At 41.4% G+C, this 270294-nt stretch overlaps 8 protein-coding genes and 1 long non-coding RNA gene across 31 annotated transcripts; 5 read left to right on the top strand and 4 right to left on the bottom strand.

Moving 5' to 3' along the window:
* The first annotated feature begins 7103 nt into the window (after positions 1 to 7103).
* On the top strand, positions 7104 to 85186 carry LOC149306278 (C-Jun-amino-terminal kinase-interacting protein 3-like). Of its 22 annotated transcripts, none has more exons than XM_089477063.1 (33): positions 7104 to 7571; positions 17367 to 17487; positions 19768 to 19838; positions 20166 to 20260; positions 23651 to 23674; positions 25678 to 25726; positions 31328 to 31571; positions 33599 to 33698; positions 34866 to 34984; positions 36406 to 36417; positions 42771 to 42788; positions 47510 to 47567; positions 50575 to 50727; positions 51901 to 51982; positions 53751 to 53881; positions 55100 to 55156; positions 57683 to 57853; positions 59463 to 59589; positions 60771 to 60866; positions 61287 to 61448; positions 63675 to 63840; positions 64261 to 64446; positions 65691 to 65877; positions 67003 to 67125; positions 69321 to 69401; positions 70039 to 70106; positions 71149 to 71297; positions 74702 to 74873; positions 75949 to 76062; positions 76721 to 76759; positions 77747 to 77929; positions 78670 to 78813; positions 80500 to 85186. In XM_089477063.1, exons 1-33 carry the CDS (start codon positions 7227 to 7229, stop codon positions 80619 to 80621), a joined length of 3969 nt encoding a protein of 1322 aa, XP_089333189.1. In that variant the 5' UTR covers positions 7104 to 7226; the 3' UTR covers positions 80622 to 85186. The 22 variants fall into 22 exon arrangements, with proteins under 22 accessions (XP_089333189.1, XP_089333183.1, XP_089333179.1 ...); XM_089477057.1 differs by having other exon boundaries at positions 42771 to 42818; positions 53730 to 53881; XM_089477053.1 differs by having other exon boundaries at positions 25678 to 25819.
* A 347-nt stretch (positions 85187 to 85533) lies between these two features.
* On the bottom strand, positions 85534 to 93413 carry LOC149306277 (nucleoside diphosphate kinase C-like). Its single transcript, XM_089477068.1, has 5 exons — positions 93070 to 93413; positions 91512 to 91642; positions 89716 to 89817; positions 87380 to 87492; positions 85534 to 86774 (listed from the first exon to the last, which is right to left on the bottom strand). The coding sequence occupies exons 1-5, from the start codon at positions 93314 to 93316 to the stop codon at positions 86657 to 86659; spliced, it is 711 nt and encodes a 236-aa protein (XP_089333194.1). The 5' UTR covers positions 93317 to 93413; the 3' UTR covers positions 85534 to 86656.
* A 153-nt stretch (positions 93414 to 93566) lies between these two features.
* LOC149306276 (DNA repair endonuclease XPF-like) lies at positions 93567 to 117955 on the top strand. Its single transcript, XM_089477067.1, has 11 exons — positions 93567 to 93774; positions 94565 to 94745; positions 96039 to 96234; positions 98911 to 99118; positions 104481 to 104661; positions 105889 to 106017; positions 109233 to 109343; positions 110293 to 110860; positions 114517 to 114609; positions 115714 to 115826; positions 116688 to 117955. Exons 1-11 carry the CDS (start codon positions 93595 to 93597, stop codon positions 117419 to 117421), a joined length of 2694 nt encoding a protein of 897 aa, XP_089333193.1. The 5' UTR covers positions 93567 to 93594; the 3' UTR covers positions 117422 to 117955.
* A 3207-nt stretch (positions 117956 to 121162) lies between these two features.
* LOC149306275 (myocardin-related transcription factor B-like) lies at positions 121163 to 203040 on the top strand. Of its 2 annotated transcripts, XM_089477030.1 has the most exons (16): positions 121163 to 121234; positions 122893 to 122951; positions 129913 to 130079; positions 168505 to 168570; positions 171926 to 171981; positions 173880 to 173955; positions 179356 to 179517; positions 180050 to 180231; positions 181169 to 181312; positions 182649 to 182896; positions 184481 to 184634; positions 186946 to 187959; positions 190273 to 190425; positions 191891 to 192028; positions 194471 to 194531; positions 195487 to 203040. In XM_089477030.1, exons 3-16 carry the CDS (start codon positions 129926 to 129928, stop codon positions 196020 to 196022), a joined length of 3144 nt encoding a protein of 1047 aa, XP_089333156.1. In that variant the 5' UTR covers positions 121163 to 121234; positions 122893 to 122951; positions 129913 to 129925; the 3' UTR covers positions 196023 to 203040. The 2 variants fall into 2 exon arrangements, with proteins under 2 accessions (XP_089333156.1, XP_089333155.1); XM_089477029.1 differs by lacking the exons at positions 121163 to 121234; positions 122893 to 122951; positions 129913 to 130079 and adding an exon at positions 156479 to 156760 and having other exon boundaries at positions 195487 to 203039.
* An 8051-nt stretch (positions 203041 to 211091) lies between these two features.
* On the top strand, positions 211092 to 215240 carry LOC149306274 (uncharacterized). The gene is made up of 2 exons (XM_089540871.1): positions 211092 to 211172; positions 211510 to 215240. The coding sequence occupies exons 1-2, from the start codon at positions 211092 to 211094 to the stop codon at positions 213334 to 213336; spliced, it is 1908 nt and encodes a 635-aa protein (XP_089396997.1). The 3' UTR covers positions 213337 to 215240.
* An 861-nt stretch (positions 215241 to 216101) lies between these two features.
* Positions 216102 to 225796, bottom strand: LOC149306273 (cytosolic Fe-S cluster assembly factor NUBP2). The gene is made up of 7 exons (XM_089540478.1): positions 225673 to 225796; positions 222792 to 222910; positions 221374 to 221572; positions 220285 to 220439; positions 219277 to 219387; positions 217565 to 217634; positions 216102 to 216778 (listed from the first exon to the last, which is right to left on the bottom strand). Exons 1-7 carry the CDS (start codon positions 225689 to 225691, stop codon positions 216639 to 216641), a joined length of 813 nt encoding a protein of 270 aa, XP_089396604.1. The 5' UTR covers positions 225692 to 225796; the 3' UTR covers positions 216102 to 216638.
* Positions 225797 to 226218: 422 nt separating this feature from the next.
* Positions 226219 to 242463, top strand: SPSB3 (splA/ryanodine receptor domain and SOCS box containing 3). Its single transcript, XM_089540454.1, has 7 exons — positions 226219 to 226301; positions 233626 to 233768; positions 235143 to 235320; positions 235626 to 235813; positions 237721 to 237823; positions 239712 to 239837; positions 241561 to 242463. Exons 2-7 carry the CDS (start codon positions 233646 to 233648, stop codon positions 241905 to 241907), a joined length of 1065 nt encoding a protein of 354 aa, XP_089396580.1. The 5' UTR covers positions 226219 to 226301; positions 233626 to 233645; the 3' UTR covers positions 241908 to 242463.
* Positions 229190 to 235153, bottom strand: LOC149306272 (uncharacterized). Its single transcript, XR_016282492.1, has 3 exons — positions 235079 to 235153; positions 229556 to 229654; positions 229190 to 229377 (listed from the first exon to the last, which is right to left on the bottom strand). It is a non-coding gene; the product is annotated as an uncharacterized LOC149306272 (long non-coding RNA).
* A 12137-nt stretch (positions 242464 to 254600) lies between the features above and the next one.
* MPV17L (MPV17 mitochondrial inner membrane protein like) lies at positions 254601 to 269406 on the bottom strand. Its single transcript, XM_089539816.1, has 4 exons — positions 269027 to 269406; positions 263121 to 263191; positions 260416 to 260445; positions 254601 to 259683 (listed from the first exon to the last, which is right to left on the bottom strand). Exons 1-4 carry the CDS (start codon positions 269358 to 269360, stop codon positions 259504 to 259506), a joined length of 615 nt encoding a protein of 204 aa, XP_089395942.1. The 5' UTR covers positions 269361 to 269406; the 3' UTR covers positions 254601 to 259503.
* Between the last annotated feature and the right edge of the window lie 888 nt (positions 269407 to 270294).

The following is a 270294-nucleotide window of genomic DNA, read 5'->3' as shown; positions in this document are numbered from 1 at the left end:
AGATGTTGGACAACAGCTACCTTCACTTCCAGTTAGCACAAATCATTGTGCTGGTTGTTAGTTATGGTGACTGTAATCCAACACCTTTGGGGAGCTCCAACTAGGAAGGCAGATTTACACTGACAACAGTGGCTCTTCAGACAAGTATCACCTTTTTAAGGGATCAAACCTAGGAACTTCTGCATGCAAAGCATATATTTTGCTACTGAGCCTCAGCTCTTCATTTGAGGGAGAGTACAACATATTTATATCTCTTGGTAAAGACTCTTGTTCATATAGGTCATTACAGAAGCAAAGCAAGCTATAAACAACATTCAGATGGAAATGCCTCCCCAGAGAGTCCACTGGTGCCAAAGTGGCTTTCAGACTACTGGGTGGATTTGAGAACACTCGCCGGCAGAATAAGTTGCATCATATCTGAGACATACACAACCTCTATTCAACAAGAACAATGTTTATTGATTAGTCAGCTGACCATATCAACCTCTATTCAGTTCTCGCTGTTCTACAATGAATCACCCTCCCAACATAACCCTTGAGCCTCCTGCTTACAAAATACCTGAGGACAGGCCCAGATAGAGCTTGCCTTAATGTGATCATGGACCATGATCTATTAAGAGTCCCACCTAAGAATATTCCATTGCATGGTTGTTTTTTTTCTAACCACTTCTGCTACTGTTGCAGTCTCTCTTATCTTTCTGGTGATTTTGTTGCTTGTGCAGAAGGGACAAATAGCTTGATTGTAAAAATATAGCTTCTTCCCCCACCTCAAACACTTCCAATATATAAAATAATTTCACATAATTTACTATTTTTAGCCTTCTAATGACTCTGTGAGGAAGATCACCAAAATTATGAACTCAAAGGCTTTCACGGCCAGAATCAATAGTTTTTTGTGGGGGTTTTGAAGTATGTGGCCATGTTCTGGAAGAGTTTATTCCTGAAGATGCAAGCCACAGATGCTGGTAAAACATCAGGAATAAATTCTTCCAGAACATGGCCACATAGCCCAAAGACCCCACAAAAAGCTATCAATGCAATGAGTAGTCAATGGAAGTCACTGAAACATATGTCCAGGATATGTATGTGTGTATATATGTATATTTGCAATAAAAGTGCTGGTCTTCCACAGTTTGGAAATAGCATCCATATGGTTTTTTTCTCTCTGCAAGTCAGCCCTTCTCTTATGAGATTTGTAGGACCAATTTGTTTTTAGATCTTACATTTGAAGAAATAAGGTATTATAGGTGGTATCCAGACTGGCGCTCTGCGCCAGCCTGGATACATGCTAGGGTAGACTCGGGGCGTCCTTTCCAGACGCCCTGCAACCCTAGCATGTAACCGCGGCGTTGTAATGGTGGCACCCTGTCTACATGAGCACCGCCATTACGACATCACGGCTGCACCACTTCCAAATGGAGCAGTGCGGGTGTGACGCACGCGCACCACTGCAGGGTACTTGTACGCCCTTTCAGCGGCACCAGGAGCTCCGAAATGGAGCTTTTGCGCCAGCATATCGCTGGTGCAGCCTTTACACGGCTTTCCCCGCCGCTGTTGGGGTGTCCTTGGGGATGAAGCCTCAAGGACACCCCTTTCCAGGCCATGGGGAAGCGGCTTTTTGCCGCTTCCCTGAGGCCTGGAAAAGCAGCGGATTGGGGTTTCTGGGGCTGCCGCTGAGGCCCCAATCCATCGGGGAAAGGGGCGGGTGCAGGCCACCCTAAATGGGCAGTCTGTATCCCACCTTAATTATATTTTGCTGCTGCTGCATTTTAACAATTTACTGTTTTACAGTTTAATCTTCAATAATATGTTGCTACTGTTGCTTCTCTTCAAATTATTTCCAACTGATGGTGACCCTAAGGCAATCCTATTATAGGGTTTTCTTGGCAAAATTTGTTCAGAAGAGGTTTGCCGTTCCCCTGAGGCTGAGAGCATGTGACTTGCCGAAGATCATTCAGTGGATTTCATGGATGTGCTGGGGATTGAACCCTGGTCTCCAGAATTGTAATCCAATGCTCAAACCACTATACCACTTTGGCTCTCTACACAATACATACTTTTGTTCTGTTTAACAGACTACATTTTGTTTACTCCCATCATCTTCACATTTTGTTGGGTAAATCATTTCTTCTTGGATTACATTTATGGTGATTGCCTCTTTTTATTGTTGGGAATTTCTCCCTGCTCCGATATGACTTTCTCCAGGAGCTCGATGCTCTGCCAGGGATTTGCTGTTTCATTCTCAGCTGATGACTCACATTATATTTCTCTGAACCTGACAGGCCTAAACAAGGCAGGGAGGAGGAGAACTGCAAGTGTAATTGCTTCTCCCTATGTCCTTAAGCAGGGAGAGCACTCTTTTTTTCTATGACTGCATTGTAGCTTGTACTCACACAGGCCTTTTTAGAAAGTGTGCAGAGACATGGATTCCCAACTGCATGATTTCTTTATCAATGCTGATGGTGGAGTGGGGTGGGGTGGATTTTTCAGGCAAGGATCACTTCCTCCAATACCAGCCAGATGAGGGAGCTGTCCAACAGGACAAGACTCCAAGGAAAGATGATTTAAAACATCAAGGGAGCTGTCCAACCAAGTAGCTAGATTTTGAGAGTTCACAAGGAGGTTCAATGAGAAGAGGCTTTGACCAAGCAAGAGCCACACAGCAACTGCACTTTCTTTCCAATTAGCCCTATGAAGCCCACTTTCTTGGTACAACTCCATGGCCATAAGCTTAAAAAATAAAAATCTGGGAAGAACTATTAAGAAGGGAAGATCCCAGTAGGTCCCAGCTGCAATTTAATGCTTGTTTCCACTTGTTCCCATTGGCATTGGCATCCACAGGGTCAGCGTGAATTAGGGTCGGCTCCAGTGCAGTTAGTAACAACAAAGGATGCAGAAGCTCTAAAATATAACTGCATTTTAACACACAACAACAACAACAACAACCGGGACATGCTATTTTAGATTCTTTCATTTGCTTGGCATGCATATATTTTTACACCTCTTTTATAGTCAGGCGTCCATATCCACTGATTTTTTTAATCCACAGATTAAAGCACACATGGCTTGAAAATATATTTTTTAAATTCCCAAAAGCAAGCCTTGGTTTTGCCATTATATATAACAGACGCTATTTTACTATCCCATAGTATATAGTGGGACATGAGCATCCATATATTTTGGTATCCACAGGAGGTCCTGGAACCAACTCCAGCGGATACTAAGGCTCCACTGTACTTTCATTTATCTCATGAGTGGAGGGTGATCTCCAGAGGATGCTGGATTATAACACCCATCATCCATTATCACTTACCATGCTAGCTGGTCTGATGGGAGCTGTTGTTTGATAGCATCTGGAAGCCTACAGCTGTCCTATCTCCGCTTTACCTTGTCCATTTTTGGGCACCTGAAAAGAGCAAAACGAAAAACAAATAAAACACAAAATCCCAAATCCTACTGTCTTAGTTCACATAAAGCTAACAAGGAAACATCTAACTAATATTTTAATAGCTAAATTAGCAGGCCGCAGAAATCCATTCTACAGTGATCCACAGCCTTGAACAAGCAATCTTTTACAGCTCTAGTAAGAGTAGCAACGACAACAACAAAATCCCTTTAGATTTCTTGCAGGCTTTTGACTTCCTGTTAGTTTCTTTCTCCTGCCTGGGAATATCGAAGCTCATATTACAACTCTACCAAAATCTTTCTAATGCCTCATTGATTAGCCATTAGGGATGCTGGGAGAAAGGATTATATTGCATAGCCCTTAACAATCTTTCTTTTAATGTTGGCTCAGCAGCATAGTTTGGATTTTTCTTTTGTTTTGCGTATGAATAAGATTTATAGAGAGTACCCTTTATAAATCTCTGTTAGGATCAAGCTATGTATTACCTGCACAACAATATGCTTCCAAGTGCATTTTTGCTCAGATGAATACTGGAAAACTGTCCTGGGAGAATCATAGGAAGGAGTTGGGCTTAATCTCCCCTGCAGGTCCTGGCTCTTTTCCTTCCTCAATTGGCAGGATCTCTAAAGATCCTGAAGATGGAAGGGCTCTGCCTATCCCTTCTCTCCTACGTGGCATCAGATCCCATTTGATCTCATATCCTAGGGATCAGTCCTATTTAATACTTGGAAGGAAGACTAACAGTGAATGCCAAGTGCTTTAAAGTACAGTTGGTCTTCCACATTTATAGCTTTGACTTTTGTGGATTTGATTATTCATGGATTTAACATGTTCTCTCTAGGACTAGGTCCTCTGACATAACTCTGTGGCCAACTTCCAGAAATCATGCTACATTCCTAGAGAGAACAGTTCTCTAGGCATTTAAAATCACAGAATCATAGAGTTGGAAGAGACCGCAAAGGTCATCATGTCCAACCCCATTCTGCTATGCAGGAATTCACAATCATAGCACCCCTGACAGATGGCCATCCAGCCTCTGCTTAAAGACCTCCAAAGAAGTAGGTCCTCCAGCACAATTCTATGGTCAGCTTCTGGCAGATATTGATCATAGACAGCCCCAACAGACAGGCCCAAATAAAGCTGCTTTGGTCACTTTGGAGGTATGCTGTTTAAATGATATGCACATCTTAAGGGGCCAGAAGCTGCGCCAAAGCTGTGCGCTAATCCTTAGGACTGGAGCATGGCTTTGCTGTGGCTTCTGGCCTCTTAGGACGCATGCATAATTTAAACAGCATACCTCCAAAATTACTGAAGCAGATTTATTTTGGCCTGTCTGTTCAGGCCTAGAGTTTCTCTGAAGGACCTAGAAATTCCCAGAGAGGAATGTTGTTTTTAATTTGAGGTTTTTCCACTTTTACAGGGGTCCTGTGTCCCTAATCCAAGCAAATGTATGCAGACCATTGTATATTCAAAGGAAGGCAATGGCAAAGCATCACTGAATTCCTTGCTTAAGAAAACCCTATGAAAGTAATGGGCTTGTCATAAGTCACTAAGGGGCACCAGGTGACCCCTAAAGAGGGTGTGTGTGACACTACTGTTCCCCAAACACCTGCCTTTTGAAAGATATGGACTGTGGCGTTTGCATGTGCCCCTTTAAAATGCTGGAGCTCAATGGAAAGATGATGTGACTGAGGTGCGACTCAGTGGCAGGAGGCAGCAGAGGCTCCAGGTTTTTAATTTTAAAAAAATTAAAAATTAAGATATATATTAAAATAATACATTAATATAATATATTAAGATACATATTCTTTTAAATTTTTATTTAAAAACACAATGCCTTACCAAATTTTTACTTTAATCACATTAAACTCTGTCCACGTAGATAGATTTAGGCAGTGTGCCTGAGACTGTGATTGAAAAGTATACTTTGAATTTTGCTCATTGTTTAGGTCACAACTCTTGCCACTACATTCAGTGATATACAGTACAAGGAATTATGATTTATGAGTAATATTAATGCAGCGGGCCCTTGCTATCCATGGGGGTTTGGTTCCAGGACCCACTGTGGATACCAAAATCCATGGATAGTCCAAGCCATATCATATGCAATGGGGTAGTAAAATGGTGCCCCTTATATAAAATAGCAAAATCAAAGTTTCCTATTTGGAATATATATATATATATATATATTAGAATATTTTCAAACGGTGGATAGTTGAATCTGTGGATAAAGAAGCCATGGATATGGAAGGCCAACTGTAGAAAGTACAGTAACAGCCAAAATCCACAAAACAGTAGTACAAACAAAATGCACTAAATACATGACACAAGCTTTCAGATTCTGCATGGCGTGATGTGGGAGGAGGTCAATGAATGGGGCAATGGTACCATGAAGTACTCCGCCAGGTGATGCCAACCTGTGGAGTCCCTCAGGGCTCAGTCTTGTGGTGTGTGGTGTGGTGTGGAAGGAGGTCAGTAGAGTTGTGGGGGTGACACCATGAGGTAACACACCGAGTGACGCCAATCTGAGGGAGGTCCTGTGCAGTTGTGTGTGTCGGTGGCTTGGGTCTGTGGCTGGTGCTACTGCGCATGTGCGGAGGCCGAGGCGGGAGTGGCCAGTGGCGCAAGGAGACAGCAGCAGCAGCATCAAGAAAAGGAGGAGGCGACCCAGAGCGAGAGAAGGAGAGCCCGGCGCTGCCATCCCTTCTTGTTCTCCCTCTCCTTCCAAGATGTTGGAGCTGCAGCTGGAGGAAGGGGTGGTGGTGGTCGGGGTGGGCGTCGGGGGCTGCTACCCGGTGACACCATGAGGTAGCACACTGGGTGACACCAACCTGAGGGATTGTCCCCTGTGCTATTGAGAGAGGTGGTGCATTAGTATCCCCCCTCAAAAAATTAGTATCCCCTAAAAAATGTGACTAAGGTAGGATTCTCTCTGGTGTAGGTCAGTAGAGATGCATGAGGTAACACACCGAGTGAGGCCAACCTGAAGGACGCCATTGGCCCTTGTGCCACTGGATATCTCTATGAAACCACTGGGAGAGGAGGTGGTACATTAGTATCCCCCCTCTGTGACTGAGATAAGGTTCTCTCTGGTGAGGGGAGGCCAGTAGAGGTGTGGGAGTGACACCATGAGGTAACACAACGTGTGGTGCCAATGTGAAGGAGGATGGGTATGTGTGTGTGTTTGTGGTAACACCATGAGGTAGCACACTGGGTGATGACATGGACCTGAGGGATGCCACTGGGTCTGTGCAGTCCTTCAGGATTCAGTCTTGTGATGTTGGAGGAGGTCAGTGGAGTTGTGGGGGGTGACACCAGGAGGTAACACACTGATTGGGGCCAGTCCAAGGGAGTGGTGTGTGTGTTTGTGTCTGTCTGTGTGGTGACACTGTGACTGAGGCCCCTGGGAAGGAGCTGAGCCTTAACCTCGTCGAGGAGGAGGAGGAGGGATGCTAGAAAGGGCGGGAATCCTCCTCCTGCTACTACGCATGCGCGGAGGCCGAAGAAGAGGGACTCGCTTGGGTCGGTGGCTGGTGCTACTGCGCATGCGCGGAGGCCGAAGAAGAGGGACTCACTTGGGTCTGTGGCTGGTGCTACTGCGCATGCGCGGAGGCCGAGGAGGTACCCACTTGGGTCTGTGGCTGGTGCTACTGCGCATGCGCGGAGGCCGAAGCGGGAGTGGCCAGTGGCGCAAGGAGACAGCAGCAGCAGCAGCATCATCAGCAGCAGCATCAAGAGGAGGAGGAGCAGGAGGCGACCCAGAGCGAGAGAAGGAGAGCCAGGCGCCGCCATCCCTTCTTGTTCTCCCTCTCCTTCCAAGATGCTGGAGCTGCAGCTGGAGGAAGGGGTGGTGGTGGTCGGGGTGGGCGTCGGGGGCTGCTACCCGGGCGACGACTTCTGCTCGGGGGGCTCCGGGGTGATGTCGGAGCGGGTCTCGGGCCTGGCCAGCAGCATCTACCGCGAGTTCGAGCGCCTGATCCGCTGCTACGACGAGGAGGTGGTCAAGGAGCTCATGCCGCTGGTGGTCACCGTCCTCGAGAACCTCGACTCCGTCCTCACCGACAACCAGGAGCACGAGGTCGAGCTGGAGCTGCTCCGCGAGGACAACGAGCAGCTGCTCACCCAGTACGAGCGGGAGAAGGCCCTCCGCAAGCAGGCCGAGGAGGTGAGAATGGAAAGGGGGGATAACCCGGTTTGGAACCGCTTTAAGTCGTTGTCTGGCTCATTGCTATGGAATTCTGGGAGTTGGAGTATGTTGTGGGCTCAGAGCGGAGCGGAGCTCCGCTCTGGGCCCACAACATACTCCAACTCCCAGAATTCCATAGCAGTCAGCCAGACAACAAGTTAAAGCGGTGCCAAAGCGAGTTATTGACCTTCCCTGGAGCCCCCTTCCTCCCCCAGGCATCCATCCATTGGGGACCATTGGCCAAGTCCAGGCTGGGAGATGGGGGGGCTCTTTGCCCCCTCCCTGCCGCCTCCTTCCTCCCCCGTAGAGCTCTGGTCAAGAGGGGTGAGCCTTGGCCACCTTCTTCCCCAACCCTTGCTTGGTCACAGGTCTGCTGGGGGAGGAAGGGGGCTCCAGGGGGCTAACAGGGGACCATCCATTGGGAGCCACTGGCCTTGCCCAGGCTGGGGGTTGGAGGAAGGCAGCCCTTCACCAGTAGACCTCTGGCCAACCCAGTGTGGGCCACTGGCCAGGCCCAAGTTGGGAGATGGGGGGCAAACCTTTGCCATCGCTTCCTGGAGCCACTTTCCTGCCCCTGTAGACTTCTGGCCAAGCAGAGGTTACTTGGAGACCCATCCAGTGGAAGCCCAAGTGGCCAGGTCCAGGCCGGGAGATGGAGGGAGCCTTGGCCGCCCCTCCCTGCAGCTGCCTTCCCAGGCTGACCACAAAATGCAGGCCATTCAAGCTAAAACACTCCTATAAATATTGCTTCTTAGTCATGCTCAAAGTGGAGGACATTTTGGAATTCCTCCTGGACAGAAGGTTGAGATGTAGGATGTGTCCTGGAAAAGCAGGACGTCTCCTGCACCTTCCTGTCCCAATAGGCCTCTGACCAGGCAGGGGCTATGGCCAGTGGCTTCCCGGTGCATAATCCACCTGCTCCGGCTATTGCTGCAGCCTGTGATTCATCACAATCCGCTAGGGCCCTTGTGTGAGATGAGAGGGATGCTGGCTTTTCTACTCTTCCTTTAAGAGCCCCTTGTAAGGCCCACAGGATGATGGGGATTTGGGGTGCTGACTGGGTTGGAAAGACATCAGAAAGGGAAGAAAGCAAGTGGGTGCAGGGGGGGGGGTAGAGAAAAGGATTGGAGCTATTCCCAGAATGTGAAAATCCTAGGAGAGTTGGAAGAAACCACAAGAGCCATTCAGTAAGAACAGAGTGACATGGTGGGGATGTAAACCAGGGAGAACAGGGAACCAAGTATCCTTTAAAAAGGCCATTGCGATCTATCTGGGCTCCTGAATAGGAGGAATCAACAAATAACATTTTGTTGCGTGCCCTATTTGTGAATTTGTAGGGTATATGTGTCATAGAATCAGAGTTAGAAGAGACCCCAAAGGCCATCCAGTCCAACCCCATTCTGCTATGCAGGAACTCTCAGTCAAAGCAACCCCAACAGATGGCTATCCAGCCTCTGCTTAAAGACCTCCAGAGAAGGAGTCTCCACTGTCTAATAGCTCTTACTGTCAGGGAGTTCTTCCTAATAGTGAGGTGAAATCGACTTTCCTGACATTTGAATCAGTTGCCCTGTAATGACAGAAAACAAATTTGCTCCATCTTCTGCATGACATTCTTTAAACAGGGCTATTATATCGCCTCTTAACCCTCTCTTCTCCTCGCTAAACATACCCAACTAATGTAGAGATGCCCTCAAGCCTGAATCCTGTGGTTAGGAATTTTGTTCTTCTCGTTGTGTTGGCTTCAAGTCCTTTCTGGTTTATGGCAAACCTAAGAGGACCCTATGGAGGGGAAGGTTCTTGACAAGTTTCTTCTGAGGGGCTTTGCTTTTGCCTCTGCCTCCCTCTGAGGCTGAGAGAGTATGACTTGCCCAAGGCCACCCAGTGGGTTTCCATGGGATTGATACCCTGGACTCCAGAGTCATAGTCCAGTACTCAAATCACTATCCTGTATGGCTGGCAGTCAGATGAAGTCAAGGGGATGTCAGATGAATTTCACAACATGGAATGTTTCTTAGCGTTTTCAGCAGAAAGTATGATTTGGTTTGCAGGCCCAATGTCTTTGCTTCTTGGGCAGCTTCTCTCTCGGCCTCCTCCGTCCCCATAAATTCTGCTTTATGTCCTGATATCTCTGCTTTCAACCCATTCTCCCTCTATTGCTGATTGCTCCATGCATGACCCTTCCTTCCTTCCTTCCTTCCTTCCTTCCTTCCTTCCTTCCTTTTCTGTTCCTGTGGAAGCTCTCCTCCCCACACCTATTTTTTGGGTTCCTCTTTCTTAGCCTGGTGAAAAATAAGGGACAATCTATATGGAGCAGCAGGTGCACAGGTTGGTGTGCTGGTAGCCTGAACTTTTATTGAGGTTGTCTTTATCTGATCAGGCCCACCGGAGTGGTGGGGAGCATTTTCCTGGCTGAAGATGCCATTAGAGGTTGTTGCTGTGTCTTCTCATTGGTCTTGGGTGCCTTTTTCCAGCGAATCAATTGGAATTCCTTGGTGTGTTCCATTAGCCATTGTATGTTTGTAATGTGGCCCCTAGTGCCTCTTCCTTACCTGAACCGCATTTCCACTTCTGGGATTTCTCTCCCCATACAATCCGCCCCACACTCACAGGTCTCGTGGGAAAAAACTTTTGAGTGTTCCCAAGACAAGATACGCATTGACTGCGCAAAGGGCTTTTTCTGTGGTGGCCCCGCAGTCTTGGAACGCTCTCCCTGAGGAGCTCCGCTTAGCCCCCTCCCTGGAGTCATTTAAGAAAAACCTTAAGACTCATTTATTTCATCAAGCCTTCCTTCACATGTCCTGACTGTTTTGCTCCTGTATACTATTTATTGTATTTTTAGATTGTTTTATTATCTTGATTGGTTAATGATGGATTTTAATGATGTATAGTAGTATATGGTTTTTTATGAAGGACTTTCGCTGTTAATTTTGATTTTTAAACTGTGATTTGTATTGTATTATATTTGTAACCTGTATCGTATTGTATCTTATTCTGTTTGTAAACCGCCGTGATCATAGGAACGGCGGTATATAAATAAAATTTCAATCAGTCAATCAATCAATCATATATGGTTGTATGGAGTCTAGGTTGCAGAATTTTGAGCATAATTTTGCTTGCATGGAAAATCAGTGCTGTGGTCCTATAATTGCTGCAGTCTTGGATCACCTTTTTTGTGTGGCTGGAGATGCATATTGATAGTTTCCAATCTGTTGGCCACAGCTTTGTTTTTCCATATTTGTTGGCATATTTTAGTTAGCACTTGCATTGATCCTGTCTGTCTGAGTTGTAGCAATTCAATATTGTCTCATCCTGATGATTTATTCTTCCCGATTTATCTTATTGAAACTTCCAGGTCACTTTTTAGAATTTAGGATTCATCTTCATATAGCTCTTTGTTCTAGGTGTGATGAGTGTATAGAGTGTGTATAGGCTTCTCTATACTTGGTTTCTCATTCTTTGCTACAGTTTAGAAAAGATTGTTGATGACCAAAATGGTGGAACCATGCCCTATGAGAAGTGTCTTAGGGAGGTCTTTAAACAGAGGCTAGATGGCCATCTGTTAGGGGTGCTTTGATTGAGAGTTCCTGCATGGCAGAATGGGGTTGGACTGGATGGCCCTTGTGGTCACTTCCAACTCTGTGATTCTATGGTGGCATATGTTGTAAATTAAGTGAACCAGCTGATCAATACCTGGAGTTGTGAAAATAAACTTTTTGTGGAGAGGTAGTATTCTGGTGAATCCCAGTTGCTTGAGAGAGTTGATGGCCCAAAGGAGAAGGGCTATAGTCCTCATGTCCTGCTTAAGGGTTACTGTGGGAAAACGGGTGCTTGCCTAAGATGGACCTTTGGTGTGATGTAGCAAGGCACTTTTTTCATTTAATGTCTTGGCCAGCATGGTGTAATGGTTTGAGTGGTGCACTCTGATTCTGGAGGCCAGGGATCAACTCCTTGCTTAGCCATGAAACCCGTGGGGTGACCTTGGGGTAGTGACACTCTCTCAGCCTCAGGGGAAGGCAGTGGCAAATTTCTGAACAAATCTTTCATAGAAATCCCTATGATAAGGTCGTCATATGTTGGAAGTGACTTGAAGACATAAAACAAGAACAGTCAATAACAACAACTTTGTACTCCAGACGAGTGTCTTTCCCAGTTTCTGATTCTCCCCCACCCCAAGACCTCTTTCTAACCCTAACTTTCCCCTTGATGTGGCAGTTTTTCTCCTTGTGCAAAGTATCCAATGTGATTGACTCTGAAACTGCATTTCTACAAACCATCAGTGTTTGTATGTGATACAGAAGACATTTCTTTAAAGAGGATGCTTTTGTCTGTCTGTGAATTGTGCAAGGGCTATAGCAGCAATGTCTGCTTGCTTTTACATTATTTATTTATACATCACTCACCTTGCCAAGATAGTATTTGATGGCGTTGCTTCCTGGCAGCTCTATGGTGTGGGGGGGGGGGCTTTGGATGGAGTGCAAAGGCAAGAGAATAGCCTCTGTTGTTTTGTTGCTATTGTTGTTGTAAACTGCCCTTGAGTCCAGGACTCATGGCATCCCTGTGGATGAGACATCTCCAACACACCCTGACATTAACCTCTCTGCTTAGGTCCTGCAGGCCCATGTGTAAAAAAGAATGTAGAAATAGCTCTAAACCATCACTATTGTACAGATCACTTTTGGACACCAGCAAGTCCAAAATGGCACATTGTTTAAATTTACATTTTAAAAATACATCCAGAAATACAATAAACAATCAAAACTGCAGATGTAAGCATTATTTAATCCAGGATTTTACCAAAATGAAACAAAATAAAACAAGTAACCAAAATTAGACATGACTTGATGTTAAGAAAAGATTACAAATAAGAGTCCAATAAATGTTCTTCTTTTTGAACCACAGGTAAAGTACATGATGCAAATGTACAGGCAAGGTACATGATGCAACATTGATCATTTGCTGGAGCTAGTCACCAATATGAGCACGAATTGGTTGTAAACCAACAAGAGCAAAAGGCAATAGGTGTTCATCGGATTTCTCTCCAAACTGTTGCTTGCATTGCTGGTGGCTTTTCAGAGCTGTTGTGTGAATCTATGGCCTGTTACAGACAGCCAAAATAAAGCTGCTTCAGGTCTCTTTGGAGGTATGCTATTTAAATGATGCATGGGTCCTAAGAGTCCGGAGGTCACGCCAAAGCCACATTCCATTCCTAAGCACTGGAGTGCAGCTTTGGTGCAGCTTCTGGATTCTTAGGATGCATGCAGCATTTAAACAGCATACCTCCAAAGAGATCCGAAGCAGCTTTATTTTGGCAGTCTGTAACAGGCCTATGTACTGAATAAAAGGAAGCCATGTGTTCCACAGATCTTCTCCATCTCCTCTTTCTTGAGATGGTCTAGAAGTTAATTTTTCCATAAAGGCAGTGTACCAGACTTTAGACCACCAGCTTTTAAGGGATACAATACTTAAGATTTTTACTGACTAGCAATATCAAGTTGGACAGCCACTATGAAAAGTAAAGTTAATTTCCTTTTAGACACATTTTTGTTGTCCTCAGAATAAATAGATAACAATAATAGTATATGCCATGGTTTCACTTTTTGAGATATAATAGAAGATATAATATATATGCTAGCCAACCAATATTCATGTAATTTCACCCCCCCCCCCCATTTACATAGGTGGATAGTAGTTCTCCGCCCCCCCCCCCAAAAAAAAAAAAAAAACCCTCTCCAGCACAGGGTGGAGATTGTGGAGTTTAATCTACTCAGCCTAACAGTTGTAAATTGCCACCCAGATAGAAGGTTTATTGAATTTTCTTTAGTTGTAGCGGAAATCAATTTAAAGATGGGATATTCCAAGTCTGAAACCATTCCAAATCAATAATTGTGCTATTTAATTAGTTCCCTATGTTAGTTTTAATCCAAATTGATTTTAAAAACTGTGCTTTGATAAGTGAATATATTTTAAAGATGAGTCCTCCTGATTATATTTTAGATTTGTCACAGAATTTGTTAAATAATCTAAGCTTTTTTTTTTTTGCTAGAGATACAATGTATTAGTCAAGCAGCCACATGGAAAGTGAATTTGGAATAAAGAGTTGATTTTTTTCTTTATTAATGGGTAACTCCTGACAAATCAAGTCTTTGATTTTGAGACATGTTTATATAGATTAATGTATTTTGCCCATGGATCTGTCCCATTCACTCTGGCATTTAACTGGTCCAACCTGCCTCCATGCTGTGGAAATTGGCCCATTGCCACTGCACCATTCTCCTTGCAGGCACCCAGAAACGGGATGCCTGGCTTCACCCACTTGGCCAGTTGCCTGTATCTGACATCACAAGCCACAACTGAGGCCTGCAAACATGCAGATGAACTGCTTGGTCATCCCAAATTTGAAAACAGAAGCATTTAATTTAAAGCAGTTTATTCCTGTTATACAGGGCAGTGACTGTATTCCCTGGGTTAAGAGTGAAATGCCAAAAGACTTTAACATTCCTAACCAACTACTCTGTGATGCGTTTTATCACTTTAAGCCAAATGTGCAACCTTTTTAAAAAGGTCACACAATCAGTCTGGAAATGATGGTCAAAATAACATCTGCTCTGGCTTCACCAGTAGTTTTATCCACTCATATTTCAAGTGCAAACTCACTCATGTCAAAATCCAGAAATTGAAAGATCAGGTACCTTTAGAATCAAAGATCTCATTGTAAGGGGGAAACCATATATAGGGGGAAAGCACAGCTCAAGAAATACATTGGTCTCTGCAAAATCAGATTTTTACTTCTGCTCCATATATATTTCAAACCCATGGTCTTCCCCAATCTATCACAAAAATTGAATTGTTTTTGTGCGCTGTCAAGTGATTTCCAACTTCATATTGGTTTTCCTAGCAATATTTTTGAGAGGGGGTTTGCTATTGCCATCTTCTGAGGCTGAGAGTGTGTGATTTGCCCAAGGTGACCCAATGGGTTTACATGGCCAAGCCAGGATTCAAACTCTGGTCTCTTTATTAATCCTTAGATTCAAATATCAAAGGGGTGACATCACAAATCTATAACTGATTAATAGGACTGACCTTTCTTCCATGCATATTTTTAAAAACCCCATGTGAAAATAATTTAAACCTAAATACATCTGGTAGCTCATAGAATAAATTGTGGACCACAGTTCCTCACAAAATTGTATGACCAAGTGTGAGGGAAACTATGCTATCCTGGTGTACGGTACAGCATCTCACTTCTGTGCTGGAGAGGTTGCACATTTAGAGGATGTGGATATGTGGCTCAAATGTTCTAGTTAAGAAATTTTGGCATGGTATTTTCAACTTTCATTCAGAGTGGTTAGGATCAAGACGTATACTTTTGCTATTAATAACCATATTTAGTGGCATCCTTAGGAACATTGTGCACAAACGTTCTATCTCCTATCATCTGCTAGGATGGAAATAGCATCAGTTATAATGTATGTAATGTATTTTTGAACTGTGATTTTAATTGTGTTTAAAATGTGATTGTTCTGGTATTAGCTAATTCTTTTTGTGACCCACCTTGGGTCCCTTTCTCCAGGAGAAAGGCTTCATATAAATGGAATAAATAAATAAATGTGCTTTGCTGATGGCCTGTTCTTTCAAGGATGGCTACAAAGAGCATGGAAAATAGCACTACAGGAAAAGCTGACTTGCACTTTGAAAAAGAGCAAAGATCATAATAATGAAAATAAATGTGTAGCAGTGTGGTACCCTTTGATTATGTTTGCAAATAAGGATTCATCGCCTTATAAACCCCTTCATCATTTAAATAATTTCTGGAAATCTCTCTTCTATTTGGGGTGGAAAGGCAAATGAACTACATAAACCCCACTCGTTTCTGTGATAGTAGTCAGTGCAAAGAAAACAAAACGCTTATGCCATGTCATCACTGAATTTTCAATGAAGCTGACATAACAATCCCTCATTGTGAATTTGTTTACCTTATCTTGTTTTGTTTGCTATGAAGTTTTCATGGTTATGAACCATTATATTTGTAACAATTCACATTTGTAAAGCTTTATGTTCTTTTAGAATATTTTTTTTGAAAAGGGAATAAATATTTCCAGTTACTTTGTGAAAAATGCCAGTGGGGCATTGAAGGCAAGGATTGATAAATGCAGTCTTTATGATCAGGGGAGGTATGCAGACAAAAATTCTTTTAACTATAAAAACTTGTGTTTATTATGTTTTGGAACTAAAGTAGGCAACCTGGTGCCTTCCAGATGCTTTTGGATTACGGTTCTCATAATCCTTAACCATTGGTCATATTGGTTGGGTGACTGGAGCTAATGAAAGTTATAGTTGTCCAATAATCCAGAGAGCAATAGGTCACTTACTCCTGAATGATGGACTGCCTGTCTTTTGGTATTTGAGATTTTAGTTTTAAGATAAGAGCAAGCAATAATAATCAAAAGTATATATTTCTCCTCTTGAAACACTCCTTGCTTTAAAAGTCTCTGTGGTCCAGTTTATTCGTGTGCTTCTCTTGAATTACAAGCTCAGGTGAAAGAGCAAATTTTTCTGCAACAATGAAAAACTAGGAAGTATACAATTGTACTAATGGAAGATAAAGAAGCAAAAGAGAAATCAGCTGAAAAAAGTATATCACACTCAAGGGCAAGACACATTTAGAGACATGTCATTCAAATTTATTATGGGCCCAAACAGACAGGCCAAAATAAAGCTGCTTTGGGTCAGTTTGGAGGTATACTGTTTAAATAATGCATGCGTCCTAAGAGGCCGGAAGCTGCGCCAAAGCCATGCTCCAGTCCTAAGCACTGAAGCGCAGCTTTGGTGCAGCTTCTGGCTTCTTAAGATGCGTGTGTCATTTAAACAGCACACCTCCAAAGTGACGTGAAGCAGCTTTATTTTGGCCTGTCTGTTTGGGCCCATAATATATATGGTAATAAGAAGTCTCTTCTCTACAGTTCCAATACTGAGATTATGTATATATGTATTTATGAATACAGTATGTAGAGAGACCCTTTGAGACTAACTGAAAGAAAGAAGTTGGCAGCATGAGTTTTCATAGACTTAAGTCTACTTCCTCAGATGCTCCTGCTGCCAACTTCTTTCTTTCAGTTAGTCTCAAAGGTGCTACAAGATCTCTCTGCATACTGATTCCACAGGCTAACATGACTATATCTTTGAATTCTACCTTTATAAATACACATACACATGCTGTACACACAAATATTTTTTTACACTGAATGTATGGATTATATTTTAAACTGTTGGCGTGTCCTGTTTATGTAAATCCTTGAAATCCAAGGCCTGTGTTTTAATATCCTTCATTTGTTTTACTATATTTTAAAATGCTTCTTTTTTGATACGCTCTCTCTCTCTCTCTCTCTCTCTCTATATATATATATATATATATATATCTCAAAAAGAAGCATATGAAAGTATTTCTGTATAAAACTTGATCTACTGGTGACAGCATTTACATATCAAAAAGAAGACATTTGGTCTTGAATCCTGTCACTGGGGTCAGCCTCATCCTTACCCACAATGAGGCAGTTGCCTTAGGCAGCTAATTGGGAAGATTGCAAAAAGTATATTGGGATTGTGTACCTCAGAAGCCACAATAACTAGACTAGCCTTGCATTTGAGTGATGGTGGGGGTGCTGCCATTTGCTTCTTGCCTCCAACAAAACCCCGTGTTCCAGTCTTGTCAAGTCAAATGCTGTAGCTTTCATCTTTTTACATTCATCTTCTCTGCTTGTTCTTGTCCCTTGTTAGAAGTTCATTGAATTTGAAGATGCACTGGAACAGGAGAAAAAAGAATTACAGATACAGGTTGAACACCTTGAATTTCAAACACGGCAGCTGGAGCTGAAGGCCAAGAATTATTCAGACCAAAGTAAGTGGAAAGCTGTTCATAGTCATGCACACATTGTGTTAAATTCAGTAGATCTCATCTGCAGAGAAAATGAATGACCAAGCATATGTAATTTACGGGTAAGTAGTTCATGAACATATATTTCAATTTCAGCTTTGCCCTTGCAGCAAAATCTTTAAAAAATAATTAGAAAGTATTACTTGTTACACCAGTAAACAGATTTTATTACCACATTTTGTGATGCCTTTGAAATAAATGTTAATTTTGCTCATTTTACTAAGAAAAAATGGGTCGATTACAACAGGTAACCATGTAATTCGCAATTCATTGTTTCCAAGCTCTGCATAATCTCAATCGGATCTTGGAATGTTACTTTTAAAGAGTAACTTTTTCTATTACTCTGTATTTTACTTATTCATATATTTTTCTTTTTTAACATAGAGTGTTTTACTAGTTTTGTTGTACGCACTGTATTGCCTAGTGTATCGTACTTATATTCTTATTATATTTTTATTCTTATTTTTATACATTTTATTTTCACATACTTTTATATAACTTTTATATAGAGTTTGATACAGAGTTTTATTAGTTTTGTTGTATTTTGAGATGGGCTAAGGGCTAATCAATAAATATTGAAAATATTCAGTATTACTATGTAACAGTGTTTGCATTCCAGGGATGAGAACAAGTAGCTTGTTACATTATTTCTTGCACTTCCAAATACTTTTCCAATACTTCATGTTCCCTTTTTGAAGAAAAAAGCCTTTAGTATTGATCAGAATGACATGGTTTTTTTTTAAAAAAAAAACCCTATAGAAATGTCCCTTAAAAGTAATGTTTAAAAGCTACTTATTGCACCTTTACATCAATATGTGTAGCCAGCATGAATTGATCTTCACAACCAGGAGAATATATATATAGATCTTCAAGATTTCTCTGGGTTTGATTCAATTATTCCTCATTCATCTAGCAATTGATACAGCCTTATAAATTCTTGGCATGCTTGGCCACCTGAAACATATTCTGTTTCAGTAGACATAGAGCCAGAGTAATGTGTTTCTTGCTTGTCCAGTAACTATTGACCTCCACTTGCACAAACCTGCTGACAGATTGGGATCTTCAGTGTTCCTGGCAGCTTGTAGCTTTAATTTTCAGTGTTTGAATGTGCCCTTTCTGTTTCTGGCTGTTCTTTTCATTTGATACCTCTTTCTTTTTTCCTTTCTTTTTTCTCTGTGACTGTTCCCCCTCTCCCCCGAGAAAGAAATACAATTTCCTTCTGCAATATCTTGAAGTGCAGTTTCATAAGAGGTGACATGTTAGCCATCTTTAAATATCCAAAGAGCTGTCATATAGCAGAAGGAGCAAGTTTGTGTTTTGCTGCTCCAGAGACCAGACCACAACCAAATGGATTCAAATTAGAAGAAAGGAGTTTTTTCTTCTTCTAAATATTAGGAAGAACTTCCTAATAATAAGAGCTGTTTGACAGTGAAGTTAAAGTGTTAGATTCTCCTTCATTGGAGGCTTTTAAGCAGAGGTTAGATGGCCAATTTGCAGGGGTGTTATCATATCAGATTCCTGCAATGGCAGGAGATTGGTGTAGGCAACTTTTCTTGTCTTTTCCTGCTATGTGAATCTCTGATTCTACAATTCAGTAACATAACTTTGCTCCTACTTATTAAATTAATTTGTAAAGTGCCTTTGTTGCACCTTAGTCATTCCCAAAAGAAGCTAGTTACAGCATCACATATATCTTGTTATATAGCTACAGATGATACATCACATATACGAAGTTATATAGTTACAGATGATGTATCACATATACCAAGTTCTGATCTCAGTAGTGGAAGTTACATTTTTCATTCAGAAGATCATTTTTGCAGAAGATTCCAGGTTCCAGCTATAGAGTCTCCAGACAGGATTGAGAAAAGCTTCTGTTTGAAGTCATGGAGAACCATTGTCAATCCATCCTGTGACAAATGGCCTGGCATTTTCCTCTCTTCCAAACAGTGTTTTTTACTACTACTACTTGGAAGTGCTAGGCATTAAACTTGGAATTTTATGCATATAAATTAGGTGGCCTACCTCTCAGCTAAAAACAAAGTGAAACTGTTCCACTCTTTTGTTAGTGTTTGTTAGTGTTATTCAAGGGGTTAGTCACTAACTGGATTGATTAATATGGCGTGCTCTTATTTCTTTTGGAAGATCACTTGTTGCTGCTGCTGTTACTGTTTTCCTTCTGGGATTTGTAGATCAAATTCTTTTTCTCTCTCTTTCTTTTCTTCCTTCTTCCTCAATGAATAGTTTCTCGGTTGGAGGAACGCGAATCTGAAATGAAGAAAGAGTACAATGCTCTTCACCAGCGGCACACAGAGGTATTTCATCTTATCTGGATAGTACTTCATTAGTGAAAGTCAACTATCCTCATTCTGATGCCCTCCAAATGTGTTGGACTACAAATCATGTTATCACTGACTGCCAGATGTGCTGGCTGGGGCTGGTGGATATTGGAGTTCAACAGCATCTGGAGGACTACAGGTTCTTGATGGAAATCACATCATTGTCAGCTATTGTGTTCTCTGTGGAAATGGCTTATATTGAGAAAATGGCTGACCAGAACACAAAATGATGGAATGTTTTAAATCCTAAGGTACAAGAAGGAGCTGATCTGACCATTGTATTCCTCCTTTCTTCTTTTGCAGATGATCCAGACCTATGTGGAACACATTGAGCGATCCAAACTGCAGCAGGTTGCTGCCGGAAATAGTCAGAATGACAGTGGCCTACCAGGGAGAAGGTAGGTCTGCACCTTGATTTTTCCCTGGAAGAGCTTAGGTGACTCCTGAACATATCTGAGCAAAACAACATTGTACCTTGTGCATCTGTAATTCCAAAACAGCACTCTTGGTCTGCCATGCACCCGCCCCTTCCTCCATATGGTTTGTTGTTGTATGTCTTCTTCTCAGCCGTTCAAAGAAATGGGAACCATGTTGTATACTTAGTGCTATGTGCCCATCACACATGATGCCTAGCTGTTCACCTAAATTATTTGTGTGCATTGTTGCACTTTTTCATGTGATGAAGGGAGGTGGTGTGCATTTTTGTGCTTCTGTGGATATCTGTGACATCACATTAGTTCCTGTCTACATTTGTCCTTCTGTTTGTGCTTGAACAGGGAGACGAGTTACTTTTTGTAAGCAGGGAGTGGGTTACTGAAACAGGCCTGGTTCTCCACCTCTGCCTCTTTAGATTGAGGGTCCTTTGCCATTTGTTAGCTAATCTGGATTCTCTTTGAGGTCTATCACCTTCTGACAACCTAGGCATCCCAGATCCCTTTCACATGTAGTCTTGTTAAACAAGGTGTCCCCCATCCTATATCTATGCATTTCATTTTTCTGCCCTAAGTGCAGTATCTTACATTTCTCTGTGTTGAAATTCATTTTGTTAGCTTTGGCCCAGCTTTCTAATCTATTAAAGTCATTTTGAATTTTGCTCAACTCCTCTGGGAGTTAGCTACTCCTAATTTGATGTCATCTGCAAATTTAATAAGCATGAATGACTGATCTGGGGACTTGAACCTTGATCTTCCAAACCCCAGCCTAGCTACCTCTCTACCACATCTTCTGACTCTTTGGACACACTCTTGTTAACACAAGAGAGGCTGCAACTCTTATATTTATGGATCCATCTTAATGGTAGAATATTGTAATGAAATTGCAAATTTTAACATGGCTGAGGAAGGTCTGCGCCTCCTCACATGTAGGGGAAATTGAAAATTATCCAAACAATACATAAGAGAGCCATCACTAAAATCAGCTGAATTAGATTTGTGCAGTGATGCAAGATGAAGAGTAGGAGCTCAAAACCCTTTCTCTGCTAGCATGGTCACTGGAGATGGCTTGGCACTGAAGTCTAGAAAAGCAACAGAGACACAAGATCCATGCTGAGTAAGAATAGTACAGGCACAAAACAACTACTGTACTTGAATTTTTCCAGCTGTGGAGGAAAACTGGTTGTAGCAGTGCAACCTTAGGTTTTGGAAATGGTGTGTGTGAGAAAGAACTAAACATTCCCTTTCCCCAGGACCTTTGTTCTTATCCACCTTCCCTCTCATTCCGTCTATCATTCTTCTCTGCATGAGTCCACCAAGAGATTCTTGGAGTTTTTGTGTGTAAGGTATAGTTCAGGTCAGTGGCAATTATTCTGAGGCTTGTGACATGCTTCTGTTGTCCACATGTGTCAGAGTCTTCAATCCATGCTGGCTGTCCATCCACAGAGATATGAGGGATGGGAGCCAGGGCTATTCAGGCCACTTGCCACTGTGGATAATCCTTGCTCAAAGCGATCCCTCCATATGGTTGCATCTCATGACAGCTAGGAGAGTCAACATTTGGGTCAGCTTTTTCTAACCCTGGATCTTCAGAAGTGATTGAACTACAGCTCCCATCATCCCCATCCAGCATGCTCAATGGTCAGACTTAATGGGAAGTTCTAATCCAACAAAATAGGAGGACCCAAGAGAAAGGATGATCTAGAGAAACATTTCCTATGAGAAAAGAGAATAAGCCTGTTCTCTCAAGTGCTCAAGGGAAGGAGGACGTTTTTAAAATGCTTTTTTGTTTCCACGTAGGGTTGCCAGGTTGGAAGTGGAACAGGGCTCTGTAACTGTAATCCTGAACATATACAGAATTACTACAAAACATTGTCAAGCTGAATGAAGGAACCTGTCCTCTCTTTCCTCACAACTTCTCACTTTCAGCTGTAGCTGTCCCCTCCCAACATGGTTCTTGCCTCACTGGGGGGGGGGGCTGGTTAAAGGGCATGAAAGAGTGCCCTGCTCAGCTCTGCCTGCTCCCCTGCCCTCCAACAGTGAGGCAGTAGTCATGTTGGGAGGGGACATCATGCACCTGGAAGGATTGCACAGATAGGTGTATATTTGGTTAATTTGCTCTCTTGGAGACAGAGAAGGATAACAAAACATACAAGACAATAAAGCCCTAAGCATTAAATAGCCTTTTCAATCTCCCCATTTCCTAGTATTTACTCCTCTCCCTAATTGTGAGACTCTGGGCTTAAAGCAGTAGTCTTTCACACTACTGGCCACTTTTCTAAACTCTAGTCTAAACCACAGTTCTGCAACTGTCATGTCTAGGTTGGTCTGCCTTCTTGTACTTGCACAGTGCAACTGTACAACACATTTTAGTTCTGCCCTACTTTGGTGCTAAACTGGAAGAGCTAGAAGCAGTGTCTTAAATGGAATTTACAGTGGGAGAATCCTCTGCTGAGGACAGCACTGTTTACCCATTTCTGCAGATAAGACAGAATTTTATTTTTCAATTTTATTTAGTATTTATACCCTGGTCCTCTACCACAAACACTCTCAGAGTAGCTTACAAATTATTAACTTGCAATTTCCCTGCCATCAGGATTACAATCTAAATAAGACGAGACACTCAAGGAAAAAAAGAATGGCAGTGGAGGAGTGGTTAAGTCCACCAGATACTACTGGTTTTTCTCTCTGTCCACGTCCAGGGCAGTACCAGTTGGGATGGAAGGAGAATATTTCATCTTCTTCAGAGCTTAGGCATGATGGAGGTGTGCCTGTCTCTTCTTATCTCCCTCCAAGGCCAGGTCAGTGGCAGTTGGGATAGGAGGACCTTTCATCTTTTTTTGGGCTTAGGCATGATAGAGTTGTGCCTGCATCTTCTTCTCATCTTCTGAGGCTAGGGCAGTGGCATCTGAGATGGAGGGAAGACATCTCATCTACTTCTGGGCCTAGGCATAATGAAGCAGTGCTTACCTCTTATCTCTCATTGAGGCCAGAGCAGTGGCTGTTGGGATGGAGGGAGGCAATGCTGGATGAAATACACACTTCTGTGTATAGTCAAATATGCTCACTGAGAACTTCTGATCCCTTCAAAGTGGCCTCTATCAATGTACCTTTAAAGAAGCAGGCGCCATCTTTGGCCAGGAGGTATGCACCATTGTTTTTTGGGCTTGCTGCATGTTTATGAAGCTGCATGTCAAACGTCTCCATCTCTGCTCAAGTGAGCAATTTGGTTGTGAGCTACATGACTACATGTGTAAGTGTGCTTGCATGATCATTGCACTCTAATGGTTGTTCTTTTGTCTTGCTTCTTGTGCCGTGGACTCTCTTGTGTTGGGTGTTCTCTGTTTGTCACTTCAGTCATCGCCAGTCATGGAGGAAAAGGTAATTTGGGGGCAGCTGTGTATAGTGGGATGGGTAGCAGTTGGGGGTGCTGTTGTTGGTGTTTTCCTTTCAGAAACATTTTCCTTTTCTGTATTGACATGGATCAAACTGGTGAATGGAAATGAGACAATCTGTTTTCCTCATTTCTAAAAAAGGATGGGCAACACTTAGCTTTCCAAACAGGGGCAGTTAACTTAATTGTGAAGGCCACAGTGAACCTGCTCTCAGTTTTATTTTGGGCTTCAAATTTAGCCCCCAAACAGGCCACGGACAGCTCATTTCAAGCCAATGGATCCACTGCAGCCCTGCCATGCAAGCCTCTGGCTGTCTCTGCTTCCCAATCAGCCCTAGTGAGTCAAGGCAGTGGTGAAGGATCATCGGAGTTTGGGCCCTACAAAATCACAGGGGGCACATGCTGCTTACTCCTGGTTTGTGGACCTATTTATCCCTTGAGCAAAGAAGTGTTTTCTTTATCATGAATCCAATGTTCATTTCATTTCATTTATTTTTATTTATTTAATTTATATCATTCATATGTCAAGTTTCACTAAAACTGGGACTGAGAGTGGCTTACAAGAGTAATTAAAAAGTTCCAGATGAAAAAAACCAAAATTGTAATGTTTAAACACAACGAAACAAAAATTATAAACAATTAAAATAAAAATACATTAATTACATCCACCTGTTAAAAGTCCCTTTCTCTTCAGCCAGTCACTTGCCAGAAGCCTATCTGAATGAAACGTTAAGGTGCCAGACTAGCTTCCCTTGGAAAGGAGCCTTGAAACAGTTACCAAGAAAGCCATTTCCATTGAGGGACCCTAAATTCATGCGAGAGAAAGAGAAAAATAATCACTCTTTCTCCTTTATGCCATTTTAAAACCAAGATTTGGTTGCACTGGCACAGGTGTATGTGCGCTCAGATGGTGAAGGCTTCTGTTAGAACTGCTAACAACTGGAGAGAGAGCTGTTTCCTACCCACCATGAAACTTAATTTGTTCATGTCACCACCACGACTGCCACTCTGGCTTTATGTTCAGTGGAATCTGAGTGTCAGACACCAGGTTGGGCACCCTCTGTTTTTGAAGAATCTTGCTTTCCATTGTGGCATTGCAAGGGCACTAGTGGGGACTTGTAGTTGCTGCCTCTTGGTTGGATCCCTGGGGAAAATCTTTTTGTGTGTGCTGCACAAGCAGAGATCCATGCAGGGATTTTGCCTTTGCTGCAGCTCTGGTTCTGGCATTAGCCAAGAAGAGACTGATTAGAGTTATGCTGCCAACTGCAGAGCTTTATGCAAGACTCAGATGTAGTATAATAAGACCAGGCATTCTGGCAGCAAAACTGGTTGTTGAAAGAAGTAAAAGATGCTCCCTATCCTTACTCCTTCCATTTATTTAATTTTCATTCCACGCTTCCTCCAAGGAAGAGAGCTGTCTGCCACTCAGAATGGATCATGGCCTGACTTGATATATGGCAGCCCCTCATATACTTTTCATTGGATAGCAGGTGTCAAATAGGATGTTGTTGCTTCAAACACTGAAAAATGTATTCTGCATTCTCTATGACTGAGAGGTTTCAACAGGTGCTTTTGCTTTCAATCATACTTCTACCCCCATAAGAATGAATAACTTGAATGTTGTCTTTGAACTAGATGTCCCCTTCTCAGACCAAAAGCTGGTCCTAATACTGTGTTCTGTGCTTCAGAGACCTGATCAAGCTTCTTTGGTGCGTCATTTGTGTAACATGCATCCTGCAGAGAAATACAAAGCTCTTCTAGTTTGAACAAACCAGATGGTTTGTTTTACACCAGGCCAGTATAAGTTCAGACCAGTAATCCTTAAGTTTATATTGAAATGGGAATGTGAAGTTTCCCCTGAATAGGTTGCATTGCATTCGCTATGATGGTTTGTTTTGATGCATTCCCTATTTTGAGGATTTGCTGTTTTCTCTGACTATTTCCTACCTTTGCTCTTTCCCTCCTTCTCTCTTTTGCTTTCTTGCTCTAGCGTGAAGAGGCGTCCTAATTCTCTGAACATCCCCCTCACAGATGACATGGTACGTGGGCAGGGTGGGGGCAAGATCGCCCCTGCAGTGGACCACTGGCACCTCAGTGACCTCGGCCAGCTGCAGTCCAACTCCAGCTACAAGGTTCCTTTAATACCATCATGGAAATGAGGGCTTTCTGCCTGCATGTGTATCTATAACCCTTTGCAGCCAAGACTTATTTCCTTAGGCAATGGGTGGGCATCTGTAGCTTTGCACATGTTCATGGTCTATAGCTGTGCAGCTTAGGGCCAGAACTTGGAATGTTACTTATTCCACAAGGAGCCTTATTCCATAAGGAAAGAAAGCCGAAACAGATCAGGAGAGTAGTAGCTTTTTTCTTCCCTCTCCGCATCCTGTCATAGCATTTCCAGTCACCTTCTCAAGGGAGATGGTCATAAAAGTAAAACAGATTTTTCTAGCATGACAAAAGGCATTCTTTTACAACCATCTCCCTCAGATAGAGAATAGAAGTGCTTTGACAACATGCAGAGAAGCATGGAGGAAGCTGCTGCTTTCTCGTTCCATTTTGGCTTTCTTTTTTCATTCAATAAGGGTCTTAGTCTCTGTTAGCCCCTTCAGTATAATTTGTTATTGTTATATCTCCAGTTTTAAAAACTAACATCTTTTTCTTTTTTTAAATGAACTGTTAAATAGTTAATAATTAAATACTGTATATACTCAACTATAAGTTGACCTCATGTATAAGTCGAGGGCATATTCTGGGGTGAAAATTATGGATTTTGCTATGACCCGTGGATAAGTCGAGGGTAAAATTTAGGGGAATATAGCAAAAGATCTAAAGGATGAAGCAAAGCAAAACAATGGCAAAGAACTTAAAAAATTCCAGCAAACATAACTCTTTGTGCTTACTCTTAAGATTGTATGGATGAGAATGTAAAGGGGGTTGGTGCTTCACATATGGTTCCTTCTTTTAAATAAGAGTTAAGATACAGTACTTACAGTGACCCGTGAATAAGTTGAGTTAGTTATTTGGGGTCAATTTTTTTGTCCTAAATTTCTAGTCTTATACATGAGTATATACAGTAGCTAATTTTAGTTCATTTTAGTTATTTCAAACAGCCACACAAATGCTAAAGAGCCCATAGTACAAAACACTCTCCTCCTGTTTACTGTGTTACTGCCTCTTTCCCCACAACAGAGAATGAGGGAGCAGCAAGGAGACACAGTGCAAGCTGTCACTTGATATTTCTCTTCCCCCATTTAGAGAGACCAACTACAGAAGTAACTAAAATGTTAGTTAGATCACAAAAGGAGTGAAGTTGGAGGAAACAAAACAAACCAGGAAAAGGAATTAATTAATTGGGAAGGAACTAGCTTCAAATAATTAATTTGCAATGCATTATTTCCAAGCTTTGGCTAGAGCCCTCGACTTATGTGGCTAGAGCCAAAGAGTTACAGTGCAGCAACATCTGAGAAGAGGGAGGCTTACATTTTCAATCCTGTTCTACACTGGTGCTTTGCTTAGCTTAATACTGCATGAGCGAGATTTCTTTTCTTTTCTCCTGGCGCAGGAGGTTTTTTCACCAGGTTTTCTGCACTTAATACTAGTGAGCATAGTCAAAGAGAAGGGAGCTGATAACACTGAGGCATAAAATCACAAGTTGTTGTAGTAGTACAGAATAACAGATTTTGGAAGAGACATAAACATAATCTGTCTTTGCTCCTTCTGTTGAAATTCTTCTGGACCTCATCTCTAATAGATGGCCAACCAGTTTCTCCTTAAAAACCAATGATGAAAGAAACCCTACCCATTTCTGGAATGGTCTGTTCTGTTGCTAAAGTTGTCCTGTCAGTAACTTCTTATAAATTCAGATATAGGGAATCTTTGACCTTCCAGACTTTTAGACTACTTCTAATACAGTCCTGTTATTGCTCGTGCAAATGGAAATTGTAGGGCTAACGGGAGTGATAGGCTAAAGCATCTGGAAAACCTAAGGTTTCCCATCCCTATTCCAAGCTATCATTAGCTTGGAGAGCCAGTGTGGTGTAGTGGTTTGAGCACTGGACTACAACTTTGGAACATGGTTTGATTCCCTGCTCAGCCATGGAAACCTACTGGGTGATCTTGGGCGACTCACAGTCCTTTAGCTTCCTCCCCAGAGCCTCATAATCCCTTATAATATTTTGAAGGCTACATCTTATAATATAATTTCTTCCAATGAAGATTAGGAGGAAGAAGTATTTGGTGGTGGGCTTGATGAACCTTATAAGTATATCATAGTTCTTTTCCTCAGCACACCTCTCGAGGCATCTCATCAGGCTCACATATCATTACTTCTCTTCCTCTCTCCAAGGAATTACCTAGTTCAATCACTATCTCTTCTTTTCCCCCCTAGGAGCTGACAGTAGCTCTTCCATCTATAGAACCTTGTAAGGTTGCCTCCATGACTTCAGAGGTGTGAGGCTGTGGTCCCTGTTCATTTGCCTCAAAATTCCTAATTAATGGGAGAGCTTAAATTGATTGTGTGGCTCAAAATATGCAACATGGTTCTTGATAGTTGTGCTTCGGTGTGTCACATGCTTCCTGTGTTTGGCAAACATCCCACACCCTACTAGCTTCCCCGAGTCTTGCTGGAGAATTTGCTCCATTCTTTCAACAACAACAACAACAACAACAAATATAGTTCCATTCTCCCTGAAAAGTTGAAGTGTAGATACTAGGGTCTCAAGCTCCTGTACCTTCTTTATCAACAGAGTAACCAGATCCAGCATTACAGTACTACATATGGCAAACTTATTTTGACCGAAACAGTAACTTCAAATTCTGTTACTCTCCAAAACTGGGCATGTTGCCTTTAAGAAATGAATGGTTGCAAAGAGTTAAGTAGCCATCTTTTCATAGTCCTCATCATTGTTCTGCTGCTTTTTTGTGTGTATGACCTGTAAAATTCTAGCTGGCATTGCAGTAAGAGAATTATGTACTTGACAACAGTCTTCAAAAGTTTTTGTTTGAACTACAACTTGGGTAATTCCCACTGCTGTTTGAGGGATTCTGGGAGTACTAAAAAAACTACTTTAAATTGGCCGCACAGAAACTGAGAATGGCTGAGATTGGGTATAGTTGCCAGAGGTACCTAAAAAAAAAAAAAGGGGGGGGGAGAAAAAGAAAAGAAAAAAAGGCTGCATTTTCTCCCAGGGGTAGCCTCTGTTTGCAGTAGATGTTCAGCTAGAACAGGTTCCACAATGGTCCCCTTCAGCAACAACGCCAGTTTGAAGCTGATCATGCAGCTCAAGCATCATCAGCATGAGTACTGTAATGGTTGGATAGGTGGAAATCCACCTCTAGTCTCATTAAGAAAAATCATACGAATATGGAAACCCAATGGGATGTCATGGCAATTGGTATAAATTATGCTAGTACATAGTAGTGGGAATAGGAGTAGTAATAGGGTCAATTCAAATTGTTGTGTTGCTGTAGGGTAGCCTCCTGAACCTGGTACCCTCCAGATGTGTTGGACTATATAATCCTCAACCAGCATGGCTGTACTTGCTGGAGATGATGGGAGTTGGTAACCCAACACATAAAAATGGCAACCAGTTGGAAAAACTGCATCTGTTTTGCTGTCTTCTCCACACCTCCATCTGCCAAGGCCTGTGTTTTTGTTTTAAGATCCCCCCTCCCTATTGTGCTTCCTTTCCACACTTTTGTACAAGCTGACTGGAGCTTTTACCCAGTTCCCTTTTGTTGATTTGTCACAAGACTCTTGACTTCTGGCTTGTTCTCCCCTAAGCAGTGAGTCCAATATCCAGTTCGCTTTGTATTTATACAAAGAGAATAATGTGGTGTGAACTGTGCCACATAAGGGAAGCGGGAGCCAGTGTGGCCCAGTGGATAAAGACTGGCTCCTGCTCCCAACCCCTTCTGACTCTGAGTGCCTCCAGGCAGCCTGCTCATAGCACTAGCAGGTTTTACATTGGTTCTGTCTTTCCTTCCTCTGCAATTTTTTTTCCTGGTAAGAAAAAAATGGTAGAACCAGTGGGGAAAATATGGGAGCACTACATACATAATAGACTTCTTTTTGGGACACCCTTTCCCCTGTTAAATTCTTTGTTTGAGACAGGACAGCTGGGCAATAAAAGCCTTGTCTGTATTTTTAGTAAATCTTATATAATCATAGGGATTGTTCTTCATTACCTGCCCAGTTGTCATCCCTTGTAGCGGTCCTATATCTGGCGTTTTGAGGAATGTCTCTTCTTTCATTTCAGAGACGGGTAGCTTAGAGAAATGGAAAATCTGCTTGGACTGAAATCTCCTAAGTGATATTTTTGTATCATATTTCCTCAGAGATTTTTAATCTATACCTGTCTGTTCAAAGACATAGCCATGTTAATGTGTTTCAGCACAGAAAGAATCCTGTAAAACCTTTTAGTCTGAAAAATATCCAGCAGAACTTTTGTGGATACCAATCCATTTTATCAGATGCTTTTGCTAGAAATTTCTTTTTTTCCCCCTTACTTAACCTCAAAGGTTCTACAAGATACCTTTATATCTACTATATCTATATCTATATATGTTTATCCTTTCAGAATAAATGTTTCTGAAAAGAAATTCTGTCTCACAAGGGAAACAAATTTTCTTAGTGTTTAAAGGAAGGGTAGAGTAAAGGAAGTGAAAGATGGGGGGAGCCTTTGAAACGCCGAATGCTGTGAACTTCAGTCTTTTATTATTGGTCCTGTGGACTGCTGGGAGATGAAATTCAAAACATATGGAAGGCCAGTGGTTCCTTTCCACCTTGATAATAACTAGTTTTAGTGGAAAGCTGGTTGGAGGAGGGAATGGGTGGGGATGGGGATTATTGAGGTCCCTTCCACTGTCGAACGTAAACTGCCAATGAGATGCATGGCCACAAAACTCACCTTATTATATTCTGTATCACATTGAAGATGGCATCTGTAGGTGGGCAGCCAGTACTTCTCTGGGAGCTGAATTTGCCCACACAGCTTGCCAGATGAATGTAGAATAGGAGTACAGAACCAGTGCCCTTACAAGAGGTTGTTGGATTGCAATTTGCATTGGCCCAAGCTTCAGCTGCATAGCCAGTGGTTAGGGCTGATGGGACTTATGCTCCAATAATATTTGGAAGACCACATGCTCTGTTTCTGAATAGCCCCTCAAAACTGGGATGCTAAATCAGGGGTGGTAACCTGCAGTTCTAAAGCCAGAATTAGAAACATTATTTTTGGAGTACAACTCTCAAAAATCTTTCCAGACAGAAGGGCCATGTTGGCTGGGAGTTTATGTCAGTTGTAGTCCAAAAAAAGGAGGGAGAAATGGCATTGCCATTCTTTGCTACTTTTAACTCTGGCCTTTGCCCTACACCACCTTCCAACTCCAAGAGGTTTCCCTCTAGGGAATGTAGCCCTGAACAGCAAAAAGGTTCCCTTCACTGTTGAAGCAAAATTGTCCCTCTGTTGTTTGTTTTCTAGTTGTCATTCCAGTCTGTACTAATGGTACATAGCCTTATCACAGTGCTACAAGGCAGCCATCAGGCCAGAAAATGAAAAAAGTGACTAATACATTTGGATACCTTTCCCCCTTCTCTTCTTTTTTTCCTGTCCTACACCTCTCCAAACAATATTGTGCACTAGTGCCCACCTGATGAAATGTCTGAATCCGGACAGTCTTCTGCAGCTGCTACACCAAGCACCGCTGGAACAAAATCCAATACACCTACTTCGTCTGTTCCTTCTGCTGCTGTCACTCCCCTAAATGAGAGCCTTCAGCCCATGAATGACTACATCACATCAAAGAACAACAAGCGATCCCGGGAAAAACGGAACAGTCGGAATATGGAAGTCCAGGTTGCCCAGGAGACAAGAAATGTGAGCATAGGTATGTCTCACACATAGCCTATTTAACTAAACCAGCTTCAAAATAATTAGTTTGTGGGGAGGGAGATAATGGCCATTCTTGGTCTCTCACATAAAACGTGTAAGAGATGCCTGGATATCTTAATTTGGATATTTGTTTAATATGTACATATGTTTAGTATGCCAAAATCCAATACAGAAGTGACCTAACACATTTTATTGCCTACAGTGGAGCAACAAATAGTGTTCCTCATCCTTGCATCTTAAAGAACATAGTTCCCAGAGCCAGCCAAGTTATTTTGACACGTGAGACAGAAACATTTCACAAGTGAGGGATTTCTGCATCTCTTGTCTGATAGTAAAAAATACAGTAATAAATTATGTAACACATCCATTATAATCTATAATTTAATTAATAGCTTTCCTTTCATGAAGGCATTGCACAATTGCCTTCTTAATAAATGAATGTGTAAATGACCTTCTGAAGTCCAAAAACTTTACTTTCCTTGTAAATGGAGCTCTGTATTTGCCCCAGTAGGTAGAAGAGTGTAACCAGAGGTGACCTGAGATTATTCACAAATGTATTTAATTTAAAGATTTATTTAAATCACAGTTGACCAGCAAGGAATAAAGTGTATGAGGTAAAGAAATAATAGACCAAAAATCAGAAATAAATTAAATGTAGAGAAAATACTGTGCGATGATTAGAATAACTTAATGTGTCAGATGGAATTGTCTTTTATATACAACAATTATAACATGGGAAATTAGTTAGAGTAAGTGCTTCAAAACAACAACACATTTGTGTCTAATCCTCTACCGGCCCTGCACCTAAAGGTGTTCCCACCTGCTTATTAGTTTGGCCTAAAGATTTAGGGGGAAAGATGGCGTATCCATTCCAAGAAATGGCTTCTTGAAGATTTCAACAAAGATAGAAGACGATTGATCCAGGAAAATTCAAACAGGAAAAATTCATCCAGGGAGCATTTTTTTTTTAATCAATGACTCCATAATTAAAAATTGGAAAGAGTTTGAGCTTTCCAATAAAACCAGTATTTGTGGAAAGCTCTTCAATGAAAAACATAAATCATCATCATCATCATCATCATCAATTTTTTTTAAAAAACTGCTTTTCCTCCAAAATCAGAGCATAAAACACAAAGGACCTCAGAATAACAAAATGAAAATATGGAAAGAAGAAAAGAAAACTCTCCACCTGGTACTTTTTGAGCCACTGACACACCCAAATGTTCACGCTTCCTGAATGGTCTCTTTTCCTCTAGTAAAATTAAGTTCTTCATTGGTAGATGCAAGTCAGAAGACATGCCTTGCATTACTGTTCTTTTTAAAGTACAGCAACAGCATTTCCCTTTGTGTTAGGACCAATAATGTGATCTGAGGATTTTGCCAGGGTACACTCTGGATATTGAGCTATTGAAAGTAAGCACAGTATGTTATATGGTAGCTCCTCCATACTGTACTATACTAGGTCACCAAGCCTTGTCATCCCAGCAGATGTTTTACTTATTTTAGAATCCAATATACCTTCTTTTGCAACACAGAGCAATTGCTTATGCTATATATGAACTAAGGCCCTATACAGATTGGCCTGCAAGGCTGGCCTATGGACGGAGTCGGGGTGTCATGTCCAGATGATGCACACACTGACTTCGTCCCAAAGTGCTATGATGCTGCACGCTGCTCCACACAGTGTGCGGCATCATGGCGCTCCTCCGGCGCAGCATCCAAACGATGCAGCACCAAAGGAGCACCATATAGCTGCACTGCTGCAGCTATGGCACCCTTTTGAGGGCGCAAAAAGGAGCTGCTTTTTGCTGCTCCTTTTTGCGCCCTCAAAAAGCCGGATTGAGGCCACGGTGTGAGGTTCTGATCTGTCAAACCCCTAAGCCACTGATCCCCCCCGCTCCAATTCTGCTCCATAGGTTCATGGTTTTCAGTCCATTGTTCCCAGTACCTCAGTCTCCCCACCCAGGACCTCAAGAGCATTCCAGAACCACAAATGTATCCTTAATTTTTTGCATTCTACAGGGATGGGAAGCAGCGATGAAGGGTCAGATTTCCAAGATATTGACTCTACTCCTGAGCTTGAGATGTGCCAGGATCCTAGATTGGAGTGCTCAGGAAACAGGTCAGAGAGCTTTTGTTGTGGACATTCTCATTTTTATTAGGAAAGCCATCCTGGGTTTGGTTTGGCCTAGCCATTGATGGATCCATATCTAAGAGCTTTATTGCACAAGAAAACAAAGCTGAAATGGAGCTGGAGAGTTGCAGCCTTTTCTGTCTTCCCACATGATGTCAGAGCCCTTAAGTTCTCTTCCCTTGGGAGATGATTGTCAAAATGAATCTTCCTAGCTGGAAAACATCCATTTGACAAAAGACCTGCTTTGACAACTGTGTCCTGCAGGAAGAGAACCAACGCACTACAATGTCACATGGTAAGGCACAGAGAAGGACACTATTCTTTGGTTCGTTGTCAACTTTGTTTTCTCATGTGACTGAGGCCCAAAACAGATGGGTAGACGGGAGTGGCTTCCAGCCACTCAGAGTGGCTTGACATTTACGCAACACACGTCCCCCGGAGCACCCAGAAGCCACCCTGGGGTTATGCTGGGACCACCCAAGGTGGCCCAAATCCAGCCCCAAAAGGAACAGATGTTTTCTGCTCCTATTTGGGGCCATAGCAGGAGGCACCTTTGGGGCTGCAGCATGTGCTTGCCACAACAATTGGGTGGGAGCAGCTTCTGGCCACTCCTATCTGCCCATCTGCTTCACCCTTTAGTTAAAGAGGGTCTAGGAAACTAGTATGAAGCAGAAAATCAATGGGGAAAAGGGAGTGCTTAGCCTTTTTTCTGACTGCAAGTTTCTCCTCCTGATTGCCTGCATGTTTCCTTCTTGGCCTGTATATGTCACACTGTAGGTGAGAACTGTATGTTTGGTTGTTTCCCTAGGTTCATAATTCTCCCCTTTTCATATTTCTGAACTTCACATTCTCTGGTTATGAAAAAAACCCAGGTGCAATTTTGCTAGCCTAATTTTCCCATAGTTTTCTTTCTGCTGAGAGTTGTTTATAAATGAAGTGGTACATGCCAAAAAGCAACATGAAATTCCCTACCTACAGTTTGAAGTATTACAGCTCTAGAAGTACTATATTATATGGTTTGCTTGGAACACAGACAGGGCTCTGAAGTTGTTATTGGATTGTGATTTTGAATGAAACGATGAGAGTCTTGCAGTACTAATAGAGAAAAATAAAAATATTGCTAGGCACAACATTTCTGTCACATTTCTCCAACAGCCCTACACAGGGGATTGTGAACAAAGCCTTTGGCATCAACACAGACTCGCTGTATACTGAACTTACGGAAGTGGGCTCGGAGGCCATTGGGGATGTGGATGAAGGAGCAGACTTGCTAGGTAAAGGATGCTTGAAAAATGGTGTTTTAAAAATATTACAGGTTGTATTGTAAGTTTGAGTCTCTTTTTCTATGAGGAGCAGAGATTAATTAAATTTAGAGTTTAATACTCTATTGCTAATGCAGTCTTGTTCAAATTGCATCCCGCTGAGCCAAGCACAACCCTCCAGCATTTTATACAGCCCATGGTTACAAAAGCAAACCAAAATGGTAAAGGGACAGTAACTCTTTGACAAAGCATTTACTTTATATGCAGAAAGTCCTGGGTTCGATCCCTGAAATCTCTAGTTAACCTCCTCAGAAAGGGAATGGGAGAGATATCTGACTGGGAACAAATCTTGGGGACATTTCTTTTCAGACAGCAACCTAAATTCTTCAGCTAGCATGAACACTATTCCAGTAGTCATGCTGCTGGCTGAGGGTTTCAAGGAGTTGTAGTCCAAAAAAAGTAACTGTTCCAAAACTTGCCAGAGATCTTGATGAGTGTTTGCTCTTCATTAGGACAAAGATTCACTGGGCTAGATGTACTACCAATCTGAACTGACATAAAACTGTTTCCTATGTTCCTGAGATCAAGTACTACAGACCCTGATTCGTAGTTGATGAAGTTGAACGTGCCTTGCTGGGTCTCATGATATACCAACTTTTGTCCCAATGAGTGTTTGAATGTTAACAGATCATTCTGTAGTGAACCCAGGCTGCCACTCTGGTTGTATTGGACTTCAACTCTCATCATTCACAGTCATAAAGGTCATGCTGGTTGAGAACTCTAGGAGTTGCTATCCAACACATTTGGAGAGACGTTGGGTTGGGGAATGTTGAGCTAAAGAGCTCGGTGTCACATTACTGTGGAATGTTGTTTGCAAGAAATTGTTTTTTGTATTTTTTTTAAAAAACCCACCAAATTTCTTGCAATAACTGAGCAAAGTTAAGCTTTATTAAAGTCTCCAGAATCTGCAGCCTGCATGACCACTGTTGGGGGATTTTGAGAACTGTAGTCATATCTTTTTCATAGCTTTGGAACATGAATTGGGAGGGAACTAAGCAAGGGATTACCTATTCGCCCTACAATTTTACTCAAAAGTGTTGTAGAAATATTAAAGCAAGGTTCAACCAGCAGGTTTAAAAATTCTCTTGGATCCTTACCTCATCTTAAAAACCAAACCCCACCATATCCCACACTCCTGAGTGTACCCTATGTGGACTCATGCTATTTGCAGCCATGGCAGGTTCTGTTTTGACTATTTCATGCCTTTTGACACTGAAATGGCAAGATCATTGTTAAAAGTTTTTGTTTTATTTAAAAAAACCAGATTTATTTTTTTATTTTGTTGGTTTAAATCACTGATGGATTCTTTCTTCCCCCCTCCCCCCCACCTCCACCCTCCTGTTTCTCTGTGCTTCGCTGGACATGGCCCTTAGGGGAGTTTTCAGGTGTGTATCTCTCCTCTGTTCAGACTCCTTATTTGTTTCCTTTTCCTTTTCTTTTCCTTCCCTGTTTTTCTAATTTTAAATGGAATGATGTGGGTATACACATGTGATACTCCCCTGCTCTTGTCCAATCACGATTGGCTTTGCAGACTTGGTCCTACCTTACCTTTATTTTGATTGACTTGCACAATTAAGGTTCTGAACCTTCCAGTACATTCTCTGCTTTTTGCACATCACATAAAGATTTTCCCTTTTATTTCTAGCCTTCCACCACTTTCTCTGCCTTCCCTGTTTGGAACCTGGGGTGTGAGGGAGGGAAAATGCTGTTACAATGTGCCTTTTCCATCACTGGGGTTTGGTTTTGGGGCCATCTGTGGATGAGAGGAAAATGCACATGCTCAAGCCCCATTATAGTCAACAGACAGTGATGTGCATTAAAAATAATGGGATGGGGGTGATCCACCGATGGTCAAGTCCATGGATGGCTAGCTCACCAGCACAGCGGGCCCACTGTAATTTATACATTCTGTGGGGTGTAGAGTTTTTGTTTATTTGCTTAAGGCAGGCAGTGCACCAAAAGAATGAAATTAGAATCCTTATTCTGAGTGGAGGAATGGTTGTTAAAACTGAAAGATTTAGCAGAAATTGACAAATTGATTAGAAAAAGGTTGTTAGCAACATTTCTCAAAGACTGGAAGCCCTTTATAGACTTTGTGCGAAAAAAAAGAAAATGACTTGGTAACTTTTGGTTTTGAGGATTAGAAAGGATAAGACATTGAAGGAAGGAAACATGCTATAATTTTTAGAGTGTGAGGTATGAATAACTATTTGTTGTTGTTATTGTGTGGCTTCAAGATGTTTCTGGTGGATTTTGTTTTTGTTTGCTTTTGTTTTATGGAACAGTTAACTGAAAGTATAGGAGGCCAGTGAGAGAAAACAGAATTAAAAAAAAAAACAGCTTTAAAATTGTGAATAGTTGCAATGAAATAAGACAGAGAGAAACATTTAACTTTTCTGGTATGGCAAACCTGCCCAGTGTCATCCAGTGGGTTGCCATAGCTGAGGGGGGGATTGTACCCTGGACTGCAGAGTTGTAGTCCAACACTCAAATCACTACACCACACTGGCTCTCAACTATATGTATATATAATTTCTGAAAGGAAGATTGGAAGTCACTTTTTTCTCTTCTTTTTCTCTTCCTTTTTCTTCTTCTTTGCTATTTCTTTTCTTTACCATCTGGAATTCTTAATGTATTTTTTTAAAAACTTTGGTAAGTGTGGAGTGTATGAGAAACCTTATTCTGAAAGTGAATTGATAACCACAAGTTTCTTCATTTTTGCAAATTCCGTTTGTTAGCCCTATACTTTCTTCAGGATGGCTTGCAGGTATAGCAGTGGATTTAAGACTCAGTACTTGCATAAATGAGGACTGAAGATCTGTTCTGACAGGTGATAAATGAGTAGTACAGGTCAAAGATCATCTTTTCTAGATGAGCATGCAAAGTATATATAGATAGTAACTACTTAAATTGGGGTTCCAAAACCAGGGTTGGATGTTGTTGGATTACACATCTCATTACCCCCAGATGGGTTATGGTTATATCTAAGGATGATGGGAGATATAGCATGACAACATCTGGGGAACAACCAGCTGAAATAATGCTAAGTAGTTGGCTCTGGGTCCAGTTCCATTTGCAAACAAAATAAATAACCACAACTGATTTCCAATGCATTCCAAAGTAGTCTGTTTATCAAAGTTGATTTTGGAGGGGAACAAAGAACCACTCTGGTCTGTTTCCCTTCTAGATCCCCTAAGCTGGAACCATCTCACTTATATGACTGTCTCCCTTCCCCCTTCATTTCTGCCCACAGCATTTTTGTTTTGTGACTTCAGCTGTTTTTGAACCTTCAGTTTTGTGTATAGTTTTGGTCACCAGTTCTCAAAAAGAATATTCTGGAGATACTAAAGTTTGCCAAAAGAGCAGCTAAAAAGGTTCTGTTTAACTTTTTTGCATATGATAAAGTGTTTGGATTTTGTTTTTGTTTGCTTTTGTTTTATGGAACAGTTAACTGAAAGGATAGGAGGCCAATGAGAGAAAACAGAATTTAAAAAAAACAGCTTTAAAATTGTGAATAGTTGCAATGAAATAAGACAGAGAGAAACATTTAACTTTTCTGGTAACAGCAGAAGCCTGAGGCTGCAGTCTCATATCAGCTACCTGGAAGTAAGCCTATGGAAGTAATCCTATGACTCATAGAAAAACGCTAAGTCTCATGTTTGCTCAATGGGACTTAGCATTTTCTATGAGTCATAGCACTGCCAGAGTGAAAACTGGAGATGGTTTCTTCTATGGTTGCATAGAAGAAGGAATTTCATCAGGGTCTGCCTGTTTATATGACAAGCAATATCTACTAAAATGCTCTCTTTCACCCAACCATAAAGGTACAGGAGCCCTCTCCAGTTTTCCACTTGACAACCCTAAATCCAGTGAAATTGTCTGATGGTAGATTCTGGAATGATGGGAAAAATATTTCACTATGCAGTGCATGAAGGAGAATAGGTTTGTTGACGTATCTGCTAACAGAACTTCATTATCTGAGTGCCAGTCCTTATGTAACCAAAATGGCAAGCCATGTAAAAAGAGGAGAGACATTTGGAGGACATAGGAAACTCCAAGATTTGCAGAAATACACAAAAAAATTATGGAGGGCAGTAGGAACAACTGGGAGGGGAGAATAAAACATCATGGACTATCCTGTCTGTCTGGAACCCTGAACAGGAGCCTTCCATATGGCAACACATTCTTTCAGATCCCTTTTGCCAACTGGTATTAGGTGAAGCAAGCAGTGACCAGCTAAAAACTACCTTTAGCTTTTAGTGGAACCCTGGGTGATCTGTTATTAAATACTTATGGGTCCAATCTACCTTTTTCAAAAAGAAAAGTCTGTGACAGAATCCTTCCCTTCTACTCTCCTTTTTCATGTACTTTCCTGTGCTTTGTGACATAATCCATATTTAGGTATAGTTAGAAATTTCTTCCACTAAAATGTCATGCCTTTCTTGGGCCAATGACTGGAAAAGAACCTTCACTTCAGCATGCTTCCCTTTGCACTTCTCCAGAAGATACCCTTATGGTGAGTACTAGCATAAGCTTTTTGGACCACATACTGGCTGGATATTCTGGAAGTTGTAGTCCAAAAAAAAAAAAAAAAAAAAGCCAACTTCTCCATGCTTTGAATGATGTTATCTCGGTGGCTTCCAGTTCTTGTGACTTAGTATGTGGAAAAGTAGCACATGGTTCTTGATTCTAGTTCTTATTGATTCAGAGAAGGGTTGATTGGATATATTATGGAGGAAGCAGAACTTGGAAAAGTTACTTTGGGGACTACAGCTCCCAGATAATTCCCGATGTGGCAGCCGGTGGCTGAGTAGTCTGAAAGGACTACAAAGAGTAGTCTTTGAGTTGTAGTCCAAAAAAGACTAGCCCCAGTTCTGGGAGAAAGGTTGTTTTGCGGAAATTTTGTTTTTGTGACACTTCTCCCCCACTGTAACTGGTATACCAGTGGTTGGCAATACTAGCCTATTGACTGCATATGGAGTCCTTCTGTATCTGACAGTTAAACAGCCAAGCCTCTCCTTTTATATTCTCTCCCTCTCCTTAACTCCATATTCACGCCCCTCTGACGGCTGTAATTGGCTGGCTATACATACACTAGGTAAACGTCTGCTCTCTTTTCACACACCAGAACTTTTGTTTATAGAGAATTATCCTTAGAATCATAGAATTGGAAAATATATACATTCCAAAAAGCAAACCTTGCATTTGCCATTTTATATAAGGGACACCTTACTATAGAGTCATAGAGTTGGAAGAGACCACAAGGGCCATTCAGGCTACCCAGTTCTGCCATGCAGGAATACACAGTCAAAGCACTCCTGACCAGTGGCCATCCAGACTCTGGCCCATTACAGATGGGCCTCTAAGTACGTGCTGAGCACGTACTAGGGTTAGGAAGCGGCGGCGCTTCTGCACACCCCGAACCCTAGTACGTGCTCAGCACGTACAAAATGGCGGCGGCCGTTCAACACGGCCGCCGCCATGACTACATCACGACCGCACCGCCTCCAAATGAGGCAGCGTGGTTGTGACGTGGGGCCGCGCGAGGGCACCTAGTGCACCCTTTCCGCAGCCCCAGAAGGAGCTCCATTTCGGAGCTCCTTCCAGCTTTGCGTCGCTGGGCACAGCCTTTAGATGGCTGTGCCAGCGATGCAGAGGAGAAAGGGGCCAAGCGGCCCCTTTCTCCTCCTCCCTGCCGTCGCCGGGTGTCCTTGGGGCTTGAAGCCCCAAGGACACCCCTTTCCAGGCCATGGGGAAGCGGCCTTTTGCCGCTTCCCCGTGGCCTGAAAAGCGGCGGATCGGGGCCTTGGAGGCTGCCGTTCTGGCAGCTGAGGCCCCGATACACCGGGGAAAGGAGCGCCTAAAGGCCGCCCCAAAGGGGTGGTCTGTAACGCGCCTCTGTTTAAAAACCTCCAAAGACACTCACTCACACTGAGGCAGCATATTCCACAGCTGAACAGTTCTTACTGTCAGGAAGCTCTTCCTAATGTTTAGGTGGAATCTCTTTTCCTCTAGTTTGAATCCATTGCTCTGTCTCTAGAGCAGCAGAAAACAAGCTTGCGCCATCCTCAATCTGACATCCCTTCAAATATTTAAACAGGGCTATCATATCACCTCTTAACTTTCTCTTCTCCAGGGTAAACAAACCCAGCTCCCTAAGCTTCTCCTCATAGGGCAGGGTTTCTGTATCCTTCACCATTTTGGTTGTCCTCCTCTGGACACATTCTTGCCAACATCCTTCTTGAATTGTGGTGACCAGAACTGGACACAGTATTTCAGCTGGGGTCTGACCAAAGCAGAATAAAGTGCTACTAATATTTTCCTTGATATGGGAATACACTCCTATTGATGTAGCCTAGGGTTATATTCTCTTTTTTAGCTGCTGCTTCAGATAGTGCAATTCACCTTTAAATCAAGGCTCTTGGCCCCAGTGTACTTTGTATTTAACTTTAAAAAATGCAAGCAAGGAAGGTATTTTTCACTCCCAAAACTGGAAACATAATTCTAGAGAATTCTGGTTTAGGCCAGTGGAAATTGTGTGGCCCGTGATGGGTCAAAGTGAAGGGAAAATTGCCTTCTGGCTTCTAAAGTTGTCTACCCCTGCTCTGTTTTCTACTTTTGATGATGATATAAAGATTGAGTAGCATTTCTGTAGGAAGTGGGTGATACCTATAGTAATGCTAACAAGCATAGTATTTAAAATTTTGGAATCTCATAAAATTAAACAGAATTTCTTCTTTCATCCTTTTAAGTACTAAATTTTTCCAGCTGGTGTCCATCTCTGAGGCACTTATTTTATGACAAGAAGGATGTTACATGTTGGTCCCAGCCAAGGAAGGCTTGGAAAGCTTCTGCCAGGCAGTACAGAATAGGAGTTGGGCAACTTTGATGTTTGGGCTACAAGTCTGCCAATCCTTTACACAGCGGTGAAGGCTTCTGAGAGATGACTTCCAAAACATTAAATCATTCATCAATTTGTCCCTCCTGCTGTATTCTGATCTAGCAAATTCTTCTCGTCGTCTTATTTTAATTGCCCCCTCTTTTAAAATAGTGAAGGAGCATATTGAGAGGAGGAAGCCCAGAAATGGCTTAAAACAGCATTATTCAGCCAGGCATACTACATATGTTTTGGCCTACAAGTTCCATGACCCACAGCATGTTGCTAATGGCCCTGCTGTAGTTTTGCATATCTAGAGGGTACTGGGTTTTGGAAAATCCACTTAAAAGCTTGCTGTAGTCATTTTGTTGCCTGTGCTGATAAATACATCTGGATGGTGGAAAGTTTTCAGTCAGTAGCCCTTTTGAAAATCAGAACAGGGATTTCAACAATATCCTCAGCCTCAGTTTGTCTTTTATTTTCTTTATGTCCCCCCCCCCCCCCGCTTTTATTTTAAATTCATGCTGTCATTTTTTGTTACCTGCTATAAAGAGCATTAGGCCTAAAAGACAGTTGTTCCACCAGAGTAAAGAAAGCTGATGGAACCAGACCTTGCTACTGGATTGTTTCAAAATCTTAACATGTTCTTCGCTGTTCTGTTAAAATGGATTGCTGCAACATAAACTGATTGTGGCACATGCACATGCTAAGTGAGCATCACCATTTTGCCGTTTACAGATTTGTATTTAATGGCTGCTTTCTCTCTCTCTCTGTTCTTTCCCTTTTTCCTTCTTTGTCTCCTTCTCTTTCTGTATCTCTGCCCTTCTCTTCCTTTTTTCTCATATGGAATGACTTTCATAGTGCGGGATGATTTCTTTGGTAAGGCAAAGGCCATTTTTAAACATATAGGTGTGTTCCCTCCCCCTTTTCTGTTCACCGAGCATCTTTTCATCCTTTTTATTTCCCACTTGTTCTTGGGACTTGTTTTGTTTTGTTCCTATGATGGTGATGGCGATGAGGTTGCTTTCCTGAAAAGAAGTAGATTGTTTTTCAGTTGCCCTTGTCTGGGAAACAATCCCCATCACTTTGGGGATATAGGTGCTTATCCACTTTGATGTTTCAAGCAGCTTGCAATACTGTTGGATATTTTTTTCCTCAGAACTATAAAACTGTAAAATATTTTTTAAAAACTTAGCACCTTTGTTGGGAAGATTCAACCCAACTGATCTCTTGTGATTTTCTTTAGGTGCTATGGCACCCAGAAATGCAGTGCAAAAGTTCCAATGTTAATGTTTCAAACCTCCTTTGAAAGGAATTACTTTGTATTCCAGGTGGCACATCAAGAAAAGACTAGGCTACCCTCCCATACTGCAATGCCTAAATATCCTAAAGGCACCAGATCATGTCTGATCTTGGAAGCTAAGCAGGTTCAACCTTAGGTAATACTTGGTGCTGTAGGCTATATTTCAGGCGAAGGGACTAACAAAACCACCTCTGAGTATTCCTTGCCTAACAAAACCCTGTAAAATCCATGGGGTTTCTGTAACTCAACAGGTGACTTAAAGGCACATACACACTCACCCACCCTCCCTTGCTACTTTTACTCCAGGCAAGGAGCATTTAATCATAGTTTCATAGAATCATAGAGTTGGAAGAGACCGCAAGGGCCATCCAGTCTAACCCCCTGCCATGCAGGAAATCCAGATCAAAGCATCCCCGACAGATGGCTACCCAGCCTCCATTTGAAGACCTCCAAGGAGGGAGACTCCACTACACTCGGAGGAAGGAGTGTGTTCCACTGTCGAACAGCCCTTACTGTCAGGAAGTTCCTCCTAATGTTGAGGTGGAATCTCTTTTCCTGCAGCTTGCATCCATTGCTCCGGGTCCTTCCTTCCTCCCATTCTCAAGCAGTAGCAAGGCATTTAGATTAGCTTTGATTGGTTTTAAGTATATAAATATATATTAAATATACTTATTTAACAAATATTTGTAAAGCCAGAATAAGCAGAAGATGGACTTGGCTCTACTGATAATACTGTGGGTTCTTCACATGGCTTGGCAAAGGTTTCCTAGGCTGCAACTGCCCTGCAGAAATAATCCAGCTTGATACCACTTAAACTGCCATTTGTGCAATGCTATTCAATTCTGGGAAATGTAGTTTTGTGAAACATTTCACATTCTTTGTCAGAGAGTGTTAAAGTGGTGTCAAACTGGATAATTTCTCCAGTGTGGATACAGCCCTAATCTCAGTTGTTTCGAGGAAACATCAAGACAAACAAGCTTTTGTTTCTAAATTAGTTTGGTATTTTCAATACTTTCTTAAGAGGCCAGTATCAGGAATTAGTACTTTGGGCACTTACAAAGACCGACATCCCTGCAAAACTCCTACTGCTGACACAGTTTCATAACCTTGCTGCTTTTTGCTCTCCCTGTGTGTTTGTGTGCCTTCCTCAAGCATACAAGCAAAGATGAGAGTCAGCAGATAGAGCAGCATGCTCCCAACACTTTACAGTCTGCCTCCTCAAGGCCAGATGCCATACTGCTTATACTACAGTCTATGTATCATCACTCAGAAGTTGGTTGCATTGTCTTTAGTAGGGTTTACTCTCAGGTAAGGGTGCAGTTGTAGATATAGGGCCAAACAGACAGGCCAAAATAAAGCTGCTTTGGCTCACTTTGGAGGTATGCTGTTTAAATGACGCATGGTGCTATAGTCTAAATACAGGTGCTGTAAGCTAAATTTCAAAGGAAGGAACTGCTAAAAACATCTCTACATAGTCCTTACCTAAGAAAATGCTATGAAATTCTTGTACGTACCATGACTTGAAGACACATAACACACACAAACACTGTGCCAAACTGAAGGATACTCCCCAGGTGGTTATAATTTGCTGATCCTTACATGTATCCTAGGCTAAATTTGGTTTAGAGTATTTTCAAAACAGTAATTCCTAATTCAGACATTGTATTATTTAATTATGTTTTGTTTACAATTCTTGGTGCCTTGTATGAGGGAATAGAAATTCCCAAGGATATGCTTGCCCAGGACCTCAAAACGTGCTACGAAGGCCCTTCAAATTTCCTGGCAAATCAAAGCTATTGCTTATATTTCTTCATTTTCTCCAACCCATGCCCAGTATCTAGACCATAGAAGATGTTTTTAAATGTTCAAGTATACATTAAGAAGAATAACAGGAGAGTGCAACCGACATGGGGCAGCTGGGATTGACTGTCGCTGCCCTAGTGTCTTCTTCACTAAGTCAAGAATTGTAACTATGGCATAATTAGAAACAAACATAACATGGGAAGCGGCCTGTAGTTAACTATCAGACTGAAGTTTTTAAACTGGCATTACAAATTTAGGTCTGAAATTATATAATTTTGCAAAGATCTGTTAAGGGACAGCATGCTGATCACATGTAGTCTGAAACATCAGAAGGGATTCACCTCTGTCTGATTAATTGTTGTAGGATATATTTTGTTTTTGCTTTGTAAAAAACCACAACTGCTGCTTCTTTGCCATTCTCATTGGGGGACTTGCCTTTGTTATCATCACCCCATCTCATCTCATTGTGGGAAGAAGGTCTGTGTGATGCCTTGGTGTCTAGTGATGTGTTCTCATGTCTTCTCTGCTGCCATGCATCTCCTTTAACTTTCAGTTTGTTCTGAGTGTACTTTTGCTGTTGTCCTCCAAATCCAAGCTAAACAAAAATCAAAATAATGTTTCCCTACACAGTGTGAAATGGGAAGTGATGTAGAAAGAAAGAATGGATAGTAGGTGTACCATCCCCCCCCCCCGCCACTTTTGCGGCTTTGACATTTGTAGGTTTGATTATTCACGGATTTAATTGATATATTATCTCTAGGAATCTCTAGGTTCTCCATGGTAACTCGGCTGGAAATTGACCATAGAATCACACTGGAGGACTTAGAGCTTCCTAGAGAAAACACTTCTGTAGGCATTGCCTTCCAGCATGATTCTGTAGTCAATGTCTAGCTGATATTGACTGTAGAATTGCACTGGCAGACTTAGAGATTCCTAGAGATGTGTTCTGTCATGTAAAAAAAAAAAGTGGAGTTTTAGTTGCATTTTCCCCACTTTTGCGAGGTCCTGTGCCCCTAACCCCAGCAAATGTGAAGGGTGCACTGTATTACTTCTTTGGATGACATCTCTATGGCCCCATACAGACAGGCCAAAATAAAGCTGCTTCGGGTCACTTTGGAGGTATGCTGTCCTAAAGACTGGAGTGCAGCTTTGGTGCAGCTTCTGGCCTCTTAGGACACATGCATCATTTAAACAGCATACCTTCAAAGTGACCTGAAGCAGCTTTATTTTGGCCTGTCTGTATGGGGCCTAAGAATCTCCCAACCAATGCCCTGGCCCTGTTTGCTGGGGGATGCTGAGAGCTGTAGACTGGAAAGAGGATGTTTGCCTCATTTCAGGAGTTGGAAAAAACCCTTCTCAGTCTATAATTCAGAATATGAGTTCCATTCAGTTTTCAACTACAACACTAGACTATTGAATTCTCAACATATGGAAAGAAGATGCTTCCTGACTTTGCAAGTCTTATCTTTGTGATTGAATAGGAATTCAAGGTCAGATCAAAGTCTCACATTTTGTTTCACTTAAACCCAACTGGCTCTTTCCTACTGTCTGTTTCACATTAACAAATTTAATGCACAAAAGCACCAAACAGGCCAAGAAAGGTTTCAAAGGTATTTTTAAGTGCATTCATGTGAGTTTCTTTGGACGTAAGTCCCAATATATTAAACTGAGATGCGGGGAGTTATCCCCTGTGATTAGAATGGAGGTCATGATGTGTATGGATCACTTCAAGACACATCATGTTTTTAAGCTACATCTTTCTTTGAAATAGCTTTGATTTCACAAAGAGAAAAAAGAAAAACATATGCAGAGCAAAGGATGGGCTAGACAGTATCAGTGAAGAAAAGCAGAGAAAAAGAGCATCAGGTACACATTAGCAGTATTTTCCAAACAAACAGAAATGCAATACAACTATTGTTCAGTGATCGGATTGCTCCACTCAGAGGAAGGGTGTTCAGTCTGTTGCCATAGGTGCACATGCAGCCTTTGGCTTAGGTTCAAAGCTCCTTTGCAAGTGAATATTCAGACCAATAACAAGATAAGCTATTAACATGGATAAGTTACTTTTTGGAACCACGTTTCCCAGAATCCCCCAACCTGCTGAGCCAGTATCCATGGGGACTGGAGGATTCTGTGATTTGTCATCCCAAAATTATTTTTTCCAATTGATGGGTAAAGGCAATCTGTCTGCTCCTCAGTAGCAATCTGGGAAGGAAGGGGAAAGAGTGTGGCAGAGGAGAGTTGGTAGCAAAGAGAACAGGAAGGAAGTTCCAGTACTTGAGTGAATGGACACACTTGCCCTCTTAGAAATACTGCTTCTGCTCTTCAGCTTCAACAGGGTGGGCATACTCTTTGCACTGTGCAGCAAAACATAGACTTGCTAAATACGGTTTTCCTAAATAAGAATGGTCTAGTAGGAGCCTCTTTCTTTCTAAGGGACTGCAGTTCAAAAACTGTGTGCCTTCTTATCTTATTGTGCTTTTCCACCTCTCAGGGATGGGCAAAGAAGTGGGGAATCTGTTGATGGAGAACACACAGCTGCTGGAAACTAAGTAAGACTATTATGGAAAGATTTTCTTTTTCCTGTCTGCCTATAAATATTGCATGTTTTGGCCGACCTCTGGTAAGATCTGCATGTTGCTTTTTGGAAAACCATTAAACGTTTCCCTAGACAGTTGGGTGCACAAACAGCTCCTGTTTCTGCAAAACCTGGGGAGGGTAATATTCAAGTAGCTTTAAAGATCACCTTATCTCCACCAGCTTGCTCTCATTGCCAAGAGATAAAAGCTTGCTCTAAACTAACAAACAAGCTTCATTTATATACCGCTTCATACCACCTAAGCAGTGTCTAAGTGATTTACAACTGTAAGCCAATTTGCTTCCAACAGCCTGGGTACTCATTTTAGCAACCTCAGAAGGATGCAAGTCTGAGTCAAGCTTGGGCCTTTTTTGCTGGTCTTGAACTCACAACCTTGTGGTTTTGAGTGAGTGGCTACAGTACAGGCATTTAACCACTGCGCCACCAGGGCTCTAAGGGTCAGGTGAGCTCTTAGGTTCTGGTTGTGTTTTTCTACAGGGATGATGGGAGTTGTAATTTAGACCCCATAATTGCAGGTGAAAGCAGCTGATTTAGTAACAGTCAAGGTAATTTGACAAGGTTACTGGGCAAGGTAACTTGCTGTCTGGCATCCTTTTAGTGAGCTATGATGGCATAAACCCATTTTATACCAATTTAACACACTTTTTTTGTCATTGTAGGGACTAGAATTCTGTACTAACTGTGCAATGACTGAAATCCCTCCCACACAAAGCCATATTTTCACTGCTGCAGCACCCAGAAGAGTGTCCAGTTATTTTCATATAGCTGCATTTACAGTAAAAGGCATCCTCTGGAATTGCTGGGAAACCTCTGGGTGTTCTTAAGGATGAAGTTATTGTGTGCTCTCCCTTTGCTCTCTATTGGTGAGGAGATGGATGTGGATAGGTTGAGCTGCAGCACAGAAAATGTTTGTGGGGTTTGGGCACATACAGAAGGTTTCTCCTGATCCAGAATCTCAGCCATTATGTTCCTTGGTGTGCAGCTTATTACTTTTTCATTACTTTCTGTTACTTTTTTAAGAGGGGAAATTTAAGGTTGATAAGAGACATAAAATGTTAAAACTTCCCATCAAAATTTTTATTTATTTATTTACAGTATTTATTTATTTAGGTATTTATATCCCGCCCTTCAGCCCTAATGGCTCTCAGGGCGGCTTACATTTATTATTATTTTTAACCAGACAGTTCCCTGCCCACAGGCTTACAATCTAAAAGACACGACACAAAAGGAGAAGGGAATGGTGAGGGGGGAGGGGATCAGGTCCAGCATTCTTCTCTCCCTCTCAGGCCTGGACCAAGGCAGATGGACCGGAGGGAGGGCTCTGCTTCTTCCAGGCAGGCCTGGTGGAGCTCGCATGCCTCTCTCCTCTTCAAGATGGTGGCTGAAGGGAGGGCTGGTCTTCTTTGAGGAAGGCAGTTGGAGCTCACCTGCCTCTCTCTCCCCTTCCTGATGGTGGCTGAAGGGAGGGCTGGTCTTCTTTGAAGAAGGCAGATGGAGCTCGCCTGCCTCTCTCTCCCCTTCCCGATGGTGGCTGAAGGGAGGGCATACCTTTTAAAATGCCTTTTAACTTTTGTAAATAATTAGAAACTGTTACTTTCCTTTACTTGCCATATAGCTTTCAAAATGCAACTTTGTTATACCCACATTAAAATGTAGCTACCTGCAGATTACAATGTTGCTTATAACTAAGTAATTCCAAGCCCTATAATGAAGTATGCATCTCTCCTTTCTGAGTGAGTGGTCATCTGTTATAGAAAGGCAACATCCAGTTCCTCAGTCTGATGTGGAAGTCTATAGTAGATGCCCACAGTAACATCCCTGTTGTTTCCTTCCCCTTTAATTTTTATCCAGATACTTTCCACCTGGCTTCCAGGATTGAGGTCCTGGATGTCTTCACTGGTGTAAACATCCCTGACATATAATGCTATTTCTCTTCCTTTCCTGTTTGGCCTATTTCTCTTTAAAAGGTTATACCCCTCTATTACTACATTCCAATCATGACACTCATTCCACCAGGTTTCAGTGATGCCTATTATATCATATTTCCTTTGTTATGCTAGGAGTTCAAGTTCAGCATTTCTCATGCTCTGTGCATTAATGTACAGGCATCTAATGTCCTCTCCCCTAACTGCCTGTGTAAAGTTTTCCCCCTCTCATTGATGGGTCCTTGCACTATTTGCCGTGTTCCCTCTGTAATAATTTGCCTATTATCTCCAGCCCTTGATGAACTCCAGCCTTCCGAAATACTGTCTTCCTCCCCACATAACTCAGTTTAAAGCTCTCCATAAAATTATTGAGACTACTGGCAAAAATGTTTCTGCCAGCTGGTGCGAGGTGCAACCCATCCCTTGCAAGAAGTCCTCTTCCATTAAATACAGACATTTCTTTTATCCTACTGTTGTGTCTGCCTGAAGAACTTTTGCAGGTTTTAGAGGCAAGGAAAGATTATGCCAAATTCTGTTTACTGGGGTGAAAATAAGATAAATTTACATGCTGTGGGCAGAAGTTGGCCCCTCCTTTCAAGCTGCATCTGTATTCTGAAAAAACTGCTGAAACCCACCTTCTGCTACAGTCTTTCTTAACCTTGTTTTGAGTTGCCGGATTTTGGATTGTGACTATCATAATCCATCACCATTAAGCATGGTGTCTTTGGATGAAGAGAGCAGTCATCAAAAACATCTGGGCTCCTACAGTCGGGAAGGCCTACATTTAGTTCCTGGTCTTTTAAATTATATTTTTTGGTCATGTATTTGTTTCACCAGGCATAGTCTCTTGGTGCTGTTTTGCAATATTGAGGAGTTGGTTAATAGACAGCTTGATCCCTCTGTCTCTATCTGCCCTTTCATATTTTTCCATATTTCTGATGAACATTTCCTTAGAACTCTTGCATAGCATGCTTGAGTGCCATGTGTTGTCCCCAAAGCTAAAGACTTTTCTGTTTTCTTTTTGTTGTCTTGAAGAAATGCTTTGAACATTGTGAAGAATGATTTAATTGCAAAGGTAGACCAGCTCACTGGAGAGCAGGAGGCGTTGAAAGGGGAGCTTGAAGCAGCAAAGCAAGCAAAAGCCAAGATGGAAGGCCGAATCAAGGAGCTTGAAGAGGAGCTGAAAAGGTGAACCATTACTTTTGCCAGAACAGCTTCTCAACCAAAAGTCCCTTGGCAAATTTGGCAGCACCAAAATAGAAAAAAAAATGATGAAGGATCAGACTTCAGAACATTCACACTGGCTTACTAAATTTAACTAACCTGAGAATTTATTAAACTGGTTGGAACTGATTGAGTAATAAGTTTCTTAGCACTGTTCTTGGGAACCAATGAACCTGTCCTATAATTGACATGTTCTGCTAATTGACATGTTCTGCTTAATGCTTAGTGACAAAAAGAGATATACCATACCACAGGAAGGATGCAACAGACCTGTCTCTTCATAGTTGTAAAAAGAGATACTTCCTTATCACATCACACTGTGCTCTATTCCACTGCCATGGTAACATGCTGTGGAATTCTGGGTTTGTAATTTACTCGCCCAAAAGCTCTCTGGCTAATAATTCTAAATACCTAAACTGCAAATCCCAGGGTTCCATGGGATGTTGCCGTTGCAGTTAAAGTGGAATATGTGTATATAATAGTGGTCAGTACTGGCAATCTGTTCTATGTGTTACATTTTGGAAGCATTTACTTACTTCTTGCTAAGTGCTGTAACTGTTTCTTTGGTGCTGCATTTAGACATGCTGTGCCAAAGACTCGATGAAAAGCTGACCCCCATAGCGGCAAGGATAGCTTTTTGCCGCTCCAAAAAGGAGCAGCATTTTGCTGGTTCTTTTTGAGTGACAAACTGCTGGATTAGGGCTGTGGTGTGCGGTTGCTGCTGCCCTGATCTGGCACTGAAAGGGGCACCGGGACACCGCTCTATTGGTGTGGTCTGTTCTGCACCTTTGTCTGAACTTTTGTGCCCTTCTTATCATAGGCGCAGTACAGACTGCCGAAAAATGGTGGCCTCCTGGTGCCTGTTTTTCTGCCGGAGGGAAGCCGCAGCCGCCAAATCACACGGCTTCCCGCCGACGGAAAAAAGTACCCGCAAAAAGCGGGTTCTTCTAGAGCTGAGGTGGTGGTGTAACGAGTGCGCTGTGCTGTGTGGATGCTGTGCGGCGCTTACGTAACAATGTATACAATTTCTAAGAACTGTAGTGAAAAAGTAACTTTTCCAAACTCTGATCTACTCTGCTGAAATGTTCAACCAAGGAAGCTCCTGCTTTGCTTGACATGCTTTGTCCTTTTTTCTAGGGTGAAATCAGAAGTGATTGTTGCCAGACGAGATCCCAAAGAAGAGGTCGAGGATGTAAGCAGCTATCTCTGTACAGAATTGGTATATTACATTATTAATATGCCTGGGAAAGGAGGGGTTTTGGGGGGAGGGAATCTTTTCCTCATTTACTTTATTGATCTTCCATGTGTGTGGGTTGTTCTGTTTTACTTTCACTGTGTCAAAGGAACTGCTCTTTGGGTGCAATCATGTGAAAATAGCAATGCTACTGCAGGTCATTACTTTTCAGTGCAGCAGGTTCTTTCCTGGCAAAAGACATTTTGTCAGGATCTTTAAACTGGAGAAAATGTTTAACCTCCCCCTGCCCTCCCATCCTAAGACTTAATTCTAGATGATTTTGATGCTTATGCTGGTTTTAGCATAAACAGCCAAAAGTTTTTTAAAAATACAAATACAAATTTAAAAATAATAATATGTGGCTTAATGTTTCAACACAACAACACCAAGAAAAATGCCCACTCCCCATTGATGAATTTACAGCTGAAGGTCTCAGGGTTCATATGTTAAAGACCATAGAATAGAAACATAGAATCATAGAATTGGAAGAGACCACAAGGGCCATCCAGTCCAACCCCCTGCCATGCAAGAACTAAAGATAACTAAAGATTTTAACCAACTCATTTTTTGAAATTACACTCAGGTCATAAGATGGGTGAGATATAAAATCAAACTCTGAAAATCCCTAAAACTACCTTTGCTAGGCACAATTGCACTCATGAAAATGTTTTTAATGCCACGCCTCTTCTCTAAATCCCTGACATAGCAAGTCATTTTTCCAGGTTTACTGGGAGGATGTAATTTGAAGCTGTCCTTCTCTCCATACTGCTCACTGGTAAATGGGATCTCCCACAGGGAACCATTCAGACTATTAATATAACTAGGTAAGATTGCTATGCTGGGTATTAGCTGCAAGTTCCACTACCTTTGCAGCTGTCACCAATCACTTGAGGTTTTGGACTGCTTTGCAGAGAAAACAAGGCTGTTTTTAATACTGTGATCTATGTGTGTTGTGTATACAGTGCTGAAAAGATACTGTTGATATCAGGCACTATTAATTGGGATTCAGATTTACCTTTTCTTGCTTAACTTAGTAGAGATGGATGTAACAATTTAAATATTGTAGTGATGTTTTAAATACTTTTTTGTCTACCTAATGGTATATAATATTTTTTTTTCTGGAGGAAAAAGACACCTCCACAGTTTGTAAGTTACAAGCATTTGCTTTTGCTATTGCTTTGAAGTTATCAACATCCCCATTTCTGAGGCCATTTTGAAATATTTAAAAATGTTTATAAACTTCTTTTTGGTAATGTAAAGGCTGATTGTGCAAGCAAATAAATCAGATGAAAATAGTTTTTAAAAATGGCTGATCTATGTAAATCATGAAAGAAGGCAGGGAGGAAGAAACGATATTCACATTGTAAGTGAAGGGACTGCTTTTGGCCAATGTTAAGAGATTGTTACTTCTGTCTTTTTTTTTTTAATAATACTCCACGTTTGCTTTATATTAATGTTTCTAAATCAGACTCACTTCTGTGGTATTACAGCTGTCTGTGCATGGATTTAACATAAACCTGGATGCTAACTCATTTATTGTGAAGGCCCATAGAGAACAAATTTCTGCTCATTACTTCTGTTCCAAATGTGGTATTTGCTTTGCAGTATGAAATTGGGACTAGATTTTCCTTGACTAGTTGGAAATAATTGTGGTGGAGGCAGGATTACAGAAGGCCTGAGAGAAGCTAACCTTTACTAACATCAGTCCCCTTCCATTTCCCATTGGTTGAAGCCATCCTCCTCCCCCCTGCAGGACAACATCCCCATAGCACAGCGAAGGCGGTTCACTCGTGTGGAGATGGCCCGAGTCCTCATGGAACGCAACCAATACAAGGAAAGGTTGATGGAGCTACAGGAGGCTGTCAGGTGGACAGAGATGATCAGGTGAGGTTTAGGCTTTTTTTTTGTTCATTGAATCTCAGTGTTGGAAGGGACTGCAAGGGCCATCTAATAGAACCTCCTGCCATGCAGGAATAGACAATTAAAACACCTCTGAAAGGTGTCCATAATCTCTATTGGAAGACCACATAGAATCATAGAATCGTAGAGTTGGAAGAGACCACTAGGGCCATCCAGTCCAACCCCCTGCCATGCAGGAAATCCAAATCAAAGCATCCCTGACAGATGGCCATCCAGCCTCTGTTTAAAGACCTCCAAGGAAGGAGACTCTATCACCCTCCGAGGGAGTGCATTCCACTGTCAAACAGCCCTTACTGTCAGGAAGTTCCTTCTAATGTTGAGGTGGAATCTCTTTTCCTGTAGCTTGCATCCATTGTTCCGGGTTCTGTTCTCTGGAGCAGAAGAAAACAAGCTTGTTCCCTCCTCAATATGACATCCCTTCAAATATTTAAACAGCGCTATCATATCACCTCTTAACCTTCTTTTCTCCAGGCTAAACATCCCCAGCTCCCTAAGTCGTTCCTCATAGGACATGGTTTCCAGACCCTTCACCATTTTTGTCGCCCTCCTTTGGACACGCTCCAGTTTCTCAATGTCCTTTCTGAATTGTGACCCGAAAAACCCACAAAAAACTATGGATGCCGGCCATGAACGCCTTCAACTTCACAATACTTTTCTAATTGCCTTTTAAAGGATAGAAACATTTACCATTTACCAAATTACTCTTAAAATGCAATTTCCCAGGCATGGGTTCAGACTGCAAGTAGTCCATCTATTGCAATACCCTAGTTTCCACAGTAGTCAAACCAAGGCCGTAAAGCAGAACTTATTGGATATGCTGGGATTGTGGTCATTTTTTCTGTACAATCACATCCTTTCAAAGCTAGTGCAGGATTACATAATTAGAAGGCACTCTATAAAAATGGAAGTTATTCCAGAGGTCATCTAGTCCAGCTCCTTGTAGTACAGGAATCACCATCCAACTTGTGCCTAAAATCTTCAGCAAGTGAGAGTATGCTACTTTCTAAGCTGGTCTGTTCAATTTGTTGAACAGAAGTATTATAAGCCCCTGATACTGAACAGTGAATTGGTTATCAAACTGTCCATATGAACTTGTTGCCATTGTCATTGCCCATTCAGCTGAGGGAACATCCCCCTGTTTTACTATACCGTTCAAGAATTCTCTGTTACATTTGTCTACAGAGCCTCCCGGGAACATCCATCTGTGCAAGAGAAAAAGAAATCAACTATTTGGCAATTGTAAGTAATGTCTTGGCAGTAAGATGGGTGCCATGAAGCTCAGTCAAAGGCACAATCATGCTGCCAGTTGATTTTTAGTAGCATAAGTGAGATAATCCTGTCTGTACTCATTGGATATGAAATGGCATAACATCACTGTGATGGGTTGTTATCACAATTTTTTTTTTAACATTTAGATTTGGCTAGTTTTACATTCTATCAGACGAAAGAGGAAGAATGTGTATAACAGGGAATGTATAACTTCAAAAAGCAGGACTGGAGATCTACACAGTACCCTAATGGGATTCAGCACTCCAACAAAGCCCAAAGTCTACCCTAAGTATTTACAAGCCATTTCCCCCTGAATCCTCTGGAGCATGCTATGTTTGATGTTTTGGGTTTCTATAGGATATATAAAATGTTTTCTTCTCAGCTAACCACTAATATGGCCTAGTAAACCTGCAGCTAGCTGGATAAGAAGGGATCCCCACCACAACACTGCTGAGGATCCCCTGCAGCCCTTTCCAAAATGGGGACATGGGAAAACAACAACTGACCTGACAGTTAACCAAGTGACAAAAGACCTTGTGAATGGTACAGTTTAGCTAGGATAAATGGGAAGGTCAGGAGCATCTTATTATTAACTCAGGGGCTCACCAGTACATGATTTTCAGGAAACATACCACCCTCCCTGTTTTTGCAGACCCCTGGTCTATTCAAATGACTTCCTCCAAAAAAGAAATTAGGTCAGATAAGGAAGAACTGCCATTCCCAAAAGCCTCCATGAGCAACAGTTCTCTTCTAGAGCAAAGTATATACCATATATACTTGTGTATAAGTCGACCTTATGTATAAGTCAAGGTGGGGTTTGGGGGCCAACATTATGGATTTTAATATGACCCGTGGATAAGTCGAGGGTGCAGTCACAGTCCCTCTGCTCCACTTGCCTCTTGGTGCTCCTTTGAGTGGCTGCTGCCCCTGAGCCATCCCTGCTGCTCTGCTTGCCTTTTGGTGCTCTGTGAGGGCAAGCTCCAAAGAGCCATCTCTGCTGCCATCCCCAGTGCTCCCTCTCCCATGCTTCTCCCTTGGGGCTCTCTAACTCAAAGGGTTCATAGAATCATAAAATTGGAACTGGAAGAGACAGTAAGGGCCATCCAGTCCAATCCCATTCTACCATGCAGGAAATCCAAATCAAAGCATCCCTGACAGATGGCCATCCAGCCTCTGTTTAAAGACCTCCAAGGAGGGAGATTCAGATTTGTTTGTTCTTTTGTATATTTTGGAGAGGAAAGAGTTAAGGAGAGGCTCCTTTCTCCCCTCCCTTTCAGTTTAGGCTCTCCAGCAAGTCTTAAGCTTCTGCCCCTTTAAGTCCAGAGCAGCTACCAATGGTTCCCAAACTTTGCTCCTCCAGGTTTTTGGACTTCAACTCCCAGAAGCCTCAGCCCTCTTAGCTAATGGCCTGAGATTCTGGGAGCTGAAGTCTGAAACCCCTGGAAGGCCAGAGTTTGGGAACCACTGAGCTATAGAGCTCTCCCCTTTTTCTTTTTCCTGATGCTGGTGAAATCAGGCAAGCTGGCTTCTCCCAGTCATAGCTATGGCCAGTCTTAGGTTTTTTCCCCCTTTGAAAAGTGAGAAATTAACAGCCCTCTCTCCCTTTTGTCCAGGGAGACTGCCCTTTCCTCCCTGCCTCCCTCCCATGGAGCCATCCCTACTTATTCCTTCCTTCCCTCGCTTGCTCCTTGTCCCTTTTCCTCTCCCCTCTGACTCTGCAGGATGAGGAGCCAGGATTAGGGATTAGTTTCTTCCTCTTTAAAAAGATGAGGAGAGCTCTATGCTAGCTGCTCAAGCAGTGGCTGGGAGATTTCCCCAAAGAGAGAGACCTTCTTTCCAGCTCCCTTTTCTTTTCCTGAGTGGCTCCAGTGAGTAAGTGTTAAGGCTCCTTTAAAAGCCTTAACACTTTCCTGAAGGAGCCAATGCTCGGTGAGCATGAAAGCCAGCCCCTCTCAGGGAAAGGCAGCTTTCCTCATGCTTGCAAAAGAAAAGAAACTATTCCTTAATCCTGGCTGCTCATGCTGCCGAGTCCAAGGGAAGGGAGAGGAAAAGGGACAGGGGGCGACCTCTCTTTTGAAGGAGAGAAGCAGGGGAGCTTGCAACTCCCTCCCTGGCGAGGCAGGGAGGAAAGGCAGCCTTTCTTTTAAGGGCAGTCTCCCTGGACTAAAGGGCATGCCACTCAACCCCCACTGCCACCATTTTTCTGAGCCACATTACCGTATAGACCCGTGTATACGTCGACCCAGGATTTTGGGATCCCTTTTTGACATAAATTTTTCGACTTATAGTCGAGTATATACGGTAGCCTTGCTGTAGTGGGAAAAATGTTTTTTTGATGTAAAAAAAATATGGGAAGTGGGTCCCAGGCAAAATCTGCTAAAGTTGTCAAATGGCTAGCTGGTAATTTCAGCCTTGTAACTCCCACATTTCTTTATCAGGTGGTAATAATAAGAAATTCAGAAATGAGTGCTCCTTGGTTTCTTTATTTCTCTCCAGTTTCAGTCGCTTGTTCAGCTCCTCCTCCAGCCCCCCACCAACAAAGAGAAGTTATCCTTCAGTGAACATCCACTACAAATCTCCCACAACAGCTGGGTTCAGCCAACGCCGCAGCCACACCATGTGCCAGATCTCAGCTGGGAGTCGCACCCTTGAGTTCTTCCCAGATGAGTGAGTTCTTGTTTGCTTTGCCTACCAAGACTCCTTGGTTCAGGTGCTTGTCTGAAACCGAAACTATGCAGAGCTGTACAAAAATCAGCTGAAATTCCACATACTTGACTGTCTTATTTTTCTTACATAGGCCTGTTACAGACAGCCAAAATAAAGCTGCTTCGAGTCACAGTGGAGGTATGGTGTTTCAATGATGCATGCGTCCTAAGAGTCCAGAAGCCACACCAAAGCCACGCTCCAGTCTGGAGCGTGGCTTTGGTGTGACTTCTGGACTCTTAAGATGCATACATCATTGAAACACCATACCTCCACTGTGACTCGAAGCAGCTTTATTTTGGCTGTCTGTAACAGGCCTTAGTTTTTTTAATTACACACTACCATTAATAATAATAATAATTATTATTATTATTAATACTCCGCTCTTCAGCTATGGCTATCAGAGCGGCTTACAATTTGTAAATTAGACATTTCCCTGCCCTCAGGCTTACAATCTAAAAAAGACAAGACACAAAAAGAGAGGGAATGGCAATAGGGAAGGGGAAAAGTCCAGGAAATGTGCTCTGTTGGAGCTAGCCTGCCTTCCTCTCCCTCAAGATGGTGGATGAAAGGAGGGCTTGTCTTCTTCCACGCAGGCCTGTTGGAGCTAGCTAGTTAAATCTGACATATCTGTTGTATTTTAACTGTTGGTTTTACATATTTTCTTTTTTTTTTAAATTGTGTTTTGTGTTTTAACATGTTGTACCCTGCCTTGTGCCTTGAGGAATGGTGGGAAAGATGTTTGTTTGTTTGTTTGTTTGTTTGTTTTTGCAGGAATGTCACAGTAAAACTTTTCAGTTAAAGTAAAATGGAAAAACATATTTTTATTAATATATATTCAAACACTTGTGCCAGAAACCATAAACTACCTTTGTCAACGAAGAGAGAAACATTAATTTTATCATGTTTTAAGTTGGCTTAAATGAAACATATCTATTTCAGATGCTTAGGTGAGATTCAATATGGTGAAATGGTACCCTATAACAAGCAATTTATTCATTCTGCATATTACCCAAGGGGAATCAAGTTTCATTTAAGGGTAGAAATTTTACTGTAGAATAAGGATAGCCTTCTGTGGACTTCTAAATGCTATTGGACTTCATCTTCTATAATTCCTGGCCATGGACCATCTGACCGGGGCTCATTGAAATTTGGGTCCAAAAACATCTGAAGGCTCACAAGTTCCTTACCTCTGGTCTAGGTTTTTGATGACCTGTTATTTTAAATCCATGTAAACCAGTGCTTGGAAAAGTTCCTTTTTGGCTATAGCTCACGGAATTGCCCAGCCAGTATATCCTATTTAGAGGACTCATTGCACCACTAAACACTAACTTTAGTAGTGACAGAAACCTAAGCTTTTATCTCCATAGAGGTTAAGATTTTGTCCTTGTGTATGCCTCTCTTTCTGTTTCCTCACTTGAATGCCATAGCTTTCTTTCTTAGTTGCTTCCCAAATATATTTCTGCTGGACTCCCCACACTTCACCCTCACTTCAACAGCAACACTTTCTCAACTCTCTGCCTCTTATTTCTAAACACAGATTGAAAATGAACACTGTTGGTTCTCTCCTCAGTGAATGCACATCATCTGCACGTCGTGAACAGAAGCGTGAGCAATACCGCCAAGTCCGAGAGCATGTGCGGAATGATGATGGCCGCTTGCAGGCATGTGGCTGGAGCCTGCCAGCCAAATACAAACAGGTAGCATCTCTTTGGTGAGAGTAGCAGGATCAGGTGGCCACATCAAGAAAACTAGCCCATGCTAGAAACCTGGGAAGGAGACAGAAATATTACTTAAACATGTCTTAGCAGCTATTGGAGCTGCAAATGCTGTCTTGTAAATTTGTTTGTTATTCAGCGCGAAATATTTGAAAGGCTTGGGTGTATGCAGAAGTTCTCCACCTGACTCTGGAAAATTATAATGTAGGCACTAGCTGAGCCTCTCCGTGGAGATATTATTAAACAGCTGAAGTGCTACTATCAAGAAGGTTCCCTCTCCTAGGTTCCTTTCTCTGTTGACTGACAAAGGAAGAAGATGGAGAAGTCCTGCTCCAGGAGTCCTTAAATTTCTGTGCTGAGTGCATAGGAGGGTTTAAAAGACTTTGCCCCACTTCTGTCAACATACTTGTTCATTTGTATTCAGTTCCCACTTACAGTGGCAATCAGATGGTCGCATAAATAAGAGGCAGGTGTAATGACATCAGTAATACAGTGGGCCCTCTCCTTACACAGAGGATCCATTCTGGGCCCCCCTCCCCCCGGCATAAGGGAAAATCTGCGTATTCTCACGCCTCATAGGAAAAAATGGGGCATGCACACCATTGTTTTTATCGTCACGTGGCTTCCGCATAAGCAGGAAGCCACGTATAGTGCATCTGCATATGGCGCAGGCACACTGTACTTTCTTTAATATAAATTCTGTTTCATATTTTAAAACCTTCCACACACACATACACACACATGTTACATGTATACAGTCAGTCGTCCACATTTGCAGTTTTGACTTTTACGGATTTGATTATTCATGGATTTGAGTAGTATGTTATCTCTAGATTCTCCATTGTAACTCTATGATCAATCCCCCGCCAGATGTGAAGCTGGAGGACCTAAAGATTCCTTAGAGCAAACACTTATCTAGGCATTTGTAGGTCCTCCAGTGTAATTCTGTGGTCAATGTCTAGCAGAAGTTGACCATAGAGTTGTGCTGGAGGACCTAGATTTTCCTAGAGAGGTGTGGCTTCCTGGTTGGCCACTGTGAGGAAGAAGGTGTTGGACAAGATAAACCTTTGATCCAATCCAACAGGATTTTTCCTACGTGAAAATAAGTTTGGCATCACATGCAAACAATATGAGTTAACTGTTCGTTTTTTCTGCTCCAATAGCTAAGCCCCAATGGTGGTCAAGAGGACAACAGGATGAAGAATGTCCCAGTGCCTGTGTATTGCCGCCCTCTGGTAGAAAAAGATCCAACCATGAAGGTAAATGTTTAAAATGTGCAAAAGCTTTCTTTTTATTTTAGTAAGAAGATTTCTGCCTTGCCTAGTAATGGAAACAATATCACTGTTTGGGCATTCCATCAATAATCTAGGAAGCCTTTATTGCTGGCAGCTTTAGGCTCTAAGGCTCCTTAGCTTAATTTCAAACCCTTTTTGCAAATTATCAAGGTGCTGGAAGAAGGAAAGGGTTCTCCTTTATGTTCTACTAGTTGGAGCAATACATGATCTGAGAATACGGGTGAGGGTAATTTTTCCAAACTCTTCTGAAATGATTCGTTTGACATTTTGCTGAATCATGACATACTGTGAATGCTTAATATTGGGCAAAGAAGACACTCTACCTTCTTTCCATGAAAAAAGCCCCTACTGTTCTTTAGTCAGACATTGTTTTTCTCTGTTTAGTTGTGGTGTGCAGCTGGTGTCAACCTAACAGGTTGGAAGCCTGTAGAACAGGATACTGGGAATGGACAGAAACCAGAACCAGGATGTGACCCTCTAACTTGTGACCGAGAAGTAGAAGAAGAGAGTACCAAGAGCAGCCACACATCTCCAGAAAAGAAAAAGGTTGGAGAAGAGATTCATCATTTTTCTCTTCTTCCTATTTATAATTTAGATGTGGTTTGTTGTTGTTATATGCCTTCAAGTTGTTTCTGACTTGTGGTGACCCTAAGGCCATGGTGTTTTCTTGGCAAGATTTGTTCAGATGAGGTTTGCATTTGCCTTCCTGTGAGGCTGAGAGAATGTGTCCAAGGTCAGGCAGTGGGTTTCCATGGCCAAGCAGTGATTTGAACCGTGATCTCCAGAGTTGTGGTGCAATGCTCTAATCATTACACCACAATGGATCACGCTAGATGTGGTTACCTGAGCTGTTTTTAATGAACTAGACGTAGTAAAGCAATACTGATGGTTTGCACTTAAAGATATAACACACTTATTTGTGCCAGAGTTTGCTGGAATGTTATCTTTCTAAAAAAATAATTGGTTCCTATTACTTGTTATTAGCATTTGAAATAATGAACATGTTATATCTTACAGTGGTTGCCCCCACACTCTGGAAGTAATGCAGTTTGACACCTCTTTAACAGTTATAGCTTTATCCATCTTGGGATTTGTAATTTTGTGGAGCACCAACATTCTCTGACAGAGAAGACTAAATAGGTCGCAAAACTTCAAATCCCCAAATTCCATTGCATTGAGCCATGGCAGTTGAAGCAATATCAGACTGCATTAATTCTGCAGTGTGAATCCAGCCAGTGGTTGTCTAGAAAAGGGAACTTCTGAAGATATTACTTGCCACCTGCTGAAATTCCCTGTTATGCACATCTACAGTATTAAAGGTACAGGAGCTCTGTCCCTTATTTCCCCAGACAACCCTAACTAGACTACAATTTTCCTCCAACTGATAGTTGGGGCTTCCAGGGTTGGAAGTTGGGACTTTTAATTTTTAAAAGTTCATTTAATTGCAAATACCTATTCATTTAAAGCATTTTATCTTGCTCTTGAATGAAGGGGAAAAAATCCTTCCCAGATTGGCTTTGAAAGACGTACAAGAAATAAATAATGGCAAAAGCATCAGTCTTTTTGTCCTGAAGAATAACATGGAGAGAGACAATTATGGCCTTTCCTATACTTATTCTTGACCCACTAATAGATGTAATATTGTTTGAGACACTTCATCTTGGCATTGAAGGTCTCAGCTCCATGAAGGATTACATTACAATATAGTCCCAAGACCCATCTCTTTTTCTTTCATTCTTTCTCCCTTATTCCTTCTCCAGTTTGTTCCTCATTTTTGCTTATAAAGCATGTAAAAAAATAAAACAAATACATAAGTAGTTAAGCTACACACAATGAAAAATACATACCAATACTGTATGTAGAGAGATCTTGTAGCACCTTTGAGACTAACTGAAAGAAAGAAGTTGACAGCATGAGCTTTTGTAAATTTAAGTCTACTTCCTCAGTTGCATTTGGTTGCTGTAAGCAGAAGAACTAAACATCAGTCATGACTGAGGTAAAGGCGGAGAGTAAGCGTAGCACATTTAGACATGTACAATAAACAGATGAACTATCCACCATTAAAGTCAGACAACTGAATAACCACTACAAATTGACATAACAAGCAATTAATTTTGAATGCAAACAAACCATTTCATTCATTTCAAAGATAACATTCAGTCATATCTTCATCTGATCAGGATGTATTCTAATGGTTACAAAATATAATAATAATAATAATAATAATAATAATAATAATAATGTTTATTTATATACCGCTTTTCCAAATTAGATCAAAGCGGTGTACAACAGGAACTACAATACAAAGTAAAAAAACAACAACATAACAGGCCTCTCTCTCCCTCAAGATGGTGGTCGGAAGGAGGGCTCTTAGTCTTTCAGGCCAGGCCTCTCTCCCCCTCAAGATGGTGGTCGGAAGGAGGGCTTTTTCTTCTTTCAGGCAGGCAGTTGGAGCTTGCCTGCCTCTCTCCCCTCAAGATGGTGGCTGAAGGGAGGGCTTTTCTTCTTACTATATAGGGTTTCTGCTCAACACCAAATCTCAGCAGAACCCTAATGACATCCATATTGCCTTGTAACCAGATCTTTTAAACATGAACATGCCTCCCCCCCCCATTGCTCTGTTGATGGTTTGTGTGGAGTTTGCCAACATTTAGTTACTGCTGTTAACATATAATACATCATTGTTTTGACATTGTTAAGGATGTGATGTTTAGTGTTCTCTGACAATATAATTGTAAAGTTTAGATATATTTACCTTTTGCTGTCCTGCAGGCTAAAGAGCTATACGAAACAGATGCCACATCCAGCAGAGTGTGGATCCTCACAAGCACTTTGACTACAAGCAAAGTTGTGATCATTGATGCCAACCAGCCTGGCACGGTGGTGGATCATTTCACTGTCTGCAATGCTCACGTGCTTTGTATTTCTAGCATTCCAGGTAAGCGAAGACAAGAATGGCTCAGATGGACGTATTTCAGGAATCTTTTAGTTATGTATTCCTGCATGATAAGAGGTTAGGCAAGATGGTCCATTCATTCCCTCCCTCACTTCCTCTTTCTGTCGTATGATTTATTTGTTTGTGTCTGTATGTGCTGTGTGTTTTCAAGTCATTTCCAATTTATGCCAACCCTAAGGTAACATCTACACAAAAATACATTAGCAGAAACTTTACATCCACCCACCATGGTAACCATTTCTCTTGCCTTGAAATATATCAGTCATCCATATGTAGACATGTATAATTTAGCTTGATAGTGAAGCATTCTGGGACATGCCATACTTTAGTCTGGCATTCCCAGGAGGCAGCTGCAAATTGTTACACAATAACCCAGGATTTTCCTGTTTCGTTTCCTTGCAGCAGCCTGTGATACTGATTATCCTCCTGGAGAAATCTTTTTGGAGAGGGATGTGAATCCTGAAGAGTCACTAGGAACAGATGGCGTTTTGGCAGGCATCACACTAGTAGGCTGTGCAACCCGATGCAACGTCCCCAGCAGCAATTGTTCCTCTCGTGGAGACACCCCAGTACTGGATAAAGGACAGGGTATGTTTCCAATCACTTGCATGTCATATTGTAACAAGGATTTCCATCTAACTTACAGTTTTTAATGAAATGGTTTCATACAGGACAAATCAGACAATGCTTATTTCTTCAAAAAAATCACGAATAAAATAATTGTATTTCCTACCATCAAGGGGGATTTTTTAAAAAGAAAAAGTAATGATTAGAAAGACAAAAAACAGCAGGTGAGGAAGAAAATAGGCAACTAGATATGTTATTAAAGTTAGAAACCAAAATTTTAAAACATGTCAGTAAATCCTATGAATTGTGTGATTTGAGTGGTGGCTTGCTTGTGTGCTTGTTAATGATCTCTTGTTCTATAGTGTGTAGCCCCAGGTCCTCTACCTGAGCTCATGGTTTCAGGGAGGCAGGACTTCTGCTAAGAGGAAACGAGTCAAAGACTTGGTTGAGAGAGGGGCTAGCAGCTACTAAGCCACTATATAGCTGCATTCCCAAGCCCTGGAGCTTGGCAAATGGGCAAGACCAACATATTTTGCAAGGCTGTTTAGTGGGGGAGTTTTGAGGGGGTATCTCAGAATTCTGTTTCAGTGTCTACTTAAGACTACAGAATATGGATAACAAGGGAGTTGCTTTGGTCATCTCCAACTGAGCTAAGTTTTAAATGGGACATGTATAAGAATTGGAAAAAGGGGGAAATCACCAAGGAGGCATTTAAGCAAATAGCTAGCATATGTAGAGGTAAAGTCAGAAAAGCAAAAGCATAGCCAATATTAAAGTTAGGATTGTTGATGTCATTATATTTCCAGTTTCTGTGTAAGGGTGTGAAAGCTGGATAGTGAAGAAAGAAAATAGGGGAAAAATTCATTTGAATTGTGGTTAAAGAAGAGTTCTACAGATATAGTGGACTGCTAAAAATACAAATAAATGGGTATTTATTGCAAATCTGCAGTAAATTGGACATATCATGAGAAGATAAGACTCACTAGAAAAGACCATAATGTTTTGTAAGGTATAGGGCTGTAGGAGAAGAAGAAGTCTGAATTACAGGTGAATAGAGTCCATAAAGGAAATATATCCCTGAGATGATGACAGGGTGACTTGGAGGTCTCTCATTCATAGGGTCACCATAAGTCAAAGTTGAGTTGATGACAGTTAACAACAACAAACATGTCAAACACAGTGGCTGGCTATGCAGTAAATGAATTGCTTCATTTTTTATCCGTTGCCTCTTCCTTCAGCTTCATTTTACATTTTTGTCTATTTAGGTGAGGTGTCTGCAGTAAGCAATGGAAAGGTCAACCAATCCCAGTCCACTGAAGAGGCAACTGAAGCTACTGAGGTGCCAGAGAATGGTGTAACTGAAATGGAGCCAACGCATGTTCGGACGGGCCCACTTACAGAACATGTCTTTACAGATCCAACCCCAGCTCAGGTGCCTACAAGGCAGACCAGGTAGGAAAATGTTGCTTAGAGTCTGCTCTTTGTTACCTGATCTGCGGAGGTCCATTAATTTTGTGGAGTGAACAAAAGGAACAGGTGGCAGGTTTGCAACAGTCTTTGAACTTGGAGTTGGGGGTTACTACTGTAGTACAGTAGGGCAGTGATGAACTTTAGTCAAAGCACTGAGTGCTGCCTCTAGACCATTTTACCTTGTGCTTCAAATACTATACTTATTTGGCATGTTTCCTTACTGTTTCCTTTTGTCATGGAATGCAGGGCAGTATATATGATCTTCCTAGGCAACCTTCAGTTCATCGACTGAACAGTATCAGACTTATTTAGCTATAGCAAGGTAGCAGCTTCATGTGCTTTCACACCATGGTTTGAGATCAATATATGGAAAGCTGCACTTAGGAGGACGTTTTGTTTCTGAGATGCCACTTCATAAACAGGCCTGTTACCTGTAAAAGATAGTCCTACTTCCAGTGGTGGAGACATCTGGAGGGAGAACCTTCCTTGCACAGTTACCAACAAAATCTTAATATTTGAAGGAAAAATAGCTTGGGTTTGTTTTGCTTTTTTTGTGCAGGGGCAAATTCTTTATGAACTCTGAAGGTTTCAGCTGCCATCCAACTACCTTTGAATTGGCTCAGTTATCACAGTCTTCTGAGTAACCTTCCAAAAGTTGACTTTCCCCAACATTTTGGATAGGACAGGTGACCTGATGCACATGCTCCTTATTGAAGGCCAGTAAAATGCACCTTTGTTCATCAGTAGAATGAATGCATGCTCTGAAGGTAAAAAGTGCTTCCTTCAGTCCCTGGTATCTCCTGTTAAAAGGATCAAGGTGAAAATAAAGAGAAATCGTGCTGGCCCTTCGCCAGTTAGAGCAGACAGTGTCATCTAGATCAAGAGTGAACATTATACCCCTATCTTTTTTTGTTTATCATTTCACCATTGAATTTTTTTCTCTGGAAACCAAGGTACATAACACTCCATGGATCTGATTTATAAGTGGAACAGGCTCCTAAAAGCATTATTCTATTTGGCTTAATTTATACACTGGCTTAATATAAACCATCTTTGTATGAACCTTTTCTGACCTAAAAAGGATGTACTGTATTTCTCTTTTGATAGTGAGAATGGACAACCAAAGACAGAATCAAGCACGGTGATACAAGACCAAGAGACAAATGGCAGTACAGGTGGCGCTGCCACTAGCGCTGCCCCCACCATGTGGCTTGGAGCACAGACTGGCTGGTATGACTTATGATCCATGGTGGTGGTTACTTTAAGGGACCCATCAGTGTGTAACTCTGAAGACTCTAGGAAAGGAGCATTGGACACTGTGGCAAAAGAATCTGGTAGAATGATAGAACTAATAATAATTGGATCCAGAGAAAAATCAAAGTTCATTTGATTGGGCAAAAATAAGTAAGTGGCAGGCTACCTTTTGTACCTGGGAATGAAATCTGACTACTGCTTGTCTTACTGCCAGGAACCAGCAAGAGATCTGACCCTATAATGTATAAGCTAACTCCACTCCAGGAATACAAGCCTTCAGTATATTCAGAAAAGCTTTATTCAGTAAACAGAGTAGTTCATAGTACATAGTTGTTCTCAGGACTGAAAAATTCTTTCAATTACATTGTATACTTAAAGTTCAACTAGTTCACCCATTACAAAAGTCATCATCTCATTTGTCAGCAACTCAAAACATATTGTCTTCCCAGGTCCTGTCCCTCCTTTGTTTTCCTGCTGTACCCAAGCTCCAGTTTTCCCACAAGAATGGCTTTTGCAATTTGTAGTTCTAACTTCCTCCCCACACATTTGTGCATTATCCCAGGCTGTGACTGGTACACAATCTTTTCCCACTGTCACTACTAGGAAAACATAAGCCATCATCCTGTATGAACAGACATATGCCCAAGCACAGGTATTAACCATGCCAGCAGTGGTCCATGTCTGAACCATGATCCTGACATTCTGGCCCTGTAAACTACATCTTCTCTTTTCCTTTTCAGTATCAATAAAGTATATATGTATTAGCAAATATACTTCAACCCAGCATTAGCCCGGTGCTCACTTAACATGATAGTGTGCCTGAAATTTCTACACCAACATGAGTCCCATATGTCCTTGGAATCCACCTGCTCTGCTAGCAAGAAGTGTTTTCATTATACAAAATACTGTAATTTGCCCTTGTGAATTGGCAAATCCAGAATCACCTCCAAATGTTGATTCCCATCAATGAAGATAGATGGCGGCAGTGGATCTATATACTACCATGGGACTGATTCCATTTTTGGCTTCAGCAAACGGAAATGAAACACAGGGTGAATGTGTCTTAAGTTTAAGTAACACCAGCAGTCATCTCATTGACCCTTTTATGACAATTGGCCCAACATATTTTTGCACAAGCTTTTTAGAAATCTTCTGGCTCTTCAAAAACATTTTAGACAAATACACTGCTTGCCCTACTTTAAAATCCCAATTGGGACCCTGCTTTTGATCAGCATATCTTTTGTAAGTTTCTTTGGCATAGTCCAATGCTGATACAGTGTGAGGTCAGGAGGGTCTAACATGATGTGTGCCCATTCTGCCCAAGGCACCAAGTCAGACTGGTTGACCTCAAGGTTCAGCAATGGTTTGAACCCTTGCTCATACACAATTTCAAATGGAGAGTGAACAGTGCTTTGATGCACAAAATTCTTATAAGCCACCTTTGCAAATGGAAGCAAGCTGTGCCAATTGTCCTGTTGCATATTTACATAAATTTACATAACTTCAAAAGTTGCTTCAAAGATCACGCCCAACTCTTTTTCTCTGTTATTCTACTATTCATCCAGAATAAGCTTGCATCAAATTCTAAAAGCAACAAATGCAAACCAGATGGGCAAGAAGCATTATCCAAGACATACCACGCTATTGGCAATAAACTCTCAGGGCAATTTAAACTCATAAAGCCTGCTGAATAGTCAGTGAAAACACTGAAAGCAGTGAGACTGCCAATTTCTGTATTAAAATGATAAACTCTTATGATGTTACGCAGCCACCTATAAAATTGATAATAAAGGCTGTGAACTAAAAAAGAAATGTCTGCTGATACAAGAGGATCTTTTTCTAGCATTTCCACATATATAACGAGAATAACATTGATGCCCACGATAACATTGATGCCCACTATTTGTCTTGTTCAATAATAATAATAATAATAATAATAATAATAGGATTTATTTTATGTTTGTTTTTCATGCCTTTAATGGCTGTGACTGTTTGGAGCTCTAGACTGAGACATTTCTTCTGCTTGCACTTAGTCTTGATTCTACTTGGAATGTTACTGTATTTGCCACTAAATGTGGACGTCTTCCTTATGACACCATTTGGTATGGAGGTTGACCTGATCACCAAACTAAACTATCTTTTTTTTTTTTTTTTTTTTTTTTTTTTGCCAGGTTGTATGTACACTCCGCAGTCTCAAACTGGAAGAAATGCCTACACTCAATCAAGCTGAAGGATTCAGTACTGAGCCTGGTGTAAGTTGACATGCTTATTTAGTACAGTTACATTTTGCCTTTCCTACAAGAAATTAAAAGTAGCACATATGGTACATGTCCCTGTTTTTGATGTAAGCTAGGCTGAGGGAGAATGTGCTTTCTCCATTGAACTTCATGGTTGATTGGGAATTTGAAGCCAGGTTTCTCCAGTCCTTGTCCAGCACACTAAATAGTACATTCCGTTGACTGTGTGGCTACTGGATTTCCTGCTTTTAAACTTCCGTTCTAGGTCAGGATTGGGGAGGATCATAACTCAGTGACAAAGCCCATGCTTTGCATGTGGAAAGCTTGCAATTTAAAGCTTCCTTGAGTCACAAATTTGGCTAGAATGGCTAGAAACCTGGCTTTTTGCTTTTGCTTTATAGTTAAGATTAGATCAATGTTTCCTAAACTTTAGTCCTCCAGGTGTTTGGGACTTCAACTTCTAGAGGCCCGATTAGTCTAGCCAACAGTCAGGAATTCTGGGAGCTGAAGTCCAACATATTTTTTCCAGCAACATTTCGGAAACACTGGATTAGATACTCAGAATGCCAGAGTCAGCACTTATTTCCCATCATTACTTGGGAGCATTTTTTCCTTGCTCTGAAATTTATCTCCCCCTGCCTTGTGCTTTCAGGCATGTGAAAGGGCGTGTTCTTGTGGCTCTGGCTGATGGGACTCTAGCTATATTCCATCGAGGAGAAGGTAAGATTGAGCATCCTGGCAGCTGCCCTGTACAGCTGCAGAATGGCCTTTCCTTAGGACTTTTATCACACTAGACAGGTAAATCACAATTCCATCTGGATAATAGTGTCTTTGATTAGGGCTTATCACACAACATCATTCCTCTTCTGTTGTTTTTCCAAGTGGGGGACTGTTTGGGAAGGGTTTCTTTTTATTAATGCAAAAGTCCATTAATGATTTCCTTTTCTACTACTGTTCTGCTAAAATAGTTCAATCCCACTTTAATGCTAATATTGGGTGGTCATGGGGGGGTTAGTGGGTGGGTTAAAACTCCTAGTGATGAAGTGAGAATGAGGAGTGGTGGAAATTTCAACTTGATGTCCTTTCATTTGGCATAGTAACTGAGGGCCCAAACAGACAGGCCAAAATAAAGCTGCTTTGGGTCATTTTGGAGGTATGCTGTTTAAATGACACACACATCTTAAGAGGCCAGAAACTGTGCCAAAGCTGTGCTCCAATCCTTAGGACTGAAGCCTGGCTTTGCCGCGGCTTCTGGCCTCTTAGGATGCATGCATCATTTAAACAGCATACCTCCAAAGTGACCCGAAGCAGCTTTATTTTGGCCTGTCTGTTCAGGCTCTAAGAAGCTTTTAAACTTCTTTTTCCTCTACAGAAAATGACTGTTTCCCACCACCACCATCCAAAAAAACTCTGGGGTTGTCATAGAAGCTGAGAACGCAAAACTTTGCTCATTGCTCCCTCCCATCTCTTTGTCCACCAGAGTAGCCCAGTTAAATACAATAGCATAGTAAAATGGAGTATTTCCCTCCTCTCTTTCTCACACACACTCACTCACTTCACTCACTGCAGGGCTGCCAACTCCAGGTTAATGGCTCATCACACATGGCAATACTCCACAGATCCCAGTACCTGTTGACCAGAGCATGACCTAACAAGAAACATGACTTTTGAGGGGTAACAATGGTGTAACACAGTCACATTTCAAAAGTACCCCTCCTCTTACTTACCCATTCTCCTTCTTCCTCAATCTGTTTGCCTTTAGATGGTCAGTGGGACCTGAGCAACTACCATCTCATGGACCTGGGCCACACACACCACTCCATTCGCTGCATGGCTGTGGTGTACGATCGTGTGTGGTGTGGCTATAAGAACAAAATCCATGTCATCCAGCCTAAGACAATGCAGATAGAGGTATGGCAAGGGTGTCTTGTGAATTAGGTACTATGACCACTGTCCCGCTGTATAAGGGAAACCAAGAGTATTTTATCATCTCCTTTAATATATATATATAAGACTTAAAGAGTTTAATGGTGGGTAAGGAACATTTGACGCTACTCAAAGGTTCCATGCAAGTCATTGGCTGCTGATCCACAGATAATTTCTAGGAAATAAACAATTATAGGTAATGGGCACAAAAACGATACTGGTTCCAGTCCCTGAGGCATGAGGGGGGAAAGCTATATGCTTCCCATATCAGACTGCCAACATGGTTATAGACTTTAAATCCCACAGTTTCTTAGTACAGTATTGCCTAGGCTGGGTGGTGCTGATGGGAATTGTAGACTGGCATCCTAATGGTTAGGCCCAGATAGATTAGACCAATTTGATCAATTGTTGAATGGTGAATTAACATGAAGACAAGTCTCATTGATTCAGTGGGTTTACTCTAGCCAGGACTAGTAATAGGATTTTTAAAAATTAATGTTTCTTGTACATAAAATATAGCAACATTAAATGTAACTAAATGCAAAAAGCTCAACATAATGTACAAATAACCTATTAAATAGCCTCTTGTTTCTTCATATTATGTAGGTCTTTGCAAAGGTCACTATGCAGAAAGTCGGTTGGAGATGTTCCTTACCGTATATACTCAACTATAAGTCGAAAAATTTATGCCCCAAAATTGACTCTAAAATTTTGGGGTAGACTTATAGAGGGGTCAACTGATCGGCAGTGCTTAGAAGGGTCCCAAAGCAAGCAAGCCTGATGCCCCAATCTCCCTTGAAGACCAATTCCTTCCCTGCCCATTCCCCAAGCCTTGGCTTCCTAGTGCAAAAACTCCCCGTTTAAAAGCACTTGTGTCTCTCTCTGCTCCGTTTTGCTAGCCTTGGCTTCCTAGCTGAAACACTCCCCATTTAAAAAACTTACTTCTCTTTTGCTCCGTTTTGCAAGCCTTGGCTTCCCAATGAAAAACCTCTCCATTTAAATCCAGTTTGCTCCGTTTTGCAAGCCTTGGCTTGCCAAAGAAAACCCTCTCCCATTTAAATCCAATTGCTTCTCTTTTGCTCTCTTTGCAAGACCTGGTTTCCTAAAGAAAACCCTCTCCATTTAAATCCAATTGCTTCTATTTTGTTGTCTTTGCAAGCCCTGGTTTCCCAAAGAAAAACCTCTCCATTTAAATCCAGTTGCTTCTATTTATTTTTGCAAGACCTGGTTTCCCAAGGAAAAACCTCTCCATTTAATTCCACTTGCTTCTCTTCTGCTCCCTTTTGCAAAACCTGGCCTCAGGGAAAACCTCTCCATTTAAATCCAGTTGCTTCCTTTCTCAATCCAATATTAAAAGTAAACCTCTCCTCCAGCACCTGAGAGTCGATTGGGAGAGGTCCAGAGAAGGAGGAACGTAAAGTGGTATTTCCCCCTTTCCATCCTTCTTTATAGAAGTTTTACCCTCAACTTATCCATGGGTCATATCAAAATCCAGGATTTTGACCCTGAAACCTTCCCTCGACTTATACATGAAGTTAACTTATACATGAGTATATACGGTAAGCTTCAGAAATTAAGCCCCTCTAGAATTGTTTATATTGTGGATGAACGGGCATATAACATTTGTTCTTGTTTGCAAAGTCAATAAACCTGTATCATTTTCCACTAAATTTGTGAGTATTTTCCTAGTCCTTAGGAAACTCGATAGGAGCGTGGGAATTTTTTCCAGTAATGTGAGTTTCCAAATTCCATCTAAGAAATAAAGCAAAATTCTTTTAGTGATTTCCAATTTTTTGTAGTTTCCATGAGCACTGTGCATAGTAGAAATACTGTATAACTAAATCTTTGTGTTTCAGCTTTTCATTCTGTTTAATAAAAGCCCTCTAAAATAGCATATGTTCTGTCCTGTTATAGCTGAGATTCTTATTACAACATGAGGCCAAAAATCTTGCATTTTTAGGCAGTGCAAACACACGTGAGCCTATGAGCCTTTCACAGGGCAGCCCCTAGAATAATTTAGTGAGGCATCTTTGGTTATTCTGGTCCAACAGGAAGGTCTAAGGTACCACCAATGGATTATGTAGTTAGAGCAGGGTTGTTTTCTTGCTTGCTTGCTTGCTTGCTTGATGCGATAAACTGCAGGCTAAATTGTTTTTTATGTCTTTTTGTTGCTCCAGAGGCATTATTGTTGTTGTTAGGTTTTTTGTAGTTTAATCTGAAAAGCTGGCTGAGCTCATTCTGCGCTTTTGCTTTTCTGACTTACCCAGCTGTTTTTATTTTTTAATTTTATTAGGAAATTAAAAACAAGCAATACAAAACAGACATTACAAACAAAACATTAATTGCAACACATACATATAGACATACATAAAATTTTTGAGTAAGCTTACTTTGCGTAGTCACAAAAAACATAAAATGCTTCCCGGTTGAGTTCACCTTATTTAACCTAACTAAATTTATCTCTTATATTATATATAATTTTTTAAGAAGGACTTCTAATTTTTTCCAAATATTTCTCTGTAATCTGTATTTTTTGTTTTTCCTTTTGATCACTTGTAAATCTTATAACATATATCAAAATCTGAAGTATTCACAAAATAAGTTCCTATAAATCAGATCGGACCAATATTTACCAGTTTTTTGTATAATTATCTGTTTATTTTTGGAGCATAGACACTACTTAAATATTTTACCACACCTCTTTATTGGACACCATTCTTCTTCCAATTTTTCTAAAGGTTTGTTTTGAATCAGGGCTATCAGTTTATCCAGATTCATCATTTCCCAGATTTTTACCCACCATTCTTCGATATCTGGTACATCTCCCCCCCCGCCCCCCAGTATTTAGTGATTTCCCCCCTTTTCCATTTCTTATATGCGTTCCATTTGAAACTTAGCTCAGTTGAAAATTCTTTGGTCATCCATCCTGGCTTCTTGAGACTATTAAATGATTATGAACGAAAAAGCTTTACATATCTGCTAAAGCTAGTGTAATGTAGTGGATAGAGCGGTGGACTGGGACTTGAGAGATCCAGGTTCAAGACCCTGTTGTGACCCGAAACTGTTTGCATTAATTTGGGCCAGTCACACCCACATATATACACCCTCAACCTGTCTTACTTCAAAAGTTGCATTCCGATCAGTCTGGCACCATAAACATTCAGATATATTAAAAGAGACAACCAACCAAACATTTTCCAATTGATTGACATTTTTTTAGAAGGCAGTGTTTGGCTAATGTTTGGAAGAGGGCTCAAAGGATCAGGTGTATGGATTTAATTGTATGCACAGGATCCCATTTGACTTCCTGAAATTAAAGGTTTCCCTAGATGCCCTGATAATAGAAATGTATGATAAACTAGCATTTTTCCTTTATCATCTTTTTTCAGACATCCTTTGATGCCCATCCTCGCCGGGAGAGCCAGATCCGTCAGCTGGCATGGATTGGAGATGGTGTTTGGGTTTCCATTCGCCTGGACTCCACTCTAAGGCTCTACCATGCTCACACCCATCAGCACCTCCAGGATGTGGACATTGAGCCCTATGTCAGCAAAATGTTAGGTAAATTCTGGACTTTCGTTCATATTTTCTTTTGCGGAGGCTTTCCCCTCACTTTCCCATATGCCTGACATTCCTTCCTAGAATATGTCATTGATGCATTTCCTCTCAAATCTTTTTTTGATATCCTTTTGATTTTCATGAAGAATTTGATACATTCATTTTGATATAATAATAATAATAATAATAATAATAGGTTTTATTTATATACCGCCCAATCACTGGGAATCTGAGCGGTTTACAATAGAGGGGATAACAGACAGTTCCCTGCCCACAGGCTTACAATCTAAAAGACACAACACAAAAGGAGAAGGGAATGGTGAGGGGGGAGGGAATAAGTCCAACATTCTTCTCTCCCTCTGAGGCCTGGACCAAGGCAGATGGACCGGAGGGAGGGCTCTTCTTCTTCAGGCTAGCCCCTGATGGTATTGTAAGTTCCAAGGTTCTGTTCTTTGCATATCCCAGTAATACTAGGGGAAAAATCTGATCTGAAACTGTGAAGCACCAACAGTCACTGTTGGTAATATTGAGCTAAACGGACCAGTAGTCTGTTGTGGTGAAAGACAGCTTACTGTAGGCCCTATTCACTATTGGAAACAAACGTACATTATGTGGAACCAAACATGACATGCATTCTTTGCTTATTTACTTCTCCCTATCTGCTCCTGCTTCTGTGTGAATTTTGGACTGTAGGCTTCTAAGGCCTCCTGTCTTCTTGTTGTTACAATTATAAAGCATAATGCACTCTGATGCTACTGTGTCATTACATCCCAAGTTCTAATGTTCAATCTGACTGGTGCGCTTTACATACAGTAGCTGAAGAGACAGCACCCACACCCAAGGTTTGGTTTTTAGAAGTAGGGAGGGAAAAATTCAGAGTGCTTCCCCACCAGGAGCTTAGCATCCTCAGTCATCACAGAAGGCTGACCAATGCTGGGGAGAAATATAATGGGTGGGAACAGTATGGAGTGTTTCTGAGTGGAAACACTCTGAATCCTGAACAGGACTTCATTTTGTTGCTGGTGTCTTGTTTACATGCAGTTAGTTACATGACCAAGTCTGTTTTGCACTTCTTCAGGGACTGGGAAGCTGGGTTTCTCGTTTGTGCGGATTACAGCTTTGCTTATTGCCGGCAATCGCCTCTGGGTCGGGACTGGCAACGGCGTTATCATTTCCATCCCTTTGACTGAAAGTAAGTGGCTTTTGCTGGACATCCAAATTCATTTTCTTTGCCTTCTGTACTAATGATGAACTTCTACAAAGTGTTTTTTGCCCTCTCTCTTAACAGGATGGCTTTGTCTCCAGCAACTTCAGTCATGTCCATGGTTCACTATGCTCAGTATCACACAAACCCCAGAGGCTTAATCTTTTAAAACTTGCCCTTATTTAACTCTGTAATTCATTTGATGACAGTCCATCCATCAGATAGCCCTTTCAGATCATGCCTGAACATTCCCAGGAGTGCTTTATATAAATCTGGTTTGTATGCTAGCAGCAGCATGATTTAGAACAATCAGACTTAGCCACAGTCACCTATGTCCTGTCTAAACTGCTTAATTTGACATAAACAGTTGCTTTTGTTTTGCCAGCTGAAGTGAAAATGGAGAGTAGAACTATGGGTGGATACCACTTGTTCTTAAGCACTGATTGCTTAGATGACATTTACCATCAAATCTATTTTCTTTCTGGTCTGTACTGTGGTGCCTTTGCTTAAACAATTATTTGCAAATACACAAAATATGAAGATACTCCCTTTGCTCTTCCTCCCAATAATGTGTGTTTTCTTCTCTTCCCTATCTGTGGCTTATTCCCCCTTCCCTTATGTGCTCCTATGTGTTTCCTCTGCTTAGCTGTAGTTCTCCATCGAGGTCAGCTCCTTGGGCTCAGGGGTAAGTTTTAGAAGTCCTTCCTTCTAGACCCTAGATGCCACCCTGTACTGATGTTTCCATCCACTTCCAAACACTTTAACCATTCACCTTTCTCCTTCAGGATGTTTGTTCATTTTATCTATCATGTTAAGTTAAAATCAGGGAGACAAACAGCAGCAGAAACATTCTTGTGAATCTGTGTTTGGAGCATTGAACAGACCACTTCTGAATGCCATTGGTGTCTTTCATTGAAAGAAGGGATGAAATATCAGTAGCTTTCCCCCACCTGACACTTTCCAGACCTACCAGATTACAGCCCCCACCATTGCCAGCCAGCAAAGCAATTTGGAATTGTAGAAAGCAACACATTGGGGAAGACGCTCCTTAAATTGTCTTCTGTTCTCACAACCGTAGCGATGAAACACAAACGGTGGCAATGCCTTCCTGAGATTGTACCACTTCAGAAGACAAAATGGAAATTACGTTTGAGGAATGTGACATGATAGACACTAGGAAGTCAGTGTTGGCTTTTCCTCTGTTCAAAGGAGGCCAAAACTACATGTGCCATTATTCATGTATTTACTGAGTAACTGGTCAGTTCTATTTTAGGGTGGGGAAACACCCATGAGGCCTAGTCTGGAAGATGTTATCAATCTGGATGAGGGGTCTGTATCACTTTCTTGTCACTGGGTGTGATTTGCCACCAAAGGGGCAATTATTTGTAGCAAGTAGCAACCAAGTGTATGTGCTATTTTCACCAGGAAAACAGTCTACCATCTTAATCAGCACCAGGCTGCTTTCAGTTTAAACATGCTTTCCAAAATATCTGAGTAGCACAACATATAGATTGGATGCATGAAGCTACATTTCCCTGGAGAGATGGAATCCATAGATCCCATTTCCCACGGTTGCCTGGGAAGAGGGGATTGTTAAACCAGCTTTAAGCCTGCGGTGCAGACATGTCCTTTCCTTCTGGTTTTTGGTGTACACTCTTCTGTTTGGTTTCAGCCAATAAGACATCCCCAACATCTGGAGAAGGGAGCCGGCCTGGTGGAATCATTCATGTGTATGGCAGTGACGACAGCAATGACAAGTCTGCCAGTAGTTTCATCCCGTACTGCTCTATGGCTCAAGCTCAGCTCTGTTTCCATGGTCATCGTGATGCAGTCAAATTCTTTGTTTCTGTGCCTGGTAAGTAGAGGATCTCATAGTATGGGGCTTCTTGCAAAATCTAAAGGTTTGTGAAAAGCTGTTAGCCTGTTTCTGCTGCTCTTGATTTATTATGTGTCCTGGGTAGTCAGGAGTTCTCTTTCATGAGATTTTGTGCTTGATAGCAGGGTTTCTGAAATTGGGCTGCAGACCAGTGGTGATTTGGGAGCTCCACTGAGAAATTCTGCACTCAATCTGTAATTGGCCTTGTACTTTATATATTTTTTGCCTGACAATGGAGGCAGAGTTCTTTTTGACAAAGGACAGATTAAACAGGCTAACTGTGGTCTGGATGTGTTAATAATGATGCTGGTTCTGAAGAATTTTTAACAAAGGAAATAGGAGTAATGTCCTTTGAGTTGTAGAAAGAAAAGAAAATAACAGTATACAGTGGGACCTCGCCATCTGCGAATTTGAGCATCCATGGATGGCAACCCCCCCAGTGGTGGTGCATGCACACGGCTGCGCTAGCAGCCACATGCACATAGCATACACAGGACAGTGGGACTTGAGGCCCTGCATTTTTTTGCATTTGTAGGGGGAGGTCCAGAATGGAACCCCCGCAGATATGGTCTGACTGTATAAAGTACGATATTCTAAGGCCCCCAGCAGGGCTCACTTAGCTGAACAAATAGTTTGAGAAGGATTAGACTGCTTCATTCCTGGTTTATGTTCAAAGTTCAGAGGTCAAGTTTCTCCTAAGAAGCTCTGGTTTCTTCCAGGAAATGTTCTTGCAACGCTTAATGGAAGCGTGCTAGACAGTCCCTCAGAGAACCCCAGCACAGACACGACTGAGGCAGAAGGGCAGAAGCTGAAAAATGTCCTGGTGCTGAGTGGTGGCGAAGGGTACATTGATTTCCGGATTGGTAAGTTCTTAAATGCTTTTTCTGTTTTTGTATATAATGTTTATTAAATTTACAACATAAACAAACAAGAAAAACAAGCAGTTAAAAATATGAAAAAGGCACATAACACCAAAACAACCAAGCATAATACTATATAAAACAACAAATAAATCTAATTCCCTAATTTAACCTAAAAATATAACTCACTCCCTCTTCCCCCCTTAAAAATAATAAACCAATTACATAAACTAAATTAGGCAAAATTAAACAATAACATACTATAACATAATTAAAATTGACTTTCCACTCTTCCACCCCAAGAAGTTCAAAGCAAAAAATAACAAAGCTATCCAAAATACTTTCCTACATCAAATCCACTTCTGTTCTAATAGTACATCAAATATGCTTCAAGTATTGTAATCTGCAAGCATAATCTTATTTTATTTCTTCAAATAAATACAAAAAATCCCAGTCTTTTAAAAGCTTTCCAATGGTTTTCCCTTCAACAATGTTGAAAATTTATCCATCTCTGCCAGCTCCATGACTTGAATAATCCAATCTACATCTGATGGGATGATATTCATCTTCCAATTCTGGGCATATAATAATCTGGCTGCTGAAATCATACAGTGAATCACTTTAAAATTATTATCTTTATATTTCTCTATGGTTATACCCAGTAGAAAAAACTTCTGATTTTAACTCAGTCTTGCATTTCAATATTGACTGCATTAGCCTCTATATATTTTCCAGGAAAAGTCTTTGCTTTATCACAAGTCCATTACAAATGGTAAAAAGTACCTTCATTTACATTTCCAGCACTTATTATTTAATCCTTTATGCATCTTGGATAATGTTGTTGGAGTCAAATACCATTAATACATAATTTTGTAAAAAGAATTATCTTAATACTATAGTGAAGTGTATCTGGAGGTCACCACACATACTAATATGATGGAGTTCACAAAGGGGTCTCTCAGTCAAGGCCTCATCACAGCCTCTTTTAGGCAGGTTGACACTGTGTCTTGCTGCAGTGAGACAGTCACCATTCCCTTTACCTACTTGGCCTCATCCCCTTCTAGTGGCTTTAATGAGCCACGAAGGGTAAGGATCCAACATTTTTGTGGTGGATTTCACTTCTCCAGCCATCCTGTCCACATCCTCAAGCTGCATAACTTGAAACATATCCAATAATACAGGACAAACAGGAGTCAAGATTACCGCCACTGGACCTGTATCAACTACAGCATCCAATTCAGAGCAGATCAGAGCAATTTTGCCCACAGAGTGTCTTGCAAATTCCTCACAACAGGCTGTTGAATTGTCAGCAACCTGTTCTTGTGAGGTAGAGTATAGAAGGTACGTAACCACTCTAGACAGTTCTGTGCAGATGCTGTTTGGGCAGAGTACCATTTCTTCACTGCCACCATCGCTGCAGAGGCAGCCTTCCAGTGGCTCTGGAGTAAGTCCAGGGAGGTAGGCCTTTCCCTATAAAGATGAAATCAGAGATAGAGCTGTGTGGATGCTGTATAAGGGCAAAACATAGTAGTATATTTTTTCACTCACAAAATATCGTTGCGCATCCACAAACGTTGGGTAAATGGTGTACAATATTGATTACTGGGAATCAATTGTATGCATCTTATAGAAGCAACAAGGCTTCCTTATACACTCCCCTCCCATTAATTGTATGCATTCTCTCAACAGGAGATGGAGAAGATGATGAGACAGAGGAAAATGCAGGAGATGCTGCCCCTGTGAAGCCCAGCCTCTCCAAGGCTGAAAGGAGCCACATCATTGTGTGGCAAGTTTCCTACATCCCTGAATGAGATCCTCCTCTTCTTTCTGCCAGTATAACTTTTTTCTTTCCCAATCCCCAACTCCCTAAATGCCAAGATGTACATACAAAACTCCTGCATTATTTCCTACTGTTGGAAAACCAAACCCCAAACAGGGGTGCAATAGCTCCCACTGGATGGCGGTTCCCCTCCTGTTCTAAGCCCCAAGCTTGCATCATTCAACTTGGGCTGGCTCGCTTTTCTGAATTGGCTGGATTATCATCAGCCTTCCAAAGGAGGAGAATCATGAAGGTGAAGCTTGGCAAACTGGGCACCAGGAAACGTGGGAAGAATGGATGTGTATCAGAAGGGCTGGATGAGGTTTTCAAGGCATTCTCCTCCCTCCTTTCCGAATTTGCGTGCATGGTGGGGGGAACCCAAAACTGAGTTGCTTCTTGCCTTTATTCTCTAACTTTGCCACCACCCAAACAGTACCTGATGGCATGCAATTTGTCTACAAGCCAGTATGAAAGAAGTGGTTTCCAAGATAATGAAGAAACTTTCCCAGCCTTCCTCCTCCACTGTGTATCTGTGGGACCTGGTCATGGGGAGAAGGGGTGTGTGTATGTCCATCTGGAACAACCTGGGAATCAGCTGGAAACTGATTTAGCAACCCAGAATATGTATTTGTAGAGTGCCCAAATGTGTTCAGGCATAAGGTGATGAGTTGACAGTGGAATATCTGTGCACAAAGAATGTGCCAAAGGGATGTTATGGTTTTTCATTGCTGGAACTACTTAGATTGAGGCCTGGAAAATACCTGAATGGGGGACTATTTAGAGGCTTGTTTATGCTGTTTTGAGTGACTTGGAAGAAGGATGGGATCCAAATGTAAGAAATGCAACATGCAATTTTCTAACTGAGAGGGCACATCTGAAAGCAGGATTATCTCCTTGCTGCAGTCGTTTTTAGGGAAGTGTGGAGGGGCAGGTGGTGGTTAAGAGTTGGGTTAAGAAATCTTTGGGAGATACTTTGCCTTTCAAATCCTAACAGGCTAGTAACTGTGTCTTGTACTAGTTAAGCCAGCTTGGGTTCATCCTGTGGTATTCTGGCAGGGACCAAATGGAGGTTCAGTCATTGCTCAGAACCCTCTGTTGTATCTTGCAGATGATTCAGGGAAGAAACAGTGTGAAGCAAGGAGAGCTTGGGAGGAAAATGTGCGGGGGGTCTGGAGGTGCCCTCAGGGAAGATGCATAAGGGAACAGTAGGACCAAAGGACAGGTGGAGAAGGTAAGGAAGTTTTGAAGCAGCAAGTAAGAAAGGAGTGACTTATGTAGAGAAGGTATGGATTCTTTGCACATGAAGTTTTGAAGCAGCAAGTGAGAAAGGAGGGACTTATGTTTACCCAGAACTTGTACTGGAAAAGACAGCAGCAGTAATGATAGGAAGGAGGTTGCTATGGGGCACAAATTATGCTTGGATTAAGGCCAGGGCGTTTGCAGCTAGTTTAGAGGCTTGTGATTTTCGACATTTCCCAACTTAAAAACTACATAAAGAAATAGCAGTGACAATCCAGGTATAAAGTATGTTGACATTGGCTGCATCCACATTGCAGAATTAATCCAGTTTGACACCACTTTAACTGCTATGGCCCAATGCTATGGGATTCTGGGTTTTGTAGTTTTGTAAGATATACTTAGCCCTCTCTATCAGACAACTCTGGTGCCAACATTCCATAGCACTGAGTAATGACAGCTACAGTGGTGTCAAAGTGGATTATTTCTGCAGTGCAGATGCAGCCATTCTGTTGAAATTCCACAGAGCTCTCACGAGTAAAACTTCTTATGGCTTCCATTCATTAATTTGTTGAGGTTCTTAAACTGTCCAGAGAAACCTGGGTTTCTTATGGGTGGAGTCAGTCTCCCAACTGATTCCTTGGATTCAGTCAACTGTTCTTGGTTGGCCACATCGCCCGAAAAACCCACAAAAAACTGTTCTTGGTTGGGCTAGATCATCTGCTGGCCCAATCCTTACCTCAACTGTAATAGATGGTGTTAAGTGGAAAACATTGTTGGCTATCTTCTACATAGCCATGCTCATATCTTTGTTTGCATTTTTCCTGCACCTCTGTACCCACTCCTAAAGTTGAGCATTATTATTGGGATTTTTGTTTTGTTTTGTACTTTTGCTTTTTTGTTGTTGGTAGCTTTGGAGACCATGCTCCCAACTGAGGTCCTCTTGCTAAAGATCTCTGTCCTTATACAGTTGCTTGGAGCACCTACATTCGTGGTGCAGAAAAAAACAGACTCTTCTCCAAGGTAGTTTCTGTCCTGACCCAAACTCTGCAACCAGGTCACATCATTCAGACTTTTGAGTGAGAAGAAACAATGAAATCCATCCATAGTTTGGTATGTGGTAGTGGGAAAAGGTGGTATGACTAGAGCGGAAAAATTACAAAATGTAATTTTTTTTGGGGGGGTAGCATAGGTGGCTGAGCTATTCTGAGACCTGTAATCCAGAAAAAAGGTCTCAGTCGTGGATGGGCACTCATACAGATCACCTCGCTTTCACTTGGCTGCAACTTAGAAGTTGTACATGTGAATTCACTAGTGCCTTGGGTATATAGTCATGACCACCACGGAAAACATCATGTGTCAAACAAAGGCCATGTCTACCTCTGAATACTATGGACAAGGATCCTAGTAGTGAAGGAGAAACCACAGTTCAGCCATAAATAAAGCTCGAAACAATTACCTTTTTGGACTATAGCCCTCAGTGGCCATGCAAACTGGGATTCGAGGTGGAGTGGGGTTGTAGTCCAAAAAGGAAATTTTTCTAATTTATATTACTTCTATCACTTGAGTTGCACACAGATGGTGTCAGGTTCAATTCCTGGCATTCCCAATTTTTTTATTTAAAAAAGGCCCAGATAAGCAATGACCATTCTTGGTCCAACATGCTGAAGAGCTACTGGGGTTGCTTTCAAAGCTGACAATACTGAACAAGATGGACAAATACTCTGACCTAATATGTTTGTGCTTTTTCTATCTTCTTTTGTTACATTGATCATCAGTGAAGCTAAATGTTTTGCATGTGAAAGTTTCCCCGAATCCATGGAGGTAGGGAGAAAGAATGTTAGGGGATGCTGGGAAAGACAGCTTTCTGTTTGGGACCATGGGAAATCACTACCAACCAGTGTAGATAAGACTGGGCTGCATGGCAAATACATGATCTGGTCTCCCTGCATCTCTATTCATTTCCAGACAGGATTTTGGCCATTGTTGTTCCTGGTTTCCAGCTTCCAGGCCAACCTTGAGCTTAGAACTTTTCCTAAAACAAGCCTAGATGCTTCAACTATTTCCGATATCTAAACCACACTTGTATGTTCCAGTCCTCTGGGAACTAATTTTCCGTCATTTAAGCAGGCATCCTCACAAATAATTATAGATCTGAGAGCAAATGGGTCTATAGCTCTAGAACTTGCTGTTGAGGTGGGATGAGCTGTCAGATACCACTTATACAGATACCACAATAGATGCCACTTATCTATTTTGCCACAATCTCTGTACTGCCTCCATATTAGTACTCTTCACAAGATGGATGCAAAGCATGTGCAGATTTACCCCACTGCCTTTTAAGAGCCAACCTGGCAAAAGTGTTCTTTGCATATAAGGGAAAGAATGGAGTAGACCTCTGAAGCTGGCCCTAAATTAGTGCTACACCGGGCACAATTTGGATGTCAGGAATGGGCAGCCAAATAGTAGTTACTGGATTTATTTCAGGGAGCGGGTTTGCAGCCATGGAGGAGGAGAAATGTGTGCCAAAGCAAAACTTGGTTGACATGGGGTGAAGGCACAAGCTCCATGGATATCCCTGTGCTTCAGCTTATGGTGGAAATCCATATTTGGGAGGAAATGGAAAGAAGAGTTTAGCAGGTACAGCAAAGGGACAATGGCAGAAAAAGGGAAGGCAGAGAAAGCCAAGTAGATTCAACATAAGGAGGTGGGAGTGGGCAGACCCTTAGTTACTTAGAAACCTGATGTAGCCAGACAGTTGAGACCACGTATGGAAAGAGATGTGCTATGGTTCTCAACTAATCTAGCTACTGCTCCCCCCGCCCCGCCCCACAACTGCAAATGCTCTTGCATGGAATCAAACTGAGATCTTTAAAAATGGGTAAAACTATGAACTCTTTTGCAAATCCCGATTTGCCTCACCAGGCTAAGTAGATGCCACAAAACCCTATCAGACTTTGAAGCGTACTGTCATGGAAAAGCAGTTCACCAGAACAAGCTGGAGAACTGATGCCACGGGCGCAGGGGACACCGTTGAAGAAAAGTGTCTTAAGACGGCAGGCAGCTGTTCCTATCAGATGAAAAAGTTTGACTTTACACGCACCTCCCTGCCACATTTCCACTGTGATGTACGTATGTAAACCTAATTCATACACTATGAAAGGATTTTTTAAAATGTGTTTTAAGGTCTGAAAATTCTGCCAATTTGAGATGAAATGTAAAGAGACTGCTGTATGGAAAACACCATTCCTCTATGCTTTGTCCCCTGTATGCTGTCATACAAATCAAATATCTGTTCTGTATGTAATAAAACATTGTTAACAGAGGCGTAAGTGCACTGGTGATTACTGTGAGAAATCCCAGAAAGTGGGATTTCTGAATTCACTGTGTAGCCTCAGTCTTAAAATATGGAGAGAGGTAACTTTAAGGTCATCCAGACTGCTCCTTTGCTGCGTGTAACCTGCTGGCAAGCCTTCACCTAGGCTCTGTCTAAAAGCCTTCACTAGAGGAGAATTCACCCCTTATGTGCCACTCTTGAATAGTTTGCACCACCAAGAAATGCTTCCCCAAGTTCATTTGCCATTTTGAGTCCACTGATTTGGAACCTACAGTACCTCTAGAGCAACGAAAACTTGAAGAATGACTCAAAAAATTAATTGCACAGCCTCTTAGAAATCAAAACATTTGTATTCTGGAAGTTCATTTCACAACAGCCCATACGTAAGATGTAGCCATGTACATATCTATAGGTGTAAAAAATAATGTTTCAAGAGTTTGCATTTAAACCTAGTCTGGTTGGACCAAGGGTCTGGAAAGCTGCAGAAAGAACACAGGTACCATGACATCATAGCAAGAACCATCGAGCTTCCTAACCCAGTGGCAACCACTGTTCTCCATTCCTGTGAAAGACCTACTTTGCACTCCACTCTTACAATTTTTTCTGTTACAGTAAAATGACCAAACATACTTCATCTGTCTGCCCTTCTGGGTTTATGTCAGGGAGCTGAAGGTTACCAGCCACACAGATTTGTCTTTTCCAAAGAAATGTACCAGAACATTAGGGGAGAGAGAAATGTATTTACAGTCATAGACCATACTTGGGAAAGGAGATATCATGATCACCAGAGCATTAAAATGTTGTTTTTTTAACTGCCGATTCCAGATTTCCTGGCGAGTAACTATCCTAGCTGTGGGGGATTTTTGAGAGTTGTTGTTCAGAAAAATAACTTTTTCTAAGTTCTAGAGCTTTTCTAGAGCTTGCAAACAGTGTAAGACCTGAGTTGAAACTGTTGGTAATAGAAGACAGCACAGCGGCTTTGGTTGGGGCCAAGCAGCTTCATATTTGCATTTCTCAGTGGGGGAGATAGTTGCAGAATGGGCGAGGAAAAGAGGAGTGGAATCCTCCTGGTTGTGTCCTCTGAATACTGATTTCCTAACAGAACGATGTCTCCTATGTGTTGCATTTAAATAGAAGGGAAAGAATTGGATTTCAAAGCTCCAGCCAGCACAGACAAGATGATGGGAGTTATAGTCCAAAGCATTTGGAAGCCCAGAAATTCCCCAGCACAAGGTTACAACAGCCCCTGTGCTCTCCACATGTTTTGAACTGACTGGGCATGATAAGAGTCCACCTGAACAGTGCTAAGCTGTGAAGAGTAATGGAAGTGGAGGAGGGATTAATTGCTATCTAAAATAAAAAGGATTTTTTTTCCTGCCAGATACAGTCCCTCTGCCCTCCTGCACCTGAAGGAGAGCGGAAGAGGCAATTCTTCAAATACTCCAGCTTTGTTTTTATTCATAAATCCAGTGCTCTGTGCTGTCCTGCCAACAGGTCAATTCATCCGTGTGGAACCAGAGTGAGATCTCTCGCTGGGCGCTCTCTACTGAATCACTCCCATGAATGACATTCCTGTAAGGAGGGAAATAAATTAGTCTAATGAGTAGCTGGAGATATTTGCTAGTGTCATGGGGTAGCTGTACACTGATGACTAAAAGTCTGAGCTGTCCTATGGAATTTGCTACAAGTTACATTCTGTCTCAATAGCCTTAACACCTAACATGTGTTGCATGAAAAAGGTTGGATTCAAATCTTTGCATCTCCTTGTAGGACTGGGAAAGATCCCTGATCAAAACCCTGGAGAGCTTCTGCCAGTCAGCCCAAACACAGCTACTAAACCAAGTGATCAAAGGTCTAACTTGGGATATGGCCGCTTCCTATGTCCCTATCTGATAAGGGAAAAGGTGATGCAAAGGCATAGAAAATATGGATGTGTATTGCTTCTTTTCTAGAAGATTCATAATTCCCCCACTCCTTTATTGTCCTTCTGCCCCCATCTCTTTCTTGCTTTTTCCCTAGGGCAGCATAATCAGGAGGCCCAGTATGCCCAATCGTAGTGATGTTCAAATTACATTCACCTTTCCAGTGTATACGGTATGTGGACTCTCACAGAGAAACTGGTGGCTTTTACCCTCCAGAAGGCAACAGAAAAAAGCCAACAAAAGAGGCTCACTCACTTGCCCACTTCAATGCAGAAATCTCCCCGGATAGTTCCAGGCTTTGAATCGACTGGATTAGTTTCTCCTATCATTGTCCGAGCTGTCTTCACTACTTCCAGCCCCTGCCAAACCTGTGGAAAATGGAAGGATGAGAAAACACCTTCCCACAGCAGCAACACTTGTGAGTTTGTTTTGTCTCCCTTTTGCTACTCAGTCCACCTGAGGCAAGGGTGAGAACATGTGGCCCATGGGCTAGATGTGACCCATGGATCAAGGGGCTTGGGAATTTGCATCCCTCCAAGCATTTTAAAATTTAAGGGAGTGACTTGCAGGTGATTTTGCCTGAAAACTGCCCCAAACGCACCAAAATGGCTTGCAGATGTGCACAGTTTAACTCAGGGGTAGGCAACCTTTTTGAGCCGGGGGCCAGGATGGTGTCCCCCAGACAACGGGGGGGGGGGGGGATATAAATAATTAAATAATATAGGACAACATTTTCACATGTACGACACATTTTTTAAAAATGGAGGACATGCGAAAAAATTTGATGATTTTAAAAAAATGTTAATATGAATGCATGTTTCTTAGGCATGATCAAAATGGAGGACATTTTGGCATTATTCCTAGACAGATGGTAGCAATGTACTTTCCTTTCTGGCCAACCCCCCTCCCCCCATTCCAAACAGCACATTTGGGCATTGAACATGGCTTTACTTAACATGGCAATCTCTTGCATATTTCAGAGGCTTATTACATAACCAAACGCTTTGGGTTTCACACTGAACATGGGTTCACATGGCTATGCATATTGAACATGTCAAGATGGTTTCACAGTTCTTGCACCAAGTGTACTTCTCAGAAGTGTGTACTTGGTCAAGGGACTTTGGTTTTTCTTCACTGCGCATGAGTTTGTAAAAATCACAGCAATTTACATTGGCCTTGCCTCAGAGGCTTTCTGATATCAATATCACCATTAAAGAACCAAAAACACACAGAAAAGGCACTTTGGAAAGTCACACTCTCTTGGCTTCAGAAACAGTGCCTGCATGCTTCTCAAGCTGACTCATATCATCATCATCATCACCACACTATCACTGTCAAAACAAGGGAGACTTGTTAGCATTAAAAGCACCCAAAACACACTTTGGAAGGAGACACTCTATCGGCTTAAGAAACAGTGCCTGCGTGCCTCTCAAGCTGACTCATATCATCATCATCATCATCATCATCATCATCACCACACTATCATTGTCAAAGCAAGGGAGACTTGTTAGCACTTAAAGCACACAAAATAAAATTAAAAAAAACCTTGAGTGCTTCTGGCCACTCACCACCTCCTCCTTCTGCTCCCCCTCCATCTCTTCCTCCTTCTTCTGCTCCCTCCTCTTCCTCCTTCTCCTCCCCCCTCCTCCTCTTCCTTCTTCTCCTCCCCCCTCCTCCATGCGCCACGTGGCGGAGGAGGCAGAGGAGAAGGAGGTGGGTGGCGGGGGCCCGCACGGGGAGGCTGGGAGGGCAGTGCGGGCCGGCACAGGGAGGCTGGAAGGGCAGCGCTGGGCTTCCCCCTTTGCCTCCTCTGCCCCAGGCCGCGTGGCCCTCCTCTTCTTCCTCCGTGCGGTGGAGGAGGAGGAGGGCCACACGGTTGCGCAGCTGAGGAGGAGGAGGCGGCAGCGGCGGCAGGACTGGACTGGGGCCACTCCTGCCGCCTCCGCGGGCCGCATCCGGCCCGCGGGCTGGGGGTTGCTGACCCCTGATTTAACTCAACTATTCTTCAAACCTTGGCCAAAATCTGGCCAGGAAGGATGTCACATCAGTCTGGTGTCTCCAGATGTCTAGGTGTGCAGGGTGGCGGTGGTAAAAATTGGCTCTCATGTTACCTCCTTCTAAGGGAATACTGGAGCCCTAGAAAAACTGAAGCCTTTCTATAGGCTTCTGCAAATACTGCCATTGTTGGGATGGTGACAATGTTCTATGCAGTCACGTTGGCCACATTACCATGTGATTGTCTTTGACAATGCTGGCTCCCTCAGCTTAGTAATGGAGATAAGCACTGGCCCTGACATTTTAACACGACTTGACAACCTTGTCAAAGGTGAAACCTTTACCTTTTAATTAGGAATCCATCCTATATTGGTCAGACCATGGGTCCATCTAGATTAGCACTGTTCACACTGGGTAGCAGCATATCTCTAGTTATTCAGGTGGATTTTTTTTTTTTTTTGCTGTATCTAAAAATGCTATTACAAAAAATGCTGGACAAGATAGGCCACTGGGTTGGTCTTGTCTCTAGATAGGATCATTTGCCATCCAACATCATACGCCTATTGGAGCACAGATCAAGGAATTCTGTCACTCACCATGGCCACAACAGGTCCTGAGCTCATGTATTTTACCAGGCGGGTATAGAAAGGAAGCTCACGTAGGGAGATGTAATGCTCTTTCAGTAAGTCTTCTGAGGCCTGTTCAGTAGACAGAAAACAACATGCTAGACATGCACATACATGCCGTACTGTATATACTTGATTATAAGTTGACCTCATGTATAAGTCGAGGCAAGGTTTTGGGACTAAAATGATAGATTTTGTTATGACCCATGTATAAATTATTTAAATTATATTTTACTATGTACATTAGGCAACTCGATGTTCCCTCTAATATTTGGGATTACCTTTCCCATAATGCATGACAATTGGCCATGCTGGATGGATCCTTTTCTTTCACACCACAAGCCTTAAATCTGACACAATGCAAGTTTCACTTTCACCATACTGTGCTCCAGTTCTCTGTCTCTGTAATACTCTCCCTTTTCCTTCTGCAGCCACAGTATCATAATTCAGTCACACACACACTCCTCTGGAAATATAAGTGGAAATAAACAAAATTTGTCTTGCATTTTAAAAGGGTGCTTATTTTTTCATGAAGACAACAAAAGAAATGCAAGCCTCTCCACCTCCTGCTATAGTGTAAACAAAGCTGAATTAGATGCAGTTATCCACTGGAAGATGAGAGCAAGCAGCTGCTCTGCTTTCCTTGAAGGGGGAAGCTTTTCTCCTCATGCCAAGAAGTACAGCCTGGAAGGAGGAAGGCTTTGACCTCTCTTGTTGTTGTTCTGATGAAATAAATACCTTTTAAAATATAGGACTCTTTCCCCCTCCTTACTGCCAGTTTTGTGTGCATGTTTGCATATAATTGTGATTGAAACAGTGACTGTGTCCAGGGATTGCAAAAGGAGAGTGAGTGACAGAGATTAAGTGTGGTTTTTGAATTTTCCATCTCTTTTGTAAGCCCCATGAAGGGATGTCATATTGAGGAGGGAGCCAGCTTGTTTTCTGCTGCTCCAGAGAACAGGACCTGGAACAACGGATGCAAGCTCCAGGAAAAGAAATTCCAACTCAACATTAGGAGGAACTTCCTGACAGCAAGGGCTGTTCAACAGTGGAACACATCCCCTTAGAGAATGGCAGACCTTCCTTGGAGGTCTTTAAACAGAGGCTGGATGGCCATCTGTCAGTGGGAATGCTTTGATTGAGATTTCCTGCATGGTAGAATGGGGTTGGACTGGATGGCCCTTGTGGTCTCTTCCAGCTCTATGATTCTATGGCCTGTTACAGACAGCCAAAATAAAGCTGCTTCGAGTCACTTTGGAGGTATGGTATTTCAATGATACATGTGGCCTAAGAGTCCAAAGGCCGCACCAAAGCCATGCTCCAGTCCTAAGGACTGGAGTGCAGCTTTCGTAAAGCTTCCAGACTCTTAGGACTCATGCATCATTGAAATACCATACCTCCAAAGTGACTCGAAGCAGCTTTATTTTGGCTGTCTGTAACAGGCCACCGATTCTACACAACACAAAGGGAGATGAGAAGCATGGCAAGGGATAGGCATAATTCAGGGATCTGTTGCTTACGTGCTATTTATCACACTCCAACATCTACCAGCTGCAAAACACTTCAATAGCCAAAAAGTTGCCACTGGTCACAGTACAGTAATAACCACATCTGGTACCAAGGAAGTTTTCTGAGGGAGGGATGATAGCTTAATCGCAGTGTGCCTGTTTTGCATGCAGATCGCAGGCTATTTCTCCAGTATCTTCTGTTAAACCTAAAACTCTGTTACAAGGCCGCTTCCTACCAAGTCAGCTAAGTGCTCTCACCTGCATGAGTTTCATGGCCACCAACTTGAAGCCCTTTTTCTCAAACCGCCCGATAATCTCACCCACCAGATGCCGCTGGACGCCATCAGGCTTGATGGCAAGGAAGGTTCGCTCATTCACCCCTGTGTAAGCTAGAAATGGACAAAGAGAAGGAAGATGTTAGGGGGAAATTATTTTATCGTTATTAGATTTTACCCCACCATTCTGCTGACCATCATATTGAAGATCATAAAAACTTAGGTGGGAAGGGGAGAATGTTCCTGTTCTAGCAGCAATGAGCCCTGAAAAGGCCTTCCCTGGGCCAATATCTGCTTTGTGTAAGAAACAACGTGGGGATATCTCAAAGTGGATATAGATTTTGGTATAGGTCAAACCAGAATTGGGTTTGCAGTGGTTTATGCAAGTCTATGGTATTTAACAAACACCATGAAATGAAAGGCTTCCATGTCATGTCATCAATTCTAGCTGTCGAATCTTTCCTAGATGTCTATGGCTCCATACAGACAGGCCAAAATAAAGCTGCTTCGAGTCACTTTGGAGGTATGCTGTTGCAATAATGCATGCGTTCTAAGAGTCCAGAAGCCACGCCAAAGCCATGATCCAGTCCTAAGGACTAGAGCACAGCTTTGGTGCAACTTCCGGACTTGTAATACACATGCATCATTGAAACAGCATACCTCCAAAATGACCCAAAGCAGCTTTATTTCGGCCTGTTTGTATGGGGCCTAAGTATCCACCATTGAGCCACACTCCCTGAAAAAAAAGGAAGAGATAAAACATCCATGGCAGCATCCGCACTGCAGAAATAATCCAGTTCGATGCCATTTTACTGTAACTGCCAGGGCTCCATGGCTATGGAATTCTGGTCATTGTAGTTTTGTGAGACATTGAGCCTTCCCTAAGACAAAAGAAACACAGGGAGGTCTTGGAAAGGAAGCTATACCTAACAAACTCAGGGAAAACTATACAAGGTACCAAATATAACATTAAAAACGAACATGGTAGTTTTGTGAGATATTTGCCCTTCTCTGTCAGAGAGCTCTGGTGCCGCAATACATGGCAGTTCCCAGAATTCCCTGGCACTGACCCATGTCAGCGAAAGCAGTGTCGAACTAGATTGGTCCCGAAATGCGGATGCCGACGCTGAGTCCAAGAAGAAGCAGAACAAGAGGTGCAAGGAAGAAGAGGAAGGCATCTGCACTGCACAAAATAATCCAGTCTGACCCCATTTTAACTGCCATGGCTCAATGCTAGGGAATTCTGGGAACTGCAGTTTTGTGAGGCATTTCACCTTCTCTGTCAGGCTAAACTCAAGGAAAACCATGTAATGTCCCATATATATATATGAATACGTGTAGTTTTGTGAGGCATTTCTCTTTTGTCAGAGAGAGAGAGAGAGCGAGCTCTGGTGCCACAATAAACTACATTTCCCAGGGTTCCCTAGCACTGAGCCAGGGGGTTGTTATTATTATTATTTCTGCAGGGTGGCTGCTGCATCCAAGGAAAGGCTTGAAGGAAAGGCTGGAGGAAGGCCTGAGGGCCCACTGCAAAAACTCACCCGCCTGGAAGAGGCTGGCGAACAAACCAAGAAGGAAGATCATGGTGGGCATCAAAGGCAGCAGCAGCAAAAGGCAGCCATGGAGCAGAGGGGAGGAGGAGGTGCGCATGCGCGGAGAAGGAGGAGCAGCAAAAGGCAGCCATGGCGCATAGGGAAGGAGGTGCGCATGCGCGGGAGGAGCAGCAAAGGCCAAGGAGGCAGCCAGGGAGGCGGTTCTCACCGCGGTCCGCCATTTGCAATTATACATTGACTACACTTCCCAAAATTCCAAGTGGTATATATATTTCCGCTGTGCGGATGCAGAGGCCGGGTGACAACGAAGGGCGGGACTGTGTGGCGTTGCTAGGCAACCGAAGGGAAGCGGTTTTTAACGGCGGCCGGAAGTGGCCGCTCTGGTGTCCTTTCTTCTTTTTAACTCTATGGCTTCGGCTTCCGGTCGCCCGCAGAGAGCCTCCGCCCCTCCTCTGCCGTGGAGCATGCGCAGTGGGCGCCCTTGCTCTTGACAGCGGGTGCCCATCGCCCAAGATGGCGGCTTGGGTGCCTCTGGAGCACGAGAACCAGGTCTTCCTGGAGCTCTTCGGCCAAGACGGGCTGGTCGTCTGCGCCAGAGGCCTCGGCATCGACCGCCTCCTCCTCCGCTTCCTGAGGCTTTATTGCGACCCAGCCAGGCTGGTCCTGGTCCTCAACACCAGCCCTGCAGAGGAGGTCGGTGGCGGAGGAGGGAGGGGGTTGTTGGGGGAGACCGCTTTCAGTTGTTGTCTGACTCATTGGCTATGGAATTCTGGGAGTTGGAGTTTGTTGTGGGGCCCAGAGCGGAGCTCCGCTCCGCTCTGGGCCCACAACAAACTCCAACTCCCAGAATTCCATAGCCAATGAGTCAGACAACAACTGAAAGCGGTGCCAAACCGGGTTACGTCTCCATTGTAAGATCATGCTGCCAACTTCTTCCTTTCAGTGAGCCTCAAAGGTGCTACAAGGTCTCTCTACAGACTGACGCCTTTGAATTGCTCCAGTTTCATGGGTCTCCAGTGGGTCTTCATGACCCGGTGGGTTCCAACCCTCATCATGCAGTTGCCTTGGCAAGATTTAATCAGAGGTTCGTCATTGCTGTTCTCTGAGGCTGTGAGAGTGTGACTTGCCTGAAGTCACCCAATGGGTTTCCATGGCCGAGTCGGGATTTGAACTTGGGTCTCCAGATTCACAGCCCAGCACTCGAACTGCTGTGCCACACTAAGGACATTTCAGGGAAAGACTTGCTGGCTGTCCAAAGAGCCTGGAAAAGTTACTTTTGGGGCCGAGGCACCCAGAATCCTTAGCTACCCAATGAAATGACTTCTTCAGTCCTTTTTTATGGAACTGAATACATTTATATCTCTCTCTTCCTTCACAGCCCTCATGTTTCTTATAGCTTTTGCACATATCCAACCTGTACTTTTCCCCTTTTGTGTTGCATTTACTGTAGTCTAAGTAATTTTGTTTTTGTTTATGTTTTAAGGAGTTTTTTATTGACCAGCTAAGGATCGATAACGCAGTTCATCTTCCTCGCCGTGTCACAAACGAAATTGCAAGCAAAGCTCGCTACGAAGTTTACACTCAAGGAGGAGTCGTCTTTGCAACCAGCCGAATTCTGGTGGTGGATTTTCTGACGGATAGAATACCTTCAGATCTTATCACTGGTAATTAACTGTATGCTGCTGCTGCATGTTATTATTATATTCGTTAATATCCCACTTTCCTCCCAAAATTAGGATACAGAGCAAAATGAAAGGAATGCAGTTAAAAACATACGCAAGTGGACACTGACATAGTATGGTATTAAAGCTCATTAAAAGAATAAAACGCAATTTAAAAGAGAAAAGGCTTTAAAAACAGTACATTTTAAAACAAGTGAAAATCTTAAAACAGTAAATGAAATGAAATTAAATTAAATTTATTTATATACTGCCGTTCCTATGATCACGGCGGTTTACAACAGAATAAAATACAAAATACATCAATACAAGTTACAGACAAGATAAAAACCATATGCTACTATACAACAATAAATCCATCCTTATTCAATCAAATAATAAGACAATCTAAAGATACAATAATTAAATATACAAAACAAGAAAAAACAACAACAGGACATGCGAGGAAGGCATTACAGCCCATGTTCCAGCGAACCCCTAAAAAAGAAACTAACTACGCCCCTCTCCTCTATCTCCCTCCCACGAAAGAGTCCACGACGGCGGGACCAGGCAACAGTCCTTGGCATTCCGCCCTGATGGTATAGGGGCGTGGACAGGGAGCTCTACAGGGGAGCCGGTGGGCCGGCTTTTGTAGGGGCCGCTCCCACCGACCCCGCCCCCCTGGAAAAACGCCGCTGCGGCGGCGAAGAGTCCTCGGGCCGCTCTGCCCGATGGAAAAGGGCGGCGGTGGCGTCCTCTTCGGGGGAGCCGGTGGGCCGGCTTTTGTAGGGGCTGCTCCCACCGGCCCCACCCCCCTGGAAAAACGCCGCTGGGGCGGCGAAGAGTCCTCGGGCTGCTCTGCCCGATGGAAAGGGGCGGCGTCGGCGTCCTCCAATAGGCTCACAATTGTAAAAGAACACTATCTTAATTTGAGTCTTTCTGAATTCATCATTAAATTCCATGGAATTTACCAGATCAGACTATTGTTTTGCTCCAATAATGTGTCCCGTGAATTATGCTTGGGGGGGTTCCTGTCAATTCCCATTTTAAATTCAATTAGTATGTTTAAAATTGTAGCAGTGCTTTCCACTGACATTGTTTTGAAGGCAGAGAAGAAAGAATTATATGAAGGAGGGGAGGGAGAAGCAATTGCATTACAGCTCTGTAGGAATGTGTGTCCAGTTCTTTAACTGGTGAAACTCTGAAACTCCTCTAACTTCTGCAAAATATTGCACCTTGTTCTGTTGGTGTTTCTCTTCCCCTTATGACCTGAGTTTATTGATGTTGTTATCCTGCCAGGCATTTTGGTGTACAAAGCCCATCGAATCATTGAATCTTGCCAAGAAGCTTTTATCTTACGACTGTATCGCCAGAAGAACAAGCAGGGCTTCGTCAAAGCCTTCACGGATAATGCTGTTGCTTTTAATACTGGCTTTTGTCACGTGGAAAGAGTGATGAGAAATCTCTTTGTGAGGAAACTTTACCTCTGGCCAAGGTAAGGCATTCCGCCTTGATTCTTATACAAAGTACAATCAGGAACCTAGTTTGGATGAGGCAATCTGGAATGTAGTTTATGGTAACTGGTTTAAGAACTTGCTCTCCCTTTAGGCTTTACAGACTTCAATTTCTGCTCCAGCATGAAAATGAGAGGCTATTCTGTTTCTGTTTAACCACAGTTGCTGTGTTGTCAGGAACAGGATCCTGAGTTCTCCTCAAATGAAGAGGTGGGAGTTTGAAGAGAGTTAGAGGGATCTCACAAGACCGTCCACTTCCTGGGACCAGACAGTTCCCCACATCCAGAAGTTACATCATTGCCATATGACTCCAATTATGGATCCATCTGATGATGTTTCCACAATTTAAAAAGGATGTTGAGAAACTGGAGCATGTCCAAAGAAGGGAAACTAAAATGGTGAAGGGTCTGGAAACTATGAAGCCCTATAAGGAGCGACTTAGGGATCTGGGGATGTTTAGCCTGGAGAAGAGAAGGTTAAGAAGTGATATGATAGCCCTGTTTAAATCTTTGAAGGGAAGTCATATTGAGGAGGGAGCAAGCTTGTTTTCTGCTGCTCCAGAGAACAGGACCCGGAACAATGGATGCAAAGTGCAGGAAAAGAGATTCCACCTCAACATTAGGAGGAACTTCCTGACAGTAAGGGCTGTTCGACAGTGGAACAAACTCCCTTGGAGTGTTGTGGAGTCTCCTTCCTTAGAGGTCTTTAAACAGTGGCTGGATGGCCATCTGTCGGGTAAGCTTTAATTGAGAGTTCCTGCATGGCAGAATGGGGTTGGACTGAATGGCCCTTGCGGTCACTTCCAACTCTATGATTCTATGATTCTATTCCATATTTAGTCAGTTTGCTAATCAAAATATTGGCCAGGTGAGGCTTATCCGATGCTTTGCTGATAATCAGATTAATAACACCGACAGCATTCCCACTATCTACTAAACTAGGGACCTGATTTTTAAAATTGCAATGTTAATTTAGCAGGATTTGTTCTTGACAAAACCATGTTGGCTCCTACTAGAAGTGCCAACAGCTTGGACCTGATTTTCCCATTCTTAGCACCACTCAGCTCTTAGTGGTGCTGGGAATAGGAAAACCAGATCCAGTATCTAAGGTGCTTACTCTCTTGTGTTGTCTCAAGGCGTTTTGAATCCTTTGACTATGGAAAAGATGGGTTATGAATAAAGTGAATAATGCTTGATTGTTCACTGCAAATCCTGATTTTCCTTGATCCTGCAAAATATTGGCTTTGTGGCTGGTTGTGAAAAACAACTGCAATCTTACAAAGTGAAGTTTTGACTTCTGGCGGCAACAGCACCAGACCCAGCAATGCAAGTGTGCAGACTATTCAATGTGTGCAGTAATCGTAAAGTGTTTTATTTGAAATAAGCAGCCTCCAAAGTATGATTTCTGAAAGTGAGACATTAACATGTAACACAGTTCAGAGTTTAGGCTTAATTATGCTTAATTGAGATCTGAAGCAATTGCTTCTAATCTCACCACCAACATGGAGGAAAATTGGTAAGGTTTGCTTGTACTTTCCTGTCGGACCATGATTTATTCTGATATTGAAAGGCAGCAAGGAGAAAGTGAATCAGTGGCTGTTAACCATGATATGCAGAAATAGTACCCCTGTGATGAGCTGCAATGTACTCCTTAGTACTTGACACTGGGGGGCAGTAGTAACAAGGCATGTTCAGAATTCAGTTTAGTGGATATCCTTCCCATTATGTGGTCCAGTGCACAGTTGTCTCCCCATACAGACCTTCAGGAAAGGGCTGGATTTTTGCATCTTTCTGCATCTGGTAAAGTTAGGGATATTCATCAGGACTGGCATCCCCTTTCTGTAATTTACTTTACATGCTCTTCCACTCTAGGAATACAAGCCTTCAGTGGATTCAAAAAAGCTTTATTCAGTAAATAGTATAGATCACAGTATGTAGTTGTTCTCAGGACTGAACACATTTTACAGTTACAATGTATAAAAGTTCAAACACTTCGCCTGTTAGAAAAGCCTTCATCCCATTTGTCAGCAAATCAAAACATACTGTCTTCCCTGGTCTTACCTCTCTTTCTCCTCACCCCAAGCTAAAGTTTCCCAAAAGACTGACCTTGGTAATTTGCAGCCATACTTCCTCCCCATACATTTGCTCAGGCTGTGACTGGTAGGAAATCTTTTCTTTTTCCAGCATCACCACTAAGATAATATACCCCATCATCCTGCATTAATACACCCACAGCATTAATAATAAATACACGCATAGCAATTAAGCAATGAATACCGGCAGAGCAATTAAGCATGGCAGGACCATTATCTGGATCATGATCATGACACTTTCCCTGCAAAGAATATACCAAAGATGGAGGAAGAGCCTTAGCTCACTGGAAAGGCCATGTTTTGAATGCAAAAGAACCCTGCATTCAAAAGATTCGGTAGTAAGTGGGAATGTCCTCTTGCCTCAGACCTTGGACAGCAGCTGCCAGATAGAGGAGATGACATTGGAATAGATGGGCAAATATTCTGAGCTGGTGTAAGGTAGCTTCCTGTATGCCTACATCTCTTTTTGCAAAGCTTTTGAAAAAGAGAGGTAGGATTTGCATTAATAAAAACACACAACTTCCCCAGTGCCTTTCTGTTATATCTGTCTTTTTCTCCTCCTCAGATTTCATGCTGTGGTGCACTCCTTTTTAGAGCAGCACAAGCCTGAAGTGGTTGAGATGCATGTCACCATGACCCCAGCCATGCGTGCCATCCAGAGTTCCATACTGGACATCCTGAATGCATGTGTACGGGAACTGAAGCACTGTAACCCTGCTCTGGAAGCAGAGGATTTATCACTAGAAAACGCTATTGGCAAGGCATTTGACAAGGTAGGTTTTTCCCCCCTGTTTGATATAGATTGTGAAGGGTTTTTCTCATGAGCTTGCAGTCTTTCCCTTGCCCTTCTTTTCCTTAAAGCCAGTGCAAGCAACACAACCTTCATGTGGCATCCCACTGCCATTACACCATGCTTGTGGGTCTGCATTTACAATCTGTGATTATGACTACTGCTTTGTTAAGAAAGTTACAAGAGCCCTGATGGATCAGACCAAAGGCCTGGCTAGGCTAAAGCAAGTTACATTTCTGGACAACCTCAGCATGGCTGGGAGATTCTGGATATTATCCAGAAAGGTAACTTTCCCAGGTTTAGACCCATTCCCATATCCTGCTTCCAACCATGGCCAAGCTGGTGTTTCAAGGGTGGTCCAGAAGCAAGAGAAGAGTACAGTAGTCTTCTTTCATTGTTTGCCCCAAGAACTAATGTGCCAAGGTACCATGCCTCTGAACCTGGGAATTCTGTTTCGCTATTGTGGCTAAAAAGAACTGAAGAAGACCTCAGTTAGATCAATCCAAGGTCTCATTTTGTTTCCATCTTTTATTCTCTCACCAGCCACACAATGCCTTCGGAAGCCCCAAAGGTGGACATGAGTACAATAATATTCTCACAGTCATGTTCTCTAGTCTGTTCAGATACATATTGTCTCCGATACTGAAAACAGCATTTACCCATGATGATCAGTAGCTACTAGTAGTCTTATCATCTCCCAGTTAGTCTAATATCCTTTTAAAGCTTATTTAGTTGGTGCACAATATATGGTACATATATATTTTGGGAGTGTCCTTAACTTATTATCTGTCCTGAATCTCCCAATCTTCTTTGGGTGATCCAGAGTTCTGACATGATGGGTCTTTTTTTTCCTGGACCCCTACAATGTCTACATTTCAGAATTAATGCAGTTTCACACCATCTTAACCATCATGGCTCCATCCTGTGGAATCTCAGGATGTGTAGCTTATTGTTCCATCACAGCTCTCTGACTGAGAAGGCTAAATAGCTCACAAAACTACAAATCTCTAAACTGCCATGGCAGTTAAAGCAGTGTCAAACTGTATTAATTCTTCTGTGTAGATGCAGCCCTGGATTCATCTGCTCTTAAACCTCAGCAGATATACACTCAGCAGTCTGTGGTTGTTCAGTGATGCATGGATTGTTGTGAAGTTATTATAAACATGAGACGATCCTCATCTACCAGGACTTGGCTGCCGCATTGAAAATGCACTCTCATTTCAGAATCCCATTTCAGACAAAGGACTCAGCTAGTTCAGAAGGAGAACAGAGCAGTGAAATATTTCTGTTGACTATAGGCCAGATTACAAAACACCACACAGCGTCTGGCAATCATACATTCATTAATGGCATGTTCCCTGGACTTCATTAACTTGGTGACCAGCCATCCAGATTGCTCATCTGTTTCTTTTGGAAAGAGATAATGTGATCCTTTCTTTTTGTGAAGGGTTTTGCATGTCACAGGCACAATGCAGAGGAGATTCTCCAACTGAACTTTTCTCCCTTCCCACCAGCTGTGTTTTGTTTAAGGGAGGAATTTTATTTTGTTCAAGCCTCTTTTTTTTAATGGAGGACTTAGACATCTGCTAATAGTTCAGCTGTGTGTGGGGCTTTTTTAATGTAAAATAATGTTTTATGAGCTCTCTTAAGTATCTGGCTCGCTTATCTTATGTTTGTTAACAATGAAATAAACATTCTCTTGTTTGAGCATTGTGTTCCAGGATTGTAATATTCTTGATATTGTTCTTTGTTGGTATTGTTCTTTGTTTTAAAAAATTAAATCCATATATCTGAATTAAATTTAATCAGGTGAACCTTGGAAGTTAAGAACAAAAACCAGGCATGGAACCAAGCATGACAGCAAATGATAGCATATGGCCTTCCCGATACTGCTGAGATGCAACTCCCAGCATCCCTCTCCACTGGTTATGCAAGCTAGGGCTGATGAGCTTTGCAGTTCACAATCTGGAGGGACATATGTTCTCTGTAAAGTTGTGTAAAAATGACTAAATGCAGCTCTTGGGTCTCTTGCTTTGATTCATGTTACAATACTAGGAGGGGAACATGCAGGCCCTTCTTTTCCCTCCATACTCTTTTTCTTTTTCAACACCAGAAATGTTTTTCTTGAGTGTTATGGGTAAAGAATTGGATAGTGAATATGGGTTGATTCTTAGATATATGTTAGCGGCGGCAACAATATTGCTCCCTCAAACATGGACATGGATGGAAGCACTGGCAACATTAGAATGGATGGCGAAGGTTGCTGAGCTGGCCCAAATTACCAAATTAACATGAGTTTTAAATGATAAGCCAATTGATAGTTGTTTGAAAATGTGGAAACCACTTACAGATTTTTTTAATACATAAAAATCTAATGATGTCATAATTCATATTTTTGGTTATTAATTATCTTAATAAATTTATTTACTTAGCTCTGTAATGGTTGATTAATATATCTTTCCTTTGGATTTTGCTTTTTGTTTGAGTTTAGATTGGGGGATGAGAGTCATTTGTGTTTTAGGTTTAGTTGCTTACTGGTTAGGATATTCATTTAATTGTGTTTACTGTTATAGTTTAGACTTTTGGTATACTGTTTAGTTTGATGTCTAATATATCCCTCCACATTTGCTGAGATTAGAGGCACAGGACCCCTGTGAATGTGGAAAAACTACAATTAACAAAAACACTATGTTTTTACCTGAGAGAACACCTCTCTAGGAATCTCTGGGTCCTCCAGTGCAACTCTGGGGTCGACATCTGCCAGATATTGACCATAGAATTGTGCTGGAGGAGCTACAAATTCCTAGTGGATGTCCTCTCTAGGAATCTCTAGTTCCTTCAGTGTGACCTTTGGTTAAAGTTAACTTTAGAGTTGCACTGGAGGACCTAGATATTCCTAGAGAGAACAGAATAATCAAATCCATGGGTAATCAAAGCCGCAAAAGTCAAAGCCGTAACTGTGCAAGGACAAGTTTAAGTATATGTATATATATGTGTGTTATTTTTTCTATTTTCTTCTTTTTTTCTGTTTCTTATGTTGTATTTATGTTGTTTCCTATATTGTAATCATACTAAAGCGGGGGGGGGGGGGGGAGAAACCCTGCATCCAATGTTCCATCAGAGCTACTGTGCATATCTCTGTATGTCTTTCCCTAAAGGATGAGTAAATCTTAGGGGAAGTGCTTCTGACTGCAAAATGTGCAAGAGGGAAGATTTAACACCCAACTCATGTTGCTTATTGCCATGGTCATGATCTGGATCAAAGTAGAAAACAGGGCAGGAGATGCATTGAACCATTTTAAAAACTGGGAAATCTCTTCTCAGGCTTTCACATCTAGCTTGGCTCTGATGTTTTTCACTTCCAAGCACATTATTTGAACAATGCAGATGGTTGCTTGTTGTGTACTGCCTTATAATAAACTGCAGAGTTCTCATAATTGTTTGGAATGTGACTGCTTGGATCCAAGGCACCAAGCAGTGAAAGCCAGCACAAGCTTCAGCAGCTTCCTTGCACCAGAGATTTGCTGCTCAGGGTGAGGAGAAAACTCTGAAGTTTGGCCTTTATAGGTCTTAATGGGAAGGAATTGGCCTTTGGGAGGTCAGATTGGCTGGCACTGCAGTCTAGATGGCACCCTTGAAAGACTGAGCTCATTGAATTGCTGTGGAGATCCAAGTGTTGGTGGCGCAGAAGGTCAGCTCCCAAAGCTTTGCTGCTGAGAGCCCTGATTGGGTATCACCCACACACCTGGCACCATGTAGATGAGCATGGGCTTCATTCTTTCTAGCTAACTTGCACATTCATATCTCTGGAAATAATTGTTGTTGTTGTTGTTGTTATTATTATTATTATTATTATTTGTCCTTTTCCCAAAACTGGGACTTAGAGTGGCTTACAAGATTAAAACAGTATGTAGAGAGATCTTGTAGCACCTTTGAGACTGACTGAAATAAAGAAGTTGGCAGCATGAGCTTTCATAGACTTCAGTCTACTTCCTCAGATGCATGTAGACTCAAGTCTATGAAAGCTCATGCTGCCAGCTTCTTTCTTTCAGTCTCAAAGGTGCTACAATATCTCTCTACATACTGATTCTGCAGACTAACACAGCTATATCTTTGAAGATTAAAACAGTACAATTAAAAGCATAGAAAAGTGTTTCAATAAAACAGAATTAAATTATTACAATACTAAAACGGATTGCATATAAAAGAATATAATATAGTTAAAAAGATAAAATGTTTAAAATACATTTAAAAGGATACAGCGCCCAGCCTGTTGTTTAAAAACTTTCTGTTTCAAATGCCTGTCTGAACAGGAAGGTCTTTGCTTGCCGGCGAAAGGATAACAAGGAAGGGGCCATTCTGATCTCTCTAGGAAGGGAGTTCCAGCGTCTAGGGGCAGCCATGGAAAAGGCCCTCTCTTGTGTCCCCACCAACTGTACTTGCAATGGTGGTGGGCCAGAGAAAAGGGCCTCTCCTGAAGATCTCAGAGCCCAGGTTGGCTCATAGAGGGAGATACGGTCTGCCAAATACCCTGGACCTGAGCCATATAGGGCTTTATAGGCCTACACACTCACATATTAGTGAATATACAGTTGTTCCTCCATATTCGCTAGGGTTAGGGGAACAAGACCCCTGTGAATATGGAAAAACTGCAAATAACAAAAACACTGTTTTACCTGAGAGGACACCTCTCTAGAAATCTCTAGGTCCTCCAGTGCAACTCTGTGGTCAATGTCCAACATACACTGACCATAGAATGGCACTGGAGTAGCTACAGATGGTCTTTCAGTGCAACTTTTAGTTAAAGTTGACCACAGAGTTGCACTGGAGAACCTAGAGAGAACATATTAATGAAATCCGTGAATAATCAAATCCGCAAATATGGAGATATGACTGTAGATTGTTTCCTTCAAAACTCATTAGGTGATACCTTAATAATATAAGAATATCAGGATGCAATCCCCATCAAAATACCTGTTGATTTTTAGATTGGACAATAATGTAATAGGGCATGAATGTTAAGACGGAGAAGAATGAAGGGTGAGAAGCAGAAACAGAAAATTCACTCAGGTTCAGCTACCTCAAAACCTAGCCTATGGCTCTTACCGAAGCTCCTCTTTTTTTCTTTCTGAACTTGCTGTGGTCATGTTGCTGCTTAGAGTTCATAAAGTCTGTTGTATAACGTCAGTTGTGTTTGTGCGGGTTAAACATTTTCCTTTAAAAAATTAATATTCTGGGATTCAAGTTCTACAGTTAATCTGCTAGATGTCAGGAAGATTGCAAAGGTTCAAGTCCGTATCATCATGACACATGCTACCCATTTTCTCCCAACTTTATATTTCTAGACAATTCGCCACTATTTAGATCCAGTTTGGCACCAGCTCGGAACGAAAACAAAATCTTTGGTCCAAGACTTGACTGTCCTCCGTACTTTGCTGTGGTATTTGACTCAGTACGATTGCGTCACTTTCCTTAACCTTCTAGAGTCCTTACGAGCGTCTGAAAAAGCCTTTGGTCGCAATTCAGGTAGTAGCTGCAGAGTTTTCTTTTTTAAAAAAACAAATCTGTCAGTAGAACTGTAAAAAGTGAATTTTTAACCTAAATAACAACTAAACACCTACTTCTCTTTCTGAGTATTTTCATCCAGACATAAGGATGTAGGATTTATTGACAGTGAATAAATTCAGCCTCCCACTTAGCTTCTGTTCCTTGAAAATATGCAGTGTTTGCATCAAAAGCCTGAGTTGCTGTTTTTGCTTAGATCATTCATTACATAACAAGAATTTAGCCAATGAAAGAAGGAAAAGGTCAGGACATGGAACCTGGACACAGGAATAACCAAAGATATTGGCCAGAAGTTTAAATTATTAGCACGTCTGGTACTATTTGTAGAGATGGTTTATATAGATAGTTTATACAACCAGCAGAATTAAGTGATAAAGCAGTTTTCTGAAATACGTTAGCTACAAGATAGTGATTTGCTCATGGCTACACAATAAGCTTCATTGTGAAGTGGACTTAGGCCTCACCATTCCACTTCTGATGTTTTATCCTCCTTTTCATGTCCTCTTTCTTGACGTGCTAAGTAACAGTATTGAGACTGGAACCCTTAATTGTATCAATACTTAAAATCTTTCAAGAGACCAAGGTAGCATCCACACTGCAAAAATAATCCGATTTGACCCCATGTTAACTGTCATGGCCCAATACTATGGACTTCTGGGAACACTACTTTACCAGAGCTTTGTTCTGGTGCCACAACAAACTACAGTCCCCGAATTCCATAGCACTGAGCCATGGCAGTTAAAGTGGTGTCAAATCAGATTATTTCTGCAGTGCGGATGCAGCCTTTGAAGGCACCCCATTTAATTGGACAATGCTCAATACCTTTGAAACTTGTGGGTTGTAGCCTCTGTTTCAGTTGATTCATACTCATTCAGTGTTACACCAGAGGAAGGGTTGTCTCTCTAAAATTAGAGCCTTCAATGACAAATACTAACACTGTCTAATAATTTTACAAGTGTGTTCTTTTTCTTCAAAATTATTTTACTTATGTAGATTTTAATAAATTTTAATTTAAATATGTATATTTGAAGTAAATACAGTATTTTACAAGTGATAGGATTTAAGAGTTCAGTAGTTAGGCTAGGTATCTAAACATACACCAATGTATGTATGAATGTGTATTGTACATATGTATATGAGTGTGTGTGTGTGTGCATATGTACCTGTATGTCCCTTTTTGTCTTCTAGGTTGGCTTTTTCTTGATTCCAGTACATCAATGTTTCTAAATGCTCGATCCAGAGTTTATTGCCTTACCGATGGTAATGGAAATAAGAAAAGAAAAATCTCTGAAAAAACAGATGTAAAGGAAGAAAATGGTATGAGATTTTTTTCTAATTTGTAATATAAAAATGACTATGTAAATTTCATGTTACAAGGTGAAAGACCCAAGTCCCTTCCTAAAGGAGCTTACAGTGTACTTCTAGTGTTGTTACTTTATTTTTTCAGAACATTTTTGAGAGGAAGGAAACAAAGAGTCTAGCTTCATGTTGTCAATTAGTAAAATTATTCAAATTGAGCACTTGATTGTACAGTCAGCTCTCCGTTTTTGTGGGGGATCCGTTCCAGACCCCCCCACCACCACAAAAACTGAGATTTGCAGATATTCAAGCCCCGTAGGCTTCAATGGGGTGCGCGCGGGGGGCATGCGCCGCAGGAGCATGCTCCATTGAAAATGATGGAGGTCATCCCTCCGTGAATATTCAAGACCGCAGATCTCAAGTCCTCGAGAAAGGAGGGGCGGCTGTAAATTCTGCAGATCCAAGGTTGGCTTTCTTTTATGAATGCGTTCAAGACGAGATTTTACTTATGCATAATTTTTACTTATTGACAAGATTTTTACTTATGCATCACAACAAATTAAGGAAACTTAGCGATGGCTCAAATTTTATGGGATATTGCAAGTTGACAAACCATAATGGGATGCCAAACCAGAATGAGAAATTATGTAGATACAAGTGTATTTATTATTTATGGCTGGTGCTAAGAATTGTTTGACATAACGGTTTTAAAGACAAAGAACATAGTTTGGGGGTAAACCACCTGATGTGCTTCAGAACATCCTGGGTTTAATCTCCAGAATCTCTGCCTAAGAGTCTTATGTAAGAGGGTTGTTCATGTGTTATATTTCAAGTCACTACCAGTGAGTACTGGTCTTGATGGACCCATGGGGTTTTCTTTGCAAGATTTGTGCAGAGGAGGTTTGCCGTTGCCTTCCTAACTGTGTGAGACTGGGAAGCTGTATGTTGGGTGTGCTTTGATTGTGAGTTGCTGAATGGCAAGGGGTTGGACTAGATGGCCCTTGTGGTCTCTTTCAACTCTACGATTCTATGAGTCTACCTTTTTATAAGGCTGCTTTCTATATCTCCTTAAACAAAGAAAGTCACTTCACAACTTACTGTGGGATGAATTTGCAGCTTCTGGGCAATGTGGAGCAGCAGGTGCCATGCAAGCAATAACACTGGGTTAGCTGTTCTTCCCAACATGCTTGTTGGGGTTTTATGGACTTTGGAAAGCAGCAGCAAACACCAGCCAATGAAATTCAAATTTATCAGCTGGTGGACAGGACCAGAATCACCTGTCTGCAGGTTTCACTTTGGTCAGGTGATCAAGTACATACACTTCAGCTTTTCTGCATTCCTCAGTTGGCCTTAGGGCTTTGTCGCATCTACTCTCCCTTTGTTTTTAATTTGTTCCTCTTGTCACAGTTGGGCAGTTTATCACAGTATGTGAACCCAGGAGGTGGGGAGTCTGTTATTGGGATCTAGAAGATCTAGGAATACGAGTAGATAACAGGTTGAACATGTTATGAAGCAGCTAAAAAAGCCAATGCAGTTCTGGGCTGCATCAATAGAAGTATAGTGTCTAGATCAAGGGAAGTAAGAGTACCACTCTATTCTGCTTTGGTCAGGCCTCGCCTGGAATAACACTGTGTCCAGTTCTGGGCACCACAATTCAAAAAGGATATTGAGAACTGGAGTGTGTCCAGAGGAGGGCGACCAAAATGATGAAGGGTCTGGAAATCATAAAGCCTTATGAGGAGCAACTTAGGTTAAGAGGTGATAGGATACCCCTGTTTAAATATTTGAAGTGGTGTCATATTGAGGATGGAGCAAACTTGTTTTCTGCAGCTCCAGAGACCAGGACATGGAGCAACGGATTCAAGTGACAGGAAAACAGATTCCACCTCAAGATTACAAAGAATCTCCTGACACTAAGAACTGTTTGAGAGTGGAACGCAGTTCCTTGGAGTGTGGCAGCATCTCCTTTGGAGGCTTTTAAACAGAGGTTGGATGGCCATCTGTTGGGGATGCTTTGATCCGGTGGTCCTGCATGGCAGGAGGTTAGACAGGATGGCTCTTGGAGTCTCTTCCAACTCTGTGTTTCTACTGTTGGAAGCTGATGCCAAGCTCAGGAAGATCTGTCTTTGCCACATCCCTAGGTGGCAAGGAACAATGCAGTGGTAGCCACTCATGTAGAGTCACATCCCTGTTATCCTGTAGCCTGGCAAATAGGCAGATTGGGTCTGTTGATGTCTGGATCCAGACCCTTGTGAGTGCCAAGCCTATGTGCAGCTGTAACTAATAAAGCTATGGCCTATTTCGTTCCAACTACATGTTTGTTTGGTGTTCTTTGGAAGTGGACAGGACTCAGCCCCGAGTCTGCAGTAGTTGCAGCCAGCCAAAGAGGCTGCTAAATCATGGAGACGACAATGAATGAAGGATGAAAACAAGCAAACTGTTGTAACTTATCTTTGCTTTGGAAGGTCAGACAGTTGTTTGAGCTGAATCTATAGTTAACACATATTATGTAGTCTTCAAGCAGTCCTGCAGAAAGCATGACCGTCTAGACCAGGAGTAGGCAACCTGCGGCCCGCGGGCCGGATGCGGCCCGGCAAGGCCTTGGGACCGGCCCCTGCCCGGTCCTGCCACCGATTGCCGCCGGAGCTTTTGGCCTATCAGGAGGAGGCGGGCAAGGGGGGGCAAGTGGCAGGCAAGGGGAACAAGCGGCGGGCAAGGGGGGCAGTTGTCTATAGAAGCCTCCGAAACATGCATTTATATTAACGTTTTTTAAAAATCAGCAAATTTTTTTACATGTCCTCCATTTTTTTTTTTTTTAAAAAAAGTGTCCTCCATTTGAAAAATTTGTCCTACATTTGTCCTGGTTTATTTATTTATTTAATTTTTTTTAAAAAAAATTATTTATTTATTTATTTTTTGGCTTCGGCCCCCCAGTTGTCTGAGGGACAGCAACCCGGCCCCCGGCTCAAAAAGGTTGCCTACCCCTGGTCTAGACTCTAGATGCTGTTGGGTTGCAATCCCCATTAGCTAACTTAGCCAACATAGCCACTGTTGGTGATGCTAGGAGTTGTAGTCTCACCACATATTTGCCATCCCTGCCTCAATGTATGTGTTTTGATCCTTGCATAACTTACATATGACAGGCTGATTGCCCAGTTCTTGTAAAACATCCAGGAAATTCATAACAGGAAACACTTTAATTTTATTCCCTGTCTTCTTTTTTTGTATTTCAGAACAGAAAAGGGAGCTGGTCTTGGAAAGCAACCCAAAGTGGGAGGCACTCAGGAATGTGCTGAAGGAGATTGAAGCGGAGAACGCAAACAGTGACGCTCTGGGTGGGCCAGGTGAGGAGTAGTAATACTAAGAGGCAATATATACTTGGACTGAGAGACATAACAAGGCAAATACATCTGAAGGCAGAATGTTCCACTGTCAAACAATGTGTGCTGGATTGTCCAGGACATTCTTCCTAATTTTCTGTTGAAATCTTTTTTGCAATCAGTTGTTCTGGGCTGCAGGCTGTGTAGCACAGCAGTGGAATATTATTTTAGTAGGGTAGTAAAAAGAAAATCTTCCACTCTCCTCTACCACTTCTGAAGTCTCTTTACTCCCCAAGCATCAGATATCAAGCCTCAAACAGTGTTGTTGTTATGCCCTCTCAAGTCATTCCTAACTTATGGTGACCCTGAGATATAATAGGGTTTCCTTGGTAAGACTTGTTCAGAGAGGATTTACCTCTGATCTCCTCTGAGGCTGAGAGAGTGTGACTTGCTCAAGTGGAATTCCTGTTTGTGTGTGTAGTTTTTCCCCCATCCTGGAAGACTGAAATTCGTCCCATAAGGCTTAGTTACTGCCAGGCATTGCTTTAAGCTAAAATGTGCCAGTATTTTGGTATCACTATTTTGTGTTGGGCTGTCTTTCTACCAAAATACGGTCTCCCAGGAACGTTCTCAGAAAATGAATTTGACCCTTGAGCTGAAAGCGATCCCCAGTCTTGTGTTGCACAATGAGCCATCACTATCCCATTTTGATGTATGTCCTGGATTTTTATCTTTCTCTCTGTCTAGCAGTGAGGCTAGACTAGGGGACCAGTTTCCAGAATTCCATAGCATTGCAACATGGCAGTTAAAGTGGTGTCAAATCAGATTATTTCTGCAGTGCAGATGCAGTCTTTGAAGGCACCCAATTAAATCGGACAGTGCTCAACACTTTTGAAACCTGTGGGTTGTAGGCTCTGTTTCAGTTGATCTTTATACCATGCTATAATCATAAGCACTGCTTCTTGTATTTCAGGGCGAGTGCTTATCTGTGCCAGTGATGACCGCACTTGTGCTCAGCTTAAAGAGTACATCACAACTGGAGCTGAAGCTTTTTTAATGAGGCTTTACAGCAAAACATTTGGAAAGTGCAAAGATGGACCTGATGACTGCCTCAAGGGCAGACAAGGAGCTAAGTGCCAGGGAGACAATCCCAGGGAACCTTGCTCCAAGGAAGCCAAAAAAGAATCTTCTAAGTCAAGGAAGAGGAAAATGAAGGCAGCACTCACCTTAACACAAATGTTAAGCAAAGAGGAGCAGACAAACATCATGGAGGAGCAAGAAGACTCCAATGAATTAAATAGCAGTGATGAAACCAAACCTGATGACCTCCATCTGAATTTGTCTTCCTCAGATGTCTTTTATGGGATCTTAAAGGAACCACTAACTGTTATTCATCCATTGAATGGGGGTGGAGACCCTTATGCCCTCACTCGCATCTTACACGAGGTGGAACCAAGATACATTGTGCTGTATGATGCAGAGCTCACATTTGTTCGCCAGCTGGAAATTTACAAGGCAAGCAGACCTGGGATGCCTTTGAGGTATGCTAAGTTTGGGAGGGGCTACGAAAGGGACTATTTTAATTATATGTGTATTCAGATCTATTTAGGTCTATACACTTTAAAGGAAAATTAATCATGCCCTTTGTTCTAAAAGAAGCTGGTTTTATGGCCTGTAGAAATTTATTTTATTTGTATTAAAGATTCTGTCCTATCCTTCTAGTGTTTACGTACCAGTCAGATTGTTTAACAGCAACTAAATGCAATAAATTAAAGATATAGTAAAAATAAAACAATAAAACAATAAAACACAATCAAGAGAGTGCTGGACTAGCCATTTAGGGTAAGGAATTGCAGAATTTTGGTGTGGCTACTGAGAAGGCCCCTTTTTAAATAGAATCATAGAATCGTAGAGTTGGAAGAGACCCCAAGGGCCATCTAGTCCAACCCCCTGTCATGCAGGAAGACAGAATCAGAGCACCCCCAAAAGATGGCCATCCAGCCTCTGTTTAAAAACCTCCAAAGAAGGAGACTCTGCCGTTCTCTAAAGAGCGTGTTTCACTGTCAAACAGCTCTTACCGTCAGGAAATTCTTCCTAATATTTAGGTGGTAGAATTCAAAGACATAGCTGTGTTTGTCTAGAAAATCAGTATGCAATGGATTCTTGTAGCATCCTTGAGACAAACTGAAAGAAGTTGGTAGCATGAGCTTTCATAGACTTCAGCCTACTTCCTCAGATGCCTGTTTTAGGTGGAATCCCATTTCCTGGAGTTTGAAACCATTGCTCTGTGTCCGAGTCTTTGAAGCAGCAGCAAACAAGCTTGCTCCATTCTCAACATGATATTCTTTCAAATATTTAAACATGACTGTCATGCCACCTGTTCACATGAGCTAAGTGTTCATAAATGGGTTATTTTGCATAACTTATCACAATAGCGATGGGAAGGAACTAGGAATCATGTGGGTGGGTTACACAAGCTGTTGCAGCCTCTCCTTCCTACTGTCACGAGTTGAGGATCTCTAATTATCGCTTAGGCAATAAATGTATATCAGTCAGTCAATCAATAAATCAACTTTACTATGATCATAGCTCAGTCATAAAAGGACAAAAGCAGAGCATAATGGAAAATAAAAGTAAAAAGCAGCTCCAAGATACAGAGATATCACTATATATACATAGGTGGCAGCTTCATAGTGGCATTAATTGTTGTTTGAGAGAGTCGTGGTGGGATTTGATGAATTTATCCTATGGAAATTGCTAGCATACAGAACTTTGAGTCCTTCAGCACAGATACTTTAGAGGAATCTGAAAGAAGAAGGGAGGTATAAAAGCTATCAGATCTGCCTGGGAACTTTTCCAAGATCGGATCTATAAAATGAGAACAAATATTCTTAAACAGGATGTGATCAATTGTTTCAGCCATGCCTGACTGGCAGGGACTGATACCCTGAGATTCTGAGAAAATTAACTCTTTAAGATTAGATCAGATTTCACAAAGTCTTGATTGGGAACCCTATGAGGGAAGATTATCATTAATGATCAGAAGACTGCCGTGATTGAAGTTGACAATACAAACCAGCGTGCATTGATGGGTCTAATTTAACCATTGCTGCCTGAAGGCTTGTGGAAATGGGCAGAATTAGTCCTCTTTTAGCTCTTCACCTCTTCCCCCCAAAATATCACTTGTGATTAGTCCATCAGTGAGATGTGTGATACAAGACTGAATCTGTTGGAGCAGAACAGTGTCGAACATGCCTAAATAATTAGTGAGATTGCAATGTTCCAAGAAAGGAGTCTGATAGTGCTGTTAAGCACTGAATGTCACTCTAAGATCTATGGGTTTTCCCTCACATTTGGAACACCATGAGACACATCTCTGATAGACTGGGCTTGGATTTATCATCCAAAGAAATGAATTGGCCAATTGTTGGGGGAAAGTCCGAGAGAAGCGGTTGTGCTTCAAACTACAGGAAAAGAGATTCAATGTAAAGATTATGAAGAACTTCCTGACAGTAAGAGCTATTTGACAGTGAAACACGCTGCCCCGGGGTGTGGTTGAGTCTCCTTTGGAGGTTTTTAAACAGAGTTTGGATGGCCATCTATTAGGAGGGCTTTGATTGTGTATTCCTGTATGACAGAGGCTTGGACTGGATGGCTCTTGTGGTCTTGTCCAACTCTATGATTGTATGATCTTGTCTCAAGGGCTGGAGGGATGTTACTAGTCAGGGTGGAAGAACAGCACAGATTGTCCTGGGATATATTAGAATTATATTTTTTTCTCCAAGACCCGCACCTGTCATGATGGAGTTACACTTAGTCTTCTCATAAAATAGAGAGTGAGTTATTTCCACTAGTGTCACAGCTGTCTGTAACTGATCTATACAGCCATTTACAATGGCAGCATCATTGATCTTATTGCTTTCCTCCTTTGTATCCTCAAAATTAAATAGGACTCTTGGAGATAGCAGTTTTGTCAGAAAGGATTGAAGTCTGATCTGCAGTTGAGGATTTCAGCAAGGTAGATTTCATTGCCAGCTCATTCAGGTGTCTTGAGTGTATTGCAGCAGATTCAGATGCATGGTTGGTGTTGGTCCAGGGAGCATTTCAACTGTGTTCTTTCAGAGGCGAAGCATTTGGCATATTTTCTGGAAGAGAAAAAGGTTATGAGGTGGAGCCTCTGAGCATAAATTTTGTAATGAGTTCTTAAGATCCTTCAGTGTAGATGCAATAGTCTCCTGTTTCTCTGAAAAAGACAGTTTTAAAGAGTTAAGAGAGCTTTTCAGTGCTAACAGAGATGGACTCTTCAGCTTGCCAAGGACAGTTTGAAGTTCAGCTGCTCTTTTATCAGATCATTGATATGAGGCTGACATTTGAGTGTTGGCTGCCTGCAAAGTCTGTTGTCTGTAATAGAGGCTGAATTGTTGTGAAGTTGTCTATATCATTTAACACTAAAGATCTGACAAACTCTTCTTGGAAAACTCTGGTTATGGAGATTTCAGAAAAGGAGAGAAACCTTTGCATTCTTACTAGCATCAGAATTGCTGGCTGGGCAAAAGACAGAACTCTTATCCCAAAACATGTTTCTCAAAGCTTTTCAACTTCATCTAAATCAATAAGGTGAGGTTCCAAGTGTAGTATTTGGGACAGTTAGTATATAATAACTCTTCTGGATGCCCAACAACCTCGATTCAAGTGATTATTTGCAATATACAATACAGCTTGGTTATTTAGCAATAGGCATCTCATTCCTCAAAATATTGCCTCTTCTTAATGGTGCAGATTTTGCTCTTCTGGATAAGTGAGCTGTAATTGTTTGCTGTGCCAAGTGCGTGTCTGCCCTGGAATCACTTCTCAACCTGGTTCTTCATTTTAGTCTGTGGTTACTCAGATTCCTAGGTACCGAGGACCCACTGTACTTAATTCAGAAGTAAATTTCAGTGAGTTCAGTAACATGAAGTACTTTGAAATGTGTTTGGACAAATACAGTTAGGACTTCAGGACTGTTGGTACTATTCCCCTGCCCCTAAATTTGGGGAGAGAGATGCTATCAAATCATCTAGATTTCAACAGGGTTGTTACTTTTTTAAAAGATATAGACAAATTACTTAGGTTGAGAACACAAAAATGGCTAGGTTGTAAGTATTTAGGGGTTTGCCCTGTCTTTTAGAATTTGGATCTTTGCATCTTGTTTTTGCAGGGTTTATTTTCTTATCTATGGAGGTTCGACAGAAGAACAACGCTACTTGACCACACTAAGGAAAGAGAAGGAAGCCTTTGAAAAACTTATTCGGTAATGTGTACCTTACATGCTACCCTCATAAACATTAGCCTTTCCTAATTTCACATCAGACCATGATGTGTTATCACAAAGTGCCTTCTCGTGGCAACCTTCCTTCTCTAGGAATTAGGGGGATTACCTAGTGATAACAGCAGCCCAAGGTACATTTGGGACTGTATGTAACTGCCATTTAAAGTTCTCCCGGAGTCCCTGACATGGCATTACCCTGGGTATTGTGGTATCCAGTGTTGCTCAAAACTTGGGCTAGAATTTTTTTTACAAGAAGCTAGCTACTCATGCCAAGCCTCTGGAATCAAATTATTGTTTCGGTTCTCATAGAACCACTTCCTTTTTACAGCTGGCATTGTAAACTAACTGCAAGAGTTCCCATTTTTAAAGAACTGTTTCCAACCATTTGAAAGGCAGAGAGCATATTGGGTATCTTTTTGTTGCTATGGAGCTCTGAGCTTTGGCTTGTATCCTCTCTACTTTCCCTCACTATGTGTTTCCAAGGTAACAAAACTTATGTAAGTATTTAAATAACACGCAGAATTGTCATATAATTATATAATAAAAATCCTAACATTTACAAAGGGGAAAGGTTTGGTTATATCCTGTGCAAGCTAGGGAAATTGCTTTGAATCTGGAAATAGCAGGAGAGTTGTGAAGGTCAAGGTCTGGAGCCACTTATTCTCCCTGCATTTGTCCCCTTGCATGGGAACTCTGGGACCCTTTTTGTGTGCTGTCTGGAGTTTCATCATGGAGGGAAAATGAGAAATAAATACTTGTCTGTCATTCACACAGTTGCCCACAGCTAACTGGTGTATGCACCTATCAGTGTCAGTTTGAATTGTTGGTTTATCACAACCTTTCCCAACTCAAGTTTCTTCTGAACTGGATGTTGGACTATAGTTCCCATGAGCCCGCCATCCCTGTACTGTTTGGGACCGTTGAAAATTGTGGTTCAGCACATCTGGAGGGTGCTAGCTTGGAGAAAGTGTTCAGCAACTCCAGCAAGAAAGTTCTAGAGTTTCAACATTAAAACCAACAGTGAAGGTGTATGAATAGTTTCTGTTCCTAACTGGGGGGTTTTCTATCCAATTTCCATACCACCAGAGAGAAGGCTAGCATGGTTATCCCTGAGGAAAGAGAAGGTAGAGATGAAACTTGTTTGGATCTGGGAAGAAATGCTACTCCAGCTGCTATTTCTACAGACACACGAAAAGCAGGTTAGTGGTTGAGATCTCTGAGGCCATCTTGTCTTCTCTGACTAGTAGCAGTTCTTCAAGCCCTTTCCTATCGTTTGCTTTCTGGTTTTCTTTTAAAACTGATTCTGGAAGGGATTGAACCTGGTGCCTTGTGAAGATAAAACAGGTACTTAGCCACTTTGCTGTGGGCCCCTTTCTGCCATGCAAACACTTTGACCAGCCAGATGAAGTCTAAATGGTATGTCGATAAAGAACAGAAGCTACAATTTATATTAGGTGTTTTGCTTCATAGTAGAATATTGCTAACACTATCCAGTCCTCCCCGTACCATTCTTCTGGCTGTTTGAGAATCTTATTTTTACCAGTAAATAATAAATATTTATTACAATAAATAAACAAATAAATATGTCTTAGTGGAGGCATTTCAACTTTTTAGAATGGAAGCCTGTATGATGTAGTGTTGGATTAAGATTCTGAGACCAGAAGTTAAATCCCCAGCCATAGAAACCCACAGGGTGACTTTGGGCAAGTCACACTCTCTCAGCTTAAGAGGAAGGTAATGGCAAACCTCCTCTGAAGAAATCTTGCAAAGGATATCCTAGGATAAGGTTGACCATATGTCACAGTTGATTTGAAGGCACATAACAACAAAACCTATTCTCAAGTTGGCAAGCCACCAAAACATGGTGTCATTGGTGAGGTAGTGGTATATCCGGCAAGCCCAAAGGATAAGATGTGAACCTTAGGAGGGCCAGATTTGGCCTGAGGATCTGTGGTTCCCCAGCCCTTTTCTGTCCTCAAATCACTTGTTCCAAACTTCTCACTAGTTCCCTTGCTCCATCTGCTTATGATGTTCATTAATGCTATCACCACTTTTGTCAGGTGGCCAGGAACAGAAAGAAGTACAGCAAAGCATTGTTGTGGACATGCGTGAATTTCGCAGTGAGCTTCCATCTTTGATCCACCGTCGTGGCATTGATATAGAACCTGTGACCTTGGAAGTGGGCGACTACATTCTCACGCCTGACATTTGTGTGGAACGGAAAAGTATCAGTGATCTAATTGGCTCCCTGAATAACGGAAGGCTGTATTCTCAGTGCATCTCCATGTCTCGGTATTATAAGCGGCCTGTCCTTCTCATAGAGTTTGACCCCAGTAAATCCTTTTCTCTCACTCCTCGGGCTTCTCTGTTTCAGGAGATATCTAATAATGACATTACTTCCAAACTCACTCTGCTTACCCTTCATTTCCCCCGGCTTCGTCTACTTTGGTGTCCCTCTCCTTATGCCACTGCTGAATTATTTGAGGAACTGAAGCAAAACCGACCCCAGCCTGATGCAGCAACAGCCATAGCTATCACTGCAGATTCAGAAAACCTCCCTGAATTGGACAAATACAACTCAGGCCCCCAAGACTTCCTTCTGAAACTTCCCGGTGTGAGCACCAAAAACTGTCTGGCCATAATGAATCATGTTAAGAGTATTGCAGAACTGGTAACTTTTTCTCAAGACAAGTTGGCTGAACTCCTGGGCAATACTGCCAGTGCCAAGCAGCTTTATGAATTCATCCACTTGCCCTTTACAGAAGCAGTTTCTCAAGGAAAAATAAAGAGGTGACGAATTGCTTTAAGCCCTTGAGGGTTTATCATATTGCTATCATGTCTAAAGATTGATGTACACATCCAGAAAAAACTATGTGCAATGATTGTCTTAGTACTGTTCCACTTTGGAAGGCTTATGATGGTGTTAACATGTTTTAATACTTTCCCTACTAGAAGCTCCCTGCCTTTTGAAAGCTGTAACGTAGGGAAGAATAGCCTTCTCCTTGGTCTGCTGGATTGTAGCACCCAAGGGTTTGTTTTTAAAGTGATGGGGTGGGGATGGGTTGGCCATTTGAATTTTCTCTTTCACTGTATTCTCTTTTAGGGAATGAAAATTGGTTCTGACTTTTAACTTGCTCTGGAAGTATTTTTGTAGAAGGGGAGGATTATGCTAGAGCCTTAAATTATTTATCCTATGATTATTTTGTAGGTTAGACATACTTTATGAATCCATTCATTGCTTGTACTGATTTTTTGCCAATATTTTATTTAACACAAGGGAAGATCTCCTTTTTTCCCCTTCTCAATTTAACTTGGGACTTACATAACACAAATGCTGCAATAAATCTTAAATTAACAACTGCATATAACAGTCTAAGTTTGCCTGAACTGAGTGGGAGGAGTGATGTAAGTAGCCTTGTTCTTCAGTATAAGTTCTTTTTCAGTGTAATTTTTCCATTCAGGATCTGTTTTACTTTCACCTCATTACAGTGTGTGTGTGTGTGTGTGTGTATGAACACTGGTAAATATTGCTGGCCATTGACTTAGGAGGTTTTCAAAGAGAAAACAGAGTCATGGCTAAGGATAGACCTATTAACTTCAACATTAATAGTAACTGCAGAAAGATGCTGCAATGTTTCTCTTTCCATCCTGTCTTCCTTTCTTCTTTTCCAACTGTCCTTCTTTTCCAATATTAAGTCAACACTGAGCAAGCTCAGTTTTCATTAGGCTGTGTGCATGGTTTGGAAGGGTTGCCCATTAGGTTTATCCTTGCTAAATTGTTTTGTACTACTACAAATCTTGGGGTGCCCCAAGTGTCTCTGATTAAGTTCTTATTTATACTTTCTTTCTAACTGGGTCTGTTGTGGTTAAAGCTTGTCAACAGGTAACCATTTTAGTTCATTCAAATAATGGTTGATGAATGGATCTTTCATGTACAGAAATAGTATGCAGCTGAATGCCAGTTATTAGGGAGAGTAGGATCCATGCTTGGCTATGGAAACCCACTGGGTGACCTTAGATAAGTCGCACGCTCTCAAAGGCAAACCCTCCGAACAAATCTTGCCAAGAAAACCATATGTCAGGTTTGCTTTAGGGTCACTGTAAGTTGGAAATGAATTGACAGCACACAACAACAACAACAGAAGGATGCCAGGTCATCTTTGGTAAGAAACAAACATGTTTTGGTTACCTAATTAGTAAGTTTATTTTTGGAAGTCTAATTACGAGGTTATAGAACAAAGCATGCATGTGACATTTCCCATTCCAAACTGCTTTCCTTTCCTAAAACATAACAGCATTTCTTTAATCTGAATTTTGATTTTGAAACCCGATGGCACGCTTTCTGTTGAGAAGCCCATAAGGTTGAGCAATAATAAGGTCAAGTTGTTTTTGTCTGATTAGATTTGGAAAAGTCACAACTGTTAGGAACTTAAAAGAAACTTTTTGTTTTACAGAATACTGGGACCTTTTGCTTGATACAGCATTGATGTTCTTACATAGGAAAACACGGGTATCAATGTCGATCCTTATTAAAGAATTACAGCGTACAGAGAAAAAAATTATACCATATATATATATATATATATATACATACACACACACACACCCATGCCTATACACACACATATATATATTGTGAGCCGCCTTGGGCATGTATTATATATATATATATATATATATATATAGTGGCTCACTATATATATATATAGAGAGAGAGAGAGGGGGGCATGGGTGTGTGTGTGTATAGGGTATAATATACTCAAGGCGGCTCATATATATATATATATATATATATATCACATTAAAACAGACTTTAAAACGTGTGTGTGTGTGTGTGTGTGTGGCGACTCTCTCTCTCTCTCTCTCTCTCTATATATATATATATATATATAGTGAGCCGCCTTGGGCATGTATTATATATATATAGTGGCTCACTATATCTATATATATATAGAGAGAGAGAGAGAGAAAGAGGCATGGGTGTGTGTGTGTGTATAGGGTATAATATACTCAAGGCGGCTCATATATATATATATATATATATATCACATTAAAACAGACTTTAAAACGTGTGTGTGTGTATGTGGCGACTCTCTCTCTCTCTCTCTCTCTCTCTATATATATATATATATATATATAGTGAGCCGCCTTGGGCATGTATTATATATATATAGTGGCTCACTATATCTATATATATATATAGAGAGAGAGAGAGAAAGGCATGGGTGTGTGTGTGTGTATAGGGTATAATATACTCAAGGCGGCTCATATATATATATATATATATATATATATATATCTCACATTAAAACAGACTTTAAAACGTGTGTGTGTGTGTGTGGCGACTCTCTCTCTCTCTCTCTCTCTCTCTCTATATATATATATATATATATATATAGTGAGCCGCCTTGGGCATGTATTATATATATATAGTGGCTCACTATATCTATATATATATATATAGAGAGAGAGAGAGAGAAAGAGGCATGGGTGTGTGTGTGTGTATAGGGTATAATATACTCAAGGCGGCTCATATATATATATATATATATATATCACATTAAAACACTTTAAAACGTGTGTGTGTGTGTGGCGGCTCTCTCTCTCTCTCTATATATATATATATAGTGAGCCGCCTTGGGCATGTATTTTATATATATATATAGTGGCTATATATATATATTATATATATATATATATATAGAGAGAGAGAGAGAGAGGCATGGGTGTGTGTGTGTGTATAGGGTATTATATACTCAAGGCGGCTCATATATATATATATATATATCACATTAAAACAGACTTTAAAACGTGTGTGTGTGGCGGCTCTCTCTCTCTCTATCTATATATATAGTGAGCCGCCTTGGGCATGTATTTTTTATATTATATATATATATATATAGTGGCTCACTATATATATATATATATATATATATATATATATAGAGAGAGAGAGAGAGAGGCATGGGTGTGTGTGTGTATAGGGTATAATATACTCAAGGCGGCTCATATATATATATATATCACATTAAAACAGACTTTAAAACATATGTGTGTGTGTGTGTGTGTGTGTGTGGCGGCGCTCTCTCTCTCTCTCTCTCTCTATATATATATATATATATATATAGTGAGCCGCCTTGGGCATGTATTATATATATGGTGGCTCACAATATATATATATAGAGAGAGAGAGCCGCCATATATATATAATTGTTTTAAAGCGTTTTAAATTCTGTTTTAATGTGATATATATATATATATATATATATATATATATATATATATATATATATATATATATATATACATACATACACATACACCACCTCAATCTCCTCAGGCTGCCTTCTGCTGGTATTTGTAGTCCAGCGAGGCCTCAGAGCTCGGTGGCTGAGCATTCCAAGCGGGGCCTTAAACTACAAATCCCAGCATGCAACGGGCGGCGGCCATTGTAGTGTGTGTGTTTGTTTGTGTGTGGAAACGGGGCCATGATTAAGAGGCGCCCATTGGCTCCTTGCTTCGCTCCCGAGGATGAAGTCAAGTCTCGGCGCTTAAATATCGCGAGAGGACATGTCCGCGGCAGCAGGAGCGCCTAGTGAAGAAGAGGGTGAGCGAGAGCTGGGCTTGAAGGGAAGGGAGCAAGCGCTTTAAGTTGCTGTCTGGCTCAAAGGCTATGGAATTCTGGGAGTTGGAGTTTGTTGTGGGCCCCACAACAAACTCCAACTCCCAGAATTCCATAGCCTTTGAGCCAGACAACAAGTTAAAGCAGTGCCAAACCGGATTATATGTCTCCAGTGTGGATGCAGCCTGACATGTTTATGGGCAAAACACACTGCAGAAATAACCCTGGTTTGAGACGGCTTTAACTGCCCTGGGTCAGCGCTAGGGAATCCTGGGAACTGTAGTCCATCGTGGCCCCAGACCCCTCTCTCTCTGACAGAGAAGGCGCGATGTCTCACACAAACCACTGGATCAGTTAGTTCCACATTGTTGGATGTAGATGAAGCTAAAATGGGAGGGACAGCTGAGCTTTTTAGCCACCATAGTAACAACAACAACAACAACAATAACAATACTTAGTATTTGGGGGGTTGTGTGGCCATGTTCTAGAAGGGTTTGTTCTGATGTTTTGCCAGCATCTGTGGCTGGCGTCTTCAGAGAATGCTGGCAAGGAAGTGAGTTGGATGTGTATACACACACACACACACACACACACACTATGTGACTCTGGGTTGGGAAGAGTGATTTCCATGTTAATCTGTGTATTGTTCACATAAGCAAGGTTGCATATATTGTGTTATCTGTCAAGAGTCCAATGGCAAAAGGCGGCTCGACATGAGCTTAGACCGGAACGTCATGTAGAGAGATTGAAGGCATTCTTTCCTATGCAGTTTTGTGATGGTATTGTGGTGAAAATGGGAGTACCGGGTTCTCATCTGAGTTCAGATTATACTCCAGATAGCAATTCAGTATGACATTTCATTTAAAGTGGATCATGCGCCTTGTTAGCCAGAGGATGTTTGAACATCCGCAGGTAAGAAAGGACCCCTGCCTCCATCTGCTTGATTTAGGATGGAGGTCATTATACAAGACCACATTGCTTCCGCACTGCAGGTTCCTTCACTAAGGATACTGTATCTGAGCTGCTTGTTCTGAACAGAGGATAGAGGAAGCACAGATTTCCTATGACAAATACCGGTGATCCTTTACCTTCCTACTATGACGCAGCCCTTGAATAGCTGGGTCTTTTATACATGCACCAATCAGTGCAGAAATATTTATATAACCAAGTATATCGTTCTGTGAACACTATGAACTACGTATGTAAAGAGGTCTTGGAGCACCTTTGAGACTAAGTGAAAGAAAGAGGTTGGCACCATGAGCTTTCCTGGACTTCAGTCTACTTCCTCAGATGCATGTAGTGGACTTAAGTCTATGGAAGTTCATGCTGCCAACTGCTTTCTTTCAGTGAGCCTCAAAGGTACAACAAGATCTCTCTACATACTGATTCTACAGACTAACATGGCTGTATCTTTGAATAATACCGCTATGAACTAAGGTTATAACATAGCCTTGGGCATGTGATCTAATGACATTTATTGAGGGGGGAAATCAAACAGATGATAAGGAAGAGGGGAGGAATATGGCACCACAAGCAGAGGTTCAAGGGGAGGGTTGTTAAGCAATTGGTAGTTTCTCTTTTCTCATAAATATATGTTAAATAATAATACTAGATTTTGTTTTGTGTGTTATTAAATTTTTCAGATTCATAGTGAATGCGTGAAGCAGACTGGAACAGACAGTGTTAAGTGGTTAGCACTGAGGTAAGTAAGTTCACTAATCAGATCATTTGGTGCCTTCTGTATAATTTAAAAAACCATGTTGTAGAGTTGAAAGGGCAGTTTGTGGGGACTATGAGCTTGACTGAACTATAGCTTTCCTTCATCAGCTGGAATTTTGTCTTATTGTTACCTTTGGAATGACACAACGCTTCCTGCTGTTTGGTTATGTACTCTTTGGTGGGACAGAAAAATGGGTCCAAAATACACTGCAGAAATAATCCAGTTTGAGACCTCTTTAACTGCCCTGGCTCAATGCTAAGGAATTCTAGGAACTGTAGTTTTGAGAGACATTTGCCTTCTCTGTCAGAGAGCTCAGGTGCCACAATAAACTACAATTGCAAGGATTCTCTAGCCAGGGCACTTAAAATGGTCTCAAACTGGATTATTTCTGTAGTCTGTTTTGGACCATAGTTCTGTGGCTAATTTGCTAGATTTCATCCCTGTTCTCATTTGGTAAAAGTAATTTTAGCTGGAGGTTATAATTAATGGATTAGAGGATAAACAGACAGGCAAAAAGAGGTGCTTTTAGGCTGACTTGAAGGTGTGGCGTTTAGATGACACATGCCTTGAAGACAGCAGGAAAGTACCCTCTAGGCGCCTTATGCATAGAAAAACTGTTTCAAAAAGAAGCAGATTTTTTCCACTTCTTCCTGGCTTGAAGCCATTCATGTGGTCATGACATGAGCACTCCAGCTGCCTTGGGAGCCAGTGGTGTGGTTGGTGGGGTTTCCATGTGGCTTCAGAAAAGGCAGCTTCAAGCCACGTTTTCCTGCCCATCTGTTTCGCTCCTTAGGTCAACATATTTATGGGTCACTATGGTAATGTGATAGCAGCTCTTTCAGGTTTCCTCGTCTGGTGCAGAGGGGTTTAGCAAGAAAGAGCCAAACAGAAAGAGTCCTGGGTTGATGGCCATCTGTCAGGGATGCTTTGATTGGGAGTTCCTGCATGGCAGAATGGGGTTGGACTGGATGGCCCTTGTGGTCTCTTCCAACTCTATGATTCTATGATTGACTGATACTGCTGTTTGTTAAGGGTCCCTCTCCCACCAATGCGTCTGACTGAAATGAAAGCTGAAACGATGAAGCAAAAAGCCTCAATGACAGTCTCTCTTGCCATATGCACACAAACACACGCTGAAGGAGCCTCCAAGTTTTGCCCTCAACCAAGGCCCAAAACCTGACCTTGTTTTATGCATGAGGCCAACTTATAGTTGAGTATATATGGTAGTTTAACAAGTTGCTAATCTAAGCTGGCCAAAAGCCTCAGGATTTGGTGGGACTTGTATCTGTACTTATTGCAGTTTTTAAAAATATTCACAAAAGGTAGTTCCTATCCTGGTCTATTTCTTGTGAATTTCCGGGACTAGATGCGATGTTTAAATCCAAGGCAAGGGATGCATGTTTTTCCATTCCGGGAGTTACTGATACAGGCAGGTGTAAACCCCTAGGTTTGTTGTCTCTGTTCCTTCTGCACTGGGTGGTGCTGAATGGGGACAGGATGTTTGGAAGAAGGTTTCCCTCTGACTATCTCTCATTACATTTCTGGTGACCAGATTCACTGTTACAGCTTCCCCCCTTTTTTTGTAAAGAAAAAGTTATTGCATTTAACTTTATAAAAAATAAATTAAATGTGCAAGACAGGACATGGAATACTGGAGGAGGAGCAGGGGAGGGATGACAGGGATGGAACAAAACCCCACCAACACTACAGTTAACCATATCTCAAGCGGGGGGGGGGAGAATGAGTCAATCGATAGTATATTTAGGCTGCAGCTGAATGTGGGAGTGGAAACAACCATTACAAGGCATCGATGTATAGAGAGATCTTGTAGCACTTTTAAGAATTAGGGGCTGTGCAGACTGCTCCTCTATTGCCTAGTGCCTCCTCTAGTGCCATTCTATTCTGCTCTGGTCAGGCCCCACCTGGAATATTGTGTCCAATCTGGGCACCACAATTCAAAAAGGATGTGGAAAAACTGGAGCGTGTCCAAAGGAGGACAACTAAAATGGGGAAGGGCCTGGAAAAAATGCCCTATGAGGAACTCCTTAGGGAGCTGGGGAGGTTTAGTCTGAAGAGAAGGTTAAGAGGTGATATGATACCTCTGTTTAAATACTTGAAAGGATGTCATATTGTGCAGGGAGCAAGCTTGTTTTCTGCTGCTCCAGAGAACAGGTCCCGGGACAATGGATACAAGCTGCAGGAAAAGAGATTCAAGCTCAATGTTAGGAGGAACTTCCTGACAGTAAGGGCTGTTTGACAGCAGAACACGCTTCCTTGGAGAGTGGTGGAGTCTCCCTCCTTGGAGGTCTTTAAATGGAGGCTGGGTGGCCATCTGTCAGGGATGCTTTGACTGGGAGTTCTTGCATGGCAGAGGGTTGGACTGGATGGCCGTTGTGGTCTCTTCCAACTCTATGATTCCTAAGGGGTAGCCTCCAGCCACCCTTTTACAGCCAGATCGGGGCCATGGCAACTGCACGCTGCGGCCCTGATCTGGCCTTTACAGGGCACTCCTTTTCATGCCCTGCAAATGGCATGATAGCTGCAGCATCACAGCTTTACGGCACTTCTTTGGCGCTATGTTGTAAGTGCTGTTCCGCCACATGCTGTGTGGTGCGGCTTACAGCGTCATGCCAGCCTGGGAGCAGAGCTGCAGCATGCGTCATATGAACACCACACCCTGACTCTGTCCCCAGGCCAGCTTTTCCTGCCAGTCTGCACAGCCCCTAACTGAAAGAAAGAAATTGGCTGCATGAGCTTTCGTAGACTTCAGTCTGCTTCCTCAGGTGCATTTGATGAAAGATGGATATAAATTAAATATATAAAATGAGTGAATTGATTAATAAATAAAAATAAAATAAATCCCTTGACTCCTAGACCAGCCTCTGTAATTCAGCTGGGGCTAAATATGGTCAAAAGTGATGTGCCTTACATGCAAAAACATCAGTGAGGGAGCTAGAAGGCCATTGATGCATCATCTCTGCTTGATCGATGAAGCAGCTGGCTCCAGGTGAAAAATTCTTCCAAAATGTACTCCATGGAGTACATGTACTCCTGGACAGGCCCCACTACTGAAACATCCTCAGTCTGAGCATGGATTTGCTTTGAGAAAATTATTTTTATTGTAAATAACTGTTTTCCGTTTTAGCATAAATGTTATTGTTCTTAGAAATTCTGGTTTGAGGGGGATATTCTCAAAAGGCAGCTGGAAAAGTAACTTGGTGTGTACATAGGAAATGAACCTGAATTTCCTTCCCCTGTAATGTTTTCCTTGCTTTGTTTGGTTCAGGCGCTTGCTGGATGAATAAACAGAGTAGCACCTGCAAGTTGGTTATAAATGGAAATGTCTTGATAGCTAACCATAACAATGAATTCATAAATACATTTAACCTTTTATTAAATGTGTGTGTGTGTGTAGGAACACTAATAGTACAAAGAATATCAAGTGTGAGAGGAGAACATAACTCTAGCTGTATCTGATTTTAGACATTTTATATTTGTCTCAGGACGATGAAGAGATTGGGTCACCTTTTAAAATAAATACTACAGTTATATAGTGCATTTGGGTCAAAACCCAATATAATAAAGCAAGGTGTCAGCTTTTTCCTTTTTCATACTTTTCTCTACTAGCCGAGTTTTGATGTAATGGCATATAAAGATGCAGCATCCTCACTAGGCTAGCTAACTATAGTTTGACGTAACATTATCTTATGCTAGATAAAATAGGAGACTGTGGCAGCATCTGCACTTCCTAAATAGTTCAGTTTGACACCACTTTACCTGCTATGGCTCAGTGCTATGCATTTCATAGGAATTTTCCTAGGCAAAGAGTACTCAGAAATGGTTTGCCATTGCTTTCCTGAGAATATTGCCTACAGAACCTGGTATTCTTTGGTGGATTTTCCTCCAAGCCCTAACCAGGCCTGACTCTGCCTAGCATCCAAGATCTGGTGCCTTCCAGATAGTTAAGCATTTCTGAAAATTTATTACAGGTTTTCAATTGACAGGCAATATTTGCCACAAATAATTAGTGAATGTTTGGTTTCTTTGGTATACGATAATATAGTGTATTTGATATCTGTTATTGCCTGCCTCAGTCCTCCGGAAGAGGCAGGATACAAATAAATATTATTATTATTATCAGTATGATTATTATATTCTAGATCTAGGGAAACTTAATTTTCAGATTTGTGGCATAGTCACTGATTCCGTGGCCACTCTTTTTCCACATCCTCTTTGTAACTTTTGCAATGATGACCTGTATGCTGCTAACTGAATACTAATTTCTAAAGAGAGCAGTAGTTACTGTGGCTAATTTTGTCCATGTTCATGAAATTTAATTAATACTTAGAACAGTATAATCATAGAGTTGGAAGAGACCCCCCCCCCAGGGCCATCCAGGCCAGCCCCCTGCCATGCAGGAACTCCAAGTTGTAGCTGTCCTCACAGATGGCCATCCAGCATCTGTTTAAAAACTTGCAAAGAGACTCCACCACACGCTGAAGTTGTGTGGTGTTGAAACCATTAGGAAGTTCTTCCTAATGTTTAGATGGAATCTCTTCTCCTGTAGTTCCCTGTCTCTGGAGCAGCAGAAAACAAACTTACTCCATCCTCAATATGACATCCCTTCAGATACTTAAACAGGGCTCTCATATCGCCTCTTAACCTTCTCTTCTCCAGGCTAAACATTCCCAGCTCCCTTAGTTGTTCCTCATAGGACATGGTTTCCAGACCCTTTGCCATTTTGGTTGCCCTCCTCTGGACAGCTTGTCAGTATCCTTTTTGTTCTATTTATATTGCATGTAACCATAGTAATATGAATTGGTTGCAACTGTTGCTAGGTACCAATATCCCCTTTCCCTGGTTAGAATAAAAATATAATATTAAAAAATTCATCTTAAAATGTGGATTGATATTCTCAAAAATTCACGTTTAAATTAATCCGTTAATCTCAAAGGTGCTGCTTGATTCCTTCATTCCTCCCTCCATTTTATTACAAAAACAAATAAAACTCGATCTGTGTGAATATCATCAATGCCAAGAAATCCGTGTTGCAAAACACATTATTTTCAAGTGATAAACCTTAAAAAACAACAACTAACAAACCAGAACTAATATTGTTTTTGGCTATGGCTTATGGTGACAAGTTTTCAATAAAAGTGTCAGAGACTTAATGTAATTAATATGTAATGGCGGAAGAATCAGACTTAAATTGGACACATGCTCCAGTTTTACTGCGGGTTCTTGGCACAAAGCAATTGTAATGGCTGAATTTCCCATTTTTTAAATTATAAGATGCAGTAGCTATTACTTCAGTTGGTTGAAATGCAATTTTTGTACTCAGAGAGCAAAAGTAAAGAGAAAAAAAACAGCTTTTTACTATTAACAAAGCTGGATATTGATTTTATATTTTCTGTTGAGATATTACAGTACTTCTTCCCCATTATCAAAGCTGTATTTGAATTTTTTTTACCACTTCAAGTCGGAAAAACAACTGCCACCACATTTTACTGCCCTATAGAGGAAAAGCAGTGGTCACAGCATACATCTGAACCAGCCCATTTCCCCTATTCTTGCATGTGTCCTTGCAGCAAGGAATGGGATTCATAGCTCCTTTTCTTTACTGATTCCTAGCTTCAGCATTACTAGTTCATCACCACAGTTTGTTTTTAATTAAACTTAGCAAAGATCAAGAACTCCATGTTCCATCAAGATTGAACTATCTGTATTTTGTTTGTAGAAAGTCCTGCCAATGGTTTTTGGAGGAGGCATCCCAACTAAGCAAATAAAGGGGGGGGGGGGGGGGGGGAAATGACAGTATTGGTTCCCTGTAGATAAACATGCTGTCATTCATCCAGACCTGATTGTAATGGCAGTAATTCGGGGTTTTGTTTTGTTTCTGCAGCTGAAATATTTGGCTTTCTGTGTTTTGTTCACCACTAAATTTGTAATATACAATAGAAGTGCAAGCAGGCACATATTTATACTTGCAAGTCTTGCAAAGTGCATTAGTCTGAAGCTACTGTTGTCCATCCATATCCATCCATATTATCTACAATCTCTAACCCATCTCCATGTGCTGAAAGGACACCACACCACAAGAGTTGCTACCTTGTGCACTTATTCTGTCTTTTCCTTCAAAATATTTTTCTTTTCTTTTTTGATTGGAAAAGACAGAAGTGGTAGGAGAATATGGGAAGCTTACAAATGAAACATAAGGACAAAACATTCCTCTGTAAAACGATGTGTTTGAGCCAAGGCCGGTGCAGCACCCAGAATGATAGAACGATTTTAGTAACCATAGATGTGGGGAGAGATTAATTGGTGTATCTGTTCAGATGTCTGTGGGTGTGTGACAAGCCATGTAGATGGCCATATGCAGTTGCTGTGTTTTAATAGCTTTTCCTCATTAAGGCTATTAATAGCTTGCTAGTTATTTTATACGCAAGAAAGTAGTGTTGGAGAAATGTTTTGCTTTTTCATAGCTTATATTACACTTATCAGCAGTTATTGTTTCCTTACGACCATCAGTTTGCATGGTGCTTTACAAAGGATAAGAAGGTCCCCTGTTCTGAAAAGTTTACTGTGCAAAATTTAACAAAGGAAAGACAACAGAGGAAGGAAAAGGAAATGAGGGCAACAGCAAATGGGAAGGAAATGCTTTTATTTCAGTTTCTTTCATATTTAAACTTAGTTGCAATAGGCCATGGGGTTGGGAGTTTGGTCCAAAGGATCAAGCCAAACCAAAAGCTTTATGATAAAGGTAGACTTTGAGAGATTTGAAGAATGTAAGAAGTATTCTGAAATATAGTGTTGGGCATAAGAGAGAAAGAATGGGGTCATTTACGGATTTAGGTGCTGTTGTGATAGTTGACATGTGATAATTTGTTGGATCGGTTTTACAACCTGCTGCTACTAAACCACCCATTATTGTCAATATCTCTAGCCTCTGGAACACAATGGAACACTTAGGGACGGTGGAGCCTGAAGATGAATCAGGGTTATTATCGCGCCTTGCACCTAGCCCTCACAGTGAAGCTGTTGCTTATGAACTTCAGGAACTTTCCTTGCAGCCCAGCCAGTGGTTGCCCTCACTCGATGAAAGGAAGAATGGTGAGTACACAACGCAGATATTAGCTTTCTCTTCAAATCAAACTGGAATTTAAGATGAACCTAAAGAAATAGTACCTAATACCTGCTCAATTCATCTTGCTCATAGGCACCCATCTGGATGCCTGCTTTGCACCAGGCATTTCTCTCTCTGGACAGGGGCTGCATGAGCCAACCACAAGTACACCTCTTGTAGAGCAGTTGCTTTTAGCAACTCTTGCTTTGTTTTGTTTTAGAATTTGAGCATTGTGGTGGTCTTAATGAAAATTAAGGCTATGAATATCTACCAGTCATGATGGCTATATGGTACCTCCAATATTGGAAGCAGTTTTGCTCTCAAAGCCAGGACATATGAGTGAGAAGGTGCTTTTGGGCTTCCCATAAGTATTTGGTTGGCTGGTGCAGGAACAGAATGTTGAACTAGATAGATATAGATACGTCTGATCAAGTACTTTCGTAAATTTGATATACCAATACTTATAAGCAGCCCACAGTAATCCATGTCTGAATTACCTCCTGATTAGACGACTGTAATGCTATTCTTGAAAATGTTTGGAAGCTACAGCTAGCATAAAAAGCGGTTGCTAGACCATTGTCTAACATTTTTTTAAAGACCGCACATCACTTGTCTGAAATTAACTATACAGGCTAATAGTTTGCTTCCATGCTGCTTTCAGGATGCTGGCCTTCATCCCTATAAGCATGTGCAGAATTTGAGATCTTGCAGTGAAGTCCAATTGCAAGTGTCCCACTATCCCCAAAAGCTAGGTTGGCGAGTACATAGACTTTCTCTCTAGGATAACTTTGATTGTAGAACTGCCCTGTTGATCTTGCAGCAGACAATCAAAATGATGGTATTCCATATGGTTTTTTGGTCTTTTAAACTAGTTATAAAATTGGCTTTTAAGATCGTTTTAATCTGTCTTAAAATAATTTTAATGTATTTTATTTTACATCATTTTCACAGCTCTGAAAAAGAATAAATACTTGTATTTAAATAGTATGTTTAAGTCTGTAATCCTGAGCAGTTTTATTAAGAAGACTATCTGACTGATTAAGAATGGGTTTATTTCTGAGAGGGGTTTACTTGATAAGAGGTTTGTTGAGGAAAGGTGCACTGCTGAGTAAACTGGTGTAAATTCTTACTGTATGTGTAGTAAATAGTATCCTGTAGTCCTATTTTCTGAAACCGGAGGAAGGTAGCTTTTGAGATTGTAGAATAAGCACTAACAAGTCAATTCAGGTCTTGAAAATGCATGCTTAGATTTTATAGCATCTTGTTAGGAATTTATTTTCAAGTTATTTTTCCAGCATTATTTTCAAGCTAGTGTTTGGACAGATTTTGTTGCAACCTCTGTTGAAATCTGAAATGGATTATTCATCTGCTGCTTGCTGTGACTTGATTTTTGCAGTTCATACCAAGAATCAACAGTTTGAAAAACAACCCCCCTCCACACACGCGCACACACACAAATGTTGGCAGAAGTGCCTTATGTAGTGTACTTTATTTTAGTTGATCATATGTGGGTCAAACAGTGGTAAATGTCAGCTCTTATAAAATAGCTTCTTTGCACATTACGCAATCAGTACCTTTATTTAAATGTTTGCATTACTTTGAGAATATGTTCTGACAAGAATACGCCTCATGGCTTAAGATACATCACAGTAGTAAAAGATGTGTATTTCAGTGCCTTTCTCCCAGCAGTTGTATTACTCCAGAGGATATTTTGGAGAGGCAAGGTAATGAGGAATCCGCTTTAAAGACAACTTGAAATGAAATTCTAGCTGACATCTTTTTAGGCATACATATGGTACAAGGTGGTATAAGGATATAAAAGTTACAAGTACTAGATGGTACAAGCATATGAAAGCAACAACAACATCTGAGACAAAAGTAAAAGCTTATGTTTTGCTTTTCTAATACAACCTGCCCACTTGCTTCGGTCATAGAATCATAGAGTTGGAAGAGACCACAAGGGCCATCCAGTCCAACCCCTGCCATGCAGGAACTCCCAATTAAAGCATCCCTGACAGATGGCCATCCAGCCTCTGTTTGAAGACCTCCAAGGAAGGAGACTTCACTACACTTCGAGGAAATGTGTTCCACTATCGAACAGCTCTTAATGTCAGGAATTTCTTCTTAATGTTAAGCTGGAATCTCTTTTCCTGTAGCTTGCATCCATTGCTCTAGGTCCTATTCTCTAGAGCAGCAGAAAACAAGCTTGCTCCCTCCTCAATATGACATCTCTTCAAATATTTAGACAGGAGTATCCTATCACCTCTTAACCTTCTCCAGGCTAAACATCCCCAGATCCCTAAGTCATTCCTCATAAGGCATGGTTTCCAGACCCTTCACCATTTTGGTGCCCCTCCTTTGGACACGCTCCAGTTTCTCAATGTCCTTTTTGAATTGTGGTGCCCAGAATTGGAAACAGTATTCCAGGTGGGGCCTGACCAAAGCAGAATACAGCGGCACTGTTACTTCTCTTGATCTAGACACTACACTTCTATTGATGCAGCCTAGGATCGCATTGGCCTTGTTAGCTGCCGCATCACACTGTTGACCCATGTTCAACTTGTGGCCTACTAGGACTCTTAGATCCCTTTCACAAGTAGTCTTGTTGAGCCAGGTGTGCCCCATCCTATATCTGTGCATTTCAATTTTTCTACCTAAGTGCAGTACATTACATTTCTCCCTGCTGAAATTGATTTTGTTCGCTTTGGCCCAGCTTTCTAATCTATTAAGGTAATTTTGATCCTGTCAAAATTAATAGAGAGCTCAATCTGTCCCAGTAGTATTTCTTCTCTGGACTAAGGCGAACATCTTTTCAGTAGCTATGTTGAGGGGAAAAAGCTGGAAGCTCAGGTGTAAAGAGAATTTTAATGCTGTAAAGTTTATAGTAAGTTTCCTGCAAGGAGAGGGAGGGAAAGGTATGGGTAAATGTCTGGCATGACATTTTAAAAAAATGTCAACATCCATCTTGTCCTTTCTCATTTTCCAAAATAAATACTCCCTCCCCTGTTTGTGTGTGTATATGTGTGTGTAGTCTGGCAAACAACCCCAATTAGACTCTTTAGTGTTTCTAAAGCCATGAGAGAGGAAAGAAACAAAGGCGGGATACAGACCGCCCAATGCCCAAAAAAGGCGGTCTGCCTGTGCCTTGTTTTGCTGTGCAAGGAAACTGCAGCGGACAAACTGCGTGGCTTCCTTGCATAGCAAAAAGAACCCGCAAAAAGTGGGTTCTTTTTTCAGCGTGATTATGATGCCACAGTGTGCCAATGGGGCATTTGTGATTGTGGCATCGCGACGTGTGGACGCTAAGCAGACGTCCGTTGCTTCAAAATGGCAGCGCCTATCTGTACAGGGCACCACCATTTTGACGCCCTCGTCACGTGCAAGAGGCATCTGGAAGCGCTGTACCTCGCACGTAACGACGGCGCCCCATTGTGCCCATGTGTAGAGCGCCAAGGTGTCTTTTCCTGCCTTCCTTGCTCTGTTTGAACCATACTTTGAACTATTATGTTGCAGATCCTGCTTGTCCCTGTATCTACCTGTAGCTCTTTCTCTGAAGGAAAAATTTTGCAACCTGGACACAAACACCAGGCAGCCAGAAGAGACTGGGATATATTGATAATGATGATAATATTTATTTATACCCCGGTCTTCAGCCAAAAGGCTATCAGAGCGGCTAAGCTAGGCTATATTGGCCTGTTACAGACAGCCAAAATAAAGCTGCTTCGAGTCACTTTGGTGGTATGGTATTTCAATGATGCATGAGTCCTAAGAGTCTGGAAGCTTCACCAAAGCTGCACTCCAGTCCTTAGGACTGGAGCGTGGCTTTGGTGCGGCCTTTGGACTCTTAGGACGCATGTATCATTGAAATACCATACCTCCAAAGTGACTCGAAGCAGCTTTATTTTGGCTGTCTGTAACAGGCCATTGTTTCATTAGGTTTGATTTTAATTGTTTTAAGATACTTCAGGAGTAAGTTGTGGCTGTGAAATAGAATAGTATATAAATATTCCATATAAACTAAACAAAATTTTGGTAGACTGTGGAGGGCATGAATTTGTGCAGGACATAAACTGTTCCTTTCCCCATGACAACCTCAGTGCTATTATCCAAGTCTCTTCTGCATTTATTCAACTTGGCTTTCAGGAAAATTGCACTGAACATTCTTGGATATTTGTGTATCCTTTCATTTGCCAATCTATTCCCCAAATGACATTTTTTTTGGTCATAATTTATTTACACTTGTCAATCAAATACCTAAAAATTAATGTGGTAGATTGGGTTTCATTAAATGTAATTAGTGTTAATGAGTGATTGTTTTATTTATGGACATGTATAAATAGTGTGTATATATGTATTACAAACTACAGTACAGTGCATACTAATTACATATCAGTCATTATTATTATATTTGTTTGTATCCCGCTCGTTTCCCAGAACTGGAGCGATTTCACAACATTAAAAAACAGTACAATTAAAAACATAGGGAAAAGTACATTAAAAAGGAATTAAATTGTTACAGTTTTAAAACAGATAGTTATTAAAAGAATAAAACACATTTTAAAAAGAGAAAACTATGGCCTGTTACAGACGGCCAAAATAAAGCTGCTTCGGGTCTCTTTGGAGGTATGCTGTTTAAATGATGCATGCATCCTAAGAATCTGGAAGCTGCACCAAAGCTGCCCTCCAGTGCTTAGGAATGGAGTGTGGCTTTGGTGCAACCTCCGGACTCGTAGGATCCATGCATCATTTAAATAGCATACCTCCAAAGAGACCCGAAGCAGCTTTATTTTGGCCGTCTGTAACAGGCCTCTATATTTATATAAAACTGTATCAAACTTTTTTGAAATGGTACAACATCCCAGCCTGTCCTTATAACAATTCCTTAAAAGCCTGTGTGACCAGATAGTGAAGCTGTTTCAACAGGGACGTTGTGTGGTCTCTATAATCTGCCCTTCCTTAGAGGACTTTAAGCAGAGTCTGGATGACCATCTGTCAGGGATGCTTTCATTGTGAGTTCCTGCATGGCAGGGAGTTGGACTGGATGGCCCTTGGGGTCTCTTCCAACTCTAGGATTCTATGCCCCTGTTAATATCAACTTGATATTAAATATGAGGGGTGATCGGGGGCCTGGTCTTGGGGTATCAGGGGGGGGGGCTTGATTCAAACGCCAGCAGATACCAAAGACCTGTACTCCACCTCCTTAGGACCAGCCCTGTAAATGTGAGTATATACTCTCCTCCTACTCTTACTCTTCAGAAATATATATATACACACACACACACACACACACATTCCACTGTGGTACTTAAAATGAAGTTTTACAAAGCTTAAATCCTAAAAACGCGAACGTGTTCCTAACAATATTTTATTTAAGTTTTCTTTCCCACTGTCTAGTGATTTTGCAAAAGACCAAGTAGAAATAAGATTCTTGTGAGGCATAAAGTCATTTTGACCCTCTTTGAGACCATGTTTTTTAACATGACATCTTCTGCACTGTAAGCAATGAGAAAACAAATTTTGGATAGACTGATTTCCCATTTATTCTGTTATTGTTACTAGTACTGCCAGTTCCCACAATTTTAGCATTCCCTGAGCATCACTCAGTATTTGCAATGAATGATTTTCAAATACTAAAGCGTGTGAAAAGAACCACAGGACAAAACCCATTAGCCTCTAGGGAGTTGACCTCTGAAGTTGAGTCTCTTCTGGCATTTTCAAAGACTGCTTGGAAGAATTCTTGCAGAGTCGTTCCATTTGGTAAAGTTTTGAATAGAAGCTATGTAACTTTTATAGTTTAATTTTAATAATGTTTACTAAAGACTTTCCCCCGTTCCTTAACAGAGCGATGCAATTGAAATGGGAGATGTAGTTGATAGCTGGAATTAAGATTGAATGGCAAAGTGAATAATCTTGTTATAGGAATTGATTGAAACCCAAAGAGTCCATATAGCTGTATATTAATCTCCTTCTAGACATTTCTTGTGACAGATTAAATATTTAGTTAATAGTACCTTATAATGTTAGTGTTAAATTTATTTCACTATACAGTGGACCCTTGTTATATGCTGGGGTTTGGTTCCACGATCCCCCGTAGATAACAAAATCCGTGTATGCTGAAGTCCCATTAAATATAATGACATAGCAAAGTGGTGTCCTTTATGAAAAATGGAAAATCAAGGTTTGATATTTGAAATTTATACTTTTTTGGAACATTTTCAAACCGTGTATGCTTGAATCAGTGTATATAAAATCCATGTATAAGAAGGGCCAACTGTATTTATCTATTTAGCTAATGTATAATGAAATAGATATATAGGTACATTAATGTAGTTTTAAAATTTAAAAAGTACTGTAATTTTAGACACTATTTCAAGAAAATAGTTATGTTTGAATCTTGTGCAAATCAGTGCATTAGTTCCCTCTAGGTGAATTTTGGGTGTTGTTAAAAGTGTGGTGATATGACCCTTAACAGTTTTAAATGATGATTATTACATCATTTAATCTGCATCACTGATTCCTGGTGGAATGAGTCTCATGTAGTAACAGAGGGCTATATCTAATACAAAGAAATGTACCAAATCGGAAGAAAGGGAGGAGTAGCATTATGTAAATAATGTATACCTGTGTGGAAATCTATGACTTAAAAACCATGGAAAACAAGTTGGGACCATTTGGATCAAGATTAAAAGGAAAGGAAACAACAGTGGCATCGTTTTGTGTGTCTTCTGTAAACCCCAAAGCCAGGTTGAAGACTTGTATGATGCCTTTGTAGAACAAATGACTAAATATTCAAAGCAGACAGATGCAGTAGTAATGGGAACCACCCTGATAGTTGTTGAAAGTCCAACTCTGTCAAGAATGGATGGTTCAACACATTATTCGCCAGCCTTGAAAACAATATCGTTGTTGGGTTATTTTGGATTTGATACTGACTAACAGAGATGAACTGTTCAATGGCATGGAAGTAACAGGATCCTTGGGTGGGGGTGACTATGGTCCAAAATGCACCACAGAAATAATCCAGTTTAAGACTGTTTTAACTGCCCTGACTCAATGCTAGGGAATGTTGAGAACTGTAGTTTGGTGCCACAATAAACTACAATTCCTAGGATTTCCTAGCACTGAGCCAGGCAGGAAAAGCTATCTCAAACGGGATTATTTCTGTTTTGGACCTAAATTAATTAAGATTATTGCTCCACATATGACTACCACTGGGCATGTGTTTCAGACCCAAAAAACTGGAAGTGCTCTCATATTGCTGGATTATTTCTGCAGTGTGTTTTGGACCTATGTCCTCTTGGGATTTGTTATGCAGAGGAAAGGGGAAAGCTAGTGCAAGTAGACACACAGTCTGGAATTCAGGAAAAGTGATTTCAGTAGGCTTAGGGAAATACTGGGTTAGCTTCCATGATCAGAAATGGGCCAGAGGAAGGGAGTAAATCATAGAATCCTAGAGCTGGAAGAGACCACAAGGGCTATCCAGTCTAACCCCCTGCCATGCAGGGACTCTCTTTTTAGGTGGATAAATCTTTATTCATTTTTGATACAATACTGCTTGTACAAATGAAACAACTCTGTTACATTTCTTACAATAAACAATTTATGTAACCAGTTTGATGTTCTTGTCTTTATTACTTCCTGTCTTCCTGATATTCCATGCTGTTTGTTTTGTAGATAACTGCAATCTTGATAATAAGCATATGCAACCCCCCAAACCATTGCCTATGAAATAAAATCCCTCAAAAGTTTACCAATACATTACATCAAATAAAAGAAACACAACGAGGATTTAATTTATTTTTCCCCCTGGATTGCATAGAGTCACCGTATTCTCCATATATCCTACCTATCAGAAACCTTGTTTTACTTAAAGTTAACAACATTTCCTGGGTTCCTATTTTCTTATTTCCCATATATGACACATACATTTTATATTTCTTTTGTATGATTAACTAACTTTTTCCACCAGGTTATCTTCAAGACCCCATCTATTTTTCAGAAACAACACTAACTGACCCCATTCTTTTTCCAAATTTTCTTTCCTCTTACCCTCCAGCTTACATGATAGCAAATCCAATTGTCTAATATCATATAGCTTACTTAGCCATTCTTCAATTTGTAGTTTATGACTCTCTTTCCAATACTTGGCAATAATCAGTCTGGCCATTGTAATCATATACAACATAATTTTCCATATTCTTTTTTCATCTTCCGGTTTCAAAAAGGATGTCATATTCAGTAAATAAATCTCTGGTCTTTTTTTATATTTTATACCCAGAACCTGCTGTATTATGTCATGCACATCATTCCAAAATAGTCTAACCTTTTCACATTTCCACCACATGTGGATCAGTGTTCCTTTTTGATTCTTACAATTCCAGCATTCATCATTTTTGAGTTTTAACATTCTTTTCAATCTAGCTGGTGTATAGTACCATCTGGTACTGATCTTTATCAGATTTTTTTTCAAATCTAGGCATCTGGTAAAGGCATTTGTTTTTTTCCATGAATTTTCCCATGCTTCCAGTGGAATTTCCCTTCCCAAATCTTTGGCCCAATCGATCATAAATTGCTTCACTGGTTCCCTCTCTAATTCTCTCTCTCTTAATAAATTATAATACTTTGTGATTTTCTTATCCTCATTTTCCAACAATAATTTATCTATTTCCATTACTTTTGTCTCTATTCCAACTGTCTTTTCATCTTCCTTAAATCTTCTAGATATCTGTAAATAACTATACCAATTTAGTTCTTTACCTTCTTTTGTTAATTCTTCTCTCGATTTGATATTTATCCCCTGTCTTTTTTCTTTCTTTATTAAATCCGAATATCTTATCCAACTTTCCTGTTTATCCCATCTATTTGCAAACGCCTCCTGAGTTGACACCCATCCCGGGATTTTAAAGTAAAATTTTTGTTTAATTTTATTCCACGTATCGATTAATGCCCTCCGTATCGGGTTGTTATAGAAATCCTGGTGTATTTTGTCTTTATTGTACCACATATAACCGTGCCAACCAAACCGCAGATTGGCACCTTCCAAATTTAGGGTGTTTTTATCTTTTAACCTAACCCAATCCTCTAACCATGTCATATTGCATGCTTGTTTGTAAAGCTTGATATCCGGCATTGCACAGCCACCATTTTCTTTTTTCTCCTTTATATAGGTCCATTTTATCCTTGCTTTTCCCCCTTTCCAGATAAATTTTTTAAATTCCTTATTCCACTGTTCTATTGTGTCTTTACTAACTTTGATTGGTAAATTTGAAAAGAGAAATAATAGTTTGGGTAAAACGGACATCTTTATAACATTTATCCTACCCAATATAGATAGATTCAGCTTAGACCATTTTTCCAAGTCCTTTTTTATATTATTCCAGGTAGTCTTATAGTTGTTATCAAATAAATTCATATTATTATTTGAAATATTTATTCCCAAATACTTTACTTTATACTGTATCTCACATCCTGTTTTCCCCTTCAATTTTTCCTTTTCCTCACCATTCATGTTCTTGGTTATTATTTTCGACTTTCCTTTATTTACTTTAAATCCAGAAAGTTTTCCAAATAGATTTAATTCTGCCATCAGGGTTTCTATGCTTTCCATTGGATTTTCCAAAATTAAGACTAAATCATCTGCATAAGCTTGAACTTTGAGCTCTTCACCTTTTGTTCTTACTCCTTTGATTTTTGGGTTCCGTCTTATATTATTTAGTAAGTATTCTAGAATTGTTATGAATAATAATGGGGACAGAGGGCACCCCTGCCTTGTACCTCTTTTTATATTGAATTCTTTTGTCCGTTCCCCATTAATTATCAGCTGTGCCGTTTGATTTTTATATATTTCTTCCACATTTTTGACAAATTTATCCCCCATATTCATTACTTTAAACAAATTAAGCATAAACTTCCAGCTAACGCTGTCAAATGCCTTTTCCGCATCCACGAATAACAGCGCAGCCTTTTTCTCGTTATGGGTATTGTAATAGTCTATGATATTTATTAAATTTCTTATATTATTTTTAATTTTCCTTCCTGGTAAAAAGCCATTTTGATCTTTCTTAATTATTTCATCCAGGATTCCTTTAAGTCTGTTTGCCATAATAGCTGCAAAGATTTTATAATCGTTATTCATTAACGAGATCGGTCTATAGTTGTTTAATAGCATTTCATCCTTACCTTCCTTTGGTATTAAAGAAATCAATGTCCTCCCCCAGGAGTCAGGCTTTCCCTCCACTGAGACCCGATTAAATACCTCTTTCATTGGCGCCCGCAGTTCTGGCTCGAAAATTTTATAATATTTTGCTGTTAAGCCGTCCACTCCTGGGGCTTTTCCATTTCTAAGTTTGCCTATGGCTTCCTTAATCTCTTCTGTAGATAATTCTTCATTCAGTTTCTTTTTATGTTCCAAGCTTAATTTTAATTCATTACGGTTTAGTAATTTCCTCATTTGTTCTCCTTCAATTAGATTTCCTTTTTCCTCAAATAGATTTTGAAAATATGTCACAAAAGAGTTCCTTATTTTGTTAGCTTCCGTTATAATCTTCTCATTTTGTTTAATTTTTGTTATAATCTTTTTCCCCTTTTCTTTCCTTAGCCTAATGGCCATCCATTTACTAATTTTATTTGCATTCTCGAAATAGTCCTGTTTTAATCTTTCAAGGTTCAAAGCTACCTCTCTCATTATCCTCGCCGTTAATTGCCCCTTTAGTATCCTTATTTCATTTTCCAGTTTTTTACTTCCCTTTACTTGTTGTTCTTGTTCCTTTCTCCTAAGTTCTGACCTTATCCACTCTTCTCTTTGTCTTTCTTCCCTTCTAATTTGCGCTGTTCTTTGTATAAATAAGCCTCTTATATATGCCTTGCTAGCATCCCATACTACCTTCCATTTGGTACCTTTTCCAGAGTTTTCTTCAAAGAAAAGATCTATTTCCTTTCTTATCTTATTAACAAAAGCCTCATCCTCTAATATATCCTCATTCATTCTCCATCCTTTGTTCAACTTTTTATAGATATTTAATTCCAACTCAATCATGTTATGGTCAGAGAACACTCTTGGCCATATTTCCATGTTTTTACCCTTGTTTATCATTTGCTTAGATAGCATTATTAGGTCTATTCTAGAGTGAGACTTATGTCCTTCCGAATAGAAGGTGTAACCTTCCTTATCTCCATTTTGGTGGGTCCACATATCTATCAAATCGAATTCCTCTACTAAATTAAAGAAACTCACTGGGAGTTTCCCCTGAAAGCTTTTCCTTTTTTTCTTTGGGGATTTCCTATCCTTGACCGGATTCAATACCCCATTAAAATCTCCCATCAATATTAGATTGTCATTACCGAATTCTCTTAGATTCTCATTTAGTTTTTTATAGAATTCCTCTTTCCTTTCCAGTGGTCCATAGATATTGCAAATCAAATATTTGACGTTATCCACTGTGATTTCTACACAAACCCATCTGCCATCATTATCCTTCCCAATCAATTTCGACTCATATTTTTTACTAACAAAAATAGCGACACCTCTCTTCCTTTTATTTATTGTTGCACAAAAAAGATTTCCAATTTTGTTATTACGTAGATATTTTACATCCCCTTCTTTCATTTTTATTTCCTGTAAGCATAGAACATCAAAATTTCTCTTCTCCAAATATTTCATTACCTGCCTTCTCTTCTTTTCTTGACTGATCCCCCTCACATTCCATGAAATTAATTTGAAACCCATTTTCTTTATATATCCTTATCTTAACTTAACTAAAAAAAAACAAAAAGAAAAAAAGTCCATTAAATTTACTTACTTTCCTATCCGAATCCTCCTATTGCCCCTTCCTCTTGTCTGTCACCACCTACGTCCCCTGTCTCCTGACTACCTTTCTTCTCCTTAACACTTTCCAGATAATTTTCTATACTTTGCTTATCTGTGTTTTCCCCGTCTCTTTTATCCTTTTCCTCTCTCTCTTGTCCTTCTTTTTCTTTTCCCTCTTGTTCCCTGCTTTCCCTACTCAATTTTTCGTAAAATTTTTTTGCTTGTTCTACAGAATTTATCCTATATCTTTTCTGCCGATAACTAAAAATTATCCCCTCTATTTTATCCCATCTGTACAGTGTTTTATTTCTCTGTAATAGTATTGTTAGAAACTTATACTCTTGCCGTTTCCGGATAACCTGTATGGGCAGATCCTTGTATAATTCAATAATTCTGTCTTCTACAATTAACTTTTTCTCATAGTTTTTTTGCAGGATCAGTTCCCTTATTCTGGAACTAGTAAAACAGACAGTAATATCTCTGTCAAGTTTTCTCTCTCTTGCCACTTTCGAACTAACTAAGATTCGATCCACCTGCGCCTCCAGAAGATCTTCGTCTATATCAATGTAACTTGCCAATATTGTGATAACTTTGTCATATAGTTTCTCGTCCTCTTCTTCTTTTAAGCCCCTAATCTTAATGGCTCTTTCCCTGTAACGGATTTCCTGTAACAACCCATTCTGCTGTTCCCTTAACTGGGCCCTTTCCAAATCTTCCATTCGTTTTTCTAAGTTTTCGGTCCTCTCTGCCACTTCCTCGACTTCTACCTTAACTCCCGAAATCTCCTTAGTTAAGTTATCTATTTTTCTCCCTAGACCATCCAAATCTTTTTGGACATCCTCCCTTATTTTCTGCATGTCCCCTCTTAATTCATTCCTATTCTCCTTTAGTTCATCCCGGATCTCTTTTTTGAAATTTTTTTTGAATTCCCTCAATTCCTGCAGGATTATAGAATTAATATCAGTTTGCCCTACTGAACCACGTCTCGCCGTCATGCTTCTGGTTTGCATCAACTTCCACCTATCAAACTACCTTTTCCTATTTATGCCGTAAATTAATTATAACCTTTTAATAGTTCTCAATTATCATCCCGTTTTATTGCTTTCCCAAGCTTTGCTTGGTTACTATTTTTACTGTCCCCCTATTCACTTATAATACATTAGTTAATGATTTATCTCTTCCTTTAGTATAAAGCAAATTCCCCAGTCCAATCTTTCCCAGTCCAGTCTTTTCCAAGCAAAAAAGCAACTTTTCACAGCTGTGTGTATTTTCAAAATCCGAGGCCCTCCATCTGAGGTACAAAAAGAAAGGAGAAGTAGAGCCTTGTAACTGTTCTTGCATAAATCTCCGTAATCCTTTCTCCACTCCTGTCGTTATCTCACACAGCTGTTTTCTGCTGCTTTTTAAATGCTTTCATGGACCTCAGCTGTTTCCAGTTCCGAAGTTTAGTACAGTGCAACTTTAATAGGTCTTGCTACAAATCTTGTGGCCAAAAAAGAGAAGTATTTTAATTATCCTGAGCTCCTTTAGATAAATTCAACACTTTCCTTCACGTCCTTGTCCCTTTTAATTCACTTCCCCTCCATGTTCTTTCACAGACCGGTAAACATGCACAGGCAAAAAGGAGCGTTTTCTATCCACACAGCTTGCTTCTCCGCTCCTTCGAGGATAAAGGGAAAGAAATAAAAGTTTTGTAACCCCCAACACTGGGTCTTCAGCAGACAGGTCTCCAATGTTGTTGTTTCACAAGAGTTACAAACATTCAGGCTTCAAACCTTTGGCGTCATCTGCCGCCGCAACAGGCGTCTCAAATCAAGAACAGAGCTGAAAAAATAACTTTTTTAGTTTCAAGGTTCTCTTTTCTTATGTTCCTTTAGTATGAAGAAGTCTCTCAGATGTTTCTCTCCGCATGAAAACACCATTAAATTTTCCTCCCTCTTCACCCTCTGTCAGTTTAAGTTTACCGCTTTGGCTGGTTCCTCACGGAAACAAACAGCAGCAACGAATGCCTTCTGACTCCACTCCGCACTCCTCTTTGGGCTTCCCCTCCGGGTCCTCCTCCAAGAAGCAGGGTCTAGAGTCTCCAACAGACCTCATACCCCAGGCTTTCCCCAACTCAGGGTATCCCCACAGTTAACAGGCTTGCTGCTGTTGAAAAAACGCGGCGCGGAGCCTCCGTCTCGCGCCGCCGAGCGCCTCCGTGGCCAAACCGGAAGTCTCCATGCAGGGACTCTCAATCAAAGCATCCCCGACAGATGGCCATTAGAGGCTAACCTTGATTCTATGATTTTATGACCAGGGATTGGAATAGATGACCCATGTAATCCCTTCCAGTTTTATGATTCTGTGAAATATAGGATGCAGTGTAGAGGCTAATCTATCTGAATAGTACAAGTGCTAGTAAGTGTATCATCTTGATTTAAAGTGGTAGTTAGGATGTAGGATCCCAGAGATAGAATATTTCCTGGATCTCAGCCTATACTGTTGTCAGGCATAGCACTAGACTCTGTTAAATATTTTATAGTACTTCCCAGCATGGCCATTGGCACCAGTGGATTTGTCTTGTTTGTAGTTTTTATTCACCTTGTGGAATATGTCACTAGTGAGTGACACATTAGAGCTGTGTTATTATAAGCAAAATGAGTGAGTCAATAAATTGTTCCAGCCCCGATTTATCTGGATTTTCTAATTTGTATAGTTCCCGACAAAACTGTCTATTTATGTTTCAATATGCATTGTTAATATTATACATGCCTGTGTCCTGATGCCTTAAAGATGGCTTGTGCAATTCTTTAATAATGCCGTGACCTAGTTGAGAGCCTTTATTTCCACATTCATCGTAATGGTGATTTAGAAGTGTGACACATGTTGTCTCTCTTGTGTATTTTATTCCATATATTTACTTTAAGTTTAGTGGTGGTTGTTTTTTCATTAGCTGGGAGATAGGAATTAAAATACTTTTGTCCAGGAGAGGAAAGTGTATGGTACATTGATAAGAAAAACATAATCCTTTGGCTAGAAACAGGCAGATTAAAGCTACAGTCTTAAAGTCTTTCAGGGGTGTAAAACCATGGAATTCAATGGGGCATTTTGGGAGGTACCACACTCCAGTGAACTGATCACTTTGCAAGATTAGCTCAAAAAATTGCTTTATATGAGTTTACAATAAAGTAAGCCGTGGATTTTTAAAATAGCTTTCCTTTCTTTATTATTATATAGTAAATACTAAATTCTTTATTAAATATCTGTCCCTGCTTTATTCTGTAGTTAGATTTTCCATCATTTTGAACAAAATTTAAAAAAGAGAAAGCTCTTTTAGAAAAAAGAGAAACAGTTTTTCTTTAGTTTGGCATTGCAAGGAGAGGTAGGATGGATCCTGCAAGATTAGGGTTGCCATTTCACGGCGGTGGGCGGGACTTTCCCGCCTCCTGGGGGCGAGCCCGGTCCCACCCCGCCCTCCCCCCATTCCCGGGTGGCTGCCCAACTCAGGGTTCCCAGGGCTGCTGCCTCCCTTTCCTACAGTGCTGAGCAGCTGGCCTGGAGCAGCAGCAGCGGCTGGAGCTAGCAGGGGGTGGGGTCTGCTGCTCTGCCCTGCCCCTATTGGCCAGCCCTCAAGGAGCCAGCCCTCTGCTTCCTTATTTGGGCATGCTCCAAGCGGAGGGGGCTTTGTAGGCAAGTTGCTTTTAGTTCTTCCCCTCTTTCTCTTTCTCTTTCCCCTCATTCTCTTCTTCTTGTTATTCCGTTTTTTTCTTCTCCTCCTCTTCCCCTCCTCTTCCTCCTCTCCTTTTTCTTCCTTTCTTCCCCCTCCTCATCTTCTTTTTCTCTTTGTTCCTATTCTTCTTCTTTCTCCTCCTTTTCTTCTTTCTCCTTCCCCTTTTTTCTCCTCCTCCCCCTTCCTCCTCTGCTGTTGTTGTTGGCATTGTTGTTGTTGTGTGCCCAACTCCTTTCTGACTTATGGCAACCCTGCCTCTAGTCCTCTTATTTACCCCCCCCCTCTCTAAGCCCCCCTCCTCTTCTTCTCAGGGGTCCAGGGCTTCTCAAGGCTTTGCCCCCATTACAAAAGAAAAAAGACTTTGCAAGGGATCTGACCCATAAATCCCCCCTAAGTTGAGACATACCTGGGGAAAAAGAGGGGGTGAGGGGTTTTTTTTGGGGGGGGTGGAGGAGGCAAGGAAAAGGAGGAAGGGGGGAATTGCTAAGAAGGCTTGGGAGTGGGAAATGTAGTTTGTAGTGGCAAAAGGGGGTGCCTGTGGTCTTTCAAATCCTATGCCTGCTTGGGAGTGGGTCTTGTAGTTTGCAGTGGCAAAAGGGGGTGCCTGTGGTCTTTCAAATCCTATGCCTACTTGGGAGTGGGACTTGTAGTTTGCAGTGGCAAAAGGGGGTGCCTGTGGTCTTTCAAATCCTATGCCTACTTGGGAGTGGGACTTGTAGTTTGCAGTGGCAAAAGGGGGTGCCTGTGGTCTTTCAAATCCTATGCCTGCTTGTAAGTGGGACATGTAGTTGTAGAATTGGGCGGGGGGGGGGGGTATTTGGCCAGAAAGAGAAGTACATTTCTGCCATCTGTCTAGGAATAATGCTAAAATGTCCTCCATTTTGAGCAGCCGAAGAAACATGCATTTATATTAACATTTTTTTAAAAATGTGTCCTACATTTGAAAATATGGCCCTACATTTGTCCCGGTTTGGAGGTCCTGACTTATGGCAACCCTATGCAAGATAAGATCCATATGGTATGAACAGCTTGATTGTTCATCTGTTTAATGTTTAGCAGGGCAATAAAAATGTGCACACATTTCTCCATAATAATTTTGTTTCTCTGATAGCTGATACTTGAAATTGAGATTACATATTTTTTTACAGTGCTTGAGAGACAATCGCCATTTCATTTCAAATCCAGCCGGACAGCAAGTTCAGAAATGCAAACCTCAGAAGTTAAAACTCAGAAAACCTTTATTCAGTAACTATAGATTCAGTCCAGAGATATTCATTGTCAGAACTGACCAGCCAGTATTAACATTGCCTAATTAAATTCACTTTCAAATGCATGGCAGGCTTAATTCTCATTTGTTAAAATTCATAAATACATTTGTCCTTCTCTTTCCATGCCACTCATTCTCTGCTGTTACAGCTAGATTCTTTTCACCGAAACAAAATTGAACAGGCTTGAGTCATGCTTGCCTCCCCTCTGGTATTGTCTCAGCACTTGTTTTGTGTCTGAGATCACCATGTCTCAGCAAGAGCCATTTCTTCTGTATAAACCATCACATCAACCTTTCAACATTTTATGGAAGACTCGGTGCATATGCAGCTGCTGACAGTTTGGCATCTTATGTGGCTCAGTGGAACATAGTAGCTCTACTCAAAGATCTTTGCTACAACTGGCCATTCACAAATGTCCAGGCACAGCCCCATCCCACAACCATTCTGTGCCTAGTAGAGAGAAGGAGGGAATTGGAGGAGTGCCTGCCTATGTTCTTATAGCCAGAGACCTCCATAGGACCCCAGCATGTGATGTAACAATTTTGTATGTGGCTAAAGAGGTATAGCCAGACATTTCTCCAGTCTTCCCCACTCCAGTCAGCCATGACATGGCTATGGGGAGTGGTGCAAAAGCTCTACAGTAAGTCAGGGAGGGACTTTGGTTAGTGAGGAAGGAGGGAATACCAACCTCTGCATCAACCTCAGCATCAAAGACGTACACTTCTCTATGCCACTAACAGGTTGCCAGCAAATCACTGTTATTTGACAAAGCATCATTTTCTATACAGTGTATTCTGAGAGTATTTATTGGCAGTTTCCTCTATATGTCTGTTGGATATTTACTGAGACTCGAGTGACTATTTGAAGATAGCCCTATTTGTAGACCTTTGGGAAAGGGATGTTAAAGAGATGTTTGCGTTAACTCCTTGTGCAACAGTCAAAGGAAAGTGACTGTTCCTTTAGTATAATTTGATTGGCCTTCATTTGATTAGTGAACTATATCACTACAGCATCACTATTTTGACTAATCCAGTCTTTTGATAAAGTGTGATAAATAGACTGGTTTAATCTAGTTAATCTAGTTTCAGTCAAACAGGATGCTGAGATGCAAAACAAAAGCTAGAATTGACTTGTGTTCATAATCTATAACATATTAATGATATGCAGGGATAGCTGTGTTGGCCGTTTCACAAATGCAGACAAGAATCCATCAGTGATACCTTTATTGGCCAACCGAAATGCACAGTATACTTGTTGCAAGCTTTCGAAGCTCCATGGGCTTCTTCATCATGCAAGATGTTACAAACCAAACGGGAGGGAAAAAAGCAATTGGAGATGTTAGATGCCTGCATGTTGTTTCGGTCCTTAGTAAAGATGTTATGCTGGGGGGGGGGGGGGGGGAGGCGGGATATATTTTGCAGGCTGGCTCCTCCTCCTCCTCCTCCTGACCATGTGGCAATAGGGAGTTTTTCAAAGTCCAGGAAATTTAAAGTCCATTTTTCATCTCAACATCATGTTTCCATCACCTAAATGTTCCTGATGCAAAAACATGGAGGCTTCTTGAGGAATCCATTGTTCTCTGCCTACAAAGAGGCCTGTGGCCTCAACGGAATGGAGACATACAGTGGACCCTTGTTATATGCTGTCATTTGGTTCCAAGATCCCCGTGTATAACAAAATCCGTGTATGCTCAAGTATGCTTAAATATAATGACAAAGCAAAATGGTATCCCTTATTAAAAAATGGAAAATCAAGGTTTGATATTTGAAATTTATACTTTTTTTGAACATTTTCAAACCATGTATGCTTGAATCCGTGTATAAAAAATCCATGTATAAGAAGGGCTGACTGTATTGGATCGCAAAAGAGAGGTCCCTGTTGAGATGCAAATGGACTTTAAATTTCCTGGACTTTGAAAAACTCCCTATTGCTGCATGGCCAGAAGGAGGAAGATAAATAGCCCACTGTAGATAGATTGTTCTACACAGTCTCTGGCTCACACTAGTGTACAGAATTCATTCTAGAGTTGAATACATTTTCTTGGCAGGCTGTCCACCTCCTCCTACCTTGCGTGTTGAGACGCGTCCAGATATTCAGTTCAGTTCTCTTTCTTCTGCTGCAGAAGTAGCTTTGGGAGTGCCCTCTTGCAGGAACTGAAAGCTGATCATAACTCATTTTTACTCTATGGTATTATTTTTAAAATTAATTTTTTTCTTCATCATTACTGCCCTCTTCGTTGTTTATTGTTAGTCTCTGTGTTTTTGTATGGCCTCTTTGCAGCAGCAAAGGTAGTTTATACACCTCTAAGTGAGGTGGCAAGACTTGTTTGACTTTCTTTGGTGCTCTGTTTGTCCTATCTGCCAAGGTTTTACTGCACAGGCTCCCAAACTTTATTGTTGAGAGCAGTCTCTAAAAATTGTGCATCAGACAGCAGAGAGTAAGTCACACCAACTTGGTTTCTCACACTATCTCCTTCCCTTCCTAAGCGGTTGGAACAAGATTGCCACCTATAAAACATTATCTTCAACTATACCAGTCAAGCTCACTAAAAGTACCAATGATGATTTCTTCCTTAATATTGACAAATTCAGTATCTGTAACTACATCTTTGATTTTGACTGAAGCTGCCTTGGCCAGTACTGCATTTAACACAGCTCAAATATCTGCCCTTCCCACCCTTCATTCATTCTGACTTGGTCAAGACAGTGATAAAAGCCTTGCATGCTTTTTCCCTTGAAGGACTATCATAGAATCATAACATCCTAGAAATATGATTTCACTGAGTCAAAGGTATTGAACAGTGTGACCTTCTCTTTGCCCTGTTAGCATTTCACCATCTTGTCTACCCAGCGGCCCTACCATTTCCTCATTTCCCCTCTTGCTCAAATACAGCCAATTCTGCCTCCCCTTAATATTTTGATCTCTCTAACAAGTCAGAACTCATTTTGAGCTTTAGCTTTTCTGACTTAGGAGGGGTAGCTAATAAACCAGAAGACAAAATCAAAATTCAAAATGAATTTAATAGATCAGGAAAAAAAATCCCACTTGCATTGGGCATTTCGTAATTTCCAAAAAAAAAATAGGTAAATAATTCCAAAGGACATGCATGCCCTTGAATATCAAGGAACATTCCAATACTAAATTGACTTGTGTGATTACTTCCTCCCAAAATGTGGCTACTATGGAATAACTCCCAGACATACATGTAAAAAAAAACATTAGCAATATTACATGTCCAACAATTTGCTGATTGGGAAAGCCCTTTTTTGAATATACCAATATATGTGAAAGAGCAAATTCTGCTGCATAAGCCATCCTCTGAAATCTATAGCCATATTATTTATAGTTGTTAAAACCAATGGGCATTGATTAGTCAGAATTAGATATTCCAATTATCTGTTCTATTCTTGCTATAAACCTTGCATGCTATATTTATTCATAGATATCATAAATTTGTATATACAGTTGGCCCTCTGTTTTCAAAGGGAATTCGTTCTGGACCCCCCATGAAAACAGAGGCTCGCACATATTCAAGTCTCATAAGCTTGAATGGGCACGCCTCCGTGTGGGACGCACCATTGGAAATAGCAGAGGTCGCCCCTCCGCAGATATTCAAGGGTGCAGATCCCAGATCTGCAAGTTAGGAGGGACGACTGTATAAATTGTTGGCTTGGATACTTTGTTGGCCTCAATTAGTGTCTCTAATATTTAGAGAATCTCAGATACACTTAAAACTGCAGGGCCAAATCTGGATTTGTAACAAATGTTTCAGTAGTTGTTTCAGATGGAACAATTACAGTGAATCAAAGAGATAAAAGTATACTCCCTGTCTCTTGGGTATGCATCAATTAAACCATATTCATTCATGTATGCCTGTAAAGTAGCTCTTGTCACAAATTGTATCGTCTAAACCTCCTGAACACAAGGATGTGAATTCTAGAGGAAAGCTATGAGAGCAAATGGGATCCACAGAAAAACTGGAATTAATTAAAAGGTGAGAATAAACAAAGCTTCAAATGTCTGTATGCCAGTGCACATTGTATGGGAAACAAACAAGATGAGCTTCGAGTCCTAGTTGGGAAGGTAAATATGACACTTAGACCTGGTGAGCTGACGATCACATTTGGAATAGTATACTTGTAGGATATACCCTTAAACAAATAGATATGACAGGAAAGGAGAAGTATTATATGTCAAATTCAGTTTTACAGAAATCCATAAGAGTGATTAGAGTAGACCAATTGAGAGCGTTTGGGTATAATCAGACCCCTCCGTTAATTCAGCAACTGAAATTCTAGCCACTTTCAAGTCTGTTGAGATACCAACCATTACATTTGTAATGTATGTACACCCATCCCTCCACATTTGTGGCTTTGACTTTTGCGGATTTGATTATTCAAGGATTTGATTAATATGTTCTCTCTAGGAATATCTAGGTCCTCTAGCACAACTCTGTGGTCAACTTTAACCAAACGTCGCACTGAAGGACTTAGAGGTCCCTAGAGAGAACACGCCACTAGACATTGATAGCTCTTCCAGCACAATTCTATGGTCAGTGTCTGGCAGATGTTGACCACATAGTTGCACTGAGATTCCTAGAGATTCCTATGGAGGTGTTCTCTCAGGTAAAACAGTGTTTTTGTTATTTGCGGTTTTCCCACATTTACTGGGGTTCTGTGCCCCTGACCCCAGTGAATGTGGAGAGACAAGTGTAAAGTGTAGAAGTCTAGATCTAGAGAGTTTGGCAAATCTGGGACAAGTGTATCGTGTAGAAGACTAGATCCAGATAGTCTGCCAAATCTGAGGATTACCTTAGTTAAGTATAGAGAGATTTCTCACTAGAAGGTTGGCCATCAGGTGCTGGATTGACCACAACAACCATAAACACACCAATGGTATAGAATATTTGCTGTGTGCCTTGGTGGAGGGACTACATGTACTAATGCAATCACAGATCTTCAAGGTATCCATGGTAAATACATACAGTATATATATATATATATATATATATATATATATATAGTTTCTATAGAACATGATACAAATTACCTGTGTTACCTGTGTAACTCATTGTGTATCCATAGCAGCACCAGAGACACAGTCACACTCCACAATTGTAGTACTGCATTCAACTTCAACTGCCATGGTAACATCCCACAGAATCCTATGATTTGGGGTTTATGGAGTGTCACTTAGGATTCTCTGCCAATTCCTCACTAAACTATAAACCCCAGCATTCCATGGGATGCTGCCATGGAAGTTCGAGTGATAAAGAATGCTATAATTGTGTAGTATAAACAGTGCTTGTTGCTTGTTGCTTGATTTACTTTCTCAGATATATATAATTTTAAGCTTAGGTGCCATAGATTAGACAGATCTATTCAAGCTTTTCTCATGTTCTAAGATAAACACACAAATTCTGCTAATTCATGTAGTTCCCTAGCAACCATTGAAAGAAAGAATGTTAAATACCTTCATCCAACCCAACACAGATTTAAGTGGTAAAGGTACAAAAAATTTAAAGTACTCTTTTGTTCCATTTGCAACGGAATAATGAAGCTTTTGTCCAGCCTTGTATTTTTTATTTGGCTTGTCAGCCAAGGATGACAGAGAATTCCATGCAGGCAATTATTAATATTGTTGGTTTTATTTTATTGTTAACTGTTATCGTTTGCTTTATTTATACACTGCCTTTTCCAAGATTGTGAAAAGTTATCTTATAGATTTAAATCATTACAATATAATTAAGAGAAATAAACCGTGGAGGGAATTCTAGAACCTAGGGGAAGGTCTGGCAAGGTCTTATGTACCTACCATACTTTTGAAGGTTGTGAGACTGAAAGATCGATCTCTCTTGAGGATCTCAGAGGGTGCATCTACACTGTAGAAATAATGCAGTTTGACACCACTTGAACTGCCATCCTACAGAATCCTGGGATTTGTAGTTTTGTGAGGTATCAGCATTCTGTGGCAGAGAAAGCTAAAGACCTTATAAAACCACAAATCCCAGGATTCCAGAAGATGATACTATAGTAATTAAAGTGGTATCAAATGGCATTATTTCTACAGTGTAGCTACACCTAGAGTCAGAGCAGGCTCACATATGAATATAGGGGCTGTCACATAGTCTGGACCATAGGGCCTTATAGGTCATAACCAGCACTTTGAATTGTACCTGAAAATGGACCAGTGGAGCTGTTGGTGTAGTGAGGCTGTATGATCCTTGTAACTCTCGACAGTTATGATGGGCTGCAGATCTTTGTAAAAACTGAAGTTTCTGAGAACTCTTAAAGAATTCTTATTCTTTCATTTCATTCAATTTTTATTTCTTTCATTTTCCTGGAGCAGCCACAGAGCAAGTGACCCCCTGTAAAACAGTGCCTCCCAGTCTTTGCAAGATGGCCCAGAAAGATACCATGGTCATTGGTACTGATAACGCCTGAGAGGTGCAGCAGAAGCAACAGGGTCACACTTCTCTTGTCTAGTTCCCAGTAAAAGTTGTCCACCAAGCTGACAAAAGCCATCTCTGTCCCGTAACCAGGCCTCAAACCAGATTGAAATTGGTCTAGAAAATCTGCTTCATCCAGGAATCCCTGGAGCTGGGGGTACATCACACCTTTTATTAACTTGCCCAAAAATAAAATGTGGGACGCTCAGTATTGTTACCTGCTGAGATCCACTCTTCACCTGAATTAATACATTGGAATAGCTATAGCAAGTACATTCCTATACCGCTTATCAGTGAACTAAGCACTCCCTAAGCAGTATCCAACAAGCTGGATACTCATTTTAGTGACCTATGGAAGGATGTGAGGCTGAGTGGACCTTGTAGCCCTGGGATTAAACTCACAAACTTGTGACTTTCAATATGGGCATTTAACCACTGCGCCACCAGGGCTCCTAGAAGTCCCACATGGACTGAGACATTCCTAAGGACATCCTGCAACCCCCAGTTACTGTATCATACACTCTTCAGAAGGGCGGGCTACTTTCAGATGATGATGGACTGCATTTCCTGCAGTCCTACTTAACATGGGAGCTGCAGCCCAACAATATATGGGGAGCTACAGATTACCTATTCTTATTTTATAAGAAATTGACTGTAACACAGTTTTGCTGGAGCATGTAAAGTGTATAGTGAGGACTTCTACTATGTGGGGACCTCTACTTGTAGAGACCCTCTAGATCCCAAACTTTGGACACACAGATATTTTGGACTTCAGCTCCCAGAATTCCTGACAGTTGGCTAATCTGGCTGGGGCTCCTGGGAGGTGAAGTCCAAAACATCTGGAGGACCAAAGTTTGGGAACCGCTGCTCTCGTGATTCCAGTGTGAGAATCTATTTCCCTATAATCTCACCATTGGACACCACTTTGCTGGAACCATTTCTGCCACTACAGACCCTGTGTGTCTCAACTCAACCGTAGCACTGTTGTAGCGTTCCCAGAAGCAGATGTGTATAATAATAATTAAAAAAAATTTATTAAATACAAATGCAGCATACAGTTAACAATTACTTATTTAATGCATCCTAATTGATTCTACTGACTCTTTTCCTGTCTCCTCATAATCCTTGCTGAACACAGCTAACTGTCGTGAGTCTTAACTGTCTGGTAGCAAAGAGAAGCAAAGGAATTGCTTCCAAAGTGACCAAAAAACTTAGCTGACACTGGGGCAACTGCTGGAGTGATTTCTTCGCTCACAAATTGGCTGTGGACATCTCAAACAGTTAGTTGCAAGGAATCATTAAGGAAAACTGTTTTCTCCTATTGGATGGTTGACACTGAAGACATTAAAAGATGTCTCAGGTACTAAATCAGGAGATTAAATGGCTGCTAGCATTGTGAATAACAGATCAAAAAGCCTGTGGAGGAGGCTTCTGGAGCAGTTTAATGAGGATAAGCACAATGACAGCAGTTGAATTGCATTAGAAATGCAATGTGGAAAAGAGAAGCGACACTCTGTACTTGCATTAGAGTGAGGAGAATTGCAACACCTCTGTTGTTTGTGTTTTACTTCTTACTAGTAAGAATCTATTGTGGAAATACATGCTGAAACATGAGCATAATGATGGGATATAGCCAAGTGGACGGGTGAGTGCCCATCCAAATTTCCTTTCTCTAATCACATACTTGTTTTTAACTCCCCTTTACTCACTCTTAGTTCCAATCAAATAGTTCACCACTTGTGTTATTTGTAATAACATTATTAACAACATATTCTACTACACCGCTTCCAGCGTTGATTCTTTTATACTCACTTACCTAGGTTGTGTCCTCTTCCTTTCTACACTGCAGTGTTTCTCAGCTATGGCTGATCAGAATGTGGAACTTAGATTAGGGAGTCCATGCACAATGAATAGATTTTTGAGTTGTGTTAGTATGTCACACTCATCCACTTTCACTGTATGTTTCTGAAGTCTCATGCTGTGTCACACAATTGTGTACCCATATAGCAGCACTATTGGTTTTTCTCCAGCTTTGTATAATGACAATCCATCACAAAATGTTCCTTATACAGTAACCATAGAAAAGAAAAGTAGTTGCTGCTTTTCTACTGCATCTGCATTGCTTTGTGCCTCGCCAAGCTCTCTACAGATGCCTTGCTCTTTGCACACTGTTGGTTGCTATGTGTTTTGATTCAATAACAGCGGGGCCCTTCTTACTCTGGAATGTCTTTGGGTAGAGAAGTTGGACTGGTACAATGACTAGTGATGTCACAAGGGCTGCATCCACATTGCAGAAATAATCCAGTTTGACCCCATTTTGACTGCCATGGCTCCATGCTATGGGATTCTGGGATTTGTAGTTTTGTGAGCTATTTAGCCTTCTCCATCAGACAGCTCTGGTGCCACAAGAAACCACAAATCCCAGGATTCTACAGAATGGAGCCCTGGCAGTTAAAAGCAATGTCAAACTGGATTATTTCTACAGTGCAGATGCAGCCAAAGAGATTGAAGACTTTTTCTCAGATTGTTTGAAGCGGGTTTCCTCCATGCAGTTTCTGCTTTGGGGATTCTCTTCCAGATAATAATGCCCCTCTCTCTTTTCCATTACCTCTTTGGCCCACAACAGCCATTCGTGGTGAAAAGAACAAATGAAACACTCTCTTGTTTAGGACCTCGAATAGTTAATAGTCAGTTTCTTAAAATCAGCACGTCTACTCGGTTGTAATTTCTTTTTCCCCTGCCACTACCTCTTTTGTTTCTGGTGCTATGGCTAAATTCTTGTTGCCTGAGGGCATGCTATTAAAATAATAATTATTATTATTTCTGGAAGCGTAAAATGTTTCTCCTGCTTGTGGCTGCAGAGAGAAAAAAGAGATCACAGTAGCATTTTATCATCCTAGATATCGCCAAATGTTGTTCCTTCCACCACTGCTGGGATTTATTTTTAACTGCTTGACTCAGTGTTTGTCAGATGATTCTGACCATCAAACTGCATATTGAATTTAAAGTATAGAGAAAACTAGGGTAGCTGAAAGAGGGAGGGACAAAGAGTGGCTCTGTGGGAAGAAGGTGGGATTTGGATGCTGCTCTCCACATAGGCTCAGCCTTCCTATCTCAGAGAGAGTTAAGTGCTTCTAGCTGTGTGAGTGTATTTTCAGGTCAGGCTGGGAAATGAAGGGTAATGGCTGCTTTCAGATGCTTTAAAGACGTAATTGCTCAATTATTGCATTGAGCAAAAGGAGCAGCACACCACTGGTTTGCAAACTGGCCTTTTCTCCTGTGCTGGATGTTGCCTCTCTAACCAAGTGTCATCATGATTGATAGCTCCAAGAAGCAGCGACAGGGGTTCCCAAAGATTTTACCTGTTGGATATATTGAGCCATTGAAAGAAAAGGAATGCCTCGACATGAACAACCAGAAAAGTCTTAAGGAAGGTCAGTTTTCACGTTTTTGAGACAGAGATGGGAAGGTGATACGCAGCTTTGGGTTGGGTTTAAATGCAGGGTGGTTCAAAGAGATTGGTGCAAAATCAAATAAGAACAGCTTTACTTTTGCACTGTTCTTTTTGAATCACCCAGCATAATGGGTTAAAATGATAGCGCTTTGGATAAATCTTATAGAGAGTCAGGGAACGAATATGTGCATAACAATGGTTTTGCGTCGCAAATGGGCTACACTGCACTTTTCCAGCCCTGGTTCTTGAAAAACTAATACATCTTTTTGTGATAGATTGGTGGCTAATGCTGTTTTCATATTGACTTTGGAGCACATGCTTTAAGGGTTTCACCAGCTGAGGTCAGAGAGAACAGAATTAAAAGCATTATTATATGATTTTCATTCACAGAGATTGCAGACTTCCTCCAGTTCTTGCTTCTTGATCCAATTCTGCTTTACCATTATAAAAATTCAGCAGCAATATATTTTAAAGCATGGGTTCAATTACTGATAGGGCAATGGGTTTTTTTAATAAAAGAAAATATACTTAATATCTCAAGAAATCTTAATTCAGAAGACTTTCAAGAGCTTGGTGATGGCATCTGTGCTCCCAACTGCAACTAGTATAGCTGTATGAAAAAAATATATTAATGTGTGTGGGGTTTTTTTTTATTTCACGAAGTAAAAGGTATAATAGGCAGTTGTGGTTTTATTGTATTAAGTGTCTAGTTGATGCTTTCCCTTCCATACTGTATGACAAAAAGTATTAGCATACAATTTTTCCCCTCTTCCCTTTCCTACCCCAGAGCATTGTCTTTTCCCTTATATCCTTTCCAGATTTCTTATATCTAAGTGTACTGAGTATCTGGTGGTGAGCCAGAAAACACTGTCACTTCCTTTGATTCAATACTGACATTTCCTTTTCAGAAGGAACTGTTTTTCCTTCTGGACTGAAGTAATATAAATGCAAGAAACAAAAGTGTTTGGGGAGATTTAAGAAAAATATTGTTCCACTGCAGCCTGCACTAGACACTTTTACTTTCTAAGAGTACAGTGTTGTATTTCTGTTCATTATAGTACTGAATGTTGATTCTGATGTTTAAAATTTTACTATTTTTTTTTAAAAAAAAGACTGACCACATTTTCTTGGATGAGGAAAGCAAAATAGAAGCTAGGTAGCTGTAGCTGTAGCTCAGAGTAAAATGGTAGTTCTGCCTCTTTTGCCACAAAACATAATCACTATAATGAATAATGGTAAGAAATGGAAGGAATACAGTCTGCAAGTTGAGTTTAATCTCTCTGAAGATGCCAGCCACAGATGCTGGTGAAACGTCAGGAATAAACTCTTCAAGAACATGGCCACATAGCCTGGAAAACCCACAAAAACTGTGGATGCCAGCCACGAAAGCCTTCAACTTCACATGAGTTTAATTAGGTTTAAAGCATGTCACTTTCCTTTGTATGGGAGCAACCAAAACGAATCCACATAAAGGCATTTACTGAGGAGAAATTTTGTATAAACTAGTTATACACAAATATAGCCCTAGCTGTTCCTGTGGTTGTTATCTTTACAGGGGGGAAATGAAACGTGATTACAAGAAATGCTTGTACATAGTGTCCATGAACACATTAGTTCACAACAGAATTTTCCCTCGTGAAATTGTAGGGCCATGGCTCCTCACATGTGAGAAAAATGGGTGTTAATCAGATGTCAGTTTGTAGTGATGATCAGAAGTGATCTTCTCTTGCTTAGCTCTGTCTGATGAGATGGAAACAGTCCTTTATCTCCTTTGGTCTGCCCTTGCAGCATTGCATAGCATATCTTGATTTCAGTAAGGCTTTTGACAAGGTTTCCCATGACATTCTTTCAAACAAGCTTGTAAAATGTGGACTAGACAAGGTAACTGTTACATGGATTTGTAATTGGTTGACTGGCCGAACCCAAAGGGTGCTCAACAATGGCTCCTTTTCACCCTGGAGAGAAGTGACCAGTGGGGTCCCACAGGGCTCTGTCCTGGGCCCAGTGCTATGCAACATCTTTATCAATAACTTGGATGACAGAATTGGGCGCATACTCATCAAATTGGCAGATGACACCAAATTAGAAGGAGTAGCTAATACCCCAGAGCTCTGGATCAAAATTCAAAGTGACCTGAATAGACTAGAAAGTTGGGCCAAAGCTAATAAAATGAAATTCAACACGGAAAAATATAAGGTACTGCACTTAGGGCAGAAAAATGAAATGCACAGATATAGGATGGGCGACACCTGGCTGAATGAAACTATGTGTGAAAGGGATCTAGGAGTCCAAGTAGACCACAAGTTGAACATGAGTCAACAGTGTGATGCAGCAGCTAAAACGGCCAAAGCAATGCAATTGGTCAGGCCCCACCTGGAATATTGTGTCCAGTTCTGAGCACCACAGTTCAAAAAGGACATTGAGAAACTGGAGGTGTTCAAAGTAGAGCGACTAAAATGGTGAAGGTCTGGAAACTATGCCCTTTGAGGAAGGACTTAGGGAGCTGGGTATGTTTAGTTTGGAGAAGAGAAGGTTTAGAGGTGATATGATAGCCCTGCTTAAATATTTGAAGGGATGTCATATTGAGGAGGGAGCAAGCTTGTTTTCTGCTGCTCCAGAGACTAGGACCCGGAACAATGGATGCAAGCTCCAGGAAAAGAGATTCCACCTCAACATTAGGAGGAACTTCCTGACAGTAAAAGCTGTTCGACAGTGGAACACACTCCTTCCTTGGAGTGTGGTGGAGTCTCCTTCCTTGGAGGTCTTTAAACAGAGAGGCTGGATAGCCTTGGGCAAGTCACAGTCTCTCAAGCCTTCAGACTCAAGGGAAGGCAATGACAAATCTCCTCTCAACAAATCTTGCCAAGAAAACCTCTTAGGGTGGCCAGAAGCCGGAAACAACTTGAAGGCACACAACAAGAACAACAACAACAACAAACGTTGAAATATAGTGATTGACCTAAAGTCACCCCATAAGACTGAGCACATATTTGCTGAGGTGGAACATGGTGTTCCAACACTTGTCGTTGCCAAATCTGCACATACTTCATTAGTGCTGTAGCATCTGTTGTGATTTTTCTCTTTGTGACACAATTCAAGGTGCCAGTTTGACATATAAAGCTATATGTTTTGGGAACTTCATGTGCATGGTTTGGGCCTAAGACGCCATCTGTTTCTCTGTATACAATTTTTCTCCTATCTCTCTTGATTATTCAATCTTTATTATATGGGCTGCAAGCACTCAAATGAGGCTGATCGCTGTGGCTATCTCATATTTAAGGGGCTTTCTTCTCTCCAAAACTAGTTTAAACATACTGGAAAGCATTGTAATGACTTTTATTAAAGATCACTTTTGGAACCCAAGCTTGTATTAGAAAATGTTGGCTATCTTAAATATGATGTTTTGGTCTGTGATTAGCGTTGAGCCTAAAAGATTAAGTGGGCTAGAAATATGAGTGAATTTAATTGAATTGTAGGAATAACAGTGAGTGCCACAAGAAAACATCCTGAAGGTGAATAGTAGACTACCTACAAACATATGTCAGATTCAAGAAAGGAATAACAACCTGAAAGTGCAATACAACATTCGAACATATGTAGCAGGTTTTTCCATATCTGTGTTGTATAACAAAGAGCAATTTCAAATACCCTTTTTAATAATGGGATTTTAATAATATCCCCATCCCCTTTGGCTTTTGATTCTGGGGTGTATTGGATTCCTGGAGCCTTCCTAAAATCCTCAATATGGTATTTTTCCTCTAGCCTTCATAACTGTGGACAATATTGGCAATAATAAGGTTCGGAAGAAGAAAATTAAGCTATTATTTTCAGACATCACTAGTTGAAGCCCATGTGAAGGTTGGTGATAAACTGATGCAAGAGCTTTCATATCTGAATTAACGATTTTGGGTTTACAGTATCAAAATAGTCTCTTACATTACCCATATGTGTCTCAGTATTTGTTCCAACCATGTAAATGATTGTGGAACATCTCTGGTGCTCCATTTTATAATCTGATTCCATGTAATTGTCAGCATTGGGATAAAATCAACTGCTGCCGACTTTGTCCTTTTATCTCCTCCTCCACTCTCTGCCTCTTTCATCTTGCAGACTGAAGTGTGTGACCTGACATCTAGGCATGCTAAAGTACATATATATATATTATACTTCCACACTACTCATTGTGATCCCCCCCCTAAAAAAACCCTACTGTCAGAATCTTGTAGAAATTATTTTAAGGAAATTATTCCAGTGAGGGTTTCTGCTTGTTTTGTTTTAAACAGTGATGTTAGAATGCTTCGCTGCATAATACCAGTTGTGATTCTATTCTGTATTTTTACTGAATGTGAGATGTTAATTGTTTAGAAAATATTTATCCACTACTTGCAATTTAGCTAACAGCAACAACAATAATACAACCTACAGATTATGGTAAAGGTAAATAATCAGCAATCCAGGGATATAGTATCTGAGTCACAAATTCAGCAACCGTGGACAGCTGGTTTAAAGAGCTGCTGCCAGGCTGTTAACAGGGGCAGATTACAGAGACCATACAATGTCCCTGTTGAAACAGCTTCATTGGCTGCCAGTTTGTTTCCAAGCACATTTCAAGGTGCTGGTTATTACCTATAAAGCCCTATATGCCAAAGGTCCGCACTGTTTGGCAGACTGTTTCTCCTGGTATGAACTGGCCTGGACTCTGAGATCCTCTGGAGAAGCCCTTCTCTCTGTTCCAACACCATTTTTATTTATTTTATTTTTAAAATTTTATGCAGATATCTCCCTACGTTCTATTACATTTTAACAAATTATTTTATATACCCCTCAGTGCCCCCCAAGTTCCCTGGAGCCATTTCCATCCTTATATTCCATCCAAAATTTCAGTTCATCTTGTGGAGGCAATCTTCCATCTTCTTTTCTCAGTACTTTCTCAATAAATTCTTTGCAAATCCCCTCATTTCTTTTCCATAGTCCTTTTTTTACTTTCAGTTTACATGCCAATTTATCATTAATAGCTAATTTCCATACCTCTTTGTACCAATCCTCCACTTCTACATGTATTTTCGTTTTCCAACACCTTGCTATTATTAATCTCGCTGCTGTGAGCAAACTTGTTACCAAATCTTTTTCTTCTTTTTTCCATTTCTCTGAGTTATATAACTATACTCGGTCTTCTATCTATTTTTATATTCATAACATTTTCTATTTCTAATATCACTTTTCCCCCAAAATTTTGTACATATTTACATTGCCACCACATAGGCATATATGACCCTACTTCTTGACAGCCTCTCCAACATTTTTTTGAATTATTCTTATTAATGTTATGTAGTCTCACTGGAGTCAGATACCATTTCCAAATCAACTTATAATAATTTTCTTTTATCGAAACCAATAAATTTTTCAGGTGTCTTTGTTCCCAAATTCTGTATCCCATTCCTTATCATTTATTTTACATCCTAATTCTTCCAACACCATTACAACCACGGTTAGTGGGGACGCGAGAGAGGGCCTTCTTGGTGGCTGAATGTGAGATGGTAATTGTTTAGAAATTCTTCCAACTCCATCATAAATACGGTTGGTAGGGATGTGAGGGAGGGCCTTCTTGGTAGCTGCCCCTAGACTCTGGAACTCCCTGATTTCCCAGGGAAGAGACCAGAACGGCTGGCTCCCTCCTTGATGGCCTTCCGCCGGCAGGTGAAGACCTACCTGTTCACACAAGCGTTTAAGGAATTGCTATAAGGACAGGAAGCCGCTCTGAGTCCCAGTCCTGGGAAAAGAGTAGGATACAAATAAATATAATAAATAAATTAACCTATTAAACATTTATATCCAGTTATATAACTTATAGCTAACTTATATTCAGCATAAGTGTTATTATTATAATTGATTTTCCAATCCATTCTGGCAGGAATTAATATCTAGTATTCCATTTCTGACAAACAGATGCATTGTCTAGCCCACATTTTACTAGCTTGTTTCCAAGAATGTCATGAAGAACCTTGTCAAAGGCATTAATGAAATCAAGTTATGCTATATCTACAGCATTCCCTTCATCTACCAAGCTGGTAATTTTATCAAAAATAGAGATCAGATTAGTCTTTCATGATTTGTTTCTCTGAAACCCATGTTGACTTTTGGTGATTATGACATTGCCTTCTAAATGATCACAGACTGCCCTCCTCCAGTCTTTTGGAACGTTTCTTGTTCTCCAGGATGTCTAAAAGAATATTGCCAATGGCTCTGAGATTACATTTGCCAGATCTTTTAATTATACAACACACAAGACCAAAATGGGAGGAAACTGAGATGATGACTCTGGGGGGAAGAGTGAAGAAAATTAAGTGCATTTGCTCTGCTTTAATGCTGAATGTGTGCCTTCGCTGTGTGCATAGCCTAGTGAATCTCACATTATAAATCACAATGTTTATAATACTCATATACTCCGAACTGTAGCTGGATGTTTTAGATGACATGTTTCATAACACCTACTTCAGAAGCTGAACAGAGCATGCTATAAAACCCATTGGAGTTCAGATTAAAGAGTATTGGAATATGTTCTTATATAAGGTGGCTATGAAAAAACTGTTCCATCAGAGTAGTCAATTCTGTTCTTTTAAGAAACTGCTAGTTCTGGTATGAAGTTCTACATCAATTGCTATCAAAACCTGGTCCACATATCCTTGTTATGTGAAATAAAATAGTGAGATGTTAGTACCAGCAGTTCTATAAACACCCTCACCTGTAGATTGCAACTTCTTGAATAATTTGCATGATTTACAGAATGAGCTCTGGGTTGCAGCTCTGAACTCACTCAATGGTATTCTGCAAGCCACTATGTCTCAGCAATCTGTTATATATTGGGATAATAATATACTGGTCTGCCTTAAGTGGTAAATAGGAGTGAGTAGCCTTTAGCTTTTTGATCAAGTCCCAAAAGTCCCAATGGGTGTTGAAATACAAACTGTTCTGTGGGTTAATTTCCCCCACCGTGGTTTGTGAGTTATCAAAACATATCATAAATGCTTCAGAATAGTTGAGCAACTATGGATTTACATTATGGATGACCAAACCATGCATCTAAAACCGTGTATCATTATCTCCAGCTGCTTTCCGTTTTCTTTCTATCAGTTTTGGTGGGTTGTTGTAGTATTGTCCCCATATCATCGAGACTCCTAGCAGATCCTGCTGTGAGATACAATCCATCTTTTCCAGAAGCCCTTCTTGAAAACACAGACTATGGTTCAAGAACCCAAATCTTTCCTGTTGGACCACCTGCAGAGATAGTTGTTCACTCTTAGTATTCTGCAGCATACTGCTGGTCCACATCCTTCAAATGGTATCGTCTTCCTCCCCGGTGTCTCATAGTTTCTTATGTCGACTCATATGTTGAAGACTATAGCTTCCAGTATCTTTTTTTTTCCTACAGAAGGAAGGGGAAATGATCACTGGGCTTGATTTTGCTTGTCCACCTCTCTGTTATGTCTTGGATCTTTGCCCCAAGAGACAGTACATGTCTTGAGACATCTTGTCAAACGTATACACCTGAGAACAAATCCGACAAGCAGACTCACTGAACACTTTCTGAGATTTTAAAACTGGAAATTATTATTTTTAAAATGTCTTACCTATATAATAAACATGTAACACACATTAGGATTCCTGACTAAATAAATATAAGATTGTGCTGCCATTCTCTTGAGGTATGTTTATGCTTTCCTGAACCCATGTTGTTTTATAAAAAAAGCACGGGTTTTATTCATTACATTAAGCAGATGGACTTCACAGTAGGCCACTAGATCCAGATATTTAGCAGCACAAAACCAAATTGTTTATGGCTGAAATTATATTTGAAAGTTTCTTCTACAAGATGAGTTACTGCTTCCTTACTAAATTAGCATTAAACTTTGGTATAAATTTGTTTTCATTGGAGGTTTCATTTTTTCCCTCTTCATAGAAGGAGGAGTATTTCAAAGTTATGGCACTAGGTCAAGCATTTGTTGTTTAGAATGGTAGTTTAATAAAGGTTAAAATGGCTAAAATAATATCATGTCCTGTTAACTACTAAATAGTACTTAGAGTCTGTAACCTTTGAGTATAGGTGTTATCATGGAGTCTTTCTTCTATGATCCATTTTTATCTCTTTCTCTCTCTATGACTTAATGTTTCCTTCCGTGAAGGAACTGTACACTCTGATTTAGCATGTTCTTAGATGGTATGTGAAATATTCTTTACAAATTTTGATCTTTGATCCAGACCTAACAGATTCCCGCCATTGTGATTGAAAAGAAAAGGGAGAGGTTTACATATTCAGTATTATCACTCCATGGAGTCATAAAAAGTGAAATTGAAATTTGAAGTGAGGCTATGGTGAGAAAGAATAGATTTGATAAGAAATTTGCGTGCTTAATGTAGGCCTGAAGAAACATTATATGAAAACCATGACATGCTTACATTTGCTAAAGAGGATCAAACTTCTACCCCCAAATCTCAATGATATCTATTGCCACTTATCTGATGGGTTAGGGAGCAGAATACTATCAGAAGGTGGAACTGGTTGAAAAGTGGAACCCTGTTTTGTTTTGTTTTTAGTTTGCAAGTGCCTTTTGGCCATCAAAAAGTGTAAATAACAGTATATATAACTTTTGAATGCATGCAAAATCTAAGTAATATGCTGTATACACACACATGCACGCACACCCAAATGTAAAATAAAATGAATGAACAAAAGTTTACTTTCAGTGTCCTGTTCTCAGTGTATTACTCTATGACATACACTCGTCTCTCCACATTAGTAGCTTTGATTTTTGTGATTATTCATGGATTTTATTAATGTGTTCTCTCTAGGAATATCTGGGCCCTCCAGCGCAACTCTATGGTCAACTTGAACAAAAAGTTGCACTGAAAGACCTAGAAATTCTTAGAGAGAACAGTCCACTAGACATTTGTAGCTCCTCCAGTGCAGTTCTGTGGTCAATGTCTGGCAGATGTTGACCATAGAGTTGCACTGGAAGACCTAGAGATTTCTAGAGAGGTGTTATCTCAGGTAAAAACATACGGTAGTCTTTTTGTTATTTGCATTTTTTCAACATTCATGGGAGTCCTTTGCCCCTAACCCCAGCAAAAGTGGAGGGACGAGTATATTATAGCGCGCTCGCATCATATGCAACTTTCCGCTTATGCTGAAAGCCATGTGCCGGTAGTGGCAATAGCATGCGCACCGCACCGTACTGCGTGCATGAGCCCCATTATTTTCAATGGGGCTCGAGCATTCGCGATATTTCCCTTACCCAAGGGGTCCGAAACAGATCCCCGTGTAAGGGAAGGACCCACTGTATAAGCACAGATGTTGTACAGTATTGGTCTCTAAACCATACAGTGTTGGCCCACATGAGAGGAGACCAGGGGTTTTTGTGTTTGGCTCATGGGGCCAAGCGAGTTCACATGCAAGAGAGGAGGCAATTGAAGTGCCTGTTGCCCTGCCCCACATGCCCCTGACATGGGGCTTGGGCGGTTGTGAAAGAGTCTGTCCTTGAGGCTGATCTGGGGGCTTACTGTCTCTTATAAAGTCGCAGGGCTTGGGAGAGAGCCTCCAGGTTGGCCTTCCAAAATGAGCATAGGTTGACATCTGGACCTCAGTTAACCCCGTATCAGGTTGCTCCCCCCTTTATTTGCTCATCCCCAGGCCTCAAACATTTAAACAGGTTCTATGTCAATAAACACGGCCCTTGTTTAACCAAAATACTGTGTCTGGTCTCATTATTTCATGGTTGGTCAACAAATACTGTAGGAGATGGACTCCTCACGATCTCAGAAGCATTGCAGACTGGAAGCAGATTGAAACTGTAAAGAGGAAGCACAATCCCAGAGAAACGGGGGAAAGGCTCCAAGCAGCCCTCACTTAGTTGCAGACAAGCCTCCGTAGTTGGCTTAGCAGCTTTTCCCCTCTCAGCTCAATTTGCAAGCAGCATATGCATACAAGCAGTCCAAAGCAAAACTTCACGGGAAGAAGGACTGACAATATTCTGCTGTTTCCAGGTTTGCAAATGATACAGAGACGTTCCCTTATTTCAAGGAAGAGGAGTAGGCTCTTTCTGTAGCAAGCCTTGGGACCATGCGTGTGCATGCATGCAAGCAGTGTCAAATGATTCTCACAGGGAAGAACTAATGAAAGAGCAGATCCCTTGTTGAATTAATGGAACTTGTCTGTAATTTGCAAGTGTCAAAAGAGTGAGTCGTCAGAAAGCAAGTCATGGAAAGACGGAGGAAGCCCATATCCTTTTAATTGTATCACCCTGGGATAAAAGTAAGATATAAATTGAAAGAATGAATAACAAATAGGCCAATAATGTACATTCATACTATTCTGTCATCAATAAAAAATTATTGTGTAAGGAGTTTGTTTTTTTAAAAACTAATGTTACATGTTGAAGATATTTGTAATTTAAAACAAAATTGTAAAATTACAGTTTTTGTTGGTATTACTACTTCTCATTATGAGGAGTTTCTCAAGTTGTGAAGTTGGATTTAAAACACTCCAGTGTCTTAGATTCATTTCTTAAATGTGATATGTTTTTCCTTTATTGCCTTACAAATGAACTTTTCTTTACATCTATTTTTAATCAATTAAGCACACTTTTTGTGTAAGCAGGGAGAAGCCAATACAGTACTCTATTGAACTTTGTGCTCAGCAGCAAACTCACTTATTCTTATCATCTGGCTGTTGTTTTTGTTTTGTTTCTATATATAAAAATAGAACAAGTCCTACAATGACTTGGGTATGTATCCATCAGTGTCATTGCTCTAGCACAAAAACATTTGCACCTAGCATTAGCATATTTTCAGAGTTGGTGCATCTGCACAGGGCTATATATTTTAATAGATTAGCCCTTGCTCATATGGATTTTATCTGGAATATTACTTTGATCTTAAACTGCACATGTTGAACTTTATATGAATGTACATGCTACAGCCCTGTGCAAATCTCTGGTGGTAGGGTACTTTTGAATGTTCTTATAGTGCTGAATGGGAATGTATATCATCTCTGATGAAGTCCTATTTATAATTAAATATTAAAGCCACTTCTCATATTTGATCATAGTAATCCTCACAACAGCTTTGACAGACTTGTATAATTTAAAAAATCCATTTTGTAGCTGAAAGACTAAGAAAGTAGTGCTTGAGTGAAGTGAAATTTGAAATGGATTTCAGAGCTCTCACTAGTTAGGAATGGAGTTGTGCAATGCTGGACTGCAGATGATTGACTGCAGCTCCCAGCATTCCTTGCCCCTGGCTATGTTGTCTGGGGCTGCTAGGACTTATAGTCTAACATGTAGAGGGCTGCACATTTTTCTTCTCTGAATTAACTATCGTATTCCAGTTCTTGTTTTGAGTTAAGAAAAAGCTGCACATAAGGCTGTAATTTCCCCTGGACTGATTGTAGCAGACATTTGCAAAGAGACATTTAATATTTCATGGATGGCTTGCTGTCTTGCTAATATTTATCTACCATCAAAATGAAATGCCTTGAGAAGTTTTACAGATTTACATGAGTCTTAGGCCCGAAACAGATGGGCAGATGGGCATGGGTTCCGGCCGCTTTGGAGTCGTGGCGTTTAGATGATGCTCACCCCCAGAGTGCCTGGAAGCCATTTTTCTGTCTGTAAGATGATGATCCTATTTGTCAAATAATTATTCCACCTCTTTTATTTTTGTTGTTCCCAGTACTACAACTGAGGCTACAGCAAAGGCGGACAAGAGAACAACTGGTAGACCAAGGAATCATGCCACGTAAGACTACTTTTTTTCTGCAAGTTTTACAGAATATTTGAATTGAATACAGTGCAGACTTCATATTAAACAAGAAATAGCTAGTCATATTTAGTACACAATGTATACCCATGAAAAAAAAGTAAAGGGATATTCAGCTGTGTACACATGCAGGCACACAGTTTCTACATGTGAAAAAAATCTTGGGATTATTGTTAATCATATGTTGAACATGGGCCAGCAATATGAAGCTGCAGCAACAGCAACAGCAAGTACATTTCAATACTACTTATCAGTGAACTAGCACGTCCTAAGTAGTTTACAATGTGTAAGCCACTTGTGCCCAACAAGCTACAAAGTGATGGCAGGCTGAGTGGACCTTGAAGCCCTCCTCTAGGATCAAACTTAGGTTGTGGCTGCAGTACCAGCATTTAACCACTGCACCACCAGGGCAAATGCTGCGGCCTCTGCGAGGCCTAAAAAGAACCCACTCCTGGCAAGTTCTTTTTGCGCCATGTGCAGGGCGCTGTTGGCGTGCTTGTGTCCAACGATGACATCCATGTAGCATGGTGCTGTTTGGGCGTGGCACTGCGCCGCATGGATGTCATCATTGGGTGCTCCGTATGGATGGGCACGCGCAATCATGGCACCCACGCACCAATAGTAAGGTTTGCCGTGTGCAGATGCCCAGCCCTACAGAACCCTAATTTTGGCCCAAGGCCAGCGCAAAGCACCAGTCTGTCCTGGGCCATAATAGTCCCCATGTTTTCTGTGCTGTTCAGTCCTCATCTGTAGTACAGTGAACATTTCCCATCCACCTCCCACCACAGATGGCAAAAAATGTGAATGATCACACCCCATATTATTCAGTGATGTGTGCATAGAAGCATCAGCATGTCCATATGTATGTACAGCCATTGAATAACATGGGGCATGGTAATCCAGGAATTATCAAATCTGTGGATTGCCATCCTGCCAACATGAACGGTCCACTGTACTTTGTTCAGTTCTGGGAGCCTCATTTAAAGGATATAGAGAAACTGGAGTGAGTTCAGAGAACGGGCAACAAGGATGATAAGGGGTATGAAGAACAAAACATATGAGGAGAGATTGAAGTTGAAGGAGCCGGGCACATTCAACTTGGTGAAGAGAAGACTGAAGGGTGGCATGATTGCACTCTTTAAATACTTCAAGGGCTCCTACAAAAAGGTGCTGGGCTTCTGCCCAGAGGGTAAAACTAATGGTTTTAACATACAGGAGAGTAGATTTCGATTGAACTTTAGAAGAAACGTCTTGACAGTGAGAGCAGTTTGGCAATGGAACCAATTTCATAGAGAGGTGATGGAGTCTCCTTCTCTGGATGTCTTCAGAAAGAGGCTGGACCTTCTGGAGATGCTTCAGCTGGAGATCATACACTGAGCAGGGAGTTGGACTCATTGGCCCATAGGGCCTCTTCCAACTCTGTTTTTATGATTCTGTGTCTACCTTTTAACTTCAGAGAATATTTCTGCCAATTTAAAAAGGAATAAGACAAAAACTGGAAACAAATACCACCATGCTGTTATATCTAGGATTTACTTTATCGAAATGATAGAATTTGCTAATTAAATGAGTACAAAATTGATAATTAAATGAACAATTTCTGCTACAATATACAGTCGTCCCTCTGGATTTGCTGACTTTCCATTCGCAGTTTTGAATTTCTGCGGGCGGGAAGCCAGGAGGGACAAAATGGCATGCCCGCCTGTGGCGCATGCACGGGGCCTCATGCAGGATCATGTGGCCATTAAAAACAATGGGGCTCCAATATTTGCAGTTTTTCTGATGGGGGGGGGGTCTGGAATGGATCCTCCGCAAATCAGAAGGCACAACTTAGAAGATATTAAAAGTGGGGTCCTTTTATACCAGTGAAGAGATATTGCTTCATAAACAAATTACTGTTTTAAAAGTTTGCTATTTGGTCATAAGTGCATTGTTTCATAAAATAACTTTCAGTTGGCTAAGATTCAAAGATGTTCTTCTTCATGGGAACACTGTATGCTTTTTTTGTCCTGGACAAACATGATGGAGTTATACAGGAGGAAAGTATTGCTGTATTATTAATATATCAGTTTATATGCAATGCCAAGTTGTGGTTTGATGTTAAATGAACAAGCATTGCTTTAGATTCTGGGTTGCAGGGGCCATGCAAACCATAATTATCAGTTCAGATTTTATGACAAACTAGTTGACAAAAATCAAAAAGTTAATTATTAAAGAGAGAATGTAGGGGGAAGGGAAAAACAGAGTGCTTGAACATTAGTCTTCTATATGTAATGCAAAATGTCTGAACCAACTTATTTTACAGTAGACCCTCCACATTTGCTGGAGTTAGGGGCACAGGACCCTGTGAAAGTGGAAAAACTGCAAATAAAAAGCCCCCCTTTTAACCTGAGAAAACATCTGTGTATAATTCTCTTAGTTCTCCAGCACAACGCTATGATCAACATCAGGGGCTGACCAAAGAACCATGCTGGAGGACCTACAAATGCTTAGAGAAGTGTTTTCCTAAGAATCTCTAGGTCCTCCAGTGTGACTCTATGGTCAACTTCCAGCAGAGTTATGCTGGAGGACCTATGCTAGAGAGAACAAATCATAGCCCTGTTTAAATATTTGAAGGGATGATATATTGAGGAGGGAGCAAGCTTGTTTTCTGCTGCTCCAGAGAACAGGACCTGGAACAGTGGATGCAAGCTCCAGGAAAAGAGATTCCAGCTCAACATTAGGAGGACCTTCCTGACAGTAAGGGCTGATCAACAGTGGAACAAACTCCTTCATCGGAGTGTAGTGGAGTCTCCTTCCTTAGAGGTCTTTAAACAGAGGCTGGATGGCCATCTGTCAGGGATGTTTTGATGGAGAGTTCCTGCATGGCAGAATGGGGTTGGACTGGATGGCCCTTGAGGTCCCTTCCAACTCTATGATTCTATGATTCTATTAATTAAATCTGCAAATAATCAAATCCACAAAAGTCAAAGTCGCAAATGTGGAGGGCCAACTGTACGTTCAAATACACATCTAGTCCCCGGGTTTTCCACTTCTACCACTAGACAGTTAGTCATTTTGCAGTTTGATTATTTCTTATCATGGGCCTTTAAAGCCCATATTTATGATATTAACTGAACTATCTGGAATTCAGTTAATTGGTTGGCTTGCTTTTATTACTGCTAATGAGAGCCCATAATTGGGAGAGATGAGGAGAGAATCAAAAAGAATTTGAGATGAGCTAGTAGAGACAAACATGAAACAGTATGAAATACCCATCTTTACTAATCTTTTTTACTGTCTTTACTAACATATTCTTATAGATTCATATCACTTTTTTACTTCCCCATTGTAGCTTTGAAGAGCCCTGCTGCATTCCATGAGCAGATAAAGAGCTTAGAGAGAGCTAGGGTAAGAAATACAATTTAAACATGCTTCTTCACTCTTCACCTGTGACTGTTTTTGGAAAGGGCGACATATACATGACTTATGACAGAAAAAACAACAACAACTGAAATGCATTTTAATGTATGTGACTAAATTTGGGGAAAGGTATCCTTTATGAAAAGTAAGTAAAGCAAGCTATTAAAGCACAAATGACAGATGGTTATCAAACCTTGCTGTCATTTAAACAGTTTCTCTCATTTTCTAAAACCACTCTGTTGGATATAAGTTTGCAGTAAATAATGCAAGATGAGATCCATTTCAGAACTGGCCATTCAGAAGTGCCACAGTAACTTCTGATATTAAAATCCAATAAGTGCTTATCTTTGTGATTTAAACATTTGGGTGATCTTCTTAGTTCTCAGTATAGTATCAGTATTTGTAAGTGGAGACCACTGTAATTATTGTGTTATTGTGTGCCTACAGGCCAGGAGAAACAATGAGAACAATAGCATCAAGGTTGTACACCTAATCTTTATACTGGTAGTTCTGCCCCAGGGGTTGGAGATTAAGATTCAAATGCCAATTAAATGGCCACTTATATCTTTAAACCTTATTTAGGATCCATAAAAGATGACAAAATTATTTCCACTTCCTTTTTGAATCTGCCTGTGTTGAATTGCATACTTGGCACTTGCAGATCCTGGTTACAACGTGTTTAAGTCTAACTTGATAAAGGTTGAGTATCCCTTACTTGGATTTTGAATTTTCCCCAATTCTAAACCTAAATTCACTTATGTTTCGTATACACTTTATACACATGGCCTGAAGGAAATGTCGTACATGGGATCTTTAATAATTTTGTGCATGAAATAAAATTTGTGTACATTGAACCATCAAAAAATCTAAAATGTCACTATCTCAGTCACCTATGTGGACAATTTTGGAGTACAGTGGGACCCTCCTTTGTATACCAAAATCCATGGGACCTCAAGTACCACTGTCCCCAATGGCAGCCTGCGGCCATGCCACCATTACAGACAGCCTCTGTTGTCGTCAATGACGCTGTTCTCAATGGCACATGTGGCCACGCCACTATTAGCGACAATGGGGTCCGTCTCTAATGGTGACACAGCCATGTGTGCATGCCACCATTGGGGACAACCAGGGGCTTGCCATCCGTGGATGCTTATAGATAAGGAGGCCCCACTGTATTTCAGATTTTGAAATTCTGGGTAAGGGATACACAACCTGTATGAACTGCCATCATAAAATAGTGTTATTTAATGATGTTTAGGGAGAAAAATTACTTGCATTTCTTGTAGTAAGCATGTTGTTTATACACTTTAGTTTGATCAGTATAGAAAAAGGAACAAGTGTCCTACTGTGAAATGGGATCATCATTAATTTCTTCAAAAACTCAGAACTTATTCAGAAGCATCCTTCTGCTGACTGTCAGTGGTACTTCTTGTTCTTGTATGCCTTCAAGTCATTTCCGACTTTAAGCAACCTCAAGGTAACCACTACACCATTTTGGCTTCTGTCAGTGGTACTTGCTGACTTGAAGTAATAAATTACTTGAAATCATAAATTCTTCAACGTGTATAATTGTGCTTCCACATTTTATATTTTATCCACTATGGTCACTGTTTAAAAGAATCCATTTGAAATATGTCCTTTTTGAAGTTTAAATTTTATGGGATGCATTTTATACTTTGTGTTGGAACCTTTACTCACTAAATGATTTAATAATATATGTAAAACGTAATATTGAAGAACACAGAAACATCTTAGTGCTGCTGTGACAGCTATTCAGGAGGCATTATCATGAAGAAAAAAAATGATTCTTATTTTGCAGACTGAAATATTTTGAGTGAATTACCGGTAGCTATAGTGTGTATAATTGTACCTGTTTTTCCCCACAGACTGAAAACTTTCTGAAGCACAAGATACGGAGTAGACCTGATCGATCAGAGTTGGTCAGAATGCATATTCTTGAAGGTGAGGATACTGATGTCCTGTTTTCTGCTTTAAATTTTTAGACTGTAAACAGAGGAGGCAAATACTTTAATCCAGGACAGTGAACTTACTTTAAAAAAATAAGAAATTATATGTTGCTAAAATTTATCTTACCCTAATTACATGTAGGTGTTCATCCCCTCCAGTAGGAAAATTATTATTGACTGCCCATGACCATAAAAGTATACAAATTTCTTGATTGCTTGTCTCAAATTCTTATGGATCTCGGGCCTCTGTAGAGACATGGTCAGAATATTTTAGAACTGAATCGAGTTTGGGTGGCTCTACCCTTACCCACAGTGCATATGGCTAGGTATGCCTCACTGGCTTTCATTCAGTACTTATTAGTCCACTGTATGAACAACACTGAGAGTAATGATCTCTTTGTCTTACTTAGGGATTTGAGTGCCGAATATTATTTCTTTTAGGGGCTGGACAGGCTTCCCCCAAAGGGTGGCCTGCAGCCACCAATTTTTACCATGCATGTAGGCCACACCAACCAAATGGCATGGCCCCCCGCAAGGAATAAAAAGAATCTGCTTCCAGCAGGTTCTTTCTGGGATGCGCCCTGGCTGCCATTGGCGCCCTTGCGTGCAATGATGATGGGGCATGCCGCTCCGCTGCGCTACATGTACATCATCATGGTGGCCGCCGTGTGGACAGGGGTGAGCCATGATGGCACCCAGAGAGAGTGGTAGGGCTTGGGAGCATGCGGTCACTCTGCTCTCCTGAGCCCTAAAATCGGCCCCAGGTCGGCGTAAGGCACCAGTCTGTACCGGGCCTAAGTTTTCTTTCATCGTTGCCTGTTTTACACTGGTTCCTGTTACCCCAATTTTCATTGAGTTTCATCCCTTGTGACAGTTTCAGCTTAATGGAGATATGCCTTGTAAGATCATGTTCAAGGTCTTGTACTTCCTGTAGGAAGAAAATAGCACCTTGAAACACAATTCAAAAGTGTCTTTTTTTACAGTAATATAATTTTATTACCCATAAATGCAACAGTCCTACACATATTTTATTTATATATCTGAAATGCACATACACAAACAATAACAAAACTATAATCACTACTGAACAACAAAAACAAGCGATTGAAAGAACAGATCTCTGAGCCATATAAAACTTGGGATAGGATTCTAGCAACAAAGACCTCAAGGGCAGCAGGAACATATTGACCACCCTTATTGAAATAGAAAGAACAAAGCGCCTTGATACTTCTCTGGACATTCATTATTGCAGTCTTTTGGTGAAGATTTGCAGATCCCTTTTCGTGGAAGACTATGCCCAAATATTTATAAAATGTCACTTGTTCAATATGGTTGTTATTTATTGACCTTTCATGACGTATATGCCTTTTTGAAAAAACCATAACTTTGGTCTTACTATAGTTAATTATTAAAGAATCATTTTCACAACAGTTTACAAGGGCTTTCAAGAGTCTGTTAAGGCCTACCCTAGTAAGTGACATGAGAACAATATCATCAGCATAAGCTAACACTGACACAGGTCTGTTTGACAAGGTTGGATGGTGCGATGGTACAGCTGAAAGAGTCGTAATTACAGAGTTTATATAAAAATTGAAAAGGGTTGGTGCTAACACACAGCCTTGTCTTACACCGTTAGATGTAGAGATGGATCTCGTTGTATTTCCATGAATATTACATCTAACGGCTAAAGAGGAATTCTCATGTAATCTACGAACAAGGGTTAACAAATGTTTGTCAATATTTGTGGCTTCAAATTTGGCCCATAACTTATTCCTGGGAATAGAATCAAATGCAGATTTAAGGTCAACAAAAGCAGTGAACAGGGAACCCCTAGGAGACAATACATATTTCTCAGAGAGGTGTTGAAGAACTAAGGCATGATCAACAGTGGAGCGATTACACTGGTGCCTCGGGTTACGAAATTAATTCGTTCCGCCATTCCTTTCGTAACCCGAAAATTTCGTAACCCGAAAAATAATCCGTTAGCACTGGAAAGCCTATAGCTGCACTTTGCAGCATTTGAATTTCGCGCCGAAATGAATTTCGTAACCCGAAAAATATTTCGTAACCCGAAACAGTTTTTGCCAATCCAACTTTTTCGTATCCCGGAAATTTCGTAACCCGATCATTTCGTATCCCGAGGCACCAGTGTATTTCTAAATCCAGCCTGCTCATCTCTGATAATATCCTCTTCTATAAGCCAAGTTTGCAGCTTTTCTAAGAGATGTAATGCATAAAGCTTGCTAATGACAGTTAACAGACAAAAACAAGCAGTACCTACATGACTGATTTCTCACCCCCTAACTGATGAATATATCACAATTTACTGTATTTCCTTTAAATGATAATATATATATAGGTTTCTATAAAGTTGTTCACTTACATCTCCTTAATCAACATTGTCAATTCATTCATTTCAGCAAGTTCAGCTGTCTTTAGCCAATCTTTTGTGAGAGTAGCAACATCTTTCCACTTTGGGGCATAGACTATTCTTGTTGCAATAAACATATAGTGTAAAGTCCTTTTGTATTTCTTCTCAGTTTGTTCAGTTAACACTGCCAACAGAAACATTTCTGGTTTCAACTTTAATTTTAATTTTAATCCTCCAGCACTGAGTCCCAGTCCTGGGAAAAGAGCGATCGATATAGATAGATAGATAGATAGATAGATAGATATTTGAATCCAATACTTCCATGCTTCAGCACAAATCTACCACATACTATTTGTTTACATTTTCAACATTTATTCGAGGTATTTTAAAACAGTTTGATAATATTTCCCGTGGTAAATACCATCTATACATTATCGTATAAATTTTTTAAAGCCATAATTCAAAGTAAATTTCAAACTTTTGGTCCACATCCTTTCCCATTGTTCCACTTGGGTTGCAGAACCAATATTTTGAGCCCATTTCATCATACAATCTTTTACCTGTTTTCTTTCTGTTTCAAACCTTTATACATTTTAGCAATCAAATACATAGTTGAGTTTCAAACTTAGATTTTATTGTTTCAAACCCTTGGATTTTTAAAATCTACTTTAAACCTTCAAATAGAGAATTAGTTTAAAACATGACCTTCAAACTCCAACTCTTGTCTTGCTTTTAGTCTATATTCACTGTTTTCTGAAAGACCTATTATATGTCATCCAGTTAGCTTTTGTATGCAATTCTCTCTTTAAAAACGCTTCTATCAGTGAGCACCAAAGGGGTAACAAAATCTGGTTTAATATCTATTCTAGATAGGTAATAATCACTATCCCATATATTGGTGATTAAAACTTGAATCAACTTTAGCTTTATCATACAAAAGCTAATTGTCAAACCCAAAATTCAAATCTGAACTCTTTAGTTATCACAATCTTTCGTTAAATTTATATGGTCCTTCAACCATACCAAATAACAGAATAATACGCTCTTAATCCAGCTGTTCAAGAGTTCCTCTTTTTTCCCCATCTTGTAATATCTTATCTCTTTTTACCCCGTGACCTCCTTTCCATCTATATGTGGATGCTGCATGCCCCTTTTGACGTCGTATATGCATTAAAATATTTTGTTCGTGTATCATGTGTATTTTCATTCGCCTCACAGATAGCATCCTATCAATAGCGCCTCTCTCTCAGACACACAGGTCTCTTGTGCCATGTGTGCCCTCTGCCTTAACTTTGAGCTCTCATGATGTCTGCCTCTTGCTTTCACTTGCCTCACCTTCACCTGAGAAACTGTCTCATGGTTGCTAAGGGGCATGTATCTGCTGCACCAGGATGAAATGTATGGAGAAATGCATTAAAAAAAGGAAAGCTGACTTTTTTCTATGTCTGAGGTTGGAGGAAGGTGTAACAGAGGAAGATGCTTAGTATCGCTTTTGCAGGGGATTTTCTTAATCTTTAACAGTGCTCACGCACATGCACACGCACAGAAGCTTGCCCTTCTTTTTCACATTTGCTGTACTTGTAGGGTAACTTTTCTTGTGTCTTCCTATTTTTCTTCTGTCCAATTATTGTTCCCCCCCTTCATGGGCGCAATATGCCATGTGGGAGGCGAAGTATGTTTTGGAGTCACTAGCAATAAAGAGCCCACGCTAAATCTGATTGATGCTCTCTGTCTACTACACATTTTTAACGCCTGCTTTGGATCATATTTTGATCATATTCCATGTTGAGCAGAAAGCCTGAAGAAAAACCCAGTGATGAGATTTTAGGTTGCGTTGGAATCCCAATAAGCTCTTTCGATCTCTAACTGAAAATCAGAAGCAGAGGCCAACAACTCACATGAATTCACCCGAGAATTCAATTAACTCAGCTCCAGGTTTCAAATCTCTAAGGCCTAGGATTTGTAGCTTAGCACATCAAGTGAGAAATTCAAACTGAGAAATCTGAGCTGACAAAAGACTATGAGAGGCATTCATAACTTCGCATGGGCAGTAATTTGATCATGTAATCCTTCTGTGTTTAATTCATTATTTTTATATATGCTACCAACATGCCCATCGTATCTTGAATACCTATTACAGAGGTTTAATAGATTTCCTGATTAGTTTATTACGTTGTACTTTGTAACACTAAACATCTGGCCAGTATTAGCCTAATTTTTCAGATTCTTTGCAGTAGGAGGTATAGGAAAGGTTGGTGGAATAAAGGCATTTTTCTCACTCTTCTATTCTATCCAAGCAGTGCATCTCTAAGCTCTGATCGAGGAACAGCTTCAAAAGTGAAAGCAAGCTTAAGCTTTAGCCTTTTCGCAGAAAAAACTTTAAAAATGGAAGCAAGCTTTGACTTGAGCTTCTTTGTCTAAAGCAAAGCAAACTAAACTAAACTAAAGTTCAAGACAAAGCAAAACAAAATTCAGTCCAAGCAACAGATGCCTAATTAAGGATCACCCTAATTAGGCATCTGTTGCTTGGACTGAATTGAGGATCTGATAGAGCACATCATAGCATGGTGGTCTGATCAACCTTGCCTCTAATCAACAGCTTCCCACCTGTGGAATATCAGTTTGGATAAATCTCACTTCAGAGTGTCCTCTGCCCATTACAGGAGAAAGGAACATTGGCGTGTACCATGAGACAGTCATTCTCTGTAGTGAACAGAGGACATCCTGGCTCTCCCAGCTGCACCATAGTATTGCCTTTCTCTGAGAGGAATGGTCCCCAGTACTTCTATACCAGTTATTTACCACCTTAACATTCTGTTATTCTAATTGCTACACCATTATTTTCTTAACGGAATGGAAGATAATTATTCCTCCTCAGCTTGTTACAAGACTGGAGAAACATGGGGTTGTCAGGCAAGTGAGAGGGACAACCCACTAAAGGATGTCTTCTGTTTACTAGAGAGAATGTCCGTAATGTAAGTGGTGGTGTTTCTTTTTAAAACATACCCTTCTTTCCACTCCCAGAAACATTTGCAGAACCCTCTCTACAGGCAACTCAGATGAAACTGAAGAGAGCACGCTTGGCAGATGATCTCAATGAGAAGATTGCTCAGAGGCCTGGCCCTATGGAACTTGTGGAAAAAAACATCCTGCCTGTGGACTCCAGTGTTAAAGAAGCAATTATAGGCAAGTAGAAAAGTTTGGACATGGGTCTGTTGCAGAAAAGAGAGGTAAAAGGAAACACTGGTTTTAAAGAAACTTCCAAACAGCACATTTTGAGGAATAAAAGTCCTTTTGTGATTTGTTGAATAAGAATCAGATGTTTTCCCTCAATGCAGTAGTTTGATTGCTGAAAAGTCCTGTTTTGCCAGCTCTGAAATAGCTTTATTTTGCATAGGAATATGTAACTCATCACCCATGTTGGTGCATCCATTGCTTTTTCTCTCAGCTTCTCCTTTCTGCTTGTCTTCTTTCCTGGTTCTCCCTCTCACATTTTATTAATTTTAATAAAATAAATACACTTTATTATTTTATTTTGCCAGTTCTAGTAAAATAGGAATCATAAGCTTTATTACAAAATATATTAATTTAAAATGTTAAGGGCAGACCTCAATATCTTCCAAAACCCTCAGTGCCTCCCCTAGTATTACCAGAGTTGCATACTCCAGCTATTAATAGAAATAGGAGGAGGATTTCTTATTCTTTTCTCTCTTCTTAGCGGTTGGCCAGGAAAACTATCCTCAAGCTTTGGATGATTTCTCATTTGATGAGGACAGCAGTGATGCTTTATCTCCAGATCAGCCCGCTAGTCAAGAATCCCAGGGCTCAGCAGCATCTCCTGGTGAGCCCAAAGCAAGAGAAGCAACATCTCCAGTCACCCCAGTCTCCTCTGCCAACCAGGTATAGTGTCAGCATCTCTATCATAATCTTACCTGTTGCCATATTATGATGTTAACAAAGGGTGCATTTGCACTGTATAAATAATTCAGTTTGACAGTACTTTAACTGCCATGCCTTCATCCTACAGAATCCTGGGATTTGTAGTTTTGTGAGGCATCAGCACTCTTTTTGCAGAGAAGATGAAACACCTTGTAAAACTACAATTCCTAGGATAGCACTACAGCACTTAAAGTGGTGTCAAGCTGCATTATTTCTACAACGCAAATACAGTCCAGGTCTTTTTCTGAGGATATATTTTAACTTGATTTGCATTTTAATATCCCCAAAGATTTGGAGATTAGAAATATTTAACAATTTCATGGAGTTCTATCTCTTTATCCCCATTTCTTATGAGCAGACAGCAATCAGATTTCAGAGCCTACTCTGAGTATTAGGAGCTCTTTTCTGATATTCTTCCATATAAGCTCCAACACATATGGTAACTAAATGTTCTCTATGCCAAGGAAAAAACAAATTCTTATGTGTATTTTTTATGAAACCTGCCAATGTATGGTTTCTTTTTTATGATTAACCGTCACTGGTTTCCTTAAAGATAAATGATAGGCAAAAACAGATAAAATACACATCTACTTTTGCTAGGTATGCGAAGACTGACAGAGACCTATTAGGGGCCTTGAAGCACTATCTTCCTGATTTTTAGCATTCCTATTCTTCCCTTCCTCACCTTTCTGAGATTTTCTCAAAAGTTATTTTTTATTTATTTTTGCTAAAAAAAATAGAATCTAAGAATGCTGAATTGTGTGCCCAGTATCAGATTGTCATTTTGTATAATAACTGATTCACAGGTAATTCTATAGTATGTCAGATCAGTTGATATCTGTTGGAAAATGGATGGTAGTTTCCCATTTTGGTTTTTGTTGTTGTTGTTTATTATCAGTATCCAATATTAACATCATCAGTGCCTGAATTTCTGAAGCCCTCCTTCACAGATCAGCACACTCCATGCTCTACAACTGCTGTCCCTCTTACCACAAATACTACATCTGCACCAAAACACTGCAGCGGTCCAACACTAATAAAGGTAGGAGAGAGCAAAAGCATTTAGTGTATTTGTTTTAATTGTACTATTTTCCCAGCTAAATAGAAAATCTCAAACAGAAGCATTCAGCAGAATAACGATTTTTTTTTTTTGGGGGGGGGGGAGAGAAACAGCAAGGATATCTCTTTCCCTGTCTTTTTAAGAGATATGTTTTAATCATTGTTTAATTCTACAGATAGTTTAATTACATTTTCAAAATAACTTTTAAATGTTTGTATTTGTTTGTTTTCTCTAGTATTGGATTTATGTTTTGTAAGTCTTGTGTTCCAGCTCTGGGGAAAAGGCAAGATATAAATATCATCATCATCACCATCAATATTGTTGTTGTTGATTAATAATAAATTTTATCAATTTTAATTGCTACCAAAGCCATCATAGAACAGGACAAAGTGTGGTTATGTTACTGTTTGGCTCATATCTTAATTCTAAACTTTTGCCATAGTCCACTTCTATATCTTAAACATAGAAGAATTTATGAAGGAAAATAACTAGCAATGCCAAAAAGAGAACCTAACTTTCACCAAACAATAACTTTAAAGTTATGCAGAAGGTCGCATTGATTTGGACTGAAAACCTTGCTTTGAATAGTGTATCGTCAAATTGGCATGTGTGCAATGATGTAAGCGGGAGGATAAAAGGTACTGTGTGACATCTTTGGCATCTTTCTAAAACAAATGTCTTGTACCTTATTGTCTGTGTATATACTGTATTGTTTAGAACACATATCAGCAAGGTTTAGTATGCTGCTAAGTAGATTAGCTATGCATAATGAGTTAGCATGGTTAGTTTCAGTTGCAAGTGAAAGGTTTCAGTCACTTCCTTTTGTAAACAAAAGCGGAGGAAGGAAAGGTGAATCTTTATATCCTGTGAATCCAACATTTCTTTGGTAGTATTAAGTTAATTAGACTGTAATAAAAGTAGCTAGAGATTGCAGTTCCAAACTTACTTAATGTGGAATAGGACTATTGAAAACAGTGAGATTTATTTCTGAGTAAACATGTTCACAATTGCCCTGCAAAAGACAATCTGTTTCTTTTAGGCAGGTCACAAGAATTTAATATTGTTTGCATCTGAAACCATTGAACCACAATCAAAATCAAAACAATGAAAAAGGCATTAAAACAGGACATTTTGTGTGTGTGGGGGGGGGGTCTAGCCAGGGCATATGGAGGCGTTAAAAACACTAATATAAGCAAAATAGTTTTTTCCTCTTTGATCAAGTTCAGTTGGGTATTACTTTGATTCAAACAACTGGGCCATTCGTTAATTTGGACAGCTTTGGATCCAAATGATGTTTTACTTTTCTGTCTTCCAATAGCAACCCCATCCCAAGAATCCAAATGACAAGCCTCGGAACAAGAAGTGCAAAGAACCAAAGCCCAGAGTGAAGAAGCTAAAGTATCATCAGTACATCCCACCTGATCAGAAAGGTGAGAAGAATGAGCCACAGATGGACTCCAACTATGCTCGCTTGTTACAACAACAACAGCTTTTTTTGCAACTGCAGATTCTGAGCCAACAGCAGCAACACTACAACTACCAGACGATACTTCCCGCACCTCTCAAGTATGTGAAGCTTTGACAATTCTTGTTTCTTTTTGCAAGCGGGAGGGAGAGGGTTGAGGAAGAAATATCAACTGCTGCGCCTACTTCAGTATTTTAGGATTTACAGTGTGCTTTGAGAGAGGCTATCACAAACATTTCAGAAGAAAGGAAGTTGAAGAAGACATGCAACATCATGCTTCTTAGTCATGAAGACTGGAAACAAAAGAAGCCCAGTACAGCAGATATTGCCACACCATTAATATTTTAATACATACTGAACACTTTTTTGCCTGACAGATATGAGATAAAACCCAGCAATGCAGAAACAGAATCTGGCACAGGGACTCTTGTATAAGTGTTGTGTCTCAGTACCACCACTACCCACAGAACAACACATTATTAAAAACCTTACATCACTTAGGTGCAGGTGGGGTGGCAGGATCACAAGGTGCACATGATGAGAAATACCACAATTCTGTCTTTACGTACACAGTTAGGAATGGCACCAGATACTTCATCTTGTAGTCCAAACAGAGAGGAACAAACTAGATGTGGACATGAACTGTACAGGTACAGTTAATTTGCACTTTTTATTAAGCAAATTGTTCTAACAGTGGAAGGGGTAATCTGACCATTTGCCTACATACCAGAGAAAAATTTCCTCTTCAAAACTGCTGTTACCTTTCCAAGGGAGGCTTCTGTTGCTGCCAGTGACAACCTCTCTTGAAATACAGGTAGAAGGTTGGGAGAAACAATGATAGGACAAGAGGAAGAATTAAACTCCCTGCCTCTTGTTGCAAAGTCCATTCAAGGCTTCCTTGTGGCTGCTTATACAGAACACACACAAAAGTGCATATTAATTGCAATTCACTCTTATGGTCACTTCTAGTTTGGCTCAGAGAATATCTCCTAAGAATCTTAGGCTGGTATGAACATTACTGAAAAAGCAGTTATTTGCAAACCCCTGTAGGATTAGATTGATAGTCCTTAGCTTTAGAGGCAAAGCATTATACATTTTTGCTTAGTTTATACTGTTGCTCATGTAAAGTTTCTGTCATATAAGCACACATGTCCAAAGTCCTGAGAATGCTCTTGATTTATAACCCTGGTGTGCAGGCATTTTATAAATCTTAATCATGCTTCTTTCAGTCTTAAAAGGTAGGCAGGTGCCTTTTATTGGTTTTCTGAGAAGTTGTCTCCACCAATTTTTTTCCAGGAAGGTCAAAGCCACTTCAGAAATAAATTTACAGAGTACGATGTAAGCTCACTGAATCCACATTGGAGTTTAGCCAGAGCAGTTCAGTTGTTGGATCTAGTGTGCAAAATGTTTACAGATCATTACTTTATTTCAGTAAGAGTTCCTTCCAGCATTTTGAATAACAGTGTCAAGCTGTCTTTTTTATATGCACTAAACAATTTATCAAAACAGAAATTCAAACACGAGAGTTTGGCTGTTTTTAGATTCTACTATTAAAATCTGCCTCCTGTGGAATTTGCAAAATACTGTATAGCTCCAGAAACAATTGTGAAAGAGTCTGTCAATCAATATATTAAAACAGAACTTGTATAAGCTAGTTTGAATTTAATTTCTTTTTTTCATTGAAGGCCTGTGAGTGACAAACAGTGTAACACTGGGAATACACAACTAAATACTTTGAACAATAACACGTCTTTAGTGGGAAGCGGCAAACCAAGACAAACCACTAATGTTTCCAACAGAAAACCAGGACCTCTGCCTCCTAGCTTGGATGACTTAAAGGTAAATACTAACTGCTGCATTCACACTGAATAACTAAAATGTCTTGACCTGAAAATAGTGCTTTTCAGGAACATGAACTATTTCCTAACTCACCTATCTAACATTGATCAGGTTTTATTCAGTGATATGTTCACAATTCTCATTGACTGGTACTTCTTTGCTGTTTTCTCTCTGATTGTGGTATCCCAGCCAGTCAAGCAGCATAGACCTAAACCTAATAGTCCTAACAAGATTAGACTCATGGAATCAATGAAACACTCATAAATATTGACTTACCAATTCTGAGCTGGTAAGTGTTTCACTCCATCCATAGCATCCACCTCTACAAAAGATGGGTGAGATAACCTTTTTGCAATCTGTGAAATTTGCTTCCCACTTTAGCTCAGCCCTAAGGTGGTTTCTCTACACAGAAACATTAAGAAAAATTGGAAAGTAGCAAATTTTCCATAAAGCATTGTCACTTTACATTATTGTGAGTTTTTTGTGATGATTTTCAAGAAGCTGATTATTCATCGAGAAAATGTTCCTCACCGAGTATAGGAGCTTAATCATGGCTTAACCGGGGAGCTTAACCGGGGAGTAAAGGGTAGTGTTTTGCAACTCCAGTAACTACGTGAAGGTGAAGGCTTTCATGGCCGGCATCCATAGTTTTTTTGTGGGTTTTTTGGGCTATGTGACCATGTTCTAGAAGAGTTTATTCCTGACATTTCGCCAGCATCGATGTAGCTACGTTGTGTTCCTCAAGTCATTTTTTACTTAGGGTAAGGAAAAACCTGCTACAGGATTTTTTATTTAACGAACTTTGTTCAGAGAGGGTTTATCATTGCCTTTATCTGAGGCTGAGAAAGTATAACTCAGTAGCTTTCCATGGTTGAGCAGGTATTTGAACCATGGTCTCCTAGAGTCCTAGTTCAGCAATGAAACCACTATGCCATGCTACATCTACTCATTAAAGGGCTTTTGGTCTATCTTCTTCCTGCCTCCAGAGCTAGATATTAAATGAGGGAATCAGTTGGTATAGCTTGTTTGAAGTTACTGTTTTCTTTACAATAGAAGGAATTATTAATTAATTGGTTGGTTGGCTGGTTGATTTCTGGTGTTCAGGAAGGAAGAATAGCAACAATCATGAAAGAACAGTGAATGAAGTATTCTATACCAACCAATGCATCTCCTCCATGCATATTCTGCTCATCCTGTGTAACACAGCAGGAACTCTTTAAGAAACAAATTACAGTCACTCCTCCGTTCTTACAGACTTGAGATCTGCAGTCTTGAATATTCACGGAGAGGCGACCTCCGTTAAATTCAATGGGGCGCCCCCCTCCGCAGCGCTTGCATTCACAGGCGCATGTACCATTGAAGCCTATGGAGCTTGAATATCAACAAGTCTCCTTTTTTGCGGGCAGGAACGGATCCTCCGCAAAAATGGAGGGCTGACTGTAACTTATAAATGGTGAGCATCATACATTGAAGTAGCTGGAAGTCATCCCAAATAAAACTTTTTCTGTGGGTGCCATGAGTTGATGTGGATCTTACAATGCACTCTGAGTCAGTGACTTCCTTCATTATCTGCAGTGAAGGTGAATTAATGAATACACACCTGTGGGTTATGTTACTGTTTGGTTAACCACAACCTTAGACATTGTTTCCTTGATACAACTTCTGGTTGTGATTTGTACCACTTTCCTATTTGTAAAAGCAAATTCCCCACAGGGCAATAACTGGAGAAGAGCTAGAGTACCTAGGTCATCCCTCTGTTTAGCCATGAATCTTTTTCTAGGGTAGGTGTGATGAGGAATGGAGTAAGAAGATGCCATTATTCTTATCATTGTCATCATTATCACCATCATCAACAACAACAATTTGCTGTCATTGGGCTCACTTTATTCTTGCAATTAGAGTGTTTGCATTTGCATTTCTGACTTTAAGTGGATTCCTTTGAAATGCAGCGATGGCCTGTGAATGTTACCTGTGCAAATGTGAATCAATTCTTCATATTTTAATTGGCAGTTATATGTAAATAAGTAAATATGGTTTTTGTTGGGTCATGTCCTTCATGTCCAACGTGCATAATTTCTACTAGTTTACACTGACTGAACTCTCTTACACTTGAGGTGGTTTCTTGGCTTCTGGAGATTTACTGTGATGTTTGAACAATTAAACCAAAGCTTTCTCCCAATATTGGAGAAACCTCAGTGTCTTTTTGGAGAAAAGGTCAGAAATCAGTCAGTCAGTTAATCAATCAGGTAATTACAATGTCTGGATACTTAAAAGCCTATTTTCCACTAATTCTTTTTTATATAAATCTCAGGTAGCTGAGCTGAAAATAGAACTAAAGCTAAGAGGATTGCCAGTGTCTGGAACAAAAATGGATCTTATTGAACGGTTGAAACCTTATCAAGACCCGAACAACAATTCTGTCAGCACAAATAACACAGTGGTGACTTTATCCACTAGTGATATTAGTAATCCTGGGGAAGTAGCTACAGTACTCCCTGTTACTGCATTAAATAAGTCAGAAGTTAGTTCCATTCCCACACTTCCTTCAGAAACAGTATCTGTTGCAACTGAAGGTAAATCAACACCCATGGAGTGCATCAGCTCCCCTTTGACCATTTCCCCATCTCCTTCAGAGCAGCCTTGTCTTGGCACCGATGACACCAACATGGCAGACTCTTTGACCGAAATTTTGACCATAATGTCCTCATCCCAGTTGCCAAGTAACTCACCTGTTGAGCTGACCACAAATGAAGACAGTCATAGTGGTGGAAGCATGGCAGCTATGGAGCCAGATGTAGCTGAACAGGACCGTAAACTTCAAGAAAAGGAAAAACAAATTGAAGAACTCAAAAGAAAACTGGAACAAGAGCAAAAACTTGTGGAAGTACTAAAACTGCAGCTTGAAGTGGAAAAGCGGGGTCATCAAGAGCAACCCCAAGCTGACACAACTGTGATTTTGAACCAGAAATTTATCAGCCCTGCTGTCAAAGAGGAAGGCACTTTAGTACATTGCTCTGATGCAAGACAATCCACATCTGAAATCAACCAGTCTATGGGACAGATAGTACCAATGGATGAGCAGAACCTAGTTGCCAAAAAACCTATCGTTATCAAGCAGGAAGTACCCTTGGCGAAAGCTGAACCACAAAACGTTGTATCTCAGTTCTGTGTAAGTTCTCAGAGAAAGCCACAAACTGCTGTTGTTGCCCAGCCTCAGGCTTTACTTACTGCACAAGGAACAGCACAGCTGCTACTCCCTCTCTCATTCCAGGGTCCAAATTCGACCACTTCAGTGCAGCTACCTGTGGGCAATATTCCAGTACAGGTAGGAAAACTTTCTCAACTCTCTGTTATTTTAATTGACCGGTTGTACCGTGAGTCACTTCTCCAGTGACTGTGTAATGGTTGATGGCAATGTATTTCTTTTAATTTTCAGCAACTGTTAAATACTAAGATAATTTCTTCATTGTGATGGAGAAATAATGTTTTGTTAAAATTTGATTTCAGAGATTTTGCCTTCCAGCAATGAAGGGAACCAACATTGCAGCTTAATACTTGCTTGACAATTATACAAACAAGGGTCCAAAACACACTGCAGGAATGATCCCTGGCTCAGTGGTAGGGAATCGTGGGAATTGTAGTTTATTGTGGCACCAGAGCTCTCAAACAGAGAGAGCTAAATGTCTAACAAAACTACAGTTACAAGGTGGTGCATCCTAATTCCAAGGAGCCACTGTGTCTGTCTGTGTGTGTATATACATGCAGGAAGCATAAATGCATACATATGTTTGCACCACTGCAGTTGAACTGATTTCCTGAATGTATTTAGTGGAACAAGACTTAGAATCTCTTGCTCAAGTAAAAAGCCTTAAATGCTACTTTCTTAAAAACATCTGAATGCAGCGTAGTGCCCATAGAGATGATGTGTGATGGTCTTTTTGGATCTTGTGTAAAGTGGATGCAAAGCTATGCAAAGTCTTTGTAGCAATGCAAGATGATGCTTTCTGCTTCAGCGTAGGTTGCTGCACCAGCAGTGACTCATGGAATTGGATAAACAATTAGACTCTTCCTTTATTTCTTTTAAGCATGGTTCTTGCAAGCACTCTGTCACAAAATGTACCATTGAAGAACTTCAGATATACATAGAATGTATACTAATGTTGGGTAGATTTGTAACTGATTGACAGACTGCACCAAAAGAGTGTTCACCAATAGTCTGTCTTTCTCTTGGAAAGGAGTGACTGGTGAAATGCCTCAATAGGGCCTTCAGCATCTTTTGAAATAACTTATATGATGGAATAGAGGACTTTCACATCACATCTGCAGATGTCACCAAATTGGGAAGTGGCACTAACTTTCCAGAAGATCTTAATAAGTTGGAGACCTGTGGAGAAACCAACCAAATGAATTTTGTCAAATACAATTGTAAGTTTATTAGGCAAGAAATATAAAAAGAACAAAGATCGGATGTGGAATATCTGATGTGAAAGCAGTATATTTGAAAAATATCTAGAGGTCTTAGTAGATCACAAGCAATGAATCACAAGTGCAAGTCATCAATGTGATGTGATGACCAATGAATTCTAGACTGCATCAACAGGAGTATAATGTCTAGACTGAGGGAAAAAATAGTACCTGTCTCTTCAGATTTTGTGAGACCTCACCTGAAATACTGTGTCCAGTTCTGGGCACCACAGTTCAAGAAGGATATTTATAGGCTGCAAAGTGTCCAAAAGAAGGCAACCAAGATGGTAAACAGTCTGGAAACCAAGCCCTATGAGGAACAGCTTAGGGGGCTTGGAGAAGTGAAGTCTCAGATGAGACATGATAACCATCTTTAAATATCCAAAGGAATGCCATATAGATAAGGAAACAAGTGTGTTTTCTGCTGTTCCAGGGACCAGACCATGAACCAGTGGATTCAGATTACAAGAAAAGAGATTCCACTTAAACATGAGGAAGAACATACTGTAACTGCTGTTCAACAGTGAAATGAACTGTCTCAGAGAATCAATAAAAGTCTTTAAACCTTTAGTTTAGACTAACTATCTTTAAACTATCTTTAAGCAACAGTTGGATGGTCATCTTTCAGAAGTGCTGGAGTGCACCACAGTTTAGGAAGAATAGTGACAAGCAGGAATGTGGCCAAAGAAGATCAACCGAGATTTAAAAGTCTGGAAACCAAGCCCTGTGAGAATGCATTAGGGAGCTGGGTATGTTTAATTTAAAAAAGAAAAGACTGAGAGGTAACACAAGTACTCACTTTTGAACATCTGAAGGGATGGCTGCTGGCCATCATGGTGGACACATGAACCGATAGTCAGGCAAGACTTTAGCTGATATTTAAAACAAGAAGCTGCAAAATCCCTAAAAGATCACAATCACAGAAACATCAGCCCTAGACCATGTAACGATCTTCACACTTCCCTTGGAGGAATAGATTAGGATCTTATCTCAGTGCTGTGTGCACTGAAAAATAATAGATGTGGAATCACTTGGACACACTTGGACATTTTCAAAATGCATTCAGTAACTTTGAGAATTGTGTTTCTTTCATGGCTGTGTTTGTCTTGCTTGCAGCACTCCCTTGCATGCCAAAAAATTATATGAGTACTGTCATATAATTTTGTTTTTTCAGGTAATTCCTACCTCATCAAATGCAGTTTTCCCCTGTCAGAATCAGTCTGTTACAACACTACAACAATCTTTGTTTAATCAGAAGTCAAATATCACAGTTCACTCAGGGAACCAGGCGTCCTTGATGGAAAATGGACCCAGTGCTCCTCAGAAGGTATGTGTGTGCCATAGACAAATTTCTGCATTGAACTTCTTTAATGTATGGGGCATTGCTTGCCCAGAACCTTCTAGAATGTTGGATCAGCAAGGCAGTACTTTTCTCTCTTTTTGCTAAGAACCTTGATTTCAAGAAATCTGCTTAATAAGGTGACATCAGAAACCCTAAAATTGTATGTATGGCAGGGTAAGAAACTTTTTTCAGCTAAAGAACCACATTTTGATATGGCTCATCTACACACACTTTCTTTGAGGGTTGGGGAAAAAAGGCCACATTGAGCATAAGAACACAGTATATAGGAAGCTAACTTGCACTGAGTCAGTCCATTTAGCCCTTTCTTGTGCACTATAAATTCATTGTGCCTCTCCAGGGTTTCAGGATTCTTTTGTATTTCTCTGTAATATACAGTATACCCAATATACCTTCTGTTCTGATATTACCTGATCTGCATCAATATTAAAAAATATTTAATGATTAATTTGGTAAATAAATAGATAAATAAGACTGTCAGTGGCTTCATACTTTTTCCCCACAGGCTCCATACCATACTAAGCATGCAAAGCAGATTTAGGCCTGGTTAGTACTTGAACAGAAGACAGATAGAAGGCAATGCTGCAGAATCGTAGAATCTTAGAGTTCGAAGGATCCGCAAGGGCCATTTAGGTCAACCTCTTGCCATGCAGGAACGCACAGCTACAGAACTCCTGAAAAAGGCCCAAGCAATTTAATATTAAACTGTACCCAATTTCAGATTGATGGTGGGCTTAATAAATACATTGGTCCCTCTCATTTCTATACTGACTATGACACCAACTTCCCAACATTTTATGGTGGGCAAGGTGCATATTGAACTGCCATGGTCCTGAATGGGGCACTGGCAGGAGCAGCTTTTTGCTGCTCTTTTTTGGATTGGCTTTGGGCCTCACAGTGATTTCCAAGTCATTTGGGGGGGGGGGGGGGTGCGTCATTTGAACAACACACCTCCAAAGCACCTGGAAGGCACTTTATTTTGCCTGTGTGTTTCAGGCCAAAGATTTATGTATGAACAAATGGTTATGTAGAACGTGGCATGTAGCTTTATTGGAAAAGTTAATGTTCACTGTTAAATCAATAAGACAGAACAGATGACAAATTTTGGTCAATATGGTATCCATTTATTAAGTATGTAAATGCAGATATAGCAGTAAGAGGACAACCAGACCAGGTTACTCATATTTGGCAAGGTATCTGTAACAAGAATGAGATCTAGAGATGTAATAAGATTTGGGGGAGTGGGGGAAGGATTGGTAAACTACACTGGCTATAGAGAAGTAATATTTCTGTTGTCTTTTAGGGTTTTGTTGTTGTTGTTGTTGTTGTTGTCTGATTTGTTTTTATAATGTTGTAGAAGGTGCTTGCATTTCTGTAGACTCTGTTTAAGACAAGTTTGCACATTTATTATTTTTGCTTTTCTTTCCTGCAGCCAGCCTCCCCATCTCAGCCCCAGCGTTACATTTTACCACAGTCTTTGTTCAGTAGTTCAGTAACCATGTCAGAAGACCCTCCACGCTATGAAGAAGCCATCAAACAGACACGCGGCTTGCAGGTTTCTCAGCATGAGGTAAGTTATATGCAGATGTTCTACGTAGAATAATCATGTTTTTATTTGTGAGTTTACACATAGGAGCAGCCAGCAGGAAGTTCAGGGAATATGTCCCTATCTGGATTTTTTTAAAACCTCAACTCTAGATCACTTTAAATTCTTCCAAATATGGTTTTTAACCTCTTGACATCATTAACAGGCTGTAATTTTCCAAATTGGCAGTCTTTACTGTATGTTAGCCATTTGGAGCCAATATTTTATTAGTAGCATACAAACCAAATTTTCTGTTGCCTTTGTCATCATGTCTGCCGGAACAAAGGTTTGCTAGATACTCATGGGGTTCTCATATACAGATTCCTATTTTCTCAGCTATAGTGATTTTTTATCATATCTTCTACTGGATAGTATACACATCTCTACACCAACAGAAAACTTTTTAATTTACTTTTACAAATGATCTTCTTGCTTGTGGACTCTGACTTACACCTTGGTTTTGTGCCTGTGCAGAGACCTCAGTCAGAAAGTGCTAGAGCTGAGTAGCCTTGATGGAAAACCCCACTCTCTCCCTGTAACACACATACTCTGACCCACCAGGCTAGTCTCCCCTCAGTTTCTTTTCATCTGCTGAAAAAGAAATGTTGTGGTCTGTTCTCTTCTGAACACTCCTCATGTTTTCGTCTCTTTCTGTTCATTAATTTAATTTATTAATTTAACTTCTTCTTTATCTTCAATTAGTTTTCTCTCAGTGTCTTGCTTCTTCTTTTTCTCCTAGTCATCATATCCAAGAAAAAAACCCCACCACTTCTGACTTTTATTTCAGGGCTTTAGCCCCTTTATCCCTTTTTATGGTTTCTATACGTCTTTTCAAATTTTGTGTCTCTTGAAGACAGAAAGTAGCTTTGTCTGACCACTCCTAACGTCTTAGTTGACAAAAGCCATATTGTACATTTGTAGGAGTTGTATGTCCCAAGCTTTCTGCAATAGGGTGTCAAGGCTTAAACTTCTCTGCTGGGAAGAGTGTAATAAAACAACAGGCCATACAGCTGCCAGTAAAACACTTGTTTGTGCTTCAACAATCATGGCAAAACCAGTCTCTAAGCAACCTAAAAAGAAGAGCATGTCTTCCCAAACCAATGATGTGGATGTGATATTAGCTCACATGATGTCCACTTCAGTTCATTGGCGTGTTTGATTTCTGATGCTGAAACCATCCTTTCAGTCTCTGTGACACTGTTTATATCTCTTCAACCAGCATCTACTTCTTCTTCATCAGGAGATACTGCTTCCTTGACTGTGATATCGGTTAATCACAGTATGCTTATTCCAGTTCTAAATGTTCACATTCATCATCTGCTTCACATGAACCAGAAATGAAGTCTAAGAAACAACATAAATCTCAGTCTAGAACATTACCTTGATCTGAATTTGTGACCAGTGCAAAACTTCATCATAGCAGCCAGTTTCTCCATCAACCACATACCCCATATCCTAGTCCACCAGTTCTCAGTGGTTAGCCCCTTTTCTCTAATCCAAAATTAAATCAGATTAACAAATTGAAAAAGCAAGTTAGCAGTCTTAAGGTCCACTTTAAAACATCTTGCTTTGTAGCAGTGGCTTGGCAAATTGGTCATTCAGCTTCCACTCCTACTCTTGTCACCATGCACAGTTGCTTGTGAGGAGTGGAGTCTTCTGGGACTGAGGGGAAAATAGCCTGGCGGCTTGGAGCATACATGCTGCATGAAGGGATGGGGTCTCCTACCAAGGCTACTCAGCTCTAGAACATTCTGAACTAGGTTTCTGCACAGGCACAAAACCCATGTGTTAAGGCAGAGATGACCATTTGAAGAACCACAGTTCAGGTAGCAACCTGTTCTTCCAGCGCCATCCTCTGCATCTTAATTCTACCTGAATTTAATAAGATTCAGGGTCCAAACAGACAGACAATGCTTTGGGTCACTTTGGAGGTGCTGTTTAAATGATGCATGTGTCCTAAGACGCCAGAAACCATGCCAAAGTCATGATCCAGTCCTAAGGACTGGAGCACAGATTAGGAGTGGAAGCTGAACAACCAATCTGACCTCTTAATATGCATGTGTTGTTTAAACAACATACCTCCAAAGTGACCTGAAGCAGCTTTATTTTGGCCTGTCTGTATGGGCCCTTAGCTAGATATATTCATGAGGTGAGCATGTAATCAGTACTTCAGAAATGTGTCCCAAATTTGCAAAAATCTTCTGTTACTTAGTATACATTCAGATTCATTTCCGTGCATGTCACTCCATAGGTTCTTTTGGAGAAATGAGACCTCAATGGATCCATATTTTAGAATGCAAAGTTAAGATATACTATAGGCACAAGAATCCCTGTATTCTGATTTTATGCAGAAGACAAATAATCTTCACACGTTAGGGAGAGATGTGTGTGAAAAAGCTTTTAAAAAAAGAAATGTCTGTTTTACAGATTTCGAGTGCACATAGCCAGCAAATGGATGACCTCTTTGACATCCTCATTAAGAGTGGAGGTAAGTCACATTGAAAGGATACATATGATGGAAAGAGCTTCCTGTTCTTGTTTCTGTTTAGTTTAGGGTCTAGAACATCTGGTGCATTCCAGATTTTTTGATTATAATTCTCATAATCCCTAACCATGCTGAGGTGATAGTAGTTGTAGTCTATAACACCTGGATAACATAAGGTTGTCACTGGGGCTACCTGTGGGTATTCCAAATAGTGAGGTGCATAATCCTGGATGAAGAACTTGGCGTTTGTTGAGTTCCTTTATTGTTCAGCATAGAAGGCAGCTCATTGTCAGTGTAATATTTACTTGACTGTGCAAATAATCTTTAACTACATCAGGCTGGCAGTGTCCTAATCTCTAACCTTCTAGTACATCTGATAGTTCATTAACTAGGAAAGGTTTAAAATATGTTGTATTAAGTTCAGTTAATCAATTTGGAACCCATTGTTTTGAACTGAGATCTCGTGTCTTCCAGCCATTGTTACAGTCTGTGAACTCGGGCTGTTGAAAAATTTATAAAGGCTGCCTTCATCAGTTCCAAGAATTGATACAACTTAAATGAGAGATGGTGGGTTCTCTGGTGAAGGGAAGGCATGTGATTCCTTTGTTTAGCACAGGTTATGTGTAATATGTGTGTTTAATCACGCTAGCACTATTATTATTATTATTATTATTATTATTATTATTATTATTATACTTTATTTATATAGTGTTGTAGATTTACACAATAAAACTGATAAAAATGAAACCTGCCAATGGCGTACATTCTACGAAATACATAGAAAACAGTAGTCTAGCTGTTTGGCTCCTGTATGTTACAGTCTCTAAATAGAACATAACTTCAGCATGTCCCAAACTTAGAACTAGCAGCACATCAAAGTTAGAAGAGGAACTTTACTATTTATGCAACAACAACAAAAAAACCCAACAACCACTTTTCTGATTTATTTTGCAAACAGAAATTTCCATGCCTACCAAGGAAGAATCTTCTCTGATTTCCAAAATGACCCCAGTTACTGCCAACATCAGCACTATGCCAGTGAACACAGTGGTCTCTCGTCCACCGCCACAAGTCCAAATGGCTCCTCCTCTCTCCTTGGAACCAGCAAGCAATTTCTCTCTGTGTCTGGAAAACCAACTAGAAGCTCTCTTGGAAGGAACTCTACCATCAGGGAATGGAATGTCTCAACTGTCAAGCAATAGCGAGGATAGAGAGTCTTTCTCCCTGATTGAAGACCTTCAAAGCGACCTTCTCAATCACTCTGGCATACTTGATCACTCCCAGTCACCTATGGAAACATCTGATTTACAGTTCACTGCTTCTAATTCCTGCTTATCTCTTGACCTTCCAGACACAAATTTAGACAACATGGAGTGGTTAGACATTACTATGCCAAACACTTCCTCGGGATTAACTCCTCTCAACTCAACTTCTCCAAGTATGTTTTCAACTGATTTTCTTGATCCACAGGATCTACAGTTGCACTGGGATTAACTGAAAAGGCAAGGCCTATTTGATTGTGGGTTTTACAGATCTATTTTACAGTCCAGGTCCATTGTTTTCAGGTCCATCTTTTAAAACGATCTTATAAGACGGTTTATAAAAAAAACCTAAAAAGCATAAGTAGCGGAATGAAAACTGATGTTCCATTAAGATAAAAGATGGCTTTGCAATCTTGTAAAAATATGCTACTGGCACACACTTAAAGCAAGCTGGGAAGCAAGGGGGAAATTAGATAATTCTTTAAGCAGAGAAAATCTATTTGGACAAAGACATACTATTACTGCACTAGATTATTCCTACAGAAAGCTGTAGTTGGTTAAACTGAAGAAAACAGAAAGGATTTTATAAAATGAGTGACATGTGACTGGTTTTTTAAAAATTCATTTTTAATTCCTGACTTAAAAAGAGGTCTCTTTCTCCCTCTACATTTTTGTTTAAAATAGTTTTATGGCTACAACAGTTACTCAGTTTAATCTGATAGATTCCTTAATAAAAGAAGTGATATAATAAAAAGGTGTCTTTCGTTAGTTTGGCATCAGATTTTTTAAAAGTAATTGTTAATATAATTACTTGGGGGAAAAACGCAGATATAGATGACACCATCTTGAGAATGCCTCTTCTAAAATAATGTCTGCTGCAACATGTGTTTGCATGATCTAGAGAAAGCAAAGAAAGTGTCCTTTTTAAAAGCAGTTACTGATTTTATAGGGAAATTTTTGGGGATGTAATAAATCAATATATTAAATAAATAGATAAATGCATGATTAATGAGAGAAGGCTTTTTTTTAAATGGTCCCAACCTTCTTTAATTTGTATTCAGGAGATGTATAAAAATATCTAGTTGATCATTTCTTTTGGAGATGTCATTAAAGTGCTGGACTGTTATTTGCACATTTTCGACCAATTTTACTCTTTATGCTTTTTAACATTTTGGTTCCAAAGGCATCTTCCATTTAGAGGCTGCTATTTTACATTCTGTGCTGGTGTTCTATGAGAAAAGTGAAATTAAACCTGAAAAATGTAGCGCTGCTTTTGTGGAGCAGTGCTCATTGTCATTGTCCCTTAACCAAGTTTTTATCCTATAGCCTCTGAATTAATGTTGCAGCACTTTTAAAAAGAAGGGGGGAGGGGGAAATCAGCCTTCCTAGATCACAATCTACAGGGCGTTGTCATCTCCAAGACAGGTAATTTCTAAACTCTATCAATCGCTTTAAAAATATTTTGAGTGGATAAATAAAAATATAAATAACAATCATATCCATTTCCCTGGTCCCTGAACAAGACAGATTGGCTCTACTAAACAGGTGCTAAAGATAGGGATCATCACTGTCTATTGTATTTGTGCATTTTAGAAGTTCATGAAACCATTTCCCAATATTAAGTGGCAGGAATATAGGAATATCTGTCCATTTAGCATGGTATTGACTACTATGACTGGCAATGGCTTTCGGGGATGTCAGGATGAGATATTGACTCCTTTCAGCTACATGTTCCAGAGACTGAACCTGGGACTTGTAAAATTAGTGTTTATCCACTGAGCAACAGCTGATTTTAACACCAGGAAACAGGATGCATCAGTACATCTAGTTGTCTAATAACTGTTGACTATGCAACAGTGTCACAGAAATCCTATTTTCTATTTCATGATAATAATGATAAAAAATTATAGTTCTATCAGAATATTCTTCCCATTTTTGACCTTAAGGAAATATCAAAAATACAATCATGTTACGCAAATTTAAATTCCAAAGAAAATTCCAAAGGAAAGAAAAGTTCACCATTCTTACATGGTAGTTTTTTCTCAGAGTAGGGTTCAGAGTAGGGGTTGAAGAACAATAGAAAAAACACCGGGATTTGTACTATTGTTCATGATCCACACTATTTGCTTCAACAGTTGTGATTTTGATAACAGAAGCAATCAGTATCTGCATTGTTTGGTACAGTGGACCCTTGTTATACACTGGGGTTTGGTTCCAAGATCCCCCGTGTGTAACAAAATCCGTGTATGCTCAAGTCCCATTAAATATAATGACACAGCAAAATGGTGTCCCTTATAAAAAATGAAAAATGAAGGTAAATATATACTTTTTTGGGACATTTTCAAACCGTGTATGCTTGAATCCGTGTATAAAAAATCCGTGTATAAGAAGGGCCGACTGTATTTATTTAGTCCGAGTGTAGTATTTTGAGTCACTTTCACATTTCCAATGCATATTTTCAATTTTCTTTTTTTCTTGTGAAGGTACCATTTGAGGTTAGCTTTGAAATGAGAGGAAATCCTCATAGATATCAGAGTAGTTTTACAATAAAAAGAAACGAAACCTCTATTTGCGACCCACATTTGGGAGAGTGCTCTTATGTTGCCTTGTCTTGGTAATTTGATACAGTGATTCATAAAAAACTGCATTTAATGTTTAGTTGCCTTAGCTTATGGCTTAATACATGTTTGGTGTTTTTAACTGGAGATCAGAGAAGAGTTCTTGGAGAGAATGCTTCAACTTTACCATTCCATAGCCATCCTTTGATGGAGGCTAACATTTTGAGGTGCTTTATATTTCCCAGTGGATTCTAAGTATAGTTTTCCCCTGCAAGGACCAGTTTGAATTCATGTATGTCACTTTCCGATGGCGCCTCTCTGACTAGCATGTTTCCTGTCATGTGTCATATCCAGTCCAAAGAAGATAGAAATGGGATGAATTTAACTATCTGTACTTTGAACTTATCACAACAGGACAGGAGACAAGGTTTGTTTTTATCAGGACCCCAAATCCAAAGAATAAGATGTATGCATGCACATAGATATATATATTATATGACATTTCATGCATGTTTTCACAAAAGCAAACCACCTTACAGTGTAAGAAGCAGCTTCTCTTTCCAGCAGTGGGAGTTGATGCAAAGGGTATGCTGTATGTCTATGCAATTTCCACACATGTGCATTTCACTCCTCTGGTCCAGAGCCAAGGAGAGAAAAGGCCACAACACTATACAGAACAACTGGTTTCTTGTGGGTGTCAGAGTGCTTCTCCAGCTTTTGGAAGCAGGGCCCACAGGGACCTCAAACTTTTGGGATGCGCTAAACTAATTCCACCCTCCAAGTGTTATTCTCCCCCCCCCCCATACAAGAAGACCATTGCATCAGTCATTAACATTGAACAAGTATATATTTTATTTGTGTGCCAGCGTTTATATAGGCAGTATGTATCTGAACAGAGTTTAACCGACATATAAAGAAGAAGTAAGCAAGCAAGTAAGCCTTGTCAGTCCTGAAAATGGGACGGTAGAAAATGTGTGAAGCACCCAAAAACATTTCAGGACACTACAGCAGATTTTCCACATTCACTGGGCTAGAGACACAGGCCCACAGTGAAAGTGGAAAACCTGCACATAAAAAGTGCTATTTGTTTTTTTACCAGAGAGAACACCTCTCTAGGAATCTCTAGGTCCTCTACTGCAAATCTATGGTCAACATCCACCGGATGTTAACCGTAAGAATTATGCTGGAGGTCCTACAAGTGCCTAAAGAAGTGTTTCCTAGGTCCTCCAATGCACGTTCTGGTAAGGATGGCCTTATAAAGCCATGCTGGGGGATCTAGAAATTCCTAGAGATAATATGTTAACCAAATCCATGAATAATGAAATCCACAAAGGTCAAAGCCACAAACGTGGAGGCTGGCTGTACATGTTGGTCATGGCATACAGTCTGAGAAGCACTTTGCTGCACCATGTAAGGAATGGTTTATTTCATCCGGTTTTCCTGCTGTGTTCTTTGGTTCAGAATATGTTGCAGTTAAGCCAGTCTCTACCATTCCTCAGAGCTTTCTATCATCTTCCCACTGCAGACTGACCATGAAACTCTTGACCAATTGGCAGAGTATATGTAAATATACTTTACTTTGGGCAATATTGCTGGATGCCATGCTGCACCCTCGGGATCCTTGTCTGATCCAAACTGCAGGAGACTGTGCAACATGAACCCCAACCCCAGAAAGAATCCATTCAGGTGTGCGATAACCTGTGTGGGACTTTCTTCTAGGAAAGAAAATATTTAAGGGATCATGACATGTTTGTAATGAAATTATTTATTTTTAGTGTAGGAATGTGTGGTATTTTCTGTGCAATTCAGAATAGAGCTTTATTATTAAAAGAAAATTAAAACAATGGTTTGCTTTTGATCATATGTTCTGGAGATGTGCAGGCTATTGTATAATATTTACCATATGTATGTGAATCTGGTATTATGTGAAATGTTTCTTTTTTATTATTATTGCTTAAGTAATTTTGTGCACTTGACAACTTTTGTAACACAAGGCATTATAAATCTTTATCTTTAAAAAATGGATTACTTGGTCATATTATTATTACTGGCTAGCATTGTCTTTTTCAGTGTGCAAATACAGTTTTACTGTTTTCGCCAATGCTAAGCAAGCCTTCCTTGCTGAAGTAAGCCACTGTCAGCCACAGAACCATTCTGTTCACATGGTGCTTTTGCTTTGTTTCTTCATTAACAACAGTGGGCTGCTGATAGGAGCTCAAGTATCTTGCAATATGGATTTTATCATTTGAAATCTGTTTGAGAGCATCCTTTATCGTGGAAGCTGCTAGGGAAAACACATTGCTGCTGTTATGCAATTCTGTAGCAGAAAGGTAACAAAAGGTGCCATGGGAAGGAGCCCAAATCATTTTGGTAACTGTTCTTGGGTTAAATCTCTCTCAGGGGTAGACAGATTTCAGCTTTGCATATGCAACCTTGTTTTTCACTAGTACCATGAGATCCACCAACATGAGCCTAGTGAAAAAGGCATTAAAGAATTAGGATTAAAGAATTCTGAGTTCAATATATATATACTTAAAAATACTAGAACGAAAAGGTATTTATAAATTACCAGTTTTCTCTCCACTCAAAATCCTCTTCTGGTTGCCCCAAGCTTTTCTTCATTTCAGCAGTATAATTTGGGATGGGGTTTGTTGTTGTTTCTATTATAATCGGCTCTTGATATCTGCTGTATTTTCGTCCCAGGACCCCCCTGTGGATAACAAAATCCGTGGATTCTCAAGTCCCATTAAATACAATAGCATAGTCAAATGGTGTCCCTTTAAAAATGGGGGGGGGGGGGGATCAAGGTTTTCTTTTTGGAATTTAAATTGGAATTTAAATATTTTTGAAATATTTTCAAGACGTGGATGTTTGAATCTGTGGATTAAAAAATCAATGGATATGGAGGGATGACTGTATTATACGGAGTTAGAGATCCTGTCTGATATACTGGAAATCACTCAAAATCCCTAAGAGATCTACTTTCTTTCCTCCACTTTTCCAATCTGTGTTTATTGTACGGTGCAGTTTAGTTACATATTCAGGGACAGGTTATCACACACTGTCCTCCTCAATACATTTACGCATTTACACAACCAAATCTATATTTGCTACTGCACACACACACATATCAGGAAGGCTTAAATGTAGTGGTCATGTTGAGCCAGCTAAAGTCTAATTTGTTGTTGTTGTTGTGTGCCTTTAAGTCGTTCCCAACTTATGGCAAACCTATCACAGGGTTTTCTGCGGTTGAGAGTGTGTGCCTTGCCCAAGATCACCCAGTGGGTTTTCATGTCCAAGCGGAGATTCAGATCCTGATCTCTAGAGTCATAGTCCAATGCTTAAACTACGCTGGCTCTTAAGTCCCATTTGTGTCAATGAGACACAAAAGAACTTCCTTTGGTTTTATTGTACAGGTAATGTTAGCCAGATTGAAAAATCTCTACCATACTGTTGGGTTTAAACAAATATTTTAATAGTAATAGTAGTAAAGGTTTTACTCAAACTGGAATATGGGAACTACTGTGGCACAGATTTTGAATAGGCAAACCCTTTAGGTGATATCACTAATGCATGGTAATATTAAATTTTACATTTTGAAAAATAAAACCAGGCTCCAATGCGATCTCAATAAACCATAATTGCTAGTTCCCCCTCTTCAAATAAAAACACTGGTTAAGAAATGTTACAAGAATAGACAGCAACTCCCAGCTTTCCTCAGCAATTGGATGTGCTGGCTAAGGCTGGTGGGACTTGCAATCCAAGGTCTGGAGGGTTGTGTGATTTGTGATAGAAAGGATGACATCTGGGACAAATGATCAAACCCCTTTGATGTGATGAAGCTGTGTAACGTTTTACAAGTGGCAGTGGAAACATTAACTTGTGGCAAATCCTATTTCCCTCTAATTCAGGATTAACCATTCTTTTAGATGCTGCTTGCAGATGAATATGAATTAATAGATAATGCAAGCATAAAAATCTGGCAAAACATGACAATCATGAAGAAGGATCTAGGACTCTTCTTCCCCCTTCTAATACACAGCTATTTTAACATTACATGCCATGCGCATAGTACAGTTTTAAAAGATCCCAAAGCCTTAAATGAGTGGAAACCCCTACGAAATTAATGGGGTTGCCATAAATCAACAGGCAACTTGAAGGTGAAAACAACCCAATCCACTTCTATGGGAGCATATCCCTTTACAGGAAATATCCCAGCACCCAAAATCTCCATGGGGATTTTCATTACAAACTGAAGATTTAGATGTCTTGCAAGTTGCTTTTGGTTTTTTGTGTTTAGCAGTATATATTTTTGGGTTGTGAAAATGAGCTTTAAAAATCAGCACAATACCAATGTAAAAGCGAGATCTTTGTACTAGCTGCAGTAACAATCATGCTTAAATAAATGTTCCTCTTTTCATAGTCACAATGATGTCTATATATTTTCATTCATTCATTCAGGCAAATGGAGCGTCCCCAAGTTCAATGCCTTTGTAAGAGAAACCATGATGCCTTTGGATTTTCGATTTGCAACCCTAAAATCAATTTTCCATATGTTGATTTTGCCATGTTTTGCACATTGTACTGTATATAAGTAATGCATACTGTATTTTTTTAATATGTGTAGTAATTTTATCATATCTTTTGTACATAGGTGGCAATATTGCAGCTATGGAGAAAAATGTTTATCTTAGCAATTTTGAAATTTGTGTGTCAAATAAATGAATTAATTTATGCGGTTGCCATTTGTTGGATTTCTTGGGCAGTACCTAATGATTGTGTATTTTCTCTCGTTCAGCTAAGAATACCTGTTTCTGGAGAACACAAACCAGAGAATGGTAATCTGTTTAGGGATTTACAACATTTAACTTTTATTTTTTTTAATGAAATCTGGTTGGCCACTGTAAAAAGGGAATGCCTTTTGTTCAATCTAATAGGAAAAGATGTACTAATTTTAAAAAGTAAATTGTGTATGGACAGAACTGCCCTTAAAGGATTTCAATTAATCCCATTTTTAAATAAAAATCCACACTTATTAACATCACGGAGATATTTACATAGTCGAGGCACTTCTCCGTCTTCTCCAGTGATCCTCCGCTAAAGGAGGTTTGTGGCTGACTACCTGAGACAGAAAGAGGATTGCCTCTTCCCATGGCAGTATTGTCGTGTACCATCCTTATTGCACAATCGCTGGAAAGATTATCACATGTGCCGTGCTTATCCCATGATTATCCTGTCAATGAAGTAGAAATGTCTCATCACTTGGGATAATTTGCAGATAATGTCCTCTTCTCCACCATAGATTTCCACAATGGCATTACAATATGGACCCTACACAGTCTTAATCTGAGCCTGCAGTATAGTTTATCCTGCAAATCAACCATTTCTCCTCTTTGCGCCGTATGATTTTAGCAACACAGGAAACCTACATACTGAGCTCTCTGCTTTCTACCTGAGAGGTGGGCGGCCATCAAGATTGCGGTCTTCCCTAATTTTCCTCCCCTTTTACTTGAAGTATTAATGTAAGTGAGCAGAGCCTGTTAAAAATGATAAACACCATGAATTAAAGCATTCTAAACAGTTGGTGATGAGGAATCGGTACTCAGGTCGAGGCTACTGTGAGAAAAGGGCACAGAGAAACAGAATGGTTCCCAATTGGCAAAGGGGTCAGACAAGGCTGCATCCTTTCACCCTATCCATTCAACTTATATGCAGAAGATATTGTAAAGAAAGCAGGCTTGGACACAGAAGAAGAAGGAGTCAAAACAGGAGGAAGGAATATTAACAATCTAAGGTACGCAGATGACACCATAGTACTAGCAGAAAAGCTCCCAGACCTGGAACAACTACCAAGGAAGATCAAGGAAGAAAGTGCAAAGGCAGGACTACTGTTGAACATAAAACAAAAATAATGACCACGGAAAATCTACACAAATTCAGCCTAGACAATGAGGAAATAGAAATAGTATTAGAGTTCACATATCTGGAATCAAACATTGATCGGAACGGAGACTACAGCCAGGAAATCAGAGGAAGACTACGAATGGGGAGAGCGGCTACGAAAGAACTAGAAATGGTTCTAGAATGCAAAGATATACAACTCAGCCCAAACGTAAGATTATACAGGCCATTGTATTCCCTATTGCCATGGATGGATGTGAGAGCTGGACAGTTAAGAAAGAAGATAGGAAGAAAATCCATTCATTTGAGCTGTGGTGCTGGAGAAGAGAACTCAGGATTCTAGGCTGCATCGATGGAAGTATAGTGCCTAGTTTGAGGGAAGTAATAGTAGCACTCTATTCTGCTTTGGTCAAGCTCCTCCTGGAATACTGTGTCAAGAAGGATGTTGACAAATTTGAGCATGTCCAGAGGAGGGTGGACAAAATGGTAAAGGATCTGGAAATCAAGCCTTAGGAGGAGAGGTTTAGGGAGTTGGGGATGTTTAGTCTGGAGCAGAGAAGGTTAAGAGGTGATATGATAGCCCTGTTTAAGTATTTGAAGGGATGACATATTGAGGAGAGAGCAAGCTTGTTTTCTGCTGCTCCAGAGAACAGGACCAGGAGTAATGGATTCAAACTGGAGAAAAAGAGATTCCACCTCAGCATTAGGAGGAACGTCCTGATAGTAAGAGCTGTTTGTCAGTGGAAAACACTCCCTCAGAGAGTGATGGAGTCTCCTTCTTTGGAGGTCTTTAAACAGAGGCTGGAAGGCCATCTGTCGGGGATGCGTTGATGGAGAGTTCCTGCATGGCAGGGGGTTGGACTGGATGGCCCTTGGGGTCTCTTCCAACTCTACGATTCTATGTATAAATCGCAAAATGTTTTTTACCTCTCCACTTGCTCTTTCCTTACCAGCCTTCTCACCTGGACCATCCCAAGACATTTGACTGAGATGGAGCCAGAAGTAACACCGCTCCCTAAAAGTCGAAAGACATCATAACCCAGAGAGGTAATGTCTCTTAGAAAAGTTAATTTTGAGCAAGGATTGAGCAGCAGAAGGTCTCTGCTGAGTCAGGAGTTTCTTCTTTTTTTTAAAAGGGCTTCATCTGATTGCGGCTTGTGTCAATATGTACTTAGCGCCTGTGAGATTGCGTGTCTTTCTCATTTCTCCCTTTTGATCTATAATTTCCAAGAACAGAAGGCTAAAATAGAGGGAGGCGGGAGGGGAAATCTAAACTAAACACACACAAAAAAACCCTGGGATGAGGGCATGGGGTGACAAACTCTTTCCTGCTGCGACTTCATTCTCTCGCATCTATGTTCAAGAATTTTTCTCGAGTCGAATCAATATTTGAAAAGCTCTGAGCAAATATAGGTCTCTGTGGGATATTATCACAGGGACTGAGTGTTAACCTCCTTCCACAGTTTACTGCATTATTGACACAGTTGTATCGAAGGTCTCAAATCACTCTTCGCTGTTTCTTTCTTTTTATTAAAAACTTTATTGGAATATTGTTAAAATATATATAATACACACCAACCAACGGACTCATACATACCAACATAGAACATCTACCTACATATAACAAATAACATAATACATAATGACATTAAGACGTCACACAAAATTCCACAAAATGAACTTCCTAAGCTCTGTTTAGGCATTTCAGTTGTTGACTTAAACAATATTAAATCTCTATTGAATCCCCACTTTCTTAACCTAACTACTAAAGTGAGTTAATTTAAACCCTCCTAAATCTTTTTGTATTATAAAATATAATTATAAAGCATTAAGTTAAAGAAAGAAAATTAAACAAGAAACTTCTTGCCTGTTTCCTTCTGCAGGAAGTCAGTCAACCATTTCCAGTCTTCTTTGTGTTCTTCCCAGGAATATTCTCTCAGCAAATAGGTACGTTTATCTATTTCTATGTATTCTATTAATTTATCATACCATTCATTTACATCTGGACAGTCTCTGTTTTTCCATTTACGTACATATACAATCCATGCTGCTACAGTCATATAAAATAATAGTTTCCCATATTTGGTTTCTAATAATTCATTACTAACCAAGTGGGACCTTGGTATCCGCTGGGGTTTGGTTCCAGGATCCCCAGTGGATAACAAAATCCGTGGATGATCAAGTCCCATTAAATATAATGGCAGAGCAAAATGGTGCCCCTTATATAAAATGGAAAATCAAGCTTTGCTATTTGGAATTTATATTTTCTTTTGAATATTTTCAAGCCGTGGATGCTTGAATCTGTGGATAAAAAATACGTGGATAAGGAGGGCCGACTGTACTTAATAAATAAAGCTTAGCGTCCATATTTATTTTACATTTAAGGATCTTCTTAACTAAATTAGAAACATTCAAAAAGAGGCTAAAAACATTCCTCTTTTGTCAAGCCTTCCCTTCTGGAAAATGAACTAGTGTACTTTGATCCCATCAACTTCCTGGTTCACCCTTTTGAATGATTGTTTTAGATTTGTACATTGTATTGTGTTATTGGTTTTATCTATTTTATGATGTGTTTGTAACTGATTTTAAATTTTGTGTACACCGCTTTGATCTTTTGGAAAAGCGGTATAAAAATAAAATTTATTATTATTATTATTATTATTATTATTATTATCATTGATTTTTTTCTTGAAAACATTTTTTTGTTATTCTACAGCTTAAACAAGGCTTTTCCAACATTTATTGTTGGCACCTTTGACCATTTTAGCCAATTTAACTAGTGTCAAATACCACCTATTATGCATTTTGTACACATTTTCTTTTAGGTCACAACTTAAGGTCTTCGCTGTTTCTATAGGTGATGTGAGTACATCCTCCCGCTGTGTATTTCAGTCTCTGGAAAGTTCTTTTTATTTGGATAAATCTTGGGACTTTTTGTGCCATATCCAAAATGCCTCAAAGTAGAGTGGTATCACACTTCCAATGGGATGAAAGTTGATCAGGTAAAAATGAAACCTAAAGTGAGCGTCCCAAAAATATGAGAGTGTTCTTTCTAAGGTTGGACACATAGCATTCTCAGAATTAGGATCTATGCTCATAAGCCCTTGTCATTCATCTCTGATGTTGGGAAATGAGTACTCCTGCCGTCCTTCTTCATGGGAAAGGAGGGGAGGAGAAGCAGGATACCATAACATCTAGAGCATCTCAGGCTCCCCAAAGGTTCCCATACCTTGGCTTCCCCAGTCCAGTGTACTGTCTGCCTAATGTTAGAATCATAGAATCATAGAGTTGGAAGAGACCACAAGGGCCACCCAATCCAACTCCCTGCCATGCAGAAACTCTCAATCAAAGCATTCCTGACAGATGGCCATTCAACCTCTGTTTAAAGACCTCCAAAGAAGGAGACTTCATCACTCTGCAAGGAAGTATGTTCCTTTGTTGAACAGCTCTTACTGTTAGGAAGTTCCTCCTAATGTTGAGGTGGAATCTCCTTTCCTGTAGCTTGCATCCAGCAGAAAACAAGATTGCTCCATCCTCAATGTGACACCCCTTCAAATATTTAAACAGGGCTATCATATCACCTCTTAACCATCTCTTCTCCAGACTAAACATACCCAGCTCCCTAAGTCATTCCTCATAGGGCTTCATGGTTTCCAGACCCTTCACCATTTTAGTTGCCCTCCTTTGGACATGCTCCAGTTTCTCAACATCCTTTTTAATTGCAGTGCCCAGAACTGGACACAATATTCCAGGTGGGGCCTGACCAAAGCAGAATAGAGTGGTACTATTACTTCCCTTGATCTAGACACTATACTTCTGTTGATGCAACCTAGAATCGCATTGGCTTTTTTAGTTGCCACATCACGCTGTTGACTCATGTTCAACTTGTGGTCTACTAGAACTCCTATATCCCTTTCACAAGTAATCTCCTTAAGACAGGTATTCCCCATCCTATATCTGTGCATTTCATTTTTCTGCCCTAAGTGCAGTATCTTACATTTCTCAGTGTTGAATTTCCTTTTGTTAGTTTTGGCCTACCTTTCTAATCTATTAAAGTCATTTTGAATTTTAATCCTGTCCTCTGTCAACTGCAAATTTGATAAGCATGCTCTCTATTATTTTGTACAAGCCGTGGATACCCTGTGGCACCCCACTAGTCACTTATCTCCAAGATGAAGGGGAACCATTGCTGAGCACCCTTTGGGTTCAGCCAGTCAACCAGTTACAAATCCACCAAACAGTTGCATTGTCTAGCCCACATTTTACTAGCTTGTTTGCAAAAATATCCATATGCAATGCCTCTGGGACCTCCACATGTAGGATAGCAGCTACTTGTACATCCATCAGCATCAGTGGACATTCCTAACCAGTCCCTGATGGGTTAAAAGATAGCCAGACGGACGGCTGGCCAAGCGTCAAGGTGGCTGCGGCTGTATTGCTCCATGAGCTTCAAGTGGGGGGTGGGTGAGAATACACAGAGCAGACCTTGCCTGGGCTTGTGGCATTAAATACCTTTCCATGCTTTTGCGAGACAGAAAAAAAATGAGAAAAGGTAAGAAAAAGAACATTTCTACCCATTCTCTGAATATTCCTTTAGAGCTATGAGATTAAAATTTCTACCTGGATATACATGAGATGCACTCACCTGATGCTGGAAAAGGTCTATAGTGGGAAAGAGGGCAAAACATGAAGATGTTTTTCTGCACATTTTGTGTTTGCCTTTTCTTGCTGCATCAAGCTCTGGGAGGAAGGTTAGACCTGGGAAAAGTTGGCTTTTGGGTTTTTGGGGTTTTTTTTTTTTTGTTTTGTTTTGTTTTTTGAACTGTTACTCTCAGAATCCATCAACTGTTGGCCGGGATAAGTAGAAGTTTCTTAAAAGTACATTTGCTGAGCTCTGAGGGAAAAAAGAGCTTGATGAAATCTGCTGCCTTCAGGTGTGGAGGCAGATTGTGTTGTAATGTCACCATGCAGGGTAAACTGCCAGTCCACTTAGCTTCTCTACATAGGATTGGAAGGAGACATTCTTCTTTCCATTGCCATTAGCATATTAACAACAACAATAATTTCTTACCCACCTCTCCCCAAGGCTTTAGGCTGGGATACAACATATTAAAACACATAACACCACTTAAACACATAAGTTATGACGCATAAATGTTGTTGTGTGCCTTCAAGTTGTTTCTCACTTAAAGCAACCCTAAGGCAAACCTTTCATGGGCTTTTCTTGGAATGATCGGTTCAGAGGAGCGTTGCCATTGCCTTTTGAGAATGACAAAGTGTGACTTGCCCCAAGTCACCCACTGGGTTTCTATGGCTGAGTGGGGATTCGAACCCTGACCTCGAGTCATAGTCCAACACTCAAACCACTATCCCACGCTGGTGTAAACATAAACATAGGACACATTAAAACCATCCAACATTACATTTAAAATACCATTTTAAAATTCATAGTTTTAAAATCAACTGGGTAGGCCTGCCGGAGGTCTTTAGTGGTATTTTAAATGCAGACAGCATGTGTAGCTGTCAAATCTATCCCAGCAGGTCATTCCAGAGTCTAAAGGTGGCCGATAAATATGTCCTCTGGGTGACTGTTGCCAGTCAAATCCTGACCAGCGGAAGTACTGTATGTGCTTATGTATACGTCTAGAAATGTTAGTCCAAAAATTGACCCAAAAAAACTTGTGTCGATTTATCCATGGGTCAATGTCAGTACTGTAATTTAATTCAAAAAGAAACGATCCCCTCTTAGTGAAAAGCAAGAGTGTAATCTGTCCTGGAAGCCCCATTTCTTATCCATCCACCTTTAGCGTGAGTATAAACAATTATGCCTGCTAGAATTATGTAAGTTAGGCATTATTTTCCTTTTCCTCATCCTTTAGATCCTTTGTGACATGCTCCTAAATTTTACCCTTGATTTATGCACAGATTTATCCCCCGTGGATAACAAAATCAAGTCCCATTAAATTCAATGACATAGTAAAATGGTGTCCCTTATAAAAAATGGAAAATCAAGGTTTGATATTTGAATTTTATACTTTTTTTGAACATTTTCAAACCGTGGATGCTTGAATCCGTGTGTAAGAAATCTGCGTATAAGAAGGGCCGGCTGTATATTCTTCCTAAAATCAGCACTGTTTCTTTGTTCAATCCACTTATTATACCAATCAATGTTTGATAGTATTGTGACTATGCATCTTTCAAATAATCATTTGTGCACCTCGTAAATCTCCTTCTGTTACTTTTTCATGTCTTATAATAAAACAATTTTACATTTCTTTATTTGTTAGTCAGTTTTGACATACTGTTTTACTTAACTAATTTCTTTATTTAACATCTTGTTCCTAGTTTTAAGTTAGACTTTTTTCTTTTGTAACTGCCCAGGGCAGTTAACAATCTTACATAAATACATAAAAAGGTACCATTAAATCACAAATTCCTAAAATCCCCATCAGCATCACTGTCTAGCTTGTATCTGGGCTTACTAGCTTAGAAGTACAGGTTCTAATAATCTTTCACATAGTTGTATTCCACAATCGTGAGGTGTAGAAAAATAGTTTTAAAAAATTAAAGCTGCTGCCCTACAAGGCAGGGTTTTGTTTGTACAGAACTAGTTTAGAAACATTACTTTTAAAAACTACAACCCCATAACCCTACAGCCAGCCAGGACACCTAGGAGACTCTGGTTGTTGTATAACAATAACACTTCCAAACTCTGAACAGGTTCATCTGTTCATGAGCAACCTGCCTTAAATAGATCACTTTCCTGGAGAAATATACCTCTTTGCCACCATCACTATTCTCATTCCTCATTCACTTGCCATCCCCCTCTGCACATGATTCACATGGAAAAACCAAGACAAAGTGGATTTTCCATGTTCTCTCTTAGCATTGTTTTCCCTACTGATGTGCTTCGAGAGATTACGGTAAACACATGCCAGGGATTACTGGAATCAACACCAGGCCCATTCCTGGATGTGAATCTTGGCAGGGCAACACTTTCAGCCTCAGATGTTGACCCTGTTTTCAAACTTTGTTCAGTAGCACTTTGTACTACCATCCCTGATCTTTTGTTCCCAGGTGTGTCTACACAATTGTACAGTTGAACCACCATGGCTCCATCCTACAGAATCCTGGGGTCCATAATCTTTGGACTTTCCAGCCTGTCTACAAAAAATGGCAATAACTGAAGTGATGATTCCATTGGATGGAGCCCAGGTGGTTCTCAAATTGTGCAGTATGAATACAGCTCCAGTTTGATAGCTTCTGTTTTATTATCTGTCCACAGAAGTGGTATTGGTGCTGACACTCATCTGGGCCTTGGCAGCCAGGTCTCTGCAACCTGAAGGAGAAGCTGCCAAAGAACACACCACTCCTGAAAACCAAAAGTGCCCTGGCCCCTGCAGCTGTAGTTATGAAGACTGGAACGATGAGCTGAGCGTCCAGTGCAGCACCCAGAAGCTCACAAAGCTGCCTGAAAATTTGCCCAGAGGGGTGAAGATGCTATGGTTGGATGGCAACAATTTTACTTCCTTGCCCGCTCTTGCTTTCAGAAACCTCTCCAGCTTGGAATTTCTCAATCTACAGGGCAGCCATTTGATAAATATTGAACAGCACACCTTTCATGGCTTGGAAGCATTGTACTCCTTGATTCTCGAACGCAACCGACTAAAGTTGTTGACGCCGAACATCTTCCTGCACCTTCAGAACTTGGTTTCCTTACGGCTCAATAACAACCAGTTTAGCAAGATTGAAGAAGGTGTGTTTGCTGGGCTTTCTAACCTCTGGTACTTGAATCTTGGATGGAACTCCTTGGTGGTTCTGCCAGACAAAGTCTTTCACGATTTACCCAATCTAAGGGAGCTGATTTTGGCTGGGAACAAATTGCACTATCTCCAGCATCAACTGTTTCTCAGTCTCAGTGAGCTGAGAGAACTTGACTTAAGTGGGAATTCACTCAAGGGTATCAAAAGCAACATCTTTTCCAGGCTTCAAAAGCTGCAGAAGCTCTACTTGAATCAGAACCAGATCAATGCCATTGCCCCCCGGGCCTTTGTGGGGATGAAGTCTCTGAGATGGCTGGACCTGTCTCACAACCGCTTAACCACTTTATTTGAAGACACGTTCCTGGGCCTTTCAAGCCTGCGTGTCTTGCGTCTCTCCAGAAATTCCATTACGGGTCTGGGGCCAAAAATATTCAAAGATCTCCATTCCTTGGAGGAACTGCAGCTTGGAAACAATATGATTCGAAATTTGCTGGAGAGGGGATTTGACAAACTAAACCAGCTGGAGGTTCTTGCTCTCAATGACAATCAGATTGAAGAGATCAGGACTGGAGCATTTCTTGGACTCTCTAAAGTGGCAGTTATGAACCTTTCTGGGAATTGCCTTAAGACTCTTCCAGACTGTACTTTCAGGGGTCTCAACCAACTGCACAGTCTTCACCTGGAAAACAGCTGCCTCAGTAGGATCAGACCACAAATGTTTGCAAATCTTTCCAGCTTGCGAAGGCTCTTCTTGCAACACAACATGATCTCCATGATTGAGGAGAACAGCCTGAATAACTTGCATGAACTCCTCGACCTGGACCTCAAGCACAATCGCCTGAGCCGACTCTCTCCCAATCAATTTACTGGCCTCAGAAATTTGGAATACCTTCTCCTTTCTTCAAACCAATTGCTGGAAATCTCCCCTGACGCTTTTGCTCCACTTCCACGTCTCTCCTGGCTTGACCTCTCCAACAACTGTCTGGAAACACTGGACAGCAGTGTCTTCACGTCCTTCTCAAAACTGGAATATCTGAATGTCAGAAACAATTCATTGAGAACCTTCCCCTTGGGATGGCTAAGCCCTAGCCCTACACTCGTCCAGCTTTGGTTAGAAGGGAACAATTGGCAGTGCAATTGCTCCCTGAAAGAATTAAGGGACTTTGCCTTGCAGCACCCCAGCGTGGTCCTGCGATACATGCAGTCCATCACGGAAGGGGATCTTCCCGTCTACACCTACAACAACATCACTTGCATAAGCCCCGGGGACGTGGCAGGACTTGACCTGCGGGACATCCAAGAAAGTTATTTTGCAGAGTGCTAAGTACTGGTATTCCACTTGCTTCCTTCCAAATTATTTCAGGCCCTATACTTTTTTAAACCTTACTGTTGGATATCCCGTCTCCTTTACACCCTGAATCTCTTGCTGTTCCATAAGAGCTGGATAACATAACACTAGAGCAAGAATGGGGAAATCTCAGGCTCTGGGACTAAAGCAAGTTTTCTTGAGGTCTCAGTCCACTTACCAATGGAATGCAGCAAAAATATCATCAATATTTTAATGAATATTTTTGAACTGTGGTGGGTTGAATCCGTGGATGCGTTAAGATTGACTGTATTGCCTTCAAGTCATTTATGACTTATTTTTCAGCAGCCCTGAAACTGAATTTGGTCTTTGACATGGAGACCAGGGTTCAATTCTTAGCTTGCCCATGAAACCCACTGAGTGACTCTGAACAAGTCACATACTCTCAGCTTCAAAGGAAGGCAATGGCAAACCTCCTCTGAACAAATCTGGCCAAGAAAACCCCATGATAGGTTTGCCTTAGGGTCGCTATAAGTTGGAAAGGACTTGAAGGCACACAGCAGCAACAATAAAAGGTCTATGAAGTCGAAGGCTTTCCTGACCAGCATCCATAGTTTTTTGTGGGTTTTTCGGGCTATGTGGTCATGTTCTAGAAGAGTTTCTGTTTGAAGGGGCATCCAGGCAAAATGGCAAAGAAACCTAAGAAGAGAAAGTCCAAAGACCTGGAGGCTGCCCAACTAAGTCACCACCCGAACAAGAAAATGACTGGGCATCCTTGCTAGTCTCTCCACTATGAGAAGATGTATGATAGTTTTAACTAAAGTATAATTGTTTTTAAATGTGCACACTTACATATAAATCAGCACATATCAATTTACTGCAGTCACATCCTCTTTTGGGATGATAATTTTTTAGGACTATGCAAAAGAATTAGCCTGAAGCAAGTTCCACACTGTTGATTCCAATGGGCAAAATCACCTTGATCAATATTCAACATTGTTGCTGCTGATTGCTTAATAGAGTATTCAGGACTGCTTTGTTGACTCACGCTTAGCGGATGGAAAAAAGGAAAGCAAATCCAGCTTGTTCTATCTTACTCTGAAACAAAATGTTTCTACCTTGTGGGAAAACAGCTTTAAAATTCTGCATCATTGTGGGAAATGCACTGGGGGGGCGCTTTTAACAAAATACTAATGCTAAGCAGTTTTCGTACAGAGGTGGAAATCATGCATCCCTCCCAGTGCAGCAGTTCCAATGCTGATAAATGCTAAGACTTGCAGTTCAACATCACTTGAGGGCTGCATGACTCCCATCCATTTTACACAATGAACCAAAACAGATTAATCAACGTTACAGAGGGCCCCTTTTGTTTTTAAAACAATAGATAGAACTGTGAAACCTGAATGAAGCCTCTGCATTTAAGGACATTGTAAAAACATCCAATGCCATTTCTTCACTTGATTAGAATCTATAGAAGGTATATTAAATATGGTTTATGTGTCCCTTACAGAGCTGAAAGTCAATGTTAAAAACATCATTTGCTTCTTAAGTGGACTTACATCTGCGGGAACTACAATTGCCTCGTTTTGCAATATCCAAATCCAGTAGAGAGCTGCTGTTACGTTACTATGTAATAGAGTCAGCAAAATTCTCAATGCATGCTCAACATGATCTGCGCACATCAATTCTGCTAAGCATTGCACATCTTCATAATTCAGTAACTGGGTTTCTTAGTGCCTCTGCTACATAGCTAGGAATACATAAAGATACATTAATGTAGAAGGTCATATAGCCATCTGGGAAATATTAATTGGAGGGCTTGGGGGAGTCTTCTTTAATTATATTTTTGGTAAAATTTAAATATATATATAATTGAGAGTAATGTGAGTACTCATCAGTAACAATAAACACATTACGACAAATATGTAATAATGTGTTGCTCCTTAATTCAGTCAGAGTACATCAATATTTGCCTACGAACTAGAGGGTCCAAGAAAGTGGCCCCTTCCTCTATGCAAGTTCTAAAATGTTCTTGTGCACCTTATTCGTTTCAATTAGGAATGTGCCACAGACCAAGTCTTGGGAAACATACGTCCTTCCAGATGTTGTTGGATTGCAGCTTCCATAAACCCATGGCAGTATAGGCAATGGTGAAGGAAGGGAGCTGCAGTCCAATATTGGAGGGCATACATTTCCTATCTCTGCAGAACTTCCCTTTGAATTGTACCCAGAGGAAAAAACTTTCCCACTACTAGTTCAACACAGAATTTTACAACTGCCTTTGCGACAAAGAAATGGTGACCTGAAGCAGACACTGACCATAGGTCTCCATCTCTTCAGGAAGATATATTACACTGAACACAGTAAAACTGATTTAACACTTGGGAAGCAGTCAAGGCCAATCAAAAGGCAGATATCTTTCCTTTATATATACATTTCAGGCTGCAGTTCAGATAAGACAAGCTGGCAGTCCAAGAATGAAATTCTAGTTCTCTGGTGGTGCGATGGTTAAATGCTGGTACTGTAGCCACAATGTTGTGAGTTCGATCCCAGAGGGCTCCAGGTTGACTCAGCCTTCCATTCTTTCGTAGGTCGGTAAATGAATACCCAGCTTGTTGGGAGCAATTGGATTACAGATTGTAAACCTCTTAGAGAGTGCTGAGTTTACTATAAAGCCGCATAGAAATGTAAAAACTATTGCTATTGCTTTTTGTGGAAAGACACTGATTCAATATCATTCACGCATAACTAAAAAAAATGGGACAAATATGTACACACCACAATAGCAACAAAATCCTCTTTAATAGATGTTGGGTACCTAAAATTCCCTGAGTCATAATTAATTCTCCAGAGCACCAATTTCCATGTGACACAGATGAGTAAGACTTTTGTTAGGATAACAACTGAACACATAAGGCTTCAATAAAAGTTAATAATAATAATAATAATAATAATAATAATAATAAATGTCAAGGTGGTGGAGAGAGGGCAAGAGCAAGAGTACCAAATGTCTCACAGTCCCACTAGTAATACCCAGCTCTGTGTGATTATGAATTATGAATGAGTTTCTAGCCTGTTGGACCAAAACAGGAACTGACTATACTGTTACTGCCAGCTGAAATGCTAAATGCAAGGTTCAAAATGATCTAAAGAATGGTCTGTGCAGACATTACAGCCACTCATCCAGAAGGGAAACAGAGCTGCAGGCAAGCTCTGATCAAATCAAGCCTCTTCCAAATTCACTGCTGCTCTTGCTTTGTTGAGTTCCTTCATGCCCAAAGGAGGCATTGTGGGAGTAGATTCCTGCCTCGTTTCTCACTTCAGGAGCTGGATGCTGCAGTCAAAATATGCTGGGCGATACTGGCAAGCGCAGGGAAGGCCAAACTCTTAGGAAATTCTTGGAGGAAGTCTCTACCTGCTTCCAAACTCTGGCTGAGCTGCGGGTCCAAGGGCACACAACCTATGTGAGGGGGCAAAGTTGCAAAAAGTTACAGAAGGTGGGAGATTTCAAGTACAGAGGTGAAATAAATAGTAAATGGACACACCATGAAACTATCAGCCCCGTCATTTGGTGCAACTAATATACTACTGTGTATTCAAATTTGCTGGATGCTAGGTTGGTAAAGAGAAAAAAGCCATGATCCATGATCCTAAATATGCTTGTCCACCAGGGTTGCGTTACAAAGACAAAGAACATTAAAAAGCATAGTTGCAAATTCTCCAATATTCTACAAAGAATAATCTTTCCTCCTTCCCCCTCCCAAAAAAGTTCACCCCTTATACAAATTTCTTATCATATAGGTGATCTTCTACAGCTTACTTGTACAGTATTCCTCTTTTCATTTCTTTTAACATCCTCATCTTGTTTTCTAAGTAAGTGCTTTTTTTCTTCTATTAAAGAAGTGTGTAATACTCTGACAGTATGGTTACTTGGTCGCAAAACTAATACCATGAAAGAAACCGTGGCGCACCTGAAATTAAGGTAATTATTATATCTCATAACTAGTGGGCTTAACACAACTTGAACATCGTTAGGTGAGAGAATATTAGATTAAAAAAATTAAATCATGACCAACGTTCTGCTTACAGCATATCCAAACCACTCCAAAAAAGTCATTTTTGCACCATCTGCTATTACAAAAACTTATTAACAGGTCCCATATTCCTCTTCTTTATTATCTCCATCTCTGTTACCTTCCTCTTTAAACCTTTTCTAAGGCCATCGTGGATTCATTAAAGTACTCACCAAGGAATGGCACCCCAGCATGATCAGCCAGTTCTTGTCCACCTCCTTTGGAAAAGAGATTTGTGCATTCCTGGAATAAAAGAAGAAGCTTGGTTGCAGAGACAGGTGGCAATAGATACTTTATGGAAAGAATGTAAACCAGAGCTGAGGAATCTGTGATCCTCTAAGAGTTGCTGGGCCACAGATCCCAGCATCCTTGATGATTTGGTCATCATTTGGAGTTATCTTGTGGAGTCTATTGGCATTTGAAGGGCCACAGGACTTCCCATGCCTGATGTGAATAATGAGAGAACAATGAGATTAATGAAGGATGCTTTTGGGATGTTGTAGTATCATCCCTTTCCCAAAGTGATGTCTGCTTTGCAATCATGACGAATGGGGTCTAAGATATAAGGAATGGTTCCATCCTTTGTTGGACTGACAAATATCCTTCCATATCAGTCTCTGAGGGGACAGAGGTGAGATCATGACTGTTTGATTGTATTATTTGGACACTTATCTCTGTATTCTGTTTAGGGTTTTTATGTGTGGGATGGGATGGCCTTACATTAGTTGAAATGAGATCCAGACCTCTTGGTGTCAAAGATGTCAACCCAAAAACCCTTTCTACTTCTCTTCTCAACAATTTTTTTTCATCAACATGAACTTTCTTTTCCAGCATCCAAAACCTGAGGTCTGGTGCAAAGTGTTGGAGCTGCTCAAAATGACTGATCTCATCCCATTCTCTAGGCCCTCCCACATTTCCGACCATCTGCCAAAAGGTATAAATAAATCAAATATCCTCAAGATAGTTTATAAGCATAATGTTTCTATTTATGTGTTGTGCCTTTATAAAATATTTTAAGCTAATATATGCATTTGTATTTATTTTTAATGTAGCCCCTGAAGAAGGCTGACCAGTTCATGTATAGGCTGAAATGCATTGGGCTTTTTAAAAATAAATTCAGACCATCAATAAGTGTGTGGAGACCAGTCTCCTTTTCCTCTTGACCTATTATATGACAACACATTGCTGTAGTTGTTAGGAAGGAAGTTGAAAACCAGGTCCTTGTTTTATGCACAGAACCAGTTAGGCAAGGAGTTCCAATGCAAAGATGAAACAATGATGTAGGAATGAGGCGGTTTAGACTTGTTATGCACTGGAGGATATTCCTGGGCAAACCAGATCTATACAAAGGGCACAGGTTCCTTTTGAATCAGGGTAGGACCACCATTTACCATAGTTCCCTACTCATCTATCTAACCTTTAGGGTATACCCAATTAGTTATACTTGCTGGAATTTTAAAGTTCTTTAGCACTGTTTACCTTTGCTTCATCCTTTACAACCTTTGTTACATGCTCCCAAGTATACACAAGTATACACAGTATTTAAAAACTGGAGTTTTTTAAAAAAAAACCTCACAATTCAAATTGCTTATCTTCCAGGATATATAGGATGCCCCTAAGATACGGATCTGCACCAAAGGATAGACAGGTAACACTGATTTTCAAAACAGAGTAAAGAAATTACACGTCATTTAGCTTAGTATCTGTTCCAGGTAAATTATTGTGGGAAAGATATTGTTTAATCTGATTAAAGTGAACTGCAGCACCAAGTGCAGGCAACTGTGTTTTCTACTGCCTTCAACAACTTGGAAAAAAATCTGCACACTTGCCACCAGCATTAGCTAAAGTTGCATGTGTAAACTTTGGTTTGGCTGCTGCCTCTCACCGAGCAATGTGGGCAGACAAAGCCACTCATATTCTCCACAATCCCAAGGACCCGCAATCCTGTCTTCTTGCAGAATGTCAGTTCTCGCCTCACATCTCCCACAGACACTGCCTGCAAAAAGAAGAGAATTAGATGTTATGGTTTGTGGGGAAAGTGGCACAAACATCTTGGATTGGAAGTAGAAGAGGGTGTCAGCCAGGTCAAGCACCTCCATGTGAAAATTCCCACTGAAGGGAATGGACAGGTAAGCAGTCCTCATTGTGCAGCTGTCCCTAAATTTCCCACAAAGAATTGGAGGCACAGGAGGATCATCTGGTGGCACCTTTGAAATCGCAGAAGTGTGGATATGGTGGTGAAGCCATGTTTTCAAATGTCATATACCCCCTGAATACTCAGAATACGGAAGAGATATTATGTTCACAATGTGGCTTCTTACAGTCATATGATATAGGATGGGGGACACCTGGCTTAACAAGACTATATGGGAAAGGGATCTAGGAGTCCTAATAGACCACAAGTTGAACATGAGTCAACAGTGTGATGCAGCAGCTAAAAAACCCAATGTGATTCTAGGCTGCATCAACAGAGGTTTAGTGTCTGGAAACTGAAACATGAAATTATCTACAAGGCACATCAGATTTGTTGGAGAGTCTAAGCTTTGCAGCATTAGTCTCCCATCAGATTGAAGTTGATGTCTCCCATAAGTACTAATTCTTGATCTTGGAGATTTGTTTCAGAAAAGATTGTCCACCTCTTCGTACTTAGGTGGTCTGTAGTTGCTTTTATTTCTTTCTCCATCTATGTTTACCTAAATCAATCAATTCAGCATGTTTAGCAAAACTAATAGAGAAAACAATACTGTTTTAACTGTGTTATTTTTTCAAAAAAATTAAAATTAAGGTGTTTATATTGAGAGTTGCCATGGGTCCCTTTTTGGGAGAAAGGCGGCATGAAAATGAAATAAATAGATAGATAAAAATAGTACAGAAGCCAAGTCAGAGGCATTACCTGTGGTGTTGTAACCAGGATTGCCCCTAAAGGCTTATAAGGCCGAAGAGCCTCTACTGTGGATATGTGCTCATCAGACGTTCCGGGGGGTGTATCTACGACCAAGAAGTCGAGTTCTCCCCAGGTGACATCAGTGACGAACTGCTTGATCAAAGCTATAAAACAGGCACACATTAGTGAGTGGAAAATACATAATTTTGGCTAAGAACGCAGTAGAGTCTAGCAACCATTCTCCACATTTCTTGATGCCACACAAACAGCATCACATGGGCATAAGGACACAGTGATGGGGCAACTGTGAAGCTCATTGTCATGCACTCAAAAGCCTAATGTCACACTCACCTGGGCAAAAAAGTTTCACTGTGTGAACTACATTTCATACACATGGAATAAATATGAGGAAGAGACAACGCTATGGCAATAATCTTGCTGCTGTCCTTTCCCTTACTGTGAATGCTGGCCAAAGATCCAGGATGAGAACTATTGGCATGGAGGGCATTCTTATTCAATATGTGTAGCAGTGCAAGTAAAGCCACTTGCTTTGCTGACTGATGAAGAATACATTTCTAAGAAGATACAAAAGCTGGTTCTCCTTTCTTTTCTTTGACTAGGAAGATTAAAAACCTTCACAATGGACTATTTCGTATGTATCACCTTCTGGGACTAATTGTGGTGGTAATTATAACTGCAATGCAGCAGTGTTAACACTGCAATCTTATACCTACCAAACCTGTGCAAAAACAATAAATGGGGACTTACGCCTGGTACTGTACTGCTATCCACCAGTTTCTAATTTGGATCAACAGCTCAAAGCAGGGGAAAGCAACCATGGTGAGTCTGGGATGCCAATTTTCTTTCCATGCAATCAGCCTCATGGCATGGAAAAATCCCAGCAAATAACAACAACAGCAACAACAAACCAAGAGCGGCTGTGACTCAACTTTTGATTTGAACTAGCTTCTTGGTCATTCCATGCTTCATCCCTGGGTTTTACAGAATCCTTTTCTGTTCCTGCAGAGATTAGCTTTATGTCTCATCATCATAAGAGATCTGTTCTTTCGGACTACAAAAGCCCAAAGTATTTTGTACCATTTTTCTTTGGTCCTCTCCATATGACAGCATCATCTTGCTTCTCCAGAAGGAAGCCAATTGACATGAGGGCGATGCTTTTGTCCTGGTCAACGAAGACTGGCACCCAGCCGCCGTCGCACTGGTGAACCTCTTGGTCCTGCGCATTGAGCATGTGAGGGGTGCTGGGGCCACAGAGGTCCACATCCAGGATCCCAACCTGCATTGGAATATAAACGGAAAGCCTTCTTCACAAACTTTTCAATGGATCAATACAAACCTGATCAGTAAAGGTTGGCCAACAAACTGCGTGATAGTTCCGACGCAAGTGGTGATGAATGCTAAGGTAGGAGATAATATTAAGTGGATCTTGAAAGAAGAAGGAGCAATGAAACTGTTAGAATCTGTGGATAATGGGGGATGGGATATGCTTCAGCATAGGCTTTTAGAGATAGAGATGGGTAGTGCTAAGTGGGGCCAGGTGGTGCTATCTGGTGTCCTTGAGGGCCTGGCTCTCAGGGGCTAGGAATGCAGTTTCAGTTATGGCAGACGAGGAGCTCAGGGAGGAGTCATGGAGGATGGGAACCAGTGAGGAGAAGGAGGGGTTCTCTTGCGTGGGCTTTTGCTAGGGGAGGAGTAGTTCAGCTAAGGGGGGTTTTAGGCATTGGCTTGGCTGGGAGGGGTCAGTCTCAGCTATGAAGCTGAGTGATGTGGAATTGCTGATTCTGGGGCTATCAATAAAGTGCTATTGATTTATCAATCAAGACGACTGGTTGATTGTCCAGGATTCTGGTCTCACTCTCTGACAGTAACACACTCCTGTTCTGTGCTCCATACAGAAATATTCTAAGATACTCTCTCTGAGGCGGTGATCCCTCCTGCCCTGACATTCAATCATTATTCCATGCTTGATCAGCATGCTCAAACCTCACTTAAAGTGTTGTTTTCCTCTCCATAGTAATATTGATTTCTTATCCACCTCAACACATGGATCGAGGCGGAGAACGATGACAATCAACAAACAGCGGCAGTTAAAAGCCACATGAGTTTAAAAGGACAAATAAGGCCAAACTATCTGGAAGCCAAACTGAGGCTCTTGTACTGTGGCTATATCAGGAGATCACACGATCCATTAGGAAATAGGATAATGCTTGCTAAAGGGGAAGACTACATAACAGACTCCTTGGTTCAATCAAGGAAGCCACAACATGGAGTTACAGGGCTATTGAAGAGGCCTTTCCATGCTCCGTAGCACTGACTCATGGCAGGTAAAATGGTGCCAACCTTATTTCTGCAGCGTAGATGCAGGATGGCTGCCCTAATGGCTGTGCCACGTTGTTATGGAGCAGAATATGTCAAGAACAGGAGAGGAAAAACGCCAACAGGCAGGCATACTATGTGTCACTAAGTACCACTGTAAATAATGGAGCAGGACGTACCTTTTTCCCAGCCTGACGCAGAGCCAACGCCAGCTGTGTGGAAATGGTGCTCTTCCCCACTCCCCCTTTTCCTGAGAGCACCAGAACAATGTGCTGAACGCCAGCCAGGTTGCCTCTCTCTGGAAGGGACAAGAGGACAAAGAAAGCTCAACGGGGCAAGGAAGAAGAGAGAGTTGGGACTAGCCACCGCATCAGGGCCTGTTCTGCCAGATTCCTTTGGCTCCTCTTTCTTGGACTGTGCTAATAGATCCCTAGAGTTGGAAGAGACCCAAGAAGGGCCCTGGCCCAGCCCAGCCCCCTCCTTCTGCCATGCAGGAACTCTCACTCGAAGCATCCCAATGACAGAGGGCCATCCAGCCTCTGCTTAAAGACCTCCAGAGAAGGAGGCTCCACAGGGCTGGCTCTAGGTAGAATCATAGAGTTGGAAGAGACCCCCAAAGGCCTTCTGGTCCAACCCTCCCTCCTTCTGCCATGCAGGAACTCTCACTCGAAGCATCCCAATGACAGAGGGCCATCCAGCCTCTGCTTAAAGACCTCCAGAGAAGGAGGCTCCACAGGGCTGGCTCTAGGTAGAATCATAGAGTTGGAAGAGACCCCCAAAGGCCTTCTGGTCCAACCCTCCCTCCTTCTGCCATGCAGGAACTCTCACTCGAAGCATCCCAATGACAGAGGGCCATCCAGCCTCTGCTTAAAGACCTCCAGAGAAGGAGGCTCCACAGGGCTGGCTCTAGGTAGAATCATAGAGTTGGAAGAGACCCCCAAAGGCCTTCTGGTCCAACCCTCCCTCCTTCTGCCATGCAGGAACTCTCACTCGAAGCATCCCAATGACAGAGGGCCATCCAGCCTCTGCTTAAAGACCTCCAGAGAAGGAGGCTCCACAGGGCTGGCTCTAGGTAGAATCATAGAGTTGGAAGAGACCCCCAAAGGCCTTCTGGTCCAACCCTCCCTCCTTCTGCCATGCAGGAACTCTCACTCGAAGCATCCCAATGACAGAGGGCCATCCAGCCTCTGCTTAAAGACCTCCAGAGAAGGAGGCTCCACAGGGCTGGCTCTAGGTAGAATCATAGAGTTGGAAGAGACCCCCAAAGGCCTTCTGGTCCAACCCTCCCTCCTTCTGCCATGCAGGAACTCTCACTCGAAGCATCCCAATGACAGAGGGCCATCCAGCCTCTGCTTAAAGACCTCCAGAGAAGGAGGCTCCACAGGGCTGGCTCTAGGTAGAATCATAGAGTTGGAAGAGACCCCCAAAGGCCTTCTGGTCCAACCCTCCCTCCTTCTGCCATGCAGGAACTCTCACTCGAAGCATCCCAATGACAGAGGGCCATCCAGCCTCTGCTTAAAGACCTCCAGAGAAGGAGGCTCCACAGGGCTGGCTCTAGGTAGAATCATAGAGTTGGAAGAGACCCCCAAAGGCCTTCTGGTCCAACCCTCCCTCCTTCTGCCATGCAGGAACTCTCACTCGAAGCATCCCAATGACAGAGGGCCATCCAGCCTCTGCTTAAAGACCTCCAGAGAAGGAGGCTCCACAGGGCTGGCTCTAGGTAGAATCATAGAGTTGGAAGAGACCCCCAAAGGCCTTCTGGTCCAACCCTCCCTCCTTCTGCCATGCAGGAACTCTCACTCGAAGCATCCCAATGACAGAGGGCCATCCAGCCTCTGCTTAAAGACCTCCAGAGAAGGAGGCTCCACAGGGCTGGCTCTAGGTAGAATCATAGAGTTGGAAGAGACCCCCAAAGGCCTTCTGGTCCAACCCTCCCTCCTTCTGCCATGCAGGAACTCTCACTCGAAGCATCCCAATGACAGAGGGCCATCCAGCCTCTGCTTAAAGACCTCCAGAGAAGGAGGCTCCACAGGGCTGGCTCTAGGTAGAATCATAGAGTTGGAAGAGACCCCCAAAGGCCTTCTGGTCCAACCCTCCCTCCTTCTGCCATGCAGGAACTCTCACTCGAAGCATCCCAATGACAGAGGGCCATCCAGCCTCTGCTTAAAGACCTCCAGAGAAGGAGGCTCCACAGGGCTGGCTCTAGGTAGAATCATAGAGTTGGAAGAGACCCCCAAAGGCCTTCTGGTCCAACCCTCCCTCCTTCTGCCATGCAGGAACTCTCACTCGAAGCATCCCAATGACAGAGGGCCATCCAGCCTCTGCTTAAAGACCTCCAGAGAAGGAGGCTCCACAGGGCTGGCTCTAGGTAGAATCATAGAGTTGGAAGAGACCCCCAAAGGCCTTCTGGTCCAACCCTCCCTCCTTCTGCCATGCAGGAACTCTCACTCGAAGCATCCCAATGACAGAGGGCCATCCAGCCTCTGCTTAAAGACCTCCAGAGAAGGAGGCTCCACAGGGCTGGCTCTAGGTAGAATCATAGAGTTGGAAGAGACCCCCAAAGGCCTTCTGGTCCAACCCTCCCTCCTTCTGCCATGCAGGAACTCTCACTCGAAGCATCCCAATGACAGAGGGCCATCCAGCCTCTGCTTAAAGACCTCCAGAGAAGGAGGCTCCACAGGGCTGGCTCTAGGTAGAATCATAGAGTTGGAAGAGACCCCCAAAGGCCTTCTGGTCCAACCCTCCCTCCTTCTGCCATGCAGGAACTCTCACTCGAAGCATCCCCATCTGCAGCAAAGTATAACAGGATGTAAAATATATATAGAAAAGGCAATATAGAACCATAGAGTTGGAAGAGACCCCAAGAAGGGCCCTGAACCAGTCCAGCCCCCTTCTTCTGCCATGCAGGAACTCTCAACCAAAGCATCCCCATTGACAGAGGGCCATCCAGCCTCTGCTTAAAGACCTCCAAAGAAGGAGTGTGTTGACTGATTGATTGATTGATTGATTGATTGATTGCAGTGCGGACGCAGCCAAAGCGGGATACTAACTCTCGCTCACCTTCCGTCGCCTTCTCCATGATGATGCTCCTTCCTTCCTTGTCGCCTTGAGTGACACAAACACTGACCAGGCAACAGGGGCTGTCAGTCCCGCCTCCCACCAATGATTGACAATATCCTGGCCCAAAGAGAATGCCGTTGGGGCGAGGGCGGGCGCTACGTTCTCACCACGACGTATCCCTCACCCAATGAGAAGCCTACATTTTAAGGAAGGGCCCCGCCTCCTTTGCTCCCTCCGTCCTATCAGAGAAGACGAGGGGCTGAGCCTGGGCTGACCAATGAGGCGTCGTGTTGTCAGCCGAGGCAGCGACCGCGGCTGGCGACCGCGGCGTCCAATCACGAACCGAGGTGGCCCTTGTGGGCGGAGCGAGGAGTAGGAGTGAGGCTAGTAGGAGGCGGGGCATGGAGCGGAGCGGCCAATGGGCGCGGGGGGCGGGGCTTGCGGGTCTGCTCTGTCCTGAGCGAGAGGCGGAAAAGGTGTCGGGGGCGGAAGGAGGGTCGGCTCTCGGCCGCTTCCTGAGGGAAAGGCAGACGGAGACAGGCCCCACTTCCATGTCTCTGCGGACCCTTGGCCTCGCTTCCCGTTTCCCCGCCGCGGTGCCTGCTGGGAGCTCCCGCGAAGGAGGCTGGGTAAATATGGAGGGCCTGGGTCTTCGCCTGAGCGATTTGGGGGCAAAGGATCATAGAGTTGGAAGGAGCCCCAGAAGGGCCCTGGTCCAGCCCCGCCCCGCCCCGCCGGGACTCCCAGGCAGTCGAAGCGCCCCGGCCTCTGCTTAAAGGCCTCCGGCGACGCATGGCTTTAGTCGCCCTCCTTTGGAGGCCTCCTGGCTCCAGCTTCCCCGCATCCTTTTGAGCTGTGTGCCAGAACTGGGCGCAGTATTCTTCCAGGAGAGGCCTCAGCAGAGCAGAGGGCACTATTCCTCCGCTTCCATTGCTGCAGCCTGGCATCGCCTTGGCCTTGTTAGCTGCTGCACTGCACTCTTGGCTGGCCCCAGCAGCATCCCCCGCCTGAAAGCAAGGCTCATTCGTCCTCCTCTCTCGGGGATGCCGGGAGCCCAAAGCACCGCCGCCGCCTCCCAGACCTTTGCCTCCAAGGAGGCAGCAAAGCCCTGTGGCCCTTTTCCTTCTTGCCAGACAGAGGCAGGAAGCCTTCCTTCGGCCCCTCTCCGCTCCTCTCAGGCCAAAGCTTAGCTAAAGGAAGGGGGAGAGAGTCTCTACAGACAGACCCAGTGGGGCCTCCCCTGAGTCAGAGTGGCTTCATGAAGGGAGGCCCTTTGCCTCTCTCACACACAGAGCCCCACGAAGGGAGGCCCTTCCCTGGACTTTGCACTCAGCTCCAGGCGTCTGAGGAAGAAGGCTCAGGCCTAGGAACCATAGGCTCGCCCCTTTCAGAGAGTCTCAGAGCTGCTGCCAGAGCCCTTGCCCTCCCTTTCAGCTGTCTTCTCTTTTTAAACAAATGGCCTGCCTTAGTCTTGCAGGGGCTTCATCCCTTTTGAACTCTCACTTCCCTCAGTTTTCAGCTGTTCTGGGCTTTTAGACTGAGAGTGGCTTGGCGAAAAAGCAGGTTGCAAATAATGATGATGATAATAATAATACTGGTTTATCCTGCCCAATGTGGCTGTTAAAGATTAAGAAACTGGGATGGTTGTTGTTGAGTGGCTTCGTGACTTATTTGTTTGAGGGGTTGGATCTCATGGCCCTTGAAGTCTCCCCCAACTCTGTCTTATTCTGCGCCTTTTAGATGGCTGGTTTTTATAGTCGTTTCTATTTTGCTGCTTTGTAGTTTATAGTGTCAAGGAAATGCAACATGGGACATGCAGTTATAGAAATAAAATATGTATGTGAGAGTCAGAATGACTAAGCATGAACAATTAAGAAATCACACAGGCGTAAAGGATGATATAATTTAGAAGTCTTGGGAGCCAAGGACAAAATTAAGGAATGTACATTGGTAACACCTGAGACTTGTTACATGTACAAGGTGATCAGATGATGTTCACGGGTTGGACTTGAGTATGGGATGAACAAAAGTCAACCAATCATTGTGAATGTACACACCCACTAGGTGTAATTGTCTAGTGGGTGGCAACAAACATTTGCTATAATAATTGCCAGTTTTGCTAATGTAACTTGTGGGTAGTTGAGGAGTATTGGTAGAGTGTAGAGATATTGTGGATTGTTGGGCATATAGAGATAGTAACTGTATATAGTAGAATAAAGTAGATCTTTTATCTAAGACTACTGAGTTGTGTTGGTGTCTTGAGTGAAGATACAAGAACCAAATCCTGATGGTGTTTGGAGACATCTGAAGAAGAAGAGTGAGAAGGCTTGCAGAAGATTGTCAGGGTCTTCAGCCTGTTCTCAGAAAACTCTGCTGCTTTGGGAGAAAGCAATAACCACTGACCAAAGCTGGTCAGCTCAGCTTCATTAACAAGGTGGTGAGTTACAGCCTGAGGTGAAGAGCAACAACTCCCATCATCCCTGACATATAGTTCGGTCAAAACTTCCAGAAGAATGGATAGTGAAGACCAGGGGCTCCCAGCCTTTGCCCTGAGGAGCCCTTGGGGCTCTGCCTGCCCTTCCCAAGGGCTCCACAGTCGCTCAAGGGCAGGGGTAGGCAACCTTTTTGAGCCGGGGGCCGGGCTGCTGTCCCTCAGACAACTGGGGGGCCAAAGCCAAAAAATAAATAATTAAACAATTTAAAAAATTACATATATAAATACACCGGGACAAATGTAGAACAAAATTTTCAAATGGAGCACACTTTTTATTAAAAAATGGAGGACACACGAAAAAATTTGCTGATTTTTAATTTTTTTAAATATAAATGCATGTTTCTGAGGTTTCTATAGACAATTGCCCCCCATGCCCACCGCTTGCCTGCCACTTGCTCCCTCTTGCCCGCCTCCTCCTGATAGGCCAAAGGCCCCTTGCGCAAGAGGCCAAAGGCCCCTGCGGCAATCGGCAGCAGGACCGGGCTGGGGCCAGTCCCAAGGCCTCGCCAGGCCGGATCCGGCCCACGGGTCATAGGTTGCCAACCCCTGCTCAAGGGAAACGGAAGAAATGGAAATGGGATTTATTGATTGATTTATCTATACCATTGGATTTGGTATAGAGATGATGATTAAGACCCCCCTCTCTAAGCATGATGGTACATGAATTGATGTTTGGAGATTTTATGGAACTAATAGGGATGCATAATTCAGTATTAGTATTTTATTGACTGTTCAGTTGCATTGTATTATTTTAATGATGTAATCCCACTTCGATCCTTGGAAGAGGCAGGACATATTTATTATTATTATTATTATTATTATTATTATTATTAAAGGCTCTCAGGGCCTGCCCTCAGGCTTACAATCTAAAAAGACATGGCGCAAAAGGAGAAGGGGATCAGGTCCAGCAGTTCTTCTCTCCCTCTGAGGCCTGGACCAAGGCAGATGGACTGGAGGGAGGGCTGTCCTTCTTCCTTTAGGCCAGGCCTGATGGAGCTGTCTGGCCTTTCTCTCCCTCTCAGCTGGATGGTGGCAGAGAAGGAGGGCTCATCTTCTTACTGTAGGCCAGGCCTACCTTCCCCCTCCCTCCCAGGCTGGATGATGACAAATGGCATGGAAGGAGGGCTCTTCTTCAGTCTAGGCTTGATGGAATTTGGCCTGCCTTTTCCCTCCCTTCAGGTGCATTGGAGGGAGAGCTCTTCTTCTTCAGGCTAGAATGAAATTAAAGATTAAGAAACAGTACTTAACACTATTCCTAAACACCATTAACCTGTAAGACCTAGGGTAGGCCTCTTAGGGGCTCCGCCATAGAAGCTGATTCTAAAAAGAGCTCCGTGAGTCGGAAAGGTTGGGAACTTCTGGTGTGTAGACATTGAGAAGTATGTGTACCTTGTTTTGCATTTCCGTTTTTACTGGGCCAGTGTGCATCTCATAGGCCAGTGTTGTAAGAGAGGGAAGGCCTGTAGTTCTTCAGCCCTTTCAGTGAATCTGTAGGAAAGGGACAAGTGACAACTTGAATTAGGTTATCAAAATTGTCTTTGTTAACTGCCTTTGAGTCAGCCCAACTCATGGCGACCCTGCGGATGGGACATCGCCAAGACCCCCTGTTCTAAGTCCTGCTCATGTCCTGCAGTCTGTCCACCTGGCTTTTGGTCTCCTTCTCACCATCATCATCATCATCATCATCATCATATTATTATTATTATTATTATTATTATTATTAAGTTTGTTTATAAAGTGACGTAAGTTTACACGGCACTGTACATAGCAAATATCAACATAGAAACAAAAAAGCCTGCCTAGGTTGCACAGTCTAAGATCTTCTACCTTTGCTAGCATTATTGACTCTTCCAGTGAATTGTGCCTTCTCATAATGTTGCCAAAATATGACAGCCTCAGTTTGGTCATCTTGGCTTCCCAGGAGAGTTCATGCTTCATCTGTTTAAGGACACATTTGTTTGTCTGAAGCGAAAAGCAAACCTTATTTTTTTTTGCACAAAGAAAAGTATTGTGTCTGCCATATAGCAGTGGCGATTAATCTCCTACCTCCCAGATGGTTTGAATGGTAACTCCCATAAGTCATTACCACTGGTTATACTGGTGGAGGCTGAAGTTCAAAACAACTAGAGGGCCAAAGGTCCTGCACTTGTGGCACAGGGTCTTTATTGTGGCAGTCCTTGTGTTCAGCCCGCTTTCCATTCATGCTTAGCCAAAATTGGCTTTAGTTATTGGCTCTTATAAAATGACAAAGTTTGTTTCTAGCCATCTCATTCCTCATAGGCCAACTCATTTGCCAGCCAGCTGAGTTGCCAGGAGTGGTTATGTGATCATTGAGCTGAGTAGCCTTAATCACATTATGTTAATCCTGGTGTTTCTTATGTAATGCCAGCGATGAGCAGGATTGAAACGGGATATTAAATGCCTATTAGCTTGGACAGCATTTGTGGTCTCGTCCTTCTAGGTCTCTGGAAATCTGTCTGGTGTAGGAAGAGGCCAACTGAATACATCAAAATATGTTAAAATGGTTACTTGATGGAGCAAGAGCTTTGCCTCCCTATGGCTGCTCCACTCTGGGGATGGGTCGACTGAGCAGCTGAGCGAGTTGACAGCCAGCCTTTGCCCTTTTCTGTTTCTTTCTTCCCTCCTTTCCAGTTCAAAGACGGGACACCTAAGATCTGAGGTGATATAATGGGGGCAGATATACAGGAATCCTTCGAATCATAGAGCTGGAAGAGACCACAAGGGCCATCCATTCCAGCCCTTGCCATGCAGAAACTCACAATCAAAGCATCCCCAACAGATGGCCATCCAGCCTCTGTTTAAAACCCCAAAACTTCACTACACTTTGAGTATGTTCCACTGTCAAACAGCTCTCACTGTCAGGAAGTTCCTCCTAATGTTGAGGGGAAATCTTTTTTCCTGGAGCTTGCATCCATTGTTCCAGGTCCTGTTCTCTGGAGCAGCAGAAAACAAGCTTGCTCCATCCTCAATATGACATCCTTTCAAATACTTAAACAGGGCTATCATATCACCTTGAAGTTGTCACTTCTCCAGGCTAAACATGTCCAGCTCCCTAAGTTGCTCCTCATAGGACATGATTTCCAGACCCTTCACCATTTTGTTCGCCCTCCTCTGAACACAGTTCCAGCTTCCTTCAGCACCTTTGAGACTGAGAAAAGACATTTCTAGCATAAGCTTTTTTGGACTTTGATCCACTTTGTCAGATGCACCATATCTGATGAAGTAAGTCTCAAAGGTGATGCAAGATTTGCTTATCTCTTTTTATGTTGAGCTGGACTAAAATGGCTTTGTCTTTGAATTTCTACTATGACTGGCTGCATATTTTATTTCAGTGAGAGATGTATGTATGTCTGTGGGCAGAGGCAACTCACCACATTTTGTCTTGGCTACTTGTATTTGTGACTGATGGAGAGTCAAGATATTTGGTGAAACAAACAAGCTGAGCAATGCATTCATTTGTTTGTCTCTTCCTCTGAGCACTACTGTTTGTCAAAACATGATTCCTTAAGAATGACTACAGCATCATATCCTGTGTTTGACCAATCTAACACGATTGATGTAAACAACTAGCTGAGACAATTATGGATAAACACACACAGGTGTATATATACAGGTATACCTCATTTAATGAAGTGGGTGTGTTCCTGGGCATGACTTCTTCAACACAAAAATTTGTACCAGAGGCAGAAATAACGTGGAAAGATACAAAAAAGCAGAGCTGTTCAACATGTTTCAGCCAACATTTTATTCAAAACTTCTTCCAGAATGTATCCAGGGATGAAATTATCTTTGACTAGCCTACAACTTTATTATGATTTTCATTTTAGTGATCAGTTTAAATAACTATGGGCTCGTAAAGACAGGCCAAAATAAAGCTGCTCCGGGTCTCTTTGGAGGTATGCTATTTAAATGACACACACATCTTAAGAGGCCAGAAGCTGTGCCAAAGCTGCACTCCAGTCCTTAGGACAAGAGCATGGCTTTGGTGTGGCTTCTGGCCTTTTAAGATTCATGCATCATTTAAACAGCATACCTCCAAAGTGATTCAAAGTAGCTTTATTTTGGCCTGTCTGTTTGGGCCCATAAGACATATATTATAAATTCCACATAACAATATACTTAAAACAAACAAAAATTTAGTTAAAAGTAAAACAAACAAGCATTACATCACAAGAAGGGAACCAAACTATAGTTACTTCTTAATTAATTCCTTGTCGATGACTCTCCCCCCTTTCAACATATCTTACATTTTATGACTGTTATATGTTGGTTATATCAACTTCCATCCAGTCTTGTCAGTATTTCTTTGAATCTTTGTTCTTCCAAATATTTCCCCCTATTCTCTTGTTCTTTCTGTGTAAATGACTTTCTTCTTTGTTCTGACCTCGCTTCTTTTTAATTGTCAGTTTCTCCCTCAGATTCTCTCTCTCGCTTCTCTCATTTTCATCAATCTGTATACAGTGGGCCCTTTGTATCTGCTGGAGTTTGTTTCCAGGACCCTTGTGGATACCAAAATAGGTGGATGATCAAGTTTCATTATATACAATGATACAGTGAAACAGTGTTCTTTATATATGATGGCAAAATCAAGGTTTGCTTATTGGAATGTATATATTTCTGAATATTTTCAAGTTGGGGATGGTTGAATAAAAAAAAAATCTATGGATAAGGAGGGCCAACTGTACTGATCTTTCCTCAAATGTTATTCCTTATGCGTGTCCATTTTTTTCTTACATAGTAAAACTGTCTTCCAATTTTCTTCCCAAGAGTTCAAGGTGGCGCTTATAATAGTACTGTAAAATAGGTTAGTCTGCAAGACAGTGGCTGGCTCATGTTTACACAGTAACTTTCATAAAGGACCCTTACCTTGTATATGTTTTTGCATGAGTTCAAGTTGTTTGCAACTTATGGTGACCCTTTGTTGTGTGTCTTCAAGTTGTTTCTGACTTATAGCAACCCTAAGGTGAATCTGTCATGGGTTTTCTTGGCAAGATTTGTTCAGAGGAGGTTTGCCATTGACCTCCCATGAGGCTGGGAGAGTATGACTTGTCCTGGTCCACCCTGTGGGTTTCCCTGGCCAAGCTGGGAATCAAACACTCAAAGCACTACAGCATGCTGAGTCTCATGGTGACCCTAAGGCAAACTTATTATGGGATTTTCTTGGCAAGATTTGTTCAGAAGAAATTTCCGTCTGAGGCTAAAAAAATATGACTTGGCTAAGGTCACCCTGTGGATTTCCATCTTATTACCTCTTCCAGTATTACTTTTATCTCCTTATTTAGGCGGCGATGTGGAATCCTTAGTACTCATTAGGTGTTCTAAATAATAAAGGGCTCTCTGAAGAAAGGATCCTTGTTCCTGTTGTGCAGTTAATAGGATAGGCAAGGAAAGGTTGGCTGATAATCTTTTAAGATGACACATCTTGGTTTGTCTTCCAGATTACCTCTTCAAAGGCTCTATGGCTCGACGTGTGCGCAGCAACAGAGCTTGGCACTATGTCCTAAGTGGGGTATGCCGTGACGGAGATTCGCAGGCATTGCCTTCTGGGCCCCATGGTTGGTCTTACGATTCTGATGGACAGGTAGGATAGATGGCTGTTTCATCTGCAAGACTGCTGTCTGAAGACCCATTGTTTTTGGATACTTGAGACTGCTAGTCTTGTTAGGTAAACTGTTAGCATGTGATCACTTCAGATTTTTGCCTAGTCTTACTTCTGGCCAAAACTCTTAGCAGTGATGTGCAAATTGATCCAGCAGTTAGCGACATTTATTTAACCAAGATAAATTAAACTAGAATCTGTGGTGAATTTAATGAGTACAATTGGCCCATCCCATCCGCAGGCTTGAGCTCACATGGAAGGCAAGCCCCAATAGGAACAGTGGGGCACACCCCCATGGCATGTACAGCATACTGCGGTGCGGAAGCGCGCCCAATTATCCTTAATGGGATTTGAGCATACGCTCAGTTTCTCTTACATGGGGGGGGGGGATCTGGAACGGATCCCCGCATAAGGGGCAAGCCAACTGTATATGTTTCTATACTAGATCACAGGTGGATAATACATGGCTTGTAGCCAACATGTGCTCCTATACTTTTGTTTTGTAGTCCCATCCTCCCTCAGCCATTGCCACTATTCACACTGCTAAAATTGGGGTGGTTCTCTACCTTATTTTCCACTTAAGTAAAAGAAATAGATGCTGTGCCTTATAGTCTTGTAGGGCTCCTGCAGAAGGAACCACCACTGTTGTTTTCAAATGTTTAGTGAGTGGGAGCACTGGATAGTCTTCTAGCTTGGTGTTAAAGCATATGTTTTTTGTGCATAAGGTTGTTGGTTCACTCCAAGATAGCTCCAGTTGAAAGGTTTTTGGTCAGTAAAACAAGGAAAGGTCTATGCCCAAGAACCAGGGGAGCAGTTGCTAAACCCAAATTTAAAATTTAGATGTTATACCCAAGTGCATAGGAGGGAACCACTGAAATCATCTTGTAAATGAAATAAATTAAGCAGTGTATTAATGCAAAGGTCTGTAAGGAAAAATAACAGTACTAAGGTATCAGAAGAGATAAAGACCAGTCCTACTTACTATGTTAAGTGTCTTGTCTTCTCTTCTTACCGTTAAGAACTAAATAGTCAAATCTGTGTTTTGCCATAGTTTGTAGCTACATGTGTAAGTCACTATTACTTGGTTCTTTCCTTCATCACTTCCTGAGAGATGAAATGTGAGAACAAGCAGATGGGGTGGAGGCAAAGGCTTTTCCCCCCGGAGCCCTTCTTCATGGGCAATCTTGGGGACCACTGAACCACAAGTCTCAAACAGGGCATGATTGACACTAGTCACAGTGAACAATACCAGCTGATGTCTTAAAGTAAAAAGCATGTTTCAAAATACTTACTTTGAGGATCCTTGGGAACCTTCCTGAAGGGAGGGATTGACTATCTTTTTCTTTCCTTCTGCAGCATAGTGATTCTGATTCAGAGCCAGAATTTCCCTCTCTGTTGCATTCCATACCCACAGCAATCCCTGTGACTGGAGAGTCGTACTGTAACTGTGAGAGCCAAAATGGATCTCCATTCTGCTCTAACCCTCATGCCATCCACCGGATCATGGATTGTCAGTGTGGAGAAGAAGATGAATGTAAGGAAATTCTGCAGTTTCTTCTTTTATTGTTGAATTGAAGCAACATGGCAGCACAAAACAGTCATGTGGGATATGTGAAAACTGAAGCTCTGAAGCAGAGAAATAAAATGTAGAGATTGATTAAGGCCCTAGAAGTTAAGAGTTCAAACCCTGAATATTCAGTCCATTTCTCTTCTCAAAAGAGTCTTGTCATTCTGGAAAAATGTCTGTCCCTACATCCAGAATGAAAAGAAAAAAAATTACTAGTTGACATGCACATGATAGTAGACCCAGTACATTTATCTTCTACATCTTTTCCCCAGACTTTGATTGGGTATGGGATGATCTGAACAAATCAACTGCAACACTCTTGACCTGTGATAACCGCAAGGTGAATTTCCACATGGACTACAGCTGTGGCACTGCTGCCATCCGAGGGAACAAGGAACTTGCAGAGGGGCAGCACTTTTGGGAAATCAAGATGACTTCACCAGTCTACGGCACTGACATGGTATGTTAATTCAAAATGAATAGGTGTCAGGCAGTTTAACCAAACAATACTGTAGGTTTCATTCATAGATCTACAGTTTAATGGCTCTATACCAGAGGTGGGAATCCTGTGGTTCTCCAGATGTTTGATCATAGTAATATATATTCTTATATATGTTCTTAATATGGTTGTGTATTCTCAGCATTAAGAGTATACCATTAAGAATAAGCCATGATCTGCATACGCACAGTAACCTCCACATTGTTACATGCATGTGAAGCTGTTTCTAGTCCTCCCATAGTATGAGTGTTCCCCAATTTTTGCCTCTGTGTGAGTGCTGGATGGCTGAGACTGGTGTATCCAATGATGTTCATATACAGGTTGTTGCTGAGGCAGAATCATATCACAGTGACAGAGCACAAATTTGGAAGTCTAAGGTTCCATATTGGACATATGTGGCTGAACGGATCATGTGAATCAGTGATGAGAAATCCCTGTAGAGCCACTGTCAGACACAGTAGGCATGGGGATCATACAGCTTTCCTGATGTTAATGAACTGTAACTCTAAATCCCATCAGCCCTACCTAGCATGGTCAGTGGTGAAGGATGATGGGGCAGGGCAAAAATTAGAAATGCACCCCCTTCCTCACTGCCATCGCCATCATCCCAGGAGGGCTTAATTTTAAGAATAGCTGTTATGGCTCTTCTTCGGTGTTGGGGACTGCAAGTAGTTCGATACAGCACCTCAAAAGTGATATCCTGATGATATCAGTAAGCATGAATGTAGTATTCCCTGGCTCAAAACATGGAATAAAACCCATAAAGAATGCGGACAAGGGGGTATTTTCACAGTAACAAAAGTCATTATGTTGTATCAGACCTTACTTATCAGACCTTACTTATCAGACCTTCTTTCTCCTCACCTTCCCACGCGGGCCCTCCGTTCTGGTAGTCAAGGTCTACTGTCTCAGCCCAGGATTTCCTCTGCCCCATCCCGGATTTGCCCCTTTTCACTTGCTGCCCCTCACTCCTGGAACCTTCTTCCCCCACAAGCAAGAGCCATCACTTCTTTAACCAGCTTCAAACCGGAGTTGAAAACCATCCTGTTCAGAGAATCCTTCCCAGGCATTGCATAATTGTCGCTTACTATTTGATGTTCTTTTGGTGCCTGTTTATCAAACCATTTCCTGTATTGCTATGTACTGTATATGTATTATCCTACTTGAGAGTATGTATTTTCCCTGGAAGAAGATTAACCATCCATTATGAAGCCAAGCCCTCCCTCCAGTCCATCTGCCTTGGTCCAGGCCTTGGAGGTAGAGAGGAACTGCTGGACCTCATCCCCTTTCCCTCCACCTTTCCCTTCTTCTGTGTCATGTCTTTTTAGATTGTAAGCGCGAGGGCAGGGAACCGTCTAATTAAAAAGATTGTATGTACAGCGCTGTGTAAATTTACAGCGCTTCATAAATAAAGGTTAATAATAATAATAATAATAATAATAATAAGAAGAAGAAGTAGTATGAGCTTTCTGGATACATTGACTAGCCTGAAATTAAGCTATCAGACTTTATTGAGCTTTATGTGCTCTTCTAGGAAAAAGAAATGTTAGCTATTTTAACTGTATGTCAGCATTTTAATTTCCTGAGCCAACGGAAATGCAACTTACTTTAGAAAGCAGTGAAAACCAGGAATGAAAATGTGTACAAGCTTGTTGGGTAACGTGACTTTCCCCAGAGTATGGATTGTTAAGAAATGTGTTTTATGTCGCTAGAACAGAATCAAATGTCTTTTTCGAGTAAACAAAAGACTTACACTAGATAATGTTTAGGTAATATATAGCTTATTCCATGAGTTCATATAATCTCCTCCTTTTTTCCTTCCTTTCGGTCCACTCTCCTCCCCCACCTCCTACTGGTTATCTATCTAGATGGTGGGAATTGGGACATCAGATGTAAATTTGGACAAGTATCGGCACACATTTTGCAGCCTGCTGGGCAAAGATGAAGACAGTTGGGGTCTGTCTTATACAGGTAATGGCTGTAGAGAAATTGCTGGAGTAAATGTAAAAAAGGAAGGCTTGCTGATAATCAGAGATAATCATGTGTGAGTCCTCATGAAGGTTCTTTCTCCAGTAGCCTACAGCTGAATGCGTGAGCCACTTGGCAAAATGCTATGAAATAACAGTTTGTGATGGTGATTGAAATGTGATTCAGCTTTCACAGACATGACTTGATTTTGAATAGTGTGTGAAACTGTCACACAAAAAGTGCTTAACTAATGGTACTTAAGTACATTGTACAGTACCAGAAAGATGTGGTGGCTTAATGGTTAAGGTGCCAGTTTTGATGATCAGAAGGTTGACAATTCAAGGTCCAAGTGCTGCATGATGGGGTGAACTCCTGACACTAGCTGCAGCTTCTGCCAGCCGAGCGGTTGAAAGCATACAAATGCAGATAGATGAATAGGTACCACTTCAGTGGGAAGGTAACAGTGTTCTGTGCAGTCATGCTGGCCACATGATCATGGAGTTGCCTTTGAACAACGCTGGCTCTTCGGAGATGAGCACCACCCCCTACAGTCGGTGTAATGGGATGCTGCCTGCACAGAATTACTAGCCATTAAAAAATAAATATTTGGCAAAAAATGAGGAAATTGACATTTTGCCAAGTTTCAAGTATATGAGAGCCATGTTTCCTCCATCCTGCCAGTACATTTCAGAGATAGAAAGGCTGCATGATTGTCTTGTGAAGCCAATATCCATATATTTGCTGTTAATCAGCATTTATAAAGTACACAATGACACATCTCTGCTCTGAGGAAAGTGCAAGGAAGAATTTGATTCAGTTATCAAAAGAGGGGAGATGCAGGTAAGGCTGAACTGAGAAGTATTTATAGTTAACTGTTGGTTGTAGTACGGGATGGGTTTAAGCAGTGAAACCAAAAACTTCATTGAAAACTGGGTTTTGAGGTGAGATTAAAAGAATTAAATTACATGACATAGGCCCATTACAAACGGGCATAAAGTACGTGCTCCGTGTGTACTAGGGTTAGAAAGGGCGCCCCTAACCCTAGTATGTGCCGAGCACGTACAAAATGGCGGCGCCCTATACAGATGGGCACCACCATTTTGACGTCGCGGATGCTTAACGTCTGCACGTCGCGCGGCGCTAATGATGCTGCGAGTGCACCATTGGTGCCTTGCAGCGTCAGCACACCGCAACAAGAAGCGCCATTTTGACGCTTCTTTTTTGCGGTGCCGGGGAGCCTTGCGGTTTGGCCACTGGGGCTCCTCAGCGGTGCTAATGACAGCGCTGGCAGACTGCTGCTTTCAGGCAGTCTGTAACACGGCATAGTAATTTGGGGGAAAGAGTCTTCAATAAGGGGCAGCAAGGGACTACGGGTAGAATTGTTTGGAGAGAGTCAGGGCATTTTTGTTCTTGTGCTTCTTTTGCAGCAAGACATTTTTCTTTCCTGAGGTGTGAAAATATGGGTACCTTTGGTCTGCAAAAGAGAAAATAACAGCCAGAAATCATTTTTAAAAATTGAAAAGCTATCATGCAGACAAGAAAACAGATGTTCTCTGTTGCTTCAGGAATCAGAACCAATGGGTGGGATTGTTCATGGAAGCAGATTTTGACTAAACATTATTAAGAAATTAGGAGATTTTGGAAATGGAGTAGACTGCACTGGGACGGGGTGGGTTGTCTTTTCCCAGAGGTACTTAAGCAGGGACTGGACTACCCATACTGCTCTTACTATGTCATGCTTTATTGATCGTACACTTGGTGTGGAGTTTGATTAAATGACCTCTGAGGTGTCCCTTCCACTCTTATTAATTTAAATAAGAGTAGGAATACATAGAAGAGTGAAATGAATCTATTGCATGTGTTGTAACTGTGTCTGCCTTTTGTGTTTTAGGGCTCCTCCATCACAAGGGGGACAGAATCAATTTCTCAACAAGGTTTGGCCAAGGCTCCATCATTGGAGTGCACCTGGACACATGGCATGGAACTTTGACCTTCTTTAAAAATAGAAAATGTATAGGTAAGATTAGAGTTTTCTTTAAATTTGCTAAACATGATATAGCTGAAAATTCTAATCTCAAACTGTGGGGTGGGATCCCCATGGGGGGGGGGGTGAGAGTTGGAGGCTCTGATCCCCCTCCTCTGCTTTCTAAATGCCTATCCCAGGACAGGAAGGACAGGCGGCCTGCTCTCTCACTGCCTCCATCACCCTTGCTATGGCAGTAACCAGCTAGCCAGCAGTGTCTGCCTCAGCTATGCCCAGCTCTACAAAGGATGTACTCTATAGGAGCCATTATATGGCTGTAAAATGTATAAACTGTTTTGTAGGAAGGCCTTCAAGTGGAGCAAAAAGAAGGCCAGCTGGCCAGCTGTTTGATTACTGCACCCAAGGTGACCAGGTGCAAAGGGAGCAATGACTAAACAGCTGGCTGAACAGTGACCAAGAAGCCTCTCACTCATACTTGCCTTTGCCGCAAGGCCAGCATGGGTGAAAGGCTTTTCGGTTAATGCTCAACCAGCTGTTCAGTTGCTGATCTCAAGGTGAAACTTTGCCCCAGCAAGAAAGGACTCTTAATCTTTCTTCCCCAGGGTGGATCCAGCTTTACACATTTTCCTCCAGCAAGAAGGGACTCTATCCTTCTTTGCTGGGGCAGAGATGGGAGATTGGCATGGATGGGAAATCAGAGATTTTAACTACAGGACTGCTTTTGAAGTGAAGTACTCCTTCCAAGAATCAAACCAGGATACTCATCATCACTCCTTTCCCAGAGAAATACCTTCCCCACACTAACATTGTTTCTTCTGCTACCTCTTTTCTTGGACTTCCCAAACCAAAGAAAGTGAGCAACAGTACAGTACAGCTCCAACCTGCCAGCCAAGTCCTAGCAAAGCTCATGAAGCTTAAGCAGGGTCCCAAATTTGAAAGCTCCTTTTTGCCACTGCTTTTCCGTGCCACCACATGCTATACCTCCTTGCTCATTCAGTCTGTCCCAAAATGCCACTTCTCTGAGCCACAGATGCAATGCCCTGTGCCCAAGTCTCACAAGAGTTTCCCAACCACCTCTCAGAGACATAGCCAGGATTTTGGGTAGGGGGGCGCACTTAAGGCTTGGGTGCAGGGGCGCACGCGATGGGCGCACTCGCCATTCATTGTACTCCAGGAAGGAGGGTCCATACCCCATGGAACCCCCCCCCCCTCCCGGCTACATCCCTGCACCATTGTTGGCAAAAGAGGAGTGAACTTGCACAGATAAGCAAAGAATGGGAGATACCACCATATGAAACAATCAGCAGGGCTACTTGGTGTTTTTAAGGGACCCTTAAAAGAGAAGTTTCATGCAGTCCTCATCCTCACCATGGTCTTAAGAGCTGCTGCTTCCCCTTGCCTTCCTTGCATGTCAGTACTTTGAGCGCAGCCTCCCCCTGCTGCTCCCTTTTTCCTCACCACCCCCCTGGAGCTTTCCACTGCCTCTGGGTGGGGGCAGTACCACCCACTTTGAGAATCACTTGTCTAGAGTCTTGGGACACAACTAGGCCTCTGTGGAAGGCTGCATATGCCCAGTGGGCTCATATGGGAAGAGAAGGTATTTCATATGTCGTGGCCTAAGCATGAATAATAGGATGCCACGAGTGTCAGGGCAGACGCTAGAAATATTGGTTAAATGTTTTGGTGTCTAATCTTTTTCCTTCTCTGTGAGCATGTGTTGTTTAACCTTGGCCTCCTTCCTGATATCTCTACACAGGAGTGGCTGCCACACAACTACAAAACAAGAGATTCTACCCCATGGTGTGCTCAACAGCGGCCAAGAGCAGCATGAAGGTCATCCGCTCCTGTGCCACCCATACATCCCTGCAGTACCTCTGCTGTTACCGCCTCCGTCAACTACTTCCTGACTATGTTAACACATTAGAAGTTCTGCCTCTTCCTCCAGGACTCAAGCACATTCTACATAACAAACTAGGCTGGGTACTGAGCATGAACTATGGCTCGCTCCAGCCATCATTTTCTACCTCCTCAGGAAGTGATTCAGATAGTTCATTCAACTCAGAGACTGAGGCATGCCAACGGAAGAGATGCAGGAGGACATAATTTTTTTTTACATCGATGGAGTTTCTTGAAAGATAAAGGTGGTTCAAGCTGGCCTCCATCTTAATGATGGCACACCTGAATGCAATATCCCCCCCCCCCCCACCCTTCATTGAAGTCTTCAAAACTTACAAGCCTTTTTCAGCTTTGTACAAGATTTTCCGAAGAAGCAAGCCGTTCCCGTAGCTGGATTTATCTCTTTGCCCCTTGCTTGTCAACTGCATTTCACCAACTTTTCTGGAAGCTGCTGAACAGGACAGTGAACACATCCTACCACAAAAAGATTTATGAAAGGAAAATTGAAAAGCCATCCCATATGTTCAGTTGCTTTGTCATTTGCAACTGTGATACCGCTGATGATTTAGGGCATGAGGACAACAATAGTTAGACATAAGGGTTCTTATCTCTGTTTTTTTCCTGTGCTTTTGCACTCAAAGCTTAGACTTGTAACTGATCTTGTGTGAACCCTACAGTTTCCTTTGGTGCTTTGCATGTCTAACTTTTCCTATATTAAACTGTATAAAAGAGTAATTAAAGGACAAGCTTACGTTGATTGTAATAAGGAAAGCCTTATTGTGACCCTTCTACAGTGGAAGTCTAGCTCTTCCTTTTCAACTTGAAGGCTCAGGTAGATCTTACCACTGTCTGGCATTAGGTGAAAGTCTCAGATATATACATTTCTTTCTCTCACTTGCCTTGACTCTTGAATATCCTATTTCACAATAATTATCATTATTATTATTTCACAAATAATAATAATAATTATTATAAATAAAATAATATTTCACAACGAACTAACACATCTGAGCCAGGCAAGTCTTAGCTTGTATTTCTTTACTAATTGTAAGAATTCATATCCCATGCTTCACATACATTCAACCTCCTAATGAAAGAACCATTCAAATTAGGAGGCTTGGGCCAACAAAGAGTCTTTGCCTCATGTGGAGGGGGGTAGCTACACACAGCTCTGCAAATGTTATTGGATTGCAATTTCCATTAACCTTACCTTCAGCTATCCTGCTTAAGGATGATGGGAGCTGTGATTCAGCAACACTGCAAGAGCCCAGAGAGAGAGGCAGCTCATATATTTTACCTATATACTGCCTTTTGACCAAGATGGAAGCCAAGGTGGCTTACAATAAGAATCCTGTAGCTTGCTGGATATTTGCAGATGCTGGCTCCCTTCAGTTTCATACAGCATAATGAGGCTTGAGAGGAGGGAGTAGCAATAGCTGAGGGACCACAGGTTGGCCTTCCCTCTCATAAACAGCAAATTTGGAAAGTTTGTTTGATCACAGTGTAACACAAAGGTTTGGAGGGAATGGGCAGAAAGGAGTATGAAACTGGTTGTAGAATTGGAAGTGTCACTAAGGATCATCTAATACAACATCCTGTTAATGCATCAATAACTCAGCTCAGCTAGAGTGCCTTATGCATATATCTTTTCGATCATGTTTGTAATGAGAGACTTAGAAAGCTGGGTATGTTTAGCCTGGGGAAGACACCGTTAAGAGGTGATATGACAGCGCTATTTTTGAAGGTGTCATATTGACGCTTATGATCATGATGACGATTCTTCCCTGTCCTGGAGCGCCCTCTGGTGGCGGAAAGGGAGCGTTGCAGCCATTCTCAGGCTCCAAGGGGCTCAGGATTCCTGGCTCCTGGGTTTGGGAGACTCAGGGCTGCTGGCATCTTTGGGTCCACATTTACAACAACAATAACAATAATAATGAGGCAGGGGAGCCAAAGGCTTTGGTCCTGGGCATCCTGAAGGGTTCCCTGCTGCCCTGGAAAACAGACTGCAAAGCATGGCCCTTGGGGACTACAGCTCCCAAAAGAACCTCAGGATGGGAAGCGGGTTCCAGTCCTTGTGGCCCCAAGCTCTGCTTTTGTTTCCCTGAGGCCAAGTCACAGAGGGACCCCTGGATCCCCAAATGCATGGATGCTATGGGATATTATTAGGATTAGGATCGGGATTATTAGGGGCCTTGGTATCCACTGTGGTTTGGTTCCAGGACCTTCCATGAATCCCCAAATCCATGGATGCCCAAGTCCCATGAAATGCAATGGGATGTTATATTATTATGATTATTATTACAGTGGGTCTTTAGTATCCTCTGAAGCATGGGCCCAGGATAGGATCCTGTCCTATCTTATCCTATCCTATCCTGTCCTATGCTCAAGTCCCATTATATGCCATGGGGAATCATCCTCATCCTCATCCTGGGCCCTTATAATATCCACTGAGGGTTGGTTCCAGGGCTTTCTTTGGAGGCTCTTTTGACAGAGAAGCCGGATGGCCATCTGTTTTTGGGGTACTTTGATGGAGAGTTACTGCATGGCAGAAAGGGGCTTGGACCAGATCCTTCTTGGGCTCCCTTTCAGCTTCTATGGTTCTAAGAGGAAGGAATCCAAGGACTATTATTATTGTTGTTGTTAGAATAACATAGAGGGCCATGGCAACCCCGTATGTATACATATATATCTATATCTATATACTCTCAGAGGAGGGCCATGGCAACCCCATGTGTGTGTGTGTATAGAGAGAGAGAGACTCAGACAATATATATCCGGTATATATGTATAATATTACATATAAATAATATTAGATACACATTTATATATGCATATATATATATATATATATATATAAAATTTTATATAATTATGTAAAATAAGTTTTTATAATTGTATATAATTTTATAATATTAAATTATATAATGATATAAATTACACACACACAGGTATATAAAATCTTCAAGCCCTGTGTCCTCTGTCCTAGAGCCTTTCAAGAAGACTAGGGTTGACTAGGGTTCCCATCATCCCCAGGCCATGCAGAGGTTGGGGAGGTCTCCCTGGCCCCCTTCCTTCCTTCCTTCCTTCCTTCCTTCCTTCCTTCCTCCCTCCCTCCCCAAGCTCCTTTCTGGAAAGTCCCAGAATCCTCCAGCCCTCCAGGGGTGATGGGAATTGTAGTCCAAAGGGCGCCAGCAGCACCAAACCCATCATCCTTCTTCCCTCTGGTTCTGGAGCCAGCCCTGGTCCTGCAGCAGAAGCAGAGGGAAGACACACACACACACACACATATATATATAATCTTTGCATTTGTCTTTATCATAGCTTTTGCTGCGCAACGATGGGCCTTTCAGGTGAGCCCTGGGAAGGGAGCGATCTCTGGGTCGATCTCTGCCAAAGGGGCTGCAGTGCCCTGAGTGTCCACAAGAGGGCGCGTTTGTATTAGGAATGTTCTTTATCAGCCACTCCTGCGATTTCCCCATTGGCTCCCCGTTCCCGAGGGGGCGTGGCCTCCTTCCCTTCCCCTGGACCTTCCTCCGCTCCCATTGGCTACCTATTCCTGAGGGGCGTGGCCTCCCTCTGCATCCTCAAAATCACGTAAAAGGTGAATGGTTGATGATGATGATTGATGGGGTATCATAATAATAAGATATCCTATAACTGGGACTCAGAGGGGCTTACAGTGTCAATTGCACTCAGCTGGAGGATTATTATTATTAACCTTTATTTATGAAGCGCTGTAAATTTACACAGCGCTGTACATACAATCTTTTTAATTAGACGGTTCCCTGCCCTCGGGCTTACAATCTAAAAAGACATGACACAGAAGGAGAAGGGAAAGGGGATGAGGTCCAGCAGTTCCTCTCTACCTCCAAGGCCTGGACCAAGGCAGATGGACTGGAGGGAGGGCTTGGGTTCTTAATGGATGGTTAATCATTTTCCAGGGAAAATACATACTCTCAAGTAGGATAATACAAATACAATACATAGCAATACAGGAAATGGTTTGATAAACAGGCACTAAAAGAACATCAGATGGTAAGCGACAATTATGCAATGCCTGGGAAGGCTTCTCTGAACAGGATGGTTTTCAACTCTGTTTTGAAGCTAGTTAAAGAAGTGATGGCTCTTGCTTTTGGGGGAAGAAGGTTCCAGGAGTGAGGGGCAGCAAGTGAAAAGGGGCGAATCAGAGATGGGGCAGAGGAAATCCTGGGCTGGGACAGCAGACCTTGACTACCAGAACAGAGGGCCCGTGTGGGAAGGTGAGGAGAAAGAAGGTCTGATAAGTAAAGAGGGGCCAGTCCATGGAGGGCTTTAAATGTCGACAGCAGGAGCTTATACTGAATGCGGAAAGGGAGAGGGAGCCAGTGAAGGGATGCCAACACAGGAGAGATGTGGTCACAGTGGTGGGCGGATGTGATAATGCGTGCAGCTGAATGCTGGACAGAGATTAAAGGACGGAGGTGAGAAAGAGGAAGCCCAGCCAGAAGGACGTTACAGTAATCGAGTCGTGAGACCATTAGGGCATGGACCAGGATCTTGGCAGTAGAGGCAGAGAGATATGGTCGGATTTTGGCAATGTTGTATAAAAAGAATCTACAAGCCTTGGCTGTGGTCTGGATCTGAGGGATACACGACAGAGAAGAATCAAAGATAAAACCAAGACTGTGGGCTTGCTGGACTGGTTGAATAGAAATGTTGTCCACAGAGACAGTAAAGGAGTGTTGAAGGGTGGTCTTAGGAGGAAAGACAAGAAGCTCCGTCTTGGACATATTGAGCTTCAAACGCCGATGGCGCATCCACTGCGAGACAGCTGCGAGACAAGATGAAACTTGCTGTTCAAGCCTTGGAGAAAGATCAGGGGTGGAAAGATACAACTGGGTGTCATCGGCATACAGATGGTAGGAAAAACCAAAAGAGCTAATGAGTTTACCTAAGGACAGTGTGTAGAGAGAAAACAGAAGGGGACCCAGAACAGAGCCCTGAGGAACACCCACAGATAAGGGAACAGAGGATGAAGTCTGTCCACCTGCAACCACTGCAAAAGATCTGCCAGACAAATAAGATCTAAACCAATGGAGAACAGAGTCTGAGAACCCAAGGTCAGAGAGTATGTCAACTAGGAGACAGTGATCAACGGTGTCAAAGGCTGCAGACAAATCAAGAAGGATGAGAACAGAGTAAAGGCCATTAGCCTTGGCCCGTAAAAGGTCATTGGAGATCTTAGTGAGAGCTGTCTCTGTGGAATGCCTTGGGCGGAAACCAGACTGAAAGGGATCAAGAATGGAGTTGGCTTCAAGAAACTCAAGACAGTGAAAATAAACAACCCGTTCCAAAACCTTAGAAAGAAAGGGAAGAAGTGAAATCGGACGATAGCTAGACAAAGAGGAGGGGTCAAGAGAAGGTTTTTTCAGAATTGGGGAAATGAGAGCATGTTTGAAGTCCGACGGGAAGGAGCCTGTAGAGAGAGAGAGATTGAAGATATGGAGAAGCGAGGGCAGAAAAGAGGGAGCTACAGAAATTAGAAGACGAGTAGGAATTGGGTCAAGAGGACAGGTTGCAGGTTTGGAAGAGTCCAGAAGTGTAGAGAGTTCATCCAAAGAGGCGGGAGGAAAGACAGAAAATTTGTTAGGCGAAGGTGATAGAAGATTAAGAGCAGAAGAAGAATCAGGAGGGACTATCTCAGAGCGAATAGTGGTAATCTTAGAGATGAAATAGTTAGCAAAGTCATTAGGAGAGAATGATGAAGAGACAGGAGGAGAGGGAGGTTTAAGCAAAGAGTTGAAGGTGGAGAACAATTGCTACGGGCGCCTCTCATTGGCAGAGATCAATGATTTGTAATAATTTTGTTTTGCCATAGACAGGGCGCATGAGAAGGAAGAAAGAACAAATTTGTAATGAATAAAGTCAGTCCACTGTTTGGACTTTCTCCAAAGACATTCGGCCGCTCTAGAGCAGGACCAGAGAAACTTAATGTTGGGGGTAAGCCAGGGTTGAGGCCTAGTCTTAGAGGAAGAAGTGCGTACAGAGACAGGGGCAAAATAGTCGAGAGTTGAGGAAAGAGTGGAGTTAAATAGAGACATTGCTGAGTCAGCAGAATCCCCGAGATTTAGGGAAGAGAGAGATGAAACCAGGGTCAGACCAAGATGGTTAGAGTCAACAGATTGAAGATCACGAAAATGGCGTTGAATAGTATGGCGAGGAGGAGGAGTATAAGTGAGAGCAAAGGAGATTAAATGATGTTCAGATAGTGGAAAGGCAAGTGCCAGGTAGTCAGAAATGGCGCAGTTTGCAGCAAGAACTAGGTCAAGACAGTGACCAAGAGAATGGGTTGAGGAGTTGGAATGTGGTTGGAGGCCAAAGGAAGCTAGCACAGAGTTAAAGCGAGACGTTGTAGGGTTATTGGAATCATCAACGTGGATATTAAAGTCACCTAGGATCAAAGTGGGGGCGGAATCTGAAAGAATGTCAGCCATGATTCGAAGTCTAAGAGGAACTGGGTGGCAGGACCAGGAGGGCGATAGATAACTGCAAATCGGAGCTGTAGAGGAGAAAAGAGTCTAATAGGATGAAACTCAAAAGAAGAGAAATGATAGCTGGGGGGAAAAGATAGAACTTGGAACTGGCAGGAGTTAGATAGCAAGATACCAACCCCTCCTCCTCGACCCTCAGGGCGGCTTGTGTGGGTGAAGGAGAGACCACCAGAAGAAAGGGCAGCGGAGGTAGCAGTATCATGGGCTGGGAGCCAGGTTTCTGTGAGAGCGAGGAGGTTAAAGGATTTGAGAGAAAAAGGTCATGAATTGCTGCTGCTTTAGGGGCAGCAGAGCGACAGTTCCAGAGGGAACAGAGGAATGGAAGCAGGAAGACAGGGAGAGGCCGAATGGGGATCAGGTTAGGAGAAATGTGGGGAGCCATGGGAAGGATGGGGTTCACAGAGAAAAGAAAGAGGTTTGGCTGGCTTTACAATTAAAGGTCAACAACAAAAATAACAATAATGACAAAAACAATAATAATATTGCCAGCTCAGGCCTTCTGGGTAGGAGTCCAATGCAAGCAGGAGGTTCTTCCAGGGAGCACAGGTTATACTTGTCCTTCTTCCTGTGGAGAATTCTGGGACCAGCAGGAGAGTGAGATGGAGCCAGGTGCCTTCTGGGTAGAGTTCCTTTGCGCAGGGCAGATGGGAAGCTCTACCTTCCTTCTTTCCTCTCAAAGGCAGAGATGGGGCCAGGTGCCTTCTGGGAAGGGTAGAGTTCCTTTGCGCAGGGCAGATGGGAACAAAAAAGGCCCGGCAACGGCTGAGGGCCCAAAGGCAGCCAGGGCAGATACATCCAGGCAGGTCAAAGAGAGTCAAGGCTTTTACCACCAGCGTCCCTAGTTGTTTGTGGGTTTTCCGGGCTCTGTGGCTGTCTTCTGGAAGACGTTATTCCCGGCGTTTCGCCTGCATCTGTGGCTGGCATCTTCGGCGAATGATGGCAGTGAAAGGCTACCATCTTGCGGGATTACCCTTCTGACACTTCCAGTGCCGTTTCAGGTAGAGGTGGCATGCCAGAGTGGGCACCAGGGAGAGGAAGATGCCCATCACTCTGGACAAGAATCTGCCAGGAGGAGGCCAGACAAAGAAGGCTGACAGTACATGAAGCCAGTGATTCTGTGATTCCATGATTTAAGCAAGAGGAGGCTGTGTGTGCGCATCCATGTGTGCATGTGAGTGTGTGTGCCTGTGAAACAGAATCACAGAGTTGGAAAACACCCAAAGGTCCATCCAGTCCAGCCCCCTTCTTCTGCCATTCAGGAACTCTCAATCAAAGCATACCTAACAGATGGCCATCCAGCCTCTGTTTAAAGACCTCCAAAGCAGAAGACGCCACTGTTCTCTGAGGGGACGTCCTCTACTGTCAAGCAGCTCTTAATGTCAGGAAGGTCCTCCTAATGTTGAGGTGGAATCTCTTTTCCTGGAGCTTGCATCCATTGTTCCGGGTCCTATTCTCTGGAGCAGCAGAAAACAAGCTTGCTCCCTCCTCAATGTGACATCCCTTCAAATACTTAAACAGGGCTATCATATCACCTCTTCACCTTCTCTTCTCCAGGCTAAACATCCCCAGCTTTTTAATAGCTGGGAAAATTCAAAGATATAGCTGTGTTAGTCTGTGATCTTGTAGCACCATTGAGACTTAACTAAAAGAAAGAAATTGGCAGCATGAGCGGTCATAGACTTCAGTCTATGAAACCCATTCAATTATTCAGTGAAGATGAGGAGAGCATGGATGCAATCAGGACTAACTAAAGGAAGCGCTGATTTTCACAACGCATAAACTCAGACAAAGTATGCTTCCTTCAAGATAAGGTGCTGACTTTAAATATGAATTTTAAAAATCCTTGGACGATATTAGCAGTGGTTATTAGTTCCAATGGCATCGACGTGCTAATTGGTCTTTTTCATGGTAGCTCATTTTGTTCATAATTCAGAACAAGTAGCCTCTGGAAAATGGTGGCTGGAAAAAGCATCTGAGGATGGAGTAAGTTTGTTTTCTGCTGCTGCTCCAGAGAATAGGACACAAAACAATGGAAAAGAAAACCTGCTGACAATGGGAGTTGTTCTACGGTGGAGCACACTCCCTGGGAAAGTGGTGGCGCCTCTTTCTTTGGAGGTCTTTAAAGAGGGTGGATGTCCATCTGTCAGGGATGCTTTGACTGAGAGTTCCTGCATGGCAGAAGGGGGCTGGACTGGATCAGGGCCCTTCTTGGGGTCTCCTCCAGCTCTGTGATTCTTTTTTTTTTATTAAATTTTTATTAAGCAAACAATACAAACACATATAACATTCATCTATACAACAGTTCACATTACATATTGTGAGACTTGGGATTACTCTGACCAAAAATCCACGACAAACTTCAGGTAGATCAGAAAGTTTATTGTAAGGACTAAGTAGAAGTATTCCTGGCCACGTCTTTGTTGAATCTGAAGAACTCTAAATAGAGACAGAACCTTAGAATTCCCCAGACCCCTCCCTTTGAGTTGGTTCCCTTCGGTTCAGCCTTTGATGTAGAATTTCTCCTTTTGTTCTGAAGGGGGGAAAGAAGGGGGGGTTTTTGGCCATTTGGTTCCTAGTTCCTCTACCAAGTAGAGATCTAAGACTGTATGCACCTTTGGTATTAGTTTCCCAACAACCCCTCATAAAACTGCCTAACTGCCATGCAATACGTGACCATCCGGCCCATTCCTCATGGTGGCAGCCCCCCTATTCTCAAAGTGACTGTCTATCTATATCTCCACTTCCTCTCTCTATATGTGTATCTATATCTTCCCTATTTGTGGGTGAGAACCTATTCCCTGACCCCCACTCTGCGGTTTATCTATCTATCTCCCTATCTATCTATCTATCTATCTATCTATCTACAAACCTCATGGCAGAATACACCCTGAATGACTGACTGAAGGTGGATTCTGACACATATAACAATTCCTGCCACCCCCCATGTCCGATCCCCATCACTCTCGAAATCAAACCTTCCTTCTTCCTTCCATATCTTCACTCATTCGACAAATTAAAAAGACTTCCAAAGCAAACCCAAACCGTTTCATTATCTTACTGTTTCCTTTCTACTTTTCCTTCTTTATTTACTTCAAATATCTGTAATTTCCAATTATCTATTTGACTCAATAACTTGTATATCCGAAATACCCAATAGCTTAATTGTGGTTTTACCTAAACTATCTTTTCTTATTTTATTTTATTTTCCTTTGAGGAAATTATTATATAAATTTTATTGGATATACATAATCAGTTCTCTTTCAAAAAGCCCTTGTCAATCTTATTTTGGATGTTTGGCCATTTCTCAGAAATATAATCAACAATTCTTTCCCAATCTTCTTTTTTTATACTGCCTTCCTTTCTTTCCTGATCTGAGTGATATCGAGTGTTTCCTCTGTCTTCCAATTTTTTTAATGCCAAATCCGTTTCCATCAAATCCAATAGTTTTAAAACCCATTCTTCCATACCAATTTCTTTACTAACTTTCCAATATCTGACATATACTAATCATGCTGCAGTCAACATATAGAAAATCATTCTACCATGTTTCCTTTCGGTTTCATCTGATATCATATTTAACAAAAGGACCTCTGGTTTAAGGCTTAAATTTAGCTTGCTAATTTCCTGTATTCCATTCCTAATCATTATCCAAAATCTCTTGGCTTCTTCACACTCCCACCTCATGTGAAAGAAGGTTCCCTTTTCATTTTTACATTTCCAACAACGATTTAGTCCATATTTCCATATATTCTTACCAATTTATCTGGTGATAAATGCCATCTATAAATAATCTTATAATAGTTTTCTCTAATATCTTGAAAGGTAGAATATTTAAGTCTTACTTTCCAAGATTTTTCCCATTGTGACAAATCCAAAGCTTTTTTACAATCTACCGCTCATCTTTAATGGTTTCCTTTTCCAACCAATATTCTAACAATTTCTTGTATACAGCCGATAAAACACCCGACTTCCCCTTTAACATAATTTTTTCTAATTCCATTTTTCCCCTGCAAATCCTAGTTTTTTTTTTTATCTTCTCTGAATTTAGATTTGATGATACAGAAACCAATCACAGTTATGGCCCTCTTCCCTTAATTGTTCCAAAGATTTTAAAACAAAATCTTCTTTTTTCTTAACTAGTATATCTTCGTATGTCATCCATTTCTTTTCATCCAGTAGGTTTTTCAAAGGGTCAAATATCGCTTCCTGGGAGGAAAGCCATAAGGGGGTTTTCATACAAATCCATCTCTTATATTTGATCCAAATTCTATAGATTGATGCTCTAACACATAATGGTTTTTAAAGCCCTGATGGGCTTTTATTTTATCATAATATAAGTATGCATGAAACCCGAACCGAAGGTCATGCCCTTCTAGTTTTAATAGTTTTTTGTTTTCAAGATTTAACCAATCTTTCAACCACAACAAGGCACTTGCTTCAAAATTTAATTTGATTTTGGGAACTGCAAATCCTCCTTTTTCTACACTATCAAATAAGTAAAGTTGTTTTATTCTTATTCCAGCTCTGTGATTCTATGTATCTGTGTAATCTGATTAATATCCAAATAACATCTGGAACATCAAGGAGACTACAAGCTGATCTCTTAAATCCAATTATCAGAGCAGACTATAATGTTGTAATTGTCCAAGTAACAAGGCACTCATTAAAGAAAGAATATTTGCTTCCCTAGAATACAGAGCTAGACTTGTGTTATAGGTTCCTTCCTCTTTGTGCTGTGCTTTCTCACCCAAACAATTCTAGATCACACTGCAAATTGTGCTTTCCCCCCTAAAAATAAAGCTGCTTTGGGTCACTTTGGAGGTATGCTGTTTAATGACACACTCATCGTAAGAGGCCAGAAGCTGTGCCAAATCTGCGCACCAGTTCTTAAGACTGGAACATGGCTTTGGTGCAGCTTCTGGCCCCTTAGGACTTGTGCATCATTTAAACAGCATACCTCCAAAATAACTCAAAGCAGCTTTATTCTGGCCTGTCTGTTTGGGACCATAGACTACAAATCCCTGAATTCCATAGCATGGACCCATGGCAGTTAAAGTGGGGTCCACCTGGATTATTTCTGCAGTGCAGACACAACCCAAGAGAAAATAAAAATTGTAAGAGTTCTTATATTTGGGATCAAGCATTGATCAGAATGTGGGCTGCAGTCAAAAAGTCAGAAGACGACTAAGAATGGGGAACCAGAAAAGATCCTAAAGAGTAAAGCTATACAACTGAGCAGGAACGTTAGAATCATCCAAGCCATTGTATTCCTTATCCCCAAGTATGGATGCAAGAGATGGACAACGAAGAAGGTGGACAGGGAGAAAATCAGTTCATTTGAGAAGTGGTGCTGGAGAAGAGTGCGGAGGATACTGTGAACAGCCAAAAGGACAAACAAATGGGTCCTAGAGCAGATCAAGCTGGAAATCTCTCTGGAAGCCAAGATGATGAAACTCAGGCTATTGTACTTTGGTCACATCATGAAAAGGCACAACACTTCAGGGAAAAAAAACCCCAATAATGCTAAGAAAGGTGATGGGAAGCAGAAAGAATGGAAGACGGCATGCTAGATGGATGGATTCTATTAAGGAGGTTGCAGGGATGTATTTGCAGGACCTAAGCAGAGCAGATGCAGTGGAGGGATGCGGTAGCTTAGTGGTTCAGAGGCTAGTTCTGACCTTCAGAAGATCGGAAGGTTGGCAGTTAGAGGTCCAAGTGATGCAATGATGGGATGAGATCCTGTCACTAGTCCCAGCTTCTGCCAACTTAGCAGTTTGAATGCATGCAAGTAGATAAATAGGTACTACTTTGGTGGGAATGTAACAGCGTTTGGTGCAGTCATGCTGGCCACAGGACCACTGGAGTTGTCTTCAGACAACTCTAGCTCCTCAGCTTAGTAAGAGATGAGCACGGCCCCTACAGTTGGTTACAACTAGACATTCATGTCAAGGGTCTACCTTTACCTTTAATCAGAATAGTGGAAGATAGGGAGTCTTGGAGATGTCTCATCCACAGGACCGCATGAATTGAGATTGACTCAAGAGTGGTTAACAACAACAACAACAACAACAACAGCAAACCCACACAGAACATAGAAAGGGGCAGGATCTGCTCCTTGTCCGGCCTTTTTTTCTGCTTCTTAAAGAAGTAACCCTGTTAGTCTCTTCCATCTTAAAAAGAAGGAAAGGAGAGAGAGAGAGACAGACAGAGAGAAAGAAAAGTGGCATCATCCAAAAAAAATGGGTTTATCCACAAATGCTCATACAAAAATCATAACCCATTCGTCTTTTTTTTAACCATTATAATTAGAAATCTAATTTTATTATATTATATTAAATAATATATATAACAATACAAATATACAAGGCCATCATACATACATAACAAAAGGAAAAACCAACAACATAACATGAACAAAAAAACATACAAACACAATTATATCACAAGACACAATTCTCTTACTTATCCTTTATCCAAATCAGTCTTCTTGATCTTCGCATTTTATTGTTTTTAATTATATTTCTATATATCTTTTTCCTTATGTATCTTTATCATCATCTATCCTCCTTTAACTCGCTTCAGCAAAAAATTTTCTTATCTACAAACTCAAATATCAATTTTTGAACATATATAACTATAATACATTCCACCCTTTTTCTTTTCCATGTTGTTGGAGACAAGTCCGCTCTTCTGTGCTTACTTTTCCTCTTAATTTCATTGTAAATTCATATGCTATTTGTAGGTTGTTGTTGTTTTGCAACATCTACATGTAGATGTTAAGGGAGGTCCCAAGGGTAAAACAGTTGCGTACCACCATCTTACACTACGCCAAATCTGTCTGGGTGCAAGAAGATATTTCTGGTTGTGTTCCCTTTGTAACTATCATTACTTAAGCAAGAAGCTATGTGACCTAGCAGTCTAATGTTGCTGAACTTGAAGAGGTCAGTCCATATTTTATCCTGCTGACTGCATGGAAGCCATGGATGTGTCACTCTGACAGCAACCAATACCCTGCAATTGTTTTGAATTAAACTTATCTAAGGTAAGTAACATGGTCTGGACTGTGCCAAATGTGTTCAGAAAAATAATGTTTCAGACATTTCAGCTGTATGTACAGATACATAATTTTGATGGTGAGCTTGCTCTGGAAGTGTGCTCACATTCTAGTTCATTCCCCTCCACAGATGAAATGAAGGTTTTTCAGCAAGAGCCACATTGGCTAGCCATTGTATTGCTCCCAAAAAAGCTTCTCAGAGCAAAGCCAAGGAGAGTACAGACTGCCTGGTCTGTGCCTTCGAAAAAGAGAGAGCGTTCATGAAATCACCAAGGCCAACCCAAGACATTTTGCTACCTTTGGGGAAAGAGAAGATGGCACCTCATTCCTTTCAGTGCGCAAAAGCCAACTGAACTGGCTGACAAATCTGTTTTGAATGGTGACAAAAGACAGCATAAGGCACATAAGGCAGCAGGCAAGCTTAAGAGCGCAGGGCAGGTTCTGTAGTATGCAGCATTCCCCTCCAATTCCTTGCCTGCCACCTCCCAGTAAATGCTGTTTGGTGATAGGGCCAGCCATCTCTATCCATTTTCAGATGTACAAAAGCTCTGAAATCCATGGTCTCCTTTGTCATACAGATCCTTTCCTGCTATTCATTGATACTGCTAATTTTGTTAATGCTTTCTGTCCAAAAATTTACAAGTGACTTTAAGAAAGAATGGGTTTTTTCATTGTCATTATCAGCTACCCTCACTTTATTTTGCCCCCAAATAAATACAAATTAATCACAATACATGTAAAGCACACTGTTTTAAATATATATATATATCACAACTAAACTGTTACTAAAACCATTAAATACACTCGTCCCTCCACATTTGTGGCTTTGACTTTTACGGATTTGATTATTCACAGATTTTGTTAAGATGTTCTCTCTAGGAATATCTAGGACCTCCAGCAAAACTCTATGGTCAGCTTTAACCAAAGGTCACACTGAAGGACTGAGAGATTCCTAGAGAGGACACTCCACTAGCATTTGTAGCTCTTAAAGTGCAGTTCTATGGTCAGTGTCTGACAGATGTTGACCACAGAGTTGCCCTGGAGGACCTAGAGATGGTAAAAACATAGTGTTTTTGTTATTTGGGGTTTTTCCACATTCATGGGGGTCCTGTGCCCCGAACCCCAGCAAATGTGGAAGGACGAGTGTATTAAGATTAACAATCAACAAAGATTAAGATTAACAAAGATTAAGATTAACAACAGATTTGGAATGTTATGTTACGTTTTCTGTAACCACTATAGAAGTCCCATGCTGAAGGATTCAGATTTCTGCAGTCATATGGTAGCAGGGGGGGAGAAAAAGCATGAGATCAGACTGTAATGTAGTAGTTTCAAACTGTACGATAAATAATGCCCCGTTTAAATTACTTCACTATAGAATATAAAAGGAAGAAAGCCACACACACACACACACACACACAGACCAAGCAGGGATTTTGCAAAGTTCAGCTAACTCTCTGCTGGATCCCAAAGCACTCTGCCACAAAGATTAAATAAGCAATGTATCCTAAAGCAAGCAATGTCATCCTGTACCAATTCTGTGAGGTACAAATGCAAAACTGGTGGCAGGAAAGGGCCACATTTTCTACCCCTCTCTTCAATAAAATGATAGGATTATCAGAAGCAAATTCAGAAGAATCAATTTAGGTCCCCACAGAATAATCTTGACGTTTTGTAAAGAGTCCATGCTCCCTTCTTTAGTTGTTGTTGTTGTTGTTGTTGTTGTGTGCTTTCAAGTTATTTCCAACTTATGGAGACCTATTATGGGGTTTTCTTGGCAAGTTTCTTCAGAGGGGGTTTGCCTTTGCCATCCTCTGAGGTTAAGAAAATGTGACTTGCCCAAGATCACCCAAAAGGATCCACAGCCAAGTGAGGCCTTTGGCACTGAATGGCACCTGGGTTGTGGATGGTGGTTACAGAGGACACTTCCTAGTGGGACTGTGCCTTTTGCCCATTCCCAGTAATGCACCCAGGTAGAAAGTGCATTTGTCACTCATGAATCAACACTCCTACAACAATTAAAGCTTCAAGCGATATACACAACACACAGTCAAAACTCAGTGAAACATCCCTTCTGCTACAACAAAATACCGTACTGAAATTCTGTGCCAAGAAAAGACACTATAGGCACGTATACTAATTTTCAAGTTACTGTAAATATACAAAGCTACCTGGAATTTGTCCAGACTTTTCATCAATGCAGAGGAAGGATGGGAAGGATTGGTGTCCAAAGCCAATTTTCTGCCTCTGAGACACAAACTGCTAAAAATACCAGAAAACAAAATACTAGAAGTGGCCAAATGTCAATTTTTGGTTATGAAAACCAGGGGTGGTGGGGTGGTAATGTTAAACAGTACTTAGGAGGGTTATTTTTAAAAAGAATTGCTGTTGCTGGGAGATCCGTTCTTTCATCTTTTGGGAACAAGAAAAAGAGCACTCCAGAGAGTCTAGAGGCGTTCAGTGCAAAGAAAAACAGCCTTGTGGGGCACATGAACCTCTAGGGCTATCCTTTGCTCACCCCAGATTTAGACCAAAAATATTTCCTTTGACTGGCAGTGGCTCCCCAAAATCTCAGATGGGGTCTTTTTAAACCTGATTTTCCTTGACTGGAAATGCCAGGGAGTCAACCTGAGACAGATTTACCACTAAGCTATGGGCTCTCCAAATAAAGCAACTTATACCAGGTCAGACCATTTGTCTATGTAGCCCAGGGTTTGACAGAGGCAAATGGCTCCTCGGGCATTGAGCCAGGGGTCTTTTCCAGCCAGAAGACCCTATTAGAGGTACAGCAAATTGTTAGTTGTTTATAATTACAGTATTACATTTTTACTGTCAGGTATGAAAAGGGATGTTTATGGGATTTCTTGCTTCATGTGACAAAATAACATCACTGTGTTGAGGTACTATGCACACAAAATGTGAGGGAGAACACCATTTTCTGTTTTGCCTTGGGTAGCCAGAAGTATGCTTCAGCTCCTTAAGAGTCCATCACTCCATCAATAATGTTTTCCCAGGTCTGCATGGAACATTCCAGGAACGCACTCACCATTATAGCAGTTTGATACTTTAATTGTCATGGTTCCATCTCATGAAATGCTAGGATCTGTAGTTTGGTGAGGTACTTGGAACTCCCTAGTGAATTACAGATTTACAGCTCTCTGGCAGAGAACTCTACAAACATCATGAAAACCTTAGGATTCCACAAAATTCAGCCATGACAAAGTGGGATCAAAGTGCTATAATTGTTTAGTGTGGATACCCAGTGTTATAAATCACTGTGAAACAACTTTTGGTTTCCCAAAATCAGTTGTTGAAGTAAATGAGAGGGCAAATTCTCCTCCTAGATTTGCTTATAATATATGAAAACTTACAGCTGACCAAACTACAGTGCAGATGGCAGCACATGTATCCATCTAGCCCATTCACACCCATTTCATTCCTACTGTTCCACTAGCACATAAATCAAATTAGGCAAGTATGGCTTAATGCACAATATTACCAGAGGATTACGGTTTTGAATGCCCATCAATTATAAGATAACAACAAACCTTCCATTAAAGATGGCTTACAAATCCTGACTTGCTTGGGTCAGTTAAAAACAATAATCCTGGGTTTGGAGGGCATGTTAAATTCTTTTAGATGCCATGATAAGCTACCTGGATTGTTTACCAATGCTTGTCCAGACTGTAGTTTAAAAGGACAGCATTCATGGTTTAAAGTGAGGAGGGTTATATCTCTGGCCCCCAGGCACAATTTGGTTTCTGAATAATCCAGAACTGGCCCACACAGTGTCCAAGTCTCCTTATTATCTTCCTGGCTTGGAGAAAAATCCTTGCTGTCTCTGATCAGTTATCAGAGGCAGTGGGAATACCCCTCTCCACTCTCAGCCAGCAGTTTTAGGGAAAATTCTACCTAGTGCTTCAATCACAAATCAGTCAGTCAGTCAATCAATCAATCAATCAATCAATCAATCCTAGAGGAGGAGCACAAACAGCTATTTGCACACTTCTCCTTCTCCCACCTTAGTTATGTTGAATGCAGCCTGAATGTCAACAATCTCCCATTGACTATAACTCTGCTTGATGAAAAGTTACCATTTGGTCATTGTTCAGTTACGCTCACTTTATAGTTCTGTCTTCAAGTAAATAACATGCAGTTGCTGTCTTGTAATGCTGCTCACTGCCCCTGGCAGGTGAGGGATGTTTTGGAAGTGACGTGTTTACTTCCCAGATGATGCCTTGCCTGGGTCAGTTTTCTCTCCATGGAACAACTGAAAAGCTGATCTTGCAGTCCCATCACCACTTTGCTGAGAAAAGCACAGGAAAGCAGCCCAGACAAAACCACACAGGCCAGCATATGCTGTCCTCAAGTACACTGGAATCAGGCTGAAGTTAGAAAGCTATTTAAGGGGGAAAGGCAATATTAAGTTAAACACACTGAAGAAATACTGGAACCTTTGTCTCATCATCATATTTAAATTGCTTTTATTGTATGCCACCCCAAGTCTTTGGATATAGGTTGAGATATAAATATTTTAATAATCATTATCTTCACTCTAACAAGGGAAGGCAGAAACTTAAAAGCAATAATACACAAACCTGTTCAGGGCTTCTTCCAGCCAGACAGCCAGGAAGGGCCTTTTTGTCCTTTGCCTTTTTGCAAACTGAAATACCAGTTCCATTATAAGCATGAGTAATGAACACAAATGTATATTACAAATGAAGAGAGAGAGATTCACAATCACTCTGGGTGTCCATACAAAAGAAAATACAGTCACCCCTTCTTTCTCGCGGACTTGAAGTCTTTGATATTCACAGAGGGGCGACCTCCGTTATTGTCAATGGGGCGTACCCCCATGGTGCACACTGGCAGGCACACACCTCATTCAAGCCTATGGGGCTTGAATATACACAAGTTTCCGTTTTCATGGGGGTGAGTGGGTGGTCCAGAATGGATCCCTGCAAAAATGGAGGGCCGACTGTACACTTCCCAATCCTTTTCACTTTAAAATTAAAATCCAGTTAACTCATAACCAATTAATGAATTAGTTCAAAGACTGTAATAAAGCAAGAACCACAAAGAAACGAACAAAACATCAAAAATGCAGTTATTTATGTGACCAAAAACTCACCTGAACGAAAGGCCAGTACATTAGCCCTGTCTGAAACAAAAGTAAGTGATTGATTATTATTGTGTATATAGAAAGAAGGAATGCAGGAGATCTCTCCAAAGCCATTATACATAAATGAAAAGATATCACAAATAAAGCTTTTTTAAAAAAGCATTTTGCATTATCAGGAAACGTAAGAAATACTGTCATCAGATCTTCAAATATCTGGAGGATTGTCACATGGAAGATGGAGCAAACGTGTTTTCTGTTTCTGCTTTCTGTTTCAAAAGCTTACAACACGTATATTGTGCATTTTGGTTTACCCAATAAAGCTATTACTGTTTGGTGGATTTTTGATGTTATTGGATCTGTTTTTGGTTGTTCCAGAGGGCAGAATTCCATACTAATATCAGGAAGACAATTTAAGCCAAACATTAGGAAGGAGACTCTCCAGTGATAAGACAGCCATATGTCAGGAATGCTGTAGTTGAAAGATTCTTGCATTGCATAGGGAGGGTAAGACTAAACAACCTCTGACAATTTTTATGATCAGCACAGAATGATAAATTTGGAGGTACCTCATATCGGAATTCATGTTAGAACTGGTGCTGTCATATGTTAAAATGAGTTGTCATGTATGTGTAACCATGTGTGCAAGACAGAAATTGAAATTAACCCATTTAACCATGTTGTTGTTATTAACCTCAAGCTGCCACTTTCAAGCCTAGAGATATATTACATTGTCTTATTTTAAATCATAATGTCGAGCATCATGGGTCACTAGAACTACTCAAGTTACTCAGATTATCACTCACGGCTTTTAAACCACAATTATAATTATATAATAGTGCCTTTGGCAATATTTATCACATGATGTTGCCTGCTCCAACCCAAAGTTGCTGTGTACACCAAGCGTGATTAATTAACAGGTAAAACCCATCAATGGCTCTCAATCATATGACAATCCTAGTATCCCTAGTATAACTCATGTAGTCTCCTGGGTCTCTGTTCCCAGTCCCTGCTGAGCTGAATGAGACCCCTTGAGATCCTGTAGTCAAGCTGCCACTACCCAGTGAATCTATAATGAATTCCCCCTTAGCACACACTGGGATTTGCAAAGGACTTATAGTTTCCTTCCCTTGCTAACCTAAGCAAGCAACAACTAAGCTAAGGCATGTGTATAGGAGTACAGAGAAAGAATACAAAGAAAGTATTTACTCTAACTAGACAGTATAGAGCAATATAGAGCAATATCATCTTTCGGCCTCTGAGGGAGAGAGAAGGCTGGCCCAGTACCATCAGGGGCTAGCCTGAAGAAAGAGGCTCCTCCCTCCCTAACTGTCATCTTTCGACCTCTGAGGGAGAGAGTAGGCTGGCCCAGTACCATCAGGGGCTAGCCTGAAGAAAGAGGCTCCTCCCTCCCTAACTGTCATCTTTCAGCCTCTGGGGGAGAGAGTAGGCTGGCCCAGTACCATCAGGGGCTAGCCTGAAGAAAGAGGCTCCTCCCTCCCTCCCTGTCATCTTTCGGCCTCTGAGGGAGAGAGTAGGCTGGCCCAGTACCATCAGGGGCTAGCCTGAAGAAAGAGGCTCCTCCCTCCCTAACTGTCATCTTTCGACCTCTGAGGGAGAGAGTAGGCTGGCCCAGTACCATCAGGGGCTAGCCTGAAGAAAGAGGCTCCTCCCTCCCTAACTGTCATCTTTCGACCTCTGAGGGAGAGAGTAGGCTGGCCCAGTACCATCAGGGGCTAGCCTGAAGAAAGAGGCTCCTCCCTCCCTAACTGTCATCTTTCGACCTCTGAGGGAGAGAGTAGGCTGGCCCAGTACCATCAGGGGCTAGCCTGAAGAAAGAGGCTCCTCCCTCCCTAACTGTCATCTTTCAGCCTCTGGGGGAGAGAGTAGGCTGGCCCAGTACCATCAGGGGCTAGCCTGAAGAAAGAGGCTCCTCCCTCCCTCCCTGTCATCTTTCGGCCTCTGAGGGAGAGAGCAGGCTGGCCCAGTACCATCAGGGGCTAGCCTGAAGAAAAAGGCTCCTCCCTCCCTCCCTGTCATCTTTCGGCCTCTGAGGGAGAGAGAAGGCTGGCCCAGTACCATCAGGGGCTAGCCTGAAGAAAGAGGCTCCTCCCTCCCTAACTGTCATCTTTCGGCCTCTGAGGGAGAGAGAAGGCTGGCCCAGTTCCATCAGGGACTAGCCTGAAGAAGAAGAGCCCTCCCTCCGGTCCATCTGCCTTGGTCCAGGCCTGAGAGGGAGAGAAGAATGCTGGACCTGATTCCCTCCCCCCTCACCATTCCCTTCTCCTTTTGTGTCGTGTCTTTTAGATTGTAAGCCTGTGGGCAGGGAACTGTCTGTTATCCCCTCTATTGTAAACCGCTCGGATTCCCAGTGATTGGGCGGTATATAAATAAAACCTATTATTATTATTATTATTATTATTATTATTATTAAGTTATCATTCATGCAAGGCCTCTCTGCCTTTCAGGTACAAAATGCATAGTTACCAGACATTCATTTCAGGCAAGCCAAAAGATAAAAATAATGAAAGCCTAGACACTCTAGATCCTGGTTTACCATTATGTGTGAATAAAAGAATGGGTGGAACAAACATAGTCTTATGTGTGATAGTATGTGTTATTGAAGGACAGACTCAATTATCTTTGATAGTTGTGATTCTGTTGTGATTCAATAGCTAAATAATATGGAACCACATTTTATCCAGTACTGAGCTCACCTTATAGGTATTCCAAAACTTCTCTCTGCAGTCTGCAAAAATGTCCTCTTTTCCTTGAAGTAGACTCATGCCTGGTCACAAAATGTTCAGAGAAAATCAGAATACTCAGAAATCACAGATTTCATATATTGCATTTTAACATACAGTAAATGTATACAGTTGAAGCACTGTGCAGTATGTCCCTTTGAAATAGAGGGTTGTGATAAAACAGAAAAGCAGAGGCAGGTAAAATCCTAACCAAATGATTCTGAAGCAATAGTAGCTATGGGCCCGAACAGACAGGCCAAAATAAAGCTGCTTCAAGTTACTTTGGAGGTATGTTGTTTAAATTACACATGCATCTTAAGAGGCCAGAAGCTGAACCAAAGCTGTAGTCCTTAGGACTGGAGCACGGCTTTGGCGTGGTTTCCGGCCTCTTAGGACACATGTAACATTTAAACAACATACCTCCAAAGTGACCTGAAGCTGCTTTATTTTGGCCTGTCTGTTCGGGCCCTTAAGATCTTATTTCAAACCGGCTTCCGGGCGGGCTATGGAGTTGAGACTGCCATGGTCGCCTAAGTCGATGATCTCCGTCTGGGCATGGACAGGGGAAGCGTGTCCCTGTTAGTGCTTTTGGACATCTCAGTGGCTTTCGATACCATTGACCATGGTATTCTTCTGGAACGCCTGAGGGAGTTAGGTATCGGAGGCACTGCGCTCCAGTGGTTCCATTCCTATCTCTCGGGTCAATTCCAGATGGTGCAGCTGGGGGACGTGTGCTCCAATAAGAGGGTGCTTACATCTGGGGTCCCTCAAGGAGCCATTCTGTCCCCCATGCTATTTAACATCTACATGAAACCGCTGGGAGAGATCATCCGGAGACACGGGGCGCGGTGTTATCAGTACGCTGATGACACCCAAATATGTTTCTCTGTGTCTCTGACTAGTGACTAGGGATGGCATCTCTCCTCTAAATGCCTGCTTGGAGTCGGTAATGGGCTGGATGAGGGAAAACAGACTCAGTCTGAATCCAGAGAAAACGGAAGTACTAGTGATGGGTTCTCCAGGCCCAGGAAAGGAAATTTGTCCACCTGTCCTGAACGGGGTCACGCTCCCCTTGAAGGACTCAGTTCGCAGTCTAGGGGTGCTTCTGGACTCGTCGCTCCACCTGACGTCTCAGGTGGATGCGACAGTCAGGAGCACCTGTTACCAGCTTCGGCTGATATGCCAGCTGCGACCCTACCTGGGCTCGGTTGGATTTCTGTAATGCGCTCTACATGGGGCAACCCTTGTACCAAACCCGGAAGCTTCAATTAATACAGAACATGGCAGCTAGGTTGGTCACTGGATGTTCCAGGACTAGCCACATAACACTGATTTTGCAAGATCTTCATTGGCTGCCTGTCCGCTTCTGGGCACAATACAAGGTGTTGGTTATCACCTATAAAGCCCTAAATGGCTTGGGACCAGAGTACTTGGAGGATCGCCTCTCCCCATATAATCCGCCCCGCACTCTCAGATCGGTCGGGAAGCAATTCTTAAGGGTTCCCAAGACGAGATACACCTCGTCTTCCCAAAGGGTATTTTCTGTTTCTGCCCCGCAGACCTGGAACTCCCTTCCCAACAAGCTCCGCTCTGTCACCTCCCTTGACCTGTTCAGGAAGAAACTTAAGACCTATCTCTTCCAACAAGCATTCCCCCATGTACCTTGACATTTGTTATTCTCCCCTGTTGTTTATCCAGCTAGTTTGTTTTTTGGTTTTACTCTTGTGAATTTTACTGTGCTTTATTACTGGGATGTTTTTATGATGTTTTTATATTGTATGTTTTATACTGTATATTGCTTACATTTATGCTGTACCCCGCTTTGATCATTTTTTGGAAAAGCGGGCTATAAATAAACATTATTATTATTATTATCCTTCATCCTCACAATATTTTATCCTCAGTCTTTGTAACAGCTTTGTGAGGTAAGTCAGGCAGAAAGAAAGGGACTAGCTTCAGGCAGCCCACCTGGGACGGAGCCTCAGGGCTCCAAAACTCAAGCCCTGGCCCTGCCATTGGTCCCCTCTGGCCAACAGAGCTCTGAATCAAGCTCCTGGAGCCCTGAGGCTCTGTCCCAGGTGCTAGACCTGGGGACAAGGCTCCAAGCCTCAAGCCCCAGCCCTGCCCTGGCCCAGGCCAACTGGGCAGCAGACTCCGCCACCAAAGTCAAGCTGGGACAAAGAGGAAGGAAGAAAGAAGGTAAGGACGGTGTGGCGGGTGAAGGACTTTTGTCCCATTGTCAATAATAATAATAATAATAAAGTTTATTTGTAACCCGCTTTTCCAAAATTTTGATCAAAGTGGCGAACAATTATATATAAAAAACATTCCAATAAAATCAATTAAAAACAGCATTAAAAACAACACATGACCGCAACACTATTAAGTACAATAGGACTTGAGCCACGCATTTTGGTATCTGTCGTGGGTCTGGAACGGATCCCCCACGGATACCAAGGGCCCACTGTACTTACAAGCTGACTCATAAAACTGTTGCAGACAGTGGACTGTATTAATTAATTCCAGATGGATATTTCTGCTGGATATTTTCTTCAATAGCTGGCTTGGTGTTTACCAGAAAGACATATACTTTGTACACAGGAGCATCACTAGGGAGGTGTGGGGAGTGCAGACCGCACTGGTGACACCTCAGAGGGAAAGTGTCGTCCAGTGTGCTGGTGGTAAGAGACTGTCTTCTAGTGTGGACTGTACTGCCACATCTCTTTGCAGGTAGACCAGGACTCCTAAAAACTGAAGCTCCTGGGAAGGATCCAGTCTACCAAATAGGCCAGCTGGGACCCTATTGCCACAGCAAATCCCTGGAGGCCTCTTCCTCACCTAATGGGACCTGTTCAGCTTCAGGAGTTGTGAACAAGACGGTGGACTGGAATGGTAAAATTGTGAGTTGTGTACAACCCCTATCATATAAATTTATTGTTGGTAATGATAAAGGCAAATTGTATTTTTGTTTTGACTTATACTATGCCATGAGCTTCTACTTCTTGCTATTCTGGAGTAGGATTACTTTCAGATCTAGATACAATCTGAATAATTTTTTTTTTGCGCCAGCATTGTGTGAGCGTTAGACTATGACTCTGAAGATCAGGTTCAATTCCCCACTAGAGCATAAAAACCCACTGGGTGACCTTGGGCAAGTCATACTCTCTCAGCTTCAGAGAATGGCAATGGGAAACCCTTTCTGAACAAACTTGCCAAGAAAATCCTCTGATAGGTTCACCTCTGGGTCACCATAAATCAGAAGGGACTTGGAGGCACACAACAGCCACCTGCCATGCAAGAAGAAACTTGTAATTCCTTCAGTGATAAAAGAGCTGTCCTATCCTATCTTATCATACGATGCCTCAGGCTTGTTAGTTCTAACTTTTTCAGCTAGTTTCATAATTTCCCCCATTCTGTTCTATTTTTTAAAAAAGAAGAGTCCTTTACATAAGGCAAAACAATGTAAATTTATAGCTGTTTGTCACCAGTTGCATATATGGGACGATGTATAGTAACATCACATGTTACTTCTTCTAACAATGAAGGTTCTGTAGCTAAACAACGGTCCAAAACACAATGCAAAAATAATCCAGTTTGAGACCACTTTAACTGCCCTGACGGCAAATTCACCAAAACCCAAAAGGAATATATCAGCACTTCCATGAAAAACGTCAGTCTTACAGGAATATAAATATCTTTAAAAATAATACCTTAAGAAGTCGGAAGGTACTTATACACAAATAAATCAGCTCAAATGAAATGCTGAATTCAGTTGGAAGAAAAGTAAGGATGGAAAGTAAAGATGGAAATTGTTTTCCATTTTATTTAAGGGTCATCATTTAACTGCCATTCCATTTATTTGGACTCGATCATCCACTGATTTTCTTATCTATGGTGGTTCCTGGAACCAAACCCGAGTGGATAACAAGGATCCACTGTGATTCATTTCTGCACACTGGCACAAGAACGCATAAAAGAGCCCATGCTGCCTTGATCTCATGCTTCACACACATTTCTTCCAGGAAGCAGGGCTGCACCAAAGAAAATCAGCTTATATTTTAAGCAGTGAAAGCAATGAGATGGAGCAAGGATTCCTGAAGCTCTGATAAGCTAAATGATGATTCACACTGACAACCTTGGAAGGTAGAGTAACACCCATTTTGGGCAGGTCCTTTTCACTCAGGCGATGATGGATCTCCTGCCCACAGGACACACACGCCTTTTAAGATGAACAACTACTCTTCTCCATTGGGGTTACTGCAAGGCTACTTACTCCTTCTTGCTTTTGCTCTCTGAAATTGTTCACATTTATGGTTGCTGTTGTTGGCAAAACGTCAGGAAGAAACTCGTCTAGAACATGGCCACATAACCCGAAAACCTCACAGAAAACTATGGATGCTGGCCATGAAAGCCTTCAAATCCATGATTCGGGAAATTGTACTTTGTTGTGACACCAGAGCTCTCTGACGGAGAGGGCTAAATAACTGACAAGACTGCAAAAATGTCATCTGACAGAAAGCTCCACTCTGCTGCCGCAACAAACTACAAATCCCAGAACCATAGCACTGAGCCATGGCAGTTAAAGTGGGGTCAAACCACATTATTTCTGCGGTGGGGATGAAGTGCCAGTGTTTGAGGGCCTTTGGAAAGCGATCTGCCGGGCTTTTTGAATAAGCCTGCTATTCCAGCGGAGGCCCAGAGCACTGTCCCATTGCTGGTGCTGAAACTGGATTCAGTCCAACCAACTTCCCTGAAAGGAATGAGACTGGAATAATGTTGTCGGGGAAGTGGTTTGAGCAATTCCCCTCTTGGCCATTGAAACCCACTGGGCGACCTTGGGCAAGTCACACTCTCTCAGCCTCAGGGGAAGGCAATGGCAAACCCCCTCTGAACAAATCACGATTGTTGTTGTTGTTGTTGTTGTGTGCTTTCAAGTCGTTTTGTACTCATGGCGAACCTACCATGGGGCTTTCTTGGCAAGATTTCTTCAGGGAGGGGGTTGCCATTGCCATCCTCTGAGGCTGAGAGAGTGTGACTTGCCAAGGGCTTTCAATGGCCAAGAAGGCAATTGGGCCCTGATCTTCAGAGCCACAGCCTAACAGTCTCACTATGCTGTCACAAAACGTTTATCCTGCCGTGTCCATAAGATCCAAAAGTAACCCTTCTCCTGAAAAACAAAAAGTAGAAGCTCATGGCATAATAGACGTCAAAACAGAAATAGGATTGCTGATGATCTTCATTATGACCTGGATGCAAATGCATCTGAGGAAGCAGACTGAAGTCTAGGGAAGCTTTCTTCCATTTCGCCCCAAAGGCGCCACAGGATCTCTCTCTCTCTCTCTCTCTCTCTCTCTCTCTCTCTCTCTCTCCATCCTGATTCCACAAAGATGTCTCTTCGAATCATTACCTGCAATTATGATTATTGATGTTATAAGTAATGATTCAAAGACACAGCCGTAGTAGGTAAATGTATGGCACTATCATAATAGTAATATGATTATAATTATAAGGATACATAATAAATCGTAATATTATTATTAATGTTATATAATAATAATAATATATAATAGTTAAAATTATAACTGTAAGGATAATTAATATTGTATTATTATTATTATGTAATATAATTATAATTATAAGGGTACATAAATTGTATTATTATCATATATATATATATATATATATATAATTAAAATTATAAGGATACATAATAAGTTGTATGATTATGATGATGATGATGGTGATGATGATGATGATGAGGCCTATGGTTCCTTTCCTTGGCGCCACAGCGGCCCTCCTTCCCTCCGCAGAGACCAGGCTCCCAGAGGAGGGAGAGCGGCGTGAGAGCGCTTTCGGGGCGCCTGGGGCCTGGGACTGACCGGAGTAGAAGGCTCCGAGGGCGAGGGGGGCCCCGAAGGCCTGGTCGCAGAGGACCTTTCCCAGGAGGGCGGCGGGGGCTCTGCCGGGAAGGAGCCTCTCGAGGCCCCGCAGCCAGAAGTAGCTGAAGTTGCCGTGGAAGGCCAGGGCCAGCAGCGCCGCCCGCCGCGTCTGGGCCCAGTCCTGGCCCTGCTCCTCCTTCTCCTTCTGGAGGCGCCGCCTCAGGCGCTGCTGGGCCGCGTCGCCCGCCCCGAAGAGGGTCCCGTAGAGCAGGACGTTGCAGGGCCAGGCCCAGCCCCGGAGCAAGCCCCGCAGCAGCCGCCCCGAGGAAGACATCCCCGGCCCGCAGGAGAGAGACTGGGCAGAGCCCAGGCAGCCAGGGACTGACGAGGCGGCGCCGCTCTCTCTCTCTCCCCCGCCTCCGCCTCAGGGAGCCTGGCGCCCGGGGCCAAAGTAGAAGGAGAGAGGGGAAAGGCAGCTGCTCCTGGGGCAGAGCGAGCCACCAAGGGCCCCGGAGCCCCAGGTGGACAAACCCAGGCTCTCCTGCTTCGGACGCAGCACGAGAAGGCTATGAAGGAGGCTCACTCCGTCGGAGAAGCAGAGAGCAGTGGAAGAAGGGCCCCGGCCCAGGCCCTCCTTCTGCCATGCAGGAACTCTCCGTCAGGGCATCCCAGGGACAGAGGGCCATCCAGACTCTGCTTAAAGACCTCCCAGGAAGGAGGGTCTTCCAGCCCTTACTCTCAGGAAGGTCCTCCTAATGCTGAGCTGGAATCTCTTTTCCTGGAGCTCGCATCCATTGCTCCATTGGGCCCTAGCCTCTGGAGCAGCAGAAAAGAAGCTCGTTCCCTCCTCAATATGGCATCCCTTCCAGTATTTGAAGAGGGCTCTCATATCCCCTCTCAACCTTCTCTTCTCCAGGCTAAACATCCCCAGCTCCCTGGGGAGAGATGCAAGCTACAGGGAAAGAAACTCTGCTCCAACATTAGGAGGCCCTTCCTGAGAGTCAGGCCCCCTCCCTCCCTGGAGGCTGCCTTTAAGCAGAGGCTGGAGGGCCCTCTGTCTCAGGGGGTGCTTTGACGATGGAGAGTGAATCCCTGCATGGCGGAAGGAGGGGCTGGGCCGGGTCTTCTAACTGTATCATAACTAGGCCATCATCCCCCTTGTTAGCATCAGGCCCAAAAGAGCTGTTGCCTCTTCCCCTTTTGGACCATGAAATCGTCCTCCACCTGGATTCCAGGACCAATGTCCTGTCCTGGATCTCTTCACTGGT

This window comes from Sceloporus occidentalis, unplaced genomic scaffold, assembly GCF_023333645.1.
Source record: "Sceloporus occidentalis isolate IW3139 unplaced genomic scaffold, rSceOcc1.0.p SCAF_10, whole genome shotgun sequence".
In the NCBI taxonomy this organism is placed as follows: Eukaryota; Metazoa; Chordata; class Lepidosauria; order Squamata; family Phrynosomatidae; genus Sceloporus; species Sceloporus occidentalis.
This window is presented reverse-complemented; position numbering and strand designations above follow the sequence as displayed.

Excerpts from the sequence above, each read along its gene's own strand:
- SPSB3 (XM_089540454.1), top strand. The coding sequence starts at position 233,646 with ATGGCTCGACGTGTGCGCAGCAACAGAGCTTGGCACTATGTCCTAAGT. Across the intron at positions 235,321-235,625 it reads GTGTGGAGAAGAAGATGAAT|ACTTTGATTGGGTATGGGAT; the intron begins GTAAGGAAATTC and ends TCTTTTCCCCAG. Across the intron at positions 235,814-237,720 it reads CAGTCTACGGCACTGACATG|ATGGTGGGAATTGGGACATC; the intron begins GTATGTTAATTC and ends TTATCTATCTAG.
- LOC149306274 (XM_089540871.1), top strand. The coding sequence starts at position 211,092 with ATGGAAAAACCAAGACAAAGTGGATTTTCCATGTTCTCTCTTAGCATT. Across the intron at positions 211,173-211,509 it reads ATGTGCTTCGAGAGATTACG|CTTCTGTTTTATTATCTGTC; the intron begins GTAAACACATGC and ends CCAGTTTGATAG.
- LOC149306276 (XM_089477067.1), top strand. The coding sequence starts at position 93,595 with ATGGCGGCTTGGGTGCCTCTGGAGCACGAGAACCAGGTCTTCCTGGAG. Across the intron at positions 106,018-109,232 it reads AGATGTAAAGGAAGAAAATG|AACAGAAAAGGGAGCTGGTC; the intron begins GTATGAGATTTT and ends TTTGTATTTCAG. Across the intron at positions 114,610-115,713 it reads GCCTTTGAAAAACTTATTCG|AGAGAAGGCTAGCATGGTTA; the intron begins GTAATGTGTACC and ends CCATACCACCAG.
- MPV17L (XM_089539816.1), bottom strand. The coding sequence starts at position 269,360 with ATGTCTTCCTCGGGGCGGCTGCTGCGGGGCTTGCTCCGGGGCTGGGCC. Across the intron at positions 263,192-269,026 it reads CCTCGGAGCCTTCTACTCCG|GCATGAGTCTACTTCAAGGA; the intron begins GTCAGTCCCAGG and ends TTTTGTGACCAG. Across the intron at positions 259,684-260,415 it reads TGTACTGGCCTTTCGTTCAG|CTTTCTAACTTCAGCCTGAT; the intron begins GTGAGTTTTTGG and ends CCCCTTAAATAG.
- LOC149306277 (XM_089477068.1), bottom strand. The coding sequence starts at position 93,316 with ATGTATAATTGCAAATGGCGGACCGCGGTGAGAACCGCCTCCCTGGCT. Across the intron at positions 91,643-93,069 it reads CGCCAGCCTCTTCCAGGCGG|CTTACACAGGGGTGAATGAG; the intron begins GTGAGTTTTTGC and ends GTCCATTTCTAG. Across the intron at positions 86,775-87,379 it reads TTCTGCATTGAAGTGGGCAA|GAATGTCATTCATGGGAGTG; the intron begins GTGAGTGAGCCT and ends CCCTCCTTACAG.
- LOC149306273 (XM_089540478.1), bottom strand. Across the intron at positions 217,635-219,276 it reads TTGTCTGCCCACATTGCTCG|GAATGCACAAATCTCTTTTC; the intron begins GTGAGAGGCAGC and ends CTTTTATTCCAG. Across the intron at positions 216,779-217,564 it reads TGCTGGGGTGCCATTCCTTG|GTTGTGTGCCCTTGGACCCG; the intron begins GTGAGTACTTTA and ends CCCCTCACATAG.
- LOC149306278 (XM_089477043.1), top strand. The coding sequence starts at position 7,227 with ATGCTGGAGCTGCAGCTGGAGGAAGGGGTGGTGGTGGTCGGGGTGGGC. Across the intron at positions 53,882-55,099 it reads AGGTGGACAGAGATGATCAG|AGCCTCCCGGGAACATCCAT; the intron begins GTGAGGTTTAGG and ends ATTTGTCTACAG. Across the intron at positions 78,814-80,499 it reads GTACATTGATTTCCGGATTG|GAGATGGAGAAGATGATGAG; the intron begins GTAAGTTCTTAA and ends TTCTCTCAACAG.
- LOC149306275 (XM_089477030.1), top strand. The coding sequence starts at position 129,926 with ATGGAACACTTAGGGACGGTGGAGCCTGAAGATGAATCAGGGTTATTA. Across the intron at positions 130,080-168,504 it reads ACTCGATGAAAGGAAGAATG|TACTACAACTGAGGCTACAG; the intron begins GTGAGTACACAA and ends TGTTGTTCCCAG. Across the intron at positions 190,426-191,890 it reads GACCCAGTGCTCCTCAGAAG|CCAGCCTCCCCATCTCAGCC; the intron begins GTATGTGTGTGC and ends TCTTTCCTGCAG.